Source organism: Channa argus, chromosome 11 (genome assembly GCF_033026475.1).
Source record: "Channa argus isolate prfri chromosome 11, Channa argus male v1.0, whole genome shotgun sequence".
NCBI classification, from domain to species: domain Eukaryota; kingdom Metazoa; phylum Chordata; class Actinopteri; order Anabantiformes; family Channidae; genus Channa; species Channa argus.
Window position 1 is genome coordinate 10342962 of NC_090207.1, and position 288358 is coordinate 10631319.

The 288358-nt window shown below is 38.8% G+C and overlaps 15 protein-coding genes across 31 annotated transcripts in view; 5 read left to right on the top strand and 10 right to left on the bottom strand.

Moving 5' to 3' along the window:
- Positions 1-51948: 51948 nt before the first annotated feature.
- Positions 51949-53565, bottom strand: gadd45ga (growth arrest and DNA-damage-inducible, gamma a). The gene is made up of 4 exons (XM_067521522.1): positions 53407-53565; positions 53200-53301; positions 52871-53081; positions 51949-52736 (listed from the first exon to the last, which is right to left on the bottom strand). The coding sequence occupies exons 1-4, from the start codon at positions 53457-53459 to the stop codon at positions 52623-52625; spliced, it is 480 nt and encodes a 159-aa protein (XP_067377623.1). The 5' UTR covers positions 53460-53565; the 3' UTR covers positions 51949-52622.
- A 2246-nt stretch (positions 53566-55811) lies between these two features.
- creb3l3l (cAMP responsive element binding protein 3-like 3 like) lies at positions 55812-61844 on the bottom strand. Its single transcript, XM_067521521.1, has 10 exons — positions 61709-61844; positions 59881-60021; positions 59295-59682; positions 59011-59120; positions 58753-58845; positions 58297-58403; positions 58078-58146; positions 57905-57989; positions 57710-57803; positions 55812-57515 (listed from the first exon to the last, which is right to left on the bottom strand). The coding sequence occupies exons 2-10, from the start codon at positions 60019-60021 to the stop codon at positions 57109-57111; spliced, it is 1494 nt and encodes a 497-aa protein (XP_067377622.1). The 5' UTR covers positions 61709-61844; the 3' UTR covers positions 55812-57108.
- A 727-nt stretch (positions 61845-62571) lies between these two features.
- nim1ka (NIM1 serine/threonine protein kinase a) lies at positions 62572-72408 on the bottom strand. 7 transcript variants are annotated; one of them, XM_067522140.1, is made up of 7 exons: positions 72254-72408; positions 66968-67498; positions 66344-66655; positions 66047-66159; positions 64589-64710; positions 64292-64438; positions 62572-64121 (listed from the first exon to the last, which is right to left on the bottom strand). In XM_067522140.1, exons 3-7 carry the CDS (start codon positions 66652-66654, stop codon positions 63363-63365), a joined length of 1452 nt encoding a protein of 483 aa, XP_067378241.1. In that variant the 5' UTR covers position 66655; positions 66968-67498; positions 72254-72408; the 3' UTR covers positions 62572-63362. The 7 variants fall into 7 exon arrangements, with proteins under 7 accessions (XP_067378241.1, XP_067378239.1, XP_067378238.1 ...); XM_067522138.1 differs by having other exon boundaries at positions 66344-66712; XM_067522137.1 differs by having other exon boundaries at positions 66344-66760.
- Positions 72409-73655: 1247 nt separating this feature from the next.
- znf131 (zinc finger protein 131) lies at positions 73656-79140 on the bottom strand. Of its 3 annotated transcripts, none has more exons than XM_067519731.1 (9): positions 78991-79140; positions 77826-77967; positions 77635-77736; positions 77023-77167; positions 76751-76859; positions 76433-76624; positions 75935-76310; positions 75675-75805; positions 73656-74895 (listed from the first exon to the last, which is right to left on the bottom strand). In XM_067519731.1, the coding sequence occupies exons 2-9, from the start codon at positions 77953-77955 to the stop codon at positions 74371-74373; spliced, it is 1710 nt and encodes a 569-aa protein (XP_067375832.1). In that variant the 5' UTR covers positions 77956-77967; positions 78991-79140; the 3' UTR covers positions 73656-74370. The 3 variants fall into 3 exon arrangements, with proteins under 3 accessions (XP_067375832.1, XP_067375833.1, XP_067375834.1); XM_067519732.1 differs by lacking the exon at positions 78991-79140 and adding an exon at positions 78758-78901; XM_067519733.1 differs by lacking the exon at positions 78991-79140 and adding an exon at positions 78239-78673.
- Positions 79141-82727: 3587 nt separating this feature from the next.
- On the top strand, positions 82728-86310 carry selenop (selenoprotein P). 3 transcript variants are annotated; one of them, XM_067519735.1, is made up of 5 exons: positions 82728-82865; positions 83501-83731; positions 84049-84261; positions 84348-84465; positions 84562-86310. In XM_067519735.1, the coding sequence occupies exons 2-5, from the start codon at positions 83529-83531 to the stop codon at positions 85261-85263; spliced, it is 1236 nt and encodes a 411-aa protein (XP_067375836.1). In that variant the 5' UTR covers positions 82728-82865; positions 83501-83528; the 3' UTR covers positions 85264-86310. The 3 variants fall into 3 exon arrangements, with proteins under 3 accessions (XP_067375836.1, XP_067375837.1, XP_067375838.1); XM_067519736.1 differs by having other exon boundaries at positions 84562-85329; XM_067519737.1 differs by having other exon boundaries at positions 84562-85185.
- Positions 86087-122961, bottom strand: ghra (growth hormone receptor a). Of its 4 annotated transcripts, none has more exons than XM_067519729.1 (10): positions 122580-122961; positions 110295-110413; positions 98955-99084; positions 98635-98804; positions 97846-98024; positions 97056-97209; positions 96794-96884; positions 96475-96544; positions 94652-94881; positions 86087-94536 (listed from the first exon to the last, which is right to left on the bottom strand). In XM_067519729.1, the coding sequence occupies exons 2-10, from the start codon at positions 110407-110409 to the stop codon at positions 93801-93803; spliced, it is 1875 nt and encodes a 624-aa protein (XP_067375830.1). In that variant the 5' UTR covers positions 110410-110413; positions 122580-122961; the 3' UTR covers positions 86087-93800. The 4 variants fall into 4 exon arrangements, with proteins under 4 accessions (XP_067375830.1, XP_067375831.1, XP_067375828.1 ...); XM_067519730.1 differs by having other exon boundaries at positions 94670-94881; positions 122576-122961; XM_067519727.1 differs by having other exon boundaries at positions 122576-122961.
- A 2437-nt stretch (positions 122962-125398) lies between these two features.
- Positions 125399-132276, bottom strand: fbxo4 (F-box protein 4). The gene is made up of 7 exons (XM_067520003.1): positions 131992-132276; positions 131369-131643; positions 131062-131282; positions 130631-130706; positions 130362-130534; positions 130014-130240; positions 125399-129908 (listed from the first exon to the last, which is right to left on the bottom strand). The coding sequence occupies exons 1-7, from the start codon at positions 132157-132159 to the stop codon at positions 129816-129818; spliced, it is 1233 nt and encodes a 410-aa protein (XP_067376104.1). The 5' UTR covers positions 132160-132276; the 3' UTR covers positions 125399-129815.
- A 488-nt stretch (positions 132277-132764) lies between these two features.
- On the bottom strand, positions 132765-136190 carry rimoc1 (rab7a interacting mon1-ccz1 complex subunit 1). The gene is made up of 6 exons (XM_067520005.1): positions 135948-136190; positions 135048-135157; positions 134432-134578; positions 133985-134116; positions 133507-133621; positions 132765-133418 (listed from the first exon to the last, which is right to left on the bottom strand). Exons 1-6 carry the CDS (start codon positions 136039-136041, stop codon positions 133183-133185), a joined length of 834 nt encoding a protein of 277 aa, XP_067376106.1. The 5' UTR covers positions 136042-136190; the 3' UTR covers positions 132765-133182.
- Positions 136191-136288: 98 nt separating this feature from the next.
- oxct1a (3-oxoacid CoA transferase 1a) lies at positions 136289-178139 on the top strand. Its single transcript, XM_067520001.1, has 17 exons — positions 136289-136595; positions 137649-137757; positions 138274-138364; positions 142825-142960; positions 143121-143270; positions 144142-144248; positions 144965-145025; positions 154342-154449; positions 154767-154881; positions 155310-155404; positions 155944-155992; positions 156429-156501; positions 157845-157920; positions 165669-165758; positions 166602-166682; positions 176669-176770; positions 176865-178139. Exons 1-17 carry the CDS (start codon positions 136491-136493, stop codon positions 176898-176900), a joined length of 1584 nt encoding a protein of 527 aa, XP_067376102.1. The 5' UTR covers positions 136289-136490; the 3' UTR covers positions 176901-178139.
- Positions 178140-179670: 1531 nt separating this feature from the next.
- plcxd3 (phosphatidylinositol-specific phospholipase C, X domain containing 3) lies at positions 179671-195425 on the top strand. Its single transcript, XM_067520004.1, has 6 exons — positions 179671-179962; positions 189265-189521; positions 189776-189949; positions 190940-191115; positions 191771-191872; positions 192821-195425. The coding sequence occupies exons 1-6, from the start codon at positions 179860-179862 to the stop codon at positions 192975-192977; spliced, it is 969 nt and encodes a 322-aa protein (XP_067376105.1). The 5' UTR covers positions 179671-179859; the 3' UTR covers positions 192978-195425.
- A 5580-nt stretch (positions 195426-201005) lies between these two features.
- Positions 201006-210617, top strand: c7a (complement component 7a). Its single transcript, XM_067521833.1, has 18 exons — positions 201006-201156; positions 201310-201371; positions 201492-201570; positions 201741-201882; positions 201966-202110; positions 202195-202333; positions 204293-204436; positions 204541-204784; positions 204929-205042; positions 205502-205674; positions 205809-206037; positions 206308-206479; positions 206627-206714; positions 207189-207321; positions 207404-207592; positions 207748-207847; positions 207949-208133; positions 208231-210617. Exons 1-18 carry the CDS (start codon positions 201151-201153, stop codon positions 208413-208415), a joined length of 2529 nt encoding a protein of 842 aa, XP_067377934.1. The 5' UTR covers positions 201006-201150; the 3' UTR covers positions 208416-210617.
- A 467-nt stretch (positions 210618-211084) lies between these two features.
- rgs7bpa (regulator of G protein signaling 7 binding protein a) lies at positions 211085-217332 on the bottom strand. 2 transcript variants are annotated; one of them, XM_067521836.1, is made up of 6 exons: positions 217195-217332; positions 215332-215498; positions 213390-213520; positions 212987-213131; positions 212325-212395; positions 211085-212117 (listed from the first exon to the last, which is right to left on the bottom strand). In XM_067521836.1, the coding sequence occupies exons 2-6, from the start codon at positions 215400-215402 to the stop codon at positions 212026-212028; spliced, it is 510 nt and encodes a 169-aa protein (XP_067377937.1). In that variant the 5' UTR covers positions 215403-215498; positions 217195-217332; the 3' UTR covers positions 211085-212025. The 2 variants fall into 2 exon arrangements, with proteins under 2 accessions (XP_067377937.1, XP_067377936.1); XM_067521835.1 differs by having other exon boundaries at positions 216404-217330.
- Positions 217333-217578: 246 nt separating this feature from the next.
- Positions 217579-227047, bottom strand: rnf180a (ring finger protein 180a). Its single transcript, XM_067521834.1, has 4 exons — positions 225493-227047; positions 221268-221505; positions 220246-220371; positions 217579-219802 (listed from the first exon to the last, which is right to left on the bottom strand). The coding sequence occupies exons 1-4, from the start codon at positions 226504-226506 to the stop codon at positions 219597-219599; spliced, it is 1584 nt and encodes a 527-aa protein (XP_067377935.1). The 5' UTR covers positions 226507-227047; the 3' UTR covers positions 217579-219596.
- A 288-nt stretch (positions 227048-227335) lies between these two features.
- Positions 227336-231723, top strand: htr1aa (5-hydroxytryptamine (serotonin) receptor 1A a). Its single transcript, XM_067522544.1, has one exon. The coding sequence runs from the start codon at positions 229370-229372 to the stop codon at positions 230618-230620; it is 1251 nt and encodes a 416-aa protein (XP_067378645.1). The 5' UTR covers positions 227336-229369; the 3' UTR covers positions 230621-231723.
- A 33428-nt stretch (positions 231724-265151) lies between these two features.
- The window catches only part of ipo11 (importin 11), a 106463-nt gene continuing 83256 nt past the window's right edge, over positions 265152-288358 (bottom strand). For 2 of the 3 annotated variants that reach the window (XM_067522247.1, XM_067522246.1), the window contains exon 30: positions 281087-283121. In XM_067522247.1, the coding sequence (XP_067378348.1) occupies positions 282957-283121 (165 nt within the window). In that variant the 3' untranslated portion in view covers positions 281087-282956. Of the gene's footprint in view, positions 265306-281086; positions 283122-288358 lie in introns of those variants that run through there. The other variant, XM_067522249.1, reaches the window with a different exon arrangement.

The following is a 288358-nucleotide window of genomic DNA, read 5'->3' on the forward strand; positions in this document are numbered from 1 at the left end:
ATTTAGTAATAACCCATAAGAATTGGTCAATCTCCAGTCTAGTAGTGTGTAGTGTGTATCTTCCAGGAATGATAATACAAGAACATTTTAGCTGAAATTAGGGAATATGCTATTTGCTTCTGAGTGGGCAGCAAAGTCCTACAAATGTACTTCAGAGGAAATTATTAGAAAGTTTGGTTTATGCAAGTGCTTGGAATAGGAAACAATGACAAGAAATGGAGCTAATAGCTCTATTAAGCTATATACTGTAACAGAATGAAAATGCCTTTGCATGACGAATATGCTGCCTACATAATGTGGAAATGAAACCTGACACATTATCGGCAAAGTTTCTCTTTCCGGTTAAAATCAGCACTCCTTTCCAATAATGCCAAAGGGGAGGAGGGAGCGCAGGAAATATCAGCCCATGTAGAGGAAGATGCCTTGGCGTTCCACAATTGGGCATTTGAAAGTAAGCAGTGTGCCATAAATTAACACTTAAGGTTTAGAAGACTGGAGGATTCTGGGAAAGCATCTGATAACAACAGCAAGCAAAACTGTTTAAATAATCACTCCTGGTTTTGCTGTGGATATCATTACTAGAAGTGCTGGCCAGACCCCATCACGACAAGATGCATAATCAGGATTCCAGGAAGAGCTTTGAGCAGAAAGACGTCTTACTGTGGTCGGGCATCATTAGACCAATTTCCACCTAAATTAATTATTGTTGATCATTGCTTATGCTACTTGTAGCACATGTAGCACTTGTAAAAATGCAGTCGTTTGTGGTTGACTGCTAATTAGTAAATGCAAGGTATTGTCTTTGATTTTAAAAAAATTGCTAAATGTAATGATGAACTTGTGCTGGCCTTTTTTCCTCCTAAGAGAAATACAGTATATTTTGGCTTGTCAACATGCAGATGTACAGTATGAATGAATGTTATAGTTTCGCAGCTGAATGTTCTGGGTGTGTTTCCACATGTAAGCACTGGGGAATTACCCCACTCTGACCAGCAGAGGTCAGCAGATACTTGCTTATGACTTACTTAAGTTAAATCACTGCTTTCTGAAACCTGAGTGTGTTTAATACATTTCATGGGGGTACCAGACATCGTTACTACTCTTTTTTAAAGAGGTTTTTAAGCCAGGTTTAATGGGCTAATTAAGATGGGTTTCCCATCTCTGCTTCTTCCATCAAGTGTTGCAAAACATTTCGCTGCATGTTGTAGGTGTTTTCTGAAACTAATACAGATGTTTCAGGCCTGGATCTACAATATGATCTATTACAGGAGTTTAAAGGCTCTGCACTCATGTTACATGACTGATAGCCTGTCGTGGCTTCACAACGATGTTCATGGCAAATCTAGTGTGATCGAGCTCTCTGCAGCTCAAGTTCAGGGGTTAAAGTGAGGCTAGTGAACTGTTTTCACATATTGTCAACTGACTATCTAGGATGACACTGTGTGATCTGTACTTATATGCTTTAGAGCTGAACCCTCTCGACCCTATGGAGGGGTCATGCATCAAAATGCAACAGAATGCCAGCACCAGCCAGCTCTGGGACTGTGAAATGACTTGTTCTGATATTACTGGCCTGCTGAGTAGTTGGCTGCTGAAGAGGCTCACCTATGTTTGGAACTGTTGGCATTAGCTGTAAAATGAATGCAGGTTGATTCCAACTGGTGCAATGTGTAGATTCCTGACCAATATGAGCTGTTTTTCCCCTGAGAACAATATAAAACACCCACTGGCTTTGGGGAAGTTATTATACTATTGTTTAATATCTCACGTTAGTCTATCTTTTCTACCACTCCCTTCCAATTCAAACTGTTGTTTCCTTTTTCACCAAGGGCTTCTTCGCCTGCAGGTAAAACCGATCTGTTACTTATTTCTCCACTTTTCGTCACTTAACCAGAGTTGTGCACTTTTATTGTCGACTTAGTACATTTAGGAACAGTCCTCGTCAGAAGGATAAACTTTGATCTAACCTCTTTAATGGTCACTGTGAAAAGAGCTCATTTATCTTTAGAGAAGAGAGAATTCAAATCTTTCCAAGAACTTGTATTTGTCAAAAGCCTTAATGTAGTGAATTTGGGACCAGCGTAGCCTTAGTAAACCGAACAGAAACAGGTCATAAATCCATTGTACAATGGATAACTTTTTATACAATTATCTGAATTGCACTGAGAGGCCACAGGGTTGAGATTATGGATTCTTCATCTGCTGCAATCCGGTATGGAATCAGTTGTACAGCACCTTTTTACAGTTTCTACATGCAAACTGGGAACATAATGGCACATGGCAGCAGCGCTCTGCTGTATTAATTTCAGAAGAAAAATATTTCCCATTATTGCCTTTTAATGCTCCTCTGAAAGTGAAAAGCATCACTTACAGGCTGACTTACTGACGGTGGTTTTACATGGAATTGAAAATAGAATAATGAATATTCTGATTTCAGCTTTTAATCATCGCTCAGTTCCCACTGACCTTTTCTTGCTACAAGACACCTTTTTACAGTAATGCATCACTTTTTTGCTTGCAGGCTTTTGCCTTTTTATTGATACAAATGTCCCTAAAGGTCCCTTGAGGATAGAAGCTGTGCACCCTTTTACTGCAACACCATGTACAAAAACCCCCATGTCAGACCAAATACTTTCACCTCCCCCACACAGGGAGTGGGAAGTGTTTACTGACTCAGAGTTGACATAGGTGGGCTTTCATTTCTGTTTGCAGTTTACATGCGTGCTGTCTAATCACAAGTGAGAGACAAGAACCCCCATACACAGACATACACATGCACAGCATTTACAAACATGCAAAGCCTGCATACTGTGCAGTAGATCTGAGCTGTCTGTCTCCTGTCTGTGTCCTATGTGGTGCAAAAAAGGCACAGCAGGGGTCATTTCAAAAAGAGTGTGAGATTGAGTGAGAGACATGAGTAGAGGTGGAGGGAAGATGTAAAAAAATGGATCAAAGAAAACAGTGCAGGACATTCTGACCCAGAGTGAAGAGAATGGAACACAAGGTGACAGTAACACAGTGTGTCTTCTTTGCCCCAGCAATGATGGCCTGTGCCAGGACTGTCAAAAGATCATGGGGGTGGGGGGTGTTCAGGTTTTTGCTCACACACATTTTACCTTGCACACACATGCAGAGCAACAACATACTGTATATACACATGAAAACGCACTTGAATGATGTCACACAGACACACACGCACACACCACCTTACACTGTTAATGATGTTCTCCAGAGAGCAGCAAAGGAGATCAATAGCTATTAGACAGCACAGTGAGGTTTTATTTCTCTCCCCTCTAATGTGTGCTGGTCATGATTTGTTTCAGTAAAAGTACACAGCCATTTCTTTTCATCTGGCCATTTGCTATTACTGTAACAACTAAATATTACCAGCAGCACATTTTCTCCTGTGCCCAAGAAGCTATATTTATTTCATACCCATAAGTGGGGACAGGAAAGGCCAAAGACTACATTATGTATTTAGCCATTTTAACAGCAATAAGACAGAATTGTACAGTTGGGAAAAAATGCAACTATTTCCATATAACGATTGAGGCCTTGAATAAACTACAGAAGATACTTCTTGTCCCCATGAGTCCACATGACTATCTTTTATAACTGATTTACAGGGAGTGACTCTCAAAATAGCCACCAAGTGGAACAGGCTGTCTTGGTGAGCCATGCGCCTGTAGCACATGGTGAAAAAAATAATTTATCAAGAAGGTTCGTGCTGTTTCAACAAAAGCTATGACAACCTAATATGGCAAACACTGTGATATTGCTTTTCTGTCAAGGTGGACAGTTCCTCTATAAAATTGTCTGCTGCTGACTTGTCTTTATTTGGCCTGTCATTGCCTGGTATGTAGAACAGTGGCCAGTAGATGAAACAAAGCTCAAAGCTATGCAAGTTTGACCAATTCTTCAAGTGGTTATGCCTAAGAAGTGTACAAACCAAGCATCCCTGATTGCTTGTTCTCTAGATTCAGCTTTATAGAAGTTGTGTTAACCATAAATGCCCAGACATTTACTTATATCCTGCCTCATTACAGCAGTAAAGTGTGGCAGTGTGTGGAGGTAGATTAGGTGTAAACACTTGCTTACATGTATTGTCATTAGTCACATATTAGTCACAATTGTAGTAAACAATAGATCAATATGTCACATAATTAGGCAACAGATTGAAAACACTGCAATCCCTGTTCTGTTTGCCTTAAGTCAGTGTTCCTGTCCCTGATTCCACATGTACCTTTTTTTTTCTATGTAGACATACCCAACCTGTTTGTAAAAACTTCTCAGTTGGTAAAGGCAGTCGTCCACGGACCACAGGGTCAGTGGTTCAATCTCTGGCCCTGGCTATATGTCGAAGTGTCTCTGGGCAAGACACTGAACCCCTAACAGCCCATTCCCCTCCCCAGCTGTGCAGTGCCGGTCCAAGCAAGCCCGGTGGAAATTGGGGAGGGTTGCGTCAGGAAGGGTGTAAAAACTGTGCCAAATCAACATGCGGACAATGATCCGCTCTGGCGACCCTGAACTCATGGGATAAGTCAAAAGGACAAAAAAAAAAGCAAGTATCAAAAACCCTGTCTAGCTCAACCCACATACATTTAAAAGCCCTAGCATCAACTGGCCAAAATCGTTATTATTTATAATTAAAATTAGGGCAGTAAACCATATAGCTGTGGAGGACAGATGGTTCTATAGTATGTGCTTTCATGTCACAGAGTTTGATAGTGTCCACACGATAGTATTTTTTATCTGTCGCACATGGGTTTCCTCCCACATTCTCAGGAAAAGCTAATCAGTTGAAGGTGGCAGTTGAATGCATAAAACATATTGTAGGGGTTCAACATTAATTTGAACTTTTAGTTTGTGCAAAGAAAATGCTCCTTCTCAGCAACAATTTCAACTAATAAAGAATGCAAATTAAACAGTATATGCATAAAATGCTGAAATACATAATGCAGATCATTAAGTGTCCAAACTGGAGAATAGTGTTAAACATTGCAATGCATAAAGCGAACAGAGGAGATTATGGACAGGAAAAAGGAAAAACAGGAGAGAGTGACACATCTATAGACTGCTCAGACCACACACACACACGCCCACACCCACACGCAAACACACCCACACACACCCACACACACACACACACACACACACACACACACACACACACACACACACACACACACACACACACACACACACACACACACACACACACACACACACACACCCACAGACACCTAATTCTTCCTCCCATTAAAAATGCACATGCTGGCCTGTCAGTCAGGGGTGGAGGGTCAATCAGTAGCATGCTAAGAGGTCATAGGGTCAGAGGTAGGTCTCTGTTTTGAGGATATGCTGTCCCCTGGGCTGTGCAAGAGAAACTAGACAGCTGTCCTGCCCTGTAAAGATACATTAACTTTGCCCTGGCTAAGTGCAAACTGGACCTAATATGGATGAATGGCTTTGTAATGGATGAAGTGTGAGTGGACTGATGGTCAGATAAAGCCCCCAAACTGAGACGGAGGCTCAACTAAACGGAGCACTGGAGAATATGGTTTACAGAAACACATGTAGATATGACGTTGTTCTATTGCATATATACATAACTAAGTGTTAGGATTTGCTCCTATGTCCACTTTGCAGGCATTGTGATTGTGGCAGTTGAAGGGTGGTGCTCTGTAGGTGCTGCTGCAGCTGTTGCATCTCACCAAGCACAACAGGAGGAAAAAAAGGACAGAGAGTAGTGTCTGCCCTTTACTGTCTGCATCACCCTGCTGCTGCTCTTCCCTTTCTTTGCCCACTGCTCAGGTTTCACGGCCCACACGAATGAATCACACAGTCACCCATGAAAAACATGAGTGCACAGTTGCAAACTGTTTCATACCCCCAGGAATGATTCATGGTTACCCCCCTCATTACCCCAGGGAGCAGTGACTCAGGGTGAGAGGAGAGAAAGAAGAAAAGGACAGAACATAATACACTGAAGTGAAAAGCAAAGTGAACAGAGAGCAGAGTCCAGTGGTGTAAGGATGAGCAGTTTGGCCTTCAGTGCTTTGAGGAGGCAGCAGAGCCTCTGTGCAACAGAACTTCTGCCGATTATGAGCTTCATGATGCACAATGCTGGTCTTAGTCACCACGGCAACTGTTCTATGAAGTTCAATGGAGAGGCATTGTCTGCAAGTGACATTCATCATTGTTTCAGTCCCTTTATGTATCTTAGATTTGTCACTTTGATAGTATAAAGTTGAAAAAAGTATTTTCAAAAGTTTACTACATCTTCTCTAGAGGACATTCAATTAATTTATACACTTATGCACATATGTATGCAACATACACAAAGATTTTAAGATGCTACTTGAGCCCCAGATTAAATAATCCCACTCTAAAGTGCTACATGTGGAATATTTAGTGTCCTGTGCAATTATTGTGAAGTATCAATATTGTTTTCTGCTGAAACTGTGAAAGGTTAAAGTAGTCATCATAGTAGTAGTAGAAAAACAGGCCGATAAACAAAGATTATAATCTAACCTTATAGTCTGTTTATCTATAAATTTGAAAAGCCAAAACTTTGTGCAACCTTTTTGGTAAACAACTTAATGGATATTTAACACATTATCAACCACCGTGAGTGATTTTGTCTTTGTTCTTGCAGTGTTTTGGGGGCTTTAAATCAAGAGCAGATATAGATGCCCAAATTTCTTTCATGCATGTACAGTACATGACAGGTGGGGATGTTCTTCGTAGACTAGCACAAGCAGCAGAGGGTCAGCATAGGTCCAATCCCAATATTGCCCTTCATATGAAAATATTAAATATACTGTACGTGCAAAGAAAAGTACCTACAACTATAACCCTATTTTAGTATTTAGTGCTTTTGTCTTCTGTTTTACAACTAATGTTTGATGAAATAACCCCATTTTCCTTATTAAGACCATTTTTTTCTGTTTCTCACCAAGATGTCCTAATTGGTGCAGTTAAGAGCTGCAAGTGTGACCTTTTTACATAGAGAAGCAAGGTGAGTCAGAGTGTGTTAAGTACAGCATCTTAAAACATGGCCAGACCACATGGTGTACAGTTGAGAGAGAGGGAGAGAAACTCACAGCACTTAGGTATGTGACTCATTGCTCTTTGTCTCTTGGATGTTTTTAACCCATGTCAGTGCGGGAGGTAGGTAGGTGTATGTGTGTGGGCCTGTCAGTGAGCGTGGTAGCATGTGGTGAGCCTGTTGGCATGAGGAGCTGCACCATCTAATGTCACTTATTTTCATGATTATCAATTAAAAAAAAAAAAACCCAAAACAATTTCAGTCACATATGAAATGCATAGAGATGTTAGAAAGTTAAGCTTGTTCAACTGTGTTAAACATTTTTAACACTCTGCAGTGGAAGTTTCCAATCTTCATGACATGGACGATAGAAATCACTTTTGAAGAAATGAAAACAGCTTTGGCTGTAATGCCCATGATGTTTTAGTGTGAAGACAAAACCAAGCAAAGTGGAGTTTCCTTCAGCAGAGGAATCCCCCCAATGCAGTGACCTGGTTTCTTTCTCTCTCACACATCTTGCTCAAACACACACACACCCACACAGTAGTAGACAAAGTGTTAGACTCAATGATGCTTAGAAACATTTTTAATTAATGTAGCCCACACGACAACCTTATCTGTATTAAAACTACCTTTCTGCTTTCCACTATGTTGCTTACTTTTCTGCAGTCTGATATTAGTGATGTTACTACTGCTGTTGTCTCACTTGTTGATCCTGAAACTTAAATCAAACCATATTGCATCTTTCACAAAATAGATGACAAACCTAGACTCAAACTTGTATCTATCAGCTAGAGATTAGTGGACATAATGGTGTCTTTGCAGTGGCGGAGCGCCAAAGACATGTAGGTCATCATTGGATTGACCCCTCTAATGGAGTACGATGATCCCTGACCAGTCTGCTCGCACCAGTCATGACCCTCACTGACTCAGATCAAAAACCAGCTTGCAATTACTCATAATAACCCTGAAGAAAAAAGTGAAAACTGGCCCTAGTTCTGGATCTGTGACCATGTTAGTCCCTTTCCGCTGCAGTGAATGTGGCTGCAAAGGTGAAGGAAGTGAGTGTGATGTCTGTTGATTATCTGAGTGACAGGAAACCCTTTTTCTCTCGGGTTATCTAACAGCCTGCAGAGAAAGTGACATGACCGCTTGAGGACAGGAAGGTCACTTCAGTGGCACTACGCAAGTGTTGCTAGCTTCCTGTAAATGCTCCCACAATAAAGACTGATTGAATATGAATAATATTTCTGTGTTATTGTGATATGGTATGAGCAACCAGGAGTGCTACCTTCTGATGAGCACATTGAAACTTTTCAAGAATTCTTTTTTGTTATTTGTTTTTTTCTCCCACTCTCTGGCGTCTCTTCAGGCCCACTTGTTCCCCATTGTACTGCTGGTCATGTGTGTGTGCGTTTTGGGTCCAGACATAAGATTTCACAGGAATTTTGAGAAAAGGGACACCAGTGTGTATGCAGAAGCCACCACTGTGGCGTAACGCACGCTCCAGTTCATTTATTCCCTGTTTTTCTTCATCTGTAGCTGAAGCAAAAAAAATTGTGTGAAAAAATAAATATTGAGTGTATTTACATAAATCCCTTCACACTGTATCTGTAAAGCTACCTAACTTAAATGCAACAAAATTCAACAACTTTTTTAAAATCATATTTCCTTGAAATACTCCAAGCTCTTGCCCACAAACTTTATGAAAAAAGCTCATATTACAGGTTTGATTTGCCTGAATGTTACAGAATATTGCTCTTTATTGTGAATGTCACACACGTGGGAGAAGGGGCAGCTTGTTTGAGTGGCTTCTGTGTGTGCAGGTGTTTGTGATGGGGTTTTACACGGAAACCTGTTTGTGATTTTCTTTTGTACACACCACTCAAATTTGTGAGATACATTGTACGCTGTGATTGTGGTCTTTCTGTTTGCATGCATTCTGGACAGACTGTTATCTGGGTCATGCTTGCGAAACCACCGGGGCACCATCTCTGAGCAGGAGTGTGTGTGTGTGTGTGTGTGTGTGTGTGCGCGTGTAAGTGTGTGTGTGGTGGTGGTGGTAGGGGGGAGGGGGGTTGTCTAGTGGTTTATCAAAAACAGTGTAAGATTCCAGTTTACTCTCCTTTCCATGGTTCACATGCAGGTTGGATGGCAGACGGAGACTTTGGGGTCTGTCTCTACCCACACAAAACTGCAGGTGGCCCTGATGTCAACCACAGACATCCAGCACCCACACAGAATCAGCGCTAGACAACAAAACAATTCAACCTTTTTTCACCAGCAGCAGGGTGGGCTCGTGTTCAGAGAAATCACCCTTGGGCTGGAGAACTAGTTCAGCCACTGTTCCCAGAATATGTAAGGTGAAATAAACTTGGAAAAACATCAAACGCCTGCCAACATTAGGAAGACACTTTGTTACTAAGCATTACCTCTGACCTTCATGAGTTTGTCTACAGCAGATCAATAATGCATCGCATTATATTTAATCCGTTTCGTTCCATTTCACACTCTTGTAATCTCTTTGTCGCATGCCGGCAAGTAAGGACACCTCTCTCATTGTTGTCAGCCTGCACACACACTGCACCTTCAGTGTCAGCTGCGCCTCTAAGCTAATGAAATGGAGTTTTAAGACTGCAAGAAAGGATCTGCTGACTTTAAAAGGGACACTTATTTTTTACAGATAATGCTGCAGCAGGTGGAAGGGCTCACTAATCGCATTAACACATGTTCTTCACCTAATCATCCCAGACAGAAGGTGATAGTTGGATACAAAGAAGAAAAGAACAAAAACAGGCCCTCTGTATGGAAGTGCATACGGTTTATCTTTCAATCTAACATACTTATATCTTAAAAATAAAATGATAGCATCCCTGTAAGTGTTATTCACTTAGAGTGATGCCACTTAGAGAGGATATCTTGTATCCCTATAATGAATGTTTTGCAGCTCTGCTCCCTGCAAGAGAAAGATCTGGAAGACATCTACTGTTGAACAATATGATATGGTGTATATAAGATTGAAGGAATGATCTTCTATTTCTGCACTGCAAAGTATTTTTTTGCACAATTCACATACTAGTACATATTGGAGTCTTCCAGAGTGTATAAGCTTCAGAGGTTGTGTAAGGTGTCTCTCAGTCTAATAAAAGGCTTGCAGTAGGACATCACCCTGAGTGTACAAGCTCTAAAAATAAAGCTTTAGCTGTGCAGTCAATTGAATGCACTGCAGCGTGGATCAGCTTTCCCCAGTTAGCCTGACTCATGGGCTGCATACTGCCTTTTCTGTGTTGTTGTTTTTTAGTGTTGCATGTTCAAATCTTGGATGCAGGGAATCAACATGAAACGATCTCTCCTGTGTTCATTTGTAGTGTCAGTGTGTTGGCCATGTGGTCACGTGTCTGCATGCATGTCCATGTGTAATTTTCACCTCCCAACTTAGAACAAAGAAGCCTAATTTTGTGTTTTTCAGCTGTTCTCACGCCATTTAAAAAAAGCACGTTTATTAGTGAAATAGCAGAAAAGTGTTTGCATCTGTGTGTGTCCCTGCTGTGCTGTGTTTGTCACTGTCTGGTTTGATTTTTAGGGACTGGATGAAGTCAGGTGTCTGGCACATGGAAACCAAAGGCTGTAACTGACAATTCATTCTTCACACACACCCTCAAACAGACTGTTCACAAGTATAGAAACACACAGGCACACAGACACACACACCCTCAGACAGATGGTGCACACACACACACACCCACACACACACACGCAGACAGACAGAAAAAACTCTCTATCTCTTGGTTTTAATAAACTTACATTAATATTCTAAAGATTTCATTGTAATAGTGGTAGAGAGTAACACAAATCTCACTGTTTTAATAAGTTACTCAATGGTCCAATACTGAGTTTGTTTCTGTGTTCCCACCACCTTCACCTTCACCTTACTTTGAAGCTCCCTTTCTGTCTGAATCAAAAGGATCTCCACCCAACAGAGTCAATCTGAGAAAAAATCATTCATAGGAGTATCTGTAAATGACTTAGCCATTGTTTCTGAACGTGGTTGCAATGCAAAACAAAACCTTTAAATGGGAAAAGATGCAGACAGACATTCATACAGCTAAATAGGTGATAACTGCCACACCCCAAGCTTATTATTGAGGTAACTGCTGCGGCTCAAACTGACACTTACCCAAACATTACAGCACATGCAACTACAACCTGCAGTTTCTTTTACACTCTACAAATGACAAAATATTCGGTTCAGATACATAGATCAGTGATGTGAGGACACTGGAATAATTCTTCTTAGTTTGACATTAGCTCAATAAAGTTTAACACATCTCACTCATCTTAATTATGTGTTGCAGCATAACCTCTGCTGCATAACCACAATCACATGAGATTATTCCCAGACCAGCATGGAGTCGATTATGCTCCGACAGGTTTAGACGGTGCTTGTTTTAGAAACACTGATATCCCGAGATGGAAACCACGAGATGTGCTTTGCTGGAAATAGAAGGAATAGTCACTTTAAAAAGGAACTCAGGTGCCAAAAATAAACTTATCCAGGACTAGTCAGCATAAATATCCCGGGGATAAGCACACAGTGACCAACACCTTGAGGATTATTTACAGTACCTTGCTGTTATCCACTTGAAGTAGTGCATATTCCTCCTCTTGGTGCCCTACTTTTGGGCTTTCTTGGCAGTACAGACACCTAATCCACAGCATTCACTTGATTGGTAACTCCAGAAGGATCTGGTTCTCTCTAGTTAGTTTGAGGTAGCAAACTAGTCTTAACCCATACTACAAAGATTTGAGAATTGAATTTACATAACACATCAATAAATCACTGGAGTACACATCATCACAAAGTAGTGACAGCCCCCCCACTGAAAAAAAATGGTTGCATTTCTGTGCATGCTTGTTCTGTGTGGAGGTGCAAATTATATATGTACAGACCATATGGTGCATTAATGTGTACAGTCTCTGCACACATTGGCTCATCCACATTGACTCAGCACTCTATATATGACCATAATCCCTCTACACTTTAACTTTGGCTTTGACATACTCAGTCCGTATATGAATTCCAAAACTGTCACCGTATTTTTAGGCCCCTTTCAAGTGCACTGTGCTCCCGTTCATTGGTATTGAGTACGTAAACTGTACACTGATAGAAAAGCAACCCCAGGGTGCATGGCTTTATGAGTTCACGGGACATGACAGACAGCAGTTTGGTGTTCAGAAGTTTATTCATAGTAATCTCTTCATGTTTCCTAACTAAACAAAACAATGAAACACGTCTATCATGTTTAGCTAAAGCAGCTGTAATTTGTATTGCTTTGACCTCAGTGACTCTAACCTTGGGATGATGACAGGTTATCAACGCTGTGTCCTGTAAACAAGCTATTTACAGTATAAGATCATTGCATGTCTGTTTTCAAGCCTCTGATTACACATATAAAACTTGTTTTCAGGCATAAAATATTAAGGGACATTTTCCAAATTGTAAATCCTAAAATAAAAGGCAAGTGACATGATCATTGAAACAGATCTCACTTGTATTTATTTCTTTTTTTTCCCGAGACGTTTCCAAAGTTAAGTTAGGGGGGAGAGAATCCTTCACCTCTGCAAAAATGTATTACAGAGTTTATCTCAAGTCTCCAACTCTCACATTAGCAACATTAAGTGCATATCTTGTCTAAAGTTTCAGACTTTTTACTGCAAATGTTCCTCAACAGGAAGAACTTGGAAGCACAAATACAGACTTAAATCTATGGAGACCTTAGCTTTGGAATAGATTCAGTGTCTTTGATCACTCTACTCTGCTAAATGCCTCATGTTAGATACAAATGCACATTTTACACAGAATAAGGAGTGAGGGTCTTTCTGAACAATTTAGGACAGGATTTATTCATGCCCAGTATCAACAGGAGAAAAAACTACAGCAAGTAAAACGTCTTAAATTGTCCATGTGTGCAACTGACCATTGTTTTAGTTTGCATATATGCTGTAAAGCATCAATGCTGATCTTTATCACCTTCTCTCAATATTTCTCTGCGTTCCGTTTTCTTCTCTTTCAACCTCCATCATCTGCCCTCTCTTGCTCTCTTATTGTTCTGCTCCAGTCAGGCGTATGAGACTGCTCTTTAGGGTGTCTCTGTTGGATCCTGCTGTTAATCCTCTTCCCTCTGAAATACTTCCTTTTCCTTACTAGATATACCCACACACACAGATACACTAACCCCTGATAATGCTCAAAAATACACGCACACACACACACACTGAACAACACATGCACCAACATAGACACTGCAGCCTGAAGCAAGTAATTTAAACTTCCTACACATTGATATGTATGTGTGTGGGTGTCTGTGTGTGTGTGTGTATGTGTGTGGGCTGCTTTCAAAACTGTTGGATTTGTGTGATATTTTCTCTCGCCGTCATTCTGCACCCTACATTTTCATCCATCATGAGCTTATTTATGACTGATTTGTACCTGCACTTCAAGAATCGGCTTAAAATCTGCTACCCCAGTGGTTTCGATCCACATGTTTATATAAAAAAATTACAAGGCGCTACAGAATGACTCACTCCTTCTTGCCTTCTTCTTGCAGGGTCCGGATGTGTACAAATGCAAGGCATTGCTCTTTTCACCAATTCATTCGATCTCACTCTGCTGTGTATCCTGTCTATTTTTGGTGACACACATGCAAACCTTCGTATCCATGGATGTAGGTCAAATTGAGCGCTTGTATTGAATCTAGAGCCACCTGACTGTGGAAGCAGGTCAGTCGAACAGTTATGCATTGACCCAGTTATCTTAACCTATATCTCCTCTTTTGTGTTATTGGTGGGGCAACAGAGAAAAGTGCGTAAGACCACCTGGTGAAGTCTGGGATTTCACAGTGCTTTTGACTTACTCTAAGGTGTCACAGTCAAAACAACACATGTAAGCATATTGAATGTCAGGTTGGACATGCAACTGTATTCTTCCACTTTTACTTTACTGCTCTTTACTTCTAGATGATTTCCAGGTTCATCATGTCTGGAATGTTCTTTCAATATATGTGGTTTTGTTGCATGGATTATGAAGAAACACATAAAAGCAATTGAAACTGAAACTCTGAAACTGAAGCTAGTTGCAGTGTATTTTACACGCACGATTCCTCCTTCTCCTACAATTACACCCCCAGACTTTACTATTCATAATAGAATATTCTTGATCAATTGGCATGCATAAAACAAGATTTAGGACTGCAGCTTCAGAAGCAGGGTAATCAAGACCAGAGTGAAGAGCTTCTGTTTCAAGCCAGCTTTTACAAAGCACTGGCAAAGTAAAGTAATAAGAATTCCATGCCTGCCCTATAATACACAAACTCTATAATTAAAGAGACGAGGGTCTTTTAGATGCTGAATTGTATTTTGAGGTAGTTCAAAGCCAAGTCAGTGCAGCTGCACTGAGCACTGGAGACATTGGGAGTTGAGCCTTAATGTGGAGTTGATGAGAGTGATGTTTGCAGTATTAGATGTTTGTAGTTTTGCATGTCAAGCGTTGCTTTGTTAGAGCAATATGACAACTGAAAAATGTATATTTTATTGCATTATTATTTTTTAATTATTGCTTGTTGTTGTGTCTCAGCTTTCACTTCTGACTTTTGAGTGGCTTTTTCTAAAGATGTGTGCAGTGCTCATGAGACCTGTCTTCTGCACCTCCCGGACAGTGTTTAGCTGGATGCTTCTGAAGGTTTTTGTTTATTGATGATTTGTCTTGCCCCTGCTTATTTTCATTTCCAGGTGTTGATACTGACTGAGCTTCTCTGCTCGATTTAGTACAATTTTCTAGTCATGGAGAACTATGACATGAATTGCAAGGACAGTTTTTCATTATCAAACATGATATCAGGATGATTGGTTTGCACTGTCATGTTTTTCATAGGAAGGCCAATATAAACTCAAATTTCTGGTTTTACTAATATTTCATTACATTACAGTAACATGTTTGTACGATTTTCGAGACACTTGACCACTGGCTTCTTTGCAGATGAACCAGTTCAGGCTTTACCACACATTATGCACTCACCGCTGGTTTAAAGTCACCATTATCTCCTTTAAGTTCAGTTTTGTTTTGAGAACCAAGCAGACTCTGTAATATTATTTACTTGAGATGCACTCCTTCTTCATTTTACACTGAATGCTACTGCTTACATCAGCATGAACTACTCCTGCTTTGTATGGCTGTTCCTTTGTCCAGTTGGATACATCACTGCTTGTGAAGATGGCAGTGGCACATTTGTTCAAGCCAAGCCCAATTAGATGTTATCCCTGAATCCCTGGTTGAGCTGATACTCATTGATTGGCAACTCCTGAGCTTCTTTGTATGTATAGCATTTGTCATTTTTTAGATATGAGAAATACGCTGTCTACTGCGTAGAAATTAAAGAACTCAGCAATTTAAAAATAAATAAGGCTTTCATGAGTCTGTGTCCAGTAACCGCTGAATTTGCAAATCATCAACAAACGTCTGGTTTTCCTGTTAACACCAACGGTGTTCAATACATTTTCTTAGTTGCAGCTGTTCACAATTCTCTGAACACGCACATTGCACAGGTATTATCAAAATTCTTTTACATTGATAAAAGCCATTGGTAATATTCAAAATGTAGAAGAGAGCCACTTGGTAAAGTCATAAAATGAACTTTAAAAAACTTTTTTGCATGAAGGTGTTTCTAACGTAAAAAAAGATGTAAGTTTCACTTTTACACCATCTTTGACTAAACTTTATTTCTAATGAGGTCAAGCACAGACGTGTGCATGTGTTTCTCAACCATAATGTTTAATGCTTTTACACGTGCAGAGGCAACTTGTGTGCAACAGCCACTAGCGACATGGCTCAATTCTACATTCTCTGAGCTTCTTCTCTCTTATCTCCTGAAAACAAAAACCAGAGAGGTGTGTCATTGTGAAAGTTGTGCTCCTCAGAGGGGAAAATCATGTTGCTGCATGAGCAGTTCTGAAAATGCTCTGCTCTCAAAACACTACTATTTGCAAATCCATGCTGATCAGCTGTTTCCTTATATAGATCTGCCTGCACTGAGGTCTGACATGCAGGATAACCACAGAGAGCCCAGAGTGAAATAGCAATTACAGCCAAACACTGTGGTAACGTGACATTTGTGTGGAGCTACGGGGCTTGATGTACTGTAGTAGAGAGTGAAGCTTACACAAGGCCCTCCTAACGTGTTTCACAATATTAGCTGTGATGCAAAATAAGACCAACTGAAATGACTCCTCATCATAGCTGTTTTGTATGTGAGTAATATTTTTTCAATAAAACCCTAGTGTTATGACTTTCTTTCATGTGAAATTACAACTGTAGGCTTTTTCGTTAAAAGTAGTCGGTTTGAATTCCTGAACTCACAGTGAAAGTGTGGGTTAGGGAAAGTGAACTGATGATAAACACTGCTGTTGACAACTCAGACACATTTCTCGGTGATAGAAAACAGTGACATCTGACAAATTGTATAAATACAATTACTCAAAGTTCAGCCTGCATCTTAATATTCTGGTATATGACATCTCTGACGAATTAGAAAAAACATTTCATGATTGAAAATGTTTTTTCAGTATTTCACAGTGGCCACAATTGACTAATCAACAGTAAATGCATTTAATTAAGTCTAAGGTACTAAAATAAGAAAATCCCCCTTTAATTTATCTTTCTCTGCCTAAAAATGGAAAGGCAAGAGGCTTGAAGTAGCATAGAGTAGAAAACACCAGTACTGGATTCCCTGTTGCCAGAAATACCCACCATAAGCTGCAAACAAGTGTGTTTACTAGCTCACAGCACCTCTACCTCATTCATGACATCACTTGGCCTTTGCTTAAAACACAATAAAGACTTTGTGAGTTGCCAGATCTATTTGTGTCACTGTGACTAAAAAAAGTGCTGCTGCTCTAAAAATAGTGAGCCTAAACCAAAAACAATGGGAGAAAAACTGCTGTTATTACAGGGCTCAGTCTCCCTCAGCATTGCTAAGATTACAGGAGCTGGGAGCACAGGGAGACTGAGAGGCATTGTTGTTGGTGCTGACGTGGTTCTCGCTGTCATAATGACTGTGCAGAAAAAAAAGACTTGGAAACAGGCGCTGCTGACCTTTAGTTCTACAGGAAATCCACCACCAACTAAGGTTTAAATTTGCTTTTGGAATAGATTCAACAAGGTGGTGGAAATCTATCTAAATAACAGGCAACAATACACAGACCCAGCTATCCTGCATTTCAGCATTTCTAACCTCCCTATTTGTAGACTTAGGGGTTTCAAATGGTGAAACTCTAACTGTTTGCGGTTTACTGTTGAATTATTGGAGAACTGTTTGTATGTCAGTGTTTCTTATCAGTGTAAGTCTGACCATGACACCTTTTCCAATTCTTTCCAAACTAATTTCTTGAAAGAGTTTTTCTTTTGCAATCTCTCATGTTCTCCTTCTCCACAGTAATATGCTTTTTAACCATTTCCATCTTAGTGCTATACTAACTTTTACAAATGTGTTTTTTTTTTTGAAGAGGCACACTAAATGAATAGTTTGTGATTAGTAGTTTAATAATTTTTTGATCGTGACTCCACTGGAATAATCTTGTTCAATCCTGTATCATATTTATTTATTTATTCATTCATTTAGTTGTGTCTCTTTAAATCCACAGATTCTAATCCATGATTAATGAGTTCAAAGGAGCCAGCATATGGGTAGTCACATCTCACACACACACACACACACACATACACACAAAACCCTGGATTAAAAATATGAAGGTGAAACAATTGTGACAGCATTATTGTTCATTAAATTATTTTTGTTGATTTGTGCACAAGGGGGGTTTAGGGGGTGACAAAATGATTACCAGTATGGCTGTGTGTACACACACACACACACACTTAACCAGCTCCTTCATGCATCCTGCTAAAACAAAGATAAAGTTAAATAGTTGGATGGATAAGGAAGCAGAGAAAACACAGAGACTATGTCACAAGAAACAAACCAGTTGAACTGTTAGACATCTAAGGAAGTCTGTTACGACAAGGTGAAGATCTAAAGAATGCTTCTCTTTCATGTTTTCAGACAGAAAGGGTGTGTAGGAAAGGCAAGGTGGAAGAAGAAAGGGTATTAGGGATGGAGAGTAATTTTCAGTTACCTTAGAGGTCTCTGTAACAATGCTGCACTGCCACAAGGCATTAATGCAGGTCATTGTGCCAGTTCCACACCCCTGAGTGATATGTCTTTAAATTTTTTGGACTGTAGTTAACAGTACTGCAGTTGCTCAGAGAAAGAAAAGATTTCGAAAAACTGTGCATGTAACTAAAGAATGCAAATTGGACATTTGACACTGGAGAGCACAGGAGCAGTAGATCCTGTGCATTTGAGATGACCAGATCTAATGTTTCGTTAGCTGTCTTCATGTCTTCAACACTATGACTTTGACTTTTAAAAAACAAATGATCACAGTAGTGTGAGTTCAGTGGGTGCAGCACCATCAGCGCTAAGCCATCAAACCACATTAAACACTTGTCCTCAATTCTCTTTTCATCTCTCCGTATCTCATGTGTTTCTTCTCTCTCCTTTTTTCTTCCTTTTTTCTCTGCTTGTACAGCCCACAATACCTGCACTGCATTTACTTCTTTTCATCTCATTATTTCCATCTTTCTCTTTTTGAAAGGTTTCCTACTTGTGCCTCCCATATGCCTCAGTCATGTAGCCTAAGGCACGAACCTGTATGCACTCCAAAAACAGTGTGGAAGAAATGAAAAAAAAAAGTCAGGCTAGACTGAGTTGTTTTGAAGAACAAAGGTTGTCATTAGCTTCTTTGTAACATGCAGGAAAACTCAGCAGCTGTAAGCCGCACAGTAAATCTCATGCAGTCATAAACTGTGATAAAAATATATGTGTCTACGCTGAGGTTACATGAGGTGTTTCCAGTGTTACTGAACATACGATGGTTACTGAATGTTGTCAGTATTGCATATGTAGTGTGTATTGTTTCAGTCTATCCTATGATCAAAGAGGTTTGCGGGGTTCCAGGGATTACATATTGTTCAAAGTGATGTTTTCTATACAGGCAGCAAAACCAGGTCAGTGTGTCAAGCAGGATACCAGCCATGTATTGCCTCCTTTGTTTGCCAGAGCCACTCAGCTTATTGTGGCTGCCCTCTAAAAGGCCCATTTTTTCGCCAGTCGGCGGGTGACATCTCACGTCTCATTAACTCCCAGCCAACAGGTGAGAGCACAGCTGCAAAGATCTGCATACATCTGTCACAGCAGAGTGGCCGGTGAGAGGCAAGGGAAGGGAGGGGAGGGAGGTAGTCATAAGTGGCACAGCTGTCATAAACACAGTGCTGTCGATACATATGGTGGATAGATAAATGTTTAGCAAACAGTGTCATATGTGCAAAGCACCACACATACATATGCCCGTGCTTATGTCCACATCTTAGCTCAAGCGAGCAGATGAAGGCTGGTTGTAAATACACAAGCATATGGATGTTTTACTGATGTGTTTTTGAGAGTTTGTGCAAGTTCAAGAAGTTAGTCAATACTAACAATGTTTCACAGTTCTCTATTCCACACTAAACACGTAGGGGTTCAACCATGATTAAAAACCCTGTGGCTTCTGGGGGGGTCCCCACTGTTTGGGCTGATAAGTGAGCGCTAATTGTGCTACTTCCTCCTTCACCTTGATTGATGGCTCACTATCAGGTCCTGCAGCTAAACATGCAGGTCATGGGTCAAAACAAGAGAGATAACCACCTGCTGGAGCAGTTTTGGTGCCCATGCATATATCACATGCTCTGCATGATGTGGGTGTGGCCGAGGGAGCATGTTGACATGTGTGGTAATCATCAGGAAACTCTGTGAAGGTTGTCTTTGTTTTAGTGGTGGAAGACCAGCAAACAGATGTTTCGGTTAGAGTGACAGCCCGTAACTGGTTATAAACAACACAAGAACAAAGGCTACCTTGATGTGAACTGAACTAAGTATGTCAAAACTAAGTCAACAAGTGCTTTACCCCACTGATAATCAAGCTGGGGCAAACAAACAGTACACCACTCCTTTGACAAGTAGCAAAGTAATTAGCAACCACTGTGTCATTTAGGTAGGCTGTCGCTCTGTTTGGAGAAGTTCATTAGGCATCCCAGGCCCACGGCATCTGTGTTAATAACTGCCTTTACCTTCATCAGTCCCACCCGTTCAGACAGTGACACCTACAAATGATCATGGAGCAGCCGCCCAGATAAACACAGGTAGTGGATGTAATCAAGAAGATTGAAGGCTAAAGAATAGAAGGTAATTTCCTGTAGGGGTGTCCTGTGGGGGGCTGACAAAGAAGATTCCACTTTGGGAATACAAATGACCGAATCTAATCCTCCCTGGTTAAATCTGAACAAATAACCTTAATCTACTTCATGGCGAGTGCTCCTACCAACATAAGCTATAACACATCCAGGACACATGAAAACTCGGTCAACCTCTTTGAATGAATAACATTACATCGCATTAGCATTACAGTGCATCTTTGTGTGTCATTTAAGTGTGAAACTGGAACCATTTTGACTCCTTTGTAAGGAAAGCCAGCTGCTATTCTCTCAAAAAGGGTGCAATTTTAACAGTAGCCTTCCTCAGTCTGCACTATTTCAACAAACCGCTCATTGATCCATATAAAAGAATAATTACAAATGACACCTTTGCCTTGTTGGTACTCTCACAAGTTCAAAGTGTCATTATTCTGTCTGCGGTAAAGTGGGCTAAGAGATTTCACAATTATAATTTGCACAGTAAATCTAACATACTTTAACTCTTTACTAATGGTGTTTCTGGATATTCGATAATACAGATTTAGCTACAGGAACATGTAAATAAAATGCTTTGTCTGTTTGGATATTGATCGATTTAAGATACATTATTATATGTAACATTTCCTTCCACCGTTTCAAAGTCTGAACCAACCAAGTGACCAGATGACAGATCGACAATTACCACTGCCATGTGCTCTCACCAGGAGGGAATGCTGAAGGTGAGGATGAGTCAGCTGCCCACTCTTGAATAACAAGAATCTGATCTGACAGTGGACATTCATCCTCAAACTTTCCTTCGGCAATGATTTGATCTCTGTAAATACACCATTATATTGCAGCAATGCTACAAGACCTTTATGCTCTTAAAGAATTCTCATAAGAATAGTGTTCCGCTCTTTGTCCTTCATAATAGTAATAATTGTAAATGTCAAATAAAAATTAAGCACCTGTACAACTGACCAAAATTAAAGAGCTCAAGTGACCTTTTCTCACTATCTGCTAATAAACTTACAAAAGTATGCCTGCACGACCACGTTCACTCACGTTTACCCTCTAGGGCATGTGTTAACAAAAATAATGAGCTACTTATCAGATGATTAGTTCTGGAATTAATTGCCTGGTCAGTGTTATTCAAACATGACACCCTGAAGACACCCTGAGGGCTCGCTGCACAACTAACTCATCTGTAATGCAGAACAAGCTGTTGTGAGGCTCATTACTGTGAGTGGGAATGCAGGGAGGGAACACACACTCACACACACACACGCGCGCACACACACAATCTGACAGACTACACACTAGGCCAGAAATATACAGAAATGCTTGAGTTGTCATAGTTAAGAAGATTTGCTGTAAATGGGATTTTTGCTGCTATGACCAAAAACTTCAGATGAGTGCATGGTAGCTGGAATTCATGTAATCTGTGACCCTGTGTGAGTGGTAAATAGCAGTGCAAGCCTCTTCTCTCCTGCATTATTAATAACTACACCCACCCACCCCTGCCCCCACACACACATGGCTTACAACACTCACAACACTTTCTGCCCTGCCACTTTATTCAGTCTGTTACACAGCTGTCACTGTAGTTAGCTGGCAGGCTTTTTTTTAAGAAAATCTTTGCTTAAATGCAAATCCGAAAATCTGACCACATTAATCTAATATGTTTCAAAGCCTTTCAGTGTTCATTATGCTCTGTTCAGTGTGCAAGATGCTTCACCCCCCCACCCCATAGTAAGCTTTTTGATTATGGAGGAGACTCCACAGGAATGTTATGCTAAACTCCACACTGCAGACGTCAGGCTTTTGGGGCTGAGGATGCATACCACTGATTCCATTCATTTTACACTGCACACATGCCCACATAGAGAAACAGAAAGCGCGAGCGAGAGAGAGGAGAGAGAGAGGATGGAGGGAATCCCCACGAGGCCTTCTCTTTTGGTTTGCATTAAACGCTTACAGCAACAGCTGCAGGCACAAGTGTGTGATGTTGGGAAAACCTGCTGTTGAACATCAAACCACGCAAAAAGCCCATTAGATCAGCGTTTCAAGGAAGCTACCTGTTTACTTCAATAGAACTCACATTGGCTTTTTGGCATTTGTACTTCAGAATTCAGAACAGAAGAATTCACTTGAAACATTTTTACAGGTCACAATTACACGAGATACTACAGTAATGACAGGACAGATAATACTCTCTACATTACTCTTGAAAATATCGTATTTTGGGTGCTGCGGCGTACAATATAAATAAAGCCTGAATCAATACACAGTCAGGCTTATTTGCCTGCAGATTAACGGTTGGCAGGCATCTTTAAAAGTCACTGCATGTGTCAATCTTCATACATTCATTATCTTGTCCTCTTGGATTCAGCTAGAGATTACAACTTAAAAACAATGGGGTAGATCAGCCAGCATTACAACCCAGTCTTGTTTACAACCCAGGGGGACTTAGGAAGTCAAAAGAACAGCCTAGGAATAAAACATCTCTCCAATACAAAGACATTAGTTACACTATAGGGCTTCCTTAATTGGTTGTTTTTCATAAATTTTATCATTGTGAATGGAAAAAAATGTCTGAAAAGACAAAAAACAAAAGCAATTCTATTGTTCTGTCACTGCATGTTTACTATTATATGATCTAATGCATCCATATGGTTATTTATAGATGGCGGCTCCCCCACAAAGAGTATGGATTTAAATCCCTCAATCTCACATTAGTAAATGTTTAAAGTCCTTCTACTGGATTACTCCACATGTTCCTGGGTGGAGGGTGTAAGGAGAAATTGAGTAAGGTAAAATAGGAAGGGATGGGCAAGGAAAAATGGGAGGATCATGTTAGAAGCCATGAGAAAGACAAGAAGACAAACCATCAGTTAGAAATTGGGGAAATAAAAGATTACAGCAGAAAAGAAGAGGAAGCCAGAGAGAAAAAACACAAACACACTCACACTCACACACACACACAAATATAAAAATCCTCAGGAGGCTGGTCAGCCGCTGACTCTTGCTGTGAAAAACATCCCAGGGGGATTTTAAAGTGCCCTGATCCTCTGAGATCGTGCATGTGTCACAATGTAAACATGTGTGTCTGGATGCATTGCTCTGTTTTTGTTTTCAGGGATGAACCATATTGTGACATGTGGCCTCTAATGGTGTAGTGGTTACTAAGTTGTTGACATCCACATGGTTTTGCTGTATCCTTTTGGGGGGTGAATTAATTAAAGGATTGTTTGACTAGCAGCACGCAGGGATTACGAACAAGTCCAGTATGTTTAAAAAAACAAACAAAATTAACCTTGTGTGATGTTCAGATGTTTAGTTAAGTGTAGCATGTACTAACTGTACTTGTATTGCTGATGTTTTACTTGTGACAAAAACAAATCAAACAATCTTGAGAGTGTTTAAAATGACCAAAGTGGCAAATGCTGTTTAATTACATCACAAATTCCATTACATAATAGCTTAATTGAAAATGCACCTAATGTTTCCAGTAAAAGGTCTGTTTCTCCTTAAAATTAACTAAGGACAATAGCTGAGTCAAAGTTATTCCAGAGATGCTATTTTCTTACCCTAAAAAGTAAAATTTGCAACATAACAGTGAACATTATAATTATGCTGCATTACTTTTAGCTGTATACTGTGTATGTAGAATCACACTTTGATAGTTGCTCCTTAAATGCACATTTTCATTTCCAAATGGTGAGAAAACACAAGAGCCATGTCACTTGTATCTCCCCTTTTCACTTATTTCTTCCAGTGAATTTTAGGAGAAACACAAACCTATCAGACAAAATAGAAACTACAAAGACAACCAATGTGTCTTTGCACACCAGAAGAGATGTAATACATTTCCTCTGGAGATGTAATACATTTCCTCTGGGTAGGCCTTGGCCCAATGTGTGCACTCAAAAAAACTTTGAAAAGACCTTCATTTTCTGTTCTTTTGACGTTCTCAGTTCAATTCAACCCAATTTCCTTTTAACAAAACATGCAAAACCTCAGTATCTAGTAAACTGTGAATACTTTGAGCAACTAATGCCTCTTTGTCAAAAAGGTGAACAAATCTGCACCTAAAGCTTACAGATGTGTATGATGATCATTACATAATTTCCTGGCAATATTCAAAGACCTCTCACTGTTTCTGCTTATTGTCTGGCAGCAACACAGTGACAAACACAACCGTTCAGAAAGAACACAAATGAGCAGAAGTCAGAATTCTATTCCTTTAATTTACAAACAAATGCAGAGTAAAGGTTAGAGTCCATTAAAAAAAATCTGACAGTGGCATATGTTGGCAGCATTTTCTGTTTATCAGTCAGCCACAAATAATTATTTATTCCAAGTTATGGTTACTATAGTGAGTGTTAGGTAATGTAAATAATGTAGTAAAAGTAATAGTAGTAGGACCACTGTTTTGGGGAAAAAAAAGTTTTTGATGTTTTTTATTTGAAGTGAAAATATGCATTGGCATGAGATAGTTTTTTGAAAAATCTTTATATTGCACATAATATATCATGATGTAATGACTTTTTTTCTTGCTAAAATTATGATAGACTTTTAACAAAATGGTGTGACATTGTTCTCAAAGTATTATACATTTATTCTTAAAGCAAGTTTGATTGTTTTTCAGTCAAACTTAAAATAAGTCTGAAAGTCTGAATTTACTGCAAGTATCTTTTATACATAGTGTGAGCGACAGCCAGGAGAGAGCCAAACACAAGCATGGTCTACCGGTCCACTGTTGTCATCTCAGGTTCCCAGTTCTCTACAAAATGTCTTTAAACAAATTAGTGATACATATTACGGAAGAACAACCGGAAATCTGGAAACAAATTGTACAGTTGAAGAGTATATAACGAGTATGTATAGACCATATAAGAAGTATATAAATTACAGTATATAATCAACACAACAACAGTATAAATGATCCCCAGAAGTATAAGTGAGAGACCAGATACTGTAAACTACAATACTTGCAACCCATAAGTGTTAGTGACAGAATCAGTGACAGTAATCTTCTCATGTGATTCGGATTACATTGCCCTACATAGGCCTGTGGTCAGAGACACTGCTGATCCTACAGCCCGGACTTTGCTGGTACTGCACAGCACTGTGCACCAGGCACTCAAAGACGGCCTTGTGCTGATGCAACAAAAGGCAATAGAGAACATCAAACACACATGTAGTAACACCCCCACTGGAGGCAAATCCAGCTCTGTGCGCATTTGTGCTCATGTATGTGTTTGTGCACATCTGCTAACATTGCAGATGTTTGTGTGTGACTTTTTCAAACACATTTTACCCAGTGTCCCTGTGTGGGCCTCACCGTGGGTTTGGCTGTGTGCTCTGGGTAATCAGCTGGTCAGGGCCTTGATTAGCAATGGAACAGTGTAAAACATAGACCAGCATCAGCTGCCCAGTTATGGGCCTTTCGACGTCAGAGAACAGATACTTTGGACCCACAAATGTCTTATTACAAGGCTGTCTGGAGGGAGGCCAGAGGAGTGGGCCATGTCACAGTTTAGTGTTTGCAGAGGGTAAGAGTGATGCCCAAACAATGAGAAATAATATTCCCAACCACTACCACACACACAAAGTTTATTTGTTCTCAAGATTCTGACAATCCTGCCAACTCACTCCTCCTCTTTGTCCTCCTCCTCCTGTTCTTCTTGTTACTCCCCCTCCTACTTTATGCTTCTAAATCTTCACGGTAAACAACAGGCCTGTTAGAGGAGCTTATATAAGAATGGCATGTACCAATTATACCATAGTTATATAAAAAGAATAGCTTTGCGGGATTTAGTACATCGCTAGTATTTGCAGCACCTTCATAGTTAGACCTGCATTTCTGTCATGTGACACCACAAGCCTGAATTCAGCAAATGAGAGTCATGTTATTTAGGTGGTGCTGGATATTGATAGTCACTGTACTGAGAGGCTGAGCTCGTCCCGTGGTATTGACTGTGTGGTTTAATGGTATGACAGAAGATGAGGCAGCATAAAGTAGGCAGTGGTCACAACAGAGGATAAGAGGAGAGCAGTAGGAGATGAAGGTGTGAAGTAGTACAGGCTGCTGTTTTTAGTATTTCGAGTAATCTGTGTTCCGTGTTTTTCAGTGAGGTTATTTATACCTTTTAAAAGTACATAGGTCTTGCTTATTTTAGTCGCAATTAAAAAACTCAGTCATGACTTATTTAGTTCTTTTTATTCGGTCTGAATCAAGTGTCAATACACAGAGGAGTTATTATTATGCATATCCACTTCCTGTTTACATGAAGCTTTAAGACATGAGGAAAACTCATTTCTCAACTCATTTCGGTCAGAAAATAATTGTCATCAAAACGCACATGATCATACATCATATTTCTTAAAATTATCTTCAAATTATCTTCAAAATGCAAACAAAATAATGCACATCTCCCACAAAATAAACTTAAACCGTAAGAAATCGTAAGAACAACACAATAGGAATTGCCCCCTCAGGACAGACAGAAATTCCATATTTACAATGAAGAGCAATATAGTACATTTGCTGTACATCAAACACTGTTTAGAGTAACAATAGGTAGAATTTTTATTTATGCCCAATATAAATTAATTTTCATATGTATATCAGTAGACAGTAGTTTGCTGATGATAATCGTGGACAAAACTCATGCATGGTGGTAAAAGCAGTGGACACTGGCCTGATGCTCCTTTTAGCAATGGTGCTGCCAATGGGGGAGACAAAATCAGAAACATCCAAAATCTACACAAAGTTGTTTACATTAATATAGAATGTCAAACTATATTAACCCCAATGGTGATTTATTTTCCTTTGAAATGCAATGAATAAGCAAAATGAAGCTAATATCACAGCTATTATATTTTCAAACTCAATGTAGAAATGCACCCATGACCTTGTTTCACTCTGTTCAATAGGAAAAACAACAAAAGTCCCCAATGCAAGCTATTCTATATTAAACACATTTGTTTCCTCCTTAAGCAGAATCACAGGAAATATCCAGAAGCAACACATTGCCTTTATTCCTAGCCAAGTGTGCGAAAATACACACAGTATTTCACGTGCTGGTGAATCACTGGAATTTCACATGCAACTGTTACATGTTCCCATTTGTTCCTTTTGAAGCTGAATCCCATCTCATTCACAAATATGTCAACTTCTTTATTGGATTGAGTCTATTTTTGCAGCTTTTAGTCAACGGATGACTTTGTATAACCATATAACAACAAATCTGTTCTTTTTGTAGATCAAAACAACAGTCGGTTGTAACATGCTCCAAATGTTTTCAGCTTTGATTTTAAACATCATGCAAATATAAGACATGCAAATTTTTAAATGCGTGAATTAAAAAATGTTTCGACCAGGAATTTTAATTAATTTCTGTATTCTGTATTCTGTATTGTGGTCATGTGTTTCGTGCTCCTATTTCTGTATTTTCGTCTTCCTATGACAATATGGGGATGATAGTTGACCTGGATCTGGAGTATTTGGTGGGAGACTGATCATTTCGCCCCACATTCTGTTTCTAGGCTTTTTGTAGAAAACATGCAGCCAACAACTAAGAGCTTCAGTCAGAATGAGGTGTACAATATGGAAGACAAAGGTTTATGACAAAGGTCATGAATCCTAACAGCATGTGACACCATTGTGCATTTGCATGATGAAGACAAGAACAAACAAAAACACTAATCTTACTTTAACAGTCCCACAAAACCAAAATGGATAGTTTCTCAGACAACACCAGTTCAAAGGACAGACAGGGGATGAAGGTCACAATGAACAAACTAGCAAACAATGACTACAGTCAGGGAACCTAAATACAACTTAGGTAAGTACAAATCAGGTGTGAGTGACTGAGTGGAGAGAAAACTGTGACAAAGAACAGGGTGGAGCTGTCAAGAAGGGGCTGAACACAGAGAGCATCTGATCTCAGACACAGACCATGACAGTGTCTAGTAGCCCTGATGAGCTTAAACAAAATGCATCATTGTCTTGTGAGACAGTGTCATCAGGGAACAAAACAATGCAGTCAGATTGGCTTTGGTGTTTAAGTCTAAAGTATGATGGTGTCTACAAGCAAATGTTTTAAAGAGCTCAATGGTCATGTGGTTTTCAATGCAGACTTCCCAGGTAAAACTCAAGACTAAAACCAAGAGTAGTAAGGTTAATAATTTCTGTAGTGAACAATCAATCATGGGGCAACCCCGGGTAAAAAAAAAAAAAAAACTAAACTTTTGCTCACCACCAGAAGTGCTATGATTAATGTATAAAGGTTTAAAAATAATCAGATAAAAAGATGAAATTCTAAACTTCCGTCAGATGCCATTTTGATCTTAAACCTAAATGTCTTCAGTGTAAAGCAAAAGCAATTTAATCTGCCTCACTGTTCCATATACTGTACATGTATACAGTATATGGTATGATGGGGTCATAAGGTAAAACAACTCATTTTGTGAACAGCTGATGCAGATATTCATCAGCAGGGGAATTTTCTGTGCATGTTGAAGACAGGAGGATCAGCAGCATTTTATTGATTCTTATTCTTATTGTTATCACAAGATTTATCCTGTGTCATAGGTCTCAAATCTGTATGATTAATAGTGAGACTATAAGCGGTTTTTGTTGTTGTAGATGATGGCGATTAAATTGGGTACAAAACAAAAACTCCCAAAAACAGGCACTAAATACATGCATGTAAACTCTACTTGTAGCCACTATTTGATTTACACTGTTCCTCTCCGGTTTTGGTTAGAATGTGCATATCAGGGAAGTTGTTACATGCAATAATGGAGCAATGTTGCCCTGTGCAGATGCCATGTGACAGTTCAGATTTCCTTTCTGTGCCTCTATATGTGAGCATGATCAGACAGTGACTGAGCAGACCCGCCAAACAAACAGCACGATGTGTCCCCGTGCTCCCATAAAGTTACACAACCCTGGATAACACAGTCAAATGGTACAGTGCAAACAGGCCACAAGAAAACATGTGCTTTACAAAGATGTGGTCATCAGAGCTGCACTTCTGGTGCTTTCTTATCTGAACTGTTCATTAATTACATTCCCAAAAAGAAACTGCTCCAATGCACACACAAAGCAGGGTTTATGGTGTTTCAATATGATAAACAGCAGGAAGCTGCTTGTTATATTATGTAAGGATTAATCTGTTCTCATATTGTTATGAAAGTGTTTGTTCCAGTGTGCTCTTTAGATACAGTGTCCTGGAGGGCGCACACATGCTTCCACGCATGCATTCACATGTATAGTTTCTCACATAAATGAACAGCCCAAAGCACAAACAGGTGCAGCAGGGTTTTCTGAACACAGTTTACCATCTGATAGTCTTGTGATTTAATTGCTTCAAATTGCAGTTACACATGCAACATCTCTCCACCATGACCGTAGCCAATTTGGGACTTGAAGCTTTCCTTTAACATGAAATACAAACCTTGAATCTCGAGACAATGGCCTTCCAATTTAAAGGACTTTGTTTTACAATAAAACACAACATTTTACACTTAGGGGTTTTGCTGTGACAGGCTTATTGGTCTGATATGACCTGTGGCTTGCAGTGGCCAATGTAAGATAATGTTACTGACTTACTGACTCATTTATGGCTCCCTGCTACTTGTGCTGTTTCATTACCGTCTAGCATGTCACAGATACCAATTATAATAGTTCAGCCTCAGCAAAATAAAAGTAAACTCTACTTTGCCAGATTGCATATTTAATGTTCCCTGCTTGTGATTCTTACATGCATCATACCAGATTCCAAGATGGTACCCATTCACTGGAAATGATCTCGCCCACAAAATAAATATTGATTGTTTGCTTCTTAGTAGTGTGGTCCACTAAACATGTGCATTATTAGTGTCTTTAAAAAGCCTCTAATGTTTAAAAAGACAGACATCTTGGGGCTAGTTAGACAATTTAACGGCTGTAGTTCAGTTTTTGAGAAAGTCATCCCCAGACCACAGGGTCAGTGGTTCGATTCCCGTTCCTGGCTACGTGTCGAAGTGTCCTTGGGCAAGACACTGAACCCCAAGTTGCTCCTGGTGGGTCAGGTGAGCACCTTGCCGTGCAGCCATCGGTGCGTGAATATGTGTGTGATTGGGAGTCAACACTGTAAAGCGCATCGGATAAAAGCGCTATTTAAGTGGCCATTTATCTTTGGTGAAGATATTTACAGTGATGGATAATGGTTAAATAAAAAATGTAGATTGGCAACACAATATATTACGATGATGCCATCTCGCATTTCTTGGAGTACCCTGGCTCTCCATTTCTGTGAAGAACTGCTTCTTGATATTATGAGAAACTGTGTAAATGAACATATCAAATTAAGCCAAATTAACATTTCCTTATCCACTGATCACAGCAATTAAACTGAAATTAATTCATTTAACTGCAAAACAATTGTGACTGGCCAGTGGTACAAATCAGCAGCAAGTGACTTGAGTGCACAATGTCCAACACTAAGCCAACAATCCCTCAAATGTAATGTCTGTCCATTGTCTTTTAGAATAGCATGTAAAAGCTGAGTCTGTGAGATTGATTGTTCTGTAGAGCTGAAGAAGCCTTTTAGGTGAGAAGTGAAACGACTTCAACAATCTCAAGCAAGTGCTTTGTGAATGCTACAGTGTGCTAATGTCATGTAAATGGTAAACGGTCTGCACTTGTATAGTGCTTTTCTACCTATTGGCACTCAAAGCACATTACACTGCTTCTTATTCACCCAGCATGTGAAAGGTAGTACTGTAAGTGATATTCCACTATGTACATGTTTTGTGCATGACATCATATAAAGACACAGACTGATAACACTGATGACACTCTATAAACATATCATTGCATCTAACATATTTATAATCCAAAAAGAATTTCCCTATAGATCTTCAGATCCTTTTTATGAAACACAAATGCCTGTGTGTGATAGTTCAAGTATATGAATGCTGTCATATATCACTGTTTATCTAAGAGACTATCTCAGAGACAAGCATTGGCTCTTCCCTTGCTAAAATACAACCTTCAGATAAATCACTGAGAATAATATCCAACTCATAAGTGGGAATGCTGAAACATGACATCATTTTCTTTTGGCAGTATCTGTCATCTCCCTGAAATACAAGATATGGAGCGTACAGACAGGTCTTGCCACAGAGATAGGTAGTACAGTGCAGCACTCAGACACAGCATCACACATCTGAGTTGTCCTTACGTAAACCTTCAGAGCTCGTCATCCCCCCATACGAATCAGCCGTTATCTCACAAGCAGCGCAATTTTCCTAGACAAGAGCCTATTCTCCATGAGTCTTAGAGCTGCCTTGTTGTTAAAGAAAGGCCAGGCACTCACAGTCTGTACAGACACTCGGTCTGTAAGGAGAGGAGATTAAGCTGTGTGTGTGTGTGTGTTGTGTTTCATATCAGATGAGAATGACTGCAGCACAGTGAGGGGCTCATGCATTTGGGATGTTGTTGGCATTAGCAGGGTTCACAATAGTTTTTAAAAAGCAAAAGTTCCTTTAAGCAGCTTGGATGCATAAAATACACATGTTGCATCAATAAAATATACACAAATATAGTGCCATCTATTTCATCTTCACATTATACTTAAGGACAAGGATTACACTATCTTTCAAGATTTCTTTCTCTCTAAAAAGTCCAAAGTTATTGAGTTCATATGGGTTGGATAAAGCTCCTCCTGTCCCTGACAGTCAAACTGCCTTTTACTTACTAAGAGGCCTGTGCAGGGGCTTACAATTCCTGCTTTTTGCGCCACATCTATCACCAAATATACAAAAAACCACCAGAAACCAGATCCTTTTTCAGGCAGCTGTCGCGTGCAGCTGGTAACCTGAGACAGGGCTCTGCAAGAGGCTTTTAATTCCACACATGTGGCACTACCTGTCCAGTGTGCATTTGACGATTTTATGTGTGTGGGGCAGCTGCTGTGGCTCGTAAGACTTGATAAGCAAGAGAGAGAGAGTGAGAGAGAGAGAGACTGTAAAAGTGCCCCCTCCCTCACAGATCTTTAATGTACATATAATTTCATACACTGCAGTTATTCAGCCATTTGGTTGTCCCTCTACCCATTTCTGATGATTAGTCACATGTGTCTGGACATATCAGGAAAAGGTTAGAATGACTGAAGTGGAAATCTGTCACCCAAAGTGTGTCAGTGTTTATGAAACTTTACCAGTGACTGCTGCCGCACAGTAGGTCCTCCAGAGACATTGCACAGAGGGCGTAGTGAGCCGGTGGCTGTTGGGGAGGAGGGATAGCATGACACTGAAGATAACAAATGAGGTACTGCTAAGAGAATATACTGTTCAGTGTGACCTGATTATCTCTGGCATGGTTTTGGAACTGGTTAGTACAGATTTTACGTGAATCATACATTTAAATTAAATCAGAGAAAGAAAAGATTGGATTTAGCTTACTGATCTCTCCTGCTTTTTCACCTCTCTGAGGTGCAAAACACACTGAAGAGATGTTATTCAGTTATCATTCAGAGATATAGTCCGAGGTTTCCTGGAAGGACCTTCTCTTCTTATGCAGTCGGGAGATTTTGTAAGCCAATAAGTTGGCACAGTGTTTCCAAGGTTTATTGGGTTTTATTAATATTATATGTAATGTTTTCTTTATGAGAGTACAGAAAGTGAGGAAAGTTACGATGCATAACTATGTGCACGGTAAAATAAAAATAGTACTCAACCACAACTTAGCTTACAGGGTTTTTATTTGACAGGAATATGTTCTGTTCTTCTGCCACTGGAGAAAGGGTGACAGTAAATACTGCTTGGAAATCGAGAGACACGATGTACTACTGAGAAAGTAACCATACCCTCGTCTGGCCAATGCTGGGCAGTGAGTTTGTTTCTGTTTACTGGAATGAGCACAACACTCCTCCACACTGGAGGTTGCTTTCCTCATTAACATTAACACTGTATTCACCGCCTCAACTCTTACCATATCTACCTCAGTTAAAATATTGCCTGTGGGAGGCAATGCACAACATGGTGTTGGACTGTAGTTGTTGTAGCATGTAAAGTTTATATGAACAGGTTAGGTTTAGCTTTGACTTCCGACCTCTCTTTCTCAGGAGATTACTCATTCTGCAGCTGGTTGTAGGCTTCACTGTATGTACTCAGCTGGACCCATCTACCCCTGTCGTCCTTTCCCTCCATCCAATTTACAGCTTGGCCTGGCAGAAACTTCAAACAAGCAGGTCGGCCTCTATGCCAGTCAGGAGGCAAATGCAGGTGTCTCAAGAAAAGGAGTGTGATGTTTGATGCGGTTCTATATGACACAAGTATTGCTTTTTACCACTTTCCCTGCCTGCCTGTGGTTATAGAGCTGTGGTTTCACTCTTTAACCATTGTTCCAGATGCCACTCAAGAGGTCCTACACTCTCTGACCTGCTTTCATTGCACCTAATTAACCTCTGACAATTGCTCCCTTATAAAGTAGAACTTTTTTGCACCTTTAAAATTTTTACTGTATAAATTATCTTTATCAGAAACAGAAACACTCTCAGTCTAGATTGACTAAATATTGTAGGTACCAGGAGTTTGGTCAATTGTCATGGAAACAGCTCAGTTGTCATGATATAACCCATAGTTGCATTGTGTTTTATTGTTAGATGTACTGTAGAAGAACTAAAGAAGGTATAGATGGACGGGTAAAGGAAATGCAGGACTTGAACTCGCAACTGATCTCCTATGTGAAACTGTTTATCTATGATCATTTTGCATTTTGAACAACCTTCCAATTACTGTAACCATTAGCCTGTGTGTATTATTGTTGCTTGTTGGACAAGAATATTTCATTTGGACGCTTTTTGTTTGTTAATGCCATATTACACAAGAGAGCACAAAAATGTGTTCGTACTTGTGGTGTTACATGTTTTCAGATTAAAGATTAAATGTTCCTTTGCAGTTTGGGGAAAGTTGCTGGGAAAGAAAAACAGAAATGAAATGTCAAGCTGACCACATCCTGACCAACTAACATAAAGCCACCAGATACACAATCACAGCCCCTTTTAGTCTTTGCCTTATGGTTTTCAAGCGATATGTTTCTATTCCGTAAAACCAACATTTTGTGCTTGACTGCAACCCATTCCCCTGCTCTTCACGGAGCTGGCCAGCAGAGGCGAACAGGATGTAGGTAAGTTCTGCTTTGCTGAGAAAGGGGATGTCTGGCTCACATTAAATGGTGTTTGAGTTCAATGTGTTCACATCAAAGTGACTTTGCATTCGCCAAAGCAATAAAAATCCCACTTCAGTAAGTTGTCTGGTTTTGGTGTGTTTATATTAGAACATTAAGTATTTTAGGTTAATGCTGAGGCACATCATGAAAAAAAAAAGATGTTACTCAAAGGAGGCTCTTAATGTGTGATGATGTTCCAGGAACCGTGCCTCAAGATTATTTTGCTTTGTGCAGTGGGAAGGTATTTAGAGAGGTTAAGCCTCTCTGCCCTTCTAATTTGAATTATCCTCCAGTAACTGTATCATTTGATAAAGGATTACTCTGTTTCTTTGTTGTCAGAAAAGATCTTTCAAAGGCCAAATACATCAAGTGGTCTATATACAAAAATGACTCAATGACAGAGCTGTGTTCAGACAAAAGCACTGTATGCTACCGCTCTGGATTCAGATGACACTAGATTACTAAAGTTATCTTAACTCACTCATCTCTTTAACAAAGACTATAACTCCCTGACACATGATCAAAGAACGTGTTCATCTTAAGATCCCCTTTTTTTCTCCCTGTCTTTCAGACTTCAAAGGACTCAAACATCTTACAAAAAATGAAAAAGCACTGTGTGGCTGTTCCCAGCAGCAGGCAGAATGGTAAAAGCTGGCAGCAAACATGAACACAACTAATAATACCTCAGTTTTCACACTGCAAGCTTTTTAGCTGTTTTTCTCTGTCGTTCTCTCTTCCTGTCTGTCTCTCTATTTCCCTTTCTCTCTCTTCTGCTAGAGCTGTGTATTTTGTTAAGGTGACTGCATAGTGAGTCAGCTTGGACTTTCCAGCCTCTCCCCTGATCTCTCTGGAACTCACCTCACGATGCCTTTCCTAGTATCTGCTGCAAACATACACATACACAGTCCTCAACAATCAGTCCTTTCTCCCCTTTCTGTGAAAGACCAAAATTCACACAGGTATTTAACATCTCAGCTTCTCTTCTGTCTTAAAGATTCGCCTTCTTTTTCAGGGGTTGCTAACAAAGCTAGAGGGCAAAGACCACTGAAATCCCCCCTGGAGGATTAGGGTGCCTCCTGTACAGCCTCATGTCACAGAAGAGTGTGAAACTGAGCTTTCACCTTTCCTCTCTTGTGTGTCAGTTTCTGCCATAGAGCTCTGGGTCTAGAGTGGACAGGTTGAGTGTACTGTTACCTGAGTGTGAGAGTGTGCCGGTGCAGAGTCCAGTCTCACACCCTAACCTGAACCCTATCTGAGAAATACTGAGTGTTTCTTTGATATGGCTGAGTAAACAAAACACTATGTACCTGAGCTGCAAGTACCCAGCTCTTGAAGTTAAAGAGACAGACCTCTGATGCAGTAACTTGCCTTTTGCATGTCTTTGAGTACTGTGGTGCACATGTGCTAGAAACAAGTGCACAAGCAGATTAAAAAAGAAAAAGCATGGCTGTGCTAAATTGAATTTCCTTCTCACCCTCATACAGACATTCTATTGAAAGTTTTAGCAAAGTTTTGTTAGGATTTAATTGCATTACAAAACTGCTGTAACTGCTGTTTCGTCACGTGCAGACGTTTTTCATTATTTCCCTTTTAGTGCTTCCAAAAATTATTCATTTCACAGATGGTCCTTGAAACATAGACGTGAGTTTTCAAATATGTTTCATAATGAAATCTGTGTCCATACGTTCAGCAACACAGTAAAAGCACATACATTAAGCTCACGTGTTCAAGGTGGTGGAGCCAGAAATGTGAGTGAATTGGTGCTTGGGAGTAATATATGGTCATCTCTATATGTCTTCTCTCTATTTAGTAGTGGCCTTAATTAAAACAATAAAAATAACAGGGACAACCTCATTCTGTATTTATACAGTGTATATAAAGTGCAGGCGAATTGATTTTAGATAATGTAGAGCTGCACATGCACCAAACATTCATCATGACAAGTCATGACATGTCTTTTTTGCAGCAGCTAGGAGTTTCATAACAAGACTCAGCATTAGGTTACAAATATTTGTCAGCAGCTAATAAATAAAAATTTAAGCAGCAACCATTTAAAACCTCCTACTTGCTTGAAGGATGTAAAAATAAACTTAGACAGACATTTCATGATTGGAGGAGTGTAAATACACCAATACACAACAACAAGTTAACATACCACTGGGAGAAGAATTCGCCTGATGAAGGCTCTGTGCCAAAATTTGGTATAATAAAGAATGTTCCTCCATTAGTCAAACAGTATTGCTGAGTTCCTTACAATTTCACATGTTTTAAGGTAAAGCATTGCACATATTGTATTGGTGAGTGTATTTTATGACATCATGTGTTCAGTTGATCTCACGCACACCTTCGCAAACACGTCATAGTGTTTCTGAACATGCTTCTCCACCCATGAGGTCATGACTTATGCTCTCAGAAAGTTAGACAGTTGCATCATAGGGATTCGATCAGCCAGTCAGCAAACAAACATGTGCCCAAAGACTTGATTTGTAGACTGATGGCTACACAGACAGACCGGTACAGGAACGACAGGTTCTCTCTCCAACTGCAATTACCCAGTCTGATGCTGTACATACAAAGCAGGTGATCATTGTCTGGTTAATCAGGGCTTTGGGAGTTGCACACGTGTAGACTGATGATGGGCCTGCAGCGCCGGGTTTGAAGACGCAGGTGAGTTAGGTCAGTGAGGGAAGCAGATTGTTATCCGTCATGCAGCAACGCGTTTTTTTGAAAGTGTAAACAGTGAAGATAGGGGAGCAAAGTGACAAAGAGACTTCTGAAAGTTTTTTCTCTTTGTGTTTACACACACACCCGACTCCGCATCCATATGTGCATGTTTGCATAGGCGAGTCTTTTATTTGACATGACCAGATGTGTGTGTGTGTACATGGTTTACTATGGTGTATAAATGGTGTGCGCACATGTGTATACATGTATTTTTCCTACCAATCTGTCACCTCGGTCAAATGCCAATCTGCAGAAGGTAGTGAAAACCACATTGCAGGGAAACGAGACCAGGCATCCAAGTTCCTGTTTAGGAGCATCACGACCAGCTGACAGGGTTAAAATATACACAAAATATTCACTTGCCAAGAAACAATTAATTAAGTTGCCATTTCAGTTTTGAGTTGTCACTCCTTAAATCAAAGCAGGGCCTGCTTTCAGCTGCCAGTAATAGTTTGCTCAACTGGATTACATAGACGTACAATTTTAATTAGATTAATCAGAATCAGAGTCAGAAATACATTCAAAAATCTCTGAGGGGAAATTGCTTTCGTCCCAGATGGTCCATGCCAGAGTAGAAAATTTTGTATAAGAATAGAACATATAAACATAGAAATAGAATACAATAAAGAAATATAAAATCACAAATTTAATCAGTGTATCTGATCTCAGAGGGAGGAATTATAAAGACTGATGGCCACAGGAAGGAATGACTTCCTGTGGTGAACAGTACTGCACTTTGATAGTATGAGTCTTGCACTGAAGGTGCTCCAATGCATCACCAGTAGTATTAAAAATACTGCTGAAGCTGCCCTGACATATGTTTTTCATCTAGCTGCTAAATGTAGTGCAATTTCATGCTTTTAAAGAAACCGAGTCAATAAAACTACAAATAAACACATTAACAAATGCTGTCTCCTGTTTGCTTTGTGATTACCTTCTGAACAGTTTCCGATTATATGCGCCAAATACACAGAAGCCCCCGCAAAGCTTCCTGAAAACCGTAGGTGGAATTATCCTCTGCTCACTCATGTGTTTTCTGGGGATTACCTGCAGTGCATGGTAAGAAAATAATTGGACCCATGAACCCCAACTCTTGCTTTACTCAAGATCCAGACTCCACAACTGTCAACTGATCCAGTATATCCAACTCAAACAAAGTTAGGGCCTAAGTTTCAAGAGAATTTTTTTAAATGTATGATAATATTTTGGTATGTAGTATACAGTATGTCATACTATTCTGTACGTTAGTGGCATACAATATAACTTTGATAGGATATTGGTCTTCATTAGGTAAAATCTCTTAAAAGGACAGGATTCTTTCATGAGGAAAATAAGTAAAATTTACATTCAGGTTATCATTCAGGTCATTCCCCGTATATTTTAGCATTTCCAGTTCCCTCTTCTTGAAGTTTATGGATTTTTGGACTGACTTGGTTAAAGGATGATCCCTGACATGAAATTCATCAGCAAACACCCATCTGAGACCAAATAAATGAGACCACATATGTCGTGAAAAACATTGAACATTATAATCCAGGAGATAAAGACCCATCTACGCACTAAACCACCTTTACAGCTACTCAATCGCAAGTTTAATCGGGTCACTATAAGCAGAAAGTTGTTTACTCGGTAACTGAGGGAACCAAAGAGAGGCTAACTTCTGTGTTGGCTTCCAAAAAAACTTCATCCCTGTGGCACCCTATAAATACTGGCTTGGGTGTGACAGCTGATTGCCTCCTGCTTGCAGGAACTATCCTCTCAGGCACCCCAGGCAGTTGTATTGCTGCTGTTAATATAATTTTGAACACTTTCTGTGGCATCCTCTGAATAAACCACATTCACATGCATTGTTATCCCGATTTCACTACCCATGTGGAATCAAATGCCCTTGTGTAACATATTTTCAGCATTTAAAAAGAAGCATTGTTCTCTTTTTGCCTTTCCTGCCAAAGATATGTTTTGAGACAAACGACTTTTTCGTTACCGCTAATAACGACATGTGTTATAAACAAGAGCAGACAAAGGCGCCATAATTGAATCAACCGTCATACTCATTTCTAGGGCATCCCTCACCCTAATTAAGGACTTCTTGTTGGTTGTCATGGGAGACAATGACAACCTGAAAAGAGCTGTCAGTCTGGATCAGATTGACATGTTGCCTTGGCAACAAGGGTCAATGGGTTTGCAGTGCATTTTGAAGATGTAAGATAGGAGGAGGAGGAGCAGACCTGACGTGTGGGGGGGTGAAGCCTATCTAGATCCAAGAATAAGCTGCATTAGTCTTGCATTAGCATTTGGTTAAACTTTGCACAGTTCTTTCTGAAGGTCAATATTGCACTGGAGATGTCTACTAATGGTATTTGCTATATGAGGTATACTTTCTCTTGGGTTAGACTTCGCCTCATTTATCCCTTTTCCTTACAGTATTTCCATTACCTGGATTTTGAAAACATATGACTCAATGCTCTTTAAGGCTTTTAACCTTCTGGTCTGTGTGTTTTTCATGATGGTTCTACGTAAAGACTGGATCACACCAGAATGGGGGTTACTATTCAAAGATTTGCATGTGTGCCTGTAGCCCTTTTGCTGTGTAAATATCATGTTGTTGTGGAGCTCTGCATGACTCCTCTGTGTCAACAGTGTCTCGTCTAGAGATGCCACTGTGTTTTAATAAATCAACATGGATGAAAACAGGGCTATAAACGGCTCTTTAGGTGGTGAAAGTCTGTCTGCCTCCCTCCTTATCAGTCCACCCAGAATGCTCTTTTTATTTGCAGAGACATTTGGTTGAAGTGTGTCTCTCTTTATGTCTTGGCAAAAATCCTCACCCATCTATTTGAAAAGCTCCTTTTGCACACACGCACTGCAGAAAAGTGGCCCCTCCATTCTTCATCACAGCCCTGTATTGTATTTTTGAAAGGGCCTGGCTCAGATATCTTATAGGCAGGAGTAACAGCTGTCGCTGAGCCACCATAGCTGGCCCCCACTCAGCACCTAGTGTGGACCCAAAACTCTCTATGTCTGTCGCCATGTCCACCCCACTGTCTAGCCCTTTGAGTGGCTGTCACTGGCTACTTTCACTGTGTCTGTCTTTTTCTCACAATTTATGTCTCTCACACTTTCTGTCTCTGTTCCATCTTCACCAGATACACAGCGAGTTTACGTTTAAGGAATGTAACTTACTTTCTTTTGTTTTGTAGCCAGGAGGAAACAACAAAGAAAAGGCAAAGACTATGAAAAATAAAACGACACAGGGAGCGGAACAAAGGAGGTAAAAGACCCTCTCCTCCATTCAGCGCAACACTTCCTCTTGCCGCACACACGCACACACACACTTACAGTACACATATGCACTCCCAACCCCACCCCAGCCACCCTCTAATCTGCACTGTTCCACCCTGAGGGCCTGGAGCTGGGGCAGCTGCTACTGATGGAGCCAGGGAGCCAGCTGTCCTCACACACTATACACACTCACCCACACACACTCCCCTCCACTCATTAATTGGGACAATGGAGCCTGGATGGGGTGTGTGGCTCATGACTTTGGAGTGTGCCATGGTCATGGGGAGGGGGCCTTCACAGTCAGTAAAGTGGTTTTTATGTTCGCTTTGGGTCTCAGCAACAGTTGGCAGCACGTGTGTCAATGACACGGCTCTCAGCCTTATTGTCCATGAAGTCAGAAGGTTCAGTGTGACCCGGGACAAACACACTGACATATTTACAGAAACCTGTTACAGGAGCATGTGGAGAAATAAAGCACATTATGTTTTAAAACACAAATAGGGAAATACAGAGCCATGCTGCTTGTGCCACTGATTTTTGTGATTTCATCATATTGCAACATCTGCAAACCTGTATCTGTTTTCAGTTTTTCAGTATCCTAGAAAGAAATCATGCAACGATTTATTCTATAACACAGCAATCTTGTATGAGTTTGGCGGATTGTAAGTCTATCAACAGCTATCAAGTTAAGATTACAAAGCAAGGGCATTGGGATCTTGAATCTTTGACTATAAAGGAAAAGTTCCTAACAGAGCTTCAAAAACAACACATCAATGGATTCAGATCCCCACAATATGATTGGTTTTTCTATCTCTAACTGCTTCAGTTTCAGAGTTCCGCTGCTATTGGTTAGCCCTCTCTCTTTACACCTGATTGGTTCAGCTGCTGATTGAATTCAGCCTCAGCCATCCGATTGGTGGAGTATCAGCCGAGTATTAGCACTGATTCGCCCTTGCTGGTGTGTTCACCAGCACCAGTGTTTTCTAAATATTGCAGCTGCTTTGGAGACAGGGTGAAAGCAAATGTGTTATTGTATGAAGGCTGATTTGCTTTGGTGGATGCATGAGATTGGTCAGGTGTGGAGTTAGCAACTAAAAAACCACATGGCTGATGACACATATACACATGCTTGTTCTCATACACACACACACACACACACACACCTGACGGCTGTCTCACACCTGCTGCACTGTCTTTGGCTGAGTAAGATGCAGATCAAAAGAAACAAGCCCTCAGGGAGTGTGGCGTGTGCGTGCATTTATGTGAGTTTGCATGTGTGTGTTTGAAGAGACATTCACTGCTTCTGAATCTATGCCAACAAAGAGGATTTTATTTGAATGAGACGATGCATGTCTGGCTTTGCTAAGATAGAGACATGGAAGCTCTGAAAGGACACAGTATGGCCCAAATGCTTTGTGCTGCAGACTGCACACACACACTAGTTATAAACACATATGGCACACTTAACTTGATACACATAGCAGAATGGTGGAAGTTTGGGAGGAAGTTGACAAGACAGAGTATAAATGCAATGAACTGGGGTTTAAGTTGTGTGAAAGAAAGAAAAAAAGAAAGAAAGAAAGAAAGAAAGAAAGACAGACAGACAATCTGGGATCCTTATCATATCAAACCAGTGAACTTAAGAATTATGACGTCATTAGTAAGGCTGGAGATACCCTTTACTTTGCCATAGGAATAAGTTCCCTTACGCACATATACAAATCTACCCAACAACCTACACACAAACTATTTCATACTGTTCAGATCAACACTGGATGCTCAAAGGCTGGCTTCTTTCAGCTCGCCCACAAAGACAACAAAGTCCGTCTTTGTCACTTTCCAATTCAGACGTCAGTGAGAGTTTGCCTTGCTCTGGGGCTGTGTATAAAGCTTGCCCACACAGAGCCCCTGTGTATATATATATCTGCATACTAGTGCCGACCCACACACACGTACACACACAGACACAGTGTATACAGCACAAGATACTATAAGGAATAATTATTATTTAAAGACTAATGGCAGATGCAGAACTTCCTAATTCTTCTTCCTTTTATACATACAGTAAATGCAGTGATGTCTGCAAAGGGAAGGCACATACTTTATTAACCAAGATCTACTCAAAACACACACATTTATGCAAATAGGCCAAACTACAGATCTTCTTTGACTCAAAAACTAACTGAGAACTTTTGTCTGTGGTCTGTGTCCATGTCTGACTGCACACATGCGTGACAGTGTTTGTTTCAAACAGAAACACATTGGTTCAGTGTTAGTATTGTGTGCTTGTCCTTTTCTTTGTTTCCAAAACGGTCTGCCACTCTCCAGTCAGACTGGAGCAAAGGATCAACTTAGATTCACACTGTACCCAAAAAAGAAGTTCGTCTGAGAAGTCAACGTTTTCCAATTATTTGAGGCAACCTCTAGTGTTTTATTCTATTGCATTTGTCTTTCTTTCTCAAATGCATAGAAGCAGCAGCTCAATCCCTGTTGTAAAGTTTCTGTTTTAGCTTTTGGGGTGTGTGTGTGGGGGGGGTATTTATTTGAGGAGGTAAGAAATGTTTTCTATGTCAAAAGTTTAACAGCTGTCCATACTGCTGTTATAGATGAATTATCTTCAATTTAATACATCCCTGTTTTCCAGTGATTAAACGTGATTGCGTTCACATGCTTTGTTCGTTGTCTATGGACAAAACAACAAAAAAGTGGATTACAGATTAGATTACCCCGCTCCTACCCTAAAGGCATATTCAGCTGAAGAGGTCATGGAATTAAGACAGAAGGAACTGGGAGATGACAAAGAACCCCTGTTTTTAGAATATAAACAGTAAAAGACCCACATACAGCTGTACTGTGCACACACATATGAAGCTACTGTTTACTTGCTGCAGCTGCATCCTGTGTAGCAGGTAACACATGGCTCCTCCTGCATATCGGTTCACACACACACACTCATATACACACACACACACACGCACACACAGACACACACACACACACACAACAAAAACACAGGCCACACTTACAGTCTTTGCAACCCCTCTGCAAATTTATAGCAACACATTACAGGTACTGTTTAACAGTTACATGTTTTACTAATTTCTGCCTTTGTACTATTAGGAGAATAAAATATATGAGTGCATTTAACATTCAAATCCACTACAACATTCATGACTGATATAAAACGTGAGATGCATTGTAGCAGTCACATCCAATTGCCAACTTTTCCATTTGCAACACATGCCACTGATTTTATTTGTGTTCCAGCATATCTGAATTTACTATATTTTATAACTGGGCAGAGTCTCTGTTTTTTGTCCACAAATTGTGTGTGTCCACAATGATGAAATTAGTGTTAACTGGAAGATGACAAGATCCTGACAGTAAAGGAACCTAAAACAGATGCCAGAGCCAGCAATGAACCTGTTGTGAACGAGCAGATAAACAAATACTCTGATTTCAGTGTGCTGTTGTTCACTTGAAAACTCACACAGACTTTAAACCGCCCCTGAGGTCAAGAAATGAAAATGATTTTTAAGTCACAACAACATAAATAAGAGCAGCGTTACAGAGTGTATGCAATACACAGAGGCATGAGCATACACATACACGCTTCATAACCCTTCATTGCGAGATTAAACTGTTGATTTTTAATTGGTTTAGCAACGTGTGTTTGTTTGATCCTGGTGTTATTGCCTAGTGTGTTTTCTTCCTCGAGTGAGCTGATTAAAAAATCTCCGCCTGTCAACATGCTGTCAGATAGATACCAGTGGTTGATTAATTTACCCACACAAACACACATGTCCTAATGCCTGCTCTCTCATTGGCTAAATTGGGAGTCCTGTTTCCAAAGCAACATTGGAATGCCGGCTGTGTGGCACCGCCCCTTTCAGGAAGGAACTGCATGTAAACAAACCTGGCATGTGCAGCATTGTGTGCTCCGACTCTGTGGTAAACAGCGTGTGACTGTGTTTGCAGAGACTGTGAGACTGACCTCTAGGATTACATGTTATTCTGTTGCTTCAAAGGTCTGGGCATGTTGTTTGTGTGCAACTTTATGAAGTGAAAACATCTAATCTCTGCTCAAATTTGCATATAGGAAAAACACACGGAAATGAAGGTGATAAAAATATGTGTTAATAGGTAACCTAAACGTGTGCACTATGTCAACAACAGTCTTACGCCAGCGTGGAAAAGCAGGTGCAGATGCATGATGCACAACAGTGTCAATGACCTGTCCTCCAGCGTCACATCTTTCCTCTGCCCATGTCATTTTACGGGATGTCCAGCCTGTTGTGCTACTCTGTGTGTGTTTACCTCCGCGGCCCACATAGCGCAATATGGCCTTTTCTCTGCAGTCCAACAACTAAAGGTAACCAAAGTTCATGTTCAGTGGTTAGTAGCAACTTTTTTACTATATGGTCTCACTGACTGGATTATGAATTCTAATTTTCTTTGTGAAAACATAAGGGGGACAAATAACAAGGTTATTAAAGAACATAACAGCAGATACACAACACATTCACAACAGTGATCAAAATACCCACACACCGAGACACCTATCCCCATTGAGCAAGAGCCCCGCAGAACCAATCAGATTTCTGTTACCAACAGCAACAACTCGTGTTTATGCCTGCCTCCAGCTAATCCAGCCCTCTGATTGGCTGCTCCCCAGGCCTTGGAGCACAGCCCCCCTCTCCTGTTCTTCTTCTGCCTGCCCCTCCATCCCTACAGATTAAGTAACACTGGCAAAACAAAAAGCTTGTTTTTGTTTTCACATTAATGACAGTGCCCCCACACAAACACAGAGCTTGTTAAGATGTAAAGGTACCGATATGCTTAAGGTAGAGAAATGTAGAGCTACAAAGACAGCAGGAGGGGGGAGAGGAGGTGGGATATATTGAACCGCTGTTGCCATGCACCTTCAGTGTGTTACTAGGTTAAGGATGGTATGTTGCTATGAAAAAAAGCCAAGTGCAAGGAAGAGGGGCAGTTGCATCACTCTCTTGAAAAGTCTTTGAAAAACACCCCCCACTCCCTTTGTACCCTCTGCAATATTTTAATTGCTCTTTTAAATCATCCTCAGGGAGGAATTCCAAATTGAAATTCTGCACTTGTAGCATGCAGACTTTACAATGTTCACTTATACGTTTAAGAAACTCCAACTTAAACTCTTTTGTGTGTTTTTGTTTTTAATTCCAGGTCAGTGTTTCCTCTTTAAATCAATCATGCACTGTTGTTCCTCTTTGCTACTGGCAGTTAAGGTAAAGATCATGAACATGCAACCAGCTGCTGTTTGGTTTCATGTATGCGAGTGTTCAGAGGCTGCTGTTAGGGGCTCAGTTAGATAAGATATGTTGCCAAGAACATGGTCAATCTGTCCAGATCTGATATTATTATGCAACGCCTTAGTGGTTCAAGGAATATGTACGAAGCTCCTAAGAAAACATGTGAGCCCCACATGTGTATAGGAAAATTGAAAAACATGTAGTGATTTATTTAACCCTTTCACCTTTTCATGACTTGTTTTTTTCGCTGTGTATTTGTTTATGGTATTCATAATGCCCCTTACGTACACACACACATAGAGAGGCACACACACACACGCACTTTTCAAAGAAAGTCAACTTGTTTGTGTATGAGCGGGAGGATGTCATGATGAGCTGCTGCATCATCATTCCCCTAATAATAATCCACCCTGACCTCTAATTGAGTGACGACACGGCACAAGCAAACACGGTCCTCACGGGAATCCTACTCTGCCACTTTCTTCCCTTTTCTATCTGATCTTTTATGTTTCCCTAATTCACTGCCTTCTATTTCACCCTTTCTACCTCTCCATGTCATTGGATGTTCAACTTCTCTCAAGGTTTCTAATTAGCATGTACGCTGAACGCTGCAAGGCAGCCTGACAGTTAATGTTTACTATGTTCTCGCTCTCTCTCTCTCTCTCTCTCTCTCTTTCTCCGTGCCCTGTCTCTATCTCACTCGCCCTCTCTATTACTAAAATGTCACGATGCCTTGACACTTTTCCACCAACTGCACCAAAACACTAGGAACTTTCTTAGAAGGAGGAATGAGTTAGAACATCAAGCTTGTTACATGTATTTCTAATTATGTGCATATTATACCAGTTTGTCGAATGTTTTTTTTTTATATGTCTGCATGCTCCATTTGAATTGAAATAGAAAATAAAACATATTCCTGATGGTCAGAATGAGTGTTACTATTTAAGACACTAACACATCAGCATACTGGAATTTGGAATCTCTGAAATGTTGTCTATCTCTTTCTTTTTCTATCTACCCTTGAGTTACTCGGTCATCCTGTCTGCACTCTCTGTCTGCATGCCAGGACAGAGGATAGACTTTATCATAAGATGAGCAAAGTGCCCGCAATGTGCCCACATTTCATTTGAATGTCTGTACTGTATGTCCATCTGTATCTGTGCTCACAGCAGTGTTCAGCACCCCTTTTCCAGCCCATGGATCTATGGCTTCCGGCCTCCTCCTCCACTTGAGGATTGCAAGCTATGAGATGGGGATTCTTGGCATGGCTTTGAGTACATGTGCTTCTGGAAGGATAAGCTCAGCTATGTTAGTAATGTTTAGCCCTGCTGGGGTCACAGGCTGCTCCCCATATTTGGTAAATCACTTAGCATTGCCCCACCTCAGCGAGACTGGCAGTTAAAGTAAACCAGTCTGAATAGAGGGCAAAGGCAGACAGAGGATAAGGGGAAATGGTTGAGAGTGGTTGATAAATGAAATGCATTCTTGCATTCGTTGAATACCGTTTCTTTCGGAAATGATAATAAAGTTGGATGCTTTGTTTGAAGGAATGATTACGTTTTTTAAGCTTTTTCTAGTTGAACTATCTATTTTGCACTTTCTTCATCTGAATATAGTGTTCTAGATTAAAGAAGGTGATACTATACAATGCATATAATATCACTCCTGGTGGACTTAGGCCAAAATCCTGATTCAAATGGGTTACTTGTTTATGTCAAAGTGTTTCTTATATTGCATGGTTGTTGTCATGGTTTTCACCTTATGTGAAATACAACTAGGTGAGATCAAATCTGGCATTAAGATAATTCGATCTAAGTTTAGTTGTTGGAGTTTACATAGGGTTGTATGTGTGTGATGCTTTTTTATAAACTTTTACATGTTGCTGTATGTGATGCTTTTTTATATGACCAGAGGCTCGTGACAAAAAGCCAATGAGGGCACACATACAGTATAATCTTGTTTATGTCGTTAACATAGACATTGCCATCAGCAATCACACATTTCCTCCAGTTGATCCATTCAGTTGCTACTGATCAAACACCCTGATGCAATCCCAGGGCAATTTTTGTAGACATACCAATTTGAGAACAAACACTGAAATGACTATATCCTTCACACGTAGTCGAGGGAATTTCATCTACATTTGAAATCGTTTTCTCTGATCAGCCGATATATTTAAATATTATCTCACTGGTTTTGCCCCGAAGAGTCAGATTTCACATTAACAGCTATTAAATGTGTGACTTGACCTCATCTGAAATGACCAGCTATGTATTTCACTCTACCCCCCTCCCAAGGGATAGTGGATCTTTAAAGTGTAGGTCAGTTGTTTGTGTGTGTGTGTGTGTGTGTGTGTGTTTGGTAACCTGGTCACCCTCCCCTTGGCTCTCACGCAGCTGTTTTACTCAGTTTGATTATAGGCTATATAGAACGACAACCACAATCATTACTGCTGAACAGAGATGTTTGGATCATGTGATCATCCCTCCCAGTGTGGTGCGGTCATCCCAGGTGCCCAGGTCTGTGTGTGTGTGTGTGTGTGCATATGTATGCTTCGACATTTACAGCTACCTCAGCTTAACCACAACCACAAAACTCAAAAACCACCTATGTCAGGTCATACTGACAGACTGATAGTGACTCTTCACAAACAGCAGCTTCAGAGTGTGAACATGTTGTTGTACTGGAATCACCCTGGCCGCCGCAGCGATGAGAAATTCCCTGCACAGTAAATCTAAGACCTTTCAAAAGTTGCATATTTTGCTGGCTCACCACCAAGTCTTTGAGGCGTGAGCTCACTGTAAGCTGAGCAACAGCAAAAGTAGCTATGAGCATCTCATTTCTCAAATGACTAGCTGAAAGTAATGGCTCTGGGAAGGGCAGAGTATCACTCTTCCTAACTCCCTCTGAAGCATTTAGTATTTACAGTTGAACCACAAGTCTGGGAATATTTGGGTATATATAGAAACACATACTGTAACATTTCAAAAGAGTTAAAATGGACAGAAATACATTATATATGATTGTAATACCAGAGAACAAATAATCAAAACAGCAGTCAAATTCTTTCCTGTCTTGAAAGTGCATAATGAAGATAGACTATATCCAATACACGTTTTATGATTGAGATCCCAGTGCAGAAAAGGGTTCACCACCACTAATTCTTAGCTTACAGTTTGCATTATAACTTTTTTTGTCTTTTGCAGAGCTGTTATACCTGCCTGATATGGTGACTGATTTGAAAGCAACTATAAAATGTTGGAAGGTACTGTGACTCTCTAAGAAGTTGTTTAATAACAGCTTTATAGTGGTTTAATCAATCAATTAATTGATTGATTAAGTTTTGAGATGCTTGAAGGTAGAATGTGGTGTGAGTGTAATATTGATCCTTTAACTGTGCTGTCTCAGCAAGCTTTTCCTTCAAGTCTGTAAGTTGTCAGCTAAGTACACGTTTTGTCTGAGGTCATGACCCATGTGAAATAGAAGAAAACTCATCATGAGCACTTCACATAGGAAGAAAAAAGCAGCCTGAAGAGCGCCGGAGTAAGCAACTTTTTGATGTTTACCATCTTTCTGTGCCACAGTTGAAAACACTGGTGTTTGTAAGTGAGAGCACATCTGTCTGGTCCTGCTCCCTCATTTTCTGTCTATCATAGTGCTAGATCTCTGGCTCAGACCTGGTGCAGACAGTCACGCTGCCTCAACAGTCTGGGCTATTGCTCCAGGCTTTGGCACCGCAGCCAACAAAGGGAGATGCTGTTTGTTAACTCTGTACAACTAGCAGGAGCTTGGAAAATGAGTCCTTCCCAGCACGGCCTTTATAGTTTTTTGTTCTCTGCTGGCCCATATCCATTCATCCATCCATTATCTTAACTTCTTATCCTGCTCAGAGTCGCAGGGGACTGGTGCCCATCCCAGCTGTCATTGGGCGAGAGTTGGGACAGGAAAGCATCATGTTCCTGGACAAGCCCGGACAGGTTGCCAGTCTATCTCCAAGCCAACACAAAGACATACACACAGCCGACTTAGAGTCACCAATTAACCTAACATGCATGTCTTTGGACTGTGGGTGGCAACCGGAGTACACAGAGGAAACTCACACATACATGCAAACTTGGCACAGACAGGCTTCAGCCAGCCGGTAGATACAAACCAGGGACCTTCTAGGGGTGTGGCAGACACCACCGTACTGCCGGTCAATATTCATCTGGAACTGATGCTTTAGAGTCTTGCAAAGAACTTGCATGAGGTGCTTCTACAGACATTAAGGTTAAGACTAAAGATGATGGAGGCTTTGAGAAATTTGGTTTAGAGAGCACAATAAATAGAGTCTGATCTATCACGACGAAGGTCAATGTGAATGTAACCCAGTAGGTTGGTGAAGGATTATGTTAACAATGATGTTAGTAGTAAACTGTGACTAAAATACACTAACACCTCTTTGTTTACTCTGTGCACGCAATAAAACCATCAGCATATTTATTCTAGACATATTGGCTCTTATCTGGGGCTGTAAACATTGCTTCTTTCCAAAAAAAGGCCAAGATTAGCCACCGCTATTGTTGTTGATAGTCTGTGTAGTGACCTGCATGGGTGAAAATGCTTTTGTAAATCTACTAAATAACATTTTGTTTCTGTCATCAGACATTTGTTTACTTTATGAGTATTTTAATGAGATCCTAATCTTATCCTGTGAGTTGGCTGGAACTTTTATAGGTTATTTTCACAAGATGTTGTGTTTCAACCTGACTCACACACAGACTTCAGATTTGATTATAGCCGATCCCTAATCTAGCTACAGTTTTGACACTGCATTGAAAAACAAGACTTGTTTGCCAAAATTGATGGTAATTTGTTTGACTTCCATATGTCTACCAATGCACTACCAAGTCTTATTGGAAAATCCCTTTTATACCATTTCTAAAACTTTAGATTTTTTGTAATTCTAAATGAACTTCCTCTATTCTTTGAACAGAGAGAAATTACCTGATATTCTTCTTAACAGGAAGGGACTCTCTCCCTTCTTTGTGTGTTGGTGCGTGTGTGTGTATGTGTGTGTACATATGGTTGTGAGCAAGCACACGTGCATGTGTGCACATACAGGTGCATTTCTGTTCGTGCTTGTGTGCACCTGTGTGTTAATGCGTGCACACAAGCCGGGTATGACCAGTGGTTGGCTGGAGACCAAGGTGCTGTCAAGAAAAGCAAGATGAGTTCCGCTGAAATCTGCTGTTTCTTTGATGTGGGACGTCCTTTACTGTCAGCTTCTTGCTCAAAGCGAACCACAACACTCGCACACTTCCGTTTAGCTGCAACTCATGGTCATGCCGACCCTCTTTCTCCTTCAGCTTATCTCTAGTTCCAGTCCATTTTTTTGTGATATGGTTGCATTACAAATGTGTAACTTCTCATTACTTTCCTCATGTGTGTTGCCTAATGGCTGCATAAATTTTGTAAGGCATAGCATGATTTACTAATATGAACTTTCATTTATTAAAAAAAGAAAGAACATTTGTGCAATCCTGTAGTTTTCACAGGACTAAATCTCTGATATGCACAGTCTACAGTAGAGCAAATGCAGCCTCACATTTCCACTTGGATGCACAAAACTACAACTAAGCACACTGCCAACTAATACACAGACCTTTCTACCCCCAGCTGCCAGTGCACAGAAAACAAAAGAAAGCTTTCTTCACCAAGCCCCAGCCCCAGCCTTAATTCTGGCTGCAAAGATTGTGCAAGCAGTCATGTAAAACAGCTGGTCTACAATCTGTGAAACGTCAGAGAAGGAAAGAGCAAATGTAACAAATTTCGTTATCTCGTAACTCTCGTTCACTTTCCTCCACGTAGTTTCTCTCTAAGGCGGACGTTTCATCTTTACTTTCCAGCTACCACCCACATGTGATGTCATACAAACTCTTCTTGATAGTTCAGTAGCTGTGCAAGCTGCTGTGAACTTCCCACACTCCTGCAGCCTTTTAGCTGATCTTACGTCGAGTACCTGTGGCATTTGAAGCTTAATGCAGTGACAAATAACATTTCCGACAAGACAGAATGAGTTTGATTTCTAATTTTATTCACAAAACATTTAAAATAGGTACAATTCAAATTAATATTGCATTGTTTTGTCTGCATATAGTAGTCCATGAAAAAGTGTCATCGGTGCAAACACAGCAGTGCAGGATTTGCAGCTAAAGTCTGTGCTTTTTCCAAGAACATCCTGATAGCTGCACCACTAAAGAAAAATTAAGTCCAGTTAGCCATTTTCAGATACCCTCTTCGGGACCGGCATCATCCTTGTTCCCCTCTAATGAGATTCAGTGCAGCCTCCACACTTCAAGTCCACGTCTTGCACTGTCCCTTTTCTCTGTGACCTCCTCCGCTCAATTCCTTGGTCCCTGTTATATAGAGCAGTCGGCACTCATCAGGTTTTCTTGCACTATGCAGTGCAGTCCAGCTCCTTCTAAATGTCCATCAGGCTGCCACACAGACCTGACCCTTGTCCACACTTGACCTCTGAACTTGAACCCCTAACTCGGGGTAATCCAGAACCAATGTGCAGACCCAGAATGCACTAGAAGAGTGCACTCCTGCAGGGGGTTACAGCCACAGCCTTTTAATCCATAAAAGTGAGGCAATGTGGCCTGGCACCCCCAGTGAAGCTCAGCTCCTTGACTTTCTTTCCATCATTTTTAACATCATGTGAAGCATTTTTAAATGAGGGCTAGCTCAGCGCTCTGGCAGAGTGATGGTGGGCACCCAGTCGCACACACTGCGGCTCTCTTCACAGAACAAACTCAGCTTGTCCAGAGCAGGGTCTTTCCATGGGTTTGCACTGGGGCTCTAGAATAAAAGGAATTGCATATTTAGAAAACCTGCAGCACATGCAGAAATGCAACCATTTGTCATGTGCACAGACAACAGCGGAGCGAATGATGCATCATTCACTGAGTGTGCGGGTGCTCTCCGGTACTTACCGTGACAAGAATACAGTGCGCGTCCTTGGGCTCGCCGGTCTCGTCTGCACCCACGAGGTCGGCCAGACGGTCGATGTCATTGACTCGCACCACGTTGATGTCGTTGTCGAAGCAGAAAGCCTGGATGAGGGTGAAGTGGATCTGAAGAGCAATATCGCACTCGTACTCCTCATCAGTGGCGAGGACGCAAAACGCCACGCTGTCCGGATCACTGAGGGAAAGACAATAGTGATGGTCAAAAAAATGAATCGTCCACTCTCTTTCATTCTTTTGCTTAAAATGTAAAAATGTGAATTCTAGTGGAAGCTTTTACGAATTGCAATACTCACACATTCATGACTTTAGCAGACTCGTACACTCCAACGGTCAGGTAATCCTGCTTCTTAGCAGCGATCAGCAGCTCTTCCAGGGCTGCGCCTGCACTTTGCACCCTTGACAAAGAAAAAGACACATATTTAGGACACCAAGCACATTTTGAGGAACCAGTATTAACCAATCGGCCTGAAGAAGGTTGGATCCTCGAGGGGAATATTCACCTTTCTGTGTTTTCCATCGTGTTGTCTTGTCCGCTGATCTCCTCCAGAGTCATAGTTATATCCAAGCGCGATCGGGGCTTTGCAGCAAACACAACAAGGGCTGAGCAGGTCTACTGTTAGTCTCTTGCGTTATTCTAAGCTCGGAACAGGCTGTGGGTGGTTTTATAGCAGAGCGGCGTAGTTTCTCGTTAAGGGGCGGTCGTTTCCGCTCTCGCCACCCGCCATTGGCTCAGCGCAGCCTGGCAGAGGAAAGCAAAAGTCCCCGGGGCAGTTCTGCAGAGCTTGTTGACAACCCCACGTGGGGCAAGATTACAAGCGTTCAAGAAATCCCCCCCACCCACCACCGATTCCTTCTTGCCTTGTCAACATCCAACATCACCACTGAGTACAAAAAACGAAAAGCCCTGTGCTGTTTATTGTTATGGATTTTCGCAGTCACTGCAGTACTACTGCCTGAAACCACCGCGGCTTCTTCTCCGATTAGTGCAGATAATATTGGAGCACAGGTTTCGCTTTTTATACAGTTCACACAAATACTGTCACTAGTAGACGTGTTTTTATTAGAGTCACTGTTTATGGTGTGATTGCATGTGTTGCTCGGTTATAGTTAGCTTGTTATTTGCAGCACCGAATAGGCCCATGGGGAACGTACAGCTATGTCTATATAATTTTTATGCAAAAAGGTTTTTTCCTGATCGGTATTAAAGCAGGTGACGTGTAACTGAATATGCGAATCAGTCATAGGATAAACTGCCGGGTTTTTCTGTGTGTGTGAAATGAATGTATTCCATGACAAACCCTGGAACAAGCTTCTAATGACTGGACTTTCCCAGCTTGGGGATTCACTCGTGTGATATTTATAGCCCCTCGGAATCTTTCCCTGCTCTTCATAAACGTCCTGTTGATGTCCCACCTGCGTGCATTTGGGATGATGTGCCAATCTCTTCCTCGGCTTGTTCGGGAGCCAGGTCTGCAAGCCCGTCCTGACCCGAATAGGACGAGGAGGAGTGACCAAAGCAGCTTGTGGCCGGCACACGCCAGGTTTTGTTCGTCCATTGAAAAGGAAGCTTAATTGGCAGTCTGCGCTCCTGGCGCGTGTCGTTTCTCCGAGGAGAAAAAGGGGCCACTTTGTGTCACAACAATGATCACGTCCTACACCTGCCCCTGGTCCTTCTTTGTGTGTGTGTGCTCTTTATTATCCCTCTCTATTCAGTATCCTGTGGCAGATGCCCAACAGTCCCTCACCAAAAAGTCACTGACTGCATGTGTTTACGTTCAACATCGGTCACTTTTCTGACAGATGTGCGTTTTTACGCCGCAGCTGGCTGCGTTAACTTGTTGTTCATGTAATTTAGATTATGTATGAGTAGGGTTAAATCACAAAGCCAAATGAAAAAAAAAAAAATCTTACTCGTAACAGGCTGCCACAAAGTATAGATGGTGTCTAATTCCTGGTATATCACTCTCTTTTGAAGGTTGTGTTTTTTCTGACTAAGTAGTGAGTCAAATAATAAACAACTCTGACATTTATCTGAATGCAAATAAGGTTGCCTACATAATGATAGGTTGACCTTTAACCTAATCTACAACAAGCAGTTTATGGAGCTGCTGAACGCCGCCACTCTCCCTGCACCAAGCGCCAATGTCAGAAATGTGGATTAACATCGCCATCTGCTGGTCATTAAGACGATGGGACTACTGCACACTGACATGTTGGAACATGAAAAAAAGCCTCAAAAACAGACAGTCCCTTCGATCTATTATGCTATTATTCTCCCCACAGGTTTCTCCCTGAGGTTTCTTCTAAAGTAGCACTAACTACCCATGGGGAAATAACGGGGGGATTTTGCGATAACCAAAATAAATAATTAATTAAACAAACAAACAAAAAAAAAACTTGCAGTTTAAATTTCAAAAAGTCTAAAATCATTTTAAGAAACTCTGCTCTCCCTAGGAAATATTCAGAATGTTCACGTCCTTTCCTAACATGTAAATAACGTGTTAACCAAAATCCATTGCATCTGTGAAATGCAAGTTACGTCACATATTTTGTAGCTTTTGCAGTTATCAGTAAGCCGTGTGACTAAAAGGATGGGGGAAATCTCAAAATGGCTTTGGAGATCCCAATGAAGTTTTCAAAATTTAGGCCTCCCATGTGACTGAGGGAGGTTGTAAAAATTTCTGTGTTTGTGAAAACAATAGTTTTAAATTTATGTTTGGAGATGAAAACAACAGAATATTGCTGTAAGTGTGAAAAAGTATGTGCATAGAAATAACATAAAGATGTTTTTAAAACAATTCAAACTTTTTCCACAGTGCTGCTGGAAACATTCATATTTGTTCATCTTGTTATGTTTTGTTGTAGGTTGGCAATTCAAATTTTAGTAAAATTCCCTGTAGACGAGTTATGGAGTTATTCAGATATACAAAAGGTTTATTATTATACATGTCCAGACAAGTCTTATACATAGAGTTTAAATGTACAGAGCCTACAATCATTTAAGCATATCTACATTCAATTCAGAATGTCAGTGCATTTGTTCAACATGATCAACATTTAAAATTTTATTGACACTTGACACTTGATCACAAAAAGCAGTACTGCTACCGTTTAGATTCCATTTACTATTAAACAGTAACAAAAGAACAAAAATGCCTCACTGACAGAACTGGTCATTACATTTTTGAACTTACTGCAACATGGCAAATATATCAACCCTCTTAGTCTGTGCTCAGAGGTGTTACATATTTCAAGCATGTTTATAGAGGTAAGAAATGTCCCAAGAAAAAGATGAGTTTACAGGGGGAGTAGTGGGGTCCGTACTGGGGGCACCTAACAATGGTAAAGTCAAGGTTTCAGTGAGTTTCTTGATGTATATTTTGCAGACATCTTGTATTGCTTAACTGTACAACATAAAAACAAAGCATTTCAAAATTAAAAGGTGTATGGGTACCCTTGTTACAAGGGAAATACTAATTAAAAGCTTTAAAATTCTTCTAAATGGCCAAATGTCCTGCAATGGCTTCAGCATTATGGTGGTCAGGCAAATACTTTTAATCAAGCTTTATGGGAAGTAAGCAGCCTAGCTTCTATAAAGCAATGAAAGGTGCTGACTAGTTTGCAGTACTTATTTTCACAATAATTTACTCTGGCAGGGCCCTTCATGAGCAGCAAACCTGCTGGCAGTGACCAACTGACAAGAGTCAAACGTTGCTCACTCAAGAATTTGGTGATAAATAACAAAGCAAACCAGTAAAATGTCTACTCATCTACTAATTCAAATTTTCCCTGTGCTGGTGCCAACAATTTTACACATTCTTGTCATCAGCACCAATTTGTGGAATAATGTGAATGCATTCAGCCTCCAGCCTCCGGCGCAAAAGCAATAAACGTGTATTATGGCTTAAATGTCCTATTGTTTAGGTAGTTTGCACTGTTGAAATACGGAAATCTCTTTAGTCCTCTTTGCCTCACTGGAAGAGAGACTACCAGAAGAAAGTGCAAATAAAGTAACAGTAGTAAACAAAAAATCTGTATCAGTGGGGAAAAGCAAAAACAGAGACACACAAACTGAAGCTGTATCTTGAAAATTAAAGGTATTGTCGCTTTCCCCTTATTGTTAAAACTAAGCACCTCTCTTTGTACCCAAAGTATTAAGAATATGTCTCCCTCTGCTGGTCATAATATCAAACATTACCCTACTACATCTCATCTGAGCGGTGCTGTTGTAATATCACTGAAGGTGGGTTCCGGTCTATCCAGTTTTCCTTGGACCCTGAGACCTCGTAAGCCACAGCAGATGCCACCGCATTATCAATGGATCCTTCTTGTAACGCCCCTACTCCTCCAGCTGGACCCGGCTTCATCTCTGCAGTCTGTGTAGGACTGGAGAAATCTGCAGAGGAATTGCTGTTGACACCTGTTTCTGATTCAGGTTGCTCCACCTTCTGATAGTCAGGGGTGTGGTTGTTCTGACCACCAGCAAAGATGGCTCTTATGTTTTCCACTTCTTCTTGGGGCAGGATGTGAATTTCTTCATCTCTACCGTCACTGTACAAGATGGCATCTGTGCTTTCTGCTGGTATTGAGCGCAAGTGGCGGGAGATGACTGCAACAATGAAGGAAAAATGGTTGCCAAAGATGAGCCAACAAAGTAACAATGTTGAAAAAGAAGGTAGAATAAAAAAAAAAAAGTACTGGCAAGCATTTATTGGAGTTTGCAAGTACACACTGAAAACTATCTCAATGAAGAAAGACTGAAACTTAACACAACAGATTTTTTTTTAATTTAAAGCAACTTACTAGAGGATGGAGTGTAAAGTTCTTTCTGTTCTGTTCTTCCACCAAATGGATTGACTGACGGGAAGATGATGAGGCAGAAAGAGAGTAGGAACACCTGGAGGGTAAAACCAAAGACAAAGTGAGGAAAGACACTGCAACATGGCAGAAAACATGACACTTAATATGAGAATCAGTGAATACAGTCAACAAATTTACCATAACACAAGTGCTGGTGGTGCTGGCCTTCATAGTGGACATTTTTACAATAGCCTGTAGTTTCCTCAGTTGCTCTATCAAAGATCTGTAAGGACCACGAGGACAAATTTAACGTAAAATATGTAACCACATTTGAAATGCACATTGTAACATATTCATGCAGAAGCTCTTACATGTTCTGCTTCTGAAGCATTTGGACTTTTTTCTGTAGCTCCAGGTTGTGTGCGGTACAGATGGCAACCCTGCGGTAGGCAAAAGTGTTGGCAATTAGTAGAAAACAGAATGACCAACCATAAAACTCAACCATAAAGATTCAAAATAAAAAATAATACAGACATATAAAACATTGCTGACAAATACATTTTTAGTAAATATGTTTTCCTTTATCTTACCTGTTTTCCAGCCCATCCACATACACCTTCTTCTTCTTGCGGCTTTCCTGAGCAGACTGCTTGTTGCGTATCTTCCTCCTGACTCTCTTCAAGGTCCTCTCCTCCGCCTGTTACAGAGAAAGGTGGAGGCTTTCACCACAATGTTGACATGACAGATGATGACGTGTACATAACAGCCTTGAGCAGCTGTGCCGCAGAAAGACCAAACAGAAAATCAAGTTTAAGTTTGATCTAGCAAAAAGAAAGGACACTGCGGCAGATTATTGTACAATAATTAAAATAAAACATTACTATATCAATAATTAAAAAACATTTAAAAGCTTCAGTTTATGCTCTTTATTTAATGAATTCACATAATGCTGTAGATGGTTCAATACTGTGTACCTTACAATGCTGTTCAGTATTCATGATTGAGAAAACACCATCAACTCAAATGGATATAACTGCCACAATTACCTTTGTGAGAGGCATGTGTGTGGGAATGGTTGCTCCCTCCTTCGCCAAAAGCCGCTTCTCTTCCTCAGTCAGCACAATGTCTTTAAACTGAAACTGCAGGCGAAAAGGACTTCAATCAAATTGTGTGTCACACGTGTAGCATGCATCATGTGTGCAGTTTAACAATTATTCATGTCACACAATACTGTAATATTAATAGAAACTTTGGGTCATTGCTAAACTGTCTTTGACCTACCTAAATAAGAGAAAGAAACTGACCTGGTCTGTTTTTTTGGCCTGGGCTGAATCCTGTGTTGAGTCCTCTATGGCCAAAGTGCAGGGCAGCTCGCTGGTGATGTCCTCCTCCATTGCTTCACTCACCAGGTCGTCTGTCACAAGTAAATTATACATTCAAATTAACGTAACATTTTTCTGATCTGCTAACAAACTCAGTATTAATCCCTAAATACCTATTCTTAAGAAGGGATTTTAGTAGATTAGTTACAAAAATTTAAACTAAGCCCAGGGTTCTTTACATTGAAGAATTTCTGGACTACACATACCCAGATCAATGAAGACATCTGTATCTGGCTTCTCTGCCCTCACACTCTGCAGGATATCCATGTCCCTCCCTTCGCTCTGCAGCAGAGAGTAACTGTGATCTGCCTGGACTGTTAAAGCCTCCAGGCTCTCTGTGTGCAACTCTCCACAGGCCGAAACAGGTTCCACGTGCACAGGACTGAGCTGAGAATAACTGGGGCTGGGCACAATGTCACTATCACTGCTGTTGGGACTCTGGCGTCCCAGAAGATTGTTGTTTCCAACCCCAGTGCTGTCATCAGAAATGCCGCTGTCACTGCCCAAAGGTGAATAAGAAGGACAGATATCACCCAAGTCTTCGTCATCTAACAAGCTGGAGAGAAAGTCTTCAGTATCCACACCTGTCAGCATCTGGAAAACAAATGACAAATGACAAATGCCTTCAGCTTCTCCACGATGTATCCATGCATATTTTCTCTTCGTTGCTTACAAATGTCTATATAATTGTCCCAAAACCTGGTCAATGGTAATTGTACTTTTACTCAGATATGTAGAAATTAGACCCAAATTCAGTCACATTTTCATTTGTTCCTGAGAAGCAGGTCTTACCTCTTGTTCAGACAGCCATGACTCAATGAGCGCATTTCCATCAGGAAAGAGAGGTTCAGCAAATCCATCTTCTCCACTGAGGAACAGCAGCCCTAGCAGGTCTGATCCATCCATGTCTGGGATTTCTTCGGTGACTGACATCTGTAGAAACATTTGAATTAAGTTGAAATTTCATGTAATATTATTATGTTGCTAATATAATACAAGTAATATTGTTTGTGGAGGACGATGAGATGTTGGGTATTGTAATTTTGTAAAGATTGACTCGCCTTTATTGGTCTCAAAGGCTGCATTATACTTAAGCAGTACTAAAACTAATTTCTAATTAATAAAGCAGTTGATTTTAAACAAAACATTTTTAGTTGTTTGTTAAGATTTTTACCCGGCACAAAAACTAGTTTTAATGTGTTTCTGTTTTAAATAATGTATGCATTATGTCCAATCATTTTATAAGAGTTTGGTCTTTTGAAACGAGCATAACAAAACAAGCAATTTTTGGAAATAAATATTGATAATGAAAAGGATAGTTGCAGCCCTAAGGTCATGTAATTAAGTGAATATAGGACTGAAATGAACCCTGAAAGCTTCTATGGCTATGCAATTGCTTATCAGAGATAGTGCCATAGGTCTCAGCTATGACCAACTGCAGTCTCAAAGTCCCACTAATCATGCTGAAAATAAGGTAGCATTTTACTATTTTTAAGGTTACTTGACAAGGACAACGAGCAGTCTTACACAACCTGGGAATAGGTTAATAAAGCTAGATTTTATCCATAGTCCCTTAGCAGGAATTCAAGAAAATCACTAAATACAACAAGATCACTTGAATCACTGAATTGTTTATCAAATGATGATAAAACTAAGCCTCACACATAATACCTTATTTTAAACTACATTAAACTAATACAAATACTAAAAGCATGAATTGAGCATAAATAGGTTATGAGCATAATAGACAAATATATTGAGCATAATAAAATAGTAAATTATTTTAGATAAAGACAAACGACTCACTCAAATATTCTGACAGAATTTCCACATGAAGGTATCAGCCTGAAGCATTTGTGATGGTATTACAGTAAAATGAAGTGAGTCTAATGGTATTTTTTTTTCTTGACCACAAAGGATGCATGTGTGTGCGGATGGTGTTCTGACTTTGATGAACTTTGATGGTAAAATCTAAATTACGACAGATGATAACTCAATATGATGACTCGTAATCAATGGGTTAATAACACGTCTACAAAACGGCCATGTAAACATTTTCGTATTGCATCATCGCCACGCTCCCATTATGACCTCATCTTATATTGAGCCCCCCCCCCACTTGTCTTTGTCACAAGATGTGACCACTGTACCGTCTCAGGAATCAAATAAATAAGATGTTTAAACGTTTTGTTAAGTACAGTTGTGTTGTTGTTGTTGTTGTTGTTGTTTTTTTGTTGTTTTTTTTTTTTGCAGCACTGCTTGCCCCTCTCCCAAAAAAAACCAAAACTGCATCACTAGGAAGCGATCCGGATGCAGGCTGCCTTATTGTCTTGCAAAGAGTATTGTCTTGAACACAAACATTCAAGATAACAATGAAAAGATCTACTTAAGGTTGCAGCTGCACAAGCAATATGATTTATATGTTTTATAAGAAATGTAAAGATTTTATTGTATCGACTATGGGGAAAAGACTGGGATGTCTTAGGCCAACGTCCACGACCGAGACACTTATCGGTATCTTATTAAATCTGCCATGGTAAGTATTAAAGATGGATTGGTCCATCGTAAAATTAAACACTGTCTGTATTAAATAAGTTAATGTAGACATTAGTTGTCTTACCGTTCGGTGACAGCAGTCAAATTACCATTCGTGTGAGTGTATCAGATGTCTCTGGTTTCTCTACTCTGCGTTACTTTGCCGATACCCTTTCTCGTCATAGCGCTTCCTCCTAAAACCACCTTCCAACAAGGCAAAATTTGCGTCAATACGTAAAAGCGGAAGTGAAGACGTGCTGTTGGTGAGTGCTTCTGGGAAGTGTAGTACAGTACTGCACCACGGACTAACAGTCCTGTGACCTATGTTCTGCATAAGTGTGGGTGTTCCCAGAAACATACACAAAATAATATTAAATAATGTATTTAATAAAATTATATACATATAAAACAATACTTTAACATATGAAATAACAATGCAGTTGTAAACCATGGTTTTTGCTAAGTGCTGCCACACATTATATAAGAAATATAGAATATATAATACAATGTAAACTATTGTGTGATATTTTACAGCAAAAAGAATATTGACCAGAGTAAACCAAAGCAAAGCAAAATACTGCAATGCAAAAAGTTTCCCTCAAATTACTAATAAATGCACATTTTAAATGTATTTTATTTTCATCCACATACACAAAAAAGATCAGCAACTTTTGGCTTATCCCTTCAGGGGTCACCACAGCGGAACATGTTCTGCATGTTAATATGGCATGAGTTTTTATGCTGGATGCCCTTCCTGTCGCAACTATCCCATTTTGTGGGTGGCCACACCTGGTGTAGTGGGATTCAAACCCACAGCCTTCTGCATCCCATCCCAATGCTCTACCACTGAGTCACCAGGCAATCCTAACACCCCCCCCCCACACACACACACACAAACAAACAAACCACACAAACAAACCAACAATCAAATAAAGAGCGATCGGCTGCTTACATTTTAAATTTACTTTAATCCACTCATTACCATGAACATGGCATTAGATGATTATAAAACGCAATTAATTAAACTCATAACCAAATTATCTCAGTCAAACTAGAAATACATTTTGCTATAAGAACAACTAAAAACCTTGTTATGTAGTATGTTGGTACTTGTAGCTTAATGTAATTTTCAGGCCACAAGGGAAATAGGGGTCATTTAAACAAACCAGTCTAGGAGCAGGAGTTATAAGAGATCTCTATTTATCATTACAAACACAAAGGAGTGAAATTAAATCAGCCTGTCTGATTCCTTAAAAAAACTAAGGCATTAAGGATAGTGCAGTCATTACACTACATTTCATGTGCTGATTGAATGTTTCTCCCTTTTATTACTTTATTGCCTCAACATGATGTTGTGGATTTTTTTTTCCATAAAATGTAAGCTAAACTGACTTCTTTTCTGGTTTATGATTGCAGCACAACTGTGTAAAGAATGTGTGTGTATACACCTGTTCTGCATGACCAAAATAGAACGTATATACTCAAATAGTTACGTTTACTTTAGTAAAATATTTTTCAACATTTCTGAATCAGTTCCCTATCCTTTTCAAAAAAAAAGACTCAATAATGTTTCACTGGCAGCATCACATATTACTTACCAAAATATACCAAAGTAAAAATATCCATTTCAGGAGCTGAGTGGGGCTATAGACGATGACTGAGCTTTTTCTATTAAAATCCATGCATTTCATCCCAGGCTATTAAGTAAATACATTTCCATAGCAAGGCAGAGCATTTTATTACAGAATTACACAGAGTTTAGATGTGTGCCGTAAACTGCGGTACACTTTTAATCGTTCCTTTTTATTTGTTGTAGTTGGTATGACCACCCGTGTGACTGCAGGCATGCTCTCAATAGCTCGTCTCTTGTGAGCACGGTGTAGCAGGATCCTGTAAATTCCAGTGATGGAGCTCCTGCAGTCTTTGCCCTGGTTGTTGAGGATGTGTTCAGAGGTTATGCCTAGTGTCTCCAGAGCTGTCTTTACTTCCATCTCTTCTTCCCCAAGTTCAGATGGGTCACTCTCTCCTAGGTAGGATGGGTCCTGTTTAAATGGCTCCATGGGACGCGGAAAGTCCACAGGAAGCAGCCAATCACAGCCCATCATCTGTTCTACTGTGCAGCGATCAGATGGTATGGGTTGGAGGATTCCCCTGATGAGCCTCTGGCATGCGTCAGGTACCCAGGATGGCAAAATGTAAGCCCCCTCCAGGATGCATCGCTTCAGTTTGGCCACAGTTTCGGCCCTGAATGGCATGGTGCCAGTCACCATAAAAAAGAGCATAACCCCTAAGGCCCAGATGTCCACAAAGACACCAACATAATGTTCATCCCGAAAGAGCTCAGGCGCAGCGTACGGCGGAGAGCCGCAGAATGTATTAAGTGTCTCATCACGGTGGCTCAGTGTGCTAAAGCCAAAGTCCCCCACCTTGACACAAGAGCTACTGGTGTAGAAGACATTTTCTGCCTTCAGGTCACGGTGGATGATGTTGTTTTCATGCTGAGGGAAAAAAAATGTGAAAACCTGTAGTTGATGCTGTCATATTATTGTTCAATAGTTGTTTGCACTTTATCTAGTTACATTTTGTTTGAAATACAGTTACAGTATGTACATAACTTTGAATAGATGTTTTTACCGTTTAAATATAGACTTCTACTGCATGCACTGACCATGTGTTTAACAGCAGAGACGATCTGAGCAAAGACGATCTTGCAATCGGTGTCAGAAAGTTTCCCTTCTGTAGTAATCTTGGTGTAGAGCTCTCCTCCCCCTGCATACTCCATCACCAAGTGCAACCGAGACAATGTCTCTACCACCTAGTGTAGAAAAAGTATGACTGAAATAATGAAACTATTACTATGAAAAGCAGATTATAGTCAGATTTTGTCAACATTGGGAAAGTGTGTTGGGATCAGATCAAATTTATATATAAATCAGTAAAAGTGTGTGTGTTGTAAGAGCCAAACCTCATAGAGGCGTATGATGTTAGGATGCTGTAGTTTCTCCATGCTAGAGATCTCTCTGGAGAGTAGCCTCTGGGTCTTCTGATCCAGCTTGGTTTTGTCTAGAATCTTTATGGCCACCTTGTCTGGGGTTGCAGGGGGAGAAGGTTACGGACATTGAAACCTAATATTATAGTGACAATTCTTGTGGGAAATTATTAGCATCTGGAATAAATTTCAAAGGACAAGAAATGTTTAAAACCTCAAAGGCAATTTTAATTCTAAGAATGAATGTGCCTCCTTCCTAAAAGTAATAAAAGATGTGATACATATTACATACTGTATATGTTATGTAGACAGTGGATAGAAAATGTGAATCTGGTTCAGTATAAACACAGATCTGCCCCTGAAATGACCATGCTTGATGCTCTGCTCTAGATAATTTGTTGGAGGATTAGCTGTCCCCAGAAACCAATTTTCTTCATTATGTTTTCCTAAGGGGGTCAATTCTCACTTTTAGCTAGCTATCTAAAATAAATTGGCTCTGTTCCGGTCACACAGCAGTGACTTCAGGTCAGGAGAGACACAGAGCATATAAGTCAAATAAAGATTTAACACGACAGGGACACAGTGATCAATTAGTGACAATGTCCTGGAATAAAATTCAACCTACTATGTCTAAAAATGCAAGAAAGATTTTGTCCAAATTTCAAAATGCACACAACACACAAGTGCAAAATGTCAAAATACTTCACATACTTAAAGTTCAAACATTTTCTTTCTGTATACTGTATGATTCAGAGTGCTAGGTAAAATAGGCCTCAGGTAACCAAATACAGAAAAGTTCTTAAGTGGCAAAATGGTGTTGAGATATCTAATTTTGCATCAGTATGCATTATTCAGACTGGTATTAGGCTTCCTTTGAGCTGTGACATACTTTTCAATAGGAGCATTTGAAATGCATCACAGCGCATATTGTTTATGGAGGACTAAACGATACCACTTACACACACACAATACACACACATTCTCCTCACTCTCTTTAGTCTTTGATGAGGCATGCAGCAATTTTAGCTGTCGCTAAGGAAACTGGAGATCTCCAATCAATCCATCTGTTCAAGGGCAGCAGACGATCTGTCTCTTTGGGGCTGAATCAGCCCCCTGGCAAGCGCATATTGCCTTGTTAGTGAATTGCTACATAAGGACACACTTGTTAGTGTTGCAGCCCATTGATTGAAACAGCTCATCAGCCAAATTATCACTTAAATCTAATAGAAAGTCAGAGAGAGAATGGGAGCTTATCTAGGATTATTATCTTTAAGATAGTTGTTTTTAGACTTTTAACAATCACTGTTCAGTCGAATGCCCAGGCTTTTATCAAAATATTGTCATTCAATCAAGTCAATATGAACACGTGTTAAGGTAATGTTTCCATCTGCACCTGTGTAAGTGTGGTAAGTACAAGAGCAATTAGTGCCTTACCTTTGGTGAGGGCATGGATTCCTAGCTTGACATGTGAGAAATTTCCACAGCCTATCTCGCCTCGAATTTTGTAAAAGCCGATTCTTCTGCCCACTGTTAGCTCACGGACCACCCTGTGACCAGATTACAGTACATAACAGAAGGCGAAACAATAGATATTGTTTAAATATATTAGAGTGAAGCAATAACCGTCTGGTAAGTCAAAATAGCACATAACAATGTGACAAATTGCGGTTCTAAAATGTCCGCTGTCTGGTACATATAAAAAGGTGAATTCTGTTTCCGCTGTTGAAGTACCTGTCATCCTGGCACATATCCAGGTTCAACCTTTCCAGAGGAGTGAGGCGGCGGACAGTGGCTCCCTCATCATCCGTGTTTATGTCAGAGCTGTCCTGACGGCTCCAGCGGGAGTACCTTTGGGCACCAGTAACCCCAACTGTTCCTCCAATGGAAGTTCTGACAGAGTCACCATAAGACTCCCCAGTCTCTGCCCCAGACACTGAGCCACTCTTAGAAGTGCTTGCTGTTCCTGAGGCCTTTGAGCATGATGTCCTGGACCTGGCTTCATCCCCTTCTGGGCTGCTCTCAGAGGGGCAGACAGCAGTCATCCTGAAAGGGACGCCCAGGGTGGAGTGGGCTTAGCTCATGGCTGGGAATGGTGCTGGACTGGATACAGGACTCAATTCTTACTACATTTTATTTCTTGACAGCATCCTGTGAATGATACTGCATGTGTTCCTTTGCACAATGGCTGGTGTTCTTTCCATTATGAAAGTGCGTTTTGAAATGCAAGATCCACAACACATTAATTATCTATTTATGTAGAGACTACTAAGAAAATAAAATATTTTACAATAACAGATCAAATGTAAAGCCTATTATAGGCTAAAGAAAATGTATGAGACCGAAACATTAACTTACCTTCAGATATATGAGCCATTTAAAAGAAAACAAACTTTGTGTCCTTTTCCTTATTTAGACAACTGAGTGTAAACAAGTGTCACAAATAATTTGTTACTTGTATTTCAAAACCAAACAGAGCAGAACTCCCAGGCTGCAGAGCCAAACACATGCTGAATCCCCAATCTTCTGCAGCTGCAATCATGGTCATCACCATGATGAATTGTCAGGTTTGTCATATGAAACAGTTGGAGCCTTACTTATCTAATATCCAGAGAACGAAATATGTATCTATTTTTCAGCTGTCGAAATAAAGGTGATGAGGCTCAAAATCAAACAGACCATGCGTTTTCAAATCCATGTTCATGGTTGTCTCCTGCTGAAGAGGTCTGCAGAGCTTAAATGGGCTCTTTTGAGACTCCAGGGTATAAATAGGACACAGGTTGAGGAGGAGGGATGAGATGCTGGACATAGGGGGGTGGGGACTTGCAGGGAAGAGGTTGAACAGATGATAGTGTCAGGGTACTGCCATGGGGTGTTTAGGAATACAACCTGGAATAAAGCACAAGAGAGACAAAGAAAGTCGAGTTATCCCTCCTAGATTACAGCTTCATTTTGTGTTTACTTCCATGTATGAATCTGTGAGTCAAGCATCTGCCAATTATCCATGTTTTATCACCATGTGAAATGACTGTGTGCACATGTTAGCACAAGTGTGCCTGTTCAGTGTCCGCTTGAGTGTCCACTAACTTGTATTGTAATCCTTACTTAATTTAGAGCTCAGATCCTGCTCCAAGGACAATGAAGGTTAGTGTTGCCATGGTAGCCTATACAAACAAATCAGAGATCCTCATCACTCTCTAACACCAAGTACAACTATCTTCATTTCTGATTCAGAGCATGAGTTATGATTGGCACTGTGTGTGTGTGTGTGTGTGTGTGTGTGTCTGTGTGTATGTGTGTGATGTGTGTGGGAACACAGGTTTGTAATTAGGTGTTAACTGGAAGCAGCTCTGAGAACAAAGCTCTAACAATATCCCACGAGAGGAAAAAGTAGAGGTAGATCTGAGCTGAAGGAAGAAATATGCATGATAAAATATAATTTTCTAAACAAGAATGTAAAATAGCCAAATAAATACTTACCATACCATAAACACTTATGGTACGCTTACATAAGAACTGAGAATCAGTTCACCTAATTTACAGTAAGTTCAGGTAGTGCAGACCAGTCTACTTATGTAAGCATACCATCAAGTAATGTTAGGTAATAATGTGCACAACTGGTGGAAGGCAATTGTTCTACATTCTAACTGAACAATGAATGATGGCATTAACAACATACTTAACCCAAACTACAGTCTACAACCTTTCAGCACTAGCAATATATTACATTCTTTTTTTTTTTTTTTTACAAAACAACAAAAACAACATAAATACTCATCATGTTTTGCTAGCAACAAATGTATTTAACTGATTTAAGTTTTTAAAAAATACTAAAGAATTAAGAGAAAGAAAAAGCCGTCTCACAAGATATACACTGTTACTATGAGTAAGATATTCTTCTGAGGGGTTAAGAAGAGTATGGTAAAGTCAAGGTTTTTTTATCCTAAAGTTGCTTCTTTAAATTTCATGTCCACAATTAACATATGTGCTTTTATGGCTCAATGCAGCATCATGTATCTGCAAACATGACATTATGTGCTCTCTTCTTGACATTCTGTTAATGTCTAATCTTCAGCCTGAAAAAGAGACAAACAAAGCTCAGTCAGCGTCCATTACCAAGCAACCAGGTAGGTTGTCAAATCCAAGCAAAGCACAATGCAGTCTGGGTAACTATGCTCATATATACTCTTAGATAATCCACTTAAAGAACATTATGAATAGATTCAATTGTTTAATAAAATTACTTTACTCAACATGGTTACTGTGTCTCTGGGCATCTCTATTAAAGCCATTTTAGGAATATTTTTTGGTTTAGATGATATTTTAGTAAGAAAAAAGTTTAGTTTTGTCATAGAATACATAAATCTCATACTCTCTTCTTATTATTTGCTCATTTTCTCTCAAACATGGTTTCTTTTTATTTGCACACATGAAAGGCTGGTATTCAGGGCTCGTTGCTTTGTGCTGCAAAGTGGAGGCCCTTCCTCTCTTAGTAAGTCCTTTTAGGCTGCCTGAGATCAATGCCTGCAATGCAATGATATTCATAGCACCATGGCAGGAAGGTGTTTGAAGGCTGGGATACTGTGGACCTTAAAAGAGAATTGCTTTGATTTCCTAGCAAGGCTTCAACATAGATTGTTCATCCTAATGTAGAAATGAATTAGAGAACATATTTCAAAGCCACATGTTATATTAAGTTAAGCATTTGTATTTTTGCCTAATATATGTACACACACAGACACACACACACACACACACTACCTCATGACTCATTTAAGACTTTGCATAATACTGACTTAAATACAACACCCATATGCAATATGCATATTGTTTTTTGCAATTGCCATTTAACATCATTACTGCCAGTAACAAAACATTTGCATTCAGATGTCTTGATCATTTGATGACATTTTTGATTGATACCAACAAGATGGTATGGAAATGCAACACTACACTCTTTCATCTTGTCCATTGAGTGGATGGTTGAAGATTACACTTGGCAATGTCAAAAGATAAGGCTACATTTACTTCATGTCTCCATTCTGACTTTCCTATTAACAGTACTCAGACCCGCATCCACTTCTTCTAAAATAAAATGTAAATCTTTAAGATACGTGTTGTTTGAGTAAAATAGCTCAGCAATGTAAACAGATATTACACAAACACAAGTAAACAGTGCTTTTGTTCAAGACTATTTCTTGCCACTGGTCAGTGCATATTTGGTCCACTGGTGAATATGGAAATACATGGAAGTGTGCATTGAACTGACTCATGAGTCTGCAACCATTCATCAAACAACACGATCAGCTATAGTACACGAAGTATGGCTCCTTATACTCACAAGACAGTCCATCATTTGTGTAAAGATCCCAAAAGGGATGGAGGAGGGTTTGCCTGGCACACGCAGCTGCTGATCACAGTGCTAGCATCAGCAGCCTCTTCGAACACTCCAACAATGGAAAACACAAGAGCCTATCCACAGCAGCTGTGGATCACTAACACGTCACTCTTTCCTAAATGTCTGCTCACTTCAGCAGCTAAGAAATGTCTGTAGAATTCATCTTCTGTGTTTTGACTCTTATGTTGCCTCCCTTCACTTACGTCCACTCCCTCACTGCAGGCTGTGCTTCTGTTCTCACTTTTTCACTTCCATCACGCATCCAGGCATAAAGCCAATACACACACATTCACACAACCTCTCTTCAGACGGGCACATGCACAAGCACATTCATGTAAGTGTGCATACAGTGAGCACACACACACGCACACACACACGCACGCACAAAGCTTCCCAGTGTGTTAATTGAGAGGCGCAGCTGACAAGAATAAAGAGCTCAACAGTGAAAGAGCTGTTACAATGAAGACTATGGGCCTTAGGAACAGAGAAGTTGGCCTCTATGGAATCTATGGGGCAAATATTTCACTTTTCCAAAAAAAGGAAAAAAACTGTGCTCTAAATCCCTTCCCCCTGAAACACACACAAAGTCCAAACCAAAGCTGCAGAGCCCTCTTTGGATGCACTAAAACTAAAACACCTAGGAGGAATTCAATGCAGTCGCCTAAAATTTAAAATAAAAACATTCACAAAAATTCTTATTCAACAGTGATATTACTACAGTTGTATACATATATATAAAAGAAAGAACAACATACACTGTTACTCCCTTAACTGGGCAACACTAAACACAGTGGCACGTGACACAGAGCTGTAGGTGTCTCTGAGGCCTTCAACAAAGTTACCATGACACTGTATGTGTGGAGCACAATAACACAATGCCCGATTAAACCATGTATCCCGTGGTTCAAACCTCAGTTTATTTGCTCATTTATTTCTTCCTGCTTCAGGGAGCCGATTGGGTTTCCATGTTATGTGAGAGTCGGCCCTTCAAAGATTCACATCAAAGAAAAAACACAGGAAGCACAATGATTTATGTGATCTAACTGGTTGACAATCAAACGAAAAAAGAACAAATCTCATGCAGGAGGAAAGCGTAGACTCCAAAAGGGACTATTTTTGCATTAGAAATATGGAAATGAGCACTGGGATGATGAGAATGATAAAGGCAGATTTAAAACATGTACATTTATACTGCTTACCATGAAGAATATTTTAGTATCGCACAGATACCAAGTATTTTCTTTATGTAGTCTACATAATAACTGAATAAGATAGGGGAATGAGTAATTATTACATCCAACTCATTTCAATCTTCCCTTGGTCTTTTCTGTTAGCAAACACAGAAAACATACATAAAAATAACTCTGTTAGTGCATATCACCATCACTGTAACAGCTCAAATTTCTGGCTAATTATTCAATTTCCTTTTAATTACATAAAACATTCCTCTTAAAAACATACATCATCATTTTCTGAGTTTGTCTTAAATGCAGCTGTACTCCATAATTGCAAGACATTGCTCCCAATTCTTCGCTGAACTACATCCAAACGTCCAATCATTCAAACTTTCTGTTCTGGGACAAATCAATTCTCGCGTGTACTGCATAAAGACAGATAAAACCCCACTGAAGTACAGCACGTACTGGAGCCAGACTCTTTACATTCATAGCCTGGTGAATTAACATCTTGGCTAAAAAAACAAAACAAACAAAAAAAAAAGGTTAATCGTCTACTATGAATCCCTAAAGTTATTGTATGAGACTGTGATTGTGCGTACGTCACGTGTGTGCCTAACTGCCAGGTGATGCGCTTTGATCCTGGATCGATTTTAACACCTGCAACCATTGCAAAATATAACTGCAACAAAACGAGATCATGGAAATGAAATGATAAGACTCATTCTCTTATAGATTATGTCATATGACACGACCGCCCTTAGAAATTAATTTAAAGGTACTGCCGGATATAGATATGTTTTGTAGTACGAGGAGTTTTTGGAGAGATTTTGGAGACACGTTGTCTGCGAACGCGTACAAGCTCCCCAAAGAGAAACCTCGTTACCTCTTCGAGTAGATTGAATAAATCTCCAAGTGCATCAGTTCGGTGACTCGTACAAGCGCGTCCACTGACAGTCAACAGTTAATACCTCCTCACAGAAGGCCATTTCCTATGAGCCAGGACCTTTCTTAAAATAATGCTATCTGCACAAAAAACCCACCTAAGATACATTTGTGAATCAGTCTTACTTGAGTGAAAATCCTCATGTGGCTGTGGCGAAAAGCCTTTTACCGACTTGGCCGTAAATCATCCCCTCTTGTGTCCGGTGACATTGGCTCTGCTGCAGCTGCTCCCCGGTAGTCTGGTGTGAAGGAAACCAACTTGACTGGCAGGTGAAACGACGAATCAGCGGCGGCCTAGCGAGTCCAAAGTGCAGCGCTCGTCCAATGAGAAGCAAGTATTACAAGTTGAGCCGGAGGGTCGGTGCTGTTCAGTACCACAGGAGCTGTCCTGACAGGTGCACACGCCGGGATTCCCCAGGTAACCTAACCTGTGTTTGCCACGCATCATGCTCACTGGTTGCCAAGCTGATAGCACAGTTGAAGTTCAACGTGGGGTCAGAGGGCTAGCGTGGGGTCTTAGGGCTGTGAGGAGAGCACATAAATGGTTAATGACTAAATATTGCCCTAGTCAGAGAGCACATGCAGTTTAGTATTAAATATTTAAAAATGGGGTTGCTAGAGGTTTAAACTCAAGAAATTGATCACATATTCCTGGCGATACACTGATATTAGTCATGCTTGAATCATATATTTATTTATTGGTTGTAGGCTCTAACATCAAAATTAAAGTAATTGCTTTTAATCTGCTTATAAACCAGTAGAGACAGTGAACTATTAGTTAAATCTTAGTATACACTCACTATAGTCCTATTTTAAAACATTTCAAAATGTGTTAATGGTTTGCATTAGGCCACCTTTCACAAACATTAACTAACTTGTTACTTTTTAACACTTGGGGGCAGTAAAAACAAGCTAAAACAACACTGACTGAACATCAGTCATCTTATTAATTGCAAACTTGTTAGCACCCAGTATATACAAAGCAAAGAGTTGGGTCTCCAATATTTACTACCCTCCAGGGGCCTGGTGGCTCAATGGGTAGAGCATCAGGTTGGGATGCAGAAGCTTGTGGGATCAAATTCCACACCACTAGCTTTGGCCCCAGCCAGCCAGCCACCAAGTGGCCACCCTGGTGCCAGTCCCGAGATCGTAAAAAAAAAAAATTGTGAAGGGTTGCAGCAGGAAGAGCATCCAGCGTAAAACACTCATCATTGCAGACCATGTGGCAACCCCTGAAAGGACAAGCCGAAAACTATTGATTTGAGTTCCTCAGGTAAACACCTGGCTCTATTGCTGCTAAATGAGCTAAACTTTTATGTGTTGTTTGATGCACAGAAAGTAGTGCACTGAAGTTTTAGAGTCAAAACAGTGAAGTTGTCATAGTAACACCAAAAATAAGCTGAAAACACACTAAAATTTTATCCAGTCAAGGGTAAAAAATATATTGGAAAGTTATAATTTCTGAATATACAGTCTCACTATGCTAATTTTAAAATCATCTTAGTGGATGCATGCGAGACATGTAGGCCATTCTGGAAACCAATTTTATTCCATAGCTGGGATTTTCCTGCAAAAACACCAAACATAAATATTGAACAAAAACTGAAGCATAAGCACAGAGGAATATCAGCACCATATGGCAGCTGTTTTTACATTAGCTGCAACGAGAACATTTCAATTCAAACGGTCATGGCAAGTAACCTAATTTGTAAGAAATTATTTATTTTATAAAACAAGGACACAGAGAAAAAACAAAAAACACATGAATCTGTGAAGCACTGGAAAAAATTACACGATGACAAAGAGGTTTAACATAAATCAACCCCTCTAGTATTGCGTACATGTTCATGATCGTTGTAGCCTACATTGTCCAATTTCACTACAGCTTTTCTGGTTAAAAAAAAAAAAGTGTGTTGCATGTCGCCCTGTTTTTATGATTTTATTTAAATCATCATTATCATACAGAATTCACAGGGTATTTGGTTGAATTAATTGTTTAATTGCAACATTGAAATTTCCTGGAGGGACTGATAAATACAGTAGGAAATCATATCTGTCCATAGCTTATAGTTCACAAGCTGAGTCATTCAACAGATGGGACACTGCAGGACGTATTGAGGTGACATACTTCATCTGACATGCAGAGTTCTGTGTAAAATAGAAGAGGTCAGCTACAGAAAATGCAATTGTTCCGGACTGAAAGAGTGTCCTGCAGTTTGTTGAAGACAGTTCTTTTCACCTGGTCATACAACTGCTGCTTGTTCTGCTTCCTCAATGTTCACCATCTCCCCCTCCATCTTAACTTCCACCTCAGAGTTCACCACTTGCTGCCCGTCAACTTCAGCTGTGGTCACATGCACCACTTGGATCTGCACTCCAGCCTGCTTTAATCGCTCCACATCCTCCTCACACATCTCCGCTACACCACCATCCTCCATGACAACTGTCGCAGTCTCTTCCATCTCCATCACATCTACAGGCTCCACAGTGATATGCTCGACCTGAATTCCATCTTCTAACAAGACAGTCTCCGCTCCTTCTATGCTCTGTGTTGCTATGGCGAGGGCAGCCGTTGCAGCAGAGTCAGTAATGATCAGTTCTTCAGTTGTCCTGTCCTCAATGGAATGGACATCTTTAAGGTGGGCCTTTAGCTCTTTGGCGTGGGTGAACCACATGTCACACATGGTGCAGTGGTTGGGCTTGACTCCTGTGTGGCTCACAAGGTGATCTTTGAACTGGTCCCAGCTGTTAAACACACTGCTGCAAACCTAATGAATGTGGTGGAGAAGGAGAGAGATGTCAATAAGCCATTGCATGAGAAAAAAAGGATGTGAACTAATACAGCAGATACAATGTCTTCATGGAAGAACAGAAGATTAACTGATCAGTTTTGGGGACTGTGACACTTGACCAATGCCCATCACAATTTCCTTGAGTTGAAGGTAACATCATAAGTACGTGTGTGTGTGTGTGTGTGTGTGTGTGTGTGTGTGTGTGTGTGTGTGTGTGTGTGTGTGTGTGTGTGTATATATATATATATATATATATATATATATATATATATATATATATATATATATATATATATATATATATATATATATACAGACACACACACGTTATTTTTTCTTAATAAGGACATACATTCACCTGCAAAGTATATCCTGATTTTATTGAAAGAGCTTTCCTAATACAATTACAGAAAGATTCTTAATATTAATCACTTCAAACTACCGTCATTTAAGGAAAAGGCTTACATGAACTCAAGCAGGAAGGAATCACTAACACTATGATCTTTATCACAATTTATAATTTCAATTGTTAAAATGGATTTTCACAAGGTAAACCACCACAATCAAACAAACTGTATGAAAATACAGTGTATTTCAATAATAATACATATTCTGAAAGATGAATCACCTTTTTAATAATACATATTATTGAAATATATATAATGTGAAAAAAACATTCAAAAACCTTTTTTAGTTTTTGAGGTTTTTGAAAGTGGGGGGCACTTGATGACCTTGATTCTGGACAAAAATTGTACCTGGCATTCGTAGAGTTTCTTGCGTCCCTTCTTGGCTCCGGCTCCATTCTGACAGGCTGCCATGTGGCACTTCAGTGTGCTGTTCCTTGCAAATCGCTCATGGCAATCTGGACACTCATAAGGTTTTTCACCTAAACATTGGCACAAAGATGGACACCGATATTAAACACGTAACAACAAATATGCAGACAAATATGATGAATCACCTTTTCTTTTTTTTTTTTTTTTTAATTAAAACTAGCCTTATTTTTCATTCTCACCAGTGTGCTTCCGCAAGTGCTCCTTAAAGTGCCCAAAGTGGTCGAAGTGCTTCTTACAGTATTCACAAACATGCACTTTCTTTTGGGGTTTGTGGTTTCGAGACAGCTCCTCTGCTTCAAAATGAAATGTGCTGATGTGCTGTTTCAAGGCACCCTCCCGTGTGTAGGCTTTACCACAGTGGCTGCACACATGCGGCTTGTCCAGTGAGCCTAGGTGTGTTTTCAAGTGCTGTTTGAGATGGTAGTACAACTTGAAGCTACGGTCACACTTGCTGCAGCGGAACATGTTGTCCACTTGGGAAATCTGGACCTCAACAACCTCAACATTCTCAAGGACCTTGGCGGCAGTCACTGTTTCCTCCTGATACACAACCTCCTGCAAGCACAAAGACAAGAATAACAAACATTTGGGTTAACACGCTCATATGTAGCACACTGATATCTGCAATGCATCTATATTAAACTCTTCTTTTACTTTTCAGCCAAAAGCCCTTATACCTCTTCTATTCCTCCATCCTTGATCACTTGAAGCGTAGGTTCTTCTTGTTGATATTTGCTAGTAATGTCAGCAAGAAGAGCCAAGGCAGAGTCATCTGAAGCCGCCTGAGCATTTTTTGCTGCATCAACCACCTCCTCCAGTCCCGACTGCTCCACCTCAATGGACCCTTCCCCTATCACCTCAATCTCCACCTGGAGATTGTATAAAATATTCACTGGAACATCATAGATGAAGTTTATTGGTAGAAAAATGCAGTCATTCACTGTAATCTCAGCCAAACCTAATGTCAGCAATGTGATCATTATTAGCATACCGACCTGTTCCCCTTCTACTGAAGGTAGGGTCTCTGTAATCACATTAGATGTCTCAGCAATTTTCCTCTTTTTACTTTTGCTCTTCACCGTCAGGGGAGGATTGTCATTTATCCTACAAGATTAACTATTGTTAAGGGTAACAATATTGATGTGCAAGAGTCCTGAGACTTCTGCTTCTTTCCAGCACATTCATAAATTATATTAATTAAATTGTGATGGGGACACAATTAAGGTCCTTCAGCAACAATAGATGTTTAATGAAATTTAAGTCTTACCTGTTGCTGAGTGCCTTGATGGCTTCCTGCATCTGGAGGTATTCAGCTGCCTTCCAGACATCATAGGCTTCTTCTTCTCCAGCTATAGCTAATGTGGCAGTATAAGTGAACTCCATCAACTGCCGAAAGGCTGTGTTGCTCACTCCTGTTAGAATATGAATATTTGTAAGCATCAGTGGTCAGTAAAACCTGTTCTAGAAAATGCTGCTACAAGGACAGGATATATTGCAAGCTAAGTCTCGTCTGAATATATTAGGAACATAAAACACATTCTGTTAAACACATACCTTCGACGCCACAGACGCTAATCACCTAATATTAGTCTATTACTAATATTTGGGTGTCAGTGTAAAACTCATCTTTTAAGTGACGAAAAGTTGCAATGCCAAATGCCAGAGTAGGTTTGAGGTTATTTTGAAACTATGTCACCATTTTGTAAACGATTTGTTTTATTAATATGCACATAGTACAATTATCACCTTTCTGATGTAGAAGAAAGAAAAACACGTTTTGACTTCCAAATAAGAGGTTTCGGACATCTTTACATTTCCTTTAAAATGGCATCTAACTCTTACTTTTCCATAATTCTTCTCTAGTTGTCTTTCAGCATACCTTCTATTTCCACCAGTGGCTCCTGGGTAAAATCCTGGAAGAACTTGTGGAAAAACTGACTGCATGCTGCTAGCACTGCTTTATGGGCTCTGAACTGGTGTCCTGGGAAAAAAAAAAATTTTAAAATAAAACTTGCTGCTGAGATATTTCACTAAGACATTATACAGCTGACCTAGTGTATGCATACTTACCATCTACAATCAAAGTAATGTCTGTGAACTGGTCCAGCTGTCGTTGTTCATTAAGTTTGTCCATCATGACTTTGTAATGTGCTGGGTATTCACTGCTGCTTTCCACCTCCACCTCCACCTCAGCCGCCATTATTCACCTGATCTGATACACAAAGAAATGGGGACACACTTCAGTATTATTAGAAAATAACACACAAAAGTGCTCACAAGACACTCACGTCACTTTAGTTAACCTGGATACATAGTAACTGTTTTACTCAAATGTACTGACTTGTTATTATAAAGAAATAAAACTTGTAAGAATTGTTGATTATAAAAACCACAAAATAGTAGATCAAATCATGGTACAACTCCTCCCTAAAGTCGGACCAACCTCACATTATCCAATATGAAACCTCTATATATTTTCCCACCTTGTATTTGTAGAAGCATCATAGTCCCAATCCTCAGTGGTTCACACATGGTCAACAACAGTAAACTCTTTTAAATGACTATAAATGACTGAGCAATCTGCACGTTACTAACACTGCATAAGCAGACACAAAAGAAAAATGCATTCTGCAAAATGCAGAATCGGTATCACTGCATCACTGGGTTTGGCATCGATTACGTTACTGCACAGAACGAGGAAGTCAAGTTGAGGGCCCATGTACACAACAGTACTAGCGAACCTGCTTCAACGCTATGATTTTTAAATCTCGAAAATAATGTGTATAAATAAATTTAATACAATTTTAGACCTGAACTGACAATACCACAACAAGTTTAGCCAATGATCCGACACAGGGAGTTTCAATATTGGCTAAGGAGCCTTGCAAGTTAGTGTAGATTGGTGTTAGCTTAACTAGCAAACACACAAATCTACCCCCAAACCAAGAAGAAAACAAGCAATTTCATAAAGTTAAAATGTATGTGGTCAAAGCCCGTCTTACCTGGACTACACATAGCTATGTAACAGTTTCGATAATGGAACATAAAGAAAATTAACGCGCCACAACCCAAGAGTGGTACTGGTAACAGGCCTCTTAGCACGCTCGCCATTTCGCGTTTGACAATCAACATTACGTCATCAAACCGCGCATTAAAATACACTTTTCCCAGACGGATATCCCAATTCTATTCGCACTGCTTTGAAATATGCGTTAAAAAGCATTGAAACACGTACCTTAAGTTTAGCTACGTTGTTTCTTAAAGTTGCTCTGCGATAATATTTCCCTCGGCGCATGTACCGCTGTTCTACTCTCGATCCTCAGAAAAGGGCGGTCGTTCAACCTTCGGGCCTCAAATTCCCAGAAACCTTCGCAAACTCGAGGACGCCGAGGTGCGTTGCTTAGTGACGGAGCTGCGTGACAAATATTGACATCTTTTCAGCCCCTATGAATCAGGTAAACAAACAATACATATTATAATCATTTTACGTTATTTAGAAAACTTTATCCTCTATACAGCCACGGTTTATGGTAATAACAAAGCCTCCTCCTCGCCAAAATAACCCAGAAACTGATCTAGCTGCCAGGTCCTGTTAGTACGTTTACAAGTAATTTATTGTGGCATAAACAGTTTGCTTAACTTATTCAGAAACAGTGAAAGATGTATTACTTAGTTCTTTTGTTAGTTTGTTGTATAATAATAGGTCTTCATTAAGCAGCAGAATGCCATAAACCAAAGTCAGCTTTCACACTTAGTTCAGTTCAGAAGAAGAGAAAAATATGATGAGAACTTGAACCATGAGGAAGGAAACTTTGGTAGTTGCACTTAAAGTGGTGCCTGACAGTTTGTAAACACTTTAAAAGGTTCTCTATTTCTACATAAATATGACTTAAAAGATGACCACAGTTTCACACATGTCCCAATAATAGATAAAGGGAACCCAAATGAACAAATGAGACAAAAATTACACTTGTTTATCAATTTACTAAGGGAAAAGATCTGTGGTGAACAATGAGTCCACCATTAGGAGAACAGTGTCTATGGCACATTTGCACAGAGGAAACCTCTCAGGAAACCACTAATGTGCAAAAACAACATTGCTGCCCATCTGCAGTTTCAAGGCTAAAAGACAGAAAATAATTGAAAAAATGTTATGTGGACACAGATGAAAGTAGAATTGGCATTATGCAAAAGAAACTTATTCTCTCAGTGTAAAATGCTGGTGCAGTATCACAATATTGGTCGGCCTTGCTGCCTCTGCACAAGGCAGTTCACACATCATTGACGAAACTATAAATTGCTTCATCTAAAAAAAATTGTACAAGCAAATTCTACTGGAAACTCTAAACGTCTGCTTTAACCATTCTTAAAGCAGAACAAATTGAATATTTTGGAAAGTCTGAGTTAAAGTCCTGACCTTAATCCTATAGTAATGTTGGAGAAGGACATGAAGCAGACAGTTCATTCAAGGAAACAACCAACATGCTCTAGCTGAAGCTGTTCTGAGTAATATTTCGTTGCATTTAGTTAATTGGGTTTGTTTCTATGTAGACTTAGGACTGGGATGAAAATCTAAACATTCTATTCCATGTTTAGACAAAAATAGAACAAAAACTAAGTGCCACTGTACACAGTCTATACATATATATTAAAGGAAAAGGCAATTGGAAATACTTGTGCAATACATTATTTCATGTATGAGATAAGCTGCTAGTTTAAATGTTTACTGTAAATTACAAGCTAGACAAAATTTAAGTTAATATGCATTCTACAGGTAATACATATGAGTTAAACTATGTGCAACTAAATCATCTCAGGTTTTAACATTTTTTGTTTCCTAAAGCCTACAAACAGATGGTTCAGTCTCGTGATTTGTTTGCAATTTTACAATTTAAAAATACAGAAATAGGATAGAACATTGTACAGTGTATATCTAAGAGATGAGTTATAGTGCAAGTAGGAGGAATGCACCATACCTACAACAACGTTACTAAGATGCAATTGTGAAGTAACAAACTGGTCCATCTGTTCCATTTGTGTTAGTTCTATGGTACAGAACGCCTTGGTGCTGAGTCATACTGTCAGTTAAAAGCCATTGAAACTGACTGACATGTACACTGATAGGGCATGTCAATGTGTCCTGACGGCGCTGTGCTAGTTTCTGTAAATTAGTAACACTGGGTCAAACAATAAATTAGTCCTAACAGAAATCGCAAAGTCACTTATCCTGCTCAGTTGTATCATCTGGCCACTACACACTGCATTGATAGCCACCACCTTTGCTCCTTAAACTGATGATGTTTTTTGCTTTTACTTATTGTATGTCTTTAGTTAAGGGATGTTTTTTTGGGGGGGTGCTTCCTCCACATTGTGATGTACACATATGCAATACTGTTGATGTGTTCCTTCTTCTGTCAATATATCACAAAGAGTAAAACCATACCATTAAGACTGTCATGCATTAGGTGGAGTTCTGGAACCAAATGCAGGTAAATGGGAAGTTAAAGTTTGACAAGGCTTACTAACTCAAAAGAACAGTTAAAAGAGCTGGCAAAACTTGAAGAAACAAAAGACTTAACAAGAAAACAAGTGAGACGCTAATCAAGAGGACAACATGAAATGAGGTACTGTAAGTAGCTACACTCTCTTATCTTAAGAGTAATACAAAATTAGGTAAATCACTTCAACTGGTAACTGAGTCAGGTAAGTAACCTGCACAGGTAACTGCTAACCAAATTAGGGGGCAGAGGGGACCAAGGGACAAAACAAAAATATATTCCAAGACAAGGATCATGACAGTTACAGAATTTGTTCCGGCACTTTTCCTGAGTATGATTTTAAATATATCATTTTATGTGCCTAAAGTAGTGAATAGAAGTATGTGTACATGCAATGGTCACAAAGCAGAATGAAAGGCAGCCTAACATCAATGGAGATGATGAAACCGGCTAGTCACAACAATCGTGCAAAAACGTTGGACAGGTGTTTATTTTGTCTCCATTTACTCAGCTGTCTCTCATACCTTCAGATTCTCTTAGCTTCTCACAGCTTTGTGTGAAACCACACTGGAACTGACATTTACTGGCCTATTTAAAACTTCAATGGCCTTTGGCTTTAGTAATCTTTTAAGTGATCACCTATCTGCACAACCTATATGCTGACAACACAATCTCAGCCGGGGCTTTGGACTTTGAGGTGGTTTACAGATCTATGGAAACTGTTAAATACTTTACTGTCTCTTTAATGCACTATTACACAATAATTGACCCCTCACCTAAAGCTGGGTGACACGTTTTAAAAAGTACTGAAATGTGTCTCCAGTAGGATTTGGTGAGGTGCCTGAAGCTTTAAGCCATTGGCTAGTAGATTTTTATTTACATAAACACACTATCTTTTAGGGTTCTTCACGTCCTACACTTCTGCAGTATGAAGCTCACAAATTCATTTTCCCCTGTCAGCCGGACAAGCTAAAATCCCCTTTTTAACTTGGTTGTACTCTGTTTTTTTTGGCCTGTCCTGAATTGAAGCACAGTTTCTCAGAAATTGTCCCACTGATAGATATTGAAATTAGCCCTTTGTAGCTTTAATTGTGTAGATATTGCAAAAACATGCTGGACACCAACCAGAGTCCCACCCTCTGTCCTATTTATCTTCCCCTTTCTCTGCTCCGAAAGTAAAAACAGAATTGCACAATGTACTTGGATATGCTGCATGTTGCACACTGCACCATATTATATAATTCAATTTGGTTTTACAATTCAAATATCTACAGGCTTGACATATGTTACCCAGCTGTAATAAAGAGTTACACTTTCTCCTCACACTATTCTCTTGAATTTATTCTCTGGAATTTGTCAAACTACCAGACATTTTCCATGAAAAAGTGTTTGCATCCTGTCATGAGGGGATGTCATGCACTGTGACTTTTTAACTTGTGAAAAGTGTAGGCATCAGCATACAGCTGTGACTGAACTTTGTCCTCTTTTTTCAGATAGAAAAACAACAGGCAGAGTATAAAAGGGGGGAGCAGTGGGGGAAGAAACTTGTTTTGTTCAGGGAGTTGCAGAAACACAGAACTGAGCAGACAGAAGGAGGCCTTTTAACCAAAAGGTATGTGACTAAATTCATTATCTTTTATCCAGCTGCTTTCAATGTAGTGCACACAGAAAAGAAAAATCTATTTATTGATTTTCTCTTTTTGAACTACAGAATGTTACCATGTATCTAACATAGTAACATTGTGTAACATTCATAAATCTTATGGCATATAACCCGTTGGTATTTCGCAACACAGTAGTGTATTTGATCTCTTTAAAAAAGTAAATGCTTTTATAGAGTGCACAGTATATCACTCTAGATCAATTTAACCAGCCACTGAGCACTATCTACATTTGTGACTTTTGTTGCATGTAGTAACATGTTGCAGAACGTCTAAACTTGCTGTCAACGATCAAACGTCCTTCCCGATAGTCCCGTTTCTTTGTATTTACTGTGCTTATCGGTGAGCCTCAATGCATATCAAAACCGTATGAAAACAAATTTAGGAACTTCAAATAAAGCCCTCTGCTCAATCTAGTAGTTGCAAGTCCGCTCAACATTTCAGTGAAAAGAAGTAACAACTCAGGACAATTTGGAGAATGTAGCCTGTGGTTTAAAAACACATCAGAAATCTAATCTTTTGCTCCCCCCATTTTTCAACTTCTGTCTCCCACCATCACTTTCTTTTCTTCCTTTGTGCTGCGCAGTTTGAGGCAGTGAGGGGCCACCACTGGGATGTGGGCGTGCCTCAGCCTCCTCCTCACTCTCTGCCTGCTCCATGGGGGCGGAGCAGAGAGTGATGGAGGTGGGTCTCGCTGTCAACTGCCGCCAGCCTGGACTATAGGAGAGGTGGAGCCGATGACGGGCGCAATGGGTCGTGTGACCGTGGTGGCGCTTCTTCAGGCCAGTTGACTGTTCTGTCTGGTGCAGGCATCCAGGTATTTTTCTCATCATATGTTAGCCAGTGTCCTCTTGTACTGTCATTTTGTACATAAAAAACAATGAATGACTCCATTAAGTGGTAAAGAAATGATAATAGAAAACAGCTTACATTACATTTTATGATCTACATAAATAACTGTCAAGTTAGTATCAACTGCTACTTGTTATGCAACCATTATGAGAGGTTTACATGAAGCACACCCTGGTAATTTATTAAGCAAATTTTTCAGAAAAGCTTTATTAACAAGATTACTTTCTTACTTGGTAGCTTATTTTAAACCTAATGGATTCTGAACTTCCCTTCTCTGAACAGAATAGACAGCCTGCGCCACAAGCTGGAGAGTCGGGGTCTGAAGAATGTGGTTTACATGGTCGTTAACCACCAGGGGGAGCAAGCACAGCGCCTGCACGCTGTGCTGGCCCAGAGACTGTCGGGGAACATCACCTTGTACCAACAGGACAGTCAGCAGCCTGACATCTGGAAGACACTGAGCGGACAAAAAGATGACTTTCTCGTTTATGACAGGTTTGTTTATTGTAATGGATAGTTCATTCAGGCTTTATTTATTATTTACTTTACCTCACAAGGCTTTTTTATTCTTTTGCCATCAGATGTGGTCGTCTAACCCACCACATTTCTCTTCCATACTCTATCATTGGACAAGGCCATATTGAGAATGCTATCAAAGAAACCTACTGTAAACGCATCTGTGGGGACTGCATACATGAGGTATAGAACACACATAACTGCTCAAGATTACATTCAAAATCCTTAAATAAGTGCAGGATGTGAAATCTTTTCCATTCCACCTTCTGATTTTTCTAGAGTGCTGAGAGCTTAGAGGAGTGCAGAGAGACATCAGCTGCACAGCCTGGAGCAGACGGGACCACGACAGTAGAGGAAGACACTCCACATGGTCACAGTCATGATCATGGTTATGGGCATCACCATGGTCATCATCATGGCCACCATGGGGATAATAATGCTCACCCCCATGGCTTTGGACATGGCCGAGATCACAACCATGGTCATCACCATGGAAACCATGATGTTGCTGGCCATGGTCATGACCATGGACAAAGTCAGCATGCTGTTAGACACCATGAGCAAGATGATGGGCTGTCTCAAAGGCAACACCCTCTAGATTTAGGTCAGATGCAGCAAGCAGTCCACGTGCATGAGATTCCACAGCAGGCACATGCAACCCATGTTAGGCCTTGAGTATCAGAGAAGGTCAGGTGAAAGTTAAAGCACAGCTGACAGTGGACAGCAGGCTCTGAAAATGACGCCTCTCCTAAGGTCAGCTGATGCTGACACTGACGACGGCTGTTTGGGGATGAAGTCAGTGAGCAGCCAGTCGGTCTCTGACACTGTGATGAGGCGCTACCCGCCTCCTGACACTGACAGGGACTGACAGGCGATGCAGCCAATAATGTTAGGGAGACCTGACAGTGACGCTCGCCTCCTGCTGACTGACTGCAGCCTCAGCCAGCCCAGTGAGCCTGACCCCCAGGTGTTGTGAACTGACAATGAGACCAGCTGTAAGCTGACTCTGACATCAGTCTCAACAGCAGCCAGCAACTCTGGGGCCAAGTGCTCTATTTACCAACAAGTATTACCCTGGGAGAGGATGAGATCGTCCCTGACAGGACTATGGGATAGGTGAACAAGTTCAGTCAAACATCACAGTGATTAGGATAAAATAAACACATCCACTAAAGCGTGTATGTGTAATTATTACTTGAAACGTGTTGGAACTATCAACAAAATTTGATGGTGTCTTATAGAATATAGTGTATACTGTGGTTCACCTGTCTCAGCATGTCTGTCAGGGTGTGGCTCTCATCCTCTAACAGGAGTGTATGTGTTTATTATGTTCATCAACTTCCTCCTCCATTTGGCTCTCTCCATCCTTTATGAAACCAGGCACAGAAACTATGCTCTAGTGGTGTCTGTATGAAATCCGGCAGGAGAGAGGGGAGAGGGTTGTTTAGGAACATGATATTTCAAAGGTTAGTATGAAGGGATATTTGAGAAAAACTAATCTGCAAATAGGCTACAAAAACTAACAATTAAGTAAGAGTAGATACTTTTACAGTACATGAGATTCTGTGAATTGAATCAATTATTAGATAGGTTGAGCAACTATAATGACAGTAACCATGAATGTCTTCCCTTTTTTGTTCTTCATTTCAGACTTGTTTATAAAATCGAAACAACTAAAGATATCTCAGGTGTATCTTTTTCTTCTTTCAATTTGCACATTTTAAATGTTGAGTATTTGGCATTCCTGGTTTGGATTTACCAGATTTTCTATAAAGGCTACTAATTGCACACATTTTCATAAGGCTTCTTTAGAAAATAAATATACATAGCTTAATTGTTAAGGAAAAATTGGAGGGGAAACGAGAGTAAAGCTACAAATGACTGGTTGAATACACTCTGTATTTAATGATGGTTTGTGTGGAAAGATTGCAGTCACCCTGAAAACCTGATGCCTGCACAGAGAACTGTATTGTGTTATATTTGTCCAACACGGAAAAGTGAGAGTTGAATAAAGATGATTGAGTTACACTTTTTAGTCTATGTGTGTTCCTCCCAAAGGTAAAACATAAAAGAGGTGTGTATTTAGACATATTTCCTGTAGAAGAAGGATTGTGTCTAAAAGATCTTTTTAACATGTTCTATTTTAGGTAAAGGGTGCAATGAAACTGCTTTGACCATATTTATCAGTAGATGGTGATAAAGGTCTAAACAACAAACCGCCTCCACCACACTCAGCAGCTATCTGATGAGTGTACTGATGGGGCTTCTCCTCTTCACTGACCACATTGTTTGACAACTCCAGTCAAATAAGCTGAAAACCAAGTGCCTCTTCACTTTTTCAGTATAATTAATAACTTTAGCATTTTTAATGATCATGCATACTTGTTGTCCTCTGTCACCCATATACAAACACTTCCATATTCAAATCCAGTAGTTTAAACTATCCTGATTTTACATGGACATGAGGATTTCCCTCCCAAAAATGAAGGGAGCCAACGGCATGCAAATAAATAAACAGTTTTAATAAGCAAAAATAACAGCTACTAAATTACATTTAAAATACAAACATGGCTTTGAATCAGTAGCTAAGAGAAACACTTGATAAGCCAATTTCTCCGGTGGAATGTTGTGATTCCTGCATGCACGTTATACTGTAGGTCTCATGTTCAGTACCAGCTTGAAATATTTGCAGGAGTATTCTGGATGATGAAAATAAAGAAATGCTTTGACTTAACCTCAGATAAAACTTAGATGCTGTACATGCCCAGCCCCAGCCACACAACAGTTAAGTTAACAGCAGCTCTCGACAATTGTGTGTTTTCCTTAAGCCTGAGCATCCACGTGTTAGACACTGCCTTTAATTTAATCAGCACATTAAAGACGTTGTTTTTAACATGTAGCTAAAACTCTATATTTTCATTAATTCACACTTTTGTGTAGTTTAGAATTTATTATTTGACTTTATTTTAAGGCCTGCCACATGCTAGTACTTAAGAGTTAGAGTTTAAAGCTAGAACAATTAACCACATTATGTCATTTTTGTTGACACTGACTCCTGACCCACATCAGATTAGACTTTACTGCTTCTAGTGACATACAAAATCCTAACTTCCTAAATGGAACTGCTCCTTCATTACTGTCTAAATGTTACACTGTATCTCAGATTTCAAAGCTCCTATCTGACCCCAAAGTCAGTTGGCTGCAGGGCCTTTTTCTGCTGTGGCCCCCTCCTCTGATACAGCCTCCCTGATCACAACAGTCTGACTCTGCCTTAAAATTCAAAACTAAAACTCATCTATCTGCCTTAGCTTTCAGTTAGTGGCCTACTCTTTATTTTAGGGCTTGTACTTGTTATCAGTCTCAATTGCATTCTCAGGTAATCATAATGCACACTCCAGGTAACTGGGACTGTACATAGTAAACAGCTTGTTCCACTGTCTCTCTCACAGAGTTTATGTTGTCCTTGTTTCTCTGTCCTCTGAGTATTTGTTCATTTCTCCTTTATGCAAATGTTGCTTCTGTGGGTTTTTCTTCCGGTGTGTTCGTCATTATTAAAGATCTTCATAGTGGAGAAGATTCCATATTCTTTATAGTCTATTATCTATAGAATTGTCATTCTGTCCATAATGTGAATCTAGTCTGTTGCTCTGTTCTATAGACATCTATTGCGTGTTTTTTCCACTTTCACCATTAGTGGTTTTGGGCTATATAAATTAAATTTCCTTTCATTCATTTGATTTGATAGAATGACCTATAGGGGCACACAGCACGAATATATATACCATCAACAAAAGGAGTATCTTAAGGTTATTTTTTCTATTTTAACACTCACATTATGACTTTAATGTATTCTTCATCATAATGTAAAATTGTCTGAAAGTCTCACAGAGTAGCACCTTCTGCTCAGTGTAATGTATCTGAATTGCCTGTCGGACTGTGTGTATGAAAAGGTCAACAAGCAACCGGAGGTAATAAATGAGGGTGAGGCAGACTGCTTGTGTGGGCGTAATTGGGCTGAAGATCCAATACAGGGGAACAGTGACTTATGGGTAATTACCTGCAATGTCCTGAGACGAAGAGCTGTGAGTGGCTGTCTCTCTGATTCAATCAGGCTCACACAGAGCAGCGCAGTACACAGCCTCTGTCTTAATTGTCCGATATGCTTTCCCCCCGATGCACAGCTGTTTCCTCTCCACTTACTCCAGCAGCAAGAGAGATGGAGTGAGAAAAAGAGAGAGAGAGAGAGAGAGAGAGAGAGAGAGAGAGAGCGAGAGAGAGCGGCACGCACTTGTGAACTCATTCACACACAAAAAGTGGCTGTGTTGCTCACAAACAAGTAAACATTCTCCACCCTATACAACAGCTATAAATGCGTTCACACAATTCCTGTCTTCCACTTACAGAAATCCATTTGCATTCAAAATCTCAGACCACCGCAGGCTGTGCATTTCTTCATTTACATCCTTTTTGCTAACATTTTCAATGTGCAGTGTGTTACTTGTGAAACATTCTGCCGTAAATTGAGGACATTTGGAACGTTTTGTGAGTTACATTTAAACTTTTAAATTTAAGTTACTGGCCGCAATGTAATCTCAATTACTCAGCAAAATCTAATTTCTTTAATTTGCTGTTGCTTTTCCAACACAAACATTGGATTATTATCTTAAAATAATAGGTTCAGTTTATGATGTACTAATTGAATTGAATGTGGAGCTTTGTTAAAGTCTATGAACATGCTTTGGCGATTAACAATTTGCTTTTTGTTTCTTCAAAACACTGTATGACGAAAAATAACACACCAGATGATTAAGATGCTGAATATACTTCATTTATTGTGTAACTTGATGAGAGCTTATTGATGACACAACACCAGAAAGGCTCAACTCATAAGAGAACAATATCAAATTATTAAACATGAACACAGTTATTGTCCTCGAGTAAAATAGCATCCAGCAGTCCAGTCCAATGTCTCCAAGTACAGACAGGGGGTTTTCAAAATAAAGACATGATAATCTAGGCCAAAGTCATACCAAATAATGAAGCCAATGCAAAGTAATAAATTACACTGTTTTTCACATTTGAGACTGCAGTGCAGCTGTTTCCAATTCTGACATGTAGAATATTTCCAGTTTTATGAGCCTGGAAGACACGTCAGGGAGTAACGGTGAACACATTAGTCAAGATGCCCCATCCACTGTGGTCGGATTAGGTGGTGAGGGGATGTGAGGGCTCAGAGAAGACAAACAAATAACACATGGAACATAGAACACTGAACTTGATACTGCAATACTCAAGTCAAGAATTAAACGATTTACCAGACAAGCTGAAAAATGAATGCTCTTTGTTTGATAAAGAGTAACAAGCAGCACTAATTCCACCACTCAACATTACTTCTAGGCTTCAGAAAGCAACAAAAGGCCACCTTGAACCGACACAAAACCAAGAAGCGGAAGGCCAAAACACATTATAATAAAACACTTTAGCTCCATCATAATCCACCTTTTTAATACTGAAATGCTGTAATCACATAAAGGGAGAAAGTTAAGAGTGTAGAGTTACAGTAGAACTATTTATCTGTCTATATATTTTGAGATGAATTCATAAAAAACTATCTATCTGCTGATCTAGTCATAAATCTTATAGCAAATACCTGTATTAAATACTCCATTACAGTACATCATCCTATCAATCTGGTAGTGTAAAGTATGTGATATAAACATAAACTCTATAGAAAAAAACTGAAGCTTATTGATATTTAAAATTCCTCGGTGTCTGAATATTGTGCTGAATAAAAAGAATGCTGTTTGACTTTGCCGAAGATACAAAATCTGAGTACTTTTTTAAACATCAGATATATATGTGTACAAATTGCTTGCTCTAAAATGTCTGTAACATTTATAAGTTTGAAAAAAAAAAAGCTGTTACACTACATTAAGATTGAGCTCATTGTGACCTGGTAAAGTCCTCTACAAATAAAAACTATCCCGATTTCTTTTTCCTTTCCTCAACAAACACTAACAAACTTTTTCTCAATATCATAATTGGATTGCATTTTCCAGTTTGCACACATTCACAATCACCACAGTACATCTGAAACAGAACCTCAACTGTGTTCTTTTTCCCATTCAAACACAGAGGCCCTTTGGGGATCTCTGGCTAGATGTGAACACTGTGAAAATTAGATGAGCAGCATTAAGTGACAGTATTGCAACTTGACTTCGGGGCAAAACTATCCTATTGTTGTTGTTGATAACTGAACAAACCTTCCCATTTATCTCAGGTCAGAGACCATTTTCAGATATCAGTTAACATTCAGTTTGCAGGCTTTATCACTAAGATTGCCGCATTTACAATAATGTTATGAATGACCCCCTATCATAAAAGCAATGTTGAATTAAGGTAAAACACATGTACCGAGCAGCATAATACTATGATTAGTAATACTTATGTGTGTTTATATATATATATATATATATATATATATATATATATATATACACACACACACACACACACACACACACACACACACACACACAAACATTTTACAGCACTAGTAAATATATTAAGACATTTATGCAATAGCATCAACTTGCTGGTATCATCAGCCTTATGCAGATACAACAAAACACTTTTCAAAAAAGGGATAGGCAGACAAAGAGAAAAATGGCATGTATTTATCATATTCACATTTTTTCAAAATGTCATTTTTTGGCTCTTGCTTTGTCTCTCTCCACTGTGGGATTGTGTCTAGATTGCTCCATGTCATGGGTGAGTCCACAACAACATAATTCAAAGGCAGGATGTGTTTCCCTGTTTTTGGGGAGATGTTCTCATTTGGAGGCTTCCTAGATGTTAAAATAACAATGCCTCTGACTCACACAGTTGAAATGAAAATTCATTGTATTGTATCACAAAACCATCATTTCACACAATCTTTGCTAGCCTAAGCCTAGGTAGCTTATTGTAAACAGTATGCCATGCTGCCGTGCTTGTCAGAGGCATAATGTCAAAGTCTTTATGACAAACGTCATAGGATGAACAGATATGAGGAGAGTAAATATTTGAATTAATGTCTGCTTTGTTATCCTCAACCGCACATGTCAAAAAATGTACATATTGTACATAGTCAGTGAACCCGGGGCAAGTTTACATTATCAGCTAATGTGACCAAATTATTGAATAAGCAACAGATTCTACATAAATGATTTGGTTATTCTACATCTAGCTCTATGGATCCAAGGATCTGGGACTAATTACACACTGACTGTCACTGACCGAGGAGAATGCTCCATTTATGTATTTGTTGCTCTGTCAGACCAAAACTTGGAACTCAAGGGCTTTCAGCACTGATCAACATTTCTGGGTTGGAAAATGCGGTCACTTTTATGACCGTGATCGGAAACTTGCAGATTAACATTTTGTGGCCTCTTTTTACCCTTGCAAATACTTTTAGACAATTTTCAGCTCATAGTTGTTTATGGCTACGTCAAGAGGGTAGAGTTAAATATCCATTAAGGTGAGCGATTTTGAAGTAGTGTGGATGCATGTATGCGCATCACCTTTTTATTGTATGTGCAGGGCTTTAGTAGTAAATCTGTGCACAGATAACCTTTGCACTATTTTCAACAACACATAGCAGTACTTGCCTGTATGCTAGATACATAAATGCACAAATTCTAATTTTGTAGCATATAGTAGCATATAAATGGCAAGCCAATAACAATATCATAGGCACAGCTCATTAACATGGTACTTGGCAGATAATCAGTATAAAATGTTAGCTAATTACAGCTATTACATATTTTCACAGTCTTTAAACTTGCTCCAGTTGCTGTCCCTCCAATAGCAAGATAATAACAAGTAGTTAATTAAAGTTTCAGTTTAAGTGATACATTATGAATCAGTGCTGGTTGTAGAGGTACAACTTGGCTTATTTTACAAGACGCAGTCAAATGCAACACCTGGTTTCTCTAAACTGCCCTACGTGTTTCAGATTCCCTCCACTTACTATAAATAACTATATGTATGAGCTCTTGAGCAAGGCACTTGGTGGTGCTTCGTGATCTCGGCACAGTTTGTACGGAGTGGCTCCTAGCTGTCAGTGAGTATGAATAAATCCTTTCCCTAACTAGACATACTGCTGATCAGTAAGTAATATACACTCAGCAACATTAAGCTGAATCGAATGCAACAGCTTCTGCCAAAAGTGTTACTGTTCGGTTTTTATTCTAATTATTTTAGAGATGTTGATTCAACTGTATGAAAGTAGTTGAAATAGTTTAGAAATAGTAAAATTAAAAAAAAAAAAAATAGTGAAATAGTTTGGAAAATGTAAACTGCAGTGAATTGGATCACATTATATTGAGGGTTCTATTATTTTGTCCACTTTTTTATTTGAATGAAGTTTTGCTAATAATGGAAAGCCTCAAAAATGACCATACAGTTCAATGTAAAGTTCTTTAAAATATTATAATAAAATAAAAATATAAAAGTAGATAATAAACTAATGATAAGATTAAAGAGCATTCTACATTGTTGTATAGGCATAAATTTGTTTATGATAAAATACTTTATCACAATTTTGTCTACTTCATTTAGCGATTTCCTTCATTTCCCCAGAATACTCTATAAAAACTTCCAAAAAGGCAAGCGATGCAAAAGTAATACAAAGTAGTATATGTAGATTGTTGATGATTTGACGTCCCAATTTGTCATGTTTGTTGACAAAACCATTTAAACTCTACTTTGGATGTACAGGGAAATATCTTGACATCCTACTAGTTTGGCCACTACTTTACAGCATACTATTAAACAATATTAATCCAGGAATGCAAGGTAAAACTGCATAGTTGTGTTTTAGGGCAGGGTCTTTTTTAAATTAATACTATTTTGTATAAAAATATATCTTTAGGGAAAGACTAATATAATGGCATGCTGAAATGGCATGATGAAATCTAAAATTTAAGAGTATAAAATAATCCAGAGTTGAGAAGCAAAATGTATTGAGAGCAATTTGTCTCTGTGTCCTGTTGAGAACATGACTACAATGTGCTTGTTTTCTGCCACTGAATCAAAAAGTAACATTTCTCTGAAAGATTAAGACTTCAACAGTGTCATTGCCTGAAACACAATTAGCCAGAGATGTAATGCGATCCAAGGCAGTGTAGCAGTGAACTAATGCTCTTTGACTCACAATCATCACAGTCTCAGGCTATTGTCTTTTTGCATTTTGAATGTTTGTCAAAAAAGGGAGTAAAGCGTGCATTTGGTTTGTGTGTACTTTTGGTTGCCTTTACATCGGATTAACTGGTGTAGCAGATGTAAAAGAGTCAAGAATAAAGCTTGTTGTTTTTCACATCTCTCAGCATCCTCTAAAACCAAAGACCTGTACACTCGCCCAAACTGTCTGTTGCCACTTATTTGGTTTGCAGCAGGAGTCACAAACAGGCGTTTCATGACTGTAGGGGACTTCCCGATTAATCAACCTTACACCTTAAGGTCTTCTGGTATTCATTTCATGGTGAGAGGTTCCCCAGCAGGTCTGGGGTTATGTATCCTACAGGCATAGCAGGCAGGGTCTTGAGAGGGTGCTGTGGCAGGCAAGGAGAAGTAGACTGGTGGGGAGGGGGGTTAACGAGCAGACTATGCTTACTGTCCACCTCCTGTACCACCGTGTAGTCTGCAACAGGAGCAATGAACTGGGACTGGGGAGAGTCAGGAACAATACAAGAAGATTGATTACTTTCCCCTGTAGCTGTAGGATTTGTCTGCGACTGGGGGAGTATGGTTTGGTATCCCCCACCAGGAGGAGTGCTGATCTTGAGGGCATTGCTCTCGGTGGTGTAGCCACTTCCTTCAGGATCCACTACCAGCAGCTGAAACTGTAGCTCTTTCTGCTTCTTTTCTTCTGTGTCCTCACCGTCTTCCCTCTCTTTCCCTTTCTTCCGTGTTTCCTCCTCTTTGGCTAAAGTGTTCTCCTGGATTCTTAGTTGCTGGCCAGGTGACAGCACAACCCCTCCAGAGGGCATAACATTGCTAACCTGGGCATAAAAGTCGGTGTTGACCCAAGTTTGGGTCCCTGCTATTTGGATCTGGCCTCTCTCTGGAGTTGGGGCTCTTTCTGGAACAATAAAGGAGCTTTCTCCGTCCTGAGGTTGGCCTGGCAGCAATGTGGCCATCAGCATTAAGGTTTCTTGGTCAGACAGATCTGAGTCGTAACAGCTTGCTCTGCCAAAGTCTTCGTCAGGGAAGCTAGTGGTGAAGTGAACAGATGGAAGCAGAGGAAAAGGAAGAAGATTGAATATATATTTTCAGATCCATCTGGTAGCTTAAAAACAATTTGTTCACATCAGAATCTCTGTACTACCTGATCGTGTTGGTATACCTCATGTCATGACTGACAGGCTGGGGCAGACCGAGGAGCCTCTGGGTGTCTGAACCCTGGTTGTCCTCCTTCTCCCCAGCATCTGTATCCTCAGGATACACCTCAATAAACTCCACCCATGGCTCATCTCTGTAGAAATTTGATGTGTAGGTGGGCAGGCCTCCCATACCTTCTCCACTCAGGATAAAGTTTAGATCGTCGAGCTTCCCCTTCTGAAACAAATGTAAGTACGTATGTGAAGCAATTAGGTGGAATGAAGTTTTCAATGTTTTGGAAACAGTTTCCAGGTCTTTAATACTCAGCATCACAGCATCGTGATTCATGTATCAGTGTGTGCATTTTTAAGATTAACAGACGTAAGCGCACACACTTTGTGTTTCACCACTGCCTGCATTATTTTTTATTTATTCACAACAGGACTATTTCTGAGGTCCAGATGTCAGGTTGTTGTGTAAAGAGAACACTATGATGTTATGTTAAATGCATCTTACATCATCTGGCAACGATACTCCTACAACACAATGCTGAACCACAACCCTCTTCACAGGCTATTGTGCCCAGGTTGTGCTCATGTCCATGTTTACTTCAAAAAGCTAAAGTGTCTATTTGATTTGAAATTATTTATGGGTATTTTTGCTTTTATTTCACAGCAGACACATAACAAACAGACAGTGACTGGGAGAGGAACAGTGGGTGGTGTGATGATTACACAGCCTAATGCCTAAGCCAGAAGGATGCCTTTGCAGTGTCTGTTTTTAATCAAAAATACAATGGAAATGTAATTAGTAAAACGGTGTTACACAACAAATAATACAATCATTTTGTCAAATAAACATTGCATAATCGCATATGTTGGCTGATGGGATTTACTGACATTAATAATTTCTTCTTTGTGTATACGCAGTCCAGAAGAATAAACTTTATACACCTAAGCCGAACTGATATTCCAGTTAAAGGACACCTTCACTGATACTGAACTTGCTTCTTTTGGTTCTAGTTTGGGTAGTACATGTAAACGAAAGACAGTAAACGTCCCTCTGACTTGCCTGCAATAAATATTTCTCCACTTCTGTCTGAAAAAAGCATCCAGATGACATGCCTTGGAGGAACCTTCAGAACAGATTATGTCATCTTGTTGCTCATACTATGGAGTTTGTAATCATGGTCAACCTGCTTTTTCAGAGCTCCCCCAGATGACATAATCTGGAGAAGTTTTTTAGCTAGAAGCAGAGAAATTATTTATTATAAGGTAGTCAGAAGCGATTTTAACTGTTAAATTTGCATTCCTCTACATGCAGTTTCAGTGTCAGGGGTCATGCAAGCTGAGCACTAAACCTAGCATAATAATGTTGTGGAACTGTGCATCAAATACTTTATGTATGAGAAGAAATTCTTAGTTTAACTCTTATTGCCATTTCAAAATAAGAGCGTACTAATGTTTGCACTGTAACTTGATACTTGTTTGCTAACAAAATATATATATATAATTCCATTAATAGTGATCATTAAATAATATTGACTGACAATTAGATTAAGTAGGACATTTTAGAATTGAGACCAGAGACCTGACGTAAAAGAACTGCATAATGTAGTTTAAGAACTGCCTCAAAAACACAGGATCTTTGTCATCTTTAGTACTGCAACTTACATATTAGGCATCATATGCCAGTAACAATTGTTCTGTGACAATCAATTAGCTAATACTGGGAGAGCCTGGCCAATATTTTTATGCCGTTGAGCATGGATGTTCACATGAGAAAAAAAACGACAGACAAGGCAGAATTACAACACAGAGATAAATGTACCTTTAAGAGCTCTGAATCAATGCCTTTAATTTTGGGTGCAGGAATGGGTGGCAGCAGAATCGTCATTAATCTGTAGTGGCAGAAAGAAAAGGAGGACACAGTGAAGCAGGATAAAGATAATCTGTTCTCTGTATTTGTGTGCGCATTTGTCTTCGTGGCATGGCAGATTAGGGCCCGATGAGAACTGAAGTGCACATTCTGCTGCTGATTTATCAAACGTCTTCCTTGTAGCCCTTCCATAGATTTTGCAGCAGAGGTTGAATATGCAAATAGGGACACTAGTGGTGTGCATGTTTTAAAAAAGAAAAGCTGTTCCTACCTGTGCTGCTGAAAGGCAATAATCAGCATGATGAATATGAAGATGCCCACAATCCCGAAAACAAGACTGAGCGTGAGTGGGAAAGCAGTGTCTAAAAAAAGACATAAAACACAATCATCAGTATCAGAAATAAAATGTTACAACTTCACCAAATGATGAACCCTGTCTGTCTGAAGTGCACAAATAAGTGGGTCAGGATTTGTTTTAATAATTACATTTGACCGAATTTTACTGTTTCACCCTTGACCCACCATGATTTTACCTCTATTGGGCATCTCAGTCACTTGAACAAAGATGGATTCACTGAAATCTCCAAACTTAGTAAAGGCCTTCATCCTGCAGCGGATGTGAACCTCATACTCTCGTCCTATGTGCAGACCATAGATTGTCTGCTGGGTTTGTGGCTGAACTTTCAACTGAAATACAGAGACACAGAGAAGTAAAGAAAAAGAACCAAGACATGGAGGCACTTTCCGTCTACACTACGTAACAGCTACAACAAGGCAATTTAAGCTAAACAGGGTGTCGAAAGGTCTATATTTATTTTTGTAGTCATGATCTATTCAAAGATGCAATTGTTGAGGCATTTAGGATACATCAGATAGAGGACATACTGTTACAATGAAAGCCACTAAAACAGTTTCCAAGACTGCATTTGACAGTGTGCCGTGCCAGGCTGTAATGAATATGAGGTATGTACAAGGTCTCATGGCCTCTGACCTACAGATCCCTCCCTTTACTTCCTTCAAAGAGGCTATGTTTTCCCAGAGGGCCTTGCTCTGGCTTCCACTGCCTTGCCAACAAAGCCACACAGCATTTTAGCTCCAAGACCTCAGCAGGAGGAGGGGAAAGGAAACCCAACACCGTGCCATTATGGCCTATCTACAGTTTACTTTTAAAAAGGTGCATGAGTGTTTGCATTTGTGTGAACATTCTTATGTATGAAAAGGAACTTTGTAAAGTTTTAGGATGAGTATATACGCGTGACTTGTGTATGTGCATAAAAACAAAGGAGAGGGAATTTAAAAGCAAGTAAAAGAGAAAACACTCACTGCTTCCCAGTTTGTGGCATTTCTCTCCTTGTACTGGAACTCATACTCAATGCGCATCCAACCCATTTCAACGTCTGCAGAGGGGGGTGGCTCCCAGTTGACCATGACATCATAACTCAGCCCAGAGGGACTTACTTTCAGTAGGGTCCAGTTTAGAGACACGGGTGGGTCAGGACGTACTGCCAGGAAAAATAAAAGTAAAACCTATTATTGTGCTATTATTGTGATTGGAATTGAAGGTGTTTTTAGAGGTGATGATGAGTTACATTACAACATACTGACAAGTTTTCCTTTCATTTATCTATATCTTTATAAACTCCACATTGATAATCAATTTGCACACACAAGCAGAGCTAAGAAACAAACACCTCGACAGAACAGACAAACTGTATCACCAATCATATGATATTGCCATATGATAACACAGTACTTTCAGCATTTTCCATAGTTCCGGTTAGATACACTGTAAACAATTTCTGACACTTGCTGTTGTATTGACAAGCATGTGGCATTTGATGGTTTAGCTGATACACAACACCAAATACCATTTCCTAAAAACCTTTTGTGCAAGCTAGCAAAATGTCGTGTGTCCTACGTTATGATTCTCACTGTCTGATAGATTTTACTTGGCAACCTGTTAGGATCCTCTTTTATCAATCATCAAACTTCTCATTTTTTGCTACAACACGTGTCACACATGTTAAAACTCACTGGTAATGCATGAAGAATTAATTCATCTTATTGTACATACTGTAAAGTTCAGGGTGGATGCACACGTTTGTTACTAACCAATATTCTCCACACTGAAACAGTCATCCTCATTGTAATAGGTGATGTTGTTTTGGCTGCGCAGCTGCATGCAGTAGGTTACCCAAATGGCTGTGTGGTTCCTGTCGAAGAAGCACTCCCTATTTGCATGTATATACTCTGGACACTCTTTCCATTCACTGGTTGGAGATCTGAAGGAGTGAACCAGTGTCACGAGAGGAAGAAATGTTAAAGAATTATAACATGAGTCACATATGTGCACAGAAATCCATGCTAAGCTCTCCACATGTCACACTACTTGAACTTGAAGGTAAGGCAGGTATAGGGGCAAAAACACTCACTCTTTCTTAAGGTAGAAGACTCTGAGTGCTCCAGGGGCAGAAAGGTTGTGGAAGGTTCCTGGACTCCACCAACAACGGAATGTCTCTTGGTCCCTTGATATGCACTCGGTAAAATGAGGCCCAAGGAGAGCTGAAAGACAGTTGAAAGAGACAAAAGTCAGAAAAAAAGGCAGAATAACCAAAAGAACTCAGACGGCATTAGGGTGATAAATCACCCGTTTAAATAAATTAACTCTGTGGAACTTTTGATTTATCCATGCCACAGTACATCCTACCTTCTTGACCCTCACCCTTAAACTATTTCCACAGATAATCAACACAAACAGTCACAATTTCACAATAGATGGGTAAGCTAGCTGCAGTAACATCTAAACTTCAAGGTGAAAGTAATGGAACATGCCACAGTCCAAAATAATAACAAGACAATATAATAAAACCACATTTTTGGCATCCATCTTTGAAGCACTAAAAGATTTTCATTAGAATGTTCTGGTTGTGAGATTTGTACATTAAATACTTTTAATACCTCTTCCTTTTTATGCACAGATTCAGATTGCTTCTTTAGTTTCTGACAACACGGTGTTTCATGTATTTTACAAACACAAGCTGACAAATACCCAAGCAATTGTTCCTCCATTGCATGTGTTGGCACCAACACATTGCAGTATTATCGCATACTTTCTGTGGTTAAGGTTGTGAACTATGTTTAGTTGTCAGGTGCTTTAAGAAAAGCAAAGGAAAACCCAGATGAAAGAAATGTAATGAACAGTGTGAGTAACACTTTCTGGAGGCAGAAGATAAGACTATCTTGCAGCCTGCAGCTTATGCAAATCTGAAATTGACTTTTGCTACCTGTTAACCTATGTGTGCAGACACATCTGAAAAGGGAAGCAACTGTTCAAAGATGTAATTATACTGCATGAAATTTCAGTTGCTTTTATAACTTTTAGATCTATCTGCGCACATTTATTACCATTTTCTTTCTGCCCCACCCTGAGGCCGTGACTCACTCCTTTCCCATCTCTCCCTTGGCACCATGTTCCTTCTCATCACCAATCCTCCCTCTCCTGTAGGAGGCCAGTTTCTCTTCCAGCTGAGTGTTCCAGGGTTTGGTGCAACCATAAATAAGCAGCTGGAGGTACCATTGATTATTGCCCTACCCACTCTCCCCAAGCGCTCTCGTTTCACTGGCCGCAGCATAAATCACACACAGAGCCAGAACATAAACACACTTCACAACACAAGGCAAGAAATTACTGCGAAGATGGACTGGAACAGAACATTCTTATTGGTTGGTCCTGAGTTTCTAAACATTAAACTAAAATTATGTCCACATAGATTGGCTGAAAGCTGCTAAATCTCAGTCTCACACACAGGCACATTAAACCCACATCTACCTAGTATTGGTTGCTAGTTAACATAAACACACTTTTAACCTCAGGAATCACAACACTTTAAATGATGAGTGACCATTTATTCGAACAGAATATATGCGATTACTTTGACAACCCCGCTCGCTGTCTCTTTGCTGCCAGTGTAAGCTCATAATTCACTGCTTTCCTACGTCATCAAGCCTCTAGGTCTCTCACTTTCCCACTTTCCCACCTCCTCTCCCTTCATTTTCTGCACACTGCCATGGTTCCCAGACCTTTGCTATTTCAACTCACCCTCCCTCTCACAATCAAGACATTCCAGCTGCCACCATCAAAGAGCTTTCTGCAGACACTGGATGCAAATGAGAGCTTAGAAATACCACTGCACAGGTTACATAACACCTTGGCATGTATTGGGTTACAGTATATGACTTAGTGCCGGACAATATTGTGGTTAGGAAAAAAACTCAGGCAACTCAATCAGCCTTTCTTCCATATAATTTGGTTCCTCATGCATAACTCATTTTTATACTTTCATCATTTGCTACTTTGAATGATTCACTACCTTAAATTGTTGCTCACGTGCAATTAATTTGACAGACACATGAGCGTTTTGAATGAATGTCATCTTACAGCTATTGTTGGAGTTGAGATAGAAAAGCATGCAGACAAAAATAATTGGATTTCGCTATTAAATGCCAGAGGGTAAATCCATTTATTGGAGGGAGGTTGTTTACATTTTTGACACTATTTTTGAATAGGAAAATCTTCCTTATATACAGTAGAGACACATATTTCACAAAAGAGACTCAGAGCTGCACCTTAGTCTCTTTCACAATCATTTGCTTTCTGCCTTTTATTCTATCGCTCTTCTTCTTCTTCTTTTACCACACTATGTTTTTCAGATGATAAATAAAAAAGCAAAACGAAACAGTCAAGTTGTAACAGGCTCACAAGCCAGTGGGTACCGTCTGTGTGTGCATGTGTGTGTGTGTGTGTGTGTGTGTGTGTGTCCTGGCTGTCCATACTTATCTGTCATTCCTTGATGTGTGTAGCTGATAAACAGCTCTTAGCTTCACACCCAGTCATCATTAGTTTTTTTTCTAGCTCAATGTTAGCCAACGATTAAAACCCACTGAAATTCCTAACTACAGCACCTTTCCCCAGCTCTTCCCTGAGCTAGAAAACAGCAATACAAGGTGGTGAAAAATGCTTAACTGTTAAAGTGAGATATGAGGGAAATGAGGCTATATGGACCTAACAATTAGCACCTTTTTCCAGCTCATTTGCAGATTTAAGTTTGTGTTGAGAATAATAATGCTTTAATAGGCTGGTTAAAGAAAGGTGTGAGGAAGTAAGACAGAAACAGTGGAGAAAGACAGATACAGATGAATGTCAAAAGTGAGGACATAAATGTGTGCATCATGATGGAACACCAGAAAATCCAATAAGTATACAGTTTATTAATAATATCAGAAAAATAGGCAATCATAAATTCCACTGACTTTTTCCACTGATTTTTAAAATTAAAACCAGGGCATAAAGTCAGATTCAGTAGCTGTAGACAAGATATGGAAGTTTGGTTTCCTACTGTTGTGTACCAATGACATTAATCTGAAACACGTTTTTATCAAAGACAGTCTTTGCAAACAGTTATTATTCACTGTTCTTTTCTGGCTCTGTAATTGTCTACTTTAGACATGTTACCCTCTTTAGCCAACAGTAATACAGGCAACAACAAAAAAATCACTGGTATGCAAATACAAATTAAATATATATTTTGCACATATTTAGAAATCATGAGCTGAGCACTTTAACAGAAATACTTCAAAATATTAAATGCTAAATAACACACATAGTTCATAAAAGTAAAACATCCATCTTCCACAGCAATTACAGATATATATCGGACTAGAAATCTGGGTATGATTATTTGATTGCACATTAGACATACATTTTTATTGTTTTTATTAAATTAAATAAATACAAGTTCTTTGTTAAGTAATGTACATCTAGTTCTTTTTATTTTTGGTTTATCTTGACTTAAATACAAATAATCCTGCCACTGTATGTTGGGACTATATGCACAGTTTGCGCACAAGCTTTGCAGGTTGTTTTATCAATTGCTCACTAAATTTTCATAAAATAGAAAAAATAAAAATAGACACACAAATAGACATGTAAACACCAAACATAGGCTTTGGGTGTGTTTATGGTGTCTTCATTGTGATATTAGCCTGTAATTGATTTGCTTTTGATTTGCTTGAAGAGAACATACAAATGGCTGCTGTCCCTGGCCACACTGTATCTGCTGTTTGCTCTTAAAAGGCTGTGTAAACACAATTACACAACACTAAAAGCCAATTTGCTACTGCAAGTCTCAAAGTAATACAAACATGAATAAAATATGAACATTTTTTTAAGGTTAAATCTATCCCATGTAGTGCTAATGTATTATTATTTTACCACAAATTGTGTATTTAAACTACAGATGCAATTATTATATTACATATTATTATGTTATAAGTACAACCCCAATTCCAAAGAATTTGGGACAATGTGTAAAATGTAAATAAAAACAGAATGCAATTATGTGCAAATCTAAAAAACGTACAGGGGCAGCAAATGGCTTAAAAAGTAATTGCTGAAAAATCAAAACAAATAGAGGAGCATTTGACAGCTAATTAGGTTAATTAGCAACAGGTCAGTAACATGACGGGTATAAAGGCAGCATTTCAGAGCGGCAAAAGACCCACAAATGTAAAGATGGGCAGAGGTTCACTGTGGAACAATTTCATTTCATTTGATGACATTTGCAAATCTTTGCATTTTCTTTTTATTTACATGTTAAACATATTCCCAACTTTTTGGGAATTGGAGTTGTATAATTTAAGTAACTTCTTGCTTGATTGCTGCAATACACAGTCTTTACCCATTTTCTGTCTCTAGACAAAGCTGAGTAAACTTTTGGTGTGACTGTTCAGGACGGATTTCCAACTGCTGCTGCAGTGCGTTGGCCAGATAATCCACACAATCAGACTGTGTGTGTGTATATGTGTGCGTGTGCATGTGTTGGCAGCACACACTGAGAGTACTATGAGAGTGAAAGTTCCTGACAGTGTGCACATACCAAACACACAGACACACACACACACACACACACACTGCAATGTGTTGTAAGTAATAATATATCTGTAACAGATGGCATTGTTTGACTTCCACAGGCCACGTTTTGGATGATGACAAGAAGAAAATAAAAATATTATAAAATAAAAAAAAATTAAATAAAAAAATGGGAAGGAGTGAGTGTCATCTAAAAACATTCACCGTAATTAATAAAGATCTCCCACGGTTTTCATATGTAATAAGTTTTTTGAAGGAAAGGAAAATTAAATGCTTTAAACTGAGCTTAATAATGTAGGTTAAATGTTCACTCATAAGTCCGGTTGGTTTTGGGAGAGCAAGAAAGGGGGAGAAGTGGGCCAGAGGAGAGGGGGAGAAAGGTGAGAGACTTCAACAAGATACAAATAATCAAATCTAAACGAGTGATATAAATAACTGCCAACATGCACACACAGTTTCACACGTGCACAGATGCACACACAATGACTTCCCACCTTAAAAACAAAAACCGGCAAAGAATATCAAAGTGCCATTGTCCAGTTCCCTAAATAGGTTCTGCCTTTTGTCCCACTTGCACAACACGACCTATGGCATAGAGTTTGAGCCCACAGGACGACAAGTTCTGCTCCTCATGATTCTCATCATGATGTTCACGGTTAACCATGTAGTGACACAGACAGCTTATCCTATAGCCAGTGATTTATTAGCAAGGAATAATAAACAATCTCTTCTAATGCTATTGCAGCTTACAGCATTGGCTTTGTTATGTCGTATAAAGTCCAAGTGAGAGTAAATATGAATGTGTCTATCATAAGCTTGCATTTGTTTCAGCCTCGCGCAGATCATTATCATGGTCTTTACCTTGAATGATGCCCTCCTTCTACCTATCCTAGAGACCTTCAATCATAAACTGGCTGAGAGGCTTGTTTCACTGTTGATAAAAGTGTCCAGGTGAATGTGCCTCTTCATCTTCGCCTTACTTTCCTCATCCACAACTATAAATACCAAAAGCTGTTTAAAGGACTCCACTTATCAAGATGTCCCTGAGGTTTGTTCACGGTTTCCTCTGTGTGTTAATTGAATGCATTTCTTAGCGAGAGTGGTTATTGTCACCAACCCATTCTCCCTTTGTTAGGTCGCAAATGTTTGACTGCTCAAACTCGCTAAGTCGTGTAACCCAGTTTGCATAACTGACAACCTCATACAGCCTTGGTAAATACTGTTTGATTGGTACTTTTGTTGCTATTTTATGTAGGTGTATTAAAGTTTGGGTGTTTTTACAGTGTGCTCACAGTAGCTTAGTGTTCCCCTTATGCTTTCTCGCACAGTGATCGGGAGTTTTTCTATATTAAGCCCCATTATTTTGGTTATTTTGCCATCTTTTTGTGTTTTCCTTTATGTGTATAGTATCAGATTCTGTGATTTTGCTGGGCTGATTGGATATTTTTTTTGATAGAGATAGTGAGGATAATTAGTTTCCTCAGAGAGTGTTTACACGGCTATTTGCTGGAGCTATTTTATTTTGCTCTACTTTAGCCAGATGGCCGGCTTTGGTTTCGTATTTATTTAGTAGGTGTTTGTTGGATTGTGCTGCATTGATTGGCAGACGGGGCAGCTGTTGTTCATGATAACAGCTATCATCTTAGCTGTTGAAAGATGATCTTTCAGGCATCTTGTTTTGGCCATGCGGTCCCCCCAATGGAGAGAATGCCCACTTTGCCTGGAGTTGGCACATTTATTGGATGACGTTAAAAGTACATGTGGGGGAGCTACTAAGCTAACTCTGGAGGAATACGTCCTCTAAGCCAAACAAGTGGGGGAGGCTGCATGGGGCTTAGGAACTCCACCCCCACCTAAAGCACCCAGCTTCTCTTTCTGGAGTTATGCACCATTTGGGGATGTTGTGGTCAAATCATGGTAGGAATTTCCACTAGTGATATATTATCAAAGATTTTGCATGCATTGAAGATTGTTAGCCTACACATGCCAGAAGAGAATTGAGCTCCCACAGAGGGTGTTTGGACCAGTGTTTCCCAGCCCCAACAAGCAATGTCCACTCCAGGGGCTGCATATTATTATATTAGTTGCATGGAACAACCCTCCCAGTGTACTACAGTGTACTGCATGGTGTTGTAAATTTACAAGGTCTCAATTTGCATTGAGACTGAGTTGGCAGATATGCCTCCAGTTGGGAGTAAGATGGCGGCTCTGACATCTTTACTGTAGGTCCAGAGCGAGTAACTGATAATCCATGTTGCCCAGTGAAGGAATGTAACAAGACAGACCACTGGGTCTGTCACACTGAAAATGCTGGTACACGAGTGGCCAGGTCAGGGGCTGTTAACCCAGAGGACCATGACACAATGGGCCTGATTGAATCAGCTCCCATTGCTCATGCTCAGCTGACAAAGGACATTAGCGCGACAATGTAATCAGCCATGCTGGCTCGCAGGCAGGTTTGATTGACACAAACCTCTCTGCGAAAGACATCAGGAAGAACCTCACCATCATGTCTATTGTGGCTGGCAGTGTTTCATCAAGACCGTGAAGGAAAAAACTCTCCACATGAGTGATCATTACGGCATTCAGGGGATCAGGCTGTGCTAGTTGTAGGTCCAGGGACCCTAATCCTTCACACTATATGTCAAGTCTCTGCATACATTCAATGCAGGACCTTTTTTTACATTTTCTTCCTCGCCTTTCTTCTTCCCCTTCTTCTGGCTAATACTTCCATGCTGCCATGCCCACTTCACAACGCAGTCCCACATTTTCACATGGGACAAAGTGACACGTTACATTTAGCTGCATGTTGAGATGTGAAATCCAATTTCAGCTATGAGGCAAAATGGCAAATTTATATAATGGACACTGACTAGATAAATAAACATAACCTTTTACTTCTTATGTACTAGCTGTTGATACACTAGCTTCTTACACTCAATGCAATCACCTACTCAAGCTGTATTTGGTCTTTCTTTGGTCATGTCTCAAAAACTCAAACTTGCTCACAGCATTCACTGATTTCATTTTTTAAGAAACATGCCAATCTACGACAACTTGCTACTGAAACTGAACCCTAATTTTCAGTAAATAAATTCTATATTTGTTAGTAATTAAAAAAAATTTTTTATGACTGTACCTGCTTTATGATTCCCTATCTTTGCTTTTGTATATTATCTTTTATAAAGATAAGCAGACTTTAAAGAGATGTTTACAGTGATGGGGCCCATCTCACCTGAAATAAAAAGCAGCGTTGCTACTGTATGGCAAAGTATAATAATGGGTTTATTTGGGTTTAAGAAAAGGCATCCCATATATATACAGCCTTTTTAAATTTATAGTACCAAAAAAGTCACTAAAGTAACAGCAATATCATACTGATTTATTAAATTTAACAAGTCTAGATGTACTGAGTGAACTAAGTGAATTCTTGTAATTTGTGTTATTTCAAATTTGCAGAAATAATACATTTTCTGTGTTAGTTTAACTCACTACAAACATGTATGCCAAATGTATCCCATATCCAGCTGCTCGGTCTGCTTATTAGCAGACTCCCGCTGTCTAACAGAGTGCATCCCCCTCCCCTGATTTTAAAATTTGTAACTTTGTTTAATTTCAGACACCATATACAACACAAGGGCCCAACTTCACTGCTCAGAGCAAACACACCCACTGCTTTTCTTTGAAGCAGATATAACTGCAGACTGTGTATACAAGCTAGGCAGATCAAACCTCTGCATGGTTACCACTGGTTACCACCTCTATGGCCAAGAACACAGCCTTACACAACACAATCAATCTATGGGCCTGAGGAGCGAGTTCTCTTGAGACACGCTAGCAGACATTCAGAAAAGGTTGAAGGAAGGGAAAAAAAGGATTTGTGTGTGAGAATAGATCAAAACAAACATCTACCACTGTCTATAATCACTCTGGCAAGCCTTTAAATATATAGAAGAACCTCCAAACATCTACTCTTGGCTTGTTATGTGGCTTTTCCAACAACAGACACAAAAGTGCCACAAAAGAGTGTGCGCCAAAGAAGACTCTTCAGATCCCCAAGTGGAGAAAGGCACAGCCAACATATGTTTGCTCATGCTATCAGTGGCTGGTTTGTGTTTACATATGCTTTAACAGTTTTTGAGGAAGACCAGGGGTACATTATCACAGTGCTTTTTGACGTTTTTGAGGAGGTGGACCAGTCACATTGCTTGATAGTTTGACATCAGCTGGTTATCAGCTTTTTTCCATGAGCTTATCAGAGGTAATGTAAACCTACAGAGGTAGAGACATTTGTTACAGTGCGCGAGCCAATACTAAGTCAAAGGGTCTGATGGCAAAGACATAGAGCTCACCACAGTTTGTTATATGTTAAAACACTAGTGTTTTAATCTTTAATATAAAATGTCATCTTAAAGTGCAATCGAGATAGCTCTGTTGAAATCATATCAATGACTCTGATGTAACACCAGGAAACACAACTTCTCACCCTCATTCTCACTCATCTTCCCAAGCTAACAATAAAGACACTTACTTTAATGGACACCCACCAACCGTCCCCTTTGTAATGCAATCTGTTTTCTTAAGACCATGACTAAGAGGCATATGGCAGCAATAAATTAGAATTTGTGATACATGGCCAAAACTGTAGTCGTTACTTTGTAATCAGGAGGCCAACGTGGCCCTTAATCATGATTTCTCAATCCATAAGGGAATGCCTGAATTATGTTTACAAAAATAAGCGTCAGGAAATGGTTAAACAAGCAAAGGTGGGTTTATTCACAATTGAAATATGGTAAACAAAAAAATTGGCTGCTCTAGAACTAACTATGTCTCCAGACTCATTTTTGCTTGGAAAAGCCTAAACAGATTTCAACACTAAAAAAACAAACAAACAAACAAAAAAAAAACAGAGCAGAAAGAATAATATGTTTACAACTTAGGTAATTGAACCCGTGTTCTCGATCTTCTGGCCCATTGGGTTGATTTTATTTTCAAAAATCTTGACTTCACAATCTGTTGATGCTTTAACTTGATTGTTCCCTGATCACTCTTGGCAGTAACTATCATCTTCAGATCTGAGAATGTGAGGTTTTAATGTCTATCATTTAACATATAGCATTAATAAGGGCAATGCTTCCCCTGATTAAGCTGAATAACAGAAAGGATGAAAGGTGGGTTCAGTCTTAACTTGGCTGAAGAAGAAAGGATGAGTTGGTGTGCTCCAGTAGAGGCCAGTGGAAATATTTCCAGCTGTTTTTCATAAAACCCACACAAAGAAAAAATAAGTGCCTAGTAAAGTGGCACACTAGGTAGATGTCATTATTCATCATTGGTTCGATGTCATTAAAATATGATGCCATGAAAATATGGAAGAGTCATGTGTGCTTATGCACTGCTACTGGTTACCTAACTGTAAAGATGTGTATTGATTAAAGTGTTAATACCAAAGAAAAGGAAAGATACTAAAAAGTATTTGCATGTGCTGAGAACAAAGTACCCTGTGTTGCCATGTGAATTCAGTTTTATTCAAAGCCAATATTACATAGACACTTTTCTTCTATGCATGCTTTCCATTGTAGCAACATGTGGTGCAGCAGCCACACACTGCCAAGAGATTGTTTGGAGATTTCTCAGGTGTCTGTCTACTGCCGTCTGGCTTGCTTTTTAATGGCAAAGAGCAGATGTACCTAAGAATATACTTGCAACACAGTGAATTGGCAATATGTACTGTTAAGGATGATATTTATTTTCTTGCCAAATGTTTTCAGTGGCATGTGTTGCATGCAAATTTAACGTTGCCCTAAATGGATTTGAATAATGTGGCTCGGTTGCTAATTGTATTTTTTTGCATTGTAATCCTTAACCAAAAATCTCTCAACTTAATAATGGCGAAAAAAAAAAAATCCATAGCCCAATTTTGCACCATTTACATTTGAGGAAAATAAGTTTGCAAGTACAGCTACACGCAGGCAACCAGACACATAAAATAAGCACTGTCTCTGTTCAGTATTTTAAAATGAATACTTGCAAACTGAACCAAGTCCAACAACAAAACATGTTTCACTTAAAAAATGTTGCTTATTTGTAATTTAAAGACACGTTTAGATAAAGTCATCAGTTCAGTCAAAGTAAAAAAATAAGTCTTAAGATCTGCCATATGTTGGCAGTGAAAAATGTAGTGAAAAGTGTATGCTGCCCTAAAACATAGGTTTACTTTAACTAAAGAAGAATTATTTAGAAAGGCTGCAGGGCTCCACACCTTCACTCAATTCTGACAGTAGCTTGAACTATTATAAATAGGTACCAAGCGCCACCATCTCTTAATTGTAGACTGTGATCCTGAGCATCTCTTGTGGACATTATATGGTAAAAGACAGCATACTAAGATTACAAAGTCCTTATCTTAATCTGTTACTTTAGTTTAGCCTCTTTTGTTAGCCTTAGCATTCTTTCAACTAATTCTTTGAAATGGTTCAGTGACAACTGGATTAGTTGGCTGAACTACCTGCAACGTCCTGTCCCTGGACTTTGAGAGAGAAGCCCTGACCATATATTTACCTTGGTTCTATTGATCACTAGCCTGTTTGACAAGCCAGACGAGGAAAGTGCGGCGTTTGCTCAACAATGAACCTTTCCACATGTATCTGAGCAAACACAGCATTCTGCAATATATGTCTGACATAAGACGTGATAATGAGCATGCTGTGCTCAAACTCCGAATCACTTTAGTTAATGTTTGATGAGGTGCACGTTGAAAGACTGATAAACTGTCTGATGGACACATTAGTCTGATTCTTTTGCTTATTTGTCTTTACACACGGCCATGAAAAGACCAATAACTTACCTGATGATGTCATGTGGTCCGAGTCCATGAGAAATGCACAACCTGGACTGGAGATCCAATCCAGAGAGGAAATTATGAGGAGCAGGAGGTTACAGGAGGACAACGAGACAGCCATGATGCTGGAGAGAGAGACAGACGGGGGAATGAGAGAGGAAAAGAGAAATGATGATTATAATTATCAGTTGGACTCCATGATGACATGCCCATGTGAAAAACCCTCCTTCTCCCCCACTCTCTGACTCCCTTTTTCTTTTTGTCTCTTTCTTTCTCTCTGCCCTGTAAGCACAAGGCAGGGAGCCATTTATTTTCGGCTGGTGGATGTGAAATCTAACACGGGACAGGGCATAATTAATTATCATGCCAGGCTGCTGCTGCATCGTCTGACAGTTGAATACATAAAGCCTGATTTCTCCTGTTTAGACGATATTTATGTCTTTATTTTTCTTTCTTTATCTACTTCACTAGAAACACTGGAGCAATGACAGTCTCAATTTGACAAAAGAAAAATATCAAAAGACTTTTACAAATGCTGAGAAATACCCTAAACAATGTGGTTTTGTTCTTTCAGTAGCTAAATTTTTATACAGACCTGAACATTTACTGTGGGTTAGATATGACAGCAGGAAGAGTAATGTAAAATAAGCACGTAAAGTCAGGGTAGTGTCTGACTTCTTGTGTCTGTATTTTAGTGCTAGACAGGTACTGTACACAGTGACCAAAATACCTGCACAATAGCTACCTGCTACGTCTGGAAAAAAGGTAGATTAATGTGGTGAAAGCAGAGTGATAGGTAATAATTCATTCATCAATAGTGTCACATTCACTGTAAAGAATCTATTTCTAATACAGAAATAATTACAGCAGGTTAAAATTTCTCAACCCATATAAATTTCATATTAATGTGTATAAGGATGTGACTTCTGGTGTCCAGTAATCACATGCTGTAGCAAAGGACAGAAGATTCTAGAAAAACTTCCGGGTACATTCTTAACATAGACCGACACACTCACATTTCCCCTGAGCCTGACTCACTTCTAAAAGCTGGACTTTAATTTTCCAACAAAATCTTTAACACAGAAATGTGGTAACTTCTTCTCTCATTTTTGCCATATACCTATTACGAAAATATGATTTTTATTTTATTATATGGCCTGTGATAAAGAAATAAAAAAAGACAAACTTCCTCATACTATCAAGTGGGATACTACCAGTCAAGTCCGACCTCTATATATAGGCCAAGCTTTCTGTCCGCACCCTTGGCTATTTACAGCTGTGTCACCACAACTTCACTGGGCAACAACCCTAAACCTGAAGGCTATAGTTCTGAGTGTTTTCCCCAGTTCTGTTATAGCCTGAAGAGGAAAGACCGTAAAGTTATCTAACTACAGTGTTCTATCCAGCATCCACTTCTTGTGTGTTTTTTTCCTAGAAACAGCAAATGATTATTTGACAGCATATTTACAATATATATATATTCAACTACTGCCCAACATTACAGCCACATCACAGGGCACATTTACAAGATTAGCAGGCTTTGATAGTGTCTTTGCAGACAGGAAGATGTTTCAGCAAAGTTCACGAGCATAGTATAACAATATGAAACAAACTGACACCAATTACTAACAGCAATAATGCCAGCCAGTTTAATTATTCTGCAGTGGAACTACTGTATTTCTTTTAATCTATATAACCCTACAACTATACCAGAAAAAAAACTTTGGAAATTTCACATTTGTTGCTGTACATTGTAAAATAGACAACTCAGAGTGTGTGTGTGTGTGTGTATGAGTTCCAAGTGTCCATATTCAATTCAATTTAATTCTAAGTTATACAACCCAAACAATCATGGCAGAGCTGTCAAGCAGCAGGCCAAACTGGCCTGACTGCAGAATTCCATTTGCAATCAATTACTGCTCTTTTTCTGCATTTGACACTTTGCCCAAATTTGCCTTCAGATTTTCTCACGCCTCCTGTGTGCTTCCTCTTGCATCAGTTTTGACAGTCTTTTATTCTAAAATCATAATCTACATTTTCTCTTCACATCAAAGCTAAAGTGCCCTTATTAGGGCAGAATTTCCAACCTTTGAGCAGTTTTCTTTATGACACCTGAAGGATTTACATTCTTCTTTTTTTCCAAACTGTTTTTGAGAATTCTTTCAAAATTTTTGATTGAACCAAAGGGCTATAAAAGAGGGCCAAACAGCCCATCTATTCAAACATGTGGCCTCATGTTAATCCTCACATTACTCTCCCCCCCTCTATCATGAAAGCGTCTGTGAAAGCACTGGCAAGGCTGCCGCTTCATCTCCATCTCATGCAAGTTTTGCCCCCCCCCCCATATCTTCTCTCGGCCAATTACAGGCTCTCAGGCTCACGGGAAAGCTGGCTAATCCAATCAGTAAAGAGGAAGGCTCAGCCCAGGCCTCCTGCGGTCCCTTGGTAAACATTTAAGTTCTTTGTGGTCAACCTTCCTTCCAGTACTTTGGCCATAAAATGTAAATGCACGCGTGCATCCACACACGCACACACATTCTTCAGGGACTCTTAAGCAGAGCAGGGACAATGGATTTTAATAAACTTTATTTACTCTATTTAGGCATGTTAGTTAAAATGCCACAAGGTCTTTGTCAGAGCAAAAAAAATATGGTTGGTACACAGTATAAAAGGAAATGAGAAAAAAGAAGTGTATCAGTAAGAAAAAATATGAGATTTGCTTATACAAAGGATTAACGTAGTTTGTCATCCTGAAAATACTTGAGTATCAAAAAACAAAAATAAAAATAAATCGCTTTTAGAAATAATTCCTTCTATGCTGACTAAAATATCTTTGCATGCATGATATTTAATACAAACAATATACAATATAAACACTATTCTAATACATGTCATGGCGGCATAAACAAAAGGAGAAAAGTTGGAGAAATCATCCTGAGATTGAAAATAAATTGAGCTTGTGTTCACACAGCAAGAGTTCTTGGTTTTTGGTTTGAAAAATATTTTTGACATGCAAGAAAATCACTCTTGACATTTGCCTATAGTATGTGTGGAGCTCTATAAGAAGATCAAATGGCATATGTTCATTAACCCTGTTTCTGATGTCAGTGGGGCAATGAGAGGCACCACATACAAAGAGGATCTGAACTTTTTTTTGTCAAAAGAGCATCTTTAGGTTTTGGGATGTACGGGATGTGTGACAGAGTGTGCAAAGGGCCTCTGTGTAAAGACATGTTCCTTTAAAACTCTATTAATCATCTGTGTTTGCTCAAAAGAGCTGACAAGGGAGGCCAGAGGAGGATAGAAGCAGATGGAGTTGTGGTTTAAGACTAAACCCAAAGAACAAAAAAGGTTACGGGGTGAGAGGTCATATCATCTGTGTTGTAGCTGCAAAAGTATATACACACACACTTAAGAATTATGTTGCAAGCCCAAGTTTAGTTTGCAATCTCTCTAAAGAAAAAACAGATACAGAGCGAAAACGCTGCAATATATTCCCTCTGAAATTCTGCAAAAAACTAAAATGATGGTGATTAAACTTTCCTTGGTCTTGAATTCACTATAAATAAGAGGGAAGAGAGCTGGCACTCTGCCTGAATGTTTTTTTGGACATTCAGTTGTTACTGGTTGGTGGAGCATGACTGAAACGCTCTATATGTCAAGTGTGCATGGACAAAAAACTTTGATGAAATGTGTCCTGGATTGGTTTCAGCACTGGAGAACAGAAAAGTTTGGATACTCGTGTTTCATAGATTGATTGATAGATTTCATGGATTGGTTAAGAATGGAGCTACCAAACTCTGCACACTCAGTAACCTCACTCCCAATATTCAAAAAAGTACTGAAAACAGAACTCTTCCATATCTTCCAAATGCACTTAAATATATTAAAAAAATAATAAATCTCTCTCTCTGCTCTTTCTTGCACTTGCGTCTCATGAAACGGAAACACTTGTTCTGATAGGACTTTGCTTTGATGTTTTCTCCTTGACTTAGATCTTTTCACTTGTGAATGGCTTTGGATAAAAGCAGCTGCCAAATGAATAAATGTAAATGTATTCTAAATGTAAAAGTATCGATGAGTATGGTGGTTTTTTGAGTGCCATGTGCTAATGTGCTAGCACATAAACTGAAAAGCCCCAGGGGCCAGATGATATAAACATTCAGTTGTTTTTTTTTGTTTTTTTACATTTAGCTCAGTAATCTCATATAAACATGTAAAAAGACAAATGATGATTCACCATTTTACTTTAACTTAACTTTGATAAAATGCTCTTTTTACCTGACATAATCCAGATTAGCCTAACTGATTGTTAGGAGCAACAGTGTCTCGTCTCAGTCTCCACCAAACACAGCTAATGTTAGCTAGCTAGTCAGCAGCAAATCATCATGGGAATCATCTCACTGACTTACAATTTACAGACCTGAAACTTTCTGCCCTCACTTGTAAATGCAGCTATTGCCTCAGTTTGGCTGAAGGCTATTGAGGTTAACTAAAAACCTTGTTATGTCCATAGCTAATTCTAGCTTTTAGCTAGCTAGCAAACCTGGGGCGGCAGTGGTTGGTAGGGTCAGAGTTTCACACCCCGCTCTTCCCAACCATATGTCGAGGTGTCCTGGGCAGGTCACTGAACCACCAATAGCCCATCTCCATTCCCAGCTGCAGAGTGCCGGTCCCAAGCCCGGCAGAAATTGGAAAGGGTTGCGTCAGGAACGGCATTCGGTGTAAAAAAACGGTGCCAAATCTAAATGCGGACTAATGGCTCACTGTGGTGACACCGAAGTTATGTGTTAAGTCAAAAGGACAAGAAACAAACAAACAAAAAAAAACAACAAAAAAACAAACAAACAGCTAGCTAGTCTGAATGAACTACATCAATCCAAACACTTTTAGGTGTAGGAAAATTCTGGACTTCTTAGAAAACATTTGGGGATCAAGCCCAGAAGCCATTGATGTCTTTTTGCCTAAATGGTCTGCAATTATATAGCATTTTTTAAACTTACCTTAACTTAACTTAATTATGCTGTAGCTCAGTAGGTTGAACCAGTACGTTGAACACTCCTGGTTGTGTGTCTGATTGCTCCTGGTGGGTCAGGTGAGTGAGTGTTCATGACGCACGTTTATTTGGCATAAGTTTTTGGATTGCCGATGCAATTCCTGCCCTTTCTGCCCCACCCCTCTGGCTTTTATCTTAGGACTGACACCAAGGTTACCATTGGTGGCTAGGCCACACCTGGTTCAAAACTGCAGCCCTCTGCATCCCAACACAATGTTCTATATAAAGTTCTATATAATTCACATAAGCAGTATTATATAAGCAGACTATTTACCATTTATGCACACACACCACTGACGGCAGAGCTGCCATGTAGTAGCTGACAGAGGACAACCTGGTGATCAGTGTCACGAGGAGCTGGGAATCAAACTGCCATTGGTGGTTGACTGATCTACCTCCTGATCCACAGCCACCACATTGATTTTAGGGGTTTTAGGACTATAGGGTTTTGGGATCTTCTCCAATAGAGCAGTATTGTAAATGTAAACTCAATCTTTCACTTAATCACTATCAACTCCTCATTCCATAATTTATGCCTTTTTTAAGCCCCTCTCTCTATTATTAATTGTAGTCTACCACTACAAATACCCTGAGGCTCCAAGCTCAATGGGCTCATCTCACTGGGCTAATGGAGGGCTAAAGAAGAATTAAAAGATTGAAATCAATTCAGTATGACCTTGTTAATTACTTTCAACCAGTCACTGAATCACTTGCCAAGTCTACATAGTAAAATCTAGTATGGAGTGTATTGAACACTGAGTCAGAAACTGATGGAACCAATGTCTCTTAAAACTCCTCGCTTCATCTATTAAAACATCTCTTACTACAGTTACCAGGTGAATAATATAATAGCTACCATTATGCATGTCCTTCATCATCTTTTTTTCTTTCTGCACTCGTACTTAGTGAGCAACTGTTCCAACAATAAATCTAAGCGAGGTTCAGATATATTCAAATAAATATTATCTATGTACTGGATATATTAAAAAGCATTAAAATATGAATACTATCACACCCACAGTGTAGGTATTGATAATTATTAAAGTGGCATCTAAACTGTCACTACTGGTGCAATAAACATGCAGTATTTTCTACTGCTATGTGATGAAATACACATTGAATACAGTCAAGAGACTTAACAACACAATCACCCTTTAGAGTAGAATGTGTTTTAACAAAAAACTGAGCTGCAGTTGTATAAAACCTTTTATAGACATTTGTACATTTTATTCAGTCACAGTGTGCTGTGCATCCTAATTCTATGTTTAAATGCTAATGCATTTAGTAGAAATGCAACACAGAGATAAAGAGGTAAACATATAGCATTCAAAATCTCAAGCTACTCTCGCAGCCAAAATTGGATTGTATTCGTTTTCACTAAATGACTGCCATCGACCAAGAATCGAGCTACCAAACTCTGCACACTCAGTAACCTCACTCCCAATATTCAAAAAAGTACTGAAAACAGAACTCTTCCATATCTTCCAAATGCACTTAAATATATTAAAAAAATAATAAATCTCTCTCTCTGCTCTTTCTTGCACTTGCGTCTCATGAAACAGAAACACTTGTTCTGATAGGACTTTGCTTTGATGTTTTCTCCTTGACTTAGATCTTTTCACTTGTGAATGGCTTTGGATAGAAGCAGCTGCCAAATGAATAAATGTAAATGTATTCTAAATGTAAAAGTATCGATGAGTATGGTGGTTTTTTGAGTGCCATGTGCTAATGTGCTAGCACATAAACTGAAAAGCCCCAGGGGCCAGATGATATAAACATTCAGTTGTTTTTTTTTGTTTTTTTACATTTAGCTCAGTAATCTCATATAAACATGTAAAAAGACAAATGATGATTCACCATTTTACTTTAACTTAACTTTGATAAAATGCTCTTTTTACCTGACATAATCCAGATTAGCCTAACTGATTGTTAGGAGCAACAGTGTCTCGTCTCAGTCTCCACCAAACACAGCTAATGTTAGCTAGCTAGTCAGCAGCAAATCATCATGGGAATCATCTCACTGACTTACAATTTACAGACCTGAAACTTTCTGCCCTCACTTGTAAATGCAGCTATTGCCTCAGTTTGGCTGAAGGCTATTGAGGTTAACTAAAAACCTTGTTATGTCCATAGCTAATTCTAGCTTTTAGCTAGCTAGCAAACCTGGGGCGGCAGTGGTTGGTAGGGTCAGAGTTTCACACCCCGCTCTTCCCAACCATATGTCGAGGTGTCCTGGGCAGGTCACTGAACCACCAATAGCCCATCTCCATTCCCAGCTGCAGAGTGCCGGTCCCAAGCCCGGCAGAAATTGGAAAGGGTTGCGTCAGGAACGGCATTCGGTGTAAAAAAACGGTGCCAAATCTAAATGCGGACTAATGGCTCACTGTGGTGACACCGAAGTTATGTGTTAAGTCAAAAGGACAAGAAACAAACAAACAAAAAAAAAACAACAAAAAAACAAACAAACAGCTAGCTAGTCTGAATGAACTACATCAATCCAAACACTTTTAGGTGTAGGAAAATTCTGGACTTCTTAGAAAACATTTGGGGATCAAGCCCAGAAGCCATTGATGTCTTTTTGCCTAAATGGTCTGCAATTATATAGCATTTTTTAAACTTACCTTAACTTAACTTAATTATGCTGTAGCTCAGTAGGTTGAACCAGTACGTTGAACACTCCTGGTTGTGTGTCTGATTGCTCCTGGTGGGTCAGGTGAGTGAGTGTTCATGACGCACGTTTATTTGGCATAAGTTTTTGGATTGCCGATGCAATTCCTGCCCTTTCTGCCCCACCCCTCTGGCTTTTATCTTAGGACTGACACCAAGGTTACCATTGGTGGCTAGGCCACACCTGGTTCAAAACTGCAGCCCTCTGCATCCCAACACAATGTTCTATATAAAGTTCTATATAATTCACATAAGCAGTATTATATAAGCAGACTATTTACCATTTATGCACACACACCACTGACGGCAGAGCTGCCATGTAGTAGCTGACAGAGGACAACCTGGTGATCAGTGTCACGAGGAGCTGGGAATCAAACTGCCATTGGTGGTTGACTGATCTACCTCCTGATCCACAGCCACCACATTGATTTTAGGGGTTTTAGGACTATAGGGTTTTGGGATCTTCTCCAATAGAGCAGTATTGTAAATGTAAACTCAATCTTTCACTTAATCACTATCAACTCCTCATTCCATAATTTATGCCTTTTTTAAGCCCCTCTCTCTATTATTAATTGTAGTCTACCACTACAAATACCCTGAGGCTCCAAGCTCAATGGGCTCATCTCACTGGGCTAATGGAGGGCTAAAGAAGAATTAAAAGATTGAAATCAATTCAGTATGACCTTGTTAATTACTTTCAACCAGTCACTGAATCACTTGCCAAGTCTACATAGTAAAATCCCTCGGTATTCAGTCTGATTTAAAAAAAATGAAAAAACACCAACCAAAGGCAATAAAGCTCATGTCAATAAAGCATGCGAATGTGACACCACAAGGCATCTTTTTAGGTGGAAAACTGCAGTACTGGAGTAGGAACAAATACTTTGGTTAAATGTACTAGCATTAACTAACCTATGGTCATAAAAATATACACACAAAAACGTAATGGATGGACAATTTAATGTCCAACCACTGTGCTTCATTTGTTCAACCAACTTTAAACTGTTGGCCTCTTCTTACAGTATGTGACTTTTCAGTTGTTTGTAAAGTATCACTGATACGAACGGCATGTCGTGCAACCTGATTTGTTTTTAAGACTATTAATAATATAGAAAAGAGGCAGGTTCTGTAAACAAGTCTGAAGGGCACACACTATATATTTTAGTCCATACCCAAAAGATTGTTTTCATTGCTAAAATTGTTAAACAAAATGACCAGAAAATGACCCAGATCTTCAAAATGTGTCATTTAACATAATAAAAGCAGAAATGTGACCAAAAAGTAAAACAGTTATAATTATTAGCTTTTTTTTCAGCAGCAAGGCAGTGACCTGGTTCCTATATATCCTAACACTTCCAAGGACCTGATACCTACAATACTGTTACGGATACTTATTAATTACTCTGCCACAAGGAGGTGAGATTATACTTTATGACTGTTCAAGTGTACACAAAGTAGTCCAAAGGTCCACTGTTGGGTCTCTCAATAATTACACAAGAATAATGCAAATAGATTTTCTGTTCTGTACCCTTTCCTCCATCACCACCACTAAAGTCTTTCTTAAAAATAAACAAAATTTGAGTAAACATGCTGCAGACCTCAACATGGGCCTGCATGTTAAATCAGATACCAGTGAAGAAGAGTCCACATTGGCAAAGAGGTGGGGCCCAAAATCTGCAACAACCAGCTGTTCTTCATGAGCTTTGGGCTGCTGGAAATATTTACATGCATTTATTAACCAGTGGTGGAAGTGTGTATATATGTGTATGTGCATATTTATCCAGAGGAAATATATATGAAGAGAGTATACATTTTTAACCTGTGTGCATGTGTTTATGTGCATTTGTGCTCTGAGATATTCACGTCTAGCTACTGGATGGCTCCAATGTCTCCTACTCTTATTTCATAAGAGAGAGTGGAAAAGTCAGAGTCAGCATACTGGCATGAGAAGAGCCTCTGCTGGAAACAGATCAGGACACACATCTGCAAACCCTGCTCTGAGCGTGTGGGAGGCGAGAAAGACACACACAGAGAGAGAGTGAGTGTTTGTGTGTAAGTGCCTGCACAGGCATAGTATGTATAAAGTCAAACGGGTGTATCAGCGTGAGAACAAAACAGGAAAAATTGCAAATATGAAAAAGACAGAGGCATTGAAAATGTATACTGTACAGATGTGAAAATTGTTGTGTTTGTTTTCACAGACATAAAACAGTTTGTCTAAAATACTGAAAGCAATAGCTGTTAAGTTTTTCATCTGATACAGCTGCCTGACATCAGTAGAATAACTGGTAATTAGATACAAGAGATAATTAAATCAAACTACTTAGACATCAGACTGAGACATCAGATATGAGATAATCTGGACTGTGTTTTTCTTATTTGATGTGTTTTGAATGGCATACATGTCCTGTTAAAAAGAAATCGAAGTCTCTATTAACCCACGTGTTGTTTTACAGGACTAAGTATAGATGTGCAGCATGTACCACTCTAATTTGTTGTAAATCCTGCTGCTTCTTCCACTTTGTCAGACATGCACACTCACACACATCATGACAACCATGCACATCAATAAAGACCAATACACATGGGTGTGTGTAAAATCTAATGGTTTCCAGAGTGCTGTTGAGCTGTCAAAGGGTATAGAACATAACAGCTGTACTTAATGTCGTATGTGGGAGTGTATTGAACACTGAGTCAGAAACTGATGGAACCAATGTCTCTTAAAACTCCTCGCTTCATCTATTAAAACATCTCTTACTACAGTTACCAGGTGAATAATATAATAGCTACCATTATGCATGTCCTTCATCATCTTTTTTTCTTTCTGCACTCGTACTTAGTGAGCAACTGTTCCAACAATAAATCTAAGCGAGGTTCAGATATATTCAAATAAATATTATCTATGTACTGGATATATTAAAAAGCATTAAAATATGAATACTATCACACCCACAGTGTAGGTATTGATAATTATTAAAGTGGCATCTAAACTGTCACTACTGGTGCAATAAACATGCAGTATTTTCTACTGCTATGTGATGAAATACACATTGAATACAGTCAAGAGACTTAACAACACAATCACCCTTTAGAGTAGAATGTGTTTTAACAAAAAACTGAGCTGCAGTTGTATAAAACCTTTTATAGACATTTGTACATTTTATTCAGTCACAGTGTGCTGTGCATCCTAATTCTATGTTTAAATGCTAATGCATTTAGTAGAAATGCAACACAGAGATAAAGAGGTAAACATATAGCATTCAAAATCTCAAGCTACTCTCGCAGCCAAAATTGGATTGTATTCGTTTTCACTAAATGACTGCCATTTATTTAGCAATGAGATATGGAAACCACTAATGACACAAAATCAATTAACATCAATAAAGTTTAATATGTTTTTAATCATTTAAGTATCCAGATAAAACTCTGATCATTAGCTGGTTCAGATCAAAACACTTTAAGAGATACTGATCACTACTAAAGAAAATCATAACAGTTGCACTAACATATACAAATATTTGAGCAGGTCAACAAGCTGCAAACGAGTTTTATGTAACACTGTAACAACCAAACTGGAAAAGAGAAACACACGAGACATTCAGAAAAGCCTAGACTCAACTAGACAAAACTCAATCAAATACAGAAAACAACAAAATGTACTGAACATAGGCAGGACATAGCCTATTGTTGCTATAGCAACTGAAAGTTTAGGTCCACTTTCCTTAGTGATGTTGAAAATCTGAAATGTTTGAAAGTATTTTTCAAACATTCTGATGATTTTCAGATATGATTCAGCTCACCTGGCAGACTTTATTTTTCTTCTTTTTTCCCAAAATATTCTGAGCCTGTGTTGTTATACTGATGTGAAAATGTTTGCTTAATGTGCTTATGGCATGTCTTTGTTTTCTAGAGTTGCAGTGCATTGAGCTCTCATGGCCACCATAGAAAAATGATCTCCCTCTGTGCCTCGCCTACATCAGGATAGCCTTCAGACTGTGTCAACAATCAAGTAACACATCACAGCATTTGGGAATATTCTGGTTTCAGATGTTTATCTTTCAGGAGATTGATTCCCATTTAAATGAGCCATCAGTAACTTCAGCCAAACACATCTCTTTCTCCCACAGGATTTTTTAAAATGGTGTGTGACTATTATGTAACATCAAATAAAACTCCTCAAGTTAACTGGAGATAACTTACCAGGTAGGCTCTCAGGGAAGGCAGACCACATCCGTCTGGACAATCCAGTGTTGTCACTTCATCTCCGGATTTCCCAGCTGCTTTTGCAGCACCGATTTGCACCGGAATTCTACACAGTCTCACGTTTCTGTGATCTAAGTTTCGGGCTTTTGGTAAGAGTGCAGACTAAACCGCTAAATGCTAAACGTTCCGGCTATTTAAAGGGATTTTCAGTAAATAGGTATGTGTTAAAGAATGCAAAAAAATGTTTAAGCAAAGTTCCTCGAGTCGTGCGTATCAGCACTGTAAAACATTGAGTCCTGGAGATGTGGGTGAATAGAAAAAAGATGCACGGCACGATTTAAAAACACATAAACGCACTTACTTACGAAGTCTCGTGTCGAAAAACTGCAAAGACAGCGCAGATCGACTTTTCAGAACTTGGTCATCTGATGGCCAGCGTGAGCACCAATGCGCACGAAAAGTCCTGCTTCCTCAGGCTGCTCGGCCCCGTAAGATCTCCCCAAGTCACTTTTCACATCACCCGATCGTTTGATCGGGTCTCTGCCGCTCTCCTGCGGAGGATTTGTTTGTCGTATCTGTTGCTCAGTTCATCATTTACCCTAAGGGCTACTCACAGTACGTCGCAGAGCACGAACCAGTACAGTGCATGTATGTGTGTGTGTGTGTATGTGTGAGTGAGTTTCACATGGCGGTGAAGCGCCCTCATCCGCCAACAACCCACTTTGCTTCATGATGACCACAGAGAGGACAGACACCCCACCCCCTAACCCCGTAACCTCACAGGCAAACGCAGCCTCAAATCCTATATAACACCGGGTTAAACGTCCAAAATGAAGGTAAAAGCAGCTGCTAGATGCCTCAGTTTGGAGTGGAAAGTAACACTTCATTATACTGTTATATTGTGTCCAATGAGACGGTCTATTTGTAGGCTATGGGTTGAAAATCCTACTGGAACATCTTTTCTTTTTTTAATTTTGAACCAGTGCGTCTGATTGCACATTGACAATTTTGATGTTCCATTGACTTTGATTGTCTGAATTTGACCAGGTCCATCCAGACTATAATTAGTTCACGGGAGGGCGTTTTTAAAAAAAGAGATTTGGAGTTAATATTTGTCAGCTTTAGAAATACTGTAGGTACTGTGAAAACGTACTTCTCTAAGCATAAAAAACCCACGAAAGGGGAAAACGTAGCATATAGCCTGTATCTACTGTATAGGCTCTGACGTTCATTGAGACCTCGTTATGAATGGCTGCGTCTGTCTAAAAACGACAGTATGTGGGGGCTCACGTGGAGGGTCCACTGGAGAAGTGACGCTATGAGAGGCTCGCCAGGAGCTTCAGCTGTCAGTGAATGTACAGCCTGAGTCAAGAGCCAACAATTAGTATGGACGGCCCGCCCCGACACGTGAGAGAAAACACACCCATACACCCAGCTGTTGCTGCTGGCTTGCAGATTTTTCTGAACATCAACTACATGTAGACTGCATGTGACTGCAAGGGACCTATGATTATTTGTCTTTGCTGGATTCGTTTATCACCCAAAACAATCATACATGTAAATACTACTACTACTAACAATAATCACTGTATTAAAGCTAAAGCAGCAAAAGTATAACTTTGCATTATAACTGTCATACACATTATGACCTATCATGCAATTTTCAGAAATGTGAATAAAGTCGAACAGCTTCGAGGCACCTATGTTTTCAAAATGCTCAACTGTAAACAAAAACAATGACAGAGAGTGACAGACAGGCAGAATGAAAAATGAGGTCTGAGCATCTGTATTTTCTAGACCCAGTGCCTTTTTTCTTTCTGCCAATGCACCAATGCTGTGTTGACATAATTTGTGATGCGTGGGGAAAGAAATGGAATTGGTCTGCCTGCACTGAGCTGTCCTTGTATTTCTATATCCCTGTCCCCTTTTTGTTTACAAGCTCCACAGGTTATGGCCGAGCGTTAGCAAATCCTGTGGCTGCAGTGCACATAATAGACTTTATAATGACACCAAAAAATTGTAAATTCTAACTCTGAGGAAAAAGAGGAGAAATCAGTCACTGAAATATATGCATTGAGGTTTACACATGCTGCTAACTCTTACTATGCACAGTGACTTTCTTTACTGTATTCCAAGTTGAAATAAGAAATAAATATAAGGGAAATTAGGGTCACTAATTTGTAATTGACTTGCAACACTGAGACATTAATTAACAAAGAAAAACATACATGAGCTAACAACTTGTATATAATAAATAACCCCTGCATGTCCATTTGTTGGTCAGTCATGGGACAAAGTGTTCTTATTGGAGGAGAGTGGGGGGCGTCTCTTGAATTAGTTCCTTTGTTATGGCATTCTCATTCCTGTGATTGTTTATTCTGAGTGATCATGTGGACATATGCTGTATTGAATGTGACAACAGAACAAAGCATCTGGGTCCCAAACTAGTTCTCCTGTGCCTGCACTGCAGGACTGGAACAAGCTTTCCCCCAAGGTATGTGTCCCCCTTCAGCTACACCCTTAGTGGGATGTTCAGTAAGAACTGGTGACGGTAGTTAAAGTAGTCATTAAAAATGTGTTAAGATTTGTTCTTAATGGATTTCTGTCATAATTTAAAGATGCACTGCCTCATCCTAAGGTGGCTGCGAAACATATAAAAATATGTATATATATATAAAAAAAACACCTGCAAAATGTTTTGTCTTTTTTAGAATAAGATTTAAGTTTAGTGACACAGATATGTTCCAGCTTTTTAAGCCCAAGTTCTTGAGTTCCTGCTGAAGATGTAAAGCAAATGTTTAACCACAATCAGATTTCAACAACAGGCTAAATATTCTGAAACAGCTGGGCATGGTAGTTTTTTTAATAATAATTTAGTAACATCATCGTTGGCAACTATTTTCCAGTTGAGTTGCAGGGTGGTGGTGTGTGCAGGACCCCTTAGAAAATCTTGAATAAAGGAACAGGAATACTGTGATAAAGATAAACATGTTCCTTAGTGTTATGACTTAGATCCTTTGTGTGTTTTTGGATGAAAATGAAGGCACACAACACCTAAGAATCAGCAATTCAAGGCTTTTCTTATACAGGCAATATTTGATAGTGTCAGTTTATCACTGTTGTTGTGTACTGATGTTTTTGTAAATCCAGAGATCTTTTATCTGAATAAGAATTGAAGCAGTAATTACAAACTAACATTTTAATGGTTGTTTCAGCCATATTCACAAAATCGCTTCCCTGCAAAAGATCCAGTTGTGTTTCAATCGCATTGTATTTCCACATAATGAATGGTGCCCTTTGTGTCATCCCCTTCAAGTCACCTGTAATGCATTTAACGTAGTTTCACGTCACACGAGTGGCAACTCACAACTATGTCAGCACCCTGCTGCCTATTGGATTAGGACAAAAGAGAGGACATGACAAAAGGGGGAACACACATGCGCGTGCGCACACACACAAAGAAATAACAAAAACAACAACAAAGCCTGGTGGATCACTGTGTTCATAGTTCAGTATCTTCTTTAATACAGAGCTGGTGATCGGCTCAAAAAGATTCACAAATAACATATTAAAAGTTCTGAACTTTTACCCAGTATTCTGAGTCCTTAACCTGGCATACAAGACAGCGGGAGGTAGGTGGGATCAACACAGTGAAGAGGGGAGGAAATTGAAGTGAATTGGTGAGATGTCATGGGATGAGTAAGCGCCACAGAGTATCAGCATGAGTGCCCCACCATGTGCAAAACAACACAATTAAGAGGGACGCTTAGTCTAATCAGTGAATGCATCATGCAAATGATGTTTTTTATTTCAATTCCTACTTTAATCTTGGCTGTTATCGTAGAATACAAATCAGGGACTTAACTCTAATGAAAGGAGGAGAGAGTGAAAAGAGTGGGATGAGACAAAAGTAAAGAAGACAGGCAGCAGAAGATAAAGAGCGTGATGTAAAAAGAAGACTCAGAAAATGAGACAGAATTGGTTGCTGTGATTACTGTATTTATCCTGTTGAGCATGGTTTAGAGATAAGTTCATTCAATTCAAGCAATTATTGGCATAGCAACAAATGATTGGATTAACAGCAGTTTCTTTGTATTATTGTGTTATTTGTATAAATTTAGGGTTGTGAATTATGTAAAAACTTATTCCATTAAGTGTTAATGGTCCTTAATCAGAACAGAGGATTTGGATACATTTACTGACATAAATGCATTCCATGAGAATTCTACAGCCTACCTACAGCCTTGGAAAGCACTGATATAAAACCGTGGCAGTTATTGCAGCACTATAGCTTTCAGTCATCCACATATTTTTTTTTATGTGTTTTACTAAACAGAAAGTACTTTAACTTTATTCATTTTTTCAACAAACCTCTCCAATAAAGGGGAATTTTCCAATTTCAGTATTTTTTTTCAAAACTGCATTCAAACTATGCTGAAATGCTATTTATGCCATAATCTGCCAGAAAACTTGTATTTCAAGATAAAACTCTAGCAAATACATCTCCTAAATCTTTTTCTATGTTACGTTAAGTTTAGTGACTGCCTGGTGTGTCCATGCATTTTTTACATGCATTGACTGTCATGATCTTGCAGATTTCTTGCATCTGTTACAGTCTTGAATCAGTGAAAAATGGATTTCTTCCTTGTAACATCATATCCCAGAGGCCCCCTTTTGACAGTGGAAGACAAGAGGCAGCTGGAGGTCTGGTACTCATTCACCCTTCCAAAACGTGCTCTGGGAACCTCCCCCACCAAACTCCAGACACCATTATGTGGAACGTGTGCTAATGGTCCACAGTCTGCAGACTAAATAAACAAACCTTGAAAATATCCTATCACAGCAAGTTCCAGCAATTGATTCATTCTGACTGAAAAGCCACTGTAAATTCATTAATACCGATATACAGTTTCTTTTCTTCAGGCTACATTCACATAAAAACAGTTCATCCATTCAGTGCCAGTCTACCTCCACTGGCTCCATTAGGATCACAAAGCAACAACAAAGGATTAGGCGGTGTTATTCCCTGCATACCTGCCCTAAAAACAGGCAACCTTGGTTTATATTATTTTTTTTTTTTAAATGTGGTTCACCATCATTGTTGGACAGTTTTTTAAACATGAGCTTCAGTCTGCTATTATGGTTGCAAGAAAAAGTAATGGCACTGTTCGCAATTTCCTGGTATGATCGATCGATCTCAGAAGACCTACGATAGTCAGAGCTCAGACCCCATCCCCACAAGAGCCATTCACACCAGATGTCCTAAATATATGGCCCAAGCAGTTTTGTACAAAAGAATAGTTCAAAAGTCCTCCTGAACATTGTCCAGATGTAATCCAAAGCTACAGGAAGTGCTTTAAATCACTGTTGCTATTACTTTTTCCACCATCGCTTTGTGTTCAAGAAAGATATCACTTTAGAAATATTGTTTGTGACTTTGGTTCTGGTCACATTTGATCACCAATTTATGCAGAAAACCAGGAAATTGCAAAAAGTACCATTAGTTTTTTTCTTGTGATTATACATACGGACTCAAACACACTGTGAAGTGAGGACCAAAGAGATAGACATCCTGTTTACAGAGAACAGAGAGATGTGTTGACATGAAAAGTCAGTTTCTGGCTGGCAGGCTCACACACACACGCTCACACACACACACACACACACACACCGTTTCTTCCACCATTTTGCTTTAAATTTCAGAAGAAAAAAAAAGAATCAATCTCCGCTTCACCAGTATTCTGCTCAGCTTAATGCACTTAAATTGCACCAATCATTGTCATTTTCTAAATCTGTATGTCTATGAAAATGATTGTTGAAACTAAAGAACCCTTTGATGGAAGGACTGGTGGGGGGGAGGGCGTACTTTTGCCAATGATTTGTGGTTACCTAGGGGACTAGAACAAAAGAACATCGGTGATGCACATTATCTTGTCATGCCTTATATGCTGCAAAAATGATTCTATTGCTGCCATTAGGGCATTAGTACACCAACGCCAGGAACACTGAATATAAAATAGATGGTCATTTTTAGAGGAAAAACACAATTTAAACACATTAAGGGAATGACCATTTAAATGCCACAATTGTGTTGGTATTTAGGGTTTTAGGAACACATGCAAAAGCAGACATGAAGTGTGACTTAATATATTTTCAATCAATGTAAATCAAAAACGAATGTGAAAAAATGTCTACCATGTATCTCTCTGGCTTGCCGCAAATGTAAAAAAGTCACATGCGCTGTTGTTATTAAGGGACATCCAGGTCATTTTGAGCAATCTAAATTATCTGCAGAGCTTTGAAAACCCATTTATGATGTTGAAATCTGTAGTCCTGCTGTGATTTGGTTTTTTTTCAAAGCACTGTTTGAAGTGTATGTCTCACATTTCATATCACTATGGCCACAGAACAATTTCACTTCAAAGCGAAACTGTCATTTGACATTAAATGGGCTTCTTGTTTTGTCACATGGTTGAATTAATGATTAAATACGGTTTAACTGGATTTTTGTATCATAGTAAACTAGTATCAACTACTTTTAAACTTTAAATAAGAGAAAAACTGAAAAGCCAAGCTTTTTGTAAATAGCACTGCCTGGTGACCAAAATAGGATATTAATAATGGTTGCTGACATACTGATGTGGATTCAACTTTACATGTCAGGGCTGACCTCAGAGGAAAGGAACCACAGTGGCTCATCAGTTAACTGAGTCAAAAGGAAATACCTTCCTTTTCAGCTTTCAAGCTTAACCATAAAACAACAGACATCACTTGAGGAAGATCCATAGGGTAATTTAGTAATTTTCACAATTACGTAGAAACAATTAACTGTTTTTATTTATCAAATATATATTTAGTAGTAATTTAGTGAGTGAACACACCATAAGAAAAATCGGTAGAGCAAAGAAACCAAAAAAGAAATGTAAACAAATCACCGTCAGCATTCAACAAAAGGCAACATTTCTTAATTGTACAAACAAAATATTGAATGTAAATTGCATTCATTCCATTACTTGTATTATACTCTAGGACACTTATCGCACTATGTTAGTGTATATCACTGATATGATTAAAAAGTACTGTATGTGGAATTTGCTATTTTAAACCACACAGTCCGTCACCTACTTAGGTGCCAGCTCACTAATGATTGTAAAAGGTAACTTGTGGTCATCTTTATTTTTCATTTGGTTTTAGTAGTTCTGCAGCTCAGTCTATTCATTTGCGTAGTCTTATTGTTCTGCATGTATTCATTCAAAGTGACAATGTTACAATCCTGTCATTGCCCTGTTGCTCCATAGTGCGTAGTGTTCAACCACATGAGTTTAACGGGTTACTATAAATCTCCCAGGTGTTTATATGGCATTCTGTTCAGTGCAACCTCTATAGGAGCAGGCTCTCTGTCAATTCCCCTACATTCATAATAGTTAGCAACCGATTTCTCATCCAATGCTTTAAATTAAATGGGCACTACCATAATCCTGAGGCCTTGAGGCCACATGTGGTACACATTATTCAGGAAATGTAGTAGAGTGTCTTGGTGTTGGGATGACGCAGCAGTGTGGTTTGTGGTTTTAATTCATCTGGCAGCAGAAGTTATGCAACTAGTTACCATAAAATTTGACTCCAGAACATCTCAGCAACCAGGAAATGCCATCCAGAAGACCAGAGAGTGACTCTGCCACTGTATCCTGCACCTAAATATGAAAGAGGAACACCACACAGGTTGTGAATCTCCACATTGATAATGAATACATATGTGGAGAGGATGCCTGTCAGTCCATGAAATATCAAACAATTACCATCCAGGGATTGGACAGTTGGGGTAATCCAAGTCTCTTTGCCATGTCCACACAGGGAATTCGCAGTCTGGCCCCGTTGCTGTCTGTAGTAATTTCTTGGTTGCCAGTCCTAATTGCTTCCAGTTCTTCTCTGGAAACACAGGAGAGCACCAGCAAAGGCCTTGATTTAGAAGGCCCGGCAGAGCTGAGCACAGACCGAATCTGAGCCACCTCGGACTGTTCCCCACCTATTGAAGACATGGTTGTTCATGCAGATGTTCTGTGTTGATTATTCAACAATCAGCATGCATGCAGTAAAATGGCAGTAGCAGTAAAGCAGAAGATGTAAACCCAAATGTTTTATCTCACCTCTACCAGTCTCTGCATTGGCCACATAGATGAAACCATCTACCACCTGGCACACTTGCTGGACTTGAGGAGTAGTGTTGTAAATTGGGAAGCCTGAGTCATCTGTTCCTTCAAAGGTAAAAAGTTTATTACTGACACTCTGATGCTCCACTCTGGCTCTTTCCCTCTCTGCCCTGTAGACACACAAAGCTTAATGACTGAAAATAATGTGCATAAAAGTATCTCCAAAGAAATAAATTCATATGATAACATCAATGCTAATTTCTTACCTATTTGTTGAGTACAGTGTGAGGATATTAAATTTGTGTTGATTTTTAAACATGTAACTTATCCCTGAGCCAATACCTAGAATAGAAAATTGATATTAGTTCAAGCACACTGGGGTATGTTGGCTGAAAGACAACCTACCAACAATAGTAGGCCAATACTGCCATCTAATGTCTTGCAGGAGAAACATAGAGAACAGAAGATAATAAGATTTTTTATTTTTTTCTGCAATTTGTATAAATGATTTAGTCTATGTGCCTTTAAAATGCATTAATACTGCACCAGTATTAAATCAGCATTCACAATTTAGGCATACGTAACTGGCCTTTAAAACTGGTTTAGACGTAGTTCAATCTGTATGTTAAAAGTTATGAGAAAGGAGCAGGAGAAACTTCAGCTACATTATATGCAGTTTGCAAGAATCTTACCATACCATTTATTTGTCGTTGTGGAGTGCCTGACACAGGAAGCACATCTGGAGCATGGATGAGTCGTGTGACTAAGGAGACGTCTAGATGCTCCATACCAGGGCCAAACATGGCATAACGTGGTTCAGATGAAGGCACCAGAGCCTGAAGAAATGAAGTCACCACCTGATATGCTGGCCGTAAAGGAAGCCATCGTTGTCTGCAGGATGGGCAGCCTTTGAGGTATCTTTTGAAAACAAGAAGGCCATTGAAACCTTTGACAAATTGTTACCGTGAAACTTTGATACAGGACAACAAAGACAAGAAACCCACTCTGACATGTAGTCAAATTTTGAGTCCATCCCGCTTTCTTGCCCCTCCTTTCTATCATCCAGGCTCTCATCTTCATTGATTAGTGGCGCATCCAACAACTCCAGCTGAGGCATGGTCACATGATCAATGGAGCGCCAGTATGGCATGTCCCTGAGCAGGAAATATCTCCACAGTAAGGGGTCTCTCACCACGGCCCTCCAGTACTGGCTTGTGGCTCCAAGGCGGCAGATATCAGCAGGAGACAGATAAGTCATAATCAGGAACTGTATGTCCACCTTCAGGAGGGAAGATTTTTAAATGACCTTTGACACATTCTGGACAATGCAGCGTGGTAAACTGGATGCAGTATTTTGGTCATTCTCCGCACACGTTCCAGTTATAATTTAGTGCCTGGTCGGAACAATCAACGGAAACTAAGAGAAACACTGTCAGGCAACACTTAAAGACAACAATGAGCCTGTATCTCTTGACAAAAATGGAGGTAGAAATTGTTCAAAAAATCCACCCCCGACTCTTCTCCACCTGTTAGATTTTGTTTACACCTGAGTTCTGTGCATTGGCTCAATTTCATACGAGTGATTTATTTTATGTGGCTTTATGTAACATTTTTTAGTTTGTCTCACCGGTAAGCAGTCCAAAAGTCCCGGCTCAGGCGCTTCCTCTCCAGTGTCTACAGCAAGAGTCGAGTGATCTTTGTGAACTTTACCACTGCTTGGAAAGTATCTGTCTCTGAATCGTCTAAGGCTGCGGATCACGACGGACTCCTGGATCTGATGTTCTTTTCTCTCCATGACTTTAGTTATTTTTGATAACGTCAATGGAAGTGACAAAACCGATGGACCTATGCTGGCAGTGATGACAACAAATCTGACGTTTCCCTTACCCCGCACACTTCCCTATTGCTGGCAGCTGTGGTGCATTGTAGGTAATGTAGTTCTGCAATAGTGCTTAAACTTGATCTGTACTTTGCAGGTTTGAGATGTACTACTAAAAATAACGTTTGCTTAAAACGCGTGTTTATTGTCAACAGGGACAAAACAAAACAAAAAAGAAAAAAAAAAGAGAAAATGTTTTTGCCCAAACAACACAGATTTTCTATTATTAGTTATACTATCAAAGTTCAAGTGGCAGAACAATGGAACTTGTAATAGATGGGCATACAAGTGTGCATTACAAAGGTGATAACAGATCTGAACATACCTCAAACAGTCATAAATACATAGTCACACCTTTGCCTCTTGTGTGATTATTTTTTTTACACATACATATTTAATGTATATGCAACTGTAATATATTAAAAAGCATAAATGACAACAAAACAATAAATTGTTACTGTGCAATGTCTCACTTCCAGCTGGATTATCTTAAATTTGTAACAATCTTAAAAAAAAAGTCATTTTATTAATATTTTTTTAATATTAATATTAATGTTATTATAACACATTCTTAGAGCAAAACAAGTGCCCCAGTCAACAGTCTGGAATCAGGATGACAACTGCTTTTTCAGCAGTACAAATATAAAAGAAAAACAGACTCCTCTGCAACCCTTGCCAGTTTTACACCACCAATCTTACACACTCTAGCCTCTCATTCACCTGCTTTGGCCTGGGCCATTTGGCATAGGATGAGGTTGCCAGTAGACATTGATCCAAAGACTCTTTTCTTCACATACATGTTATCATTGTGTCTACCCTTATATTTTCCCAACATTAGCCTCCAACCTGATGGGTTCTCATTTTTTGAGGTTGACACACATTTGAATACTGAACTTAGATCTGTGCCTGAGGGCAACTTCAACACAGGAGGAACTTGGCTCACTGTAAAATACTAAGGATTTCCTTGGCATTCTCTGTGTTCCAGCCCTGACCCTGTAATGGGCCTTCACAGGCAAGCACATATTTGTTTAAGATCTGTGTACCAATGTCCCGAAATTGGAGGCGATCTTCTTTGCGATCCATAGTGTCAGCACTGCAGTCCTCATACTTGACTGCCCAGAAACACATCTCTCCAATATACATCATCGTCAGAAGGTGTGTGTCTGAGAAAATACCTGACCATAACATAAATAGGTAATGAGTATGATGTTGTACACAGAAGAAAAACTGATTCTTGTTATTTAACGATGGCGGTGTATTTACCTTCAGACAGGAAGCTTGCTGTAGCAGAGTCATGGAGCACAACCCCATCGTTGAGCTTTACAGAGTTTCTCACTTGCAGCATCCGCATCAAGTAGCGCACACCTTCCTGAATACACTAGATTAAAATGTCATCAGAGTCAGTCCATATTCATACTGAATGCTGTACTCAGCTAAAAAACAGAAATAATGGTAAATGTATAGAATATGATTTGGACTCAAATGCTAAACTGAGGTGCCTCCGGGAGGAGTAAACAAAATCTAACCCACAGCTAGCAATTCTAGCAACTCTAATTACTTATGTCATACATCAAAAAAAAAAAAAAAAAAAAAAAAAAAAAGACATTTACTGGCTGTGTGTTCTCAAAACCTTCTATCCTAAACCGGTGGTTCCCCTAAAACACACCTTTCAATTGAGCTCACATCTATGTTTAAATATAAAACTTAATGCATCTTCTTAAGCTGCTTCAGAGTGTGATACCTTAAGGAATGTGTCCTTATTTTTCTTAATCCACTGTTTTCGTTGATGAAGGGTGTGACAGTACATGTACAGCAGAGCTCCACGTCTCCAGTAGAGACATTCTAACAGCTCGAGGCCCAACACAGTCTGAACCTGTTATAGACCAAAGAGATAAGAAATAACTGTGCAAGCATGTTTTATGCTGTGAAAACAAAAATGTAAAATAAAATAAAATACATGTCTAACTTAGAACACTTTATGACCAACCAGAAAAAAACCAACCCAAAACAACACAAAATATGACAATTTTTCTTTTGGCCAATAGTGTTTACAAAACTTTTATACATTTACACATATTTTCCTAGTATTAAGCTATATATTGCACAACACTCTAGCATTCTTCGTTCTTTTGATTTTACGCCTCTATTGGTCAAAAACAGTAAAATAGTCCCACTGCCCTACACACACCTCTTGTGCTGGTGCGAGCCTCCCTGCCAAAACTTCTGGCTCGGTCAGATCTTGCAGCAGCTGCTGGATTTTAAATGGGGAACAGTCCTCGGGAAACTCTTGGTCGACCAGTTTATTCTCTTCATAAAATGTGATATCTAGGATCACCTATATTAGGAAAAACAAATTCATACCCACACCCAACACTGAATATGTGTAGGAAAAAAATTAAGAAAAAAAACCCCAACAATTTCTTTCTAATAAGTCATAACAAATAATTACCTCTTGACCACACTTAATAATATTTTAGTACAATTCTTATACAAAACTGTTCTTAAAAACCATTTGAAAAGCAGTTTTCACTATGCACCAATTATTTGACCATTACTTATCATAAAACATTTAAGTAATTTTTAAAAGGATGGCTCCAGTGTTCTCAAATAAATTTGAGAATGTATATTCATTCATGCTGAATAGCTTTGTGTCTTAGACTCTTGTTCTAAGATCATCTCAAGTAGTGGGAAATCCAGACAGACCTTTGCCACATCTCATACATTAACCACTCATTAAAAAAATAAAATAAAAGATCTGTATTTGCAGCTTCAGACATTAAAATACGTTTGATGTAGTTAAGTACCTGTGTGTAATCCTGAAGCAGCTTGGAAAGGTTGCTGCTTTCTCCTCCTTGTCTGTAATAGTTTTTCAACTTGTCTAGTATGGCAGACGCGTTCTGTAAATAGTCATCATCTAAGGGAGAATGATATGTTAACACAACTCTCGAAAATGCCCTCCAGCGCTAGACATCTCAACGTATTTCAATTCAATTCAACTTTATTTATAGCGCCAATTCACAACAAAGTCATCTCCAGGCACGTACCGTTATAGACGATGGGCGCTTTATATTTGCCTAAGTTAAGACCAAACAATGTGACAGACATTGAAATAAAGTGGGATGATCTAAAAAAAGGATAAATTAAGTGTGTCTAATGGGACTACTATTGTGCAAGTTATAATATTGGCAACAGATCTGTTTCCAAGAGTTTGATAATGCAAACGTATAGCGTTAGCTAATGACAAATACAACGGTGCGATTTAGCACAAAATGTTGGCAACGCTATTTCGATAATGTTCTAACGCCCAAATCTGCTATATTTACGGTAGCACCGACGGTGCTTTTCGTTTTCGTCGCAAGCTAAACGTGTGTCAACAATGCATTTTAGCTAATATTAGCTTACTAAACGCTACGCTAGCTATCACCTCGAAGACCCCTGTAATCAAAATCCATCATCAACCAGTAGTACCGTTATATTTTACTATATATTTAACTATATATTATCATTTACCGTCTTCTTGGAAAACGGTTGGTCACATACGTTATAATCTTTCATCACACATCAACTGTTGTTATGGTTGCAAACTGTCAGGTAACGTTAGCTGGATAGCTTGCTAGCTGGGTAATAAAATGAGCAATATCGGGAAGCAGACGGAGAGCAAGCAACAATCAAAACACGAATTATTAACACCATGTAATAAATACCTTGCTTTTCGGCTCTGAGACTAGAACACTTTATGTCTAACTCAAATATCCTTCTCTCCAACTCAAACCCTTGTCGCCTGTAGTCGTCGGCCATGACTAAAACTATTCGTCACGTGAGCGGCGGATTACTCACGTGCTCTATAGTTACCAGGTTTCCGAGCGTCAGTTGTGAGGCGCACGCACAGAGCGCTTACAAATTGCGCGCGCCCTGTGTAACTATGGCTATGCGCGTTAACGCTGAAGGAAATGTTGCGTTAGCCACCATTTAATTGCCGCCATTACTTACTGCGTCCATATTACAGTAATAACGAACTGTTTCACGTTACTCGAGTTTATTGTAACACGACGGCTGTGTAATGGTTAAATTTAAATGAGCTTGGCCGAGCCTCCCTGTCCCGCCCTTTCGCTAGCCCAGCCCTTTGTCACACCAGCCAATGTCGCCGTGGCGCTGAGAGCGAGCAGCGACAAACCTGCATCATCTGTCGTCCTCCAGCTGGAGCTTTCACTCTGCTCAGCGATTCATCTCCATTCTAGCTCGAAAACATGGCGGCCCTCGAAGCTTTGTGCAGAGCGCACAGTGTATTCTTCCGAAACCTTTCCAGTCATTGCAGAAGCAAATATAACGTCGCCAACCACCAAGTGAGCAAGGTCGGTATTTCAAACGGAACTTGTAAAAATAACCCGGTTTAGAGGAGACAGTCGATCGTGGCATTGATAAGAATTAAAGGTCATAATTATTATAGATTTTTTAGTTCACTTTATTCACAACATATTAAAATAAAGGGAAATCAGACACTTAGCCCATCTTTACCTAACATTATATAGTTTGTCTGAAGTTCGTTACTTTTAAAATACACTAATCTCAGGTTGATTGCAGCATTATCTGGCGGGGATTCACTATAATCTTAGAACGTTATTTAGTAGCACACTCTGCAGCTGTGTAGACCAATACCTTTGAAAACGGCATACCTCAAATTTATAATTTGTGCAAAAATGTCATTGCATTGATGTACACGATGTAACGTTAGCTTGATTTGCAGGCAATATTATTTGCTTTTAGGTGTCTAGCTGTGCGTGGTGAAGGTGAAGTAATCAGTGCTTGCACAATCCAGAACTACCTGCATAGACTTCCGCCACAGTTTTGCCATCATGTTGGTTTTAGTCAGTACACAGACACACAACAAACTTGGTATATAAATAGCGAGCAGTTTGATATAAGAAATTAATGTATGGGCCCTATCTGAGATCTTTTCCCCATCATAACTCGAGAAGAAGTTAGGAGACTCCTGTGTCCCCTTTCCTTCAAGATGTTTAGAGAAATATATTGGAAACACAGTTTGAGCAGCACCGTTATAAAAGTCTTATTCAGTATTGGCAGAAGATTTTGGATTTAAGCACTCAGTTAAATCTGGTTGGCTGGCTTGGCATTGGACTGCCCTAGAGCAACACACCTATTGTTGTAGGATTTGTTTAGCAGCGTTGCTTATCTTCCCATTCTTCTATTGTATAAACTGGATCAAACATTTTAACTGTACAAACATATTAGCTGCCCTCAGACAGTGTAACCATCTTTTAAAGCCTTAACCTAATTTTAACCAGTCTTACTTACATAGAGTTTCTTTTGCTGATGGATCTATTTTTAAGAACACAAATTCACATGTTTTTCAAAATTGTATGCACCTCTTGTTCACGTTTCTCAAGGTTTGCAGCTGTTACTTTTCCAGCTCCAGCCAGAAAAGTTCACAGTTCTACTCAGATCCTATACAGGCAGTAAAAGATATCCCTAATGGAGCTACTATTCTGGTGGGAGGTAAGATGTACTTAGACTGCAAGATGGCCACGTCCACACATCTGTGACAGTGTTGGCAAAGTTTTTTTTTTTTTTTTTAACTGAATGTACTTTTTGTTAACTCATGAAAGGTGAAAATTGAGCAGGGTATGTGGAATGTGAGTTTAAAATCTGACTGACGTGCTGCTTGATTACCATCCATACACCAATTCCATTGCTCCTATTTATAGTTAAGAGCAGCCAACACTTTCCACTGTGTCACACTTGCATGTGAGGGGAAAAAGATACAAAATGAAATGAGCTTCCCTCTATGGTATTAGACAAGGAGACTGACCCAAAGGTTGTTATTGGACTTTGTTTTTTGTTTGTGACCTGTAACAGTTAGTGAGATCATCTGTTTTCTGTACAAATTTGCCATGTCCTTTATCTCCAGGTCAAAGTTCTACCTTAAGTGAAACACAATAATTGCAATGATGTATTTTTTTTTTTTGGGCTGTCAATTTTTGTTACTTATATGTTGTGTGTGTGCGTTTTAAGGTTTTGGATTATGTGGCATACCAGAGAATCTGATCAACAGTCTACTGAATACCCGTGTTAAGGATCTCACTGCAGTCAGCAACAATGCAGGGTAAGTGTTTGTGGAGGGGAGGAAGCACATGTGTTCCACGAATTTAAAAAAATGTGGCAGTGCTAAAAATGAGATTATTTGCAGCTTGTTATGTCTGAAATCATATGAATCTAGATTCAAGATGTTTAGTGTCATATGTTTCCGCTGAAGGTGTGCACTGAAACCATTTAATGAATATAATCTTGTGAATGAGTTCTAAATTTATAGGCCAGAAGAAGTGTTATTAATAAAGGTAGAATACGTTTGTATTTTCCATTCCAAGCTAAACATACAGTTTTAAGGGGGTTTCCTGCTTTAGTAGTCATACATTATAAACAACATATCCTGCTTGTTCCCAGTGAGAGTTCACAGCAGTGGTGACCAAAAAGAGGATTCAGTGAGTGAGACTCAACCCCTCAAGCTGGCCCGTCTTTATCTCGATTTGGACTCTTAATTGAGTCACCTTATCCCACTTATCCCACCTTATCCCTGCTGACTTGTTTTGAATTTGTATTGGAGAAATATTGTTGACCTTGTTGATGTGTCTTAAACAGGGTACATTGACGTGGAGAGATGCAATGAAGTTAGTTTTTGATAACGAATCAGAGTTTGCAGGGACAAGGGAAAGGTGTTCGTTGGTCAAGTAATGTGTGTATTTTATGTTGATGCTAAAAATACTTTCAGAGGTTTCTCTTTTGACCCATGGCAGTCAGCTGCTCTTGACCTCATTGTCCCTTATCACATATTTTAGTTTTTAATGCATGTAGTTAGAGGGATATAGTTTGTGTTGTTATGCCAAACTCTGGGATAATGATTGCATTTGAGGGAATACGTCCTTTAAAAAACATGACATATAAAATGAAGAACAATTAGTTTAAATCAAGACAGAGGAGTAAATTTAAAACTGCTATTTTACATCAGACATTTTCTGGAACTGTGTGCCGGTCCAAGCCCGGTAGAAATCGAGGAGGGTTGTGTCAGGAACGGCATCCGGCGTAAAAGCTCTGCCAATTCAACATGCGGACAATGATCCGCTGTGGCGACCCTGAACTCACGGACAAAAGACGAAAGGACAAAAAAATAAAGAAAAAAATTTCTGTGTGAGATTGCTCGATGGTGATGACTGAAGGGGAAGGGTGGCAGGGTGACCATCTGATGTGTGCAATGTATCAATGCACTACAGTGATTTCCTTTGATTACTATATATTATTTGCTCCTGAAATGCTGAGTATCAGTAGTATAAAAATACTGTACTGTGTGGTTGTATATGACGTGGATTAGATATGGATTATACATTATTTGTTTGTATTTACCAATTAACAGACATCTAACATTAGTACATCTTATCATAAAAGCTATTTTCTTCAAATAGGCTATCGAAAGGGTCTTTTTTCAGAACTACAAATTGATTTATTGACGTAATATAAACATTTTCACTGGGAGATTCTGGGAAATGTTTTGAGAGATTTTAATTCCACTCTTGTTGCTCAGAGGTGTATGTGATACCTCTTAACTCCGTGTGTTCCATTTGTCCTGTTGTAAATTTAAGATAATGGATGACTAGATGGTTATTTTAAGAAACACATGGAAACTGACCACTACAATTTTTTTTAACCTAGGTTCAGCTGCCAAACCATTCAATCTGTTCCAAAGACTGTTTAAATACATTTATCCGTGTCAGTAGTTGCTTTAGCCTGACAAACACTGACCTACTACCCACTGACCCAGTGTGTTTAGTGTGATTCTCAGAAGTTCACTGGACTTTTCCTGTTGACTTTGTGGTGTATATTGATTATTTGATCAGCCCTCAAAATGTTTGCTTGAGCCATGTCCATCCTCCGAACAATCACTGCTCCTGCAAATGTTTTTCTTTAGCAGACAACAATTGTGGGAGAAGATTGCGACAATTTGCATATAGCCTATTGGCTGTTTGCATAGTTTATGAGCATTTCTGCACTAATTGCAGCAGAAAAACTGATTATGTTTTTAATCTTTAATTAGTCAAGTACATACTTTCTTTTTAGGTTTTACATGAATACAATTGGGACTTTTACACAAAGGCTAGCACACTTCAAACAAGGGCGAGATGGGAAGTTTGAAATTGTGTTATTCTTGTTATATAATAGCCGCCAAGCCTGTGTGCTTTATATCAACTGTTTTCTTGATTACAGTTGAATCAGGTTTAGGATTCTTAGCTCTGTATAGAAGATAAGGTAAAGGGGGAAACATAGTTGTTAAACATGTAATTTTAGAGGAAAGATTCCTTAAGCTGAAAACACTCCTTGCTCTGCTTGCTTCTTCTTGAATGGACTGTTTATTCTAGTTGATGGAACCTGCCAAACGAGTAGTACTTTGTGGTTGCAGGGGCTTTACTTTACACTAACTGTGTTATCTTGGAAACTAGTAATAATGCAGACATGATAGAGGAGGGAGCATCCTTTACTGCTTTTAACCGTTCACAATATGAACATTTTCAATAAAAGTAAATATAATGGATATTAAGAGATCTTGTGAATAATTTCTGAACCGATCTCACATTAATCTAGAAAAAAATAAGTAGAATGTGAGAAAGAATATGGCACACTGGGGGATTTGAATACTGATATAAATGAAGGAAAATGATTCCATTTGCATTTTTGTAGCTGTAGAGTTTTATAGCATTTTGGAAAACTAGCTGTGTGTCTCACTGCTGCTGAGTAAGTGGAGGGAATCATGGCTGTTTCACTGACACAGTGGGTTCTTTATGCACTGTAATATGAGATAAATGGGGATGTAGTTGTACACAAGAGGAGATTATTGAGCTGTCAACAGAACCACCACTCCTCCATGCAGCTTTATCCCTATTCTGTAATCAGTTACTTTAGGAATGTTTCACAAACCGAACCATTTTTTTATAGAATACAGTGAAATTTGAGTTCAAGTAAACCGCTGGAACCTACTCTGATCAGCCATCTTTTAGAATTTAGATTAGAAAACTTATTATACACTAGTGGTTTGTATCAGACTATTCTCATAGTCATATGTTAGTATTCAAAGTGCACATGGCCTAGATACCTTGTCAGCTGACCTCATATAAATGGACAAAGCAGTAGTTCCTAGTGTTCATCTTTTTAGGAAACAGAAATAAGGAAGAACTCCATGCAATTTTCAGCTTTCTCCCTGGCTCTGACTAATTGGAGCAGAAATACCAATGACATACAGTAAATGCAGTTTCTCTTCTAATTTCGTATTAGTTCTTGAAATTGACTTGATTTATTACACCTATACTTAGTAGACTGCTCTAAAAAGAATATTGTCATACATTGTCATAATTAGACATAGAAGGAAATACTAGATCAAGATCAATGCCTTTCCTAACCTGATGCTCTAACTATTGAGCAACCAGGAAGGAAATACTAGAAAGGACAGGATTTTACTTTGATCTTGAATCACAAGACAGTGCCCTGTTTAATACAACTTTATGTGTTTTTTGAAAGTTATACAGGTTAATGGCTGACCAACCTTACAGAGCAGTCCTTTCATAGGCTCATTTTATAAGCATTTCAACAACTCTACTCACACAATAAGTAACACAATAACTTTCTTTTGTGGGAGAAAGTTAGAAAGAAGTAACCACTGTGCTGTGTTTAAGGATTTGTTTTTTGGAGGTTTTTTTTTTGTCACTCACCTTATGACATCTTGCAACACCTGCTTTCTATTAATTTTGCAGACATAGAGATCATAAATGACTGTCTCAGTTGTTATTCCAGGACCTGCAGCTGTATAGCATCTCCTGAGCTTTCATTATTTCTGTGGATATGCTGCATTGTGACTGCTTTGAACATCTTTAAAATCACCCAAGTTAGCTGTCTCATGTGGTTGCCCCAGTCACATTGTTAAATACCTTCCTGGGGATTTATATGAATGTGAGACATGTTACATCTCTATATTAAGGACAAGAAACAGGACAAGTGAGTACTATATAAGCAGTGAAGGGAATACAAAAGATAATTATCCGTCAAGCTTGCTTTTTTTTAAACAGCAGAGTTGCTGTTTATGTAGCTGGAATTTTTTTACTACAGATGAACTACATAAATACTTTACAGGTGTACTGATCTTCTACTAATCTTAATTATATTCATATAACCCCAAATAATTGATAGCATAAGTATTTGTACACTTTAAGACTGTTTGTAGTAGAAATGTCTTTGAAACCCTTGATATATCATTTTTGCTGAACTGCTGACGTTCTGTCAAGTTGCATTGGGAAAAGTGAAAGAGGAGAGCCTACAAAACATAATATAGACATTCAACTCATAAAATCTCTGTAAATAAGGATGACTGTTTCCTCAAAATGTTTGGCAAAATAAGTCAAGGTAAATTGAGAAAATGTGTAAATATTTTAGATCTCTGTCTTGTTTCGCTGTTGTTGCTGGTTTTTAATATATTATAGCCTTAAACTCCCCATTGTAGTTTGTAATAGATGTGTGTGTTTTCATCAGAGTGGACAACTTTGGCCTGGGTATGCTGCTCCAGACTAAGCAGATCAAGAGGATGATCTCTTCATATGTTGGAGAGAATGCAGAATTTGAGCGCCAGTACCTAGCAGGAGAGTTGGAAGTGGAACTGACACCGCAGGTAGGCCAGAAAACACACAGAATGATTTAACATGAATGTTCACACAAATATTAATAATTTCAGCATCCAACTGATCAGACTTCATATTACATGGATGACAGTGAGCATTTATTAAATATTTGATTATTCATCTCTTAAGATATCCCCTTTTTACCCACAGGGTACGCTTGCGGAGAGGATCAGGGCTGGGGGTGCTGGGATCCCAGCATTCTTCACAGCCACGGGCTATGGAACACTGATTCAAGAGGGAGGCTCCCCTATTAAGTACAACAAAGATGGCAGTATTGCCATTGCCAGTGAGAAGAGAGAGGTGAGAGCACTGATTTCCCTTATGACGTCAGTAGAACATATTTTTTTACATAAGTACATTAGGGTCCACCTCATCATTTCAAAATCTCTACATAGTGGAAAATGCAGTTATTTTTATATTATGTCTGGAGGCAGCATGGTGATGGAGTGGTTATTGCTGCTGCCTCACAGCCAGAAGATCCCTTGTTCGTATCCCAGCCAGCTGTGGAATTTTTGTGTAAGAGTTTGTATGTTTTCTTTGGGCTTGAGTGGGTTTCCTCCCACAGTCCAAAACATGCATGTTAGCTTAATATGCTAATATTATTTGCCTGCAGTTTTGAGTGTGTGTGTGTGTGTAGAATGGTTGTCTCTCTGTTTTTGCAATATGATTGACTGGTTATAGGCCTGTCCGAGGTGTAACCTTCCTCTCTCCCAATGACAAATGGGATAGCCCCGCTGCAGCCCACAGGATAAGTAAATAAAAATAATGGATTGATAGATATTCTGTCTGGAGTGAATGGAAAGGACAGCACAAAATTCAAACTTTTTTCAAAATGAAAACTGCAGCTTGTTGACTATGTGTATTGTAATATTGTATCAAATAGTATATATAATAACATATACATGTCATATACTAAAATCTAAAGTTCTTCATGTTTTACATTGTTTATAAAACTAATAATTTTCACAGTGAAAAAGCTATGTAATGAGTTGCCATGAAGGTTTTTTTGCGTTACTGATTATTTGTGTGCAATATTTCGGTCTTGAAGTAGAAGTGTTAGGATTGAAGTAGTTGTGCAAAGTCTAAAAATGCTGTAAAGCAGGTTACCCTTCTCAGCCTTGACTGTCTTTAGTGCAACTTACTGCTAAAACTGGGTTTTCATTGTGCACAGGTGAGGGAGTTCAATGGCAGGCACTACATCATGGAAAAGGCCATCACTGGAGACTTTGCTCTGATCAAGGCATGGAAAGCAGACAAGGCTGGAAACATTGTTTTCAGGTAACTGATAAACCCCCAGTGCAATATATGTAGAGGCGATTTTATTCATAATCGGTGGTCCAGCAGCAACACTCAACATTTATTGTATTACCTTTTCCGACGTTTTTAGCCGATAATGGAGTAATTCTACAGTACCTTGTCCCTTGTAGCTCCTATAGCTGTGTCATTTTTTTCCAAATGCTGTGCTGAACTAGTTCTCTTTTAAAACTTTTCATTAAACTGTTTTATACGATAAAATGTTTTCGACGACATCTAGTTTTTTAAGAAGGCACTTATATGATGTCATTATGACATCATCAGCACACTTATACCTAAGCTTCTAAATCTTACTGACCTCACAATACACAACATAAACAAAAACACGGGGAACCCTGGTTGGCTTATAACATGCACAATTGTGCTGTACAGTATAATCCCAGTGCAAGTTTTGACATTGTATTTCATAGTGAATTTTACTTATTTATGCATTAGAGTCATCTAAATCACCTTGGTTGTGTTTGCACAACAGTCAGTACATTTTGCTCTAGGTCTGCATGTAAATGTTGGAAACTAGTAGATGTAGTGAAATCAATTTCCACAAGAGGGCAGTGTTCTCCAGTAAACTATGGGCTTATACTGGGTATTAGATCTTGGATATTACAGTGAGTGTTTGAGTTTGAGTATGTTTAAATTTCCACTTGTTTTGATGTCACATCTTTCTAACTCTGTTCTGTCAGGAAAACAGCAAGGAACTTCAATCAGCCCATGTGCAAAGCAGCCAAAACCACCATAGTTGAGGTATGAGTTTCTAACACACTTTTTATGTCTTCCTGGAACATGACTTTTCACACACATCTATCAGTAGAGTCACCAGCTCAAAATCCAGGCTTTAGCTTTCCTTTAATAGTTTTCATGCATAATTTATACTTTCATTTTCTTGGAATTTAGGTATTCTAGCCCCCATAGCTGCCAGCCTCTCTTAAAAAATATAAATAATGTAAAACACAGAAACTTTCAAACAAAATAGATACTGAAATTTGAGAGGACATACCCATATACCATGGTATAAATATCATAAATAAAAACTATTCTTAAACACCAGTGCCACAGCTGACCTGGAATGAGTTTTTGTGTTTCAACCAACTAAAATTACCCCCACCATCAACATCTGCAAATAACCCGCGTGGGGAAAAATTAACTACAGACCACTAAGATAACAGGGTAGTTTTGAGGTTTGAATCCAAGCAGACAAAAGCTGTACTCTGCTATATGTCCTGCAGTTGTTAGAAAAACAAAACAAAATCTCCAAAAAGATAATATTTAAACCACCTCAAACCAGATATGTGAGGCAGGTGTAAGGACAGATCATTGGCTGAAACCATCACCTTGGGAATAGTTTACATTCCTCCAAATATTATTAATACATTATTTGTTCTTCTCTACTAGAAGTTCTTAGCTTCCATCTGTATTGCCAAAAATGGAGTGAGAATGTCCTGTCATCTCCTAGTTTCCCTCTGTCTGTCTGGTTACCCACCTGTCTGCCATTTGACAGTCTAGAAATGTGATCACTCATCTTCCCTCTGTATGTGTGTTTGTGTGTGTGCATCCCTGTCTCACTCGCCACCACTCCAACACACAAACAGCTTCACACCTTCCATATAGACACAGTTTGATTCAGAGAGCAGCAGGGAGAAAAAGTGCGTATGGTAAAACCATAAAACACAGGCCCTTTCCGCACATAAATATGTAGCAAAGCTTCTCTCAAAAATCTATAAAGTTCTGCAAAGCACATTTTCAATTATGCCATGGTGGCTGGACTTGAGATTTAGTCTGTTTTTGATAAGAAATGTCTGGGACCAAATGGGAAGAGTAAATTATTTTGCTATAGAGCTGTTGTGGTGGCTGTGTAGTGAATTGGTCAGTAAATTTGGTTTGTAGCAGTAAGTAGCAAAAGATATTAATAACCTTTAAGACAGTAACCAGATTCTCCATGACCCTGCCTAAAAAAACACAAAATTCAGGTATTGAGCATTATTGCTAATCCTGTGCATATGTGACACCAATCCAGCCTTATTAGTGGATTCTACAGAATCAATTTTATAGTATAATAGAAATTACCTAATTTTTGTCTACAAGTATAATGAGACGGTTCTCTGACAATAGTGCTGCCAACAAGAAATGTGCCCTTGCGACATCTGCAAGAGTTGGGATAGTGACATGAATGATAATGTAGCTCTGCTTGGATAACTGCATTATGAGATGCAACCATAATTGGTTGAATTTGATATTTATCTGTCAGCTTCGACCTTTTTGTACCCAGAGTTATCAACGCCGGTTGTTTGGTAAGCGTAAAAGATAAACAATAAACGATTGTTTTAAGGTTCTAAAGACCCAGGATGCGCCTGAATTTAACAAATAGGGTTTTTTTTCTTTTAATTTCTATGTGCATTTCTAAAGTTGTTTCAGTAGTGTTTATGGCTGCCCACCCTGAGCCTGGTTCTGCTGGAGGTTTCTTCCGTTAAAGGGAGTTTTTCCTCTCCACTGTTGCCTAGGGCTTGCTCAAGGGGGGAATTGTTGGGTTTTAGACTTGACTTTATTTTGTAAAGTGGCTTGAGTTGACTTTGTTGTGAATTGGCGCTATATAAATAATGAATTGAATTGAATTGAATTTCTGCTTCCATACAGGTGAAGGCAAGATAACAAAAAGAGAACAAATGTTATGACAATAGAAGTGAAATTTAGATCCCACAATATCACAAGCTTTCAGGAATGAATATGAAATTCTTCAAAAACTCTCACATTTTCAGAAATAATTGCTTGACTTATCAAACAAGTACACTGTAAGTTTAGCCTACAGAAATGTGAAAATATGACTGACGTATTATTACATTAATGTGGACAATCTACAACCTAAACAACAAACAACAAAACCAATTTATTTTGCAGTCTGCATTTGCATCTGAACTTAAAGGAATTCATTTTAAGTGTAATTTGATGTTGCCTAACGGCACTAAGACCAGACTGTGTCCAGCTGTCAGTTTCAATCTAGTCTTTGACGATTGTGTATTTGGTTCTTTTTCATATCACTTTCACAAATAGTCCTTACAATCCTTGTCATTGTCATATCAACTAAAATGCTTCCATCCAATGGGGCATCAATTGTTAATTGTGCTGCATTCTGACAAATTGCATCAAACAGGAATTTCAAATGTTGCTATCAAATTTAGCACGTTTTAAGACTGCTTTTCTTAATTTGTTTACAGAAATTTAATAAAGTATTAAAACATTTTAAGCAAGTTACGTTCCTTACACTGACCTACTTAAAATTTGTATAAATACTGTATAAAATTGTAAGTAAAAATGGATCATGATGCAATAAGAAAAGGAAAACCATATTGAAAAAAAATTGTATTTTAAATAGATTTTAGGATCATCAAGTAATATGATTCCTGTTACTGCTTTGTGAACATATCATCTTGCTAATACATGTATGTCCAATCATTACATTAGGTATCAGGTTGTATATGCAGTTTGTATGGCACTGTAGTGCAAGAAACATGAACACTATCTATGACAAGTATAATTATTGCTGACAAAACAATATAACTGTTTTGAAGCAACTATTAAGAAGCTGTTATCTCTGATGCAAAAGCAATTATAATTTTTCAGAATATACATTTTAGGATTCAGTGCATGCTCAGATATAAGTCTGCTGATAGCCCATCAGTACTGACTCTGCTGTCAAAGTGTGCAGTTTGAAGCCTGAGAAAAAAACAGTAGACAGGTCAGGTGAGTTTGAAGCTATTTATTTAACTTGCACCCCCGCTTGACAGTTCTTAGACTCTTGTTCTGCAGTAAGCAGCATTTCTGCCTAAACAGTCTGTTTCAAGCTTCCCTCTAGCAGCACAGGATCAATTTCTGAGCTACTAAGCAATAGTTGTTATCAAAGAGCACAAAATGCCAGGACTTTGTGGTGGGAAATGTTAATACCAAAAAAAAATAGGGCAAAATAAAATTGATTTATGTCGCAGCAACAGCTTTTAACCTTAGGTCTAAGCAATAACATTCATTTATTACATTAGTTTGAATTATATTCATCAGTTGTAAAATTAAGTCTCACAGACAATGAAACCTCTAAAGGGCCTCATCAGTTTCATTCTGCACAAGAATAAATTTAGTTTTCTATTTAAATAATAGAGACACTTCAATCTGGTAATGGTCTGTGTTCAATAAATACTAGCGAGCTTCCCATATACACATCACAAAAGCTGGTGCCCCTTTGACTCGTGAATAAAATTTTGTTTAGCCAACCATCTCCTCTCTAATGGCTGGTTGAATTACCTTTGTTTGAACTCATAACTTGCTAATGATGAGATCTATAATGGTTGTATTTTTATTTGTTTAATTGCTTTGGAAATTCTTTTTTATCAAAACGTAGTGATCCCACAGTTTTATAGCCATATTCTTTAAGAATCATATAATATTTAAATATTTACCTTATATTAATTTATATTTAGTAGTTTACTTGTCATTTAAATTGAGCATCTCCTTCACCTAAGGCTCAGTAGATGTGTTTGTAATGTATTAAACACCTGAGGTGTAGATACTGTATTTTATCGGCTTAGTTCACTTGAATAAAATAATATAGCTAATGGCAATATAGCAATATAGCTATTAACAATTCTGGGAAGCAAATTCAAACAAGCTCCAAATCTCTCAATATTGCTACATTTATTTTTTTATATTTATTTTCTTGATAAATGTAATAGCATTCCGTTTATTACATATTCCTTCATCGTAAGTCCTTCTTGTACATTTGCAATCATTAACAGATTACATTTTGACAAAAGCCATTGTTACAGCTTAACACCCTCAAGCACATGATTGTAGTCCCTGTCCCAATTCCGATATATACATGCACTCTTTTTTTAAATATTGAATTTTAACTACAAAAGGCATGGAGGGTGACAGAAAATGAGATAACACAAAGGCACTTTGAAAATTACCAGATCATCACCAGCTCCTGCCATGGTTGCTAGGCAACCAAACCCTGCTATTCAATTGTTACATTCCACAGTATCCAGCTGGTCCAGTTATTCCCTTATCATAGGTAGAGTGAAAAGCCCCAATGCGTCGTGGGATACAATACACTAGAGACCAAATAAAATCAGTGTTTTCTGCTGTTGTTCAACCATCAGTCACAGTAAATGACTCAACTGTATTCAGTTACTGTGGCAATGTATTGTACATAGTGGTGTGGGTGTTAGGGTGCAGGCACAACTAACCAGTCATGCAGGAATTAAATGAATGTTTTTCTGTGTTTCTTTCTTTTAACCATGCAAGAGGTCTAATTGCATATAAATAACCTGGATAAATGATTGGATATAAATATGACAGGGCTACGTGTCGAAGTGTCCTTGGAAAGAAACTGAACCCCAAGTGTGTGTGTGAATGGGTGAATGAGAAGCACTATTGTAAAGTGTTTTGGATAAAAGCACTATATAAGCAGCCATTTACCAAATGACCTACATCTTCAGGGTTTTCAGCAACAGCCAACAGTACATTTGTTTTGAAACTGTTGGACAGCCTGTGGTTTTGAAAAAAGGACAATTACTTTCATTCATAAATTTAAAACTGCTTTAAAATATTTTGATCCAACTAATGACATTAGAATATAATAAATAATAAGTTTTAGCATTTAACTTTATTTTCTATCTGTAGTTTGAATTTTATAGGATTTATTTGTGTCAGAAGTTGACATTGGGTTGAATCCAAATCAGTGCCAAAATATATCTATACAAAGACATTACACACTAGTGCATCCTCTTGACACAGTATAGTAAGTGACAACAACGACAAAGTGAAAATTGTCTTCAGTAGTGTCACTTTTTTTTTACTTTGAGCTAAAACCTCTCCAGAGCAAATGGTGGTAATTGCAGGCCTGGCCAGGCTACAACTGCAGGAAATTGCTGTAATATCTGTTGGCAGATGGGTAAAAAGCTTTTGAAATCTTCATTTTCCCCTAAAGTCTGCTTGTGCTTGTATGCATCTATGGAAAGAAAATGCATTGCAGTGACATTGATAGCGTTCATATTAACACATTCATCTAGCAGAAAGTATCTTTAAACGTGAGAAATCACATCAATTGGTGAATTTGCAACCTTGATAGTGAGGGAGGACAATTAATTCCTTTCTTGTAGCCTTGAAAGCGGACAAACAACTAAGAGAATGTTTCAAATGACAAAAACAAAAAATGTAGGGTCCCCCGATGATATCTCAATGTGAAGCACAAAGGCTTATGTATTGTTTGAAATGTAAATATTACCTCTCGAGCTGGGAATGGAATTGTCCATTCTAAATGCTTTAGTGTGCAGTCTGTATCTTTTGAAAAAGTATTTTTAGCTCCTGTAATGTTGTCAGGGTTTGCATTCGCTGGCTGTCTCCCATTTTCTTGATACCATAAAGGCTTTCATAGGCAAGGAAAGCTTCTGCTGAGAGGAAACAGATTGCTCATGTTGTCAGTATTCTGGGTTAGAGGATAAAGCCAGAGCTGAGCCCCGAAAGTGGCAGCAGAGCATGGCCAAGTGCCCACACACACACAAATACACATGCACACACACTGGCAGGAAGATGGAGAGGCTATAAATACACAGGCTAACGAGAATGCGGTGTCGCTGTCATCCTCATGCTCTGCTCCCTGCAGCCAAACCATCTCTTTCTACGGAATGTAGCATTTCAGTGTGCACACAAACATGCACTCACCTAAACACAGTACAAACATTCTAAATTATAAGCTATGGTAACTCCACAAATCTCAGAAAACATCTCACCTAATCGACTGGTTTTATTAAGTATATTATTTGACTTGAAATTGAAATAGACAGGTGATGTTGTTTTATTAAGATATTTTTTTCCATTTAATGAAGTTCCATAAATGTTTATTCTCTACTTGTGACAGACAACCCATCCCCACCAAATCTACTTCTTTAGCACTTTCATCCAAATAAATAACCCAAACAATTACTAGACAGATTGACATGAAGTTTGCTGTGTTGCTTAGCAGATGATTCCTTGTAATTATTTGGATGCCCGGATCTCATCTTTAGCACTGTCACCAGGCCAAATTTCCACAAATCTGAAGCTTGTTAATTGTCCATAAAGAAAAGAATCTCTTCTTAAGGAAGTTGCCATTTTTGTGCAAAGATACTGAAAAAGTGTAAAATTAGTACCCACTTCCATCCATACTCTGGGATCCATTAAACATTAAATTCTTTAAGAACAGAATTATAGTACTTGTAATACTTGTACTTATTGCACGTGCGTTTAAATTCCTATCTAAAATCACCAAATGTCGCAGTTTTTAATTTTTTTTTGTATTTGTCCTAATGCCAATCCTAACATGCATATAAAACTTGTTTTTGTACAACCCAATTGTTCATCAAAAATGCAGGGGAAACTTAAATTCATCTTTATTAATTTTTTTTCCACAGTTGATTTAATTTACATGTATTTAAAATATACTTAAAACGGTTTATGTAGCTTTACTGTGTGATTTTATTTTTGTTGAGCAAATATATATTCAGAATTGTTTCATAGCTTCTCAGCTGTTTATCCTAGGAATCTCAAAGTATTGTGTCCAAGTCATTTTTAAGATGTGATAAAGCTCACACAGCCTAAAAAGCACATACTCTCAAAAACACTTGTCGTTTCCCCAGAGGGCACTTTGATTCCCTCTATCTCTGCCAGCTCACTTCATGCCTTGCTCTGCTCTCATTGATGTGAAAATCGCTCTACCGATATAGGAATATCAATGTGTTTTTCTATGTGTGTGCTTGTTTGCTTGTTCCGCACACCTGCTCAATTGTGTGTGTCTGTGTGTTTTTTATTATATTATTTTAATGTTCTGCTCATCCTCGTCCGTTGAACCTCCTGTGTGAATTACATCTGAGCAACAGTGCAGCCAGGACAACACCTAGATGAAAGAGATTGAAGCTTTTTTATGTACACAGTATATTTAAATTGTATGAGCTTGTTATTGTGCCATTACTTAGCTTTAGATGGCTAATTGAAAATTGAGCTGAATACTTAGTGTGTGTTCATGTGTGTGAGGGCCAACAAATCGACATGGTGAAAACACATCTCTGAGTTGTGTTTTTGTTATTTTGTGTTGGTTTTTGAGAGGTACACTATTTGAGATTTGCAAGGTGGTGCTGTTGATTAAACTTGTTCATCCTAAGTTTTAAAAGTCACGCCCCCAAACATTTACAGTTGTTCTGTGGCACATAGCCTTCCCTATTTGACGATTTTATCATGCAATATGTGTAGCATTGCTTAATAAAGATCTCTATGGAAATTCTCATTCTCTTAAAAGACAGATCAAGCCTCGAGATAAAAATTTGGGTTAATGAGTGTAACTGCTGTATGAATTCTCTCATGTTACCAATCTTATCTTGCATGGCCTCGTTTTCACTGTAGAGTATCAGAGTCTAAAATCACTTTACTGTCCACAGTGGCCTCAGCTTACCACAGACCAAAGCCTGCACATCCAACACAAAACTAAAATGGTTGCCAGTCTTAGGCACTGACTCGTCTTAGTTAGTGCTGAGTGCTGAGGGAGGAAGTGGAAATAAGAAGATATTTGATTGAATTTGCTATGAACAGTTGCTTGCCCCTTGTGTAAATGGAATGAGTAGGGTAAACTCCCAGCTATGCAGAAACAAAGGATAGAACAGTAGAAACAGTAAAAACAGTTACTGTTTAGCCTTTTCCAATTTATTTTGATTTCTATGTTGATTTGAAAGGTTAATAGCACAGCCTACAGTAAATATGAACATGATATATGAACTCCTAAGGAGGGTAAAAATGGACAGCAAGATTGAGTACAGCCCATACATAATGTCGAACTCGTCTGAGCACCTGTATATGTAAGTGGAACCTGAGGCTTAGTATATAGCAGTTCCCAGTGCAGTGAGAGCAGGTGGGATTTATTTCCCAGTCATGTTGACCCAGCTCAGATTAATTCAATAGCTATTTCCATTTGTGTCTTGTTAGTCAGACAATAATAACCCCTTATGTTTGCTCTTATGCTGCTGTTGGTCACTTTCTGTGTAAAGGTGGTGCACTACTATGTAAGAGCCAAAAATGTATAATTTAGTAGATATGAAGCAAAACCTCTCTAATTAGCTTGCTGTGTTAAACATGAAAGTAAATCAGTGAATGCATTTGAGAGACAGTGTTATACCTTCTTCACATAGATTGTGAGAATACATTGAGTTGAAATGTAAAGCTTGGAAGAGTTTCCTGAGGTAGACATTTTGGAATAGACCCCAATACAAAAAACAGAAGAACAAACAGAAGTACTATTCGATTGAATTTGCTATGAATGGTTGCTTGCCCCTCGTGTAAATGGAATGAGTAGGGTAAACTCCAAGGTATGCAGAAGCAATTTATAGAAAAGTAGAAGGAAGGGTGAAATCTAATGTCTTTTGCAGAGCCCCCCTTTTGGTCCCTATAGATGTGATGCTAATTCTGGTGCTTGGTTGATCATCTCAAATGTGTTTCCCCCTTGGAAGAATCTATTAAGAAAAGAAATTGAAGGAATTTGACCTTTGTGTTTGGTTTCTGTGTCAGGACAAGTTGTCCTGACACAGAAACCGTCTCCACCATGCACCCATACTTGCCATTGTCTGTGATCTCAGGATCAAGCTACATCCCCTGGAGATGATCCTCTTCTGTTTACCGTCAGCCAGGCTGGCTTTGGGTACTCAGACAGCTTTCACTGGACTGGCAGTTGCTAAAAAATAAATGCAACACAAAAATGTTACTGTCTGTAACTGATTTTAACCTGTTATATAACATGTAGAGTGTGATATTATTTGTTTTTGCCTCGGTCTAGTATTTAATATCAAACAAATCACAAAATCAGTCATTTTCCTTAAATAAGTCAAGTATCAGTAATGGCTTTTAAACAACACCTAACTTGATTTTTACGTTAGGTCCTAGGTAAACCTGCAGCATGCCAAAAAACAAGTATTGTCCGTATCAGTTTTCAAGGCCTGGTAGGCAGATGTTACACAGATGAAGACAGAGCTCTTCTCTATCCGTCTCTGTGTAGGTGGAGGAGGTGGTGGATGTTGGGACTTTTGCTGCAGAGGACATCCACATTCCCAGCATCTACGTCCACAGGGTTGTCCAAGGAGCAAGCTATGAAAAAAGGATTGAGGTAAAAAAAGTGCCCTTTCAGAGCTTCCGTCAGTGTAAAAAATATATATCAGAGGCATGAAATGGTCCAATGTTTACATGTTCTTTACAGTTTATGTCACTATGTGGGTGTCTACTGAAATTCATGTTCAGTGAAAAAGTTTATTAATAATTATGAAATTTCTGAATGGTTAATCCTCTAACATTAAAGGGTAAAGTTAAACAAGTTCAGAACAGTTTAGAAATGCACATACTGATCTTATCATATGTCTTTGTACTCAGCCATAAATAGCCTCTAAAGCTGCTCAATGTTCCTCATAAATATTTTCATGTTTCCAGAAACGCACAGTAAAGAAAAGCCATGAAGAAAAACCCAAAACAAAGAAGGACTCTGATATTGTTCGGGAAAGGATTATTCGTCGAGCAGCACTGGAGTTTGAGGATGGGATGTATGGTATCCTTAAAAATCAATACAAATAGTGTATAATATTGTGCTATAGGTGCCTTCTACAATTAAGACTAAACCAGCTACAGAATAAAACAGCTTTACTGGTTTTTGTTCTTTTCAACAAATGCAGATATGCACAAGCTTCTTTATGAGAAGCTTTTTTGGGTGACTGATCTGTGATTAATCATAAAGACCAAGGCCCATTTTATATCTTGCAAATATTGGTTTGAAGATTGTTCAGATGCCATAAATTTTGGTTGTTCTTACAGGATGACTGGTGGATCTGATGTGGTTGAAATGGAACCTGTGTGTTATGTACCGGTTTCTATTTAAACAGTGTTAGACATGATACTGATAATGTTTCGTTTTATTTTAATATCTAATTCTGTTGCATAATTACAGTCAGAGTTATCTTTAACAAAGATACAAATCAGCTAACCTTGGTATTGGTATCCCAATGTTGGCCAGCAACTATATAAAACCAGACATCACTGTACATCTCCAAAGTGAAAATGGAATATTAGGACTGGTAAGACACTGTATTTTTTTTTTTTTTCAAATCAATTTCACTAACCAGAGACACTGATGAGAAACATATTGTTTTGTGTAGATGTTTTTTCAAGCAGCAATAAATGTTTTAAAGCTGATTTGTGCTATAAACGTATAGTGAGATGGAAAGCCATTCATTTAAGCAGCATAGGTTCTAGTTAAGGTCCTTGTTTAAAATGTATCGGTTTGTTATATACCAGAGTGTGGTAGTTTGACACCCATTTCTTTAAGTTGCATCTGTCAAATTACTTTCTAATCAGTTGTGTTATGAGTTCTAGTTTTAAAGAGGCTCTCCTTTCCTATCTTTTCCTCTCCTCTCCTCTCCAAAAGGGTTGCTCCCTTTGTTGAACACAGAGAAAATCAGTGTCTCATCTAATCAGAGAAATGTGATTTTTGCCTGTCTCTACTTTGAACGATCATGGCTGGTCAGTCGGAGTGACATGTGTAAGTGCATGTGTGGCTGCCCAGCAGTGAGTTTATTCTTCTTTATCTCAATCTTTATCTTCATTCTGTGAATAGGGCCCGTATCCCAGTGAGGATGCAGTGGACGCAGACCTGATTAATGCTGGTGAGGGTTATCTTGATCAATACTTTCTAATGATTTGTCTGGGTGTGTGTGCATAGTTGCATAAATTCAAACCTTTGGAAATCCAATTTAAATCATGAATATATGATTCAAGAGTTCCAATTACTTAGATTGAATTTACAAACTTACATTACTTACAAACATTTATTCTGCTTCACATATAAAGTAATATTAACATACAATAGTTTTTTTTCCACGCCAGTGGAATAAGCTGGCGTGGTAATAAATAAACATGATTTTTCATTAATCTATTAAACTACCTTTAGGTCTTTTTCAACATCTTACAGTACTGTATGTCAATTAGTCTGCTTAAACTGTATTTATATATTATGTAAGTGTTATCTGCTATGATAAATTAATCTTAATATTTTTCTTTGCCAAAATAAAATGTTTTTAAAAATCAAACTTTGTTCTGCAGGGAAGGAGACTGTCACAGTGCTCCCTGGGGCTGCCTATTTTTCTAGTGATGAGTCATTTGCCATGATCCGAGGGTAAGACCATAACACATTTGTTTTGAAAAGATTTTTCTGACTATAAGTTACATATGTATGGAATGTCTAGATTTAATACTATTGTTCATAACTACAGTTAGTCATTGAGCAGATGCTTTTATCTAAAGCAATTTACAACTAAGTAGCAGACACTAGGGACAACTTGGGGGTTCAGTGTCTTGCCTAAGGACACTTTTCCTTGTAGCCAGGGACTAGAGTCCTTGTAGAGGACTGGGAGTTGAACCACTGACCCTGTGATTAGTGGATGACCGCTATACCAACTGTACTATAATGGCCTGAGTCACCTCTCTGAACTTTGCAATGCTCTTTATGCATAAAGACAAACATCTAAACAAGTTTTGGTTTTGTATGGTATTTTTTATTCTGGACCATAAAACTGCTTACCATTAGTTTTGGGTGTAAATATACAATAATTCTTTTAAGCTTCTCTCTGACTTCCCTATATTAAAACATATCTCTTCTTCTGGCTAGAAAAGCCTTCAAATGACATCACTTGGAGGAACTTTCATTTCAGATTGTGTCATCTCGTTGCTCACACTATGGAGGTTGTGATTGTGGTCAACCTGCTTTTCCAGAGCTCCCCCAGATGATATTATCTGAACTCGCCTGGAGGCATTTTTCAGCCAGAAGAAAACAAGTATTTTAAAATAGAGAAGTCAAAGAAAAATTGAAAAGCATTATTGTATATTTACACCCATAACTAAAGCCATGGGGAGCAAGCTGAAATTTGATGAAGTTGCCCTTTAATGACGATTGAATCAAAGGACAGCTCCATGCGCTTGTAACACTAAATATTTACAAATAGTTACTGTCACCGGTACAACTAAACAGGAGTCTAGCCAGTGTCTCTGGTTCTTATTGATTTGGCAGCTGTCTGAGATTGCCCACCCATGCTCCCTGTACCATCAGTTCTGTTTGTCGACCCAGTGAAAATCCAATACTGCTCATAAATTGCACTGTCCACCAGTCACACTGGTGGTGAATGGAACAGAACCACCCAGACAAATTAAATCTTAGAAACAAAGCTGCAGTTAAAAGCTATGGTTCTACAGTTACAGGATGACAATAAAACATTATTTGCCTTTTACTGACATTTCTGACATTAAAAACAGCAAAGATGTGATGATGTTTTATTGTAAGAATCTTTCCTGTCTTTAAATATCAGGTATTATTGTATGTCTTGTATGTATTATTGTATGTCTTGTGAAAATGTACTGTATGTACACTGTGCGCAGTGTTTTGGTGATTACACTTATGAGGTCATAACTTGGACTAATCCTGAAGTTGACAGCTGTCTACTTCTTTTTTGTCATTCTCTTTAGGGGTCACATCAACCTGACAATGCTGGGAGCCATGCAGGTGTCTAAATACGGAGATCTAGCCAACTGGATGATCCCAGTAAGTTTGGTTTTGATTGCACACATCTGTCTTTTTTTTTTTTTTTTTAACAAATTCACACTTTCTGCTCCACCTGCCAAGACATGAGTACTACCGGCATGCTCCAAAAACAGCTTTGAAAAGCTTAGGAATTCTTAATTCTTTTAAGTGTGTCTTGTAATATAAAAAAAATTGTTGCTTTTCTATTGGATTGCAATATATTTTATTTATAAAAATGTTCTTAGATCCATCTTTAAATATTTAATTATTTCTCGGATTTAATATCAGCTAAATCACATTTAGATAATTATTTGCTTGTCGATATGTCATTATTTGACAAGAAGCTTTGGAATCATATTATTTTCTTCACTTATAATTTTGTCTATTATATAGGATAGATTGTGTAGAATCACAGTGTAATTTTACATTTTGACTCGTCCTTCCATGGGACAGTTTTCCACTTTGCCTCAGTCCAATTTAAATGAGCTCATGCTCAGATAAATTGGCAGGAGTTCTTGGTCTTATTTTTACCATTCACAATCAATTTTAGATTCTGACAGACTCAGGCTCCCTGGGTTGCTCTTTATCTACCCAATCATACTGACCTGTGGCTACTTCTTTGTGGCCACTAGATGTTTCTTTAAGCATTATGCAGCATTAAACTTCAGTGTCAAAGATGAATAATTAATACTAAATTTATTCACATGTACAAGCAGTCAGTATTGACTAGCAGCTGTGCACAGGGTGTTAACTTTGAATACACAGCTGTGTTTTAACATTACTGTAACTGCGATGACTAGCAAGCACCTCAAGTACCACAAAACAACTTATTTGTAGATTGAGACTCTGCGAGTGACAGTGCTTACAGCCACATTAACAGGCAGGTCTGCTGTGTTTTTGTGAATGGGAGAGGGAGCATGCAGCTCTAAAACAAATTAACATTTTAACCATTTTAAATAGTAGGCTGCCACAAACACTAAATGGCCACAAATGGAAAAAAAATCATTGGCCACTGAAATTGAGACATCATCTCATTTTTAGATAGGTTAATGCCAGTCAACAAGACAAATATTGGCTGAAACCAGTGCATCACCAATAATTTGGTGAATCCGTAGTAATTTAGTATAGTTTTTTCTTAATTTATTCTTTGACAGTTTGGACTTCACTGTCATCTCCATCTCTCAGTTGTTTTATCCATAGTGGCCATCAGTGCTTATGAAAACATGAAATGTCCTTTTTGAATCATATTCACAAAAGAAGAACCTTGTTGGATGTCAGGGGACTGAGGAGTATGGAGTGATTGTGAGTGCGACAGTATTGCACTATGTGTGCTGGACATTAATTCTAGGGTCACAGTTCTCGTTAGTGATCGCTAAGGTCAAGAACCCATGTGGGATGGCTCAACCTAGAATCCTTGCACACATCTGTTTTGTGCTTGACTGAAGTCAGCCACTGCATACATTTGTAGATGCATCTCACATAAGCAACCAAGTGGATATACCAACAGAGTGTGAAAGTTTTTTAAGTGTAGAGACCTTGAGAATAAAACGTTAATAATTAAAGATAATATATAACACAACTCTGTGCACAATCATACTGTTGTTGATAGTGACATATACATCTGCAGTGTTATTTATTTTCTCTTTAGCTTTTAGTTGCAATTGTTTGTTAATGCTAATTGCTAATTAACAGCACTTGATTAAATGTGTTATGCAAACATTAATATTGATATATTGAAGGCCTGCAGTGGAGCTGTTATGCAGATGCAGGGAGTTTATCTTGTTTAGCTATTCTAGTGCTGGACAATTTGAAAAGCAAAGCAGAGCAGCACCGTAGGCACACATATCTCTGTCCTCACCTGCACTTCAATCTTCATTATCCCCTCTTTGGAAAGGATGGATGAAGAGCATTACATTTCCCACCTTGTGTGATAATGAAAATTATTCACTATCTAAAGATGGGTGCATAGCGTGAAATTGGAAATGTTTTACGTAGGAGTCTGGGATGCAGTACTCTCAGTATGATTATGTTGATTTTGAATGGTTTTAATATGCAAAATGCAGATGAACATTTTCCAGTTGAGGGCTTAGAAATGCTTTTACATCTCCACTCAGCCTGAAACATCTGGAAAAACAATAGATGGAGAGAAAGGGGTAATAGAATAAAGGTTGGCATTTTGGATTTAGTGTGTTATTTTATCATTTAGCTGTTGGATCATCATCAAGCTGTCCTAAACACAGGGGTTTTGCACCCAGCAGATGCGAGGAGCGAATTCTGATGTTTTGTCACGTATCTCTCTCCCGGTCACCATGCCATACATTGTTTTAAAGTCAGCATCATGTTTTACAGTTATCAATTAAGGTTTTGCTACCTATGCAGTGCATTTATTTCTTGCTTCTTCAATTCATATATCAGAAATACAGTATGAGATCAACCGATACAAAATAGTCGGGTAACAAAAACTATGCTTCAACTATGCTTCTTATAAAACTAATTTTGGTTTTACTGGTGTTTATTTTAAACAGAGAAAACAAGCACCAGAGAGAGAGACATGTATTTTCCAAAACTTTGGAAGCTCAGTATAGTAACTGCGGCTTAAATGCTGCAATAGTTTGCACTACTGACTATTAAAATGCAGTTACTAGCTCAAGGATAGGCCCTGTTGGCAACTTTAATTACCGACCTGCCTAGGGGACAGTGCCTTTTTTGGAACTTCTCTTGCTTTTCTGCTGTATCGCAAACAAAATTACCTGCACATGGTCTCCAGCTTATCATTGGTTCAAGATGTCTCCATAGGTATTCATAGTACCATTAAGTAATCTTTTTTCCTTATCAAAGGATGTTTGACAGCTTTTGTAGACATAAAAATGGAAAAGTGAATGAATCATTTACATAAGGATATAAGGTAACTCATTATTGTTGCATACAACAGGTTTTACCCTCTGGCAAAATGTTTAAATGTACTGGAATATAAATGTCCTGGGTAATTGTTGGGGAAACAAACATTGTAATTAATTGTGGTAGATTACACTTTGCTTTCAAGTTGTAAATCGTTACATTTTCCAGTTACTTTGAACACTGTGTTCATTATCTTGTTGTCAGTCCTGTCTCGCCCTCTGATTCTTGTTATTAGTTGTCTGGGTAACGAAGGCTTGTGGTGCTCTGTCGCTATGTTATTAAATAGAAAGCCATTTGTTTCAGACATCGGAGATTGTCAAAGACTTTGAGGGGGAGAGAAAGGAAGCCAGTTGGTAAGTGGGAACACTTGGATTGTGGAGGGGGTCATTTTCTGTGGTGTATGTACCACTGACTGGAAAGCGAACACTTGCACAACAGATGAGGAGATTGTATTCTGTTGTCATGGCAACACAAAAAATGCGAGCAACCCTTAAGCCAAGCAGGAGAAATCCAGTGCTAGTCAAAGCATGCTTCTGTTAATGCCTTGTAATACATGTACTGTAAATGCAACATCAGTGGTTCACTAATATTAACTGATATATCTTTCACCACTGAGTACTGAAGACTATAAGTCACACTGTAAGAATATATACATTTAATAATCGACTAAACAGACATGTTGGAGATATTTGTGTAATTTGCTGAGAGGATATGTTAAAGTCAGTCTCCCAACTGATCAACAAATATGTCCCACCAGTGCAATGGTGATAAATTTAACACTCGTAACAAGAACGGTTGTTGATGTGTGTGGAGTTTTGAGCAGGCATCGCCACAATCACCTGCATTTCCACCTCTAACTCCACCACAGCCTCATGCACACTAATAGGCCTTTTTTTTTTTTTTTTTTTTTTACAAAAACGGAAAAATCGTTTAACCCGGAACATGCAGCAAAAACCACTTATCATGATTTGTATTAATGTCACAGTAGTAGTAACCTATCCAATCCTGCTTACTAAAGTAATCCTATCCAATCCAGACTTAACTTGTAGATGGCTATCTGTTAGATGTGTTTTGTCTGCTGTGCTTGGTTGCTATGCTTCTGTAAATTTGTTCACCTGTAACTGTGGCAGCCAAAATGGCTGACCTTTTTTAATTGCTTCCCTTGTATTATTAAGACCATCCAAGATTTAGGAAATACTACTGTAGCAAACCAATAGTTTCATGGAGACTCTTGAATATGGAGGTTGCCATAGTACCTGGCTTTCGACCAACACAACAAATACATTGTCACAACAATATCTGCTGAACAAAATATCCTCTTCACAAGTCGCCAACAAGAACTGGGTAATTTATTCATTTAATTAAGGCATCCTTGATGATATTAACCTGCTGGCCTGACTGAAGTCCCACAGGTTGTTAAATGTCCTCATCACTAAGATTGTGTCAATTTGCCTGCTGTAATCTTAGGAACATAAGGCACCAGGACATCTAAAAGTTTGTATCTAGACGCCTATCATTTGCAAAACAAGAAAATATGCTGCAAGACATGTTTTGCAGAAGACCTAATTCTTTCAAATCTGTAATACATTTACAATAAGTAACAATTCAGGATGATTCAGTAATAACAAAATCTCCTTCCACTACTTCTGAGATGTTTTTTGTTTAAACATCTACTTTATTTTTTTTTAACTAGCTTATAGAACTATCTTTTTGAAATTAATCTTTGCCAGAGGCAGATACACAGTAGCCCACACATATGCTAATTAAACAGGCATTAGAGAAGTTGTAAGCCATGAGACATCCTTTCATATAATGACTTTAAGCGTGAGAGATAAGCGTGGGACCGCAGGAGGCAGTATCAGTGGTACAGGCCCCAGAAAACACAAGACTTGACCAAAAAGGTTTTCTCAAAGACTAATGCTACACTACAAACATTTTTCTATTGGAAGTTTGCATGGAAGTAAGCATGGAACAACAATAAGTTTATGTTGTACTTTACTGTAATGTTGGTAAAAGTGTATCAAGTCTGGCATCCAACATCTGCATGCAAAAATGTCTAAATCCATACCTCAATGAGGAACATCTATAATTCTAAAGTTCTATTGCCTATTGTCAATTGAAAAGATACATTTACAAACTAATTGTTTTAATTCCTACAGTGAGACTAGTGTTTCAAAATATGCTGGTGTAGCATACAATACATCCAGAATTTATTCTTGTTACATCCTTTTGAATATGATTTTAAAAGTGATAATAATTTTCAGTATTTATCTATTTGTGCAAATATCTTGTTTACCACAGTTGTAAAATGCTGGACAAGCTTGAAAATTTACATTGAAAGTGCTTGAAAACTGCTTAAATTCATAAATATACACCGATCAGACATTACAGTATCACTACCTGTGCAATTTAATGCAATCCACTACAGTGGCCATATAATTCTAGTTGACAAGGTTATAATTTCTCAGTTTTTCTTCAGAAAGGAGATATTTCCAATATGTTTTTATTATTGAGGTCAGTGTATTAGATAATAATCTTATGCCTGACTGGTGCACCTAACTAGTTAATAAATATTATTTATAATTATCAAGATAAGCAAACCATAACAACTCCTGTCACCCAATTCGTCCATTTCGTCTTTAGTCTTTAATTTTTAGGAACAAATGTATTCTTTGACAAGGAGCAGCTTTGGTGCTGGATGGAGAACATTAGTAGGTGCCTGTAGATCTAGACTTGCTACTATCAGGTCAGACTGTGTTTTTCCTTTAGGGCAAGTTCACCCAGCCCTTTCACTGTCACAAAGTGCATTAACATTGATCATATGAAAAAAGACACTCTTTCTTTTTGGAGTATTACCTTAAAAGTCACTGTGTTTTCAATGAAAACAGAAGGAACAAAGATGGTGAGACTGTCTTTGAAAGTTGAAAGTTTAAAGTTAAAATGTATACATTTTATGGTTTTACTTGGTGCATGGTGCATGCACAATAAGCCAGTTTCAATGGATGTTTTATAAAATAATGCAGTATATGAAATGAAATGTAGTCTCTCACATATCCTCAGTGTATTCTCTTCTCTACTTCCTTTGCCCTACCTCCACTCTTCTAACCCTCCTTCCACTCTGTGTTGATATCTTCTCCACCCAGCTGCCCTCCCCGGAGGCAGACAGTATCCTTATGAAGCACCACCCTTGGCATATATATCCTCTAGTTATCGGACATAGAGGAAAGTTATCTCTTTACACGATTGATGAGCAAATGGGATTTTAATTCAGTTACTCAGCTGTCACCCTCTGGCCATATCTGCATGTCAGCCTCCCTTATTTGGAAACCTTCTTTATTGGGAACAATGACGGACCTAAAGACAATTTTTCACCTGGCTGCCACTTCTGTTGCACCAATGATCTTTCGGATTGTTTTTTTTTTCTTTTTTTTTTTTAAAGGACTTGTTTCCTTAAATAAACCCACATGGGTTTTATGTTTTCTTTAATTTTTTAAGAAAACAATTCCACATACTCGCTCAATTATAACCAGGGCAGCATGTTGGTGGAGTGTTCGGTGCTGCCACTTCACAGGTAGAAGGTCCCGGTTCGAATCTACCTGCTACCTGCAGCCTTTCTGTGTGGAGTTTGCACGGTCTTCCTGTGCTTGCATGGGTTTCCTCCCTCAGTCCAAAGACATGCATGTTAAGTTAATTAATGCCTTTAATTTGCCTGCTGGTGTGAATGTAGGCTTGAACGGTTGTCTGTGTATGTCTCTCTGTGTTGGCCCTCATATAGACTTCTGATCTGTCCAGGATGTACCCTGCCTATTGCCCAATGACAGCTGGAACAAGCACCAGCCGCTCGCAACCATGAACAGAATAAGTGGTTAAAAACAATGAATGTATGGATTATAACCAGCTTTACTGCACTGACTATCATATTAAACATTTCATGTCATCTTTTAAAGGTCCTAGTTTGGCCATATTGTATTATACAACTTATGGACATGATGGCGCCTGTCTTTGCCAAACATTTGTGTTGTTTTGGGTTGGTTCTCTCAATTTCTAAAAGCGTATTAAAAATTGTTAAATTTTCTGAGGTTTTGAGCCATCTGTCCTTGACATTTTTACTGTCACACTAATACATTGTGGTGATTTTCATTTGGTTTGTAGTACTTGCAGCATAGAAAATTGCATTCAAGAAATTCAACAGAAAAGGTCTGCTACTCTGTATAATTCCCAGAACACACTGCCAACAGTTTTCATTCATACTACTTTCCACAAAACTACATTCTACCAGAGAAATTCTCCCCATTAAATTTTGAGAGTTCTGTAATAATGTAAGTTTTTAAATCAACACTATGTTCACATTCCTTTTCCATTCAAAATGTGTGGTTTAGTAGTAGTTAGATTTGAATCGTTCTAATTCTGCGAGATTTATTTTGCAATGCATACACTTATTTCTTAAACTCTGCCAAGCTGTGCCATTACCTCTCCTTATCAATTAAGATGAAAAAATAGTATTATATAGTGATTAGATCCAATGCAATCAAAATCTATTAACTGTGACCCACAGTGATGGATGCTACTGGTGCATTTTCTAGCCTTTATCTGGCAAAGCTTTGTGATTTGCCACTAAGCACAAAGTACAGGCGGATATCCTTGCATTAAAGACAAAGCAGTTAAACTTTTTGTATTATTAATAGAGGAGGACCTGTCTACTTGAATTGGGAAAGTAGGAGTATTGCTGTAATTCCTTTGCAGCCTTCTAAATGAATGCTTTTGTTTTCTGTTATTTGTAAATGTATTTGTTGTATTTTTGTTTGGGATTTTGTCTACCCTGAAATTACTGTTGTAAATGAATTCTCAGCCTCTCAATCTTCCACACTTAGGGTAAGATGGTGAAGGGAATGGGAGGAGCCATGGATTTGGTAGCTAGCGCTGGAACCAAGGTGGTGGTCACTATGGAGCACTCAGCTAAGGTGTGTATATATGTGAGAATGTGTATGACTGTTTTTACCATGGCTGGTAAAACCCACATCACCTTGACCTCAGATGACCTATTTTCTTTCTCAAGAATCTAGGTTGCATTAAACTGGCAATTTCCTTTTCCCATGCTAGTACCTTCACCAGCGTACCTTGTGTCAGCTTCCATAATAATTAGTGTGAGTGTTATGACTAAATAACGATAATTCTCTTAATGGATTGCTTAATTCCTCTTCACTAGAAAGCTACGGCTCATCCGTATGTGGCTCTGCACACAAACTATCTCCTGTTTGTTCATTTTTGGCTAATTTGAATACAAGTCTAGATAATGGAGGCAGTGTTTCAGAAGCAGGTGATTAGTTAAACTGGTACTGCAGCTATAGATGAATAAGACCATGTGATCTCCTACAATGGCAAAAAAAATTTAACTGAATGGGTTTACTTTAAGAAACTCCAGACTGATATGATGCAAAGGCAACGTAACATTCTGTATTCATAGAAGCATGCTGTTTTTTGCTAATGGGAGCCTGTCTGGCGCCTAGCTATAGTCCAGATGGTGCAGCAGGTGAGCATAAATTTACTGCCCTGAAAGCCTGTTTTCATTCATGATGGGGAAGGGAGGAATGATGCATGATGTCAGCTTCTAGGCAGCATTAGCTACATTTATGTGTGTTTTTTCTTAATGATGACTTGCGGAGAAACTGAGAAGCACACTTATATGAAACATGTGCCATATACTGTGATGATAGAGCAAGTGTACGTAACCAGCTTTGTTGTTGCATGCACAGTAATCAAAGCATTAAAGCATTTCTTGTAAAAAAACTGACTTTTTCTTTCAGGGAGGAAAACACAAGATATTTGAGAAATGTAGCCTGCCATTGACAGGGAAACAGTGCGTGGATAGGATCATCACAGAAAAGGTGTGTTTATCTCTTTTATCCTCGTCAACCTAAAAGTCGAATAGCGAAGCTAAATGGGTGCATGCATGAATGGATGGATGAACCATTAGTCACATACTTGTCCTGCTTATTCATGGTTGCTACATTGAGGGTGACAATGAGTAAGCTAAGGTAAGGGCTGAGCACCTAAGGCATTGGATGATTTTGTGGAAACAGTGTTTGTAGCTTAATAAGAAATTTTTTGGCACATTTTGTGTATGCATATAGGTATATGTGTGACTTTGAAGGTACATTAGTGACTGTTAGCTGTGATTTTGTGACATGTCATGAATGCAGCTCGTACTGTACATGTGCTAAGTTACTGTACAGATTCCCCAATTGTTCTTTTTTTTACTCAACCAGTAATGTGAATGCATTTAATTAGTTACAGTATTTACAGTATTTACTTATAACCTTTACTTATGCCATACTTAATGTATTCTCATTAAATTAATGGTCTCTGACACCTGTAGTATTTTCTACAACAGCTAAAAGTCACAAATTTCACATGCTCATAATTACTCTGCCAGGAGGTATTATGTGCCCTACTAAGCCTTACCTATGGGTATAAACCTATGATAACTATTAAAAACCTATTTGGTGGCATGATAATATAGAGATCAGCTGGAGGTAAGTGTAAGTTTCTTTTGTTGTGTATGCCTCTATCGTTGATTAAAAATATCTTTATTTCTAGTCATAGGCTGTCTCTTTACTTTGCAAATTTCCCACTATTCAGTTAGGACTGCTTGTACAGGAAACAAAATTTAATAATTTAACTTTACCAGCGAGAGAGTCAGTTGGCTATTATGCCAGCAATAAGTAAGGCGCACTTTCCTCACACAATATAACAGAAACAAGCAAACACCAAACTTATTGACTGTTAGGATGCAACAGAGTGTTTTCTTGAAAACAGAGTGAGTAGGTGGACATTGAATTTATTACATTAACACAAATTAAATCTGTGGATTTCTGTGAGGATAATGATTATTGATTTTGTTATTTTCTTATTTTCATTGTGTTATTAGGTTTTCTTTTATTATGTATTTTGTTGACAATCCCATCTTTTCCTCGGCGTCCTAAATGTTAGGTTGCTTTTGACTGTGCTCTAATATTACTTGTAACCAATCTGTAACTTTTCTGTGTGGTGTCTTTTTGTTGAAAAGCCAAACAAACAATGTAACTATGAACATCTGGCTAAGGCTCCTGTCTGAAAGGTCTTTGCTTTCTAAGGAAAATTGGGTTCTTGGAAACTGAATGGGTCATTTTAGAAGCATGTTTAGTGCCTTCTGTGTCGGTCTCTTCTGAGGTTGATGGAAGCCTTCAAGCTGAAGGTGGAGCAATTTTATTATGTTTTGTCGGGATTTCTTGCTTTTACATTCTCTGTTAAATTATATGTATAAATTGTGCCATTTTAGTCTTAGTTATTCCTGTGAACTCTTGAATCAGGCCAGAAGGACTTCAGCTTTGGTAGTAGCACAAGCAATTATTTATTTGTTTATAGTTTTCAGTCCGACTGTATGTTATTGCACACGGCAAAAGGGGGTAAAAGGATTAATCTAGCTATAGAGCAGCATAAATTTTATTACTAGTTTTAGTCACCACCATTCCAGTTTCTGGTAAAGCTTATCTTGTCAGATAAGTACTCAAACATGTCTAGGGATTTTTATTTTTAAATGGAAATGAATGGAGGCAATGCAAAATTAAAGGGTTAAAAAAATTAAACAAAGGATGGGGGTTGCAAGATAGAGATTTGAGGGAACAGATAAAAGGAGAGGTGCTGATAGGTAAACCAATGTTTGCAATAGGTAGGAAAAATAAATAAAAGTAAGAGAGAGATTCCAGTAGCTAATACAGCTTAGTGCCAAATTAGTTTTTGTGTCTTTGTGTACTCTGGTCACTCCCTGTAACTTTTTGGTGGTCATTGCCTTTAGAACTTGTTCATTGAAAACATGACCCGTGAGGGGCAATGTCAGACAGTGTGTCAATTTTTTTTTCTTTTTTATTTCCTGACTGTCTGTTCTTTTCTGTCTGGCTGGCTTGTTGTGATTGCACAACATTTCTCAGCGAGCAGATTTCTGTCAACATTTATAAAGGTTAAAGCTCTTTCTACTGCCCTGCTAGTGGTGGTACCACCTCCTACTTTCCACCTTCTTTATTTTATTTCCTGCTGTTTTCTCTCCCTTTCTATCCATTAGCACGCTATTCGATTATTACATACATGGCTTTTTACTTTCTTTATAATGGCTTGAATACTTACCTTACACTATTTTTGACCTCCCTCGTCGATTTGTTTAGTCTCTGTGAACAAATTTTTATCTTATTTCTACATCTTCTTACCTTCTTGCTTCTTTACTGAACTACTGCATCCTTGCTTCATTCCGTTTAATAGCAGTCTTTTGTGCTGTAAATATATTTGAAAATGTTTTTTTCTTTTCATTTGACCTTTTATCCTCACCAAGCTGGCATTGTCCATCCATAACTCCTAGCATTTTGAAAACACTCTGTTGATGTGCCAGTCTCTCTGTAGTTTAGACAGGAAAAAGTGAGCTTTTCAAAAATGCTGACATATGACTGTCAACTTGTCAGTCTTTCAAATGTTAAATTATACCTGGGGGCAACTTTTTGTCACCTGCAGTTCATGCTGTGATTGCTTGTTTTGAAAACCGGTTTACTCAACTGTACAATAAAGGTGCTCTTATTGAAACGTTTTTTAATTTTCTGTTGTCAAAGGGAACGAGTATAAAATAGTGATTTGATTGAATTAGAGTTAGGTCATGACAACAGCTATGGTAAACCTTAAACATTAGTAATCCATAAAATGATAAAGACTAAGAATCAAGACATATTTGCTAAAACAGTCGGTCGAGTCATCCTCACTTATTAGTAAATACCACACACAAGGTGTAGTAAACACAGGGTTGCTCAAATAGTGGGAAAAAGGCAGTGTAAGAACACAGAGAAAGTGTGTTTAAATTGTTATTTATTGATTGGTCAAGGTTGAGCAGTGTACACACTATGGTTTACCCCAGGGACCTCCAAGTACCTTGATATCACAGTAAAACATCTGACTCTACTGGCTTTTTTCCTTCAATAAAGCAAAGTGGTGAGTTCGAAGATATTTTTTTTCACAGCGTTTTTAATAAGAGCAGGTAGTGATGTAACAGACTCCAGAGAAAGCACTGGCAGTGACTCAAGGACAAAATTTAAATTTGACTTTATTTCTGTCAGTGGTTGTGCTTTGAGTAATTTCCAACAGTATTAAATTAAATTCAAGAAGTGATGACCTTTACCTTTAGATTAATTTTAATAGTTATGGATACCTCCCACAGTGATTATCAGAGTTTTAAAAACTGACAAAGTTTTAAGGTACTTTAACACTTTGTTCACAGAATTTTAGTATATACAAACTAGTTGAAATGTAATCACATTTTTCCTGTATTCTTTTAGTAGATATTTAGAAAGTAAAGTAAAACATGATTAGAAAGCACATTTCTTTAAAAGCCCTTCCAACAAAACTCACAATGAGTCATTTTCATGACAGGAAATTATTTCTTGTTCTCAATATAAATAAATATAAATAAGTTATAGGTCCACCTGCTAATGACAGGTTGCAAGAGTGTTTTGTTACTAATGTTTTAGTGATACATCTGAAGGTAGATCACCCATACCGGTGGGAAAGAGAAAAACATTTATTTGAGATTGTTGGTTAACATTCTCAAGTAATAATCAATAAAAAGTAAACAATGTCAAGTTCACAAGATGCCCTGTAGAAACATTTTCCACCTTGAGGATATTGCTGTATCTCCTTTAATTTGTATCTTCTACCATTTGTACACAGCACCAGTTAACAGCTTAATGTCTGCAGTCAAGTGTAACCTTTATTTGGACCAACATATGGTTACGTGAATAAAATACAGCAGTCCAGCAGCATAACATTGAACACTTTATAAAACTACTCCAAGGCTATGGCTAAATTATTAGTATTGTGGTGATCACCAGAGGAAAATCAAATAAAAAGAGACATCACAAACCTTGTCACAAATATTGATTAAATTTTTATCTATAATCACATTTTTCCCTGAGATTGTGATCTTTATGAATCAGATTTCTGGTCCCATTTGTTTCCAAACTTAGAGCAAAAACTGGGGCCTGCCAAACATGTGAAAATTATTATTTCCTCACCTCACAGACATGTGCAGATGCTGACATAGACTATATATTCTCACAAGTGCAACATCTTCTTTGGATTGCAATGGCCAGGAGGGATGGTTGTTCAAGTGTTGGCCTAAGTAGTGTTGCTATGATTTGAGAGCCAGGATGGTAGAGAATCTGTTGCCTCAGGCAGTGATTCTGCTGCTTCTCAACACGGTCAGACCATTTTATACACTGTGTTCCAGTTTCTTCTCTCTTAGCCACAGTTCCCCTGTTCATAACCTTGTTTGCTTGCAGCATTGTATTTACAATTATTTTATTTTATTTTTATTTATTATTCATTTTTTTCTTTGCCATTGTATTGATCAAATCCCCAGATGCTTTGAGATGCTGCCAAAAAGAAGCTCTACACACTAAGCCTGTGTTTTTTCCTCCATAGGTATATAAATGGTTAACATTTTAAAAACCATATATTTCTCCATCATTCACAGATTAAGCAGAACATCTCCTCAATTATTGAAATGGGCTCAAATAAGTGTTACTTGTGGCTTTTTCCAAAATGACAGCAATTATTATTGCTATAACTGTCATATCATTGGTAACCAAATCCCCAGCTTGAATATGAAATGTATAAGCACATCTAAAAAATACACTCATAATTGGTGTAATATATCAACTTTTTACTGGATAAGCTTTTGAACTTAATTTGTTGGGGGATAAAATGTTAATCGTCAGTACCATTTGTTTAAAGCATTACATTAGCTAAATATTAATGCCCTATTGATTTTATGACATTCAGCTCAGTTGTCATAAAACAAAACATGGCGTAGACTAGCAGCCTCTTAATGACTAACTTGTGTCAGTCTAGTTAATGATGATGGTTTCGCCTTTTGTTACACAACAAAAAGCCTGCTTTGCAAATGGAGACAAACTAGGTCAGGCCATAGTTAAGAGATTTAAAAATTTCTTACCCAGACTACATTATATGGGCATTTTAAAACAGAGCCAATCAATCGGACCTTAAATTAACAGCACCTTCCCTATCATCACAGTTGTTAACCCCGCAGTATATTTACCACCTCTGGCATATTTTGACAAATCTCCAATTTTCACATGTGACACATGTCACAATTATATATGCAGTGTCCTGTTTTTTTTCATAGTCCCTTGTTCCTTGCGACATTCCATCTGTCTTGTTATATTGGAGTGAGATATCTGCCTCCTGCCCTGTAACTGTGTGTGTGGTTCTAATGAGCTGAGAGTCCTGACAAGCTTTGCCTGGATGTGACTGTGGCTTGCCTTGTCAGTCCCTGGTGAAAGAAGCCACAGATCCTAGCTAAGCTTACCCTGCCTGGCATGTGTTTAAAAACATATTTTTGTATTGTGTACATAAATAGGTATAATGACATTGCTCTTGGTTCAGTTAACAGGGTTATTTTATATGCTGTACTGTATGTTCACTAACCTAATGTGTCATATCAGTCCTGCATTTAGAAGCAGCAGCCTAATTTGCAGAATGTATCTGTAGCACTTTATACTCTATTTATACTTTACTCTATATTAACGATAGAGCCTGAAGTTTGTAAAACTATTTCCCTCCTAATTTATGAAACGCCTTTTTCTAAATATTGATTTCTAATACTGTAAGCTAATGTTTCTCAACAAATATTAATTCACCTTGTTAGGTTAGTTATTACATAACCACTATCAACATAAGAAATAAGTAAAAATGTGCACCTTGATTCAAATAAAATAGAATAATATATATTCCCAGAATTGTTAAGTGGGGTGGCAAGTCACCAACTTCAATCATTTAATTTTTTTAAAACACATTCCCAGTTATGTGTACACACACATAGAATTTGCAGCTTTAAATTTCTGCGTCCCCTCTCATGAATGCACCCCTCTTATACGACACGCATTACAGCAAACCAGGATGACAGGAAAATTAGTTAATATAGCACACTAACACCTTAATTCAACAACCTTGTGGGCCCATGCATTCACAAACAGATACCCTGTTTTAGGGCTGGTTGACACTCAGGAACATGGCAGCCAAAAATGTTGAGGCCCTGTCACTCAAATGAACAGGGTTATGGTCCTCACTCACTGTATAAGTAGAGTCAATGTCACTGTCCCAGTGCGGCACCTCCACACTGTGAGAAAATGAAGCATATAGCAGTCTGCAGGCAGGCTTAGGGCTAGCTGCTGTGGCCACTACTGCTACCTTTTTTTAAAAACGTTGCTACATCTCTTGTGAGAAACAACCTTATCAACTCTGTAGAAACAAGCCCAAAATAAACAACATGGCTTTTAAAATATACACTAACAAGAACAAGTTTGGAAACACAGACACAACGGTAAGTTTGTCTTTTGTTGGTTTTCAATCAAATGGTTGTAAACAGATCACAAAATGCACAAAAACAATTCAGAATAATGGTCAATTCAAAATCAGTTTTTAGTTTTAGCAATTACTACAAAATATACAATAATTAGTAGAATGCTACAAATTTGTAGCATTCTACTTTCTATTCTATTTTTTCCAGAATTTCAAATCCCAAACATATTAAAATAAATAAATAATGTCCAATGACCTGTCATTTCTGTAGATTGAATTCTTTGTCTATACGTTCAGTGTACATTAGAACTAAAAATGACTAACAAAGACTGCTTTCTCTTCAAAACTTGTTAGTCTATACTTGTTTTGAGAATGGAAGGTTATTCTCTATGTTATATATAGCCAACAAATTGAAGATTTCTTTAAAAACTGTACACTATAGGGACATGCTACATGTGGATCTAATCAGGACAGAGACAGAGACTTGTGAGGAAGGCCGATGTGTACATGCCCAAAAAGACAAGTACTTACAAATGTCCCTCTTGAAAAAAAGATGCCTCAGTGTTTTTGAATTTGATGCATCATTGAATAAAACGAGAGAAACGAGACACCACGAGTAGGAGACTCATGTCAGTTGGTGTCATCGGCAGAGTTGCCAAACAGAGTCATTTGGACTGATGAGCCAAAGGTTGATGTTTTTGGATCCTATGAAAAAGGTGTCAGATATAGAGCTCATGAAAAAATAATAGATGTTTGCATAAAACTATCAATGAAGCATGGAAGTGGAAACATGGCAATGGAAGTGTGGTTGATCTGCATCATGTGCCAGGCATCCGCCATCGTCATGAATACTACTTAATTTTGAGGCATACCATTCCCTCTGGTTAACAACTGATTGGGTATAAGACAGTGACCCTAAGCATTGTTCAAAGCTGTGTAAGAATTATCTGGAAAGAAAGTAGCTGCTGGAATTCTCTTAAAGGTGGTTTGGCCAGCTCAGTCACCACACCTGAACATCATCCAGCTGGTGTGGGTGAAGCTGGACCATAGAGTTCAGGAACACTGTCCACTAAGCACAACAGGGAAGTGTTGCAGAAGGGAGGAAATCACACCTAAACTAATCCGTAGAATGCCATGGATTTGTCAGGCAGTTATTCCTGAAAGTAGTTTATATTGCAAATTTTACTTAAACTAATATTCTGTTTTCAGATATGCTTAAAAATGAATAGACTTTTCATTTGTGTGTTTTGGGATGGATTTCTAACCATTTGATTGAATAAAACCAACAAAAGATAAAAGAAATACAAAAGTATGCACAAATACAGTAAAATTAATGTGTGCAGAGCTTTGCCCTATCTGCCCTACCCAGAGCATTGTGTCAGAATTAATTTGCTGTCACCAGTACCTCTGACGGGACAGGAGGAGACGTATGTGCTGTTTTTATTGTCATTCATACTGTAATAATGAGCTAATGAATTATAATACAATTGGGCAATTATTCTAAACAACTGTGTGCAACAACTGTATTTAGTACAGGTACCTCTATGATCACAGCAGCCCCATAGCATTTTTCCGCATAATGTCAAATGAATTATAAATGATTAACTGTCATATTAGAAGCAACACCATCCTATAAAGGCTTTCTCTCTTTATTACTGAAATTATATATGGTTCAGGAGACAGAGCTGGGGAAAAACCTGCTGTGCGTTGCCCTCCTGATGAAAGTAAAGAAGCAGTAAATAAACTAACCAAATAATAAAAGTTTCTTCTAAAAGTCCCTGCTTCTGTGTGAACTTTAATGTAATACATCCATAAAACTTTCTTGAGATAGGTGTTCCTTTCTTCCCTCTACAAATCATAGTTTGTTGTAGAGATACAACACTTGTTTAAAATGAAAATCTAAGACAGTTTTTAAGAAACGATGATATTGTAGGAAAAAAACAGAACAACGGTACAAAGTACAATATTTATGCATCAAAGCAAAAAAGACTGTTTTTGACACTTTAATGTAACGTTGGGCAGAGCAGATGACATTTCTGTAAGTTTATAATCACAAATGGATCATAGAATTATTTTAGCCTATGATAGAAGGCTTTAAGTGGGCTGTTGCCTGAAGGTACTTGACAAGCATTAGTGTATCAGATTGATTTCAGATTTATTTTATGTTGCTACTTTTCAGAAGACAGAACATGGCTGCATTTTGTCTTCTGATAAATTGCCAGTGTTTGTGTTACATCAGTGTAAATGAGGCACCTCAGTTAAAGTATGAATCATACAAACTCAGTTTGTGCAAATATTACTATATAAACTTTGTCCAATGTCAACTTGGAGACAGCTTTATCACTTTTTGTTTGTGGATGTGTTTACAGTACATTCAGAACTACTTACTGGCGGTAGTGGGCTCAGTGGGTATAGTGGCCGCCTACACATAAATGAGGTTCGCGCCCCGCTCTTGCTGAACCACATGCCGAAGTGTCTCTGGGCAAGACACTGAACCCCCAACAGCCCACCCCCATCCGCAGTCATGCAGTGCCGGTCCCACGACCGGTAGAAATTTGAAAGGGTTGCGTCAGGAAGGGCACCCAACGTAAAAACTATGCCAAATAAACATGCGGACAATGATCCACTGTGGTGACCCTGAATTCACAGGATAAGCTGAAAGGACAAAAAAAACAAAAAACTGCAGTGCATATGAACAAGTAGCCACTAACCTACAGAAACTTGCAGTGCTATTTTTAACCATGTGAATGTACCTTATAGATATTTGTCCACATTTGTAGAATTTTCACCATCCAGTGTCACTGCAGTAGAGCAGGTTAATCCAGGTTAATGTGGGCATTGCTGCTGAAAAATGTCTTTAAAAAGTTGTAAGTTTTACAGCTGAGTTAGTCAGTTGATTTGTTTATATATATGCTAATGAAATTTAACTTACATTTTTAACTTAAATAATTGCAGCTGTTTGCCCATCTGCGTGTTGCACTTTGGTGGTACACTAATGTTTTTGGCAAGAGTTGTCTTCTCTTTTTGGTCCCTTTGATAATTGGGGCTCCTACATCCGTGTCTGTGAGCCCAGTGTCCACACATCATAGAGTTCAAACCCATTTACTATGGAAATAATACTATGGAAAAAAATCTCTCCATTTTGTCTGTGTCTTGTCACCCACTCTTATCTCTTGCTTTCTTTGAACATCCTATCCTTATTCTCTTTCCGTCCGACTGTGGTGCAGGAGGTAGAGAGGTCGTCCACCAATCCCCCACTTGCTGGTTCGATCCCCAGCTCCTCCGGTCATGTGTCAAGTGTCTTTGAGCAAGACACTTAACCCCAACTTCATAGCAGCTCCTCCATCGGTGTGTGTGATCGGGAGTGCGAATGGATGAATGAGAAGCAGTGAAAAGCGTTTTAAGTACCAATAGGTAGAATAGCACTATACAAGTCCACACCCCTTACCATTTACTTTCTTCCCTCCCCTTCTAACAGGCTGTGTTTGATGTGGATAAGACAAAAGGCCTGACTTTGATAGAAGTATGGGAAGGGCTTACTCCTGAGGATATCAAGGCGTGCACTGGAACTGATTTTGAGGTGAGTTACTTAACAGTTTGATACATACCAGTTTTTAAATTTGAGGCTCAAGACCAGCATGCACATCATGTGCGTCCTATCTGCTCTTTTCTAGGTATCTCCTAACCTGAGGACCATGCAGCAAATCTAGAAGAACTTGCAATGGATCTAAGTTATGTATTTGGTTTGTGTAACTGCATTTCTCTGTGATGAACAGCTAGCAATTTATCAGCCGGAGCAGGTCAACATATGCAAATAAAATAAAAAAAGTATTTTGTTCGCTTACCAGGTAATCAGCATGCAAAGATCAGAAGGGGTGAATCCTGACTGATACTCAGTTTCAAATGTACCAGCATGCATGCCTCTTCTTTCGTAACCTGATCTGACAAATGATCAGGGAACAACACATTCTTGCCTGTTACACTTTACCCATTACGTTACTGACTTTTGTGTAGCTACCAAAAGCCAAAGTATTCATCTGAGCTTACACTGAAAACTGTGATTATTCATTTCTTGCTCTCCAACAAAACTACCATTGTAATACTGTAAAAGATACAATAATTTAATAAATACATAATCTCTTGAATCATTTTTTAGATCAATAAGTTACTGTAACAAAATACAGGAATCTGAAATGTAATGAATTTAGAAAGTAAATGTGTGTTATAGGTCTTATTTAGCATAGAGGGGAATATGTATGTAGATGTTTAAACTTGTGTTTTACCACACAAAAGGTAAAACACAAAAAAAGGCAGTGCGGTATTAAGTGTCTAGTTTATATATGCAGTAGCCTCTGCAATAGTGTCAGATAGTTTAATAAGCTATAGCCGACAGAAGTCCACGAACTTCGTTCTCCTTCCAGTTCAACTTTGTTGTGTTTATATGAATGAATTAGTTCTTCACCTTCACCTTGTTTGTATTTGCCTGGTTTCGCGGCAGTCGCAGGAAATGGACGTCATCAACACGCCCACTCACTCATGGTGAATCCTCCAGAGTATTAACTCCTCTATTCACAAATAAGCTTGGGTGGAGATAATTCGGACTTTGCACTAGGCAGCTGGCTGAATAAGTAATGTCAGGGCCAACAGACTTGGGTGTTCCCACATACACCCCAGAGAAAGTTTGGAAAATGTCTGAATTCCAGTGCATGTCTGAAAGGGGCTTATGTCAACATGTCTTTTTTTTTTCCTCTCAGCATACACATTTCAGAGTTGTGGATATTTTATACATTTCAGCCTTAACATTTTATACTCAGACATTTGCTGTTCACTAACCTTTGTATATGACATAAAATACTGCCATGTGTGCTGAGTGGAACAAAAAGACATGTATTGTTTATTTTGTCTTAATCTTATGATTTCTGAATAAAAAAGAATCTTAAAAGCACAAATAGCAATTTTATTTGTTGACATTCACCTCATCGTATCACACAAAGATCAAAGACATGACCGCTTTGAGAGTGGTGCCTTCTGTTACTTTACCGGTTGGAGCTTTCTATATGTTGATGATGAGCCTGCATTGACATTTTTGATGTGATTTCTCCACTCGAGTAGATGCGCTGCCATCACCTGAGGACTATTATATAACTGGAGTATTTAGCCAGTGGGCTTTTGGCTTGAAGACGATCGACTGGTTTGGATGATCAAGCAAAAAAAATGGAAGAAAGTGGCAGAGGCTATTGCCACTGGCTTTTAATGATTTGTGCAACTACTATTACAAGTGAAATTTAAAAAGTACATTTTTATTAGATGTTTATCTATGTTTATCATTTTCTCGTGTTGTCACTTTTGAGTGGGAGGCAAGCAGGGCCATCTTTGGTCTTTATGAGTGCAATGTTGCTTTGGGCTCCTTCTTTTAGCCACCACATTAAATTCATTTTTCGAGACTACACTTCCTTTTTTTTTTTTTAATGCTGATAATTTATGGATGTTGTGTCCAACTAGAACCATAGGGATACTTGGTCTATCCAGTATGAAGGCCAAGGACCAGCTACTTTAAATGCATTTGGACACAGCAGTGAGAGTGATCGCTGATTGCGCAGAGTGATTATGTCAATGTTTCTTTATGTCTACTCTGGTTTAATATAGACATCAAAATCAACGCTTCCTCGCTGTCATGTCTCCTGAGATGTGATTGCAGAAACACTACCAAATGGGAAACATTTAAAAAGCTTTGTAGCGCTGTAGTCCACTTTACCTTTATGGCAATAGATGCACATTTGAAAAGACCCCCTTGTGCGGAAAATGTCATGTTCAGCCGAACATCATTGTGGATACTTTTAAACACTTGCAGCTTTTGATATAATCTCCATCTTTATACCAGTGTGACCTAGTTTTGAATGACTCATGTTAAGGTTGGCAGCCAGCTGCTTATCCCCCATATGAAAATGTCAGTAATTCATTGCCTTAGCCATTAATTGCAGCAAAAATGAATCATGGCCATATGCCTCTCAGTCATTGAACTGTGACCTCAGTCATGCTCCTGGGCAAACAAAATTAAGCATTTAGAAAGTTTTTTTAGGTGCTCAAATTTCTCCACAAAAGTGCATAAAAGTGGCTACATTGAAGCAACTGGAGAATCTCTAATTTGAAAAAAATTCACAAACTAATATAAATGTCAATGAGTGCACAGCTTCTTATAATGACGCTTGGTAAACAACTACACTGAATGGTGCTGATAAGACCTGAAAGGAAAACATGGGATCCATGTAGTTTTACCATTACTTTTTGTGTAATAGTGGTATAAACAGGACTCGGGCTGTTGCTTGGTCTATCGTTTGGTGTGATTTCTACCAGACTGGGCGATTGCAAAACAGACACATACACTATCTACAGTGTTATTATTACCTATTCATGGGAATCTAACCTCCGAATGTTGCCATATTTGGATCCGTCCAACCGCATTTTCGTAATTGTGCTACCCACCGATGTGTACTGCTCAGGGGTGTGTGGATTGGCTCTCTTAGGCGCTGCCGTGTGTAAGACAGCGAGAGAGAGAGAGAGACTGTGTGCGTGTCCGTGCACGTGTGCGCTATTGTAGTTTGTGTTTGTGGAGAGCAAGAGAGAGCAGGCACCGGTCCGGGAGAACGGAGCTTTGGGCACGTCAGCAGCATGGCTTCGTCTCACGGGAGAAGCGACCTCCGGTTCGCAGACTGGATGGCAAGTTTACCGCAGAGCATGCACACAATCCCGCTGACCAACCTGGCAATTCCCGGTAGGTGTTTCTGTTCGCTGCCCCAGTGTAATCGGGTGAGGAGGAGGATGTCAGTCTTCTGCTGTCCGCGCGTCGCATGTAGCTGTTCTGTTGGTTGCGAAATAACAAGGCTTTGAGCTTCAGCCTTCAAAACACTTGCTTTCTGTGCAGTTTTCGAGGGTTTCTTTGCATACAGCGTAACTCCCAGAATTGATGGTTACTTTCATCCTACATTTTTACAACAAAGGGCAAGACCTGTTGCGCAGCGTGAGAAGTGTTGTGTATTTTGAACTGTTTGGCTTGCGTGTTTGTGGGGTTATAAATAACTCGTTTATAACATCGAAACCTATTATTCCAAACGATGAGAATGATTGAGCTTAAAAAAAAAAAAAAAAAAAAAAGGAGTCGACTCAGAGTCTCCGACGCTTTCCTAAGATTCAAATGGACCATGCTCTGGTTAGTGTAGGACTTTTTGCATTTGTACTTGGGTGGTGGCCATAAAGGGGAAAATAAGAGAAGGGGAGTGGGATGGGTTCATTGCACTCAGATGATCACATAGCTGCCCAAATAACATGAGCTTGTGGACCTCTAGCCAATCATTGTGCAGGTCCCCCTAAAGTCCATTCAATTTGAAAATGCTGGTTGTAAAGCCTAATACTGCTTGGACTGATGGAAGGGCTTATTAGTAGCCAGTTAATTCCATATCTGCTGCCTGGTGATTATCACACCCTCCACAAAGAGCCCTCCATTCTTCATTTTCTTACATTTCCAATCCTTTCTACTTCTTTCACGTTCTCTCTCTTCATTTTCTCTATACCTCAACCCCACTCTTCCTCTCTCCATCTCCCTCTCTTTCTGTTAACTATGGATACCTGCTGTGTTTAGGGCTGGCATGTGCAATAATGGCATTTCAGATGCAGATGGCGTGGTGCTCACAGTCCAGCAAGGTGTGGCATGTTACCCACACTGACCACACTGACCACAATGAAGCCAGGACACATTTATCACAGATTTAGTCAAATTTAAGCTGGATGATAGAAACAGCATGGTATGTATTACCTCATGCATGCAATTTTGCTGAATCACATGACACGTGCCCTGTTACACCCCAGTTCATCAATGCCAAGGCAGCATGAGAACATGCTCTGTCCCAATTAATTAGGTATCATTACTTCTTATTGGCCCTGCAGCTCAGCTGCTCTCAGCCTACCGTCTGTATACTCTGGATACAGATTCTGTAAACATTCTTTGATTCTTTCCACTTCCTTCTGCTTGTGTGCACACATTTGGCGTTCTGTTTGTCAAGATAAATTCAGAGATCCACGGGATTTTATAAGAGCTTATTTAGCAACAAGCATGTTTCCTTACTGGGGTGCTTGTCTGATCTATTTTCAAAGTGTGTCTCATATAACATCCCCTTTGTCTCTTTTTGGAAGACAGCTTTAAATGACTTTGTTCAAGCAGAAATAAAACTGGGACAGACAAGAAATAAAAGAGAGAACTGTTTCATTTCTTTCACAAATTTTATTCTTTCTCATAGTTATAGTAATATTATATTCAAGATGTGAAATTCTCACCAGTTCTCGACCCCCAACTGCAGCTGTCTGTAACTCAGACTGTTTATTTGTGAGAAAAAGACATTGTTCACCAGCTGATACAGCACTTATGATCCAGACCAAAGTGTTTAAACTATTTGGAGTACTCTGCTGTTCGGGGTGATGTGATGGCATGGTACCCTGCTGTTGCCCAAAAGCCGCATGTGTTGCCAGCATTACACAGCTGTACTCATTAGTATACATAATCTTCTGTATAATTGGCACTGACTTTATTTTAAGGTTCTGTTGTTAGACAAGACTTAATTAATATGTTCATGATGTTTTAATGGTATCTGTTGGACATATTTCAAGTAACTGGTTAATGAGCTAACACAGCTAAATGATTCATGTACGATTGAAATACTGTCTAGTATATGGATACACACAACATATTAAAAATTGTCAAAGCAGCAGGCGAATTGACAGATACAGCAGCTGCTGTATTTTTTCATTTAGTATCTAGTTACCTCGTAGTTATATATTTAGTATGTAGATATATGTCGTTGCTGTTTTGTTTGACTGAGATAAGCCTGGTCAACCTTAATGTGAAAACATAAAAAAATAAAATAAATAAATACAATATGGCACATGAGCAGAATTGGGTGTTTCTTTAACTAAATGAAAAATATAGACAACAGACAAAAAAAGATAAACAGTTGTAAGATACAAAAAAATGTCCGTATGTGTGTTTGCTAAGAAATAACAGTGAGCAGTGTATGGTTATTTAAGAATTTGTAATACTCAGTTACCCATGACATTTGTGGTAGGACTTAAATATTAATCAAAAACTCTAAGAAGTGGTGCGTATTAATGCATACCTTAAAAACAAATAACAGACTGTTACATTCTAAATATAATTGGGTAGCCAGTGAAGAGAAGCCAGTACAGGGAGTTAAGGAGGTCTCTCTTCTTAAAGAAACTTGCTGCTGCATTCTGGTCACACTGCAAGCAAGACAACTGACCGACTGACTGACTCCCAAAGAAAGAGAGCTACAGTAATCAATAGGCTACGAGATAAAAGCATATAAAACAGTCTGTGAATCCCTAAAGGAGAGAAAGTATTTGAATATTTCAATGGTCTTCAGGTGGAAAAAGTTATAGTTGGAATTTGGATCACTGGTCAAAAGTTTTCTATTTCAAAAACTTTGAATTGTAAAGACTTTTTCTTTTGCCATTTTGTGTCTGAATAGCCAAGACAATAAAGATGAGCTGTGAAGGACCAGGATTTCAGGAATAAAAGAAAAAGTTGTCAGTGCTATTTAAAACTGATCAATCCACTGCTAAGTCTGATCCTAAATGCCAACAGCATGGTTGAGACAGTCCTGGAGACAAGAATGATTGATTTTGTCAGAAGTAGCAGAGAGTTCCAACTGAATTAAAATTGCATGATTTTCACAGCACAAAGACACCAATAAATCATTTGTCACCCTGAGGAGAGCTGACTCAGAGCTGCTGTGAAACCTGACTGAAGGAGAAGAACTGTCAATAGACAGCTTTTTCTAGAACCACATTGAAACAACAACCGGGACATGTGAGGTTATTAAGTACAGTCCGATTTGTGTTGTATTTTCGAGCAGAGAGCAGCACAGAACATAACTAGTGACCAATGAGTTAATCCAGTTACAGAGTTGTTTATTATACTGTGACTCATGACACAACACAGCAGCCAAGCACTTTCTAATTTAACTATTTGTTACATAAAAACATTACATATTTTCATGACCATGGTCCTGTTGGTGCTCTGCTGGTCAAAATACCTTGTTTGTAAAATAAGCACATGCATGCTTTTAGACATGACTTAGCTCATTCCCGACCTAAGACAAAGTCAGATGACCTGTGTCAGTTCTGCTCTACAGCTGATTGGGGAATGGGTGAAGGGGCGAGCAGCAGACGAAAGAAAGAAGGAGATTAAAGATGAATTCCATTAACGGGGGAGAGGGAGAAAAGAGGGGAGGGAGTAGTTACCATTTTCCTTTTCACTAGCTGATCATTGGTGCACGTGGTGGGCTGTTTTTCTGTGGCTATTGATAGATCTGTTAGGTGAGTGCTGCAGACTGCGTGGCTGCAGGTTTTTGTGACTGAGGTGGTCAGCAGGTGCTGCCAGAGATACACTAGATTTATTTCTTTGCCTTTCTGTCAACATAAAACATGCCGAAGGGAGCGACAGTCAGAATTTGAGTGCCATAGCAATTACATCGTGCTTCCAGTACTTCCTTTGATGATTGGCATTAGCATGTATGTGTGTCCTACAAGCATGCACAATAATTCATATAATTGCACATCCTGATGTAAAACACATTACTGTCACAATTATGATTATCTAAGTACTCATTATCAGGATTATAATAGTTGACCTTCCCTGCTTTATTGTTTTTCATTAGATGATTGGGCAATTCAGATCTTTTTAATGCCGCCCTCATTGATTTTGTTTTTTTGTCATTAGGGGACAGATAAGGTCCAAACAGGCTGAATGACATGCAGCCCCGCCAATTAGCAACCTGTAATTTTTTTGTTAGTAACATAATGACCAGTTTATGCCACACATGATTTTGACCATGCAGCTTCCATACTAGTTAATTACATTGTGTGGCTGATTTTTTCGATCTATTTAATAATAAGACAATTTAAAAAAAGATTAACAAAAGCATAACATAAGTTTAGGATGTTGTATACAGTATATTTTTATTATAGTTATTTCATTCAAAGCAGGCAAACATCTGGACTGGACTGCTCTGCTTTAGCTCAGAGATACTATAGACTATTGTGACCCTCGCAAAACTAAAGTGTCATGTTTGCATAAGAGGGCTCAAGGGAGCCATACTTAGCCTCTCTCTCAAGGCGGACGGTAACAGCTCAAAGCTTTACCAGAGGTAAGAAATGAATTGCATATCTTTGGCCTGGGGGAAAGGGTGAAGGCAACTGTATTAAGCTAAGATGGCCTCGTAGGCAATAAAAATAAATCTATTGTAGAAGAGGCATCCTCAGTCTTGCCAGCTCCCTCTGGGCAGGGGAGAAGGCCAGGCCAGGACTTTTAGCTGTAAATTTGTCCATCAGCCCCTTCACTAGATCACTCTGCTGCCACTTAAGCCCCTGAAAAAGAAGCATGGATGGTGTCAGATACCAGGATAAACATGGGTAGTGCAGCGAGATATCTGAAGGGCAGGGAATCAACCAACTAAAAGCCAGCAAGAAATAGAGGATATCAAATACAAAACAAACGAGGAAGGAGAAAATAGATTAGTAAAAAAAAGCAAAACGAATGCCCAGAAATTAAGCACCTAGGTGCGAAAGAGGTGGGTACTGCTGCTTTGCTGCTGTAATGGATACTGTATGTCCCCATAATGATCCACCAAATATCACCCTAACATAACCTTTGCCCAGAGAACAGTTGCTTTAATCAGATTCTGTCTATTTGTACTTCTTAGCTTTAGACTATGAGTTTAAAACTACACAAATCTTCTATTGGTGTTTTGTGTATTTTATTACCTACAGCAAACAGTTATAATCCTTTTTAAGAACAGTTTCAAGAGAGAAAACTGGTGCTATACTGAAAGTCATAATAAACCATCCTTTTCAATGCATTTACATGCTTTTCAATTTTGCTCTAAATAAGCTTTTATCTAAATATCTCAGAAATGGCAGAAACGGTTATGCGTGTATTCTCCACCGGTTGCTTATGCATCACAACTGGCAGTTAATTGGTTTTCCAGCAGGGGGGACATTTATCTAGATTCTAAAAGTCAAATAATTCAGCCTCATCGGAAACATATGTGCTTCGCTCACCTCTCGAACAAGATGGAAAAGAGTAGCAAGGCAGGGGACAATTTGAGACTTGAGCGGATTTGAAGCTTGAAGAATAGAGGACTGCAGGAAGTAGATTCAAAGAGCAACAATTGAAGAGTTATGATAAAATAATATAGGAAGTAGCGCACGGTGAGTGTAGAGGAGAGAGGATGGTGCTCTTATCTATCTTTAGTATTATTAAACTCATCTCTACACTGTCATTTCCATTTTCTCCTCTCCTGTCCTCTCCTCTACTATAAAATAGATATTAATAGAGACTGTGGGCAATAGTGTTTTGGCATGAAAAATAGCGCAAACCACCAATGGTCCCCACTAAATGGTTTGCTCTCAAAATGATTTAGTTAGCACTGGTCAGTTCCCTAATGGTCATCACCAACCACCATCATCATTATGTGAATCTCTATGCTGCCATTGTTTCCGGCTCTCTCTCTGCACTCTGACTTGTTCTCCCTCTTTGTGCTTTCGATGCATCTTCTTCCACCCTAGTAAGACATCAGCTTCTTCATATCCGTTTCAGACATGATTACCCAGCTGATGTAAGGGAAGACGAGTTCCCAAAGTTCACATCCTAAACTTAAAGTGCTGTGCTGTTCGGCCACTGAGGCAAACTCTTCAACAATTACCAGTGAGTTATAAAAAGAGAAGCCTGACGTTAATTTGTAAAATTCTTGGATATGGGAACTTGATTATGGTTTTGTGATTGTCAATGTCTTTACATCTATCAAACTGTCAAACAGCATGCGATTTGTTTACAGTAAGCCGGTTATTCTCTGTGACGAACTGTGGCACTTTCAGTGTGATCCAAATCTCTTTCCCATGTATTTTTTAATACAGGGGTTGACAGCGAAGCAGTAATTTGGATTTTATTTAGTAAGCTCTCTGGTAACATTAATTATTATTTTGCTACTGATTAAATACATGCACCATTGCAGTAGTCATGATGTCAGTGTCACATTTTTTTCAATTTCTTAGCAGCTTATCAAAGTAAAAAAAGGATAAAAACCTAGTATTGTTATTGTGACTTATGACTGAGGACTTTTATTGCTTATAGACGAGAATAAAAGAGAAATGATTCAGTTCCAAGACATAACTGTTTGTTCGTGATGGTAAGAGCATGAAAATCGGTTGTCTGCTCAGGCTATTTCAGCATTTTAATGTTTTCTCACTTTTCCAAGTGAATGCGTTGCCCCTGAGACATAACACTAGCATTACGGTGGAGTAATTTATTCCATAACACAAACAATAATTAGTCATGTTCAGAGCCCAGGTAGAGCTGCTTGATTTTGTTAGACTGTGCTTACTTTCTTTCCCTAACAGCTTTTTCTCCTAATTCTTGTAGATGTTCTGCACACTTGGCAAAAGGTTTGGCCCTTCGGTGTTAATAGTGCCTCTGTTTTTCCTCCTCTTGTTTTCACTGCAGTATAACACAGGCACAGGCTTTTGTCATGCACATTAAGCAATGATTGTTAGTAAAACACAAACAGGCTTTATTAGTTTGCCTCTGGCTGTTTAGCTTTCATTAAAACCTAGTTGTATTGATTCTAGCAGAATGTAAAACTTAAAGTATATATGTAATATTCCTTTAATATTCAAAAGTAAATATTTCAGGAATGTCTTAGCTATCACAGGGGCATGATATTGTAGAGCTAAAACAATTAGTTGGTGCTTCAATCAACATTAAGTTGTAGAAAATAAATCCTTAACTTTGATCAATTTCAAAAACTACAAGGAAAAGAAACAATATTACCTATAACTTCTCATAAAGATTTGCTTTCTTTCTTTATCTTATGTGATGTTAAATTGAATATATTAGCATTTAACTGTTGGTCAGACTAAACAAGGACATTAAATTTATAATCAAATTGGGCCTGACAACTTTGCAATTGGGCCTGTTTTTCTGACAATTTTAAAGGCCGAGCAATTATCGGATTTATGGAACAAATAAAAGGTGGGCCAGTAGATAATAATTATGTGATAATTATGTTCAGTTGCACAACTTTCAGAGCTGAATCATTCTCTGCAACAAGCCAGCTGTTGCGTCTGGTTTAGGTCATACACTGTTTTGCTGTGACCCCGGTGGTACGGCTTAGCCTGTGCTATGCTGTTTGCTGCTCTGCCCCAGGATTCAGCTGTCTACCCTGCTTATGGTCATTCTCTGGGCCAAGCGCAAAGACCTGGCACTGGAATAAAGATAGCTGAAGGTCAATTCAGGCTTTGTGTCTGTGTATCGGTGGAGGAGGGGTCTATGCTTGTGTGTGTGTAAGAGGGATTGTAATGAAGAGACAAAAAGAGGATGGGAAATTGATTGCAGCGATGAGAGCAGGAGGAAGATACCAGAATTAGCGTCTGCTTAATTTGAATTTGCAGCCACGAACACACACACACACAAAAACAAAACATAAGTAACAGAATAAACCTCTGATTGGTTTCAAGGTAAAAATGCCACCACGGACTCCATCAGGCCAATGTTATTGCCAATGTTGGGATGTTAGCTTTTTTTATTTGTTTTTGTCTGAACACAACTCGTAAAATAGATTTCTAATTACCCACAGAATTACTAGAAGGGATGTTTAATGGTGAATTAGTAGGGCTTTCACAAAGGTTATTGTTTCTTGTCTGTTAGTACAGTATCTATGAGATTTCTGCTTTCCCCCTTAAACAGTGGCAAAAAATGAAAATGTACTTATAATGCCCAAAGCACACATTAAATAAGGAAAACTTAACAGCAAATACCTTTCCAGAAACACAGTAGGTTGAAGCAGCTGTTATCCTGATTACTTTGTACAGAAGAAAATGATGCATGCCTTTTGAACCTCAGTTGGTGTGCTAGCAGTTGGATAGCAGGCCGGCTTGTTCAGAGCAAGTGCATCTCAATTCAAGCAGCAGTTCATCCCCCTTTTCTGTTAAGAGGTTCAATCTAGCTTTTAAAGCAAGGTGTTCTTTATATATGTCAGCAGAAGGCAAAATTGCTCTCATTCAGTTTGGAATTCTGTTGAGTCAAAGGCATTCGTTCTTTTTCTCCTCTCTTTGTTTTGTCATAAAAACTGCAAGACATTATCTGAACCCTGGAGAAGACCCTAAAATGTTCTCAAAGGATCATTTTGTGCTGAGGAAAAAGTGGATAACAAAGAGTTTATCACAAAGTGGCCACTGCGACTTGAATCTTCATGAGGCTGTGTTTTGTTAAGCTCCATAAAAAATATTGTCCAACGGCGATTAGATTTATCAACGGAGGTATATTAAAACAATGAAAAGAATTATCCTCTTATCTGCAATATTATTCTTTATCCATGAGTAAGTGGGAAGGACCTGTGAAAAATAGAAATGAGTCTCCACAGGGCTGGAATTGCAAAGTAATAAAAGACTAAGACTAATTTAGCTCACTTTTCAGGTGTAACCAAAAATGACTCTCCAACTAAAAATGACAAGAAGCTTGTGATAGCGGGTGGCCACATCTCTTGACCAGTGGTCAACACAAGCACTAAGTTGTGTCGACTATCTCTCTGCCTTCCTGAGTTGTTCCATACTTGGGTCTTTTGACAACAACTAAACCATGTCAGTGACTACTGAGAAACTTTATTTACTACTGATCCACAAAATGTAATAATATAACAACTTCAATAGACTTTTTTTTATGTTTCTAGTTGCATTTTAGGATTTACTATAAACAATATACTTTATACTGTTTGAGTATAAGGAAGATATAAAATATTGAACACAGCACTGTTTTCTGTCTGTGCACAGACTAAAGTCAGAGTTCATGACTTACAAACACTCATGCTGTTATTCATGTAATCAGTGGCGTTACCATGGCACCAGCCTGTTTCCAGCACTGACCTTACTCTTACAGCTGTGTTCTACGACAGAAAGAAAACATTCAGCTGTCAGTGCCTACATGCAGACTTGTGTTTGTATCCTCTGTAGGCTCCCATGACTCCTTCAGTTTCTACATCGATGAAGCGTCTCCAGTGGGCCCTGAGCAGCCAGAGACTGTGCAGAACTTTGTTTCTGTTTTTGGCACAGTGGCCAAGAAGCTAATGAGGAAGTGGTTAGCTACACAGACTATGAACTTCACCAGCCAACTGGAGGCTGGGATCCGTTTCTTTGACCTCCGCATCTCCACCAAGCCCAGAGATCCCGACAATGAGCTGTTCTTCGCCCACGGGCTCTTCAGCGCAACGGTCAGCAAAGAGCATTGAGTTTTGCTGTGTTTTGATGTGATAGATGTTTAGTGATGCTTGTGGTTGCTAAGAGATGTTTGTACATTTCTGTGTATGTGGCAGCGTTTTTATGTGTAAGTGCAGACTGAGAGCTTAATCATTCAAGGTGCTTCAGAGATTTGAAGCACATCACAGTTGTTTGTGTCACTATTTTAGTATCATTGTCAATAAAGAAATAATTAACATGAGAATTTTTTTATATTTGTCTTTTATAGGTCAGGGAAGGTCTAGAGCAGATAAGCAGTTTCCTGTCAGCTCATGCTAGAGAGGTCGTGTTCCTGGACTTCAACCACTTCTACGGCGTTCAAAACCTGCACCATGAAAAACTAGTGGCCATGCTAAAAGAGGTGTTTGGAGATAAACTCTGCCCAGTCGTCTTTGCTCAGGAGGTACTGTCAAGTTCATATGCGCTTCATTCTACCAGGAGATAGGGTTAAAAGCAATAAATGCTGCAGAAGCTGGCCTCAAACATTTATTGCAGGTTCTTTTTTAACCTTAACAACTCTTGACTGAGAGAGGACACATCTCACGCACAAGTTGTTTTGTGCATTGAAAAGGTCTTTGATAATTATTGTTTTCTCAGCCCTGCACAAAAGTGATCTCTGTGCTTTTATCCCTTGTGATGCAGAATAGTCAATATCACATCTCTAATCATAGTTCATTTTTTCACTTAGATTTTGCCCTTTTGCGTAGAAGTTGAGTAGAAAAGAGCTTTGGTGCTCAGATTAGTCTCTCTGCTGCCTTCCTCTCTTTTGTTTTATTTTATTTTATTATTCATTCTACTACTTGGTCTTCTTCACCCCCTCCCTTGGCCAACCTTCAGATGTAGGAAAGAAGTAAGAAAGGAAGGAATACCAGTCAGCCTTAAAATGAATCAACCCATCACTTACTCCCATTCTGACATCACCATTCTACGATCATGGGTTTGCTGTCAGGTGCTGCTGCTGAGTGAGGATGAAGTGTAGAGGAGATGAAAAGCTAATAGTGACTAGTGGATTCTGGGAAAATAATGAACTTCTCTGTGCTATAAAAGCATCTGGGTGGTGGTTTCATTTTAGAGTAGATAAATGACAGATTTTCTTCACAGGTATTATTTTTCCGCCTCTTTTCCGCCCCCTCCGCTTTCCTATGTAGACTTGCACCACTCTTCTACAGTAGTTTTCCATGCTATTCTTACAAAATAAAATCTCTCATAATGAAAAAAATCACCCATAATGTCTTCAACTTTAACTTTAATGTGTATGCACAGAACAATGGTGCTGTTATATTTACTATGTAGCTGCTGAGCATCACCTTCTTTTTCTATGGTCTCCACTCACCTTTTTCCCCTCATAGCCTCCTGCCTCCCCTGAACACTCTCATTCCTCTTCCAACCTCAGGTGACTCTGCAGTATCTGTGGGAAAAGGAGTATCAAGTGCTTGTGTTCTATCACCACCCCATGGCCCTGGAAGTGCCCTTCCTGTGGCCAGGCCAGATGATGCCCGCTCCCTGGGCCAACACAACCGACCCAGAGAAGCTGGTTCAGTTTCTACAGGCGTCTGTCACCGACCGCAGGTCAGAGGCCACATTTATTTTACTGTAGTTGCTTATGTCCCTGTCCATAATAAAGCAGGTTCATGTAACAAAATCTGATTGGGTTAAAAATGCTTTTATTAAAATGATATAGTCCATGTATTATTAATTTTACTTGTTTTAAGGCCTTTACATTTTCCAAATGACTCATTCTACCATTTTCAATGATTGTCACAATTCTCATTCTCTGCTCAGAGTTTAGAAGGTTGTGTTTAATAACTTCATATTCACATTAATGTACTGCTACAACTATGGGAAATTCAAATGACCACATGCATAAAGTATTACATTCGTATGGGTCTGTGACAAAGTACATGTTTATACCTAAGGCAAACATTTAAAGTAAAACTATATTAATATCGTTAAACTTCATCCGTACACAAGTGGTTATACTTTTGTAATCAATAAAAAGGGAAATCCTGATATAAATGTGCCTCGGAATGTTTTGTTGTTTCTGACAACTAAATACCCTAGAAACATAAAGTAATTAATTATAACATAAAGCAGTATGTATATATGTATTTACAGTATGTAGTACCTTTCTGCAGCAGATGGCATAAAGTACTTTCCATAAATAGATAAAATGCTAAAAATATCAAGAAAACAAAACTGCAAATGTTTGATGTGTCTCTCGCAGGAGGAAGGGGACATTCTTTGTTTCCCAGGTGGTTCTGACACCAAAGGCCAGCACTGTGATGAAGGGTGTGGCCAGTGGACTGAGAGAGACAATCACAGAAAGGTTTGTACACCCTTTTATTGTGTGAGACAGAGACATTAGGATAAATGGACATAAAACAGAAATGTTTAGTATAACTCTATGAATAAAAAGATAAAAACCTAGTACCAATGGTGGCACAAATGTTAATAACACAGTGTGGGACCAAACACCCCCAAAGAACACAAAAAGACTTGATTTACCCTTAACAATACACAACATAAAGTTACATGTGAGTCATTGTGGCATTTTATACCCAAATCCACGTTGGTGTTTGGAGGCATCCCCAGGCGTTTGACACTGACCTCACTCGAGAATTTTTTTTAACAGCTGCACCAAACCAGAGGCGATGCTTCTCATCTTTCTCCTCCCTCTTTTTATATCTCTATTTTCTCAGTTATGCTGCAGGATTTTTTTTTCTTTTTTTTTTTTTTTTCTGATTTACGCTTAGCTTTGTCTGCATTTCATTCCCTCTCCCCTGTTTTTTAAAAGCCTCAGCAGCTAAACCATCAATTTTCCTCGCATGAATTATTCATTTGATCACTCCACTATCAGCCATTCTCACCGGGCGTTTGGTTACTTTGATGTAGGCATCATTCAAAAATCCATCCATTCGCTGTGCCACACAGGCTGCCAACAGAGGACTCGACAGAACTTGAAAGCAAACGCAGGGAGGAGACAACTCGCTGAATTTTGTAATGCAGAAAGCTGGGTGAGGCATCTACAGGAAAAACACACCTCTCCTCCCGTTTGCTTTACTTGAACATGGCCAGCAAGTATTCAGTGTCATCCCCGCAGCTGGTGTCTGGCTTGCAGACTCTCTTGGATGTGCTGCATCACAAAGATCTTTTATCACAGTGTGTTAAAGCATCATTCCTTCTTCTATCCATCTCTATACGTGTTGTCAGTTTCTTTCCCCTTCTTCCTTTTTCCCGTAACTATATCTGTGCTTGTTTCTGTGCTTCCTCCTAGAGCCTTACCGGGCATGATGCAGTGGATCAGATCACAGAGACCTGGGGAGAGCGGGATCAACATTATCACAGCTGACTTTGTGGAGCTGGGAGAATTCATCAGTGCTGTCATCACTCTCAACTATCACCAGGATGACGATGATGATGATGCCACCTGAGAGTCTGCAGGGGGTGTCAGGGAGCACAGTCTCCTCCACTGCAGCCAGTGGTTGGATCTGTGCTCTCACTCTTTTCTGTTTGGCATTTATTTCAAGAGGGGAGTTGCACTGCTCCTGTCACTTTATTTAGGGCTATAGTAAAGTGAGAGATCAAATGGAAAAAGGGGACTGAGGAAAGACAAGTTGGAGTGAGTTGAAACAACACTGCTTTTTAGTTGGAGCACTAAGAGAATGAGGTTTTGTTTGTTTCCTATTTTGGGACATCAAAATGTTTGTTCAAGTGAGATTTGTCATCCTTTTCCAAACCTCCTGTGCTGTAAAAATAACTGCTTTTCCACTGATCTAATGAACTATTTCTTGGGTTACCACGTCATCAAGGGTATTCCTCAGAGCACATCACCCTTCTGCTACATGTATAGGTACTTCATTCTTAATATACTAGTGACAGTGACAGTTTGTTCATGGGTTGTTTAAACAATTCTGTGTAAAACCACTCATAATATAGGCTAGTATTAGTAGCTAGCAGTTGTTTACCTAGCTAACAAGTGTTTTTTTTCCTAATATTCATTCCTGGTCATATTACTGCAGGTACTCCTGCAAAATGCCCCCACATCTTGTATACAAAGTGTTAAAATGTGTTTACTTATTACATAGACAAGAAAATAACAATTTTCCTATTTATTTCTGGAGCAGTGACCTCTGATGGAGCTTTCTCCCAGTAGTCTTATACCGACATTCATCAGACCTGTGCATATCTGTTAACTGTTGATTCACCTTCTTCTTCAAAACCACTGAGAACTAGAGACAGAGTGCAGCTTGTCCCGACAAGAAAATAGTACCAACCATGTAACTGTATGTGAACCTAACGCTTTGGGAATCTAAACTCAACAATAATTTTCACAGTGTCATTGTGTTGCTACTAAATTTCGAGACGAGCGCCACCTATCGCTGCAAGATACAGAGCGACCGAGACGCAATTTGTTTAGGAACTGCATCATTCAATACTTCTAGTCATTTCTAATAGTTAGGAACACAGCGTGACAAATTTATTGGATTTTGTCGTGGGTGCTGAGTCGTGATAGCCAAGTATAAAAATACAGTACATCTGGGTACTAGAGTGTATTCACCATCAGTGTTTCCTCTGCTAAATGTTTGCCCCCTGTATATGTGTCGATACTTACTGCTAAAGTGCAGTGTACGTGAGTCATCATGAAATGTTTCACAGTGTTGTGTCTTTCGTAATAGCAGGTGATAAAAACCCGTTTTATTTCAAGCCAGAAAACATCATATTTCAGAGTCAGGGGGTCTTGATGTGACAGCAGTGCTTTGACACATGGAAAATAACACAAAAAAGGTTTAGTTGAGATCTAGTGGTCGCTCTTTGGTCTACTCTATTAGATGTTTCATGTTTCTGAAACCCTGGATTTCTGCTATACAGATTCTGGTGCAACACATTCTGATTTTTTTCAACCACTTAATTCTCTACTGTGCAAAGTTTAAGTGCTGATAGAAAAGTACATTGGAGTGACACCCAGGAAGACAATGGACATAGATTTTATTGCAAGATTTTACACATTATGCATGAAAAGAGTCACATACTATGTCAAACAACCTACCGTATGATTGATGTGGCATTTTCTGCAGAGAATGTATTCTGTGAGGACATTGTTGTCTAGTTTGGTAATGTAAAGCCACAAACAGGAAACTCTTTGGATTTGTGAATGTATGCGTCTTGTGAATACCTCTGCCATTTCTAAAAGTCTCATGTGATTGAGTGAGTATCAGCTGGAACGTCACGTTTGTATTTTTTGCTTCAGTTTGAAAATGAGTTCAAACAGTACTCTTTCAGTGTGGTTCCATGTTAAAATGTTTTATATCGTGAAAAGTTTGTACATACTGTAATTGCAAATAGTATGCTGCCAAAAAATGTAAATTATTTAAATTATTGTGAAGAGTCTTGGTCAACAATTTCTTAACTAATACTTTAAATTAAGTAACAAACCGCTTCTTGTTATTAACATTTATTTAGAACTTCACTTTTGTGCATGAACCTTTTGATGTACATGAATCAGGTTCATGAGGTTTGTGCATACCTTGTTATTTTCTGAATAGTGTTCTTAACAGCATGGGTGCATCCCAGCTGGAAATTATTTTACCCTTTGAGACAAAAATCTCCAAAATAAGTAATTTTTTAAATGTTGCACTGCTCCTTACCCATAAAGTTAAGAATAAACCCTCACAAATTAGCAGACTTAAAAATGCTTCAAGATTTGTTTTGTAAGGACATTTGCATCTACTCTGAACCAAACTGTTGTCATTGCCTTTATGTTCTGGTGTGAAAAGAGTCCCTTGCTGTTGTAAAACTCAAAAACCTTTGTTGAAATGAAAGTGACTCTGTTTTAAGTGGAAAATGGCCTATCAAATAAAGCTTCTAAGCCTGTTAAGTGACTAAGTGAAGTTTCATTTCCTGAACAGTTTCTGGCTTGTTGGGTGGTGATTAGTTTGTTTGGTTACTAGCATGACTTAAAAAAATAACACATTTTCAAAGCCACAATAATAAAGTATTCAGCTGCAAATTACATCTCTCTAAGTTTAAAGAACATTTGCAGCTTTTAAGCTAACATAGCAGTATGTTATTCCCTATCTGTGCAGTGAAACCTAAATTCATCCCGTTTCCAGGGTGATACGGATGGAGGTGGGTGGGCAGCAGCACCCAGGGTGACCTTGCTGAGACTGTGTTTTGTAATGCAGCATCTGCCATTCTGCAGACAGGTGTTGCTCATGAAAAGGAAACATAACTTAGATGCTGAGTGGCCCAGTGTGTGTGTGGTTTTGTGTGCGACTTGCTCCAGATTTGAGTATGTATAAAAAGAAGTAACTATATTTTGGTCTCGTGTCATGTGACTCATCTGCGATGAAGCTGTTTAGTGAGCAATTACTAAGTCAATTGATCTAATTATTTGATCATTTTTGAGATTAACATGCTATCATGTTACACACATACACACATTTTTCCATGCAAGCAGCTCAGTACAACAACAGTTTTATGGTGGCAATACACCTACACTGGTTGGGTACAGGTACTGGGGGCAGGAGTGCTTTCATTTTACATTATGGAAAATGGTAAATGGCCGTTTTTATAGCACTTTTATCCAAAGCACTTTACAATGTTGCTATTCATTCACCCATTCAAACAAACACACTCACACCTCAATGGCGGTGGCTGTCATGCAAGGTGCTCACCTGACAGATGAGAGAAGAAAAAAGCGTCTCATTAACTTTCTATGTGTATTCTCTTTATGTGTTGTGAAAAAATCTACAACTGTTCTTGTGCTGTGATTTTTATTTGCTGTCTGTTCTATGGACTGATCGAAAACGGGTTTTAATGCTTCCGAAAAGAGTGAGAAAGGAACAGTCATTTGCTGAAGAAATGAGAAAATGCAAATGCAGTGATATTGTGAGCATGTTTGTGTCTGTCTGTCTTCCTCTGTCACGCTCACATATATTCACAGGCAAACACACACATGAGTAGGAGGCAGAGGTGTAGGAGGTAGAGATGGATGATGGCATTCAGACAGTTTAAAGAGGGCCAGCAGCAAGTAGCACAGTTTCAGGAAAGTTTGGAGTGTGAGGAGGAGGAAGAGTAATTTCATCAGCCACTCCTGTGAGGGTACATGGTGCAGGGTGGCAATTTGTCTGCCAGTAGAAGTTACAATACAACAATCTACAACATTACAGCAAGAGGGAGAGATAAAAAGCAACATACTGTAGATGTTTGCTTCAACTGTCACAGTTAATTATAAAAACCCAACAAATATGGACTCTAATCAGGGACAGTGTCTAGGGATTGCAATGACTTTTTAGTCATAGAGAGATGAAAACCGAAAATAACCAGAGAGGCATGTTGGCCTTTAAATGTGGTTGAATGAAGAGACTCAAAAGGAAATCTGTTTGGCTCCTGTGGAAAAATGTATTGAAGCACCATGTGCAACAGCGTTACAGAGAGCACAAACCTAACCAAACGTCCTTGTAAATAACCTCTACTGACTGATTCAAGTAGACTAAACCATCCAAGGGTGAGTACACGTTGCACACATACTGATACACACTTTGATCTGGTTAATACTTACATATAATACTGTTAGTTTCATAAATCAGTAAGACATGGCAATTGTCAATATTTGAAAATAGATACTGCAGAAAAGACACACGGTCACCCCTCTGTTTATCTAACATGGAACAGACAAGAAGTAAAAATTGCTCTGGATTCCACAACCAACTCTTTTGATGCACCTTTAAGCAGGTTTCTAGTTAAAACCCATAGAGGAAAACGAAGAAGAAGAGACCTACCACCAATAAAGTTAAAGAGGGAGTAGAAAAGTAACAGACACTTTTAATGCACCTGCTCTTTGACCACCACCTTTAAACAACAGAAGACTTTTATGTTTGGAGAAAAGGAACTAAGTGACTGATACAGGCACTGTGTTTTGCAAATGTGTTAACATTACATAATGATTGAGTATGAAACTGTTAAGAGGTTATCCTCATGTGACCCAAAAACATTGAGTGGCACTGACAGAAGACCAGAGTTATTCACCTCCAAACGTTTTTGAGCAGAGCTCACCCTATTAACCATCACAGAGTCTCAGTTAACTCTGTCTGATTAGTACGTTCTGGAGCCTTCTCGACTATTGTTATTTCATGTTCATGTAAATTAACTGAAGTGCTTTGCAGAGCAGGAAGAGGAGGTCTGAGAGGAGCAGAGTGGATAGATTTCATGTCTCATGCTGGTGCTAGTTGCATTTTGTAGCTTTAACTTGCCTGCTGACAGGCTCGCTATAAATACATTTGTCTTTCATGCTTTGTGTTGGACTTCCATCGCTGCCAAGGACAATGACTCCAAAGCTTGATATACACATCCTATTGCATGTACTGTAACATGATATGGAGGGCAGTCTCCACAGAGGCAGAAGGCAACGCCCACAGCAAGGGGATAGAGCTAGAGATGGGCTTGCTTTAATTGTCATTCTGTCCGAAAGGGCCTTACGTTACAACTGACCAATGGTGCTTTACGTCCTTGTTTATCAGCCTTTTGGCTCATGACCTTTTATGTGAAGCACCTTGTCAACCCTCGTCAAGATGAACAGGATTCATCTTGTTGTTTTCACTAAAAAACATGTGGCTTTTTAAACATAATATGGGGGGGGGAGGGGGGGGTCTTGTCTCAAGCTTTATTTTTTCAATAATGCATTATGTGTTTCGCAACATTTTCCATAGACAACTATTTTTAAATATGTGAAAGGAACATTTAATCCTTGCAAATGTGTTTATAGAGCCACATATTTGTAAAGTGTGTGGCTCTATGAAATTCTTTTAGTGGCATTGTTTCTCTGAAGAGATGTATTATACAATATTTTACAATAAAATACATCCATTTGGGGAAAGTCTGCGATAAAAGTTAAACTGGCATGTTGTCTAGTATGTTGTCTATTGTAAATAAAGCTGTAAATAGTAGAAACAGACAGAAAACATTGGGATTATATACAACAAAGCTCCCTAGTGATAACACACGTGCCTTAGACTGTGTGTTTTACCCACTGGGCTGTCAGAAAATCAGTACGACATAAACAAAGCTGGACTACAATTTATTCTGGAGGAGAGTATGTGCACAAGATGGCCAAGTCCGGCCAAGTCTGCTTCTGGCTGAGCCTGTCAGACTGTTGTTCTCTGGCAGACCAAACTTCCAGGGCAGATGGCGGTCAAAGATGGCCCTCTGTACATCATGAGACCCACAGAAGCGGCACTAATGGAGGGCATGGTCTGCTGGCCTATTGTCTGAGCCAACTGTTATTCTACCCTGAGGTGCTGGGACTTGGCATGTTGCTGTACAGTAGCTGAGTCATTAAGCACTGGGTGGTCATTTCAGATAGACAGGAAACCACATTTGTAGTCATTACCTCAGTCCATTATGCACCAAGGTATTATGCACCACTTGTTCTGTATGTGCAACTTACATTTTGATTGTCTTACACTGTGCTCATTTTTCTCAGTGAATGATATTGTTTGTATGACAGATGTGACAGATTTCTCTGAAGGCTTCTTTTTCCACCTGCAGTACATTCTTGGCGCTGGATTTACATTTACATGCCATGAGAAGCATTGTTTCAGTTTTGTGAAATGTGCCATTTTATTGCTCTAAAATTTCTGTTCCTGGAAAGGAACACTTGAGTAAGATACTTACCTTGATGGAGCTTCATTTTTCGGTGATTGAAGGGCTGAGATTGTGAGCACAAAGTGATTGTTTGAGCTTGTGTTTTCTAATTTTCTCTACTAGTAGCTTTCCTGCTAATGGAAACAGTACAGAAAACATATTCTCATTTCCTAAACGTAATTGCAGCTGTAGAAAAATGTCAATTTCTGTCTTTTACAACTTATTTTAAATCGAGTTGTCCATTAATTTGGCATCCCACATTTGTAGGCAGGACAAAATTGTTTCTTGCCATGATAGGCAGGAGGACGCCATACTCACTAACACGTCCTTGCTTGCCCTATAAGATTTATTCTCTTCAGCTGCAAGTATGTGATGGATATGCATCATACGGCCGTGTGACAGCAGATATGTGACAAAATTACACAGATGTGTATGCCATATTCAATTGTGAAAACGCCTAATTATATGGAAATCTGTAGTTTGGCTGCAAGAGATATCTCCATGCAGTTGTATATGGTGCAATTTATTGCTCCATCATCCAGCCTCTTGATATGTCTCTGTCAACATCTGGTGAAAAAATATTACATCAAGGTTATAATTGTTCTTAACTAAATTCAAGCTCAACCTTTGATAATATCCATATGGTGCTATAAACCATGGAGGCCTTGCTACGACTGCGTATATCGAGGAATTTGCTCAGCCTTGAAACACACAGCCTTGAAGAGAAAATGGTTCTCAAATCTCTGTTGCCCTCCAGTGTTTGCTCAACTAAATCACAACTCTGTCACTGTGTGTCTGTTGTCATTGCATCTTTGGCACTGTTTCGTTATATGCACGTTCAACTGCAAATGTTAGCCCGAAGAAAATACTCTACTACAAGTAAAAGTACCACTTTAAATTGTTTGTACTCTTGTGCAACTTGTAAGTACAAAAGTACATGCTTTAAAATTTACTTATTTTTTTAAAGTGCAAATCTACAAGTACCACTAAAATAATGCTGTTTATAACATAAACATACAAGTTTATTTCCAAATAATAAAACCAATGGCGACGAAAAGGAAAAGTAGTTAATAAAAAATAAAAACCAAAATTACATACATTTCACCTTTGTGGAACAAAAATGCCATAGTAATTTTTAAGGCGATTGTGAAATACTGTGAAATACTCAGTAGATTCTGTAAATGGACTTTGTATTCACGCTGAAGAGCTGTTTTACAGAAAAGCTTTACGAGAATAAAAGTGTTTCTTGTTCATTATGGACCTGTATTTAAAACTATCCATTATCCTGAAGTACCACTTGTCCATGTTAGTTTGAAAATGAAACTAAACGATTAAATGTTTACCTTTAAAATATTCTATTATAGGTACTGGAGGTGGTCAGTGGGTTAAAATACAGGAGTCCTGGCCACCACATGACCTCTTGCACTTTGACCTCTTTTCTCTTCTCTCAAAACAGGCATTTTTTTATTAACATTAACAATGACGTCATTCTGTTCAAGTGCTTTTGAAGGAGCTGGCAGCATCATTGTGATTCAGCCCGAGTGGAGACTTTGCCTTTTTGAACCTCGTCAGGACAAAATGTCTCCCATAGAAAAGAGGTGAGTGACATGTTCCAGCAGGTCATAGCTTGGTTTCTGGCTCACCTATGAACATTACTTTCACTGTGCATTTTCTTGTCACTGTTGTAAATCTCTGCTCTGAGTTAACTTGGTAATAAACTGTGGCAGAAGCACAATGAAAGAGATCTTTGCTTACACTTTCAGAATGACGCTTTTTGGAACGAGTTGCCACAAAAAGATTTTTATCTTCCCCAAAGCAAAGACATGCATGCGCACACATGCACGCACATGTTTTAAAACCAGATGTGTTCTGTGGAATATCATTCCAAGATGTGGACTCACTAACATAAACACAGCCCACTAACCAGCATCACAGCTTCTTCAAGACTTTTCTTCGCTCATCATGAAGGCAAGTAAATGTTACAGCTTATAGACTTTTATCAAATGCAGTGCAATGCTCACAATTAAGATCTGATTTAGTGAGGATTTGATAGTACATTTATTTTGTCTCTGTAAATTCTGTTTACAGCCAAGGCTTCTCTTTTCTATCTTTTCTTTTTAGAACATTACACGAGTCTTTTCTGCAGTCCTGCCATGGCTGCTTTTTATGTTCACTTCCAAAGGGTGAATATGTTTGACTGTGCCAATATTGCAAGTCTAATGTCATAAATGACATGAAAATATGTAATATTGTTGGATTTACATAGTTTAATTTTGTGAAACTTTTGATTTAAAAATGTCAAGGTTTTGTGTCCAGCAAGTTCATTGCCAGTGGGGGCCTTTTGGTGATTGGTCAGAATGCGATGGCTGCACTAAATTACAGGTTAGGATTGATTTATTGAAATTTTAACTTGTAGTCTCTTGTAAAAAAACAAATTTTGCGACACTATATTATATAATAAGTAAAAATGTTTCAGATTGTGTTTCAGATTGACATTTTAAGACATTTTAAAATATTTTTCTGCTTGTTTGTCACATTGTGTTATGTTGCAGACTAGAAGCCGAACCATGGATGTCTATGCTCAGTTTGAAGGGAATGCTTGCGTTGGAGAGGGAACTGAGACCAGGTCCTGTGAAACCACAAAAAGCTGTCCTCTAGAGGATGGTTGTGGAGACAGGTTTCGCTGTCGTTCAGGTCAGAAATAAAACAATTAATTCTTTTATTCATACTGTACATGATTTAAAAAGTACACTGTCTGCCTTGCTTTTGATCTTCAGGAAAGTGTGTTAGCCAGTCTTTAGTGTGTAACGGAGATCAGGACTGTGAGGAAGATGGACTCGATGAGAGTGTCTGTAGCGCTCAAAAATATACTGTATGTGAAGACTCCGTTCTCCCACCTAACATTGAACAAATAGGACTTGGGTAAGAGGGATAAATTTCACAATGCTCTGTTTGTTTGTGTACAAGTAGCTTTCACATGTCTGCTACATTTGACTTCTTCTGTAGGTTTGATGTGGTGTCAGGAAAGCAGAGGGGCAGTGTCATCAACACAAAGAGCTTTGGGGGCCAGTGTCGCAAAATCTTCAGCGGTGTCCACAACGCTGCCTATCGACTGCCCCTGAGTACAACCCACTTCAGTTTTATGGTAAGTCATTAATATTAATACTTCTAGCTACTAACTAAATTGAGAATTTTATATTACACTTATTGTTTATTAACCAGGCCCATATTTTAATCCCATAAACCCAGTGGACCAGGTGCTGCAAAGAAAAAACTGACAGGATGTTCACATGCTCTGATAAAATGTGTGATTAAATGCTAACAAAGTGTGCCCAGTTATTTTAGTGAGTGTAGTTTTGGGTTTGTACATATGTGGCTTGGATATATGTGAGTTATGGTGTTTTGAAAGTAACCAATAAACTGTCATTATTAAACCGTGTGCAGCTGGTTTGAGGCAGGCAAGGTTATGTAGATGAACAAAAAGTGGACATGTGTTTGTGTTTTTTGTGAACTGAGGAAAATACAAGTCAAAGGTGATAAATAAAGTGATAAATAGAAGTAAAAATAAGTGATATTGAAGTGATGCTAGAAGTGAAAACACTTTGATAACTGCAGTTAATCTATATTTCTACATAAAAATATACAGATCCAACCAAAAAGTATTTCTCCCAGGCTGAGAAGAGTTAAACACAACAACTATGCAAACAACCCCCTAAAAACACAAACCTTAATCTTAGTCTCCACTGACATTTTTACTACACCCCAAACAAGGCAGGTTTAATCTGTCCTGTTCTCAGCATTCAGTCTACTGAAATTTCTGTTCTACCTCAAAACATTTGCAATACTGTATCTACTGATCGATGTATTTAAATCCCAGTACTGAGATATCTGAACTCTGTCTGATCGGCCAGCTGCTGTTTTTTGCCAAATAACTAAATTACTCTGTTTAAGTTAATGGAGGACTTCAGGCATGGGTTGGCCATCGAGCAGACCAGGCAATTTCCTGGTGGGCCGGTGGGTGTGTGCTGGTCCAGGCCATGTGCAAATGAGCAAACATGTTTGCTGCAGTTTGTGCATTAAACTTACGGTATCCATATACAGTAGAAGTGTAATTTATAATAAAGCATCATACATTTGTGTTCTTCTTAGACTTCAGTCAATCTAGCAAATATAAATTCTAACTATGAAAAGTACAATTCTCATAACAGTAGTGGAAAACCTTTTACACTGTAGTGGCAGTGTAAAAATGGTTGGTGTAAGGTCGAGTCCCTGGTGGTTGTGGTTGTAATGGTGCAGTCAAGGACAAGACACAAAAACCCTGCTCTCAATGTCACTTGATTTGTTGAATGATTCCTCATAACTGATACTACTGTCAAGCATATCACTACGATATTTAAACACACTGGTTAGTTGAAGATGGTTGTTTGTCTAAGGTTTACTGTAGGGATACATAGTTTCATATTTATTATCACCACATATTCTCTTCAAGACTAAACACAAGGCCAGCTGTCTGACTGACATGAGGTTTCCCTCACATCACAGCAATCAGTAGCGGCACCAGGATATTGTGGTGGGGGGAGTTAAGGGGTGAGCATAATTAGTAATGGCAGGAGCTAAACATTTTTAACCTGAAAAACAACAGAATATGACAAGAAAACAAAATGCTCTCAGTCCAGACACATTTACCATATGGCAGTATAAATAGTACTAGTGTTTATTAACAATGTGTGTATTGTCTTTACAATGACTTACACAAACCACAGTGTGAGCTGGATGTGGTGTGGCCAAGATGGTCACTTTTTATGACAAGGCATTCTGCGTGTTTTAATTTTTATTATTCGGCTAGAATATGTTTTATTTAAGGTGAAATTGGGATAAATCTTAAACATAAATCACGTTTTAAGGGCAATAATTGCTCTTACAGCCAGAAGACATTTGATCCAATGTGTGTGTGAGTACTTGTGTGAATGTTACATCTCTGCAGCACCAATACTGCTCAAAAATGGCTCTTTGTGCATGTTAACTTAATTTCATTAACAATTCCTTCTATCAGTTGTCTCTTAATACTGTTACTCAACAAACTTTGTGTATTTTTTCTCATCAGGTCAAAGCTCAGAATGATTTTAGTGATGAGAGTTACAGGAGTAAATGGCACTATGCAAAGGACATTATCAAGAGAGGGACAGTCTCTGGGACAACGACTGGATATCACAACTATGACTTTCATGAGATGATTGATAAGACACAGGTTTGCAGGGACTCAGAAGTGTTTCACTGCATTTTTAATAGCAAATCCAAGTGACAAAGCATCTTTTTTAAAAAGAAATATAATTTTTTTTTCTCTCTTTACAGACACACAAACTTTTGGTTTTAAAGAATGACATTGAAGTAGCTCACTTTCAGAACAATGCTCCTCAGTACCTCCCAGTATCTGAGGAGCTGTGGAATGCGTTGGCCAAACTCCCATCTGTTTATGATTACTCTGCCTACAGGAAGATTTTGGAGAGGTTTGGAACACACTATCTGTCTGAGGGAAGCCTGGGAGGCTCCTTCAAACTTGTCGCCAGGATTGATGAAGAAACTGGGAGTCACATGTGTGAGGAAATTATGAGCGTGTTAATGACAGACTGAAATGACGATTTAATCTTTATAAACCATCACAATCAAGATCAGTTAATGTTTTTAATGTATGAAACTGTAGCTGAAACTGTTCGCTTCTGTTTTTATTTTGGTTTTCAAGACACAGAAACCGAAAAATATGAGGAATGTGACAGGACTATACGTTGGTTTCTTATATTCCCCATCCACTTGGTTGTCTGCAATGGGGATGAGCATCGTCGCACATTTGCAGAAAGTACAACTTCATGTTAATTCCTTAAAGGGTGACTTTGCTCATTTTCAACTTGCTCTCTGTAGCTGTAGTTAATGCTTTTAAACTTCCCTCTGACTTCCCTATATTAAAATATTTCTCCAATTCTAGCTTAAAACCTCGTCCAGGTGACATCAACTGGAGGAGTTTTTCATCACGAGGAGTTCAGATGATGTCATCTGGGGGAGCTCTGGAAAACCATGATTACAAACATAATCTGAATTGAAGGTTCCTCCAAATGATGTTATCTGGATTTTTCAGCTAAAAGTGGAGAGGTATTTTGATATGGTGAAGTCAGTGGGAAGTTTAATGGCAATCTAGAACCATAAGAAGCAAGTTCAAAATCAGCGAAGGCGCCCTAAAATATACTCAAGCCTACAAAAGGACCTGAAAAAATATACTGTTTGTTCTCAGCCATGTCTGTAAATCTTCTTTAACTACCAGATTTACCTGGCAACACCAAGAATAATTTGAAGAAAGTGAATGTGGAGGGAGGAGATGGTAAACATATCGCAGCACTGATGAACATCCAGCTCAGTGATCCTGAAAAGAACTGGTTAATGTATTCAAACTGGGCTGATTCTGTTAGATCCTTTCCCAAGATCATAAAACAAAAGGTACCAGAAAATAAATTAAGGTCTTTGAAATTTTAAAGCATAATGATGATGATTTATTTTATATGCATCTTTTCAAAACCACAAGATTCCTTATGTCTTTAGTGCGACTCTTTCCCCAAATCTTATTTTGCCAGTTGCGGCCACTCTCAGAGCTGGTGAAGGAGGTTCAGTGTGCCGGTGTGAAAAGGCTCTACCTTCGCAGAGCCATAGAGCAGTATCTTTCTGAGAATGACCCCTGCCACTGCCGGCCCTGCAGCAACAATGGCATGGTTTTCCTTGATGGATACGAGTGCAAATGCATCTGCAAGTATGGCACATTGGGAGCGGGCTGTGAGCATGGCACTGAAGTCGATGGTCAGCCGGGTGGGTGTTACAGGTTCTTAATTAATGCAGTCAGTTTCATCTCTGTGAAGATGATTTTATTTGAGCATGTATTTATGCTACATTTTTTATAAAACATAACAAATCGCTAAAAAGTCACTTGTCCAGTTGGTGGTGTTCTGGTACATGATGTTTTGCTTTAAACAGGCTTAACAGTACCAAACAGGTGAGTTCTTCCTCGCTGAATTTCACATTAGCTCTGACATACTGTTGTTCTTACTTTTATCTTTTTTCTCATTTCCTTAATCAAAGGAGTGATCCATGGTAGTTGGTCCTGTTGGTCAGCCTGGTCATCGTGTTCTGGTGGTCGAAGGTCACGAAATCGTTTGTGCTCTAACCCCGCACCTCAAAACGGAGGACAATTCTGTATCGGAGAACCCAATGACGTGTCTGACTGTGAAGACCAAGAGCTGCAGTACTTAAAGTAAGTCCAGGTTGAAGTTTCATTTTTCAGTATGGATATTATAACATAAACAATCAGTTATTTCACTGAATTTTGATGAAGAAGAAGCTTAATGCTGATTATCATCAATACAGTTATACAATAAGCTATTTAACTGATTTTCCACAGGACCATGGAGCCTCAGTGCTTTGACCAAACCCTCCCAGCGAGTCAGAAGTGTGGAACCCCACCCGCTCTAATGAATGGCTACATCCTGGTGAAAATGAAACCAAACTTTTGGTTGCTGAATACTGTGGAATATTGTAGAAATGACTGCAATGACTTAATATTTTTGTAATCACAGTAATTGCAACTTTTTCCAGTAGTTGGTCCACATAAACCCATAAGCTCGGAAGTAATTACTCCTCATATAATTGAATTGATCTTCAGGTTTCAGACCAGTCAGCCTAATTGATCAGAGAATACACACCCAGATTTATTGAAGTCATTTGTTTAATGCAATTGCCTGGTTTCTAAGGTATTTTTGAGACCAAAACATTAAGTAGCGAATGTGGTTTTTATGCATGTGTTCCATAGATGATCCAGATTTACAATGAGAACTTGCGCTTTGTTTATTGAGGTTTATAAAAAGGGGTTTTGAAATGAAGTCTCCTATAAGGTGAAAGTTTTGTAGAAGAGCAGAACTAAAATTTTCTCATTATTCACTTTTTTGTCATCACATGCTCCACAGGACCCTAAGGACACTTACCTTGTAGGTAGTAAGGTTGAGTACACCTGCATTGAAGGTTTCTACCTTGTTGGTCACAACACCCTAGAATGTACCACTGACCAAACCTGGTCTGCTGATCCTGGATTGTGCAAAGGTGAATATCTATGACCAAAGTTTCAGATTTTATATTGAAGTGAAACACAGCATGGCATAATTCTGACCAACTTTTCGTGCAGCTTCAATGTGCAAGATTGAGTCCCTTGCCGAAGACATCATAGCCTCTCCTTTAAAGCAGGCCTATGGCATAGGGGAATCAGTTACCTTGTCCTGTCCAGAGGGTAGACAGCTGCTAGGAGAAGCAACAGTTATATGTAACCCCAGTCTGCATTTTTCACCAGACCCAGCAAACATCCAGTGCAGCTCGGGTGAGTCTTAATTTTTACAGAATAAATAGTTTAATGGAAAGCATGAGGCTGCTTTTATGTAACTGCAGTAAACTGGTTACATTAATTCTTATATTTTACCGTTTAAAGTTCTATGTTTTTAGAGGACAAAGTCATCATTTGTATTTATCCCACAGCTGATACAGCAGAAGAACGAGTCACTCCTTCTGTGCAATGTAAACTGTGGGAGAAGATGTCCAGAGGAAAATGTGTTTGCAAGATGCCTTATGAGTGCACGTATGTTTACTTACTAATCTTTAATTTCACTATGTGCCACTTTTCAAATTTGATTTGTTGTAATCGTCGTATTTATTGATGGCTTTTATCTTTGTCAACAGTTCATCGCTGGAGTTGTGTGTCACTACTCCTGGGAGTAGAAGATCAGTGTTTCTAAATGTGTGTAAAATGCATGCACTGCAGTGTCTGGGCAAGAGCCAAAGAATAGCAGAAGACAACAGCTGCAAGTGGCCACAGCGCAACACAACAGGCTGCACCAACTGTCACATGTGGGAGACCTGTGATGGTGGGAACACGTGTGGTTTCAATAAATAGATGCAGGGAAAATACAGTATTTGCTATTAGTATCATTCACCTCATTCATCTTCATGGCATTTTTACAGATCAAACCCAACGGTGTCGTTGTAAGGATTCTGCAGATTGCTTGACTCCAGGATTAAATGTGTGTGTCCGTATTGGAGATGAAGCGACTGCCATCACACAGACCATGAGCGAGTGTGAAGCAGGACTACAACGATGTAAAGGAGAGACAGTGTCAGTTGTCAGCATCATGCCCTGTGCTTCCTGAGGACTCAGGGAGACGAGTGAACTCTTGACCTTCCTTATACATGAATAATCTCAAATATTCTACATTTGAAAACATTTTGTTTTAAGTACCATCACTTAACACACTGTAGAGGCACATCTTTATGCATATATATAAACAAAAGAAATAAATAGAAGATTTCGTTATTAAGGGATTCATTTCCATTTCATTTCGATATGGATACCCAGAGATATAATACGATCCCCAAATGTTATTTACAAGTAAATCCCCAATTCCAATAAAGTTTGGATGTTGTGTAAAACATAAATAAAAACAGAATGCATTTCATCCACCCATATTTTGTTCACAATAAATGTAAACAACATATGAGATGTTGAAATTGAGACATTTTGCCATTTCATGGAAAATATTAGCTCATTTTGAATTTGATGGCAGCAGCACATCTGTAAAAAGTTGAAACAGGGGCAACAAAAGCCTGTAAAAGTAATTAGCCCAAACCAAAAACAAATGGAGGAGCATTTGACAACTAATGTGACTTGGTGCAAAAGGAGCATTTCAGATAGGCAGAGCCTCTCGAATGTAAAGATGGGCAGAGGTTCACCAATCTGTGACAAATTGTGCCCAAAAATTGTGGAACAATTTCAGAAAAATCTTCCTCAGTGAAAAATTGCGAAGAATTTGAAGATCCCACCTTCTACAGTGTATAATATCATCAAAAGATTCAGAGAATCAGGAGGAATCTCTGCGCTCAAGGGACAAGGCTGAAAGTAAAATTTGAATTATTTTTTGGAAACCATGCCGTGGTTTCCAAAAAGAGAGGGACCATCCAGCTTGTTACAAGCAGACAGTTCAAAAACTTGCATCTCTGATGGTATGGGGGTGCATTAGTGCCCATACCATGGGCAGTTTACAAATCTGGAAAGGAACCATTAATGCTGAAAAGTACATAAAGGTTTTAGAGCAACATATGCTCCCATCCAGACAATCAGGGAAGGCCTTACATATTTCAGCAAGATAATGCTAAACCACATATTGCATCATTCACCACAGCATTGGTTCACAGTAAAGAGTCTGGGGGCTGAAATTGGACCTGCCTGCAGTCCAGACGTTTCACCAATAGAAAACATTTGACGCATCATAAAACAAAAAATCTGGCAACAAAGGCCCAGAACTCTTGAGTAGCTAGAATCCTGCATCAGACAAAAATGGGACAACATTCCTCTCCTAAAATTCCAGAAACTGGTCTCCTCACTTCCCAGACATTTGCAGATAGTTGTTAAAAGAAGAGTTGCTGCAACACAATGGTAAACATCACCCTGTTCCAACTTTTTAAATCCTTATACTTTACTATACTTTTTAATTTAATAGCGTCCATAATGGACTGCAAAAAGTAGGTCCTGGTTTTGGGCAGACCAGTTTTGCAAATGTCTCTTGAGATGGGCTGAGATTATGTATTTCAAAAGCTGTCCACTGCTTACTAAACCAGACAGCACTCAGCCTGCCAAGCAAACCCCTGCTGACAATCTATTCCTGCCTCTGGCTCGCTGCCCTCTCATGGTGTAGGTGCATGTGTGCCTGCTTGTCTGAACATGCCTGTGAAACTGTGTGAAGACACACCAGCTCCTTAATGTCCCCCTATCACTCTAAAATGTAAATTATTGGCGGATGTGCAATCCTCAGTTGCACCATGTTTTATGAAATGGCTGTTGAGTGAGAGGAAGGTGCTAAAAATGTTCAATCATCATACATGCAGTGACATGGGATTTATTTTTTTTGTTGTGTGTGTGAGTAAATAATTAGTCGATGTTCAGACATGTACAGGTTGGCTCTACCTCCCCATGAGCTCATTAATTTTAGATAACTCAAAATAAATATATAGATGGATTTTTATTTAAATTGGTGGAAAGCAAAGTTTATGTTTGGCCATCACAATCTGCAAAAACATATCACCTTATATTACTTCACACAAAAGTCACTGAAACTACTGGAGGTTGAACTCCATTGTCTAAATAGATATATTCCTACTGGGTATTTTGGGGACGGTGGTGAATAGTGCTGTCTTAGAAACTGATCCAAACTCTCTAGCTGTTCAATGAGTCATTGTTAACCGAAGGTCATAGCATAGTAATATTACTCATATATGTTTAGTACTCAAACCAACCAGTGATTTCTTGAGTCGTACTGTATGTGTCGTTCTGTATGTCCGCAATTGTATTTTTTTTTAATTCAGTTTTACGTGAATTAATAGTTCAGTTAAAACTTTATTAAAGTAAAGTTAACCAAACACGCTTGTATAAATGATCACAAATAGAATAAGTCATTTGATGTTGGGGCTGGTGACAAAATCCAGGTCAAATGCTGATGACTGCAGAGGAAACAGAAAAAGTCGGTGACCAGCTTTATCCTTTCTAAAGTCTGCCAGAATACAACCCTTTGTATATATTAACAAAGGCTGCTTTGTACCCCCGCTTGTAAATCCACAAAATCTTTCAGATAAACTTGACAAACATGTATAACAATGAGAAGATACAAAGCAAACCATAAAAAATGATTAATGCTTTGCACAATACTAAAAAATAACAATAGTTGTTCACATGCCTGTGTGTGTGACAGCTTTGTCTCTGTTGATGGTTTGTCTCCATCCAGTGGACATTTTAGAAACTTGCATGTACGACAATGAGACACATGAATTCATTTCCATAACAAAAGTTTTATTAACAATGTAAAATGATCTATATCAGCTTTAACTACTGTACCTGTGCCCTAAACATTCATCAGTATCATTAATGAGCAAGAGCCATGCTGCTTGTCCTTTGTCTGCACTGATTGCTTCAGACAGAAGGAGATGTTCTCCTCATAGACCACCCAACAGATTCTGTGCCAACCAACTCCAACTTGGAAAAGATTTCTGAGAGCATTGCGTAGAGTGTGTGTATATACAAGTCTAATGTCTCAATTTATAGTTAGATATTATGTGCAAATACCTTTTCTTTTTGAGTATTGTATCATATATTCCGCTTTGAAGCTGAAAAGTTAAAGTTGGGTACAGGTTCTTGGTTTATGGAAGACTAAATAAAGTACATTAACCAGATAGAACAGTAAGTAACAGAAAGTAGAGACAGTAATACACAACAAACTTACAGGCCTGCTTACTCAAACCTGTCATTGGCTTAGACAGTCTTTGCAAGTACCATCCTCAGACTTTTTGATGGCATTTATTCATACATTATCGCAATAATTCTGACAAAAACACACAATTATATTCCCTTTTTTGAACATAAATCTTCTTTTCACTCACTCAGGTGCGTGGAAGTAACTGAACATTGACATTATTTCAAATGACCTCTCATTCTCTATTACATTGGATGAGCAGATATCTGACTTCATTTAGCAAAAAAAGGGAAAATCTGTTGCAAAATATCTCAAAATATATATGTCATGACTTTTGTTTTCATTACATTGCAGTTACAATTCTTTGTATTACAAAATAAAATTATAAAATGGGCAGATTTAAAAAGAAAAGAGAATTTATTTGAAAATGGCAGTAATAGATTGGTGAGAGACACAAGTGGTGAAGGACAGTGGGTAATGGTGTCTTTGTTGCCGCCTCCTAGCCACAAAGGTGGGGCCTTTAGCTGGTTACCAAGCAACAGAGTCCAAAGAACCGCCTCTTCCTCTGCCGGACCAGTGGGTAGGGAGTCAGGTTAAGCAAACTGCTGTCATCTGCACACAAGAACACACGCATGCAAACACACCAATGCTGCAAGTCAGAAAGTTGTACTACTTTTAACTACAATAGTGTTTTTCAAGCTACAACCAAATCATCATATGATTTTTTTACAGTAAAAACTACCCCGTGAAGTCGAGAGGTGTGTGCAAACGTGTGTGAGAGGGAATAAGGATAAAGTAAATGTTGCTCTTCTATCTCACCTTGGTTCTTCAGTGGTAATGGCATTGTCTCCCTGAGTTTACTGAGAAGGTTCTTCATGTCTCTCATATCCCTGCAATGAGGCAAATACAGTGAGGTTTTTCATGTTGTAGTTAAGTATATTTTCTCACACACTGACACACATGCAGCTGCATCCACTTAGACTTAACAAATACTCAATATGCGGTATCTTCAGATGTGCTGTAATTTTGCACACTAGAATCTATTAATCTGATGTATGCGAAGTGACACTCTGACCACTAGTTTGCCAGTAGTTGTAAAATGATGCTGCAGTTATAAAATTTAAATGTTTGACTGATGTTTTATAAAATGTTCTAAATAATTATTAAGACTAACCACAAACAACTAACTACTTGTCTTCTCTTCGAATTGCAGGTAGGTACAGCTCTTGTTTTTAACAAATCTACTGTAGCTACAGGTGATCAAGTATTGCCACTATATTTAATAAGTTCTAACTACAGAACATATGTGTGTCTGTGTACTTAAAAAAAATAATGCAAATAGAAGAATAAATGTATGTAGAATACTATTTGAACTGTGTCCTTTTTCAATCTTGCAAAAATATCAGTGTAAAATGATTAGTAAAAAATAGAAAAATACCATAATTCACATTATGGCACCAAAACACGTTTCGTCTACCTACTTTTCAATGTTTTCTATGTCGGTAGCCAGGAGCCAGCAGAGGTGAGGGCAGTCAGTGGGCGAAGAAGAGGTGTCCTCCAGGATAGGGATGTCTGAGCTCTCCTCTGTCTTATTGTCAACTCCGGGAGGGCCACAGGAGTCCTTACCTGAAGCACACAGACAGCTTTAAACATTTGCCTCAACACTCACTGTAAATTATATTAAAACAAAATGATTATTAGTTTCAGATGATAATTTGTCAATTAGTAATGTATGTATTTCCATATACTTTGGAATGTGCTGTTTTTGTTATTACAACATAAAAACTTTATATTAAGTAAAAGACACGCATATACTCACACTTACAGACTCTACAGTGTTACTTTAAAATCTGTAACTGCATTGACATTTCTATGTGTACTAACCTTTCCTGTGGAGCTGCAGGGAGCCCAGCAAGCAAACTGATTTGAGCATCTCAGTGATGTACATCTCCAGACAGCACTGCAGCTGGATGAAGAGCCTACAGATCTCAGGGTGGATCTCCCCATCCTCTGGCCTGAAATAGCACACAGGGGAAACACAGTAGCTTACAGATAGAGTTCATCAAGCTGAGGTTGGTCAACTCTGGATATAATGGCCAACTCCACTCCACTTTAAATTTAAAAAAGAGCAAATTAAACAGCGATGAAAACGTGATGATTTCACATTACAAATATTTCCCACAGACATGAGCCTGTTAAAATTCACTTTTTTGACAAAAAGCTTGTCCTTCTCAGATTTGTCCCAGTGCTGCCTTCTACAGTTCTGTTGCTGAAGCTGCACAGCTTTCGTCAATGCTGTCCTCCTTTAACAGCTTTTGTCTAGCGCGTTTGGAGAGGCCCCGCACTGTTTAAACTATTCAGTCACACTGGCTTTATCTGATTAAATAGCAATGAACTATGCTGTCTAATTCAAGCCCTCAAATCTTTACTAGTGAGACAGATGAACACTGAAATGGTCTGGAGAGCTATTAGAGAAGCAGGTTTATAAAATGTATGTGCTGGTGATGATTAGGACAATGATGCTGTTATCAGGGTGAATGTACAGTTCTCTTTAAAGCCGCTGCAACCGCTACTTCTGCAGCAGGACTGTAGTGTGTGGAGAAACAAAGGCATAAGTGTATCTAGCTGTACTATTACCAGGCATGTATTGCAAAAGGAATAGTGCAAAACAACAATTCTGCACTGTAAACTGCAACAAAACAAAACAAAACAAAACAAAAAACAAAGATTGCTGCTCAGTTTAAGCTGTATAATTCATGCCTCCACATGAAAGGAAACATGCAGGAGACAGGGTTACTGGCTCACAGTATACAGTGTGAATCTGTTGCACATATGGGGTTTACATCCTCCACACATTAAATCACAAGGTTTTGTCGTGCATGTAAATGTCTGTAAGATACAACAAGTGTTAAACATTTATATTCATCCTTGTGGAAAGTGTCAGTGGGAGAGCATTTAATGTCTTTCCAGGTCACTAATGATTGGGGGTGGGGGGTGGGGGGTTGAACCTGAAGCTGTTATTGTTTCAATAGTGCCTGTTCTTTGGCAGGCTGCTAGCACTGCAGACATCCTCCAAATATCCCTCAACACTGGCTTCAGTCTGCCCAATTGTTATTTAAGTAACTTTGAGTGTGCCAAGTCAGCTGGCATCTCTGCCTCTTTGAGGACCTTCAAATCCCAAGCCTCACTTTGCCCTTCTTCCACTGGCACCGATGTACAGGAGATGGTGGACTCAGTGGAGAGTGGAGGGCAAGTCATTCTTCTATCAGACCTGCTGAAACTGATAAAGAGCATGCTAGTCAAATGTTCGAATGATCATAGCAAAGACACTGGCTACAAACTACACACAGCCTCCCTCACAAATGCATTAAAATCCACTGACTTCATATTATTGATATTATTATTTCTTCTCAGAAGCGTTTCACTCCACTTCGTGCATTAACATTGCAGACCCAGCTAATGGGAAGTGACCGGTTGCAGTATGTTGTTGTAATTGCTTCCTGCCCCACTAGTAACTAGAGATGTCATGGTTTGTAAAAGCTGATCTCGTGTTCTGTTTTCCTGAACTCTTCCCACTTTCACACACTAATGCTGCATACACTTGCATGGTTTCTGTCGAGTGTAGCAGAGCAGGCTTAAGTATACATGTTCCCTAGATGTGGGTGCTTATGCAAATTAGAGATGTACTTTGGCGGGTGTGTGTGCTTTTACGTGCAGCAGTGTTGCGGAGCGCCCCATGTGGTGCGGTTCACACTTTCCGAGCTGTGGATTTGCCTTTGCAAGGCAGTCGCTCTCAGCACCATGGACAGCGTCTGTGCCTACTCACCCCGATATCAGGGAGAGACTGTGGTGTGCCGCTCTCGCCATTTCGCAGCCTTTAGTTCGTGTCTTCAGCATTTCGGCCCGCAGAGAAGGACAGTCGACAGTGATTTCGCCAATGGAGATGACCAGTTCACGGTACAGCGCCACAAGTGTATTGAATTCTTGGACGATCTGTGTTACAAAGACATGATAAAAACACACAAAATGTAGTTATCCTGCAAATGAATAAGCGCCGCACAGATATAACAAAGTTTACCACGAATAGACTGCTGCTTCCCTCTGCCATTGTCACTGCAGTAAAGTAGCCTTTATGCTTAAACTGCACATTGATTTGTCAACATGAAAACGGTGCCAGCCAAGAAGGAAATGCTGAACAGCACTATATTCAGCTTTATTATCCCCTTTCCGCCACACTGGGGACAAATAAGCTGCAGGTGCACGGTGGCAGATGTAGTATTTTAAAAATTGCAACCTTGCATATTTGCTTGTGCGGTCACAAGCCCAATGATTTCCGAATAAAGCGTGTTCAGGTAAAAGGTGAAGCCTGGGCATTACAATAGCCCTCCAAGTGCAAAAGGTTTTCGATTGCACATCATGTAAGCTTGAGCTGTTTTGTTCGTTTTGTGCAACTCGTGCACAGAATCCTGCTGTGCTCCTATGTACGAACTGCGAATGTGCATGGCGTTCAGTGATGTATGAAAAGGTGAAACGGGCTGCAGACTACATGCAGTATCTTTCAAAACACAGGACTTTCTGTGCCACGATCACGAACACCTCCAGTAATGTCCTGTAGGTCGGAAATCATCTCAAATCACCAGCAGCTCTACACATGCAAAGCACATAGTCAACCTGCACCAAGATGATCCCTTTGGCTTCACTGCCGACAAAGTAATGCAAATGCATACAGCTATTTTTAGGCTCCCAGCTATTAGGAGCTGTGGCGTGTGCACCCCTGCATGCACGGGCTATTCTATAGTCCTGCTGCAAAGAGAGGTTGGGAATAAAACATATAACACTTTGTTTATTTTTTTTTTAACCAAAGGCACCATGCAGTTATTGACTTGTCGCAAACCTACCATTCTGCAGTCGGCCACGGCGCGCTGGGCTTTGCGGGTACTTTCGGTGCTCTCCCTCCTCTGTGGGTCTCGGTAAGGAGGCTTGCCGATTTGGAAGATGTTCCCGGCGGATCTGGGGCGGTTTTTGCGCCCATTCGATGCAGAACTCATGCATACACATCCACTAATAAAACAGCCCTAATACAGAACGGGTTTATCTTGTGTGTCCCCCAAACCTCCACCACTTTCTCTCTTCCTGTCTCACCACCCTGCACCTTACTGTTCACCTTCTTCTGTCCGTTTACGCCGGATTCACTTTCGCCAACTACCAGCTGGGTTGAACCTCGATTATTATCTTTCGCTTTCCTCCCCTAGTGTGGGAGCAGCAACAAATATTTTTCCAGACGAGCCTCAAGGCGCAGGAAAAGTGCCGGATGAGCGCCCCTGACTCCTCTCCGCATTGCCTTCAGTCACCTTCACTCCGGCAGCACACGGTGCACAGTGGAGACTTCACACCCAACCCGGAGTCCAGCTAGCTGAGATGTCTTCTCTGACGCACCGATATCGGAAAGAAACGATCACATTCACGGATATTCTCCAAATGCAACCATTTTTTATAATTGCGCGTTTCCATTAAGCAGCGATAAGACGGAAGATAATGATCTTTTCTTCGCTGCACAAGCTCCGCAGAAAGACCAAATCACGCTGCCAATGTCCCCGCTGACAACCCCACAGCAAACGGTCTTCAGCCGACACTCTAAGCGTCTGTGCCGGAGAAAATCTCCATCATCAAACAAGAGAAAAGTCGGTACCTAGCACCGCAGCCTCAGTTTGACTCCCGGCGTCTTTTTCTTCGAGTGTTTGCAGAGAGTCGGGCAGGCCTATCTCTAACCTTGGACAGGCAGTAGAAAACGAGCAGTTGCTACAGGCCTGACGTGGCTCTGTGGCTCTGTGGCTGGCAACACTGCGCACCCAAAGGACGGGAATACTAATAGGACCCAGCAAGTCCGACCCCCGCCCTCAGCTGCTGCCTATATAAAAGTTCCCTCACGTGTGAAATTCAGACTCCTCACACTTTGCCCCCTCCCAGTAAAGAAGCAGGACTACAATGAATTGAATTAAATACCGCAGTGAGGACTTAATGTGGGTCAGTTTGAACTGTAGTATTGAAAGCACAGTTCAAATCTTCCATGTTTATGCGCTAATAGTTATGTGCAGACCTATGTTTCTAAGTCTGATTTTATGTGTGTGGTTTATAGTATTTATTTATTTTCTCTCCATCTCTATCTCTTCAGCAACATTTAACTAATATTCATACATTGTGGTGCAATGTTACCTCAGTTCACACTAACGTAAAGGTGTTTTAAGGTTAATTATAAATTGCTAGCAGGATGCTTTAAAGTCTTACGTTAGGACTCTCTGGTTAATAACTAATAACTAAGAATGCTTATTTCAAAAATATCATATTCTCCATATGAGTAACAATACATTATGTGACACATTTAAAAACACAATGCATGTGAAAGTACTGTATTACAGAAGTAGGATGCTTTCATGCACACAAAGAAATTGTGACTTGTGGCATCAACTTCCCTATTTAATTTTTTTATATGTCAATGTGCCTCACAGCACTCAAGGCAGCGTTTCGTCTTGACCGTTTGCCCTTCCCTGCTTTACACAACCATAAAGAGGAAAGTGTGTCGTCGTTAATCTCAATAAATTAGAAGTCCATTTCAGTGTGGTGTGTGTATATGTGCGTGTGTGCTCATTCTGGCCGTCCATTTACGTGTGAATGCATGGGGAGACATTTAAAATAACCATTCATATGTAACACACGTGGGCACACAAAGAAAACAAAGTGGCACAGAAAGTGGAAAACGTACAGTGTAAGCGTCCACCGTGATGCATGACACTGTAATCCATCCCCAGGTCTCTTAGTAATGACAACCCAGTTTGGGCCAAGACCTAATCAGGTGTGTGGAAACTTCTGCAGCCAACTATAACTACTTTATCGAAATGTATAAATATCCTAAATATCCATGATATCAATAGTTTATATTTTACAAATGGTTATAAATAATGTATGAATTATCAAATCCTGAGAGCAACTAATAGCATGTAGTGTTTATGATTTATTTTAAAAAATATACATTATTTATAACAAATGTATAAGAATGAATTTAATAACCTAATCATCAACAGCAAACAGCTTATAAATTAGAATAATATGTGCACTGGGCAAACCATGTACTTTTCACTCATGCAAGTGATAAGAAAATAGAAGCCCTTTGGAGAAGTTTTTGTTTTGGTTTTTAAAAATTTGGAAGCTTAAAATGTCTGTGGAATAAGGTCATTTATTTGACTGTACCACGTTGTTGCATTACCAAAAAGTGAAAAACACAATCATGCATCTTCATCTACATGTGCTATGTTTCTGTGTAAACTTTGTTGGTTATATCATGGTTAAAATGTTATGGTCTGGGATGAGACAAAGGTTTAAAGAAGCACAATAAAAGTCTTCTTGTATTTCCCCATGACAAACCAAAATAGCTGCCTCTATCCATCGCACTTTTTTTTTTTTTGAAGATTCAGTTTAAAATTTCAAAATAATTACAAGCATATGGTTTTTCACATATTGAAGCTAGAGTGTATGTTCTTTCATCAGGTTGGCCATTTCAAACAATCACAGTGGTTAGAGGCTTTTCCTTTATGATTCCAAAGTAGGAGCATTTTCCATTAAACATTTTGTTCTGTAAAATCATGGTCAGTAATCTGTTTAGGAGCAGACCAGTTAGCTGAGCTGTCAATCAACATTTTGAGCATTAATAGCCTGTAATGGGATTATGTTGAAAGCAAACACTAAAACCTAGAAGCTGTTAACTCCACCCCATACAGGAACAGGACATGTTGTGCAACCCACATTAGATGTGCATCATGTGGAGACAGAGAACATTAGATTTCAAACATCCCCCTACACCATTTCCCCATTTCAATCATTTATTAATGAGAGACAACAAGATGGCACACTGTTGTTTTCCCTCCACCACATCATCCCACCTGCTTGAAATTCACTCACTGTTTTCACATTAAATCCTACAGTTTCACCTTTTCCCTGTGTTCCCTCTGTTTTAATTCCTGTTAGTTCCTGTCAATTCCTTACTTTAGCCTCATCCTTCAGTCTCTTTGTTTGGCTCTATTAGTTATGCCAGGGCCATCAAAAGGAAGGGAAGAAGAGGTAGCAAAAGAAGCAGAATATTAAGAAGCCAATAACCCAGTTGACTGAGTAGATGTAGATGATGACCATGTCCATGTCAAAACGCCAGCCCCGAGAGTGATCCTCAAAGTCCATAGGATCCATACGGTAGCCTCCACCATGGGGGAACTGACGTCTAGCAATGGGACTGGACTGCCTCTGGAAACCTGGTTTGAATGACAAATTGTTTGATTAAAATGACACTAATGAAAATATTGTCATGGTAGTTTTCTTCTCACTTAAATTCATGTAAATTACAATGAATTTCAATGGTGACAAGCTGTCACAGTGCAGAGTAATTTGTAGGATTTCAAGACAAGACGTAGAGCTTAGATGCCCACAAAAACACATTTTGTTGTTTTGTTTTTATTGTTGATTATATATTATTTTCAGGTAAATGTCATATGTGGCCTATATTGGACAATATTTGGCTGCAATTTGATGATATAAGTCAAACAGTTATTTGATATATGTAAAGATGGTAGATTTATAATATATTACTTAAAACAGTATTGACAGATGGACATACTGTCGGTTGAAGGTGCACCAGGTAGTTAGAGTTGCAAATTGTTGCAGTAAAAAAAAAGAAATTAAAACCCGAAAAACTTGCCTCCAAAGATGTGGAAGAGTTTCCTGCAGCTTGGGAGAGGCCACTTGGCACAGCTTGCTTTCTGAAAATTCTGTTTACGGGAAATGTATTCCTTTGGGAAAAATGTCCTTGCTGTTTGGTTCAGTTCTGCAAACGGGACAAATTTATTATCAAAACGTATTCGCACCTTCACTTTTAGATCTAAAAAATAAAAAACAGACACTGACTCATTTTCTCCTTCTTAGTTTTCAGTTCGACCTTTACTTTGGTAATCAACATAAGAATCTAATCTGCACTCCCTGTCACCTAATCACTAACAAGAGCCCTTAGCATGTCTGCAGTCTTCATAACCATGGCCACTTTGCCTTTTTATGGCCACAACAGTGTCCCTGATGCTCACTTTCATACAGTTAGAAGTAGGCCAGCATGAATCAGAGCACTTCATTAGCTATTCACTGATTTGTCCAGATCAGACTACGTCCTATGTAATCAGTGTGCTGTGATCACACGCTTACATAAAGTATGTCAGTATACGACATATAGGTGTAAAAACACATTCACATAACATTGTTGTGTAAAGGCACTGCAGGAAATTATAGGGTTTAATTTTTCATGCACCAAAACAGTTGTCATATACTGTAGTGCCTTTCTCACTCAAGCACAATTCTACTTTTTATTTCCGTCAGAAAGCACTAAATAAAGTGTTCAGATTGTTTTTGATTTTGTCTTCTGGGTGACTCATCTGGTTGGAGCTGAACTGAAGGTCTACTCTGCTCCCTATGGGATGTATGCAGCTGGGCCCTCTTAACACTGCAGCTTAGATGTTATATGTGTAACAACCAAACAACATAAGAATACACACATACGGTACAGTAGCTGCACATATACATGTAATTGTGGGTTTTTATGATCATGACTTTTCAATACAATTAATGTTTTTGCATTGAAAAGTACTGTTATATTTCACTCTAGAGTACTGAGTGGAGTTATAGATCTAGGTAATGTGCATTTTAAATTATGAGCTTTTTCCCCCATTGGTGTACCCTTTTGGAAGAAGACGTGTGTGATGACTGTTCTGCAGAGTGGACAGGGAGTATTGGTGGGGCTGTTCTTAGCCAGCGTCCTCAGACACGGTTCGCAGAAGATGTGGTTGCAAGGATGACACATGTAAGGGCTAAAGTACACATCCAAACACACAGCGCAGATGTAACCATCTCTGTCCCTGGTGCTCACGTCATCCTCATCCTCGCTGCTGCTGCTGGAAGGGTTCCCCGTTGAGCTCTGGGTGTAGAGGAGAGGCAGAAACGAGGCTTTTAAACAATCGAGGATAAAAGGTGATAGTTGCAATGTGCCACCATCTGCAGTATGTGAAGAAAAACCTCATATAATCCAATAAAATTCTTCCTATGCAGATAAATATTTGTTTGCATTCAAACATGAAGGTATTTATCTGCAACCATATGTTCTAACATAATATGTTGACTTTTTCATGTTCGTGAGCACCAACAAACAAAGGCATCTTACTGGTGCATCCACATATGTTTTTAACTGAACTTCTATTTGGATTTACTGTTGTACCTCTTTCACCTAAAATGATGATGGCAACCCCCATGTCCACATGGAGTAAGACTGTCAGACAAACAGAGTAACTTGCTTTGTGTCAACAACATGACATTTGACCGCTCATGTATGAGGCTTCGAGCTGCTGGCAAAAATAAATACAAAAACGTATTTTTTGTCAATGCTGCTTTTTTGAGAAGCCGTTTTCAAATGCTTCACTCTTTAATATACCCTATTTGATGAGTGTAAATATCTGTGACACCCACATGCACAGCGTAATACTATGTGTGAGGACACGAGGGTGCCAGGTGTGAGTTCAGTGAGAGAAATGTCTACCTACATTTTCTCACATCTTATGAATAATAATATATACCAAATAGTTTGTCATATATTTTCCATAAGTCAAAGTATGAGTCAAGCATGCACAATTCTGTGAGTTAAGAAACATTTTGTCTATACTACAGTCATTTTCATCTTTAATTTAGTTAGCATCCCTATGTTTGACACAGCTCAGTACAGCTGCACACCTCCACCGTGCAAATTCTACTCTTCACCTCAGCAGTCAAATTGCCCTTCTTTTCTAGTGCCTCTGCACCAAAATCCACACTCGGCTCACATTTCTAAATCCCAACTATAACTCATATGAGCGCACGTAACAGTAACAGCAGTTTTGTGAACAGCATCTGGGGCCCCTCAGGTCCCCCACCTCATCTTCAGACCTGTGTCAGCAGACCCCGTGGGACGGGTGTCTAAATTTCCAGTCTTGAAAAAAATGGGGGGAGGGTGCTTCCAAAGTAATTACCACTTCCTCACACAGGGGGAGCTCCAGGGACTTCCCTATGGCACCAACACTGCCTCCCAAGGCACGTCATTAACACAGAGGAGAGAACACAGAGTGCACCGCTCACAAGAAATCATGGGCACTGAGGCTCTCCCCAGGCAACATGAAAGGTAACAGCGCAGCTTTGTCTCGGTTATAACTTTAAATGCGTACATAAATAAAGTAATAACGATACATACAATGTTCTGCACAATATACATATAGAAAAATTGGTTCAACTTACTACAAATAAAATTTAGTGGACACAGAGTAAACTTAGTTAAACAAAGTAAAGATGGGACTGTAACTAACTGTAGATTGTTTTGGGAGACAAAATCCATTAACAAAATACACTATTTTGCCAAAAGTATTCGCTCACCCATCCAAATAATGAATTCAGGTGCACAAAGCAAGGTCCATAAAGACATGGATGAGTGAGTTTGGTGTGGAAGAACTTGACTGGCCTGCACAGAGTCCTGACCTCAACCCGACAGAACACCTTTGAGATGAATTAGAGCGAAGACTGCGAGCCAGGCCTTCTCGCCCAACATCAATGTCTCACCTTACAAATGCACTTCTGGAAGAATGGTCAAAACTTCCCATAAACACACTCCTAAACCTCATGGAAAGCCTTCCCAGAAGAGTTGAAGCTGTTATAGCTGCAAAGGGTTAGCTGACGTCATATTAAACCTTATGGAATAAGAATGGGATGTCACTAAAGTTCATATGGATCTAAAGGCAGGTGAGCGAATACTTTTGCAATATAGTGTATGTTTCTGCTAAACTTCAAGCAGTGACTAAAACCACATTTCAGCTTATGTATAACAGCAATTGAAGTACTGTAGCCAGAACAATCAAATACTAATTGCCTTTCCATCATCTATGATATAAAGTCTTCCCGTGGTACACTGGATGACAACAACACACCGTCAGACCTTTGGCCTGATGTATACCCTGTAGTGATGGACATTGTTTATTCCTGGCTTTGGAGCTAGAGGGTTGAAATTGCTCACCCCTCAAAAAGAAAAAGAAAAAAAAGTGTTACTGTGCAACGGCAAAGTTGGCCTGAGAAAAGGCATCCTCAGTATGCTCAGCCCTGATATTGATAAATGACCAACCAAGCTCATTCTATTTCCTCTGAATCAATAAATGTTTACAGGAATAGATAATTGGTTAATAATTTGCATTTCAACCCCACTCTCTAAGGAAGGAGCTGGACCTACAGTATAACTTGCCTATTTAAGCAGAAAGAGTGGCAGCAGGAAGCAGCTACCCCATATCAAAGCTCAAAAACATGACTACCAGTACCACTTACACACAGAGATACAAAAACAGTCCTGCTTCCCCTTCCATTTTTCCAGATCCTTAGTGGCTGATCACCAACAAACAGGTAAAAAACATCATACCCATGTATGTAGTGACTTTTCCCTCTGCTTCAAGCCTTCATGCTAAGCTAATCGTGTCTTAAATTGACCTCCATAAGTAATTTAGACACATAAGAACTGGATCAATGTTCTCGTCTCATTATCAGCCAGAAAATGAATGAGCACATTTTCCAGAATGTCCATCATCAACCGCTCACACGATCCAGGGTTTGATCCATACATCCTGCACTAATGATCTAGACCTGTGGTGTATGATGCAGCTACACAGTGACTATCTCATATTTGGCTCTTAACCCTCTATTTACATTATTTGTGATAATACTGGCGTAATGTGGCAAAGATAAACAACAAATGCTTCTTGGCAATTTCCTTTAAAGTGGCACAAGTTCTCTGCCACAGAAACAACCCACACACAGTATACTTTATGCCTTATGTATAATAGTACTAACACACATATTCCAACAAGCAGGAGAGAAATAGCTTAACTAAAAATTATATAATCATCAGGGAGGAACAGATTTATGACCTGGATATTGTACGTTTCAAAGCAACTAATTCTATTCAGCGTTTTCAGCGTCCTCTCTAATTCAGAAGTCAGATTATTTTTAATCTACCAACATGACTGCAGATCCACAGCAGCCAATCAGAATGGAATCTGCTCTTTTGTCTGGTTGGTTTTGAAGGGCTCTCCGCCCAAGCCTCATCATGCAGCTAATTCAGATGTAACCCCACTTTCAACCACACAGACAATGGCTATTGAAATGAGCTGAGTGCTGATAGGACTGTCAAGAGTCAAAGTCTGGATAAAATGAACACACACACCCACACACACACACACACGCACACACACACACACACACACACACACACACACACACACACACACACACACACACACACACGTACACACACTGTCATATAAAGTGCCATAAATAAACACAATGAACAGATAAAATGCAGCAGGTCTGATTTTGTATGTAATTTAAGACACACACACACACACACACACACACACACACACATACAGTTACTTTCTTATTCACTCAGCATTCCATCTTAAAATACAAATAGGACATTACGTGGATCATTTAAGGAAGATTATAAACCCCAGCGCATTACTTGGGAAACTTATTTCAGCTATTTCAACAGTTTTTCTATTACTAAAATTACTAAAGTCTATTGCACGTTAGATTGTTTTATTTTTTCCACACACTTGTAAAGCCTGCACATGAAGCAGGCAAAATTTGATATGGTAAAAATCTGTGATAAAATGTGTCATTAAGTTAGTCCAATTCAAATCTTTAAGTGGCCACATATAAAAATGACATTGTTTCAGTAGTAAATTATTTGTATTGCATTAACATAGTGACACATAGCATGAGAAAAATAAATGACTCAATGACCAGCTCCAGCCATTATTAAATGCCTAATCCTAAAATCTCTGGCAAAAGACTTACTTCATACTCTTTGTCATATTGGGGGTTAGGTAATTGTGTCATTTACCTGTCTGCTCTCCTGTTGACTTTGTCTCCACCTCTCCCTTCTCCTCTGCCTCCTCCTCAGACACTTAATCCTGTTCTTCTCTCTTTTACTCATCCTCCTCTCTCCAAAAGGAACACAAGGTGGCATTCCTGCCAGGGTCATGGTTTCACTCATCACCTCCATCACACCCCTGCCTTCTTCCTCAACATCTTCCACTTCTTCCTCCTCTTCTTCATCTCCCAGCTCTGAGCTGGTGAGAGATGGGAAGTGTGTCTGTGTATGATGGCTTTGCGATGATTGTCCACCTGTTGCCTCTGTTCGGACCTTTACCCAGAATGGAACTGGCTCTCTGGATAAACTAGATGAGGAGCAGTGCAGGTCCCCTGCAATTGTCCTGGATGAACGTGTCTGAGGTGACAGCGATGTGGATCTGGTTTGGCTGGGAGGCTGAAGTGGAGCTGAAGACATGGCTCTCCCTGTTGGCATTGGAGGCTGGGACTTGCAATGGGGGATGCCAGGCCTGGAGCAGCCAGGTCTAGGACACAAATGCTCTCTCCGCATGTTGTTTATTGCTTCTTGAATTTCCAAAGTGCTGTTTAACTGGATGTCAGAATTACTGCCAGACAAACTTTCAGTGCTTTCCCTTCCCTGACTGCGTTGTGCTACATCTTCATTTATCTCGGCTCTTCCAGTCTTTCTCTGCCTTTGTTTTTCCCTTTCCCTAGCTTCTACATGTTCGACATTTTTTCTCTCTTCATCCCTCTCTTGGATTTGCTCCGCCTTTCTTCCATTGTTGTCCTCGCTGCAGGTCTTTTTTTGTGCTTTCCTCCCTGGCAGGGCAGGTCTCACCAGCTGTACCCCACTGTTTGACTTTCTCTCCTCGTCTGGGTCTGTGCACTCTGGCCTAGGCCTTGCTGCCTTCGAGCATGGCTTACATGTCTCGTTGTTAGTGTCTTCTTTACCAGCATCCTCAGTTTCAAAAGCTCCAACTCTGCCGGTGCCATTTACACTAGAGGCTCCCACATTGGAGCTCATGATGCTACTTTCAAGTGCCCGCGTCACCACCAGAAAGCATCCGATGCAGCTTCAACCAGCTGGGCTGGTCTTTTCTTTCTCATTCTTCTTAGTACTCTCTCTACATCTCACTTCTTATGGATGCATAGATTCAATCTCTTTTTTAAGAGCTAGATGGACTGTTCCAGTGCAGAGGAGGTGAGCAGTTCAGTCCTCTGGTCTGGCCTATCCTGTTCCTGTAAGCCCCCTGGGACATTCCACACTGTTGACAAAGACAAAGTCCCTCTGGTGAGCCCCATTACAATAGATGCACTGTTCATGGCCTCCCTGTTGTCCACTGTGACCTATAGAAAACACAGAGTTGTGCAACCACTGAACACACAAAAATAAGATGAAAAAGCCAGAGCCACTGCGTTTTCTCACATCCACTACCATGGTGTCAGCTTTTTTACATTATCTTGTTGATAAGCAAGTCACATGGTGGGTGTGTTTCTGTGTATGTGTATGTTCTTACATGAAAATATAATTTCCCATTGCTAAGGTTTTAATGGATTAAGTTAGATAAAGCTTGATTAAGTCAGTTTAAATTAAATTTTATAACATACTGTCGATATAAATTAATGCAATTTATAGAATTTTATAATAAAGTAAAAAAAAAACAGTAGGGATTTAAAAAATTTATATTTAAGCAAGAAAAATCCATTGAAGCTACAGTTTATGAAATGCTTCTGTGAGCAAATGTATACAGCTATATTAAGCATAAAAACTACTGTACTATTATTAGGTGCATTAACACCTAAGTAATTTATCTAATGAGAAAATAAGAATGTGCTGCACACAGAACATTGGAGTGTGAACTGAGCTCAGTAGCTAAATTCAAACCCCATAAGCCCTATTGACTATATTAAGGTGTGGTCCACACTATCACTGGGTTAACACAAAGTCAAAAAGACTGTAAAAACCATCTCTGTCACCTACTGTAGCTACATTCTTAGTAATGCAGTCAGCAGATATACAGTTGGGTGCAAAAGTTTGCATCTTTTATTTTAAAATGTCAGAAAGCCAAACCAGCTGAATGTAGTGGTATTATTATGTCAGGTTAAGCATTACATTTACATCCCCTATAATAAAGTAGCAAAGGCAACAAAAGGTGTTACTTAATAAGTGTATAAAACTGTTTAAGTAAAATACTGAAAATCATGATGATGTAAAGGTTTGGATCCCCCTTGATAAATTTTTTAAAATTAACTTAAAGTTATTTATGATGAAGGAACATTTGCATTGGCCAAATGTTATAAAAAAAAAATCTTTGTTTAACTTTTTTACCATTTCAAAATAAACATTTGCAATTACCTGTTGTGGATCACTCGGGGTTTCTAGATGTGACCAAAAAGCAATTGCTGAGCCATGTACATGTGCATGATTCAATAGCTGGCAATAAATCAACAGTTGACAGAGGTCAAAGTTCTTGGAATCACAAGTATGAATTTCTTTCCTGCAGGAGCACAAAAAGCATACTGTGCCTATGGGTGTCAGATAGACAGCTACCAGGCATGAAGGGGATCACAAAGTCTCTGTGTTGAATCATAACCCATCATCATACAAAGGGTGATGGAATACTGAGCACATCACAGTTTTAAGAAATCAGAACATACATTAAAACCGACCAGAGACACTGGATGTGACTGTAAAGTAAGCTTTCCAGCATATATGCCATAGATTTTCTTTAGAAGTGAAGATAACCCTTCATTATCTTCCATTTGCATACAGCTCCTCATATCCTCTGAGAAAGACCCACATATTTATAGTTTGGTAATTTTTACACATTTCTGGTACGCAGTTGTTGTCACTATTATCTACATTTACTTTCTGTTCCATAATCACACATTTCACTCGTTTTCATAAGTATGTGACAGAAAACAAAACGACAGAGGGAGGGTGGCATGTCCCCAGTTGAAACCACAGAAGGTGTTGATACACTGTAAACTTGTCAATAATGTTGTTGGAAGGGGCTGTATTTCACAGACGCAAACAAGCGTCCGCTCGCCCCCCTCAGCCTAAAGTCCCGAACTGATAGAAGAGGGTCCAGCATTCAGTGCAGTGCCGGGTATGGACAGCAGATGGCAGCCGCTCTCCTCCGAGGACGCTCGCGGCGCTGTCCCTGGTCCTGAATCGCACCTTTTTTGCTCTTAGCGATCTAGACGTTTCACCTTTTTCTCTATCAAAACTCAATGTTGCCACAGCAGTGTTTAAAGCTGACACATTAAACACCACTGCCCGCACTTTTCTTAGTTTTGTCTTTTAGATCTTTCACCCGATGGATAAAGTGTTTTTTTTCTTTTTTCTTTTTTGTAATAAGTCACTTTTTAAGTGTTACCCCTGGCTGAAATCTACTCCATAGCATTTAAACTAAACAAATAACCTGCAAAATGTTACGACCTGCTCAGTCAGTCCAAAACATAAAATAAATAAGAGAAAAGGAAAGGAGCGCTCCTACACCCTCATCGGCTGTCTGCAGTGAAAAACGGAGCAACAAGGAGAGCAGAGGTAGAAAACTCCAGGGCGAGCTCCTCGCGGTCTGACGTACCCAAAGCTGCTGGTATAAATTAATTCACGGCGTCACCAAGCTCAGATGATTCGCAGTTACCAGTGAGCGCATCCGGCTGTCAACCCTCACGGGCTACAACACACGACCCCCCTCACACACACTCACAAACACGTCTGCGTCATGCGTCCGGAGAGTGGCGGCTCGGTAACTCCGGTGGACCCCGGTAAAACGCACAGCAGCAGCAGCAGTCTGAGGGGCTGACTGTGTCCTTCTTATCTGCCCAGTGGCGTGTCCCCCACTGCTCTGGGAAAGTTGCGCTCTGAGTGTGGTCGCACAATGGATTTTATAACAACAAGCACCAACGGCAGCAACGCGACCAGCGGGTACCCTGCCGGGGTGGAGGTGGTTGCCGACTGGGACGAGGGTGAGAATGGCACGGGATCTGGATCTCAGCCAGATCTGAAGCTGAGTTATCAGATTATCACCTCTCTGCTCCTAGGGGCCCTCATCCTTTGCTCCATATTTGGCAATGCGTGCGTCGTGGCAGCCATCGCCCTGGAGAGATCTCTCCAGAATGTGGCTAACTATCTGATCGGATCTCTGGCCGTGACAGACCTCATGGTGTCGGTGCTGGTTCTGCCAATGGCGGCCCTCTACCAGGTTCTGAACAAGTGGACACTGGGGCAGGAGATCTGCGATTTATTCATTTCTCTAGATGTACTGTGTTGTACATCATCCATCCTGCATCTGTGCGCAATTGCCTTGGACAGGTACTGGGCCATAACTGACCCCATTGACTATGTAAATAAACGGACACCAAAGAGAGCTGCGCTCTTAATTAGCGTGACATGGCTGGTCGGTTTCTCCATCTCTATTCCGCCTATGTTAGGCTGGAGAAGCGCAGAAGACAGGGCGAACCCCGACGCCTGCATCATAAGCCAGGACCCGGGCTACACCATCTACTCTACATTTGGGGCTTTCTACATCCCCCTTATCCTCATGTTGGTCCTGTATGGACGAATATTCAGGGCTGCTCGGTTTCGGATTCGAAAGACGGTCAAGAAAACCGAGACAACAAACGTGTCAGACAAGTGCCTGACTGTGTCTCCAGCTTTCTTCCATAAGAAAACCAACGGAGAGTCTAAACCCAGTTCTCCGTGCGTAAATGGCGCAGTGAAGCATGGAGAGGAGGGCGAATCCCTAGAGATCATAGAAGTTATCAGCAACTCAAAGACGCACCTGCCTCTGCCCAACACCCCTCAGTCCTCATCACAGGGCTACGAAAACATGAATGAAAAGAACTCGGGGGCGAAGAGAAAGATCGCGCTGGCCAGAGAACGTAAAACGGTGAAAACACTGGGGATCATCATGGGAACTTTTATCTTCTGCTGGCTGCCCTTTTTCATCGTCGCGCTGGTGCTGCCTTTCTGTGCAGAGAGCTGCTACATGCCCGAGTGGCTGGGCGCAGTCATAAACTGGCTGGGTTACTCCAACTCCCTCCTCAACCCCATCATATATGCCTACTTCAACAAAGACTTCCAAAGTGCTTTTAAGAAGATCATAAAATGCAAATTTCACAGACCGTAACCACATCACGAAAACGTCTCTTTGCATAAACGTGGAGTAATTAAACTGACTGTATGGAACTGCAAATAAAACAAACAAAAACAAAACAACAAAAAACATAAAACACAGACCTTAATTCAGGGACAGCCTATTTTCAGCGTGTAAGGACTGTGTTAAAAAGAAAAACCGGAGTCACTGATGAAACGAGTTAAGACAGGAACTTTCGCTCTTAATGTACAACCTCATGTCTATTCAGTGTTGTAGCTACAGTATATAGCCTATATGCGACGGCAGTCATCGTTGTATTGCCATGCAAGACGTGTCATGTGCTGATTCCATGCATTGTATCATGAGACACGTGGGGTTTCCATCCTACACAGTGAGCTTTGCAGCATTGAAACAATAAAACCAATCCAAATTTGTCATTAAGAAATATGACTCAGTTGTTGTTTAAGAAAATCTAAATAAATGAGCCGAGAAGAGATCTGAGTCTATAATAATTATAACATTACAATAGAGGTTTCTCTTGGGCCCTGTCTATCCATACATTTTATATGGAGCCCAACTACGCTGTAGAGCAAATGGCATGGAGCAACTTATTAGTTTTCATCAACAGACCCACACTGGTGATGATGGAAGGGATCAGGTTAAAAGTGCACTGAGGTCTTACAGCATGTCCATCACCTCCATCTCATAGTTGAAAACAAGAAGAGATGGAGGCTGGTATTACCTTTATGATATATGTTCTCAGCCCCCCATGTGTGTCTCTCTTCTTACCTACCCCAACCACCTCTTTCTATGTCTGATCCCAAATGGTCTCCTGTGGGCATGTGTGTAAGATTAAAACCTGTGAAAGAAAGAACGAGTGAGATAAAAATCAAGAGAGAGCGGCAAATATAATTTTCTGTTTGTTAGATTATTGTACAGCACAGTTTTCCATACATGTGTATAGTGTGTTTTTGAGATCGTGGAGAACATAAGTTTTAAACAAACGCCAGCCTTTCCTTAAAATCCATCTCAAAGCTAGGGCAAGAAGAGCTGGGTCATCTGTTTTCTAAAATGGAGGGTAGCATTCAATGTATGATATTATATGTCTCCCCCCAACCAACTCCAGAACTACCCCCATCCCATCTCTTTAATTATATGCGTGTTGAGTTTGTATGTTATAGAGAAACACCAAAGACAACTAACTGAGTGTACAGTGGAGTAGCATACAGTGTTAAAGTGTTGACTAAATAGCTTGTTGCACCATCACTAAAACCAGCACCAACATTAGTACACACAGTCATACTAACACACTATTTAGTTGGTTGCTCAGAATAATAGACTACATAATACAAAGAGTTGCTGTAAAGCTCCTCGCTGTCTTATTGCTCTCATCTGTAAAAAAGAACTCCGGACACAAATCCACTTATGGTAAATAAAGAGATAGGGACCGCCAGGCATTTAAAGAGGAAGCAGGAAGAAGCCCCAATGAGGTTTGCATGCTTCATAAGATGGGTAGCTATTTGGCTTGTTGTCATGGAAACACATCAAGCCCAAGGCACCATGGGTCAGTCAGTGGCGGGCAGGCTGGCTGAGGACAGACAGGAATGTGTCACACAGCATGACAATTTGGAGATGACACCTGCAGCATACAAACATGTTCTGGTGATGTGGGCTAATTGTCAACATGTGTATTGCAGAAAACACAATTATTAGCTTGTTTGCTGAAATAACCTATCAACAGTACTGTGCTGCCATACGGGTTGGTTAGGGGTAAGGGTTCAAAAGCAGCATATAAAGTAAAGGATTACAGTAATAAATAACCATAACTCCTCCAATGGAGCACCTACAACTGTAGGAACATGTACTGAGTAGTTAACAAACGCATACCATCACACAAGTGAACACAAACTAAACATGTGTATTTGAGATGACTGCTTATGTTCAAGATTTCTGATTTATGGCATTCAGGCAAATCTTTGGCTCAAATTGAAGAAAATCCTTAAAAAAAACAAATACAATATGAATATCAAAATAACTTAATGGATACAATACAATTCATCACTATGATAAATTAAATAGTTCATAATAAAATACTTTTTATTTATTATTCATGTAAATATAAAACTGTTTTGCATCATATTATTCATTAGCTTTTAATACATCAATTATGGATGTGTTTAAATTAAGGGAGTTGCTACTGCAGTAAAATACAGTGTCTTAGACAAATGCTTAGAAATGTGGAAGGCCACAGACTATATTATAATTGTTTTTGTTACTGCTAGCAAAATAGACATTTACATTTAGTTACAGGACAACACCCTATATTTTAGGCAAAATAAGTTAAGTAACATTTCCATCCACAGCTAATGTCACTCTTTCATGTCAGAAAATAAAGGTTTAACTTCTGTGTATTCTGACACTGTAATGCACAATTACATTCACAGAACACAATTTGTTTGCTAAATAAAATATTTGGTCCGGCCTTCAAAGAAAGCACCGATTTGTTACAAAAACTTGTCAGTTACAATAATCTTAACCTCAATTCACAATGTCCAACAATAAGAGATCATTAAGCCTCCAGAAAGTAACAAAAAGTTTGAGAATACTAAGCTGGATAGAAAAAAAATACATCTTTCTCCATTTGATTGTGTCTGATCTGTGATACGTCGGCGTGAAATCAGCGAACTAAAAATGCTTTGGGAAAAATGAATCTCAATCAATTAACCTGTGACCTTTGGTTAATTTCAGGTCAAATGGTGGACTTCAAGAAGCCCATGGGGAATGTGCAGTGCTATGCACAGCTGGGTAGGGTATATATTTCAGTTGTGAGTCACACTTTGTGTAAGATCATTAAAATCATTACATTTTGGCCCTGACATATTGGAATACAAAGCAGCAGGCCTGCTTTGAACTATGCTGTAATATCAAAGGTTTGGACTGTAGTACTGCATTAATCCCACTCAGTGTGGGAATCTTAAATGAAATATAGGTACTGTAGGTGGGTGCAGTGTGATGACGCAGGAGCTTTTTCTTGAAACCAGCATCAACGAGGGTTATATAAGATAGTACCACCAACAAGGGGATTACGGGGTTTATTACATGTGTTTCACTGCCCTCTGGCCTAAAACTGAGAAAAATCTGATTCTATTTCTATGCAGCTGGCCGTTATTGGTCCTATAAGAACATTTCAGCAAGGGTGAACAGCAGGGTTGAGAGCAGTTAAGTACAAATTCAAAGCCCTTGTTTCAGCTTATTTTTCACCAACTTTAACCTCCTCTTCCAGCAATAAAAAGAAATGGTAACATTTATACAGTAGATGTTGCACAGCAAATAAGGAATATTATTCCATGTATTGCAATTTGAAAGTGACATTTATTTAGCTACACAATTGTAATTTTTTTCACTGTGCTACTTTGATGGTGATCAGTAAGATCAATATCAAACAGCTGCAGCCTCAAAACCTATTAACTGCCCACATTGTTGCTTTTATTTATAGTTAGCTCTTTAAAAAGTAATACCACAGACGCTTAACATTAATTACCTTATTAAATGTTCTTATTATCTAGTCATTAAACTCACTGCACAAGGTCATTCAGAGATGGGATCTAATAGGTTTTAGGTGATTAGATAACCTGTTCTTATCATACAACCCTGAACACAAATATAATTCCCTCATCACCTCAATCATTTTGGGAGCACAAAGGCAAAAAGTCTCAATTAACATCTACAGAGGAGTTAACATGGGATTAATACGGATGATGATAAGACTTTAAGTACATGTATAAGCATTTCAAAATCAACATCACTAACTAAAAGGGACTGTTGTCTGAGGCTAGCTGACTAGCTCGAGCTTGTCACAGTGAAAGGTCTCAGAGGGATATCTCAAAATAAATCCACAAATTTTGTCTGCATTCAAAGGAAGATAGTTTCATAAATGATGTGCACAGTCTAAAAATATTTGTTGCATAAGTTTTTCTTTCTGACATTGAGGATAAAACCATTCTTTTAAGCAATATATAACATCAGTTCAGCCATACATTTTCATGGTCTAAAGGTGAATATTCTGGGGGAAGAGTTATTATTTTAATCTTTTTTAAGGGAATCTCAACTGTTATATAAACATAAATAGTGACAAAAAATAAAGTACAAAAACTGGAACAAAATGTTCCGCTTATAGTTTGCACTGATAATGTGTTTGCACCTATGGGCATTGAGTGCAACAGTATAATGTGTTTTATCCGTGTGTGTGTGTGTGTACAGAGAAAAGGATACAGAGTTAAAGACAAATTGAAATGTGAGGACAAGCAGAAAGCTAGATGGAAGCAAACTGGAAACACATAATTTAAAAAGGAAAGAGAAAGGTGGACATCTAAAAACCAATAGGAAAAGATATAAAGACAAGGTCAAAGTAAAATGGTATGACCCAACAATCAGCACGTTTCTGCTTCACCCCCTTCCACTTGAGGGTCTTTTTGATCAGTCAGTTGTTTCAAAGATCTCACAGCCCAAAGCTCATCATATGACAGAAGTTCCCTCTCTCACTCTCACGCTCTCTCACTCTCTCTCTCTCTCACTTTTCTGAAGCTGAGAGAGGGGCAGGGACAAAGTGCCATGAGAAAAGTCCTTCCAATGTGGAGAAACAGGGGTTTGAGTATTTGCAGATCTGACCATAATTTACTAGAGAGGTTACTTTACCTCATTTGGAAACAGATGTGTGGTTTCTCACAGTAAGACCTGACATTGACGAATAGAAAGGCCTCGTTTTCTCTTTCACGTAAGAGATGAAGGGCAGGCATCACATGTTCAAGGACAACAACAACAACAAACAGCAAAAAGACAAGAGTAAACAATGTCTAAGGCTGCCGGCAGCTTGTCTTCACAAACAATTCAAAAGCATAAGACAGATGAAGAGTCATGCTCCAGTGCAGATTGCTATTAGTATTAAAGCAAGTGAAGAACACTTCACATCAGGTTTTGAAATGTGGAATAACTCCTGAGCACCTCCTTCAACAAGACACAGACATTCACTGCTGCTTAGATTTTCCTCCTGATTTTCCCCCCCTTCTTAATCCTCTCTCCCCTGTGGGTCACTCTGTGCCATTCAGCAAATCCTTTGATGAAATAAAGTCTGTGGATATGGAGTACCAAACTCCAGCTGTGGGACACAGTGTCTGAACAAAGGCCACTCACAATGAAACAAGCTCCTAAGCTTCAGTTTAGCAGGAGGCAGTGACTAGTTTGGAGTGTCCTGTGTGTGTGTGTGTGTGTGTGTGTGTGTGTGTGTGTGTGTGTGTGTGTGTGTGTGTTTGCGTGTGTGCTACAATTTAATACGCTATAAATAACTTGTATATGTATATTAGTAACATAAAACATAAACAAATAATTAAAATGCATAAAAAAGTGTACAAACCTGCAATCCGATCTGACAAAATGTCCTTTAAGTTGCCAGGTACGATAACATGTGGCATCTTCATCCAACCCAAATAACAGTGATTAAAACATCATCGTCATTGTCTCTCAGAGATTTTCTAGCTGACTCACAGATTGATAGCATAACAGATAAAAAAAATCGCTCTTCTCCGTGGTGGGCCTGGTACACTCTGTCCAAATGGGAGAAGCTTAAACTCTCTATTTAGAGTAATAGAGGACACTTTAGGATAAATCAAGCAACTAAATTGCTCTTTTACAGAAAATGTGAGTTAATTGGCACCACTCAAGTGATGGGAGCCTTTTTTAAAATCACCCTTTTATGACATGATCTGTAGGTGCTTTTAAAGCAAGTTTGAAGGTTTTTTTGCTCATTATTAACTTGCCACTTGTCTCTGAATTACATTTGATTATCTACACACAGACAATCCAGATATACACAACAACATGAAGCTGCGATGAGATGAGACTACAACCAAGAGACCTGTCAAGTAAATACTGCGTCATAAAGACAAAGCAATAATTTTTTAAATGTCCACCAACACAAACATTTTTTAATGTATTTAGACACTACTATGAAACTGAGAGTCTTTGAATTTCGAGAGAAAGTTGAAAGGTTCTTTATTCCCTTCATTAAAACTGCCGTAATGGACCCATTATACAGTAACTGCATAGTAAAGAACTTGTCATCCAGCATCAACACACTGCTGAGTTCCTCTAACTGATATTGCTTGCATTATTTGCAAAATTTTAGAGAAGAAGATAATTCTTTAAGCCGCCCCTCATTTTAACACTTAAAACAATAAGCATTGGCTGTGTAAAATCTTTACTCACATTACACCATTATTTTAGATATTAATAAGAATAGTAAATGCCACATAATTGTTAAAGGGTCCAACAAAGAAGCAGAAATAAAAATCATCACAGGGCACAAAGCTACAAAAGCGGTAACAGATTGTGTTTCAACCAGGATAGACACAAGAAATGTAGTTTATTGTTATTGTGTGCACAGAGGAGCCTTAATTGATTTGCGTTTTTTGTGATTAGACCCCATGCTATCTTCATAATTTTATAAGGTGGGCGTCAGTCCATGACAAGTACAGGAGCATGATGGGTATTGGGAAGGGCTGATAAAATGTGTCTGTGAATGGGATGGAGGAGTGTTGCATCGCACCGACACTTAATGACAGCTGACAGCAGCATACAGGGGAAGAGCTATAAAGTTTGACAGCTCTGAGATGATTGGCTGACAGACACTACGACAGAATCTGATTGGGTATTAGAACGTGGAAAATCAGCAGCTGGTTCAGTTTGGGGTGATGAGGTTGTTCAGAATTTATAGTCTTCCTGAGTGAACCATGTCTTAGCTTGATCTCATTAAATGTATCACAGTTCCAGGTGAAAGCCCCCTTTGGTCTGTTATATTCTAACTATCATGAGCAATGTTAAGCGCCTCTGGTGAATTGTTATACAGTAGGTGTGACTGTGGCGTGAAAGGTTGTCTGTCTGTGTATGTCTGAGGGAGACTGGCGACCTGTCCAGCGTGTACACGCTACCCTACCTGACAGTTATGGTCAACATAATCGTGAATATTTTAACAATAGCAATAAAAAAATAATTTTTAACAAAATGCATTTGGTTGATTTGGGGCTAATTGATTATTAGCAAAGTTATAAGGTACAAGCAAATACCATGCATAATACAATCTTGATTGACTTTTTTTTTGACATCTACTTTTTTATTTTACTTTTTTTTATTTTTGGCGTTTTTTATTCTTACTGTATTTTCTACTACATGTAAGAGGTAAATATCATACTTTTCCACAATGTTTATATGAGAGCTATCTTGATTAGGATTTGACATAAAGCCCACACATATGATATAATAAACTACTGACCATAATAAACTGGTCAGTAGTATTATGCATTAAAAATTCTCCAACGAAACATTGCTTACACTTCAGTAATAATAATATAGTACTCAGGCTTGGACAATCAAACAACATAACATGCCAATTTAGGTGCATTTTGCACAAATATAGTTCTAATTCTCCTTAGGTATAAGTATTAAGTAGAGTAATTAATTATTGTATATCTTCGTATTGCTACTACTAGAAAAGCAATTTGGTTTTACGCATTCAATTTTTACATCATTGTCTGGACTTTTCATGTTAGTGTTGTTCTCCGAGTGGCAGGCTTTAACAAGATGTTTTAATTTGGACCTCACCACCTCTGGCACCTTGTTGATGGTGTTGAGAGACAGAGGCACAGAGTGAGAGACAGAGAGACAGACTATGAGGGAGAGGGGGTGGTTGGAGAGGAAACATCACTTGGCTTATTGCATCATTTCCAGTGCCCGTCAGCGAGCAAAACATGTTGCCAAGAGTAAGAGCTATTCCCCTAAAATGAAGTCTTTAGCAAAAAAGCCGCCACAGTCTTCGTTTCATCTGCTGCCAACTCTTGCGGTGCATTCTCACGGCATCTCACACATTTGTCCTGTAAATATGTTCACAGTATAAATAACTTAACATGGCAGTTTTTTGCTTTAGGGACATCTAATTTGATTATTTTTTGTTTTTTTCAGCTTTACATTTCCCTGTGTCTCTTAAACAAATCCTCCAGTGCTTAAGGTGTGCATGACCTCAGTGACAATGCTCATTGCTGTTTCATAGGTCTTTACTAAAACTCATTGCCATGCATGCTGTTTCAGCCCTCTGCTTTCAGTCATGTTGTCAACAAGATACTGACTCTAGCACATTAATTGGACACTTAAACATGCACACAAAAACCTATGCACAGGCAGAAACAAGCACGGTTATTCCCCAAAGCCCCATAGATAGTCCTGTTCCCACCTAATTGGGTCATTATGTGTTTTTGCCACAACCTAAAGTGATGACTGAGAATTTTACAGAGCAACATGCCATTCATTACTGATGCTTATGTCTGCGAGAAACAATAATGCTTCATCTTTTAAACAGTGAGATGCATAAACTGTACCTTAGTCTGTTTTGTTTGGTTCATTTCTTTTGCTTATTGTATAATATCAAACTTTCCAGGGACTGCAGATGTAAATTCCTTCAGGGTAAATCTGACAAATTCTACTATATATCTCTAATGTTCTTCTTGTAGATGAGAAAGAGAAAAAGGCTAATATTGAAATATCTGATCATCTGATTATTGTTATTGTCAAATATGAGAGGAGCAGTAAAAGTGTGAGCAATTTATAATATTTAAAAAATAAACTAATCAGATAAAGCCTCAAGCCAGTGTAAGACAATAAATCTGCAACCTGGCAGGACAGGGCACACCAGGCTCCACAAAATGTCCAGGCTCATTTTTATGTGCATTGGGTCATGTCTAAAATGTACTCTTCATTTGTTGATTTATTATGCCACTTCTTATTGGTTTACTGTTGATTGTTTGAAAGTGTGTTTTATTAGCTGGGAGAGGTTTAAAGATTTGTGTGGGTGAGAAGGTTGGCTACATTTACCATTACCACTGTTTGTCTGACCTAATACAGTTGCTTCACTTACTTAATGTTTTGTGATGGATAGGCCTATAAATTAAACAGGGGATGACGCTACATGTGAATGAATAAGGGAGGAGGAGGTGGAAAAAGACTGAAAAGAAAAAAAAAAGTTTGTCTTTGAGATACAATATTGTTACTAAAAGTGTGTTTAAGGATCATCATTCCAGGCTTAAGGCTAAGCCAAAGCCCTTGGAGGTTCAGGTGAAGAAGCTACACTCGGGTGCGCACTAGTGTAAAGCACTATACGGTATGTTCCTATTTCATACATACTGTTGCTCACAGGTGTATGTCTAGACTGGAGCATATGTGGTCGTCAGATCGTGGTAAAAGGTATAGGTGCATAGGTGTGTGTAGTTTAATATTGCATGTTCTCATTCGTATTTTGTGCAGATGTGTATGTGTGACAGTTTGTGACGTGTCCGTGTGCACTCATGCACATTGTGGACTGTTGACTAATGTGAGTGGACAGCAGCAGCACTCCCTAAAGCAATGCCTATCCATTAGTCTCTGTCACAGCCCAGCTGCAGCTACACATATCTAAGGGATAAGAGCTCACTGACACTTCATCATTTGCAAACTGAGCCTCTAAAGGAGGCCAATTAGCCACATGCAGTGCTAACAGCAGCCAGGGGGCTTATCTTATGATCTTCTGACCACACCATTTAACAGAGTTCTTCTGTATAAAAATGCATGCACAGAGTTCAGTGGGTAATAATGCATTATGGCTTGTGCAAACAGAAACATGTGCAGCTGAATACTCACACTATAATCTTATAAGATCCATATATTGAGGAACACACACACACACACACACACACACACAATGATACTATTATGTTTCATTCTTGAACATGCTGGGATGTGATTAAATCTGACATGTGGTCCTGAGGGGTTCCCAAGTAGGATGTGTAATCTCCGCACTGTGTTCTCGGTCACACCTTAGGGCCTCTTCCTTGTAGAAGGAAATTCCAGACTAACTCCAGAAGGAAGCATCTTGGAGGCATCCTGGTCAATATTTACTTTTCAGAATTATTTATAAATTCCTAAATTAAGCTGTGAGATTCCCAAAACGTTGTGCTCTGCTGTCCATAAAATTATTATAAAATGTATTGTTTCTCTTTATTTTCTTACCTCTGAAATTTGTAGCTCCTTTCTTTTCTGAGTCAAGTTTCTTTTTGCTTTAAGAAAAGGATCCTAGATTAGAAAAAACATGTTCACACAAATGGATTATATAAGTCTAGGCATAAACACGAATCATCCTCACAGTGCCTAACTAACCCCTTTAATCCATGTTTTCTCATCTTTTTACACTGCTTCCCTCCCTTCAGTGCTTCTCTAATTTTTTGTGCACCTCCCATTTTTCATTTGTACCATTTTACTCCTCCCTCACTACTCCCCCAGCAACTCTCCTCTCTTATCTTCACTGTCTAGTTTCATAGACGTTCCACTTAACATCAACAGAAAAAAAACAGGTCAGAGAAGAGCAGTACCCACTTGCTGTCTGGCTGGCAGAAATCCTTGACCTTTTGCTCTTGGTGTGTTTTGCTGAGCAGCAGAGCCAGCCCGATGACCTCTCATCTTGAATGTTGAGAGACCCTTTAAATGTTGTTGAGCAAGATAGAAATAGAGACAGACAGAGAGAGAAAAGTCAGCATGAGTGGCCTAGCTATTTGGTACAGAATGGTCCACTGACGTCCAATGAATTTTATCTAATTTAACGATTGTTTTTACTATTTACTGTAACTATTATACTGATTCAGTTAAGCAGATACAATATGCAAACCTGTTTACATGCAATGCAATATTTCTCCAGCTCCAGGATGTTGAAATTACCAAACAGCAAGAGTATAAGTCTGTCAATGCACCAGTCAAACACATGCTTGTAAGAGGTTAGATCATATGTGCTTAACTTGTCATTGGCCCTTCTCTGAAGAAAACTTGAATGATTCCACCGGCTCATGCACCTCTCACCAGCACATACACTACAGTTTCCTGAGATCAGTGTATCACTGAGTTAGATACAATAAATGGAAAAAGTGCAGTTACAAAACATTCTTGATGCAAACGGCCTTGGGAATGAAAAGACAGTCAGATACAAAGAAGAAGCAGACCAATATAGTTGAAGCTGTCATCTGCCATGATGAGGAGTGAAAAAAAGTGTAGAGAAAGGGGTCATGACCACATTTAATAAGAAACGGTAAAAGCATCACTGGTTAATGTTTGAGGAAGAAAGCAACAAAATGCTTTTGGCAAGAAAATTGAAAGAAAAATGTAACTGTGGAAAAGTCCAAAATATTATTTGGGTGTTAATGTTCAGACAAGAAACCCACAGTCAATCATATTTCACTGATCAATTTCATTTCTTTTTAACTTTTAAGTTCTTCTAGAAGTAGTAAATATGTTTAACATTTAACATGTCTGGGGTTTGTACAATCATCTTTCATCATATCACCGGCTCCTCTGTGCTCTGAAGTTTGGGAATGAACTATCGATTTCTAAAACAATACTTTAATTAGGTTGTAACTATGTCTTGACTAATGAGCATTCGCATTTACTTCAATAAGTCAGAAATTACAATTATGCTAAATAACGTTTGCAGAATGGACCATATTGTGCAGTATTTCAGAAGGCTGTTTAAGAACAAGCTATCCTACACATACTAAGATTATCGAAAGAAGTCTTCAAATCTGACCACCTTTAAATTTACACTTCACAGATGCCTATTTATGAACACCAAGGATTATAGCATTTATTACACCAGCTGATCAGAAGCAAACATTTTAGTTTGGCACGACCAATAAGTGGTGAACCAACAGATTGATTTTGGCATCCCTGGAGCCATGCTTGTTTCATTGCTAAATAAAAAAACAAAAAAAAAACAAATATGCTAATATAAGAGGAGGCTCAAGAGAAGGTGGAAAATGAGTTTATGAAAATGGACAGAAGAGTAGCGGTGAGTACACAGAGCTCAGTGTTGTTGTATGTAACAACTTTGTATCCTCTCCACTGCACTCTATTTTACCTAAATCCTCTCTCCCTTATTCTTACCAACTCCTCAGAGAGCCACGATCTCATCTCTCTTTCCCTCTCCTCTCCTCTTCTCCCTGCTGTCATCAAGATGCAGCGCAGAGACATGATTGCTGCCCCAGACCCCAGAGATATCTTTGAGGATCCACTGAAATACATGCTGTTGGTAATGGTTCAGCATACACAACAAGAAGCATGATGTGGGCAGATCGTTCACAGGTGGATGTGGACAGGGAGCAATTTCACACGATATGGCTTGTTTACCAGAATTATATGCAATCCATTTCCTTCTTCAGAGTGTGTTTTTCTGTGAAGTTTCCGAACAAATACATCACTATCTAACTTTTACTTAATGTTGAACCTGCTGTGAACTACAGTCAATATTCTCAGTGGCTCAGTAATTCATCGTCTCTTACAAATAACTGAAACCTTTCCAATACAGGGGAAATATCAGTGTTCAGTGTGTAGAAAAGGCGAGATCTTCAGAAAATACCTGATACCTAAAGAGGCCTCGTACTCCTGTACAGCTAGCTCTGGCACGTGTTTCAATGGCAAATATGTAGTACCTAAATCAATCATGTAACCCTCATGACCTACTAGAGATACAATAAATTTGAAGCAGCAGCCAAAGTCAAACCATAGCTGGAAGCCATGCATTTTCTGCCATAATTGCATTTGGCAATATCCAATGGTAATAACGACAAAATGTGTGATGACCAATTTCATTCTTCCACTGGGGTGTGAAGAGGACTGTAATTTAAAGTGCCCTGACGTATAGTAGAGTTTAGCTCAGTCATCAAGTCTAATACAGGAAAAGAAGATAGGGAGGTGGTGAATCCAGCAGAATGACAGCCTTACAAATGAATGAACTGAAATCATTCTCATTGTGATTGTGTGAATGCATTAAAAATACATGAAAAAAAGGGGGTAGCTAGAGCAGTAGTTCACTGGTAGAGGCCCAAGAAAAATGGTAGATAATGTAAAAAATATTGTTCATATATGTTCATTTAAAAAAAACCTATGTCTACGATCGGTATCTGCCATCTCCATCGGTTTGTGAGAGAGAAACAGCAGAAAGCAAACCAACAGAAACTCACTCCAAAAGGGAGGACAGGAGAATACACACTAGTAGAGAACAAAACTAGGCAAACTATGAATTGAGACTAAATAGTTAAAACAAACAAAATAGGAAACTATTAGGAAGTGACAAAAAAAGAGAACCATGAATCAGTGACAGACAAATAACCAAAACCTCAGTACTAAACCAGGACCTGACAAGCGGGGGATTAACAAAGGTAAACAAGGTATTTAAACACAAAAACAAACGGGAAACCAAACCTCAGACCAAGAAAGTCAGTCATAAACCAACAGGCAACTAAACAAGCCGAACTGGCAGGGAAGAGCCGGGAGAGCTACGTTTAAACAGGGGAACAGGTGGAAAGAAACAGAACTAATTAGGTGAATAAAGCAACCAAAAGGGCAGACAAGAAATGGAACTAAGATGCCACAAAATAAAAACACAAAAGAGGAAGCAAGAAATAAAAACAAACAAAAGTCCAGGATCATGACAATCTCTCCATCTATCATTGTGAGGATAAATATCTCTTCTGCTTGGTTAGGATCAATGCTCTTCACAAAAGACTATTGCGAACACAGGGAAGAAAATCCTGTGGATATATTTTTCATTGCAACCATATTGAGCCCCAACGTGGCTCTTTTTCCTCTGCCCGAACAGTTGTGATCCATTAAGTACCCATCTATCTTTCTCTCTGTTACTCTCTCACAAACACACACAAATGTTATCTTTCTACAGTAGTTTGCCTCTCATCTCTTTCTATTGTCCCTCACAATCTCTTTGTAGTTCTGTCTGTCACTCTCTGGATCCCTCTCTCATCACCCCAGATGTGCAGTATCTCCACTGAAAAGCGTTTTCCTTTTCCAGGGTACAATAAACAGTTGTTTGCAATGTGGAATAACAAAGATTGTCACCATGGATACTCTTCTATCCCGTGAGCGCTAAGTGGGCCTTTCTGAGTTCTAAAAGGAGCAATTATCTGATGACATCAAAGACAGGCGACAACATAAAAAGGCAAAGCAAGGGAATTGGGCTCAAGCCATTTATCAGACAGGTGGAGAAGGGGTCTAGTTTGCCTTATTCGGCTGGGATGATCAGCCTCAGGCAACAAGCGTTTATCTCAAAGGGGCTGAGGCAGTTCTATAAAAATTATTGCTTTTTTATTTTTATTTTTTGCTCTGGCATTGAAATGACTTGGATTTCATTTCAAATGAAATAATGAAGTCCGATAGTTCAAGTGTATTCTACACTCTACACAGCCCATATTAGTCATTATAAAATTACTATAAATGAGTATCCTGCAGAGCCGAGCAGAAAGAAGGGAAATTCCATTAAAATTCTTCTAATTTGTTAGAAGAGTGAAGCTTGCTTAAAAGCATTTATAAAGGAATTTTCTGTGACTGTGTCACAGCAGGGCTTGACAGTCCCTCTCCACATGAACACAAGTTATAGAGCATATCTATACTGAAAACATTTTTTAATGTCACACATTGTAGCTATGAGTCAGTGGAACAATAGTCCAATATCTTATAGTCACTCATCCATGCTACAATCTAATTGACTTAACATTGTGTTCCCCATGTATGTCGGTCCTCTGCAAATAGAAAATGACACCTGTTGGGCCCTGAGCTTGTGGTGGGCCACTGCTCTCATATTTGTATAAATGAAAAACCTCCTTGTAAGTTCAGATACCAGTGTTACATATAGTATAGTTTTACAATATGTACTGTACATATTATAATGAGATTCAAGTGAACCACACGGGCCTTTGGGCAAATTAACATTGAATGTTCTTGACATTTTCACTTTAGCATTAGGAAACTGATTGCAATGATGCTCCCTTAAGAGCTAGGCTGGCATTTTCATATCATGGGAGCTGAGAACTAGCTGAAATAATTTATAGTCCATGGAGATGCAATCTCATTATAACCAAGAGATGTTGAGCTTTGGTAAAGCTCAACATAAAAAATGAATTGCAAGCCGGTTCCCTGTAGAGTTTTCCACTATTAGTGTGACATGTGTGACCAATGCGCTAGAAGGTGATTCACTGACACTGATGGGGAAAACTGTTGATAATCACATTGATTTGCAGTTTCAGGACATATAGAAAGAAGAAACTGACACAATTATAAAGAAATAAAGAATGATACACAATGGAAAAATACTTGAATAGGTAAGAGCTAATGCAGAGTCACAAGACAGTCAGATGACAGAGTTTGACAAAGATACTAGACTTTTATATGCAGTACATTTGTACTACATATATTTCTATTCAGAACATATAAATATTCTCTGCTGGCAAGTGATTTGATTTTTTGTGGTTTTCAGGATAGGAACAAGACCAGGAATGGTGCAATGCAGCTTTGTAACATTTCAGAAGGCATGTCAAGGCGTGATGTGTAATGTGACGTCCAGCCTGACATCATATGTGAAAGAGTCATTGAAACACTGAAACCAATGTAAAACACTTTGAGTATTGAAAAGATAAAAAAAGTGCTACATACTTTACTTTCATGTTGGCTGATTACCAGAGATGTGTTGTAAATGTGGTACTCATGCACATATGGTACTCATCTGGTGGTCTTAAATTCAGTTTCCCACAAGCAATGCATTTGCGTGATACGACACATATTATATCAGGTAGAAATTAAAATTGTGATCATACAACTATGCTTAATTGTAAGTCATGTCTCATAGTCTCATAAATGCCGTTTCTCCTCCAATGTACTTGGAAATGTCTCCCAGGAAAAACAAAGCTGGTCCAAACTGTTTTTTTTGTGTAACCCCTCTTTCTTATGTGTTAACTCGTCCTACACAATACTACATCACGAGCATCACACTTTGCTTGAAGCAGTCTAAAATTAATTTATGCATTTTAATATGAATTAATTAACTAGAAGGCTAATGAGGTCAAGTGTAGTAGGACCGCTGATAATTAAGTAATCAAATTATTCAATGCCAGTCTAAGAATGTTTGCTGGAAAGAGCCATATATGCCATTACTGAAATTCAAACCGTATACATTATTTATTTTCATATTTCCCCATGCCATGTCAATTTGTTTCCACACATTTACATCTTGGCAATAATATTCAATATATGTTTAAAACTGGATAAAGTATATTTTAAGGGTAGTTGCTCGTCTGTTTGACATATCAAAATACTTTATGCATTATCACTATATCCACTCACAACTGCAGAATCTGACACTCTCTATTTTGTTCTGGCCACTTGTTGTTTTGCAAAACTAGCATCTTATACTTCAAAGTTTTTTTAATTTGAATTATTTTTTAAATTGTGCTATTCATGCTCCTTTAGTTGTTCTCGTCTATTATCTTATAACTACCTTGTCAAGCAGCAACATTGTGGATCCCTAGAATGACAGACCTACTACAACTGTGTTTCTGTAATAGTTAATAGACTGTAGACATCAAGGACACAAAATAGGCAAAAAAAGGCAGATTTTGGACATCTCTCAAGTGCTCTTTTAAATTTTTCCTTTCCCTTTGGTAACTCCTTGTATGCACGATTTTTGTCATTGTCACACGTTTGAATCATGGCCTTGAGGTGTGAGGATGCTGTGGCCTTGAGCACTTTGTAGTCTGACATAGTGTTATGAAATGAATGCAAACAGGTGTTGGGAGTCTGGGAGGAACGTGAAAATTTAAAGCCCAATCAACACTTTGTGTACAGCCGTTTCAGTCCAACAGTTTAGAGTCTACAGTGTCTGCATACCAATGCCTGCCTGAGCAGTAGATTCAAGGATGGCAGCAATGGAGCAGTTACACTTGGCCAACCTATAATTGATAAAAAGTTGCAGCTGGTAAATCAATAAAATATAAATCAGTATTCAATCTAACAGATGTTTAGGATGCAGACTTTGTGGAGTGAGCAGTGGCTGCAAAGTGGGAACAGTTAACAGCAAGGGTCTGGCAGATGCTGAGTATTTATAGTCCAAATGTTATAGTTGTATGTGCAATAAATACAGTACCAACCCATATGCTATACTTCAAGCTGAAAATAGATGTGTAGAGTGTAACATATTGCACACTGACCCGCTGCACTCTGAGAATTCACTGAGTAGAAAGAGACTCGCAGAATAAATTACAAGGGTGGCCAGCTCGTATATTTGTGGTTAAAACTTGTTATACAGTGCAAGATCTAAGGTTCACAGGGTTGTGCAGACACTGTATTTTCAAGTATGGGCAATAACTTTTGGGGCTATGACAAATGGCATGGTAATAAATGTGACAGTGGTGAGGTGAATTACTGGATAATGAGCAGGAATCCAGATATCATGGGAGTTTGCACGGTGTGAGTCAGAGGAGAACTGAAATGGGAGCAAGACAGGGTTCTGTGCTGGTAAAATGTTTTGCATTAAGGACACCCTGAAAGCACTGATTCCCAGGTTGAGTACAAGTACTCACATTTTATTACTTGCTGACACTGAGCACTGATATGGAGTAGTAAACAGTTTTGTTTTCTTTTGCCTTTTTTTTGCTTGTTTAGTACAATATAAATTGCTGAACAGTCAAATCCTCATCAATCCACTGCAGGTAAATGAATCCCACAAGTACCGACCAAAGACTGCACAGTAAAAAAATGTTATCAAAGCAAATTAATTTGTAGTTAGTTCAGATCTCTCTTAAGTGTCACCAGTGTCAGTCGCAAATAATAAATGTTTAACGTAATCCTAATAAACACAAATATGACTGTTAGCAAGTCTTAAGACTTTAACACAGCAGTGCTTGCATTTAGCTTTTCTTTTGATGTCATCAATTATCTTAAAACAGCTTCCCTGTGGTGGTTAACATGGTTTTTTGTTTTAAGATTTTAAAAATAAAGTCTGTCAAAAGGCACATAAATGTGAAATATGTAAACATGACTAATGAACCAATTATGTTCAGTTATTTATCATTATTATTTATCTAGTTTAAACGATTTTAAAATAAAGGACTTTGCTTCAATGTACATGGGTTCTCAAAGGGTAGTCGCACTTGCTACTTGCTGAGCTGCCTTTCTGCAACACATTTCAAAAGCCAAGAGCATAAAAACTATTCATTTATTGAGAGCTGCTACAACTCCAGTGAAACAGAGGGTGCAGAATATCAATGTAAATAAAGTACCTGGAAAACAATTTGAAAGCACAAAGGGAAAGAGTATTACATAAGAAGATGCAGTTTCACTTCAGTTGGCCTCGTGTACAGGAATGACAGGCTCGATTGCTGTTTAGAAGTCCAGTTTCTCTTTGAGCTAGAGCTGTGACATCACACACATATTCTGAGACAGAGCTCCTGCTGTGGAGTGTGTTAGGAAAGACTAGCGCTGGAGAGAAAAAACAGTATCACCGCTTCCAGATAATCCAAAGCATTTCTGAGAAGGTTATTTGGTGTCTGAGCAAGTTAAGGCTTGATTAAGGTATTTTCAGCTGGACAGTTTTTCTAATTTGACATTTGATTTTAAGAAACATTTTCAAAATCATCAGTGAGCTGGATTCAAACTCTATGGCTTGAGAGACAAAGTTTAATAAATAATAAATCTGTCCTTCTGTTTCTCTCTTCTCTTTGTGCGTCTTATACATTTCTTTCTTTCTATTTGTCCTATTTACTTCTTCTGGTATATTTTTTACATCTCCTTCTCCGTAATGGTTTCCTTTTTCTGCCCTGCTTCTTAATTTGTTGTGAATTTAGGTCATAAAATATAAAAATATGAAAATGTCCAGGGGGAGGTGAATGATTTTTTTAAAGCCACTCCAGAAGAAAAATGAACACACACACACGCACGAACGCACACAAACACACACACACACACACACACACACAATAAAGAGCAATAAATATGTTTTTTAAATTTTCACTGCATGTTTCTATTTTCAAAATGCGTTACCCACTTCAGTTTCCTTTTAGTGAAAAACTACATGTGATTAACAATTAATGCATATGACTCCATCAAAAATGAGTATTACATATTAAAAAAATACTATATTTTTGTAGAGTTGCTGCACTGATTACACTGTCAGTGGACTGATGCTGAAGCTTATCCTGTCACTCTTTGATGTTTAATCCATGGCTTGCTCATGTACTTTTAATACACACTTTTGTATTATACACTCTGTATCCTTGCACGCACACACATGCATACATGCACTTACCAATCTTCTACTACGTTGCAAGTTCTGGACACATGCAAGTAGTTGAAAAAAAATCTCATACTACCACCTCCTCATTTAAAGAATGAATAATTATGTATCTTAAGAGCAGTAACATGAAATGTGAGATCATTACTCTTGTGCTCCTCAATTACATTTTCTTTCATTTGTGTTTCTACATATAGAAAATAATAATTTGCCTGTGAGCAGGTTTATGCATCCTTATACAAAGTCTGGACAAGTGAGGTGAAGGATGGAAGTCTCACCATACACACATTCATACTAACTAATCAATTCAAAATTCATGCACTGTATATGTGAAAAAAAACAAAAGTCACACCGGCTCGGACGTTACCCAGTTCAACAAGGGTCTCGTCAGGTGTTGGGGAACCAGGGCAACCTGATGACAAGTGGGCCACTCAAACAAGAACAAAACATTTATGGACAAGAGATGAGAATAGGGAGTTATTGGAATGCAACTATATAAGTAACCCTAGCAAGAGGGGTTAAATGCAGAGGATGTGGGACCAAACCCAATATAAACTAACACTAACAGCTCAGTGTTCTATTATCTGCAAGAAATACCTTCCATCACAAGGTACACCACAAATTCTACAGCAAGGGGAAGCTAGGACGACTTTAAGAGGTGAGATATCATTACCACTCCCACAATCAGAGATTGGGTTCCAGGCCCAAATAACAACAGACAAGATTAATGCAAGAACAGCTGACTTGAGATTGAAGATCATGGCTAAGCTCCATTGCCGGTCACCAAGAATAAGTGAAATGCCTTATGAAAGTCTACCAGAGGGTGTGAACATGAACAATCCCAACTACGACCATCAGTAAGACTATCAAGCTGATATACACTACAGCAAACATGATCCATTAGATGCTTGGCTATAATATCACATAAGCCAAAAGGTTCAGTATCCTCCATGGAAATGGAGGTTGGAGGCTAAGATCAAGGGAACACGAAGAGATTTTAGCCAACTATTGGAATTGCAAAAAGTGATGATGTGATTTGTGTGATGACAAACAAATACAACAAACTGTCCATACCTGAGGCCTTGGAGCCTGCCAAGCAAAGGCTCACAGCCCTGACTACTCGGCTGAAGAGGTACACCAGAGAAGTTAAAACCAAGAAGATGTTCTCCACTGAGATGCCATCTAAGGAGTAGGCCCAAGGCTGGAGACTGAAGAATACTGGAGAAGGATATAGGAGAAGGAGGCATTGCATAACAACAATGCCAAGTGGCTGAATAAGAGCCAGTAACCATCAAAATAACAGACATCCAAGAGGGCATCAACTATGAAGACCTGGACAGCACCAGGCCCTGACATGATCCATGCCTACTGGTTAAAGAAACTAACTTCACTCCATGAGCACCTGCCAGCACGAATGACCAAGCTACTAGAGGATGGAACCCACCCTGAATGTTAAGTTGAAGGCCACAGACTCCTGATCCTGATGGACACCCCAGAGGGGAGCGGTCCTATCCATTACCGCCCAAAACCCTGCCTCTGTACAACATGGAAACTCCCGTCATGCATCATAGCGGGTAAGATGAACAGGCACATGGATCAATACATTAACAGAGCCCAGAAAGGGATCAGTAGTGACACTAATGGTAGATAAAGCAGTAAACCTGTGCACTGCCTGGATTGACTGGGTGAGTGGGGAATTTAATATTTAGTATTTAATATTTAGATAGATAGATAGATAGATAGATAGATAGATAGATAGATAGATAGATAGATAGATAGATAGATAGATAGATAGATAGATAGATAGATAGATAGATAGATAGATAGATAGATAGATAGATAGATAGATAGGTAAGTACTGTAAACATATCTCCCATATGACTAACTATCTGTACATGTGTCTCTTCAAGCTGAAAGTGCAATAAGTAATAAGTAAGTGGATATGGGGAGGGGGGGGGGGGGGGCAATAAGAATATAAATGTGTGGGCAAATAATGGCATTGCTCTTCACCTAAAGTAGGTTATTGGATACTGTATGCAAAGGAATATGAGCCAATAAGCCCCCTCTGCTGAGGGATTTCATTCTGTTTGTGATCCTACAGTATTTTGCTTCTTCCATATCCCCCATGAAAATGCTTCTTTATCACTTTCAACTCACCCACGAGTCATCTTCTCCCTTTTCTCTCATTTGTAATCTTAGACTTTTATATACTTGGCCCCAACTGCATGTCACATTGTATTTTCTCTTCTTCAACTGCTCATGGAGAGAAAAAGAAACAAAATGGAGCTAGATGCTCACATTTATTCTCACAAATATGCTGGCTGTTAAAGCAAATGTGTTAACTCTATAAAGTCATTAAAATGGATCCAGTACAGTCGGACTATACTTACTTTAAAAGTATTATTAAGGTGACATTTCAAAGTCATATTTTTAATACCCACTGGCACTGCATACAAAACTTTAATGCATGTATTTTTTTTATTAATGTTGCTTTTCTGTCAACCCCTAAGACTAGTGCTTGATAGGTCCCTCAGACTCCTCCCAAGACAACTGTTTATATAACCATCATCAACAGCTCTTGACAAGCTTAAAATAATTAGTTTTTTCTATTTTTTTAATTGTTTCTAGCTAACTCATGAAGCTAACTTTTACTAGCTTTTCATTCATCAAGCTGTGACAAAGAACAATTTGGGACAAGGAATTCTGTGTATTTTGTGTATATTTGTATAATTGATGCTGTGACTGAAGACAGTTGCATTTGTTGATGAAGACTCTTAAACAGTCTTGTACGTTTACACAGACTCACATAAACATGACATTGTAAAGCATATAGACATAAATATTTTAAGATTTCACCTTCTTTAAAGAGAAGGTTTTAAGCTAGACTACAGAATACGTTTGTTGACAGAGGACTGTGGTAGAAGGTCACATTGTCTTTATGAAACTTTCACATAGAGGAAATGAAGTTTCACTTCTTTCTTAATGAGGGTAAATTGCATTATTTCAAAGTCATAAAACTGTAACCTCAGTATCCATTTCATTCCCTGTGCTTTAGTCTGTAATTTAAGCAGAATTCATTGTTGAGTTGTTCCTTTTTAGAGTGGTTTGAAAATGATTTTTACTAGCTGAACTGGCACAGTCTGATTTCAAGGCTGGCTCACAGGCCCAGCTCATCTGATTATTCAGATTATAAAAGTTCTGCCAAAATCACAGGGGAACGAGTGGAAGAAAAGTGACTGGAGACAAGCTGAAAAGAAGTAAAAGAGATGTCAAGTATTTTTAAACCAGCCCCTCTTGAGATAATCAAGAGGCTGACAGGTTTGTGGGAAAAAAGGAGTTCAAACAAAAATAGATTCTTTGGTCTAAAAAAGTAGGTTTTATTTTAAATTGGCATGTTATGGAATTAAAATGGCTACAATTAGTTTTCAATGGTGCCTTTCAACTGTCACTGATTGACTCCTAAGTGTTATAAAGCATAGGCTACCACAGCTTGTCATTTCACAACCTACTTCAAAAGGCAAAGGCAGTACGAAGACACCCCGCAAACACCAACAGAAAGAATAAGTATAGTGATGATTGAGGTGTTAATACAGGAGTAGGATAGTACATAATCTACACAGCTGAAAATGTCTCAGAATCAATGGCTTTCAGCTTGTCCCTTCAGGGGTCGCCACAGCAGAACATATACCGCGGGATTTGAACCTGCTGCCTTCTGCATCCCAACCCAATGCTCTACCACTAAACGGTAAAAATGGCCTTCAACCCCCTCAGACGATAAGGATCTTGTCTATCAGTAACAGAAGAGAGGAATTCCTATGAGGTTTGATTGCTTGTGATTGCAGTAGAAGTGTTAGACAGCTTGTTATGGTTAGTTTGACAACTGGAGTCAAGGAGATTTGTGATTTAAGATTTTCTGACCATTAAAATGGCACACATTGGAAACATATTTCTGTCCATCATCGGCATTACTAATTAAGTAACAGAATTATTAATGCCTCTGTACTCCACAAATTGACATTTCATTTAACCTTAATAAGCTTACATATTAACGGTAGCACCTACAGAGCCAACTAGAGGTTAAGAAACCTATAGCTATGCTCCTGATGACAAACTGAAGGCCATTTAGGCCATTTGTTTCTTTGGTTTCTTTAAAAGTGAATTAGCCTTTGACACTACCTGGTACTACATGTACCTGTTAGGGTTGAGATGCGCACCTTCCTCTACGATATGTCAGTAATTGATATGTAGTAATTGCCAAATATTCTCAATAGTTTGTGTGCAGTTGATTATTACCGTAAGACAAATGAAGCAGGTGTATTGATTATAGCTTTTCACCGAGCTTGAAACTAGAACTAGGATTGTTTACATTTACATTGCCCTGACAATTGCTGCAATCCCTCTTTATTTGCATTCTCATATTATATCAGCACTTTGTATCAATATTTATTACTGCTTTAAAATGAGAAATTGCTTTGCACACACAACCTTGGAAGGAAGGGTTTTTTCATAAAATCCAATTACCTCTCCTAGTTATCATTTTAGTGAGGAGGGTAGACCAATTTGAAAATGAAGAGAAGCCTTGAAAAGTTGATGTGTATGTGTATGGACGAATAATTACATGATACATTTATCTGTGTGTGCACTTATGCAAGACTCTTGACAGTGTTTATCAGATGCATAGTCTACTGTATTGGTGACTCTTCCAGCTGCATGGCCGGCTGGGTAGATTGAGATCAATAACAAACCAGCCCATGGCCCCTGTGTCACTGCAGAATCTTCTGCAACTGATGAACCAAGTTATGTGTGTGCGTGTGTATGTGTGTCTGTGTGTTTGTTGGTAGTGGTGTCGAGGACAGAGGGGGTTGGGGATTTGGAGGTGGACAGCGCTGTGACAATCATTCTCCTGTGAAAGACCGCTCGCTCTCATCCCCTCTGCTCTCAAAGTCAATTCATTGCGCTCTCATTTCACACTTGATGGCAAATGGAAAGGGGGAAGAGCAAGGAGGAGTAAGGAGGAGTGAAGAGGGGAAGAAAAGATGGTTTTGGACAGTGAAGGGGAAGGATGGGATGGGATGAAGAACAAAGGTCAAGAGGGGTCAGCAGCGGGGAAATGAGAAAAGCTGTTAGATGTCTGGAAAGAGGAGGATAAAAACAAAATGTCTAAGAAACAATACTTGTTCCAGAGTAGCTTTCATGTCCTTTTAAAAGATGTATTATGATTTTATCAAGGTTCCTACATTACCAAATAGGACATTTATCATACCTAATACAAATCACTGAATCTCACCCATAACTAGGGTAAACGATGTCCTGTCTTGCTGCACCCAATCGGTTGCCAGCCTGTTTCCAGCCAGTTTCCAGCCAGTTCCAAGCCAGATTCTAGCTATTACTTCATAAACCTTTTTTTTTACAGCTCATGTAAAAATCTTAAATTCAAAGAGGCTCGCTGACTAAGAGAAGTCAGTTTTCAGAACAAGCGTACACATGGCTACACAAGGTATTCATGTTTGTAACTTAACTCTCCACATAGCACATAGCAATTCAAATATTAATATAACTACCACGACATATTTCAATCATTTCTTTTTGTTCAGTAAAATGTTTATAATGTCCAAAGTTGACGACTGAAGCGTGGATCTCTGTTTTGTGGGGGCTAGGGGCTACCTGTAAAGACTGCACAGATGGACCATCAGCGATACAATAGCCCAGCGCCACTGACCTCAGCATGGCACTGTGTCCGAGATCAGCTCTGTGTCCTTCTGTGTAGTATTACAGAGTACTGTGCAGTGTTTTGGCATTTAACAACCCTTTAAAACACTCTCTCTCTCTTTCTCTCTCCAGCTGAACTTGCTGGATTGTATTTCAGTGTCTCTGTGAACACCACAGCTTTTAGAAAATCTTACTCTGGCCACCAAACACTGAATAAATGGTACATGTTGCGGAGAGAAATTCAGTCTAAATATAAAATGATGTTCAACATTTACAGTTTGAAATATATATTTGTAATATATACTGTTTCTGTCCACTGTCCACACTTAGTCTGTCTTGATCACACACAATTGGAGAGATATGTAAACAGAGAGTGTATCGTTTAGCATCAATATTGGTACTGAAACATATAAAAAGGATCTCATGTTCTTTATGAGGTTTAGCCTATTTGAACAGCATGAGAGCATGACAGAACCTGCGCGGACCAGTCTCGTGTTTAAACCCCAATTTAATAATGATTTGTACGATAAGAAAAGCAATGCAACGACTGCACTGTGTGATCACAGAGAAAATGACAGACAACGGACACCATCAGTTTGCATCCTATCGTGATTAGACATCAGAGGCAAGATTCTCTGCTTTAAAACTTGTTCAATAGTGCTGCGTTAAAGTTGGTACGACCACTGAACTGACTGAGGCAGAAGGGGCAAATGGATGAATCACACATGCCACAACGATATGTAGTTACATTGCGGGGGAGGTGCATGTTAGGGTACAGCATACTGTAGGTCAGAGACACAATTACAAATACAGAATAGGAGTAAAGAAGAGCCGTTTATTGAAGTCATTCCACCCCCACGTACTCCACAACTGTCAAAATTTGCAACACAGAAGCCAGAGTAAATTCCTCTTTGTCTGCACAGGTGCAAAAAAAAAAACTGGTGTTAATGTCACTGTCTCATGTAAATGATGTCTAACACTTATATACCACTAACTAATATGACATTTTTTTTTTTTTGGAATTTATTTCATTGTCTTCACCGGCTGTGACTGCCATTACTTCTCCAGCCTGTTTGCTAGCAAAGCCAGCACGAGTGCAGATGTCTCCAAAGAAACCGCGTAAGCTGACTTCAGAGAACTGCTGCTGCTCTTGAGTAACATCAGAATATTCTAGATTTTTCGATTTAGGTATTTTTCACATCATTCAAAAACAAAGAAATGTAAATTATTTCTAATTAATAATGTATCTCCCAGCCCTATAGTCCAGTCTTCAGATCAACAGTCCTCCAGTAACGTGCCCATTTTTAACCTTTTAACTTATTTCGCAAAAATAACTCTGTGGTAAGCGTTTTCTGGTGACAGGCAATATATACAGAGGGAAAATGTCCTTTAAACCATAAAATAAAAATAAAAATGATATAGTCTCTCTCTGGGGCGTTAATTAAACATCTAACCAAATATTTCAGCTATGAAGTCAAACATGCTGGATAGATATGCAGACTGGGCTGTAGTGATAAGAAAACTGCATGCTCTGAATCTTTAACAAAGATTTGCTGAACTCAAATTTTTTAGGTGTCACATCACACATTTACCAAATGTAAAATTATAAGTAATTATGGTACAGCGCATCATGTATATTAATTTATGAGGTGTCTTATTTTCCAGTGAAAAGTTTAATTTTCCATAATTAATAGTGCATGCATAATAAAATGGCAGCAGTGAAGCCTTAGGCAATTTTTAGACACTCTTTCAGCCTGTGTTAAAAAAAAAAAAAAACACAACCCTTCTGATTCATCTGAACATGGAAGTGCATCATGAAGTGGGGACTGAAACCAGGTAGGGTTGGGTGGGCTGCACCAGAACGACGCAGTGTCATGCAGACCAAACGTTATATCTAGTTCAACTTTTTCTGCAAACCAATGTGACATCAAGAGGCATCTAAACAAGGGAGTCAACATATTGTAAAGAGCTGACATTGGATGACTTGGGTTCTGTGCTTTTTTTGTATATGGAGTAAACAAGAATTAAGACTGAGATATTTATTTTTGATTTTTAAATAGTAAAAGTAAATTAATTTTTTCATTTTTTTAAGACCATGATAATGCAGCGCAACCTTTACTGTATATGATAATTAATTTTCAGTCACATCTTATTCTAAGAGATAAAAGTACATGCAGACTTCATTTAGGCCTAAAGCTCATGCTGAGAAATTCAATTTGTCTGCTTTCATTGCTGTAGTACCTCAAGAATATATTGCTGATTTGATCCAAATGGCTGAAAACACTAAATATAAATGGTATTTTGAAAGAAATCCCAACAACCAAGTTTTTCTCTAAATATTTCTCCATGGTACTTCTGCACTGTACTTGAAATATCCAAAGGTAATGTCGAAACTGCCACAAATTATCAACCGATTTGGGCCAGTGCAGCTTTCACGATAGATGTTTTTTTGTTCAGCATTTAATCTTAATGGCTTTAGAAGAGTTGTTCTTGTAGAAGAAATTATCAGTCATTGTGAAACAACCAGAAGCCAATATATCTATATGAGAACTTTGTATAATTGTCCTGTGTTTTCTCCCCTCAGCCAGGAAGAAAAGCAACTCTTACATGTGCCACTGCTTTTGACTGAAGACACTTCACACTTGGAGCTACTTCCTACTGTACTTCCCGAGAATAGGTTAAATACAGAGATTAGTATTTTTAGCAGGAGCATTGTAATTGAAGCATTTCTATGGGGATTGACAGTGACAGTCGTACGTGTTATTTAACCAGCGGAAACATTTTTACTTGTCTTTCATTCAGAGATTGAAGGTTGAAGTGTGTCAAAGATGCTTTAATGTGTGGACATTGTGACACATAAAAAAGGGCAAGGCTGATGTCTCATCTTGAGCTACTTCCTTCTATTCTCCAAAAGGAGACAAAAGTGTGCGGAGGAAAAAGGAAAAAAGAAAAAAGGTGTATTCCAGTGAAAGGAGAGCAAGAGAGGACTGTGTTGTGTGTTGGCAATCCTCCAGAAGAATGTAAGCGGGACTGATCTGAGCATCAAACGACAGCATCTGTGCTTTGTTCTCTGCCATAGTGTTTGCACTGGAAGCTTTTTATGAAGTCTCTCTATGACTCAAGAGCTCCCACTCTGTTCTGTGCCTCCATCCACTTCGATTTATTTCAGGGTAGACTGACGGCACTCCACTTGATCAAGGGGTTCAAACCGAAACAGAACAAATCAAAGAAATTATAAACTCAGCTATTTTTGAGGAGTGTTAATTTCAAACTATGTCATCAACAAATGCCACTTCACTGCTCGTGCACCTCCGGGTGGAAGTGTGAGATATGAAAGCTGTGTCTTTGTTGTTGGGAGATACAGTCATAGACATTTAGACGGAGAAGCAGAGAGGGACGGAGATGGGGTGGGGGCACTGCTTCTGCTCCTTCCCTCAGCCAATGCTTTTAGGGAGTGTTCTATAATTTTCTAAAAAAGCAAGAGTGACTGCATCAAGCTTCAAACAGCAGGACCTGCTCTTTGATCCATATCTTTTCATGAAAATACTTCTCTATCTTTGCCTTAAGAGTTTCCAATCTGCCTTCTGCCTTATTAAGATCATTTCAGTGAATAGACCAAAAGAAAAATAGCTTCACATTCAGCATTTTAAAGTGCACAATTACATTTTATGCTGTGCAATTAGAAAGGTTCTCATTTGCATATTCGCCTGAAGCACAAAAATAAGGAGTATCTGAATGTATTGAACCCGAAAGGTTCAGAAAACAGGATGAGTCATTTGCACGTTAGGGATCAAGGAATCACATGACAAGAACGGACCAACCGGGTTAGGTAAGACTACGACTCTATAGTAAAAACTAGGGACTGGGGAGTACCACAGATTTCTTACATTTGGGAAGTTGCCAGTCATTGGCCTTTGTTGTACAATGAAAAGAAAAACATCGCAGACTGCCAATAAAGGTCACCTCACCGTGGTTAATGATCAGACTCAGGCAGGTGGCAGGTATGTGAATGAATATGTGAACTGAATAAATAATAAATAAACTACCATCCAATAAAAAAAACAATCAATACTGTTAGGAGATCCAAGAGGAGAAGCAATAGGCATTTTTGTCGCTGAAATTATTAGTTTGTTGGGAGTCTTTGTGTATGCATTTTCCCATGAGACACAAGCAGCAGCACTCAGACGACCAATCCATGTATTAATCATTTGTGTGACAAGTAACTTTTTTCTGATGGACCAATTCCTTCAGCGAATGCACATCACTTTGTTCTAGCTTATTAAAAGCACGGTCTGTGTTAAAGGAAATAAGTCTTCTATTCGATGTGATAAAATAAAAGACCAAAACACCAATATTTGCTATTTTCAACAGTAAAACATTATGCATTGAAAACATAAGAGGTGTTGCTCTCAGAAATAGCAGAAATAGAGAAATAACAATCACAGTTGAGCACAAGGCTCTATCGTCGGCCTTGTCCTCGCCTTTACACATAGGATCTCGCTGCTTGTTCGTCTTTTATTCTTTAATGCACAAATTGTTAAGTTAAAAAGTGAAAGTTCCTGGTTGCCACCATATCTCTTTTGTCATGGGACGCTGTGAGATTTCCGTTCTTGTGAGATTTATGGATGTGCCTCTTTGCATCTCTAGAGCTTCCAGTCCTTATTAGTCAGTCATTATTCGTGTTTACCCAAAGTTTACTCAATTGTCAATAAGTGCTGCTCCCAGACTTTCAAAGACTAGAATTCTGTAATAGTTGGTGGAAACCGTTTGTGAAGGTCTTCCAACTTTTAAGTGTGACCCCAGTTTTATTCTCCTTACCGCTCATTGCTGGAGGGGAGTTGTTGCTCTACCCTGTGCTTTGAAATAATCCAAATGACTTCCACTGGATATAAACCAGGGTACATACTTGTTAGGTCATAGGTTTCACTTTTTCCTTCTTTAAAAACTCTTGCCTGATTTTACACTAAAAAATATAACAAGCTCCTTGAGACTGGAGGTCTTCGTTTGATTTAGTATTTGGGTATAAGTCATGCATTCACTGGGCACATATGAAACATCATCTGCGTTGCACTCTTAGCGCTCTTGTACTCTCCCCCATCTGTTTGAAGTCATAAAGGAAACTCATACTGTATGTACAATAGGTGAAGACGTGACTCTAAAGTAAATCCCATCACTAATAAAAACAATCCCTGTCAGTATAAAATCAAGGTGGAGAAAATATTCCATATATTCTATTTATAGGAAGAAATTACATTTGAACGTTAATAATTTAATTCAAATCAATAAAAAATTCAGTAAAACAAATGCATTCAGAATTTTAAGATTTATGTGTTCAACATGTATTAATTTGTCAACTAAGAATGATTAGAAATTATAAATGTAATTCTCCTTGGCAGAGTGTTATGGACTTAATGAAGCACCTAACTAATTGTTGAATTGCAGTCTTAGACTGTCATTCTAAATACAACCAAGAGACAGTTTGCAGATCAAAGCTGAACAGAGGGGTAAAAATAAAAGTTACTGTAGTGTTAGATTTGCCAGTGACTGATGCTCTGTAACTTAGAGGTGACCAAGCCACAGGAACACATCTGTAATGGCACTGCTCAAGCATATGTGCTTGAAATGCAGTCTCAAATTAAGATTTAACATCTTGGCCCAGAGACATGTCAGAATCTTGAGAGATAAGATTAATTATCACTGTGGTTAAATGTCATTTGCGTTTGAGTGCCAGTGTCTATGCATCTGTATCTGTGATGCAATGATACTGGTGTCAGGCAGCAATCATGCATAGACAGTTTTATTTAGCTTGATATAAAGGTCAAGCCTCTTGACAAGTAATAAAAAAGGTCAAGAATCTATGTTTATGTATGTAAGATTTGAGCCTCCTTTAGAACTATTTTTACCCACAAACCCTGCTACTACAGAAAAATGCTACATTTTAACTCTCGTCAACAAATGAACCGCAACTGTCCAGTAATCATGGCGCCCCGAAGCCCACCTGAGCGCATTTCTCTCTTTATTGTCTGTGTACAAAGCTGCAGCAGCAGTTTTTGAGAAATAGTTCCAACTGAATAGCTGTGTGGGTTGCAGTGCACACACATTCTTTGCTGTCTTCTCAATCAAAACAAGGTGACTGCTGCTGAGTTAATGCATGTTAGTTGTGTCTTTAATCTTAGTCTCGTCAGTTTCATTCAAAGTGGGTCCAAATGTTTACTTTACAAGACGCTGTTGCATCTCCAATTTGTTTTTCCTCTGCCATTCTGTTTGTATTTTTTATTTTATTTTTTTTTGCTGCCAGTTGCAATTGCTGTTCACCCGACTGTCTCCAGTCAGTCAAGTCTACCCACAGGGAGTCCTGTGGTCAGTGCTGCTTTGGTACTGTATGCCAAAATGCTAAGCAGGCTTCATTTTCCTTAGGATACAACTGGTCTAAAGTAAAAAATCCACACTTAGTGGCAGTGTATTGATTGCATCTGGCAAAGAGAAAAATGCAAAATATCAACATATCGATTTCCCCCCATTACTACCAACACAATCTACTGTATAAGACACTTTGGGCGCTTGTAAGTGAGTGGCATCCAGCAGCCACTGCCAGCTGACTGTCTGTTATGGATGTCATGTGGTGATGGAGGTGGTCAAGAAACAAAGGTGGTCAAAAGGTGGTCAAAGACAATTTTCATCACATCATTTCTGTCTGTCAGTCTGCCAGGTAGTGCTTTTCAACCAGCAGTGATACACACACACATAAACTGAGACAGGCATACAGGTCATGCACACAGAAACACATGTATGTGCACGTTCACCCAGTAGGAGGAAAAACAAGGTAGGCAGTGATATGACTGACAGATTTGGTTCTTTTGCTGACCCACACAGCAAATAATTTCACACACAGCTCACAAAGCTCCATGGAGGCCCTTAAACAAATCTTATCTGCCCTTCCAGACTTCTAATAACAACTTCGACATAAAATGTGTCTGAAAAAGAGCATCACACAGTACAAGAAGCCCTGGTAAAATCAATGGGGTTCAATTGCAGTCAAGTGTGGCTGCACAGTGTGTATCCACGGTACCTGGAGCCAACTTTGGCTTTTCTTGAATACAAATGAACACAAGGTTTCATGTATGTCCTTTTTTCTGTACTATAACTCAGTAGTTATGGCTCAACTCCTCAATTATAATTTTCGGGGAGCATAGGTGAAACTGCAAAAGTTCAAAAGAAGTTCATTTAAGAGTTCACCCACTAAAAAAGGTTTTATTCATGGAGCATTATCTAATAAGAAAGAGTTCTTCAAATACAAAGCTCTTCATTGTTAGCCAATAACAAATTTCAAAAGGGAAGCAGTTCTCTGACATTCAGCTCTTAGACCTTTGATAAGAAGGCATACCAAAGGGACCTCGTAATTTGAAGACACCACAGGACAACAGATACAGAAAATACTGTTCAGAAGACTGAAAACAACCAAGTGCACAACACAAAATGCCAAACCATTGCTAAAAATAATGGTTTAAAGTAATGTGAATAACTGTGTCAAAGGCTGAGATTAATTCAGATCAGGAAGAATTAACATCTATTAGCTGAAACCTTGACAAAAGAGGTTTCCACGCTGTCATAATCTTAGAAGCAAAACTGCTGTTTTTCAAAAATGTTGTTCATAAAATAAATTACAGGGTAAAAAGCTTTTGCTTAATTGGTTACGTTTTTCATAGACAGGAAAGAAAATTCAGACATGTGCTCCAAAATGTTTAATAATTAAAAAAAACAATACAAATTGCATCATCAAGCCCATGTAGACTTACTTCTGAGGCATTCTGAGGCAAAGGCCTTTTCGTTTTAACCATCTCCTCAAAGTTGAAAATGAAAGTAATCAATTGTATTTTTTGAAAGCAACAATTAACCTTACTGTTGGCTCTAACAACTATTATTATGTAGCTTGGCAGGTTAAGTAAATGAAGTGGGTAGAAATACAGTAAACACCTATTGTTAAAAAAACAATGCAGGATATACTGTAAAGCATGTTGGTTTATATTTAAATGTTTTTTTGTTTGTCCATGCTTCCACTAGAGATGTTCCGACCATACAGAGACAACTATTTTAATACAAATTGCACAGTGTGGTCTGATCTCCATAAACATCCTCAGCTGTGCCACTTCACTCACCTTGGCACAAGCAGCTTGATTTGAACCAGGAAATTACCAGAGGAACGCAAGGACATACAGTCCTCTCTGAAGTACAGGGATGGCAGGGCCAATTTATTTGTTTTTTCAGTACACTGAATATAACTGTGTTTAAGATCAAAGGACGAACATCAGATTAAAGCACAGAATTTTAGGTTTTATTTTCTTGTATTTACATCAGGATATACACGACAACACTGAACACTGCAGAACCTTTAACAGATGATCCATCGTTTAAATAAGCATAAGTACTGGAACATATAGTTCTAAAGTAATTAAGGCAAAAATGTCAATTCCACTAACAGTGTTTGCAATACCTGCATCAAACCAGCGAGTCACTGACATCACCGAATTTTTCTTTTGCTATGCTTAATATTCTTTCACTGCAGCCTCTTTAAGTTGTTTGTTTTGAGGGATTTCCCCTTCGATCTCCTATTTAGCTGGGGAAATGCACGTTCAATTGGGTTAAGGACTTGGCCAGTCTAAAACCACTTCCACTTTGTCTCTCTGATGCAGTTATTTCATACATTGATAGTGATTGTCTGACCACATACCGAAGTTCCTTCCAATTAGTCGTGATGCATTTATCTGTAAATTAGCAGACAAAATACTTCTATGCAACCGTGGATTCAATCTTCTGCTACACTCTTGACTTATAGTATCAAAACAGATTAAGATAACACTTTATTGATTCCCAAGTGGAGAATTAACTTGAAACCCAGTCACAAGAAAAGAGGGGGAACACACTTCCTCTGAGTAATAAATTACCTGAGGTAAAAGGAGATTTTAAAGAAAAATGTGAGTTGAGTAAAAGCTTTATACAATAATTTTAACTTTACAAAGTATTTGCAATATTTATCCAAAAGTTTACTAAAGATCAGGTTAATTATACATTTCTATGCTGTTTGTGGTACACATGTGAATATTTAAAATGTCAGCCTTTTCCTGCATTTGTTTCAGAGGCAGCCAGTCAAGCTGAAGCGAAGATAATACCTCACTGTGCTTCACAGATTAGCTTGAACAGTTTAGATCTTTTTTCCCCACCCTTCTGCCTTTCTATTACAATAATAGATGTTAATGCTGGTCTCATCTGCCAAATAAACTGCAAAATTGCAACAGTTTTGAAGATAATCGCTTAAAAATTTCTTCATTTCTCTCCTTCAAGCAGTCGCACCCACATTAATGCCATATTACAATCATAAACACAAATCATCAACACATCTCGACAGGCACCCCACTGCTTAAGAAGCCTTCTCGTGACCCCTGCCTATTGAGAAATTACGGATCCGTCTCTCTTCCTCCATTTCTGGCCAAGACCATGGAACGAGCAGTCTTCAATCAACTCTCACACTTTCTTTCCAAGAACAACCTCCTTGATGTCAACCAGTCTGGCTGTGGAGTGGTCACTCAATAGAAACTGGACTCCTGATGGTCATGGAATGTCTGTGGGCTTCAAAAGCCACCGATCAGTCTTCTGTCTTAACTCTGGTCTTACTTATCGAGACGAACCTTCAAAGTGTCCTGGCAGAGGCATGTCTCTAACTCTCAAAGCCTCTCATAGCCAAGGTCCTTGGTCCTCTTCTTTTTTCTGTATATACTACATCCCTGGGTTCTATTATCCATTCTTGTCTTCCCAGCCAGACCTTCAAGAAAACACAACATCAGCATCAACATTGGATCTGCAGTGATTGTCGCCACTAAGTCGGCCAGAAATCTGCCGGTCATCATCGACGACCAACTGAGCTTTACAGACCACATCTCCTGTCTCTAGGGCATGTGGATCTGCCTTCTACAACATCAGAAAGATCAGATACAACCCAATGATGTGTGTGTGTGTGTGTGTGTGTGTGTGTGTGCCTCTCTCTCTCTCTGATGGACTAGATCCAAGAACTCAAGTCTGAAAGCATCAGTTTCAGATTATGACCGTAGCTTCCCTAAACAGCACTGATAGATAAGCATGGTCAGCATGTTTATCTGGAATGTTCCTGAAACTGCTCATTACTATGTGATTTTACAAAGTTCAAGAAGTCTTGTTCTAACTACTATAATATCCACCATTCACCATGCTACATTCATTAAAAAACATCACTTGTTTTCGATAATCTTTCATAGCAGAACAGCTATTTGACAGAAGGAAGTAACACAGCACTTCATCACACCAGGAGTAGCCATACAAGCACAACCATGAAATATAAAGGAACTACTGTCTGCAGGTAATGGGATATTGCTTGTGATATACAACTGTTTGCCATCATTTATCAGACACTAGTTACAATGTGGGACAAAACAGTAGACCAGAATTGTGTCTAGTCAGACTCAGTGTAATCTCTTCAATCACCTCACTGTGGAAACATGCTTTATGTCTGCCTTCACTGAAGGTCAACTGGAAGAATGAGTTTTTTCTGACTAAAATATTGTATGTTTTTTGTTTGGAAATGACACTAGGTTGACACTAGTCGACTGCATTCTTCCTGCAACCTAGAGAAGATGCTGTATGCTGATAATGAGACGGACAGAGCCAGCTTCTCCATTACCATCAGTCACAATGAGGATAATGATAATTAGATGTCCATGTGTGCCTCTGGTGGTCTCCTGAGACCAGAAGATGAAGTGAAAACACAGACTGACTAGACTTTTAAGGCCTCTGCTCTCACTCACACACTGACATACTGTCATGATGCAGTATTTACGTGCTGCCACTCAAGGTTACACCTTGAAACCCTACTCCTCTTTTACATCTTACTAGAAGAGGATATTGATGCGCTTTCAAGGGAGGATCAGCCAGTGAAGCACTGAGATTACAAAGTCAATATTGGTTTGCTAGTTTAAAATAAAAATTTGCACTGTTTCACACATCTACAGAAAGTGACCATCTTGCCTGGTGCTGCAAAGCAATGTAAGTTTTAAGAAGGAATCAATGGGATTCCGCTGGTGTAATACACAAGACATTAATATGTATATCAACACACACCCCCAAAGTATATTCCCACAGGAAGAATTTAAAGCTTGTAAAATTGAAGGCACACGTGTCAAATAAAAACAAGTTCTCATAGGAGCCAGTGAGTTTTACTATATACTGCCTTGGGCTGCTAAACTATATTGATAAAAACAAGAGAATAACTTAGAGGAATGAAATTACAGTTTGTGTAGCAAGTATTTTTCTTGCAAATTTTGCTGTGCCAGATACAGGCCTGAACATGCTCCTGTAACACCTTACTGAAAATAATAAAATATTCACACAAGGCTAGACATAAACCTCTCATAATTATTGTCTTCCCATTGTTGAAAAATATTTCCACTTTGTATAACATTATACTGGATGGTTTTCCACAATAAAAGAGGGATATAGTCCCTATAACATTAAATATGAAGAATTCATAACTCATTGATATGCATAGTATTCCTTCCAATGTAGGTTGAGACTAGTGACTGGAATACTATTAATCAGTCCCTCCAGGATTTTGTGGCGTTGTGATCTGGACACCTAATTCAGCCAATCCCCTGCAAATGCTGTGTGGCCATTTAAAACATCATAAAAACTTTGCAGCATTCATCACATTTTTTGTTTTGGAAAAGCTACTGCAAAATCAGACATTTTAGACTAATCACAAAAACCTCTGGTGAATCCTGGAGGGACAGTGTAATGATAAAAACAATATAAAATAAAGATGAGACAGAATAATTTTGCCACCTGTCATCTGAAAACAGTGTCTGTTTTTCTCAGCTTTAGACTATTTCTTAGCTTTATTGTCTATGAATAGTCTGATATTGTAGTAATTTTGTATGTATCTAGCAAAACAAGAGATTACTGTCACTGGAAAAGCCCCAGAGATAAATAATGCATCTAGAGATCAGCCAACTATTATTAGCCTCTGATTCATCTCAGATTATCTCAATGTGTGTATTCTTTCTCCTCCAAGTCATCCACTAGTGTAAACTGTTTGCCAGTATAGACACATACCCCAAACAGTGGTTAACAAATATGTAGGTTCCTTAAACCAGCAGAGCCAGATAAATATACGAAAAACAGATACACAAGCAAGTCTAGACACTACCTGCATAAGAAATCATACATATTGTTTTAGCCTATATACAATATCAATACAAAGTTGTAGCCTATAAAAAGGCAAATTGTTAAAATCTAGACAGTTATAAAATGATTCATTTAACTGTAGCCTGTGCAACAGATGCAACTGAAACATAACAATTTGCAGAGGTGCCATTGTATTACTGGAACAATAGCACAACCACATGTAATGTCACACCTGGAAGTAATTATGAACATGAGAAGGCAAATGATACTGTACTTTTACACTTTTACTTTTTAATTTAGTCACGGAATACTGCTGATGTAAGCAGTGTAAATGTGGGCTGGAACAAATAGAGCCAATACACAATACAAGAGTTGGCCATGTCACTGTGCCACCATGTGGCTCCTTACTGGAGTGCTGTACTGGTTTTTTGTTTGCAGTAGCTGACAGCTTTCAATGTCAAATGGATTATGCTGAGAGTACATCTACCTATAAATCATTCCAGTGCTTCCTGCTGTGAAAATCTCAGCATTTTAATGTCACTTCTGAAATACCAGGTTTGTGGTTGGATTAGATTTTTGCCTGCTGTATGTGTGTGTGCGTGAGCACATGCGTGTGCAATTCTCTCTTTGTACATCCCATATGGAGCATAACCAAATGTTATTTTCACCCCTGTGAAGCTTGATGATGAAAAAATGCATTTCCTATTGACGCCTACAATCTCAAAACAGGCCCAGTTCAATATCAATATCAAATTTTACACCAGGTTCTCATACCAGATGACACACACACGCACACCCACATACAGAGGATTGGCACTATTCATCTTTATATAGTATAAGGAGTAGATATGACTAATGTATGTTCGCCTGTTGAGTCATCTTTAACTGAAAATGAGGGTTGGGGTGTAATTAACATGAGAATTGCATTTTATTTCTCTCTAATAGGACATGTAAGTAGGAAATATAAGAATATACATTAAGGTTAAGACCAAAAAACACATTAAAAAAAGACAAGATGGAAAGCAGTTCATGTCTAAAGCCCTGTTTCCTTCAAAAGGCTGATTGTTCCTTAAATCCTTTAAAGCTGATTAGACCCCATGTTGCCCAAGAAAGACCGACTGCTGTTACCTGTGTGTTAGTGGTTTTTAAGTATCAATAAAGAGTGTTGATGCAGGGGATTATGTGTGAATGACGTAACAGGCGAAACAACACAGGTAAAAAACGAGAAGGAGAGAGAGAATGCAGTTTGTTTCAGAGTTTAAACACTTTATGCTTTTTTTAAATATAGTTTCCCAGCATCACTGACACTAATTACAAGTGTCACATGTATGTGGAGCAGTTGAGCCTGCATCTATACATGTGCATGTTTCTGGTTGCAAATACATTAAAATCTGTCTTCAGCAAAATATTTTGCTATTTCAGTTATATTTGCAGCAGAGGGTCAACTACACCGTTCCAAAAAAACAGAAATCACTTACCAGAATTATCTATTTGTATCACTCAGAAACATGTTTCACATAAACGCTGTGCCAAATAACACAATTTCCAGTCATCTTGCTTTTGTATATGAATCTGTTATGATTAGCAGAACAAAGAACTGCAACTGCCAAGCTGTTCATTGTAATGTATTTCATGGCTCCAGACAGCTTTCATCAAAGTGCTTCAAATTTGAATGCATTCACTATTGAGATTGCCTCCCCTCTTATCTCATCCCTCTTTCTTCTACCCCACAGATGACTGTCAATGAACTCCACACTAACAACTTTCTTTGCCTTCTGCCCTTGCTTTACAGAGCAAGTCATTCTAGTTTTTTTTTACACCTGTCAGTAACAGAAGAGGAGGTGGAGGAATATGTTTCAGTGTAATCATGTTTTTTTTGTTTTGTTTTGTTTTTTAAAGCAATGCTTAATAAATGAGAAAGATAATGCTCAACAGTCAGTTGGGGATGTTTTTTGCCACACCACCATGCAAGCATTCTGTTGCGGTAATCCTCCAAAAACGTCACGCACACTCTTGTTGCAGGTGGGTGGCCAGGAGCTGTATGCAGAATTAACATTTTTGCTATCAAAAGGCTTCAAACTAAATGACAGTTGGACAGAAAATAGAAGGAAAGACAATGAGAAGGAAGGCAATTGAGTGCAGGAGAGAGGTGGGATGAACAGAAGGAAAAGATCATCAGTATTCAGCATGTGGATAAGCATGCTCAAACATATTCAAAAGATGATTGAGTAGAGGCAGGTTCAACCAGATAAAGTAGTAAGAGTGACAGAGGACTGTGTAAGAGCAGCTTCCCCTTTAAGATTTGTTACAATATACTTAATTTTTAAAAGCACCATTAATTTTAAGTTACTCATCTGCTCTAAAGACTTTTCTTATTAATTAAAAAATAAATCCAGAAAATAAGAATATCTGCAGAAAAATTACATGAGTGTAATAGTTGCTTATGTATTCCATTGCTCCCGGTTTTCACCTCACTGCTTAGTGTGGGTGTGAGTGGGGTGGGTTCACTTTCCATCATTCATCCCTCTATTCATGTGGCACAAACATCACGACTTTGATGGACTTAGTTTCAGGACCAATCTGCAATCTGCAAACAGCTCACACAATGTTGCAGAAGTCTTTCATCCCATATGTTTTTGTCGGAATTAAATCTCTCAGTAACCATCCGTTGCAAGGTCATATCAGTATATTCCGGCTTGCCATAGCATTAGAAATGAAAGCATTTAAAATGCTAATTCTTTAATAAGAATACATTTTTGACACCGACAACACACGTTCTGTTATGACCCGTTGTCTCACCTTTGCAGAGCTCCCTAGTCCGAGTGACTTGGGAATGCTGACTGATTTGTAGCATTTTATTTTCACTAGAAGAATACACAGAGTGAGATTAGCAGATGCTAAGTTATCGTTTATTGTATGGGTCTTTCTGATGTCTGCCTATCATACACACACACGCACACAAAGAGACAGATCCCAGCTGAGGTCAGACACTCTACTATATCATTACACGCAAAGAGATCTCAGCAAGTAAAAAGCCATGTACCTTAACCTTTTTATGTAGTTAAAAGGATAAGAGGACATATTCTGTGACCTTGCTGTCGAAGAAATTATTGAAATAATGAATATTCACTCAGTTGTCAGTTGTCATACCAAGTCAGTACCATCAGTATGATGTGTCCACTCTAATGCTGATAAGAGTATTCAAACTACAGCAAATTCTGAGTGGACAACACATGTAAGATCAATTTTTGATTAATCAAAATTAACTAAGCACAGGCTACGATTAATTGCTAATTTATCCCTCAATTTAATATAAATTCTGTGTAATCACTTTAATAATCTGCAATCATGTGGGAAACTTAATAATACAGAATTTTTACTAAAATGATAACTTGCAAAGTAATTAATGGAATGAGTCTGTTTTTTTTTTTAGCTGAGCTTATTACAATACTGACATTCAAATCAGGGTTGCTGTAGGTTTTACTAAATCAAATTTAAGATATCTTTAAAGTTATATATAACATATAATATTTTATATATGAATCTGGAAAAAAAAACGGCTATGTTTAAAATTAATAAATTCATAGGTAATCAAACAGATTTGTTGAGCTGTTGCACAGTGTGTAATGTTCACAGCCACACAGCTTTAAATAGTGGTGTGTGTCGATCTACTGAATGTATGGAATGATAGGACTTCGCTTTGATGTTTTCTCCTTGACTTAGACTTTTGCTTGCCTTGTACCTCACTTGTAAGTCGCTTTGGATAAAAGCTTCAGCTAAATGACTAAATGTAAATGTAACGTGAACGTGCTGCTTTCTTTCTATTTTCTCACTAAATTTGCACGTGGTACAGTGATGATTGTCCGAACCCTTCCAATGAAATTGCAAAATAAGTAAAACTAACTATGTTTTTTTTAAATCGATGTAACATTTAATGCACATTCAGCTTGTACAACATTTTCCATTATCAGAAGCAAACAAAATTGTCAAAAAGTATATAAAAGAAAGCTGAAGTAAAATATTGAAAATTATATCAGTGTAAAGGTTTGAATCCCCCTTGATAAACCCACTGGGTAAATAAGTTCAGAATAAGAAATCAGGTGTTTGCACACATGCACAATAAAATGCTACATGTTTGTTGGCACCAGGTTGGGCTTGCACTTAAAATCTGTGGGTGGGTAGATCTCCACGGGCAGTCTCAAGCAGTTTGATGAGAGCGACGAAAGCAACAGAATCACGAATACAATTCTCAGCTGATCTCTAAATGAAATTTGTAAACCTTCATAAAGCTGGAGAGGGATATACAAATAATTTAAAACTGTTAACTGTTAAGACCATAATGCAGACGTGGAAGTCCAAGGAAAATGTAAAGAAAGTGAAGAAAAACTCTCAGCACAGCAGTGATATCGCTAACAGCTGATTCAGGGTGCAAAAACGTTTTGCTCTGTCTTTTGCTTTTAAATCAAATTAAGGATCAGTGTGTATAAGATGCAATTGGCTAAAAGACCTGTGTGACCGCATTACTATCTGTGCCCCATGCTAAAAGTAACATATTTGCTTTAGCTTTGTAGTTAATGTATTTTTAAGTTTTGCTATTTATTTTTGCTATATATTGTTTGTACTAGACTTTTTTTTATCTGTGTAAACTAACCCTAACTCTTATCCTAGTTTGTACCAGACTTCAATGTTTATGATCAACTCTGCGTAAAATGCAGCAGCTAGGAGAAACAAAAACAAGAATTTGTTTCATACAAACTGTAACTTGATAGAAACTAACCTCAATTCAGTTTGGAGGGACTGCTGAGGTTTCATACAAGCCTCAGCTGAACTTTGAAATTGTTTTCTGACAATTTCTGGTCAAAGAGCTATTCTGACAAAGAGCTTTCCATTTTGGCTTTAATTACTTACACCCTAATGGCTAAAAATCACCCTAATGTGATTTTTGTGCAGAAAGAGGTAAATGTAGTGACCAAGGGCTAGTATGACATGTCGTGCATATAAGAATAAGCAGAACTTTGATACTGTAACAAGACCAGCTTTAAGGAAATTAAAGAAATTCCTTTTGAGCAAACTCAAGCACAATGAAATGTACATCAAAAAGGCAGCATACAAAGCCACAACGCCAAAAGCAACATACTGTCACTGATCAAACTCTTTCCCCTCAACTTGTAAATCCCGTGTGTTAAACTGAAACTGCGGGCAATCAGGGAATCAAGGTTTCTGGAACTCCAGGGATCTCAGGAATCTCTTGTGTAGACTTTCTCCCTGTTGTGGGAATCTGACAGTTGACGTGTGGGAGCTGGAGGCAGCCAACGGTTAGTTGAGTGCTGTTCATGAGGAGAAGACTGGAAGATTACTGTGCACTATTAAAATGGGGTGGGAATGTGAGCTGTTGAATGCATTTCTCTTTTCAAGCTGCAATGATTACACGAGAATTATAATACATGAATTCTGCTGTACCATATTATTAGTGTCATTGTGGAGCTGGAAAGAGATGTGGCTTTGAACATGCACCTTTGTAGAGAAATGCATGCATAGCATTCATATATGCAACCTTATAATCTTTTTGCCTAGTAGTAGGAAAGAATTATGACAGCATTGCCATCCAGTATTAATCAGCCACCAGCAGAGAGAGACAGAGATTGAGCACGATAGACAGCTTCAAGGGAGAGTTGGACAAGGGGAGGATGTGGTGAGTGTGCATATGTATGTGTCTTTGTGGGTGATGGTAATTTTACACCCCACTCTCTGATCACGGACTCCAGTTACAGGTACTTCAGTGAACCTGTAACCACACTGTCAAACATCTGTCAAGAGGCTGACAGCGTGATTATTGCGAGCCATATTAAACAAAAACTCAGCCGTCATCACTTCCATACAGCAGTTTAATTCACGGCCTTTTAGGTGTTCTGAAGTTAGGCTAAACAATGCTACTCATTTCTCAGTGAATGTCAGGATTGGATCATGTCACTGAGTTAAATGTCATCAATGCATATTTGGATAATGAAGCAGAGAATAAAGGTATTTTTTGCTTGTAAACCTTTTCTTAGCTACAGTATAGAACTTTGCCAGTTGAAGCAAAGTGCAAATAGAAAGCAGATTCGTTTTCTAGTGGCTTTGTGTTTTGTTTTGTTTTTTTAAACACAGGGTGCAGAGAGTAATAGAACACAGATCTGAAGTTAAATCCAATTCAGTGAGATCCAACAGCACTGCAGATAATCCTATTGTACCTTCTCTAAGCTTATAATGTTCGATTTTTGGTGAAGATTTTGAAAGCTATTAATTCAACCTTATGGGGATTTTGGGATCGCAAAGATCGGACTTTATCATGTTTTGTAATGTTCTCTATTAACTGTCTGTTTCAAAAAACTGTATCTAGCTACATGCTCATGGCTGAAACCCTCCTTTTGGTATGTAAATATGCAGGAAATTTTGCCAGGAGATGTTATTTTGTTACCATCAACTGTATCTAAACATAGATTTTACTGATTAATACTAATTTACTGTACACAGAAATTGCTGTACAGTATGAGTGTGTGATTAAATTGTTTACTTACAGCATTAACCCTGTGGCAACAATTTAAACACGTTTCCATGCAGCATTGTAATTTCCATTTTTCTGTGTTTCTGCTCACTTAATTGAAGCACTGTTTCCCCTTAATTAATCTATTCACTAATAGCCACTTAGATTTGAACTCACATTAAAACCTTTCTCTGCAAACACACACGTACACTCAGCATCACTGAATCCGAGCATTCCTTTGTCTTTGCATTCCTTGTACCCATAAGACAAATGCTAAACTGATTCTGAGCATTTTTTCTTTAGACACCTTGCACTGCGTACCATTAAACACTGTCTAACTGATAAGGGGACATTTTATTTTATAACACCACTGATAAAGGGCTGTTGCAGTCTTTTAGATAGAGGGCTTATCTACCTTCCTTTATGGCTACTGCTTATCAATGATTCCTTTCGAGACATTTCAGGGGATTAGGCCAGATTATTCCTCTTCTCGAATCCCATTCCTTTGCAATCTCCTGTCGTAGACAATATAAACCCACTGGCAGCCTGAAACATCTAGTTATGGTCGAAATGAAGAAAAACGAATTTCCACTTAAAGTATTTACTTACTTACTTAATATACAGAAACACTGAATTCACTATTTACAATGGAACAGTTATCTCTCATTTGCATTTTTTTTTTTGGTCAGTGTGTGTAAGCTGTAGCATCAGAAGCAATATACATTAAATTCTTACCCTGAAATATTCACCAATGGGCTGTTAGTGTTTGATGAAATCTACCTCTAGTTCCCATTGTGTTTGCACGCATTTATTTTAAGCTGTTTTAAATGAGTACACATGAAACACCGAAGCGTTTTAGATCTGCTGTACCGTAAACCCACTCCTCCTGATAACCCACACGCTCCTACATCCATTACTATTTCAAAAAACTGCCATTCTACTCTCTCGCCACCTGCATTGTATTCTGGGTCGACTACTTCTGATAACTGCATTAACTAAATGTATCTGAACAAATACATTAATGAACTTACTGACATCCACAGTCTGATGTATAAACACAACAATATATAGCAATACAGTTATTGTAGTACTTTTTATATTAATAACACTAATTGTGTAGTTTCAGGTGACTCACAGCTGGTGGGACTTTATGGAAGACATCTTTAGCATTTTGGAAGTAGCAACTCTTCCGGGGAGTCTTTCACCATCTGCCAGCAGACTACAGCAAATCTATCTCTTCAGAGTCCTAGTAATCTGTAGTTTCACTCTGATACCGTAGCAAACATGCCAGGTCAACCATCTTTTACAATGAAACATAAACATTTTAATTGTTATTGTTGGCATTAGTTTTTTTTAACCTCTTTATTAAATATTGGGTAAACAACAACACAGACTGATGATGTCGCACACTTCATATAGATTATAATTTCATCATACAATTGTTGGATGTAACAATATTCTATGTAAAAATAGTTAATTCCAACACTGCCCAGAGACAGGGTTTGGAAATAATCGAATCCACTGCTGCATAGAAACTGTAAGCTGTTAACCCCTTACTCTATCCCTGAAATTTCAAAATAAATAATTTTTCATATTGGACTGCCATTTTGGAGGATTTAGTCTATTGCTTTTTGAATTTTACTGTATCAGACTAACAGGTGTTTATATTATTTTGTCCACCCAGTTAAGATTAATACTAGCAGCCTAAAGAAATAATCACCTTAGAATGGAGTACATCATAAACAAAAAACTATATTCATCATGAAAAGAATGTATTTGATAGCATAGCTAGGTGTCACCAATATACACACCATGCCCGGTCTAAATACTTGAATTGTCCTTTTTTTAACCATTGCGGTTCTTTACACCACTACAATGGACTTAAAATGAAACAATCAACATATGCGTAAAGTGTAAGCGATTTGCTTTAATTTAAGGGTTTGTCATAAACACTTCATAATCTGTGAGGTAATTTTAAGAGCTCAATGCCTGGAGTCTGTGTGGGGCCTGGCTCATCCAGATGCAATGGAACCTTTATGGCAAAATAGAATTGGTTCTTCTTACGGGTCAGAAGATGCTATTAAATATGTTCCCTCTAAAGTGGTTTGACATGTTGGAGTGTTTTGGGTTTTTTATGCAATTAGGAAGATTAATCTGAAATATTAAATGATGTTGCACATTTCTGAGTAATGTGATTCTTTTTTCTTTAACAACTGAACAAAAGAGAAAAGTTTATGCTTATCTGTGCACCTTGATTAAATACTTTTTACAGATATTCTTCCAATTTTCACACAATAGCACGTGAAACACATTTTTGATACCTTTGAAGTCAGCTCATAGGATAAAAACTAACAAAGACTGACAAATTTGTCAATATCTTATTCAGTCTAGTGAAAGCTGTGCAACAAGATTCATTACAGTGCATGAAGGGTTGACATTAGGACAAAAGAAGGGGATTATTGTGCTCAAAGCAGCAATATCTCCGCTGGCACTCAAAAACAATAGGCTGGAGAAAATAAGCAACTCAGTTTGAAAGAAGAAAAGACCTGGCATACTGTGCAGCAGAACAAAGGGACAAAGAATTGGTTTCTGCTCAGGAACATATCAGCAATTTAAATGCATCAGCAGTCAGATAGAAATAAGGAAGCAACAGTACCCTGTGCCCATACAGCTAATCAATGCAATGGTCAAATCACTTACAGTTGCTGTCACCAGTGCCTGGAAAACCTTTAAATTATATGATTGTTGACAAAAAAAATATGTTAATCGTGCAAATTTGTGCGTTGGCCTCTAGGCACCACTAAAGCCGAGTAGCCTTTGATTCTTTTGTAAACCACATCTAATGCAATATACTGTATCTAATGACAATATACCTTACATTGAGAAACATGTTTCATTGGCTAAACGAATGCTGTCTAAACACAATCAACTATAAAAGAACTATGAGGACTACAGTCTAAAATTAGCACTATCCTGATTTAAATGGCAAAATGTTTGACCTCATAATAAGAAAATGAAACCTCGGGCCAAACAAGCCCAGGTCACATTTGATGCTTTTGATTTTAGGTTCATACTTTAGATGGTTCCTGAAATGTAATGAGAGTTGATATCCAGCCAAAGCACCACCTCAAGAAGTGTTGAGTCAATTCCTGAGATAAGTGGCACTGTGATGATAAAATGGGGGAAGAGCGTGGCAGCAATCTGATTTTGCTGCAACTACTAGTCTATTTTACTACTAGTCTGAGCAGGAGGAGACAAAAAGACAGAAACAGACTACACCATTACCACAGGGACACCTAGTGCCCACCTGTCTGATTAGTATTGGCTGCACTAAGCACAGCCTGCGGCATAATAAATACTGTAATGCTGTGAGATAAAAAGAAGATAGTAGAGTGTGTCCATTTTCTGTGTTCCTGTCTTTGTCCCTCCACTGAATAAGACATTTTATTTAATGAAAAGCAGCTTTGCTTTTCATTAAATATTTATTTTCTTTGGTTATGCTGACACATTACAGATGACAACTACAACAAACAATTTGTCTGACACCATTTTTTCACTTATAAGGATGGTAATGTATGAAAGACATATAAAAAGCATTTGTTTCTTAGGTATTGAGATGATTGTAGAATACTTTCCAAAAACTGCATAAAGACTTTCCAGATGAAGATTTTACAGCCTAAACTGTATCAAAGTAGGCTGAAGTAACTCCCCAAGAACATTAGGATTAACTACGGTGAAGCTGGAGCTGCAGCTTGTGTTTGACATTTAATCAGTTATAGCTGCAGATAATTTTTCTGTTTAACATATAGAATCAGCAATTTTCCAATATGTCTGTGTAATTTTGATGTGCCAATTTAAATCATGCACCCTTTATTAACTTTACACACACTTCACATGTGCCTTTTACTCCTAGCATGTGGTAAGTGTCTCATACCGGTGCTTTTTGAACAGAATGGGTTTAAAAACATCGCTTACATACAACAGATTCTCAAACAATATGTGACCCGTTAACCAGTGGACATTCACTTAACGCTATCTACTAATGAATATAAGCGACATAGGGACATTCAAGCCTGAATACCTGTGGTGCACATACACCTACTTGAAAGGCACGCAGCATGGCCACATAATGAATGCGCATGCTTGGAGCCACAAGTTTTAATTACAGGCTTCCACAGGCAGACAAGAACCGCCACTTCTAATCAGAATCAATATACAGAGCCAAATAGGCTCTCACCCACACAGTGTCACTGATGCTTTACTGCCACAAAACCTTACGCAATCAAAATGACAGGTAGCTGTCAAAGCAGAGCAGAGAAAGGACAGATGCAAACTATCCCTAAAGCTCAACAACAAAAAGCGTTTTATTTTCAGTTTTTAAAGTCAGGCATACTATGCATATACAGTGCAAAGTAGTAACTTTTTCCACATTTTGTTATATTAAGTGATTTAAATTGGTTTTCCATGCTTTGAGGCAATAAAAGTAAAAGCCTGATTGCTATTTATTTTGTCAAAGATTAGGCCCCTTACCCTCTTCTCATCTGTAGTTACACTGTAATATTCGCACCTGTCGTGTAATATTTAATAAGTACCCTTGAACTACAAAACACCGTAGGTATTATTCTTAGTGTGATCTTGTTACCCTGTTATTCCCCAAAGTTTGCTTATTGTTATCAAGTAAGAACAGAATATGTATCCATAGGTACTATGGAGGTACACCGTTGTTACTAATCAGTACACAGTAAGTTCGCTGCTTACAGAGTAAGTAAGTCACGCGGTGTAATCGAATGTGTTACCGAGTTTGTTTTTTTAGTCACTGGCAAATTTTGGAAAAGTTTCATGTCCTCATTCCGTCACAAATTGTAACAAACTGGACGGTGAGATGTTCCATTAATGAAAAAAAGTATTTGCAAAGCAGTTGGTTTTTAATTCATTAATTACTTATAAAGGCTTAATTACTGTAGTTGCCTCAGAATTACACCATGCTGTGCTCTTCTTAACTTTACAACTACATTCCATAGCTATTTTTGGAAGGAGACTCTATACAAATAGCACATCACAAGGATGGCACATTATTTCATTATCAGAATTATTATTTTATTTTACAGTGCTCTTCACACGTATAAAATGTAATGTAATGTAACTATTCAAAGATCATGTTGGGAGGTGTACTGAATGATGTTCAGGGGTGTATGAACATGAAGAAAAAATTAATTACCCAAAGTTTTAGACAGAGGAACATGTTGCTGTGCATGATAAGTTTAGAATGAAAGTTATAGATTGGAGCTCATCCTCCCACTCTCTGCTGCCATTAACACAAAGACTCGCTGATAAGTCTGTATGTGGCTTTTATCTCTCTGTAGAGGACTACACTGGTAGTAAGTGTAATAGGAGAGAGGATAAAAGAGAGTGGGGGGAAAAAAGATGAATGACTGAGTCCCTTTGATTAATAGTGCTGGGAGCAAGAAAGGCAGAGCGGGAAGTGAAGATTGGTGTAGAATCCTTAACCGTCCCTTTGCACTCTATAAGGTACTCAAGTGACCAGTTGCCAGAAGTACATTTATTCTTGAGCACTTCAGACAAATGGCTTGATGCTGGCCACTGCTGCCTTTGTTTTCTTGTCCTTAGGTAAGAAAAAGCAGTTTGTAGAAAAACATATAGGAAAAGGTGTCAGTGTGTGGATTTATTCACTTTCTGGATCCTTTAGTTACTGAGCAGAAGTTCTGACACAACAGACAATTATATAACCTTAAAAAAAAAAAAGCTTCCCACTTGTTTATTAATGCAACCTTTGCAGAGTGTTGCAACCTTTGCAGAATCCCAATTCCCAGCAATATATTACACGATTAAAGCAATACTGCAACCTGTCAGAAGTCCTGATAAATGTCGATTTCTTATGAAATATAACTTTCTGTGTAATATCTAGCTATGTTAGCGTCTTGGCTTAGAGCATGGCAATGTTAGTTGGTTTTAATGGATTACTGTATGGGCATCCTGGGCACATGCTCTGGTCGCATGGGGTCAGGGGCTCATGGGCCACGGCCCAAGAAGTTAGTTATTCCTAATCTCCTTCAAAAGAGATCAGAAGACCAAGTGATCACAAAGACATGCACAATAACCACAAAAGATGCAAAACAAATTAAAAATGATGAACAGCTACCCAAGACTGTCCAAAGAGGTGCAAAATGGCCAAAAACAGATACAGAACCTTCAACAGTGGAGAGCAAATGACTAAAAACACCGAAAATGAGGAAAACTGAAAACTCTTAAAAATGTATGTAAAATAACCACAAAGACACAAAAGAAAGTTCTAGAGGCCCTTTCACTCATAAGCTGCCCATGTTGGTCGGTCATTTCACCCCTCTGGTTCAGGTCGAATTACATCAACTGCTCCGGATGATTCAGGAGATGACAGATGATTCTCTGACTTTTCCAACATGAGGCTGAGATTTATGGTATAGTGTTAGATCATGTCGTGAAATTTGTTACAGTTCATTTCCCAGTTTGAACTATATTGACTTTGGTTATCCACATAATTCTTCCTGTGGACCAAAGTAAGTTCACATTTTTAATTTGTCTTGTGCTTTGATTTATAACCGATTACAAAGAAAATACTATTCTCCATTAGCCTCCAATGTAAATTACACCGGTTGAATACTTTATGTGCATGTTTCCAATGCTGATGTAACACTTGTGCCCAAGTAGTTTTAAAGAGCCAGTAGCATGGTTGTAAACTCAGTTCTGTCCCTACCCTTTTATGGTTAATCCTGCCATTTTTAAAAAATAAATATACTTTTATAAACTACCAAAAACTCAAAAGGATTATTTTTAATTACATGTATCCGTGATGGAAATATACAAAGTAACATTTTGCCTGATTACTGTATTTTATTGAAGGCTTTGGAAAAAGCAACAAGGATTATTTCCCATCAGAACATAACCAAACTCATAACCCTAAAACATCCCTCTACTGCTTGTTAAATTCAAAATGTCATAATTGTCTTTAATACCAGAAAATGAGTACAGACATCTTCTACTGTTACTCTAGCTAACAAATGAACATAGCAGTAAGAAAGCTCTTTTAAGTTTCAAGGACAGGTAAGGCTGAAAACATAAGGCCTTAATTCTGACTGCTACTTAACTCTATCACAGTGTCCAAGAAGCTAATGACAGGAGAAGCTCCTTTGCAGGGAGGCTGACCAATCTAATGAGAGCAAAGTAATCACAATTATCCCTTAGTTTCAAGACATTACATTTCAAAGGCAGTGTATAGACTGACATCGTTTTAAATATTTCACTTCAGATCCAAAGGTAATTGCATTTAGTCCTCTATTTTAGTTTCATTATAAAACAAATGTATTTTCTTACTTTTTAGATTCCAAATAGGTCTACATGCCACTTATATGAATAGATTCATTAAACTATTAAAGAGTTAAGTGCCAATATTCTTGCTAAACTTCCAAATATGCCATTGTTCTGAAAAAAAATTAAAAATAAATAAAATCATCACTGATAGGTCAAATCAGAAGAATTAGCGCGACATTTACAACTTTTTTCTAAGAGGGATGTATTTTGACTCAAAAAAAAAAAAAGTCACAGTACAGCCATGCACAATGTGCCTTTTTAAATAGTCACATACGCCAGAATACATCAAAAGAAACAGTGAAGACATCCTAATGGTTATGTTTGCAGTCTGTCCTTTTAGTGTACAAGACAGCACTGACATACATTAAATGGCAAAAACTCAAAATGACGATCTCAATGCAACTTCTGCCAAAGTTGCACAATCCTGCTGCACTGCTCCAAGGCCTTCTATAGCTGTGTTTAAGTACAATGCTGTGTGCAGGTTTACCCTTGAGGAAAAGCTGAAAAAATCTGAAACAGTTTTTGGTTATTAAAGTGCTCCGACACACCCTCAATTAGCAGCAGTATGTATATACATATAAATGTGGTTCGGCATTCCTACAAATCAACCATTTAAAAAAATCACTCACTTTACAGTCAAGAAAAAAAAAATCCATCTAAGCCAACACAAAAAGAAGGAAAAAAAACCAAATTTCTCTCAGTAGTAACTTAAGCTTGAACCCTTGTTATGACAAAATTACTTTTTCCTTTTTAAATGGAAGAGAAATTAACACTATGTAAAAATAAACAAAAAGTAAAATACTGTCATGCAGAATATCACCCATACTGTACATACATACAAAATCACATTTCTTTTTTTTCTCTTTAAGAATAGATTCTGTAAACACTTTAGGTCCTTCAGATTCAGTTTATCCACCCCTTTGCTACAATCTGTATGTTTCTATAGAAAATAGTCCGAGGCTCCTGCTCTGGCATCACCACCACCATTACTAACTTTTACACAATCCCTTCAATGTTCAAAAAGCACAGCAAGAGAAAAAAATAAAAGAACATAGTGGAAGCTCTGGTCTGGCAAGGTTTGGATGTGGATTTCTTAAAAGGGTGAAGGTATTTCAACATTTTTATGCTCCCCTATCTTGATAAAAAATGACTTAAAAGAAAACTAGATGATAGAGAAGGGGACACAAGTTGTTAGGTGAGGACAGTTGACAAGGCTAGTTCTGAATATAGATAAGGCATAGCATGGGCAGAGGTTGGGAAGGTTTAGATTAAGAGTTCACAAGTAGGGCGTTTCTAGGACATTTTCAAAAAGGGGGGAGGGTAGCATTAGGCAAAGATATTTGTTTAATGTAGTAAGGGACTGTAGATTTAAGTCAGAAGCCTTGAAGGAACTCCTGGAGCTGCCTGACGAGCTCTGTGTCCACGGTCTCCATCAAGACTTTGAAACCCTGGTCCCCCATAAGGGCCTGCTGCGTCTTCAGTTTCTCATAGACAAACTGCTGGAGAGACACACTGTGCACTGGATCCTCTAGGGCCAACTGTAGTAAGACAAAAGAATCAATGAATATGAGAAATTACGGATGTTATCAAAGTGTATCCAGGTGAGTTTTGTGTGAGAAAGACAAAAATGTTACATCTAAGGACAGTATGATTTCCTATCGTTGATGGAATTGCACCCTGAATTCCAAAAAGAAGAGCAATAAATTAAAATACTTGTCACAGAATTTCTATTAAAAAATGCTGCATATAACATGTACATATCATTTATTTCTCCTACTCTTGAGTAAATGTAGGCAAAATGAATATTTAGACAGCTACTCATTCTAATATTAATCTGCAATGCTGTACAAAATCTGGATTTAGGATTATTTTTCCTATTTTTACTTGCACATTTACAAAATCTTAGTTAAGGTGAAACATTTTCTACAGAGATTAAAACTGGTTTGGGCTCATTACTGTATTGGTCATCCAGGTTTAATTTCCTGTATCAACTGTACTGACTTGTTATTTCAGAAGGATCTTGTATAGTGGTTGCTCAGCTGACATGATTCAATACGGACCAACAATTGCAGGAAGAACTTCAGGGTAAATTAACATTATAATTATAAAACATTATAATCGATTTGAAATCCTCAATCTTTGGTATCTGTGCTGTGCAGAAAAAAAATATTATGGCCATTAAATGTACAAAGGTCTAAAAATGTATAAAACTTTTTGTCTTCTGCCTTACAGACTGGAGCACAGTGATACATTCCTTTCCATTAAACAAGGTTCAGTGCATTGCATGGAACAAACACTGGATAAAGAGATAAAAGTCAAGCTCTCTATGCAAAGTATGTGACGGCTTGTTTCCCAGGTATGTCCATAGAGAAGTGTTCTAACAATAAAGAGTTATTTTGAAGACTTGATTACACCACGTACACTTACTCGTAATTCATTAATCTTTGTAGTAATGCCTAGTATGAGAGGAAATACAGTACAACTGCAAAGTTAGATGAATAGGACATTCATCAACGATGCACTAAAGCAAGTTTAGATGCACTTTTGACAAAAAGGAAAAAAGAAGCTACTAGGACAGGTTATGATTTCCAGATAAATATTACAGCTAACAAAACTAAACTTAGAGGAAATAAAAGATTTAATATATTCAGCTTCAGCCATTCATCCTATGCTGAAGACAGTGCTGTAAAAAGAAATCCTTTACCATAGAGTAAGAAAGTATGGTAAGCTCAGTTTTACCATGCTAACCAGAGCCAACAACTCTGTGGAAAATCAGTCATTTATTGTCTGTGGAGTAAAGCAAGAGCAGAGGCAAATGGGCCAAAAAAAAAATCTGAAAGCCAGCAAGATGCATTTAAAATAAAGAAGTAAGTGCAGTGCCGGTCCAAGCCCGGTAGAAATTGGGGAGGGTTGCGTCAGGGGGGCATCCGGCTTAAAAACTGTGCCAAATCAACATGCGGACTAAAGGGATAACCCGAAAGGGTTATAAAAACAAAAACCAAAAAAAAAAACACAACAAAACAAAAACAAAAACAAACAAACAAAAACTCCCTTAGTGAATTACTTTATCAGCAATCTCACACACATTTGGTCGAGCTTCTCTATTCTTACTTGCCAAATACCACATAATGAAAAAAAAGAAAAAACAAAAACAAATTTAAGGTCCTTTGAGAAGCAGAATATTGTAATGACAACACTTAGTCTCTAGCCAATCACTGTTAAGAATACTTGTCATGCTAATTAGGTCGTTGTCATTACAGTGCAATCAATCTAGTGAAGAGTGGCTGTTGAAGAGTGGCTTAATGGAAAAGCTGTCATCTAACCTGCATAATTACCTTCAGCACAAGGACCTGGAAGTGTGTGTGCGCGTGTGTCTGCAGAACCACTGCACAATGTGTGTGCTTGGAGCCAAACATCAAGGCCTTTGTAAGCGTTTTAATCACTGTGATCCTCTTAAATATCTAATCTAACTGGGAAAACAATAATGCATGTCTGCATAAATAAATATTGGATATTAGTTGTGGCAATTATGTCTGAAGGTACAGTGTGTTAACGTCTTAGCAAGAACATGAACAATTGCAGGGCACTTTGTTTATCGTATTACCGAACGACCTTCTACCTTCTACAATGCCAAAGAAAGAAAACCTTAAGACCAAATGTATGCGTGTGTGTGACAGTGTGTATGAATGAACATTTCTGTGATACTGTTAAACAGAGAGGTATATGTCTGTAAAGAGGATTTTACAAGTTCACAAGCCTAAAAGCCAAATTTTTTCGATAGCCGAAACTGAGTTCTGATATTAAGAGCAATATGCCAAGGACACCTGCTTTGCTGAGACATTGCTTACATAGTGGCACAGGCACAAATCTAGGTAAAGTTAACAATAAGTAGGATCCGCTGTCATCCCTGGGGTAAACTGGATGGAAGAGATGGGAAGGGAAGAAAGAACAAAGGAGACACAGGACAGCTAGAGGTGAAGGTGTGATTGCTAGACACAGACTATGTGTGAAACAGAGTTCATAATTTGCTATAAAAGTTTATACCAATGCAACAAAAGAAATGTGTAATGTTGCGCAAGACAAACAGCTACCAGGAACTGGCACGGTGGCGGTGAAGCAGAGAACAACACAAAGAAGGCGAGTGACGACATGAAGATGACGTGGGATGCAGAGAGTGGGCAATAGCAGCTGTACCTCATTGTTTAGGACAGAAGAAGAGGAATGAGAGGATTGGGTAACATGAGGAGGCAGAGAGAGATGGAGACGTGAAATGACAGCGCCTGTAAGCCCTCGTCTCTAACGTAATCCCCAGACAACTGCTGCCCTTTTCCAAATGCCTTTTCAAAAGCAAACAAAGTAAAAATTCCCATGTCATTATGATACTGTAAAAACCCCAGTATGTAAAATCAGTCTGTGCTGATTGCACACAAGCCAGAACAGGGGGACTAAAGACCATAATGGTACTACAGTTTTCCGAACTCTGGGATTAACCAGCAGTTACAACACTGGCAATCAAGTTACATAATTAATACAACTGGTCTTTCATGAATATCGTTTATATCCAGTATTTTCCCGCACCACAATAAGATGCATTTTTCATTGAAAAAGCACATTTGTACTGTAGCAGAGGACATTAAAGGAAACTTAGTCAGGCAGGCAATTGCTAACTGGAGTTAATGATACAACAACCTGACCTTTCCCAGCTTTTATATAATATCCTGTGGTGCCTCATTTCTAACTGGAAATGCACAAATACAGTACTGTATGTATGAGAGGGAGAGAGAGAGAGAGAGAGATCACATACACCCAAGTGTGATGTAATTAGCTAGGGGTATATGATGTATTGAAGTGTAAAGTAAGAGCCATATTGTGCAAGGGTGAGATGACAGTGCAGGGTTTAAGGGATTGCACTATGGTCGTTTGCCATAGCTAATTTATGACAATTTATGACATCATCCGAAGGCCTCGCCACATACAACCAAAATCCTTTGTACAGATTAACTAGTACAGTGTGTTTTGGGCAAAGTGTCAAAACTGTTAATAGAATCAGAGCCACACTTAGGCTGAAGTTGAACACAATTTAATGAAGTTTGCCATGTATGGTGTAAGTCTTTGGTGTCCTCACCTCTTCATCAAATATGTTGAAATTAACAGGAGAAACTATTATGATAAAGGAACATAAAAAAAAGGAATGACCTTCTGGCCTATATTTCAGCTTTTGCATGGAGTAATTTATACACACGGAGAGGACCAATCAAATGGGGTCAATAATGTTTCAAAAAGCATGAATGGTGTTTACAGGATTTTTTATTCAAGTCCTGTTAAAGGTCGCTCTCACACAAATCGATTCATCAATAGCCTAATTGAATGACCTATAAAACCTGGTGGTGTCACATATGGATACCACAGTAATTTCTGCAGGATTAGTTTAGACAAAAGAAACCGGGTCAGGCTAGGCTTCTCCCCAGCACTTCTCCTGGGGCATGAGGTGAATCCTATTAATTAACTCTTTTAGATAGTTGTTGTAAGGTTAATGTGGTGCATAGCAGTGATCACAAGCACAAATGCACCACCTTTATTGCATCTTAAATATCCACAAATGCTTGGGTTTTTTCAGTTTTTGTTTAGAGACAATTACACAAGCATGATGCCTGTGTAAATGATGGTAAATTATACTTATTGTCAAAACTGAATTGTTCTATTATATTGTTTGTTATGATTTCATTTTGAGCCCATTTAAAACATGGCATTGATAGATGTTTTGTGAATTTTCAAAGGCTTTGCCCACCTGCAGGTATTTTCATTTAGACATTTCCGGCTGGAGGTCCGAAGACCTATGCTGGGAATTTTAGGAAATCAAAACACTCTATGCACCAAGAATGTGTAGTGTCTTGCAGGTGCAAAACAGCTACTCTAACAGGTTACAAAGATGTAAATCACAGTTTGCACACTAGGTTTTCCCTCTTCTTTCTTCTGTTGTTAGGAGGTATTGTCCTAACACACAAACCAAAAATGCCATTTTTACCAGTTTGATGCCCAGAAGGAGATGGAACAAAACACACGAGGACACAAGTGCTTCGTGACACAGCGATTTTGAAAGCCAAAACTATCTCTCATATCTCTCATTTGTTCCGAGTTAATCACGTGAAACATATGCAGCAAGTTGTCCAAAAAAGAAATAGATTTATGAATATATTATTAAGTTTGGACTGTCAAGAAGATAAAATAGGAGACTAATCGAGACTAATGAGGATAAGTCTGAAAAAAATAAAGGTGCTATAAACAAATAGAATAAAGGATTGTTATGCTGTGTGGAGACATGTAGCTACAACAACAAATTAAGGGGAGTGAAAACAAGGAACAGGAAAAACAACCAAGACATTAGCTAAGGACAAAAGCAATCTGCATGAAGATAGGAAGCACAGCCAAGCTGGTGGTTTTAAAAAACCAAATATTCCTGTAAAAGGCAAAATTGGAAGAGAAAAGATGAGACCAGCGAAGGCTTGAGAAAGAAATAAAATGGACTGATATTGAGAGGAAAGGAGTCACATAGCCCCTGCTGTGACTCACCGATAAAGAAGCAACAGTCTTCGTGCCTCAGAAATAGTCGAAGATAAATGAGAAGCAGGATGAAAAGAAAGTGGAAGGGAAAAGAAAGAAGTAGATAGGAGAAAAGAGGAGGGAAAAGGCAGAAAGACAGAACACAGAAGTAGGCGATATATGCTGAGGAATTGTAATTATGACAATAATGATAATGATGCTGTGCGCCCACGGC

Bases quoted from the DNA above. Each gene is read 5' to 3' on its own strand.
- nim1ka (XM_067522140.1), bottom strand. From the start codon at position 66,654: ATGACTGCTGTCTGCCCCTCTGAGAGCAGCCCAGAAGGGGATGAAGCC. The intron at 64,711-66,046 runs GTAAGGCACTAA...CTGCAACCCCAG, and splicing joins AATCCATGCCCTCACCAAAG to ACAAGGTGGCCATAAAGATT. The intron at 64,122-64,291 runs GTCAGTGCATGC...TTTTTCCCTCAG, and splicing joins TCTCTGCTGTTAAACACATG to CATGAAAACAACATCATCCA.
- fbxo4 (XM_067520003.1), bottom strand. From the start codon at position 132,159: ATGGAGAGAAAAGAACATCAGATCCAGGAGTCCGTCGTGATCCGCAGC. The intron at 131,283-131,368 runs GTGGGTTTCTTG...TGTTTTCAAAAG, and splicing joins AAATTTGACTACATGTCAGA to ATACCTCAAAGGCTGCCCAT. The intron at 130,535-130,630 runs GTAAGAAATTAG...GTGTGTCTACAG, and splicing joins ACACTGTACTCAACAAATAG to GGCAGAGAGGGAAAGAGCCA.
- rgs7bpa (XM_067521835.1), bottom strand. From the start codon at position 216,553: ATGAGTTCTGCATCGAATGGGCGCAAAAACCGCCCCAGATCCGCCGGG. The intron at 212,396-212,986 runs GTAGGTAGACGA...GCCTCATTGCAG, and splicing joins GACATAGAAAACATTGAAAA to GGATATGAGAGACATGAAGA. The intron at 212,118-212,324 runs GTGAGATAGAAG...TCTTGTGTGCAG, and splicing joins ATTACCACTGAAGAACCAAG to ATGACAGCAGTTTGCTTAAC.
- oxct1a (XM_067520001.1), top strand. From the start codon at position 136,491: ATGGCGGCCCTCGAAGCTTTGTGCAGAGCGCACAGTGTATTCTTCCGA. The intron at 137,758-138,273 runs GTAAGATGTACT...GTGCGTTTTAAG, and splicing joins AGCTACTATTCTGGTGGGAG to GTTTTGGATTATGTGGCATA. The intron at 156,502-157,844 runs GTAAGACCATAA...CATTCTCTTTAG, and splicing joins TCATTTGCCATGATCCGAGG to GGGTCACATCAACCTGACAA.
- rnf180a (XM_067521834.1), bottom strand. From the start codon at position 226,506: ATGAGCTCCAATGTGGGAGCCTCTAGTGTAAATGGCACCGGCAGAGTT. The intron at 221,506-225,492 runs GTAAATGACACA...CTCTACACCCAG, and splicing joins GTCAACAGGAGAGCAGACAG to AGCTCAACGGGGAACCCTTC. The intron at 220,372-221,267 runs GTACACCAATGG...TCCCGTTTGCAG, and splicing joins ACACGTCTTCTTCCAAAAGG to AACTGAACCAAACAGCAAGG.
- htr1aa (XM_067522544.1), top strand. From the start codon at position 229,370: ATGGATTTTATAACAACAAGCACCAACGGCAGCAACGCGACCAGCGGG.
- c7a (XM_067521833.1), top strand. The intron at 201,571-201,740 runs GTTAGGATTGAT...GTTATGTTGCAG, and splicing joins ATGGCTGCACTAAATTACAG to ACTAGAAGCCGAACCATGGA. The intron at 206,480-206,626 runs GTAAGTCCAGGT...GATTTTCCACAG, and splicing joins CAAGAGCTGCAGTACTTAAA to GACCATGGAGCCTCAGTGCT.
- gadd45ga (XM_067521522.1), bottom strand. From the start codon at position 53,459: ATGACTCTGGAGGAGATCAGCGGACAAGACAACACGATGGAAAACACA. The intron at 53,082-53,199 runs GTGAGTATTGCA...TCTTTCCCTCAG, and splicing joins TCTGCTAAAGTCATGAATGT to TGATCCGGACAGCGTGGCGT. The intron at 52,737-52,870 runs GTAAGTACCGGA...CTTTTATTCTAG, and splicing joins CGCACTGTATTCTTGTCACG to AGCCCCAGTGCAAACCCATG.
- ghra (XM_067519729.1), bottom strand. From the start codon at position 110,409: ATGGCTGTCTCGTTGTCCTCCTGTAACCTCCTGCTCCTCATAATTTCC. The intron at 99,085-110,294 runs GTAAGTTATTGG...ACTGTCTTTCAG, and splicing joins GGACCACATGACATCATCAG to CTCTCCTTGGGCCTCATTTT. The intron at 96,545-96,793 runs GTAGGAACAGCT...CTGCCACTACAG, and splicing joins ATTGCCTTTCAGCAGCACAG to ATTAATGACGATTCTGCTGC.
- znf131 (XM_067519731.1), bottom strand. From the start codon at position 77,955: ATGGCGGCTGAGGTGGAGGTGGAGGTGGAAAGCAGCAGTGAATACCCA. The intron at 76,860-77,022 runs GTAAGACTTAAA...TTAATCTTGTAG, and splicing joins ATCAAGGCACTCAGCAACAG to GATAAATGACAATCCTCCCC. The intron at 75,806-75,934 runs GTGAGAATGAAA...GCCAATGTTTAG, and splicing joins GCACTTGCGGAAGCACACTG to GTGAAAAACCTTATGAGTGT.
- rimoc1 (XM_067520005.1), bottom strand. From the start codon at position 136,041: ATGGCCGACGACTACAGGCGACAAGGGTTTGAGTTGGAGAGAAGGATA. The intron at 134,579-135,047 runs GTACTTAACTAC...TTCCTAATATAG, and splicing joins TGCTTCAGGATTACACACAG to GTGATCCTAGATATCACATT. The intron at 133,419-133,506 runs GTAAATACACCG...TGTTATGGTCAG, and splicing joins AGCAAGCTTCCTGTCTGAAG to GTATTTTCTCAGACACACAC.
- creb3l3l (XM_067521521.1), bottom strand. From the start codon at position 60,021: ATGTCAGTCACCGAAGAAATCCCAGACATGGATGGATCAGACCTGCTA. The intron at 58,404-58,752 runs GTAATTGTGGCA...TCTCTGTAACAG, and splicing joins CACACATGCCTCTCACAAAG to GCGGAGGAGAGGACCTTGAA. The intron at 57,804-57,904 runs GTAAATTTGTTG...TTTACCCTCCAG, and splicing joins CCACCAGCACTTGTGTTATG to GTGTTCCTACTCTCTTTCTG.
- plcxd3 (XM_067520004.1), top strand. From the start codon at position 179,860: ATGGCTTCGTCTCACGGGAGAAGCGACCTCCGGTTCGCAGACTGGATG. The intron at 179,963-189,264 runs GTAGGTGTTTCT...TATCCTCTGTAG, and splicing joins GACCAACCTGGCAATTCCCG to GCTCCCATGACTCCTTCAGT. The intron at 191,116-191,770 runs GTCAGAGGCCAC...TGTCTCTCGCAG, and splicing joins GCGTCTGTCACCGACCGCAG to GAGGAAGGGGACATTCTTTG.